Here is a 271,847-nt window from a genome sequence, read left to right on the forward strand (position 1 = left end):
ATGGGATCAGGAGGTTTTGCTGAGCCTCGCTGCCAACTGCATGGCCAGGGGGCTGAGGGAAACAGGCTCTGTGCCTGTTTCTGGCCCTAGCAAAGGAATGTGGTGTTCGAGATAAAAAGGCGAGCCACAGAGTCTGCCTGTTAACAGTGACAGTCATAACAACAGCAACAGCAGCTAGTGTTTTAATGTTTCAGGCACCCAGCTAAGGGTTTAACTTACAGCAAGGCCATGAGGCTGTTATGATTGCCCTGCAGTGGACACCTGTTATTTCTGCCTGCCCAGCATCTGTTCCCCCTTCCTCTGGTATCAGTGCTGCAATGCTATTTGAGGGAACAACCCTGCCTCCCTCACCTCATCCAAGCTGTTTTTGGAAGCTAACTCCAAAACTCCCCGTCCCCGCAGTGGTGGAGCCCTCTGACCCAGCCAGCCAGTCAGGCCCCCTACTCAGTTCAGAGAGGAGCATGGGACTGGGGCTTGTGTTGAAACCATTGGGAAAGACTTTTCCCTCTGGGGCTGCAAAGCTCCGAGCTGCTGAGACTAGAGCCAGGTTGCGGAGGGCCTGCCTGAGAACCTCCCTGGACTTCTCCTTTAGGGGAAAACATCAAGCTCCTTCCTGTCATTTGCAATCAATAATCCTGAGTAATACACATCTTTAGTATTCAAGTGCAGTTACAAGCCCAAGGTTACCATGTCCTCTTAGAGTCTGCAATAGCCAAAATGAGAAAGGCCGTATCTTGAGCCTTAGGAAGAGAGACTTCCAAAAGTGTAGATAAAAGAATTAATCTAGGCCGGGAGCGGTGGCTCACGCCTGTAATCCCAGCACTTTGGGAGGCCAAGACGGGTGGATCATGAGGTCAGGAGATCAAGACCATCCTGGCTAACACAGTGAAACCCCGTCTCTACTAAAAATACAAAAAATTAGCCGGGCGTGGTGGCGGGCGCCTGTAGTCCCCGCTACTCAGGAGGCTGAGGCAGGAGAATGGTGTGAACCCAGGAGGCGGAGCTTGCAGTGAGCCGAGATCATGCCACTGCACTCCAGCCTGGGTGACAGAGCAAGACTCCATCTCAAAAAAAAAAAAAAAGGAATTAATCTGAACCAAAGCTTTAAATAGAAGAAGGTGGAACTACTTCAATTAAAAATGGTCAATGGCCAGGTACGGTGGCTCACGCCTGTAATCCCAGCACTTTGGAAGGCCAGGAGAGGCGGATCACTTGAGGCCAGGAGTTTGAGACCAGTCTGGCCAACATGGCAAAACCCTGTCTCTACTAATAATACACAAATTAGCCGGACATGGTGGCATTCACCTGTAATCCCAGCTACTCGGGAGGCTGAGGCAGGAGAATCACTTGAACCCAGGAGGTGAGGCTGCAGTAAGTCAAGATCACGCCTCTACACTCCAGCCTGGTGACAGAGTAAAACTGTGTCTCAAAAAAAAAAAAAAAAAAAAAAAAAAAAAAAAAAAAAAGATGGCCAGTTGACCATACAGGTTAATCTCACTCCTCCGACACCAAAACTCCATTAAAATGACAGTAGAGGGTTACAAAAACAGGCAAGGCACATAACCCACAGACACAAAAAGTAAGGAAGAGTAGACATCGGCAAACCAACAAAGCACAACAACAAAGAGATTCTTGTTGTTTGAGCCGAGGAGTTCCAGGTCACCGTGAGCTATGATTGCGCCACTGCACTCCAGCCCAGCGGACAGTGAGACCTTGTCTCTAAAACAAACAAACAAATTGAAAACTGGAAAACAGGTGTACTTGTAGTAACTAACTTAATAGATTAAAAGCAAAACACTGCAAACCCCCACCCCAAAGATGAGTGGTTCCAGGTTCCTCTGATCAGTGAGGGGTAAATGAAGGACTGTGACAGGTTAGGTTGAAAGCTTAAGACAGCGTGTGCGGTGGTTCATGACTGTCATCGTAGTACTTTAGGAGGCTGAGGTGGGCAGATCACTTGAGGCTAGGAATTGGAGACCAGCCTGGGCAACATGGTGAAACCCCGTCTCTACAAAAAAATTAGCCAGGTGTGGTGGCATAAGGCCTGTAGTCGCAGCTCCTTGGGAGCCTGAGTTAGGAGAATCACCTGAGCCCGGGGAGGTCGAGGCTGCAGTGAGCTGTGATGATGCTACTGCATACCAGCCTGGGTGACAGAGTGAGACCCAGCCTCAAAAAAAGAAAGCTTAAGACATTTTGGGTATCTAGAGCTCCTCCCCACCTCTGTGTACCCAGGCTACTGACCCGTTCCCAGCTGAGCAGAAGACTAGAGGATTCTGCTAGGAGGGGATATGGATACAACTGAGAGGAAATTACCATACCAAAAATCTAGGTTTAAAATGAAAGTTAACGTGAGGAATGGTATCATAGTCTCCCTCCCCGACTCAGCTCCCACAAGCCTGGCAGCCAGGCTTATTCCATTCAGGCAGGAAATGGAAGGGCTCCTCTATAAGTGCTCAGACCAACTCAAGAGGAAGGACCCAAAGGTACTAACATTAGGAGTTTCCCAATGAAACAGCCCAATCAGATTACAATTGGTGAAGGTCACTGGTTGACAAGCTCACCCGTGCATGCAGCTTCTAATCAGCTTTATTTTCATTTTACTGATTGATTGATTTTATTTATTATTATTATATTTTGAGACAGAGTCTCGCTCTGTCGCCCAGGCTGGAGTGCAGTGGTACAACCTCCGCTCACTGCAAGCTCCACCTCCCAGGTTCACGCCACTCTCCTGCCTCAGCCTCCCAAGTAGCTGAGACTACAGGCACCCGCTACCACGCCCGGCTAATTTTTTGTATTTTTAGTAGAGACGGGGTTTCACCGTGTTAGCCAGGGTGGTTTCAATCTCCTGACCTTGTGATCCACCCGCCTGGGCCTCCTAAAGTGCTGGGATTACAGGTGTGAGCCACCATGCCTGGCCTTTTTAAAAAATTAATTAATTAATTAATTAATTTTTTTTGAGACAGAGTTTTGATCTTGTTGCCCAGGCTGGAGTGCAGTGGCATGATCTCAGCTCACTGCAACCTCTATCTCCCAGGTTCAAGAGATTCTTCTGCCTCAGCCACCCGAGTAGCTGAGATTACAGACTGCACACCACCACGCCCGGCTAACTTATGTATTTTTAGTAGAGACGGGGTTTTACCTTGTTGGCCAGACTGGTCTCGAATTCCTCAGGTGATCCACCTGCCTTGGCCTCCCAAAGTGCTGGGATTACAGGTGTAAGCCACCACGCCCAGCCTTAATCAGCTTTAAAAAAAATATGAATAAAGCAAGATTCAATTATATGCTATTTGTGGGAGACATATTTTAGATTTAAGCATACAAATAGGTTGAAAAATTTTTAATGGAAAATGATACACACAGTAACCATAAGAAAGCTGCAGTGACTATACTAATATCAGACAAAATAGACTTTAAAACAAAATATGGCTGGGCGCAGTGGCTCATGCCTGTAATCTCAACACTTTGGGAGACCAAGGCTGGCAGATCACTTGAGGCCAGGAGTTTGAGACCAGCCTGGCCAACATGATGAAACCCCGTCTCTACTAAAAATATAAAAATTAGCCAGGCATGGTGGCAGGCGCCTGTAATCCCAGCTACTCAGGAAACTGAGGAAGGAGAATCACTTGAACCTGGGAGGCAGAGGTTTCAGTGAGCCGAGATTGCGCTATTGCACTCCAGCCTGAGTGACAAGCAAGATTCCGTCTCAAAACAAAGAAAATATGTCACTAGAAAATAATCAGGGACGTTGTATAATGACAAAAAGGTCAATCCATCAGAAAAATATAACAATTATAAACATGTACCTAAAAACAGAGCCACAGAATATATAAAGCAGAAAACAGACGGAATTCAAGGGAAAAATAGACAATTCACAATATAGTTGCAGACTTTAATATCCCACTTTTAATAATAGATAGAGCTAAACAGGTAGATAGGCAGAAGATCCATATGGAAGCAGAAGACTTGAACAACACTATAAACCAACCAGAGCTAACTGACATCTGTAGAATACTCCACCCAACAACAAGAGAATAGACATTCTTCTCAAATGCACATGGAACATTCTCTAGGATAGATTATACGCTAGGCCACAAAACAAGCATCAATATGTTTACAGGGAATGAAGTTGGACCAAGGATGTTTTCTGTTCATAATGGAGTGAAGTTTGAAATTAATAACACAAAGAAATTAGGAAAATTCAAAAATATGTGGAAATTAAACATATACTCATAAGTAATCAATGGGTAAAAAAATAGACCACAAGAGAAATTAGGAAATACTTTGAGATGGATGAACATAAAAACTCAACATGCCAAAATGAATGGGATGCAACTAAAACAGTATTTGTAGGGAAAATTATAGTTGTACCTGTCTATATTTAAAAGGAAGAACAACCACAAATCAATACTCTTAAGTTTCTGCCTTAAGACACTGGAAAAAGAAGAAGAAACTAAGCCCCCAGCAAACAAAAGAAAGGAAATAATAAGGATTAGAGCATAAATTAACGAAATAGAGAATTTAAAAAAAATAGAGGAAATTAATCACACCAAAAGCTGATTATTTGAAAAGATCAACAAACTTGACAAACCTTTAGCTAGACTGACCAAGCAAAATACAAACTAACTAACTAACTAAAGGGGGGAAAAAAGAGAAAAGAAAAAAAATTATGAAAATCAGGAATGAGAGGGGGGACATTACAACCTCACAGAAATAAAAAGGATGACCTATAAAGAACTCAATCAAATTTACAAGAAAAAAACAACCCATCAAAAAGTGGGCAAAGAATATGAACAGACACTTCTCAAAAGAAGACATTCATACAGCCAACAGACACATGAAAAAATGCTCATCATCACTTTCCATCAGAGAAATGCAAATCAAAACCACAATGAGATACCATCTCACACCAGTTAGAATGGCAATCATTAAAAAATCAGGAAACAACAGGTGCTGGAGAGGATGTGGAGAAATAGAACGCTTACACTGTTGGTGGGACTGTAAACTAGTTCAACCATTGTGGAAAACAGTGTGGCGATTCCTCAAGGATCTAGAACTAGAAATACCATTTGACCCAGCCATCCCATTACTGGGGATGTACCCAAAGGATTATAAGTCATGCTGCTATAAAGACACATGCACACATATGTTTATTGCGGCACTATTCACAATAGCAAAGACTTGGAATCAACCCAAATGTCCATCAGTGACAGACTGGATTAAGAAAATGTGGCACATATACACCATAAAATACTGTGCAGCCATAAAAAAGGATGAGTTCGTGTCCTTTGTAGGGACATGGATGCAGCTGGAAACCATCATTCTCAGCAAACTATTGCAAGAACAGGAAACCAAATACCACATGTTCTCACTCATAGGTGGGAATTGAACAATGAGATCACTTGGACACAGGAAGGGGAGCATCACACACCAGGTCCTATTGTGGAGAGGGGGGAGGGGGGAGGGGTAGCATTAGGAGATATACCTAATGTAAAAGACGAGTTAATGGGTGCAGCACACCAACATGGCACATGTATACATATGTAACAAACCTGCACGTTGTGCACATGTACCCTAGAACTTAAAGTATAATTTAAAAAAAAAAAAAAAAAGGATGGAGCTCAGTACAGTGGCACATGCCTGTAATCCCAGCTACTCGGGAGGCTGAGGCAGGAGGATAGCTTGAGGCCAGGAGTCTGAGACTAGCCTGGGCAACACAGTGACACGCTGTCTCTAAAATAAAAAGAAAAAATGAAAAGCGAATACTATGAACAACCATTTGACAACAAATTAGACAACTTAGATGAACTTGAGAATTTACTGGAAAGGCATAAACTAACAACTCAAGAAGAAATAAAATATCTGGATAGACCTATAAAAAAAGCTTGACTTAGTAGTTTGAAAACTGTCCACGAAGAAAAGCTTAGGCCAAACCAGTTTCACTGGTGAACTCTACCCAAAATTTAAAAAGGAAATAATACCAAATTTTGACACTCTTACCAAAAAATAGAAGAGAAAGAAGCACTTTTCAATTCATTTTATGAGGCTAATAGTATTGTAATACCAAAATCAGACAAAGATATCATAGGAAAAGAGAACCACAGACCAGTATCTCCTATGAATACAGATGGAAGAATCCTCAGTGAGATACTGGCAAACCAAAACCACTAGCATGTGAAATGTATTATACACCATGACCAAGCAGGATTTATCCCACGTATGCAAGGTCGGCCTAACATGGGAAAATCAATTAATGTAATACATGTATTACTAGAATAAAGGACAAAACCCACATAATCATCTCAATAGATGCAGCAAAAGCATTTGACAAAATTCAACACCCTTTAATGATAAAAACACCTGACAAACTAGGAATAGAAGGGAAATGTCTCAACCTGTAAAGAGCATCTACAAAGACCATCTTTTGTAGATGTAGATTTTTTTTTATAGCAGAAAAAAACAGAAAAAAAAAATTCTGTTAGAATGAATGAAGAAGTTTAGCAAAGTTGCAGGATACAACTAGCATCATGCTTACTGGTGAAAGACTGAAATATCTCCCCTACATCAGGAACAAGACAAGGATGTCTGCTCTTACCGCTTCCTTTTTTATTTTATTTTATTTTCATTTTTTGAGATGGAGTTTTGCTCTTATTGCCCAGGATGGTATACAATGGTTTGATCTCGGCTCACTGCAACCTCTGCCTCCCCAGTTCAAGTGATTCTTCTGCCTCAGCCTCCCTAGTAGCTGGGATCACAGGTGCCCACCACCACACCTGGCTAATTTTTTGTATTTTTAGCAGAGATGGGGTTTCACCATGGTGGCCAGGCTGGTCTCGAACTCCTGACCTCAGGTGATCCACCCGCCTCGGCCTCCCAAATGAGCCACCACGCCTAGCTGCTCTTATCACTTCTATCTAACATTGTGCTAGAGGTTCTAGCCAGGGACATTAAGCAAGATAATTAAATAAAAAGCATTCAAATTGGAAAGGAATAAATAAAATTGTCTGTATTTGCAGATCACAGTCTTGTATATAAAAAGTCCTAAGGAATAGATTGATTAAATATCTATTAGAATGGGCTGGCGGAGTGGTTCACACCTGTAATCCCAGCACTTTGGGAGGCCAAGGCAGGTGAATCATCTGAGGTCAGGAGTTCAAGACCAGTCTGGCCAGCATGGTGAAACCCTGCCTCTACTAAAAATACAAAAAATTAGCCAGGCGTGGTGGCAGATGCCTGTAATCCTGGTTACTTGGGAGGCTGAAACAGGAGATTTGCTTGAATCCCGGAGGCCGAGGTTGCAGTGAGCCAAGATCTTGCCATTGCACTCCAGCCTGGGCAACAAGAGTGAAACTCCGTCTAAAAAAAAAAAAAAAAGATTCACTAGAATGGCTATAATAAAAAAGATGGACAATAACAAGTGTTGATAGAGATGTGAAGAAATTGGAATCCTCATACATTGCTGGTGGGAATGTATAATGTTGCAGTCACCTTGGCAAACAGTCTGGCAATTTCTCAAAAGGTTAAACAGAGTTACCATGAGACCCAGAAACTTCATTCCTGTGTATATGCCCAGGTGAACTGAAAACATGAGTCCACACAAAAGCTTGTATATGAGTGTTCATAGCAATAGTACTCATAATAGCTCATTAAAAAACCCAAATGTCAACTGATGAATGGATAAATAAGGTAAAATTTGTCCATATGATGAAGTATTATTCAGCCATTAAAGGGAATAAGAAATAGTGCTACATGCTACAACATGTGTGGACCTTGAAAACATTATGCTAAGTGAAAGATTCAGACACAGAAGCCCACATATTTGTATGATTTCATTTATATGAAGTTCAGAACAGGCAGATCCATAGAGACAGAAAGTAGATAAGTGGTTGTCAGGAACTGAGCTGAGGGGAGAATGAGAAATGATGGCCAATGGGTAACAGGTTTCTTTTTGAGGTGATGAAAATATTCTAATATTAGATAGTGGTCACAGTTGTATGACTTTGTGAGTACAGTATACGAAAATCACTAAATTGTTTGCTTCAAAAGAGTGGATGTTGTGGAATGTGAATTATATCTCAATAAATCTGTTATAAAATGTTATTAGAAGTGTTTCTGTGCCAGGCATGGTGGCTGACACCTGTAATCCCAGCACTTTGGGAGGCCGAGGTGTGCGGATCATTTGAGGTTAGGAGTTTGAGACCCACGTGGCCAACATGGAGAAACCCCATCTCTACTAAAATACAAAAAATTAGCCAGGTGTAGTGGCACGTGCCTGTAGTCCCAGCTACTTAGGAGGCTGAGGTGGCAGGATTGCTTGAGCCAGGAGGCAGAGGTTGTAGCAAGCCGAGATCACGCCACTGCACTCCAGCCTGGGAGAGAGAGTGAGACCCTGTCTCAAAAAAACAAAAACAAAAACAGAAACGTCTCTCTTAATGAAAGGATTGGGGTGTTTTGTTTTGTTTGTTTGCTTGTTTGTTTTATTATTAGTTTTTATATCCATGGTTTAATAGGACAAAATTCAGGAATAATTTTAATCTTATTTATTATTTATTTATTGTTTGTTTGTTTGTTTTTTTGAGAAGGAGTCTTGCTCAGTCACCCAGGCTGGAGTGCAGTGGCGTGATCTCGGCTCATTGCAATCTCTGCCTCCCGGGTTCCAGCGATTCTCCTGCCTCAGCCTCCCAAGAAGCTGGGACTACAGGCACCTGCCACCACGCCCGGCTAATTTTTTGTATTTTTGTAGAGACAGGGTTTCACCGTGTTAGCCAGGATAGTCTCAATCTCCTGACCTCGTCATCTGCCTCCCTCAGCCTCCCAAAGGGCTGGGATTACAGGCGTGAGCTACCGCGCCCGGCCTATTTTTTTATTTTTAAAGATGTGTGCATTGAGAAACTTTGTTCACATAAATAAGGAGATGGGAATAGAAAGCACTTGAATACAGCAATTTCAATCAATTCCCGGAATTTTTTTCTGAATTATAGCCAAAATCATAACATAATCTATCAGCACAAACTATTTTTAATGATCTACCTGCTGACAAATGTATTCAGTTCTCTTCTAATTTGCTGAAAGCTAAGAAGTAGAACTCACCTGACTTGCAAAACCTTTTTTTTATTTTTTACTCAATCACTAAAGTGAATTCCCTTCATCAATTTCTGGCAAGTATACCAAGAAAGCTTAACTAAGACTTATCAAGTAGCTGTAATTTATACATGTTATTTTTTCACTTACAGGAATCTTGCTTAACCTAGCATATTTCGAAGGGTTAGGAAACTAAGGTATGCGAGGTGACTCACACCTGTAATCCCAGCACTTTGGAAGGCTGAGGCAGGTGGATCACTTGAAGTCAGGAGTTTGAGACCAGCCTGGCCAACATGGTGAAACCTCGTCTCTACTAAAAATACAAAAATTAGCCAGGTGTGGTGGTGCACACCTGCAGTATCAGCTACTCGGGAGCCTGAGACAGGAGAATTGCTTGAGCCTGGGAGGCGGAGGTTGCAGTGAGTCGAGATCATGCCACTGCACTCCAGCCTGAGTGCAGTGAGACTCCATCTCAAACACACACACATGCACACACACACACACACAACTGTAATCTTTGAGGTTACCTTCTCTACACAACAGAAGTAATTTGCATCTGTCCTGAGCAAACATACACAAGTTCACAAGTACCTTCACAGAGTGTGGTCCCTAAGCAACAGTCAAGCAGTCAAACACAGATACCTTCTCCTAGAGAACTGAGTAATCCCATGGCGGACGCGGTGGCTCACACCTGCAATCCCAGCACTTTGGGAGGCTGAGGTGGGAGAATTGCTTGAGCCCAGGAGTTTCAGACCAGTCTGGACAATAAAGTGGGATCCCATTTCTATCTAAAATTTTGTTTCAAGGTGGCAGGGGTGAAAAGACACATAGCCATGCTGTTGCCTTATTTCCACGTTTTGGATAATTTGTCCTTACACTCATTATTTATTGTGTATCTATGTAATTCAATGTGTTACTAAGATGGTAAATAATTTATGACTTGAAGGTTATGGGAAGAAGGTATAAAATTCCTTCAATAAATGTGTGCTCCGGTGTTTCATACTCCAGCGTTTCCCTTTGGGGAATAATTAACAAGAATCTTGTATTAGAAAATCAGGGGGCCAGGCTGGTGGCTCACGCCTGTAATCCCAACACTTTGGGAGGCTGAGGCAGGAGGATCACTTCAGCCCAGGAGTTTGAGACTAGTGTGGGCAACCTAGTAAGACTCCCAACTCTACAAAAAATTAAAAATTAGCTAGGTGTGGTGCACCTGTGGTCAAGATAGCTTGAGCCAGGGAGGTCAAGGCTGCAGTGAGCCGTGATTGTGCCACTGCACTCCAGCCTGGGAGCATGATCCTATCTCAAAAAACAAGACCAGGTGTGGTGGCTCATGCCTGTAATCCCAGAACTTTGGGAGGCCGAGATGGGAGGATCACTAGATTCCAGGAGTTTGAGACAGGCCAGCCTGGGCAATGTAGTGAAACTCCATCTCTACTAAAAATACAAAAAAAATTAGACGGGCATGGCGGTGCACTTCTGTAGTCCCAGCGACTTGGGAGGCTGAGGTGGGAGAATTGCTTGAACCCAGGAGGCAGAGGTTGCAGTAAGCTGAGATCGCGCCACTGCACTCCAGCCTGGGCAACAGAGCAAGACCCTGTCTCAAAAAAAAAAAAAGAAAGTCAGAAATAATGCCGTTAATTTTGTTAGACATCATGATCTAACTTTTACAATAACTTTAATAAAAAAGAAAAGCATAAGAACTAATTAGATAATTTTATTTTTCCTGATGGGAGAAAATATTAAACACTTTATTAGACAAAATAAAATGAAGGTTAGTTATAATTGGAACAGTATTTTCAAGTCATATTTTATGACATGAGAAGATAGGTTTTAAAATATGTCACTTATCAAAGCACATGTTCATTTAAAAAACAAAACCCAGCTGGACACGGTGGCTCATGCCTGTAATCCCAGCATTTCGGGAGGCCCAGGTAGGCAGATTATGAGGTCAGGAGTTTGAGACCAGCCTGACCGACATGGTGAAACCCCGTCTCTACTAAAAATACAAAAATTAGCTGAGCATAGTGGTGGGCACCTGTAATCCCAGCTACTCAGGAGGCTGAGGTAGGAGAATTGTTTGAACCCAGAAGGCGGAGGTTGCAGTGAGCCGAGATTATGCCACTGCACTCCAGCCTGGGCAACAGAGTGAGATTCCATTTCAAAAAAGAAAAAAAAAAAAAAAGAAGGAAAGAAAACCCAATCACATAGAATTTACAAAACTGAGTTTTGGCCAATCTATCTTGAAAAAATGTGCTAGTCTCCCAAAACATTGCAATTACTTTAGAAAAATAAGTGTCTCTAACGTATATTGTTCCAATTATTTTAGGAAAATTTTCTTCTCAGACAATGGTCTATGTTAAGAATGGATACTGAGACGAGCCTAAAAATAATTTCTTACATTTAAACATGGCTGGGCAGTGGGGTGGGGTGGTGTGGAGGTGAAGCTATTTTTAATATTCAGTCTTTGTTACTGATGCCAGCTTTGCCCTGGCCTCACAGAACTTTTGCTTTTCTTTTTTTTTGAGATGGAATTTTACTCTTGTCGCCCAGGGTGGAGTGCAGTGGTGCAATCTCAGCTCACTGTAACCTCTACCTCCTGGGTTCAAGCAATTCTCCTGCCTCAACCTCCTGAGTAGCTGGAACTACAGGCGCATGCCACCATGCCCAGGTAATTTTTGTATTTTTAGTAGAGACGGGGTTTCACATATTTTGGCCAGGACCTCGTAATCTGCCTGCCTCAGCCTCCCAAAGTGTTGGGATTACAGGCATGAGCCACTGTGCCCAGCCAGACTTTTTCTCAAAAGCAGTAACACTAGAGTATGAAAGAGGCGAAATGTCATCATCCCCACACCTCCCACCCCCATTCTACAACGTACCTGAATTCTGAAACCCCAACAAGGACCAAAGAGTAGGTTCTTTTTTAGAGACGGGGTCTTGCTATGTTGCTCAGCCTGGTCTCAAACTCCTGGGCTCAAGCCATCCTTCCCTCTCAGCCTCTCAAAGTGTTGGGATTATAGGCGTGAGCCACAAACTACAGGTTTTTGATGTTGTTGTTTTTTGTTTTTGAGACAGAGTCTCACTCTGTTGCTCAGGCTGGAGTACAGTAGCATTATCTTGGCTCACTGCAGCCCCCGCCTCCTGGGTTCAAGCGATTCTTGTGCCTCAGCCCCCCAGGTAGCTGGGATTACAGGCACCGCCACCATGCCTGGCTGATTTTTGTATTTTTAGTTGAGACGGGGTTTCATCATGTTGGCCAGGCTGGTCTTGAAGTCCTGACCTCAAGTGAGCCTCCTGCCTTGGCCTCCCAAAGTGCTGGGATTACAGGCGTGAGCCACTGCGCCCTGCCAAAAGTATAGTTTTGAACCCCTGCTTCATCCTTAACAGATACACAGAAATGACAAGGAAAGGCCCAGAAGCCAGAGACTTATTTGGCCTGATTAAGCTTTTGGGAGGCATCCCCAAAGCAGATTTTCAAATTATGCGTTCGTATGCATCTCTGAAGGTTTTTGTACCCAGAGGCAGTGAACCTTCAGAATGCCATAGATGGGAGCGGGCTTCAGCGGGGAGGCAGGCCAGGTGAAAGTGGATGTGAAAAATATTTTATTTTATTTTTAAAATTTATTTTGAGACAGTGTCTCGCTCTGTCATCCAGGCTGGAGTGCAGTGGTGTGATCATGGCTCACTGCAGCCTCAACCTCCTGGGCCCAAGCAATCCTCCTACCTCAGCCTCCCTGGTAGCTGGAACTACAGGCACGCACCACCGCAGCTGGCTAGTCTGTTTGTTTTAATAGAGACAGGATCTCTCTATGTTGTCCAGGCTGCTCTTGAATGTCTGGGCTCAAGGGATCCCCCCGCCTTGGCTTCCCAAAGTGCTGGGATTACAGGCATGAGATACCTTGCCTGACTGAAAATATTTTAATGTTATCTCCAGCTGCCATATGGAATATGTATTGGCTGGGTGCGGTGGCTCACGCTTGTAATCTCAGCACTTTGGGAGGCCGAGACAGGTGAATCACCTGAGGTCAGGAGTTTGAGATCAGCCTGGCCAACATGGCAAAACCCCATCTCTACTAAAAATACAAAAATTAGCCAGGTGTGGTGTCATGGGCCTGTAATCCCAGCTACTTGGGAGGCTGAGGCAGGAGAATCGCTTGAAAATGGGAAGTGGAGACTGCAGTGACCCTATAAGGGTAGGGGAGGGGAAGGAAGGGGAAGGGAGGGGAGGGGAGGGGAAGGGAAGGGAGGGGAGGGGAGAGGAGGGGAGGGGAGAGGAGAGGAGGGGAGGGGAGAGGAGAGGAGGGGAGGGAAGAGGAGAGGAGGGGAGGGGAGAGGAGAGGAGAGGAGGGGAGGGGAGAGGAGAGGAGGGGAGGGGAGGGGAGAGGAGAGGAGAGGAGAGGATGGAGGGCATGCATGGAAGCCAGAGGGCGGTGTCCCAATCCAGGCTGGAGAGGTGGTGGCCTGGGCAAGGGTGGGCCAATGGAGGGGGCTGGCTTGCTTTGGAGTGGATGCGCTGGGGAGAGAAAGAAGAATTGATGATGAAGCCTGGACTTCTATTTGAGTAACCAGGTAGTGAGAATTCCACCAACTGAGATGAGAAAGGAGGCAGAGGAGGAATTTGGAGAGGGAAGGATATGGAGAGTTTCAGAGGATCACTCAGCAGGTGAAAATGTCAGGCAGGAAATTAGAGAAATGAGTCCTGTGTTCAGTGCAAGGCCTTGTGGATATATCCAATTTGGGAGTCATTTGCACCCAGATAATGCTGAAAGCCTATGGAATTGAATGAGGTTACCGAGGGACCTCGGGAGAGAGATGGATAGAGATCCACTTTTCCTACCTCCCTGCTTTCAAACGTGCTTTCTCTCACATCAATTATTTATGTTCATTAGCTCTACTTCCAAACTCTTCATTTTGTTTCAATTATTGAAGCTTTTATTTTGCTGGGCACCATATTGTTTAAAATACTGCTATGGTTTGAATGTGTCCCTCAATGATCATGTGTCAGAAACTTAATCCCCAGTGCAGCAATGTTGAGAGTGGGACCTTTTGCGAGGGCTCTGACTTTGTGTGTGGATTAATGTCCTTATCAGCGGAGTGGGTTTATTTTTTTTTATTTTATTTTATTTATTTTTTTTTGAGACGGAGTCTAGCTCTGTTGCCCAGGCTGGAGTGCAGTGGCCAGATCTCAGCTCACTGCAAGCCCCGCCTCCCGGGTTCACGCCATTCTCCTGCCTCAGCCTCCCGAGTAGCTGGGAGTACAGGCGCCCGCCACCTCGCCCGGCTAATTTTTTTTGTATTTTAGTAGAGACGGGGTTTCACCGTGTTAGCCAGGATGGTCTCGATCTCCTGAACTCGTGATCCGCCCGTCTCGGCCTCCCAAAGTGCTGGGATTACAGGCTTGAGCCACCGCGCCCAGCCAGCGGAGTGGGTTTATTATGAAAGCAAGTACTCTCTTGCATTTTCTCTCTCTCTCTCTCTCTCTCTCTCTCTCTCTCTCTCTCTCTCTCTCATATGCTTTTTTGCCCTTCCACCTCTTGTTATGGGATGACAGACACAGCAAGAAGCCCAGATGCAGGCCTCTCAGCCTTGGATTTTCCAGCCTCCAGAAAGGTAAGAAATGAATCTCTGTTCCTAGCTGGGCGTTGTGGCTCACGCCTGTAATCCTAGCACTTTGGGAGGCCAAGGCGGGTGGGAGGGGAGGGGAGGGGACGGGAGGAGAGGGGAGGAGAGGATCGAGGGCATGCATGGAAGCCAGAGGGCAGTGTCACAATCCAGGCTGGAGAAGTGGTGGCCTGGGAAAGGGTGGGCCAATGGAGGGGGCTGGTCCACCTGAGGTTAGGCGTTCGATACTAGCCTGGCCATCATGGTGAAACCCCATCTCTGCTAAAAATACAAAACATTAGCCGGGTGTGGTGGCGGGCACCTGTGATCCCAGCTACTTGGGAGGCTGAGGCAGGAGAATCGCTTGAACCTGGGAAGCAGAGGTTGCAAATGAGCTGAGATTGTGCCACTGCACTCCAGCCTGGGCAACAGAGTGAGACTCTGTCTCAAAAAGAAAAAAAAGGAAAGAAAGAAAGAAATGATTCTCTGTTCTTTATAAATTACGTGGTCTCAGGTATTCTCTTACAAAATAGACTAAGACGAATACTGTTGCTTTCTCATACATCCTGATGGTACATCCTGATGGTGTGTGCCTAGACACCATTTTGTCATGATATCTGAAATGATTGCCTGGTTAGATTTCTTTTGTTGTTGTTGTTGTTGCTGTTGTTGAGACAGGGTCTCACTCTGTCGCCCAGGCTGGAGTACAGTGGCAGGATATCAGCTCACTGCAGCCTCGACCTCCTGGGCTCAAGCAATCCTCCTGCCTCAGCCTCCTGAGTAGCTGGGACCTCAAGCACGTGCCACCATGCCCTGCTAGTTTTTACATTTTTTGAAGAGATTAGTCTAGCTTTGTTACCCAGGCTGTTCTTGAACTCCTGGGCTCAAGTGAATCTTCCACCTTGGCATCCCAAAGCACTTGGATTACAGGCATGAGCCACCCCGCCCAGCCATTATTTTTAAATACTATTTTTAAACAGGTAATACATAAACACAGTACAAAATTTCACAACGAGGTCAGGCTCAGTGGCTTGTGCCTATAATCTCAGCACTTTGGGAGGCTGAGTTGAGTGGATTGCTTAGCCCAGGAGTTCAAGACCAGCATGGGCAACATAGGGAGATCCCAACTCTAGAAAACAAATACAACAACAACAACAACAAAAATCAGCTGGCCAGGTTCGGTGGCTCACACCTGTAATCTCAGCACTTTGGGAGGCCAAGGTGGGGAGAATCACTTGAGGCCAGGAGTTCAAGACCAGCCTGGCTAATATGACGAAACCCCGTTTCTACTAAAAATACAAAAATTAGCTGGGTGTGGTGGCACGCACCTGTAATCCCAGCTACTCAGGAGGCTGAGGCAGGTGAATCACTTGAGCCTGGGAGCGGGAGGTTGCAGTGAGCTGAGATGGTGCCACTGCACTCCAGCCTGGGTGACAGAGCAAGACTCTGTCTCAAAAAAAAAAAAAAAAAAAAAAATCTGGGCGTGATGGTGCATGCCTGCTATCCCAGCTACTTGGAAAGCTAAGGCAGGAGAATCACTTGAATCCGGGAGGTGGAGGTTGCCGTGAAATGAGATCATGACACTGCACCCCAGCCTGGGCAACAGAGCAAGACCCTCAAAAAAAATGTACTTTTTTCAAAAAGTTGTAAAAAATTCTACAGTGAAAAGCAAATCTCCCTGTCGCCACTACTCCTTCATGCTCAAATTCCTTTCCTAGAGACAGCCAGTATTTACGGCTTCATAGATACCCTCCTACAGATGAGCCTTGTGTATACAAGCATATAGTAACAGAATTTTTTTTTTTTTTTTTTTGAGACAGAATCTCACTCTGTCACCCAGGCTGGAGTGCAATGGCGCAATCTTGGCTCACTGCAACCTCCGCCTCCCAGGTTCAAGCGATTCTCCTGCCTCAACTTCCCAAGTAGCTAGGATCACAGGTGCCCGTCACCACACCCGGCTAATGTTTTGTATTTTTAGTAGAGATGGTATTTCACGATGCTGGCCAGGCTGGTCTTGAATTCCTGACTTCAGGCGATCCGCCCCCCTCAGCCTCCCAAAGTGCTGGGATTACAGGTGTGAACCACTGCACCCAGCCAGTAACAGATTCCTTATGTGCAAATGAAAACAAATCACACATACTGCGTTGCATCTTGCTTTGTTTTACATAGTAATACTTTTATATCAGCACATATAGAGCTGCCTTGTTCTTTTTAACAGCTGTATAATATTCCGTTGTGTTAGCTATATTTAACTAACTCTTTACTGTCTTGATGCACCATATTAAGACTAACCAATCTTTTGTGGACTCAAATATTGTACACCAATTTACATAGCAGCCTTATTCACAAGAGCCAAAAGGTAGAAACAACCGAAGTGTCCATCAACAAATGAATGGATAAACAGAATATATATATACATGCAATGTGATAAATATATATACACAGTTATTATTTAACCTTAAAAAGGGATGAGTCTGGGCACAGTGGCTTACACCTATAATCCCAGTACTTTGGGAGGCTGAGGCAGGCGGATCACCTGAGGTCAGGAGTTTGAGACCAGCCTGGCCAGCATGGTGAAACCCCATCTCTACCAAAAATTTAATAATTAGCTGGGTGTGGTGGCACATGCTTGTAATCCCAGCTACTGGGGAGGCTGAGGCAAGAAAATCGCTTGAACCTGGGAGGTGGAGGTTGCAGTGAGCCGAGATCGCCCCACTGCACTCCAGCCAAAAAAAAAAAAAAAAAAGGAATGGGGCCCGGCACAGTGGCTCACACCTGTAATCCCATCTCTTTGGGAGGCCAAGGTGGGTGGATCACCTGAGATCAGGAGTTCGAGACAAGCCTGGACAACATGGTGAAACCCTGTATCTACTAAAAAAATACAAAAATTAGCTGGGCCTGGTGGCAGGCACTTGTAATCCCAGCTACTCAGGAGACTGAGGCAGGAGAATCGCTTGACCCCGGAGGTGGAGGTTGCAGTAGCCGAGATGGTGCCACTGCACTCCAGCTTGGCGACAGAGAGAGACTCTGTCTCAAAAAAAAAAAAGAAAAGAAAAGGAATAAAATTCTGATACCTACTACAACATGGATGAGCCTTGAAATCATTATGCAAAGTGAAACAGCCGTATACAAAAAGACGGATATTGCCTGATTCCGCTTATATGAGGTACTTAGATAGGCAAATTCATAGAGACAGAAAGTAGAATAGTGGTTACCAGGGGCTGGGGGAGGGAGGAATGGGGAGTTACTGCCTAATGGGTAAAGCATTTCTGTGTGGGATGATAAACTCTGGAAATGGATGTGGTGATGGTTGCAAATAGAGCAAATGTACTTTATATCAATGAATTGTACACTTAAAAATCATGAAAATGGTTTATTTTTGGTTATGTGTATTTTACCAAAAAAATTATAAATGTAAAAAAAAGGTAGAACATCTGATAAACTCATAATATAAGTTTGAAAAGTTAAAAAATAAAATAAAATAAAAAGCACATACCCTGGTGGGCAAGACAGACCCCGGACATTTATAAACACCAGTGGGATAGGGAAGGGCTGGAATAGAGTTGTGAGTAGGGCAGGGGGAGCGCTAGCGCCCCGGAAGGGCTCCTTGAGGGAGGGAGGCCTTAACTGAGAAGCAGCAGTTGGGCAGGCAGAGGGCAGGGGTTGGGGGAGTGGCAGGCGAATATCCCAGGAGATCCAGGGAACAGGGAGTTGTTCCCAGCTCCTGCAGTGGGAGGCAGTAAAAGGAGGTGGAGGGGCCAGGTATGGTGGCTCACACTTGTAATCCCAGCACTTTGGGAGGCCAAGATGAGTGGATTACCTGAGGTTAGGAGTTTGTTTGGGACCAGCCTGGTCAACGTGGCAAAACCTCATCTCTACTAAAAATACAAAAATTAGCCAGGCCTGGTGTTGCACACCTGCAGTCCCAGCTACTCAGGAGGCTGAGGCATGACAATTGCTTGAACCCAGGAGGCAGAGGTTGCAGTAAACCAAGATCGCACCACTGCATTCCAGCCTGGGAAACAGAGCAAGACTCCACCTCAAAAAATAATAATAAATTAATTAATTACATTTAAAAAAAAAAAAAAGGTGGTGAAGGACAGGCAGGGCCAGGTGCCAGGTAGGGGCTGCAGAGCCAGGGTGGGAAGTGGGGAATGAATCCTGAGGCCTGGGAGCCAGGAATGGGCCTGCGGCAGGAAGGAGATGGCCAGACCAGGTCCTAAGCCATCATGTGCAGAGCAGATGGTGGGCGACTCTGCAGGCAGGGAGTCCAGCTGGGGCTGTCTCACGGTCCAGGAGAGGAGATTTTAGGCTTGGACCAAGGTAGAGGCCAGGATGGAGAGATGCAGAGGATCAAAGGGCTTATTGGTGGAACTAGAAAGGCCTGGTGGTCAGGAAGTGGGAGAGGCAGACGACAACGGTGGCAGCGTCTTAACTATAGGGAATGCAGAGGTGGGGGGAGCAGATTTGGACACGGTCCAGGGTGGAGCCTGTGGGGTGTGACAGCTTGGGGGAGGCTGGAGATCTACCTCACCACCCAGGTGGAGGCTACAGGCTGCCAGTGGGCCTCCCACGAGAAGTGAAGCGACTCAGCCCTTCTGAATTATCCAGCCGCTGCCTCTCAGCTGTGACTGCCATTGGGCAGGTGCTGGGGAGGTGAGCTGCTCTTGCTGGCTGCCAGGGATGCAGAAGACAGGGGGCCCCGAGCCTCCATGGAGAGTCACCCGTGGCCTGCCTCAGGGCCTCTGAGCTGGGCTGAGATGCACCATGCCCTCCTCAACACCCTCCCCTCATGCCCACTTCCAAAGCTCTGAGGGCAGCTTGTGCCCTCACTCTGGTCCAGGGCTCAGCTCCCTCCCTCCGTCTGCCCATCTGAGTCCCAGTCCTGCCACCACTGTCCCAAGGGTCAGATGTGATGCTGGGCAACTCCAGGGACTTGACAGGGTGGGGCACTGGGGGCAAGGTGGCCAGGTGCAGCAGGTCACACCTGGGGACCTGGCATCAGACAGTCCATCAAAACTCAAGGCCCTTGTGAAAACTTCAGCTGGAGAAGACCGTTCCAGTCCCCCTGCCCCTCAGACACTGGCCCTGCCTCCTGGCCGCCACCCATCACTGTCCTCGTAGCAACCCCACGCCCACAGAGAGCGGCAGCCCTGTTCAGAGTCATCTTGGGCCACACTCAGGTCACAGGTAGGTGAGCAGGAAGTGGCTTGTGCTGTCCCCCTTCCTGGAGATCGTGGCCTCTCTGAGGTCACACAGCAGGCCACCCCCACAGCCTGGGCTGGTCCCACCCTCCCATGAAGACTTGGTCTTCCCCACTGTCTCAGTGCCCTCAGCTGCCCCACACCCCCACTTCCTCCAACTGAGAGGCTGCCCTTCCTACACAGGCCTGCCCATCCCGTGGCTGGTGGCCTAATTCCTGGAGGCGCTTTCTCTGCAAGTGTGATATGAGTTCATGTAACCATGCCTTATCTCTCCGGGGAGAATTACAGGCTCTTAGGAAAAACATCTGGGGCCAGCCAGGACCTTCCCACCCAAGGGCAGCTGCTGGAGACAGGATACAGGCCCAGGACAGAGCCTGGGTCCCTCGGGGGACACCCCAGAGCTGCTGGGAGTGAAAGGCCTGTCAGGTGGGTGCAGCGGGAGAAGCAGGGCTGAAGGCCCTTCCCAGGAAGGGAAGAATAACTGCCTCCAGGCCCAGGCCAGACAACTGTCCCAGGGCTCCCCGCATCCCGCAGGCCTGCCGCCTGAGCTGAGGCCCCCGCAACTTGCCAGTTCTCTCTACATCCAGCCATCCTCCATGCCTGCTTCATCCTGAATGCCCCCACCCCCAGGAGCCTCTGCCACTGGGCCGTGTTGCTGTCACCACACACGGTCTAGCCTGCTATGGTCTGACCGGGTCCCCTCCAACAGGATGACCCCCTGCATTAGGGCAAGAACATCAGAGCCCCAGAACATCAGTGCCAGTGATGGCGTCAGAACAGACCTGACCACCCCCAGTGAGGAAACTGAGGCCTAGCCAAGGATGGCCTCACATCTGCGCAAGGTGTCCTCAGAGGCCTGCCTGGGTCTTTCCTAATGCTTCCCATCCAGAAACGTCTCTATGAAGTGACGGTGGGAACAACTAATGCCCAGGACATTGAGGAGACATCACTGGTTTGTGTTTCTCTTCATTTTGATGCAGAGCTGAGAACAAGGAAAAGTAGAGGTGTTCAATGGCCCCAGCAACATAGGGTGGAGCCTGGGGGGCAGTGGGCACCCAGGCTCAGATTACTGCCCCACTCTGGAAACAGGGCACGGGGCCAGCAGGATCGGTGGCCATTACTAATGCATATGCTGGCTGGGGCCGAGCGGCCATCTCAGCCTCCCCAGCTGGGCCGCTGGGAGGGGCCTGGAGGCCTTAGGGCCTGGGGTCAGCCCAGGACCCCCTTTATGCCAGCCCTGGCCCTGGGGCAATGCCCTGGGGGGGAGGACAGTCAGTCCTTGAAGCCTGAGGGCTCAGAGTCACAGGAGGGAGGGGTCAGGCCAAATCCTGGTCTGGTGCTCTCGTGTGACGTGATCCGCTGCCCCCAGATCCTCCCAAGACACATCTGTGCCCAGCTGCCTCCCCTGGCACTGATGCCACCTCAGATTTGAATTTCATCTTTGCAAGGGAAATGGCCTGTGTTCCTGGCAGGGCCTCCACCTGGGATGTCTCCTTGCTCTTCCCAGGCTGCTCTATGCAGACCCTAGATGAGTAGCTTGCTTTTCCCTAGAGGCAGGATGGAGACAATCCCCAGATCCTTGGGCACAGGGCTTTCCCAGGCTGGGCCTCAGTTCCCCACCAGGATTTCTGATGCCTTCAGTTTTATTGATAGGTCTGTCTATGCCCTGCCTTGCTGTGGAAAGGACTTCAGGCATTTTGTACCTTGCAACCCACTCAGTCTGGTGAGGTACAGAGGCCGATATCTGGCCTGTTTTCCATGTGAGGTCACATGCTTCGGCACAGAGAGCTTAAGCGACTTGCTCGAAGCCAAACAGAACTCACCCAAGGTCACAGGCTGATCTCCTTATCGTCAGCCCAGGGTTCTTTCCACCAGACTTGTATACCTTCCCATGAATTATTTGCACCTGGCTGGCAGGGCAATCATCGACCACATCCCTCTTCTCACTTTCCTGGAACATCGACACCAGCCTCTCTGCACTCCTTCTAGCTGCTGTCTAACCTCTCCCGTGAGCTGGAGGACCTGAGTGTTTAAAATTCTTAGCCAAATCCTCACCCTCCGGAAAGAAGACAGCCAAATAATGTCTCTGTCCTTCTCCGGGGAGGTCTCATCCCTTGAAAGCTGCCTGTGTCATCGTCATTAGAGTCTCATTCTAAAGTCATTCATTCAGGTCCGGCCTAAATGCAAATATGAGACATTCACACACCCACACACACACACACACACACATTCACATTGCAAGAGCAGCTACAATAAAACATCTTTAATTCATAATTTGACATTTGTGATAACGAAAGCGGGAGAAAATGTACCTTTGCACCCACTATGCAAAAAAAAAAAAAAAAAAAAGGCTGGGTGCAGTGGCTCACACCTGTAATCCGAGCACTTTGCAAGCCCGAGGCAGGCAGATCCTCACCTGAAGTCAGGAGTTCAAGACCAGCCTGGCCAAGTTGGTGAAACCCCGTCTCTACTAAAAATACAAAAAATTATGTGGGCAAGGTGGCAGAGGCCTGTAATCCCAGCTACTCGGGAGGCTGAGGCATGATAACTGCTTGAAACGGGAGGCGGAGGTTGCAGTAAGCCAAGATTGCACCACTGCCCTTCAGCCTGGGCCACAGAACGATACACCGTCTAAAAAAAAAAAAAAAAAAAAAAGTGTTGAGTAAATAAATAGCATGACTGAGAAGAGACGTATTTAATATCCTACAAGAATCATTTCCACTGGGTTCAAGGTTGCATTCCAGAGTTATGGCATGGAGACCCAAGGACAGGAATCTGTCTCCTCAGCTGAATCCTGGCCTCTGAGACTCTTTGTATGAAACAGACCTGAGCACCATTTGGGCTCCTGCAGAGCGCTTATGAGCTTCCTCTGTGTGTGCTAACAGAGTCACACTTCCGAAATCCCAGGCTCAGACTGCCTCATGTGTCACCTTCCAAGATCAAGAGCCCTAATTAGGTGGCAGGACTCCAAACCTCCTCAAAGGCTGTGGGCCCCCCTGAAGTGCAGTTTGTGGTTGAATGTCTGGCTCAAGCATCAGTTCTTGGTGCCCTCGATCATGGACAGGATGGTGGGGGAATTTCACTGCAATCGGGGCATGTTCTGAAAGAGACACCCAGGAGGCTTGCACAGAACAAGCCTGCGGGTACCGAACCTCTCTAAAACGCCAGAATTCACTGTTTCCAGGTGCTTCAAATAGACCTGACAGCCTAAATGTCCACCAAAAGGGAGTAGTCACAGGAATACTCCTTGAGAAGTGCATGCTTAGGTGATTTTGTCATTGTGTGAACATCATAGGGTATCCTTACACAAACCTAGATGGTGGAGCCCACTACACACCTAGGCTGCTACAAGCCTGCACAGCACTGCACCGAATACCGTAGACAAGTATAACATCATGGTTAAGTATTTGTGTATCTAAACGTAGAAAAAGTACAATAAAACATGGTGTTATTAATACAATCTTATGGGACCACCATCTTATACGCAGTCCATCATTGACTAAAACATTATTTTGCAGTACATGAATGTATTTACATAATGCAATACTATGCCAGCTGGTTTTAGAAAATGGAATGAGGAGGCCAGGCACGGGGGCTCACGCCTGTAATCCCAGCACTTTGGGAGGCCGAGGTGGGCGGATCATGAGGTCAGGAGATCAAGACCATCCTGGCTAACATGGTGAAACCCCATCTGGACTAAAAATATAAACAATTAGCCGGGCGTGGTGGTGGCCTGTAGTCCCAGCTATTTGGGAGGCTGAGGCAGGAGAATGGCGTGAATCCGGGAGGCGGAGCTTGCAGTGAAACAAGATCACACCACTGCACTCCAGCCTGGGCGACAGAGAGAGACTCTGTCTCAAAAAAAAAAAAAAAAAAAAAAGAAAAAGAAAAAGAAAATGGAAAGAGGAATCAGGCTATTTACTTATAAGGAGTGACTTCCCAGATATACTAAATAAAGCTAATCAATAGGTAGAGCACTTTATTTTCCTCTTCTTTCTCATCCCTTCCCTTTCTGAACAGTTCATTCCATAAGCCATGAAGTAGGCTGAACAAGGCAGCTATCCATGCTGTGGCAAAGGTGGGGGCCTGAGCCAGGTAAGGAGGCAATGGTGAAGGAGGGTTGACCTGGGGTTCAGAGTTGGAGCAGGTAAGGAAGGCATCACTAGCCAGTCCTGCCATCCACTACAGGTGCCAGAGTCCAAACAGGATGAGAAGGGCATCCCTGAGGGAGGCCCACCCAGCATGCAGTGTCAGAGGACAGAGTGAGGAAGGTGCCCACATGGGAGGGAAGAATCAAATGGATTCTGAAACCCAGTGGAAGTGAAGAGGCAAGGTGGCTCATGCCTGTAATCCCAGCACTTTGGGAGGCTGAGGTGGGAGGATCACTTGAGGTCAGGAATTCGAGACCAGCCTGGCCGACATGGTGAAACCCCATTGGTACTAAAAATACAAAAATTAGCTGGGCGCGGTGGCACACGCCTGTAGTCCCAGTTACTCGGGAGGTGAAGGCAGGAGAATCGCTTGAACCCAGGAGGTGGAGGTTGCAGAGAGCCTAGATCACACCACTGTACTCCAGCCTGGGCAACAGAGTGAGACTCTCTCTCTTTCTCAAAAAAAAAAAAAAAAAAAGGTAAAATATTTATAATAGTAAACTATATGAAACAACCAAAATGACTGTCAGCAATGAATTGGTTAAATAACTTACACGTTTGTAGAATGATTACTATGGGGCTGGGCTCAGTGTCTCACACTTGTAATCTCAGCACTTTGGGATGCCAAGGCAGGTGGATCACTTGAATCCAGGAGTTTGAGACCAACCTGGGCAACATGGCAAAACCCCATTTCTGCAAAAAATACATATATTAATTAGCCTGAGAGGTGAAGGTTGCAGTGAGGCAAGATCATGCCACTGCACTCCGGCCTGGACAGAACAAGATACCATCTCAGAAAAAAAAAAAAAAAAAAAAAAAAATATTATGAAGCTATAAGAAAGAATGAATACTTTTTTTAGAAATGACAAAGAAAAAGAAAACACTGACAACATCAATTGCTGGTGAGGATGTGGAGCAACAAGAACTCTCTCATTCATTGCTGGTGGGAATGCCAAACGGCACAGCTGCTTTGGAAGACAGTTTGGAAGTTTCTCACATGACTGAACTTACTCCTACCGTATGATCCAGCAATCATGCTCCTTGGTGTCTATCCAAAGAAACTGAAATGTTACGTCCGCACAAAAAACTGGCACATGGGTGTTTATAGCAGCTTTATTCGTAATTGCCAAAACTTGAAAGCACGCAAGATGTCCTTCAGTAGGTGAGTGGATAAATGACCTTTGGTAATCCAGACAATGCAATATTATTCAGTGCTAAAAAGAAATGAGCTATCAAGCATGAAAAGGCATGGAAGAACTTTAAATGAATAGTACTAAGTGAAAGAAGCTAATTTGAAGAGGCTACATACTGGATGATTCCAATATATGGCATTCTGGAAAAGGTGGGCCAGGCGCGGTGGCTCATGCCTGTGATCCTAGCACTTTGGGAGGCCAAGGCGGGCAGATCACCTGAGGTCAGCAGTTCGAGACCAGCCTGGCCAACATGGCGAAATCCCGTTTTTACTAAAAATACAAAAAAATGGGCCGGGCGCGGTGGCTCAAGCCTGTAATCCCAGCACTTTGGGAGGCCGAGACGGGCGGATCACGAGGTCAGGAGATCAAGACCATCCTGGCTAACACGGTGAAACCCCATCTCTACTAAAAAATACAAAAAACTAGCCGGGCGAGGTGGCGGTGCCTGTAGTCCCAGCTACTCGGGAGGCTGAGGCAGGAGAATGGCGTAAACCCGGGAGGCGGAGCTTGCAGTGAGCTGAGATCCAGCCACTGCACTCCAGCCTGGGTGACAGAGCAAGACTCCGTCTCAAAAAAAAAACAAAAAAAAAACAAAAAAAAAAAAAACAAAAAAATTAGCTGGCGGTGGTGGCATGTGCCTGTAATCCCAGCTACTCAGGAGGCTGAGGTAGGAGAATCAATTGAACTGGGGAGGCAGAGGTTGCAGTGAGCCGATACCATGCCACTGCACTCCAGGCTGGGTAACAGAGCAAGACTTTGTCTCAAAAAAAAAAAAAGAATCCAGACATTACATTAATGGCTCACTCCTGTAATCCCAGCACTTTGGGAAGCTGAGGCAGGCAGATCACCTGAGGTCAGGAGTTCAAGACCAACCTGGTCAACATGGTGAAACCCCATCTCTACTAAAAATACAAAAATTAGCTGGGCACGGTGGAGCGCAACTGTAATTCCAGCTTCTCAGGAGGCTGAAGCAGGAGAATCGTTTGAGTTTGGGAGGTGGAGGTTGCAGTGAGCCAAGATCGTGCCACTGCACTCCAGCCTGTGTGACAGAGCAAAACTTCATCTCAAAAACAAAAAAAAAAAGAATCCAGACATTAAAGAGACCTGTGAAAGTATAAGACAATGTCGCTCTTCTTGTTAAATAAAAATCTTTGTTTTTTAAAATAGTTATTTTCTTTTTTTTTTTTCTTTTTTTTTTTTTTGAGACGGAGTCTCGCTCTGTCGCCCAGGCTGGAGTGCAGTGGCACGATCTCGGCTCACTGCAAGCTCCACCTCCCAGGTTTACGTCATTCTCCTGCCTCAGCCTCCCGGGTAGCTGGGACTACAGGCGCCCACCACCGTGCCCGGCTAGTTTTTTGTATTTTTTAGTAGAGACGGGGTTTCAGCATGTTAGCCAGGATGGTCTTGGTCTCCTGACCTTGTGATCCGCTCGTCTCGGCCTCCTAAAGTGCTGGGATTACAGGCTTGAGCCACCGCGCCCAGCCAAAATAGTTATTTTCATAAAGTGTTATTTTTGTTAGCATTTAATGGTTTTACTATTGTTATTTTTCTTTTCTTTTTTTTTTTTAAAGACACACAGTCTCTCTCTGTCACGCGTGCTAGAGTACAGTGGTGCAACCTTGGCGCACTGCAACCTTGAAGCCCTGGATTCAGGCCATCCTCCTAAGTCAGCCTCCCATGTAGCTGGGACTAGAGGCACACACCACCACACTCCGCTATTTTTTTAAACTTTTTTTTTGCTGTTTTTGAGAAAGGATCTCACTCGTCACCCAGGCTGTAGTGAAGTGTGATCTTGGCTCACTGCAACCTTCGCCTCCCAGATTCAAGTGATCCTCCCACCTCAGCCTCCCAAGTAGCTGGGACCACAGGCATGTACCACCATGCCCAAGTAATTTTTGTATTTGTTCAGTAAGGACAGGGTTTCACCACATTAGCCAGGCTGGTCTCAAACTCCTGACCTCAAGTGACCCACCTGCCTCAGTCTCCCAAAGTGCTGGGATTACAGACGTGAGCCGCTGTGCCTGGCCAATAGGGGCACGTTCTGAAACCAGGGCATCTTCTGAAAGAGACACCCAGTAGGCTTGCACAGAACAAGCTACAGATACAGAACCTCTCTAAAATGCCAGAATTGACTGTTTCCAGGTGCTTCAGAAATAGACCTGACAACCCAAATGTCATTAACGTGATGTTCATGTAATGACGAGAAATGCGTCGTTAGGTGATTTCATCGTTATGTGAACATCACAGGGTGTCCTTACGCAAACCTAGATGGTGGAGCCTACTCTAATTCATAATGAGGTCTGGCTGTTTCGTCCAGGCTGGTCTCGAACACCTGGGTTCAATCCTCCTGAGGTAGGAGGCAGGACTCCACTCAGGAGGCGAAACTTGATTCCAGAGGCCAGGCTGGGACACCACACCGAATTGACTTGATGACTCTAGCTACAATAGAAATGGGGCGAAAGCACCTCCCCCTATGACACACCCACAGATGCCATGGCAGTTTACTGTTGCCATGGTAACAGCCGGAAGTTACCACCCCTTTCATGGCAAGATCCCCAAGTTACCACCCCTTCCCATGGCAATGACCTGATGACCTGGAAGTTACCACCCCTTTTCTGGAAATGTCTGCATAATCTGCCCCTTAATTTGCATATACTTAAAGGGAGCATCCATAGGAGTGCAGAACTGCCTCTGACCATAAGTCACCTCATTAGCATAAACTCAAGTGGTATGGAAAGGGCTTTTTATCAATAACAAAAGAGGCTTCCATCACTCAGAAAATTCCAAGGGTTTGGGAACTCTGTGCCAGGACCCAGGGACAAAGACCAGATCTTTTTCATATTATACCACACTGCCCACGGGGTCACTGGGAATAGAGAACTGAAATGTGGATGGACACCATCCTGGAGCGACAGACTTGCCATCAACAGTTTATGGCGGTCGTGGATGTTGGGGGTGTGGGTGACATCCCAGAACGCCAGCTACATTCGTTTCCCGAGGCTACTATGACATGTGACCACACTGAGGGGCTTCAAACAACAGAAATTGGTTCTCACAGTTCTGGAGGCCAGAAGTTCAAAATCGAGGCATGGGCAGGGCCTCCCCCACCCACTGAGAACATCTGTTCCAGGGTCTCTCCTGGCTGGTGGGAGCTGTGGCACTCCCTGGCGCTCCTGGCAGACGCGTCACTCCAGGCTCTACCTGCACCGTCACTTGCCTCCTGCTCTACTGTGTCCACCTCCCCATGTGTCTCTTCTAAGGACACTTGTCATTGCACTTAGGGGCCACCTGATAATCCAGGGTGACCTTCTCATCTCAAAATCCTTAATTTAATTACATCTGCAAAAGGCCCTTTTTCCAAATAAGGTCCCATTCACAGATTCTGGGGATCCAGATGTGGATGTGTCTTTTGGGGGACACCATTCACTCCACTACACCAACGTTGAAGAAGAAGAACCCAGGCAAAGACCCTGGCTTCCCAGTAGGGAAAGACTCTGCAGGGACAGGGACCCTGTGGCCTGGTGTGATGAAGGCAAGGGTGTGGGAGACGGAGCTGGGAGGCATTGGGGTAATGATCTGCCTCTCTGAGGTCCCTCGACCTGGGGAAATGGGAGTCTGGGCGCTGAAAGCAGAGAAGCCCCTTGATGGAGGAACATCTTAGTGGGTTCCCCTACTCAGGTCATTGGAGGGTGTACAGATGAGCACATGCCTGGGGCAGGAAGGCCCCCTTGTCCAGTTCTGATTCCCCAGGCCTGACACTGCTTTCCCAGCGAACTGTCGGGAAGAGAGTGCACACCCCGCCTCATGCTGCAGATGCCAGTCATCAGGAAGTCCTGCTTAGCATCCCTCCTCATGCCCGCATGCTGCAGCCCTGGCAGATGGCCCTGTGTTGGGCTGGGAGACATGGGCAGAAGGTCTTTTGTTTTATTTTTATTTTGGGGACAGGGTCTTGCTCTGTCACCCAGGCTGTAGTGCAGTGGTGCAATCTCAGCTCACTGCAGCCTCGACCTGGGCTCAAGCGATCCTCCCACCTCAGTCTCCCGAGTAGCTGGGACCACAGATGCGTGTCACCATGCCTGGCTAATTTTTTATTTTTTGTAGAGATGGGGGCCTCCCTGTGTAGCCCAGGCTGGCCTTGAATTCCTGGGCTCGAATGATCCTCCTGCCTCGACCTCCCAAAGTGCTGGGATTATAGGTGTGAGCCACTACACCTGGGCAGCAGAGGGCCTTTCGGAAAAAAACGCACGTCAGGATTGGAGGCTGCTGCCCAGCTCCCTGATGACAACTACATGTCTTTGGCTTTGGGGACAGGTGGGTGGGGAGGGACCCAGCTGCCGCCTGGAAGAGACGGGCCAGTCAGTCTTGGAGCTTCATTCCCAGCCTCTGTGAACTTCAAAAGCAATTTCCTTTATTGCTGGCGCCATGGGCTGCAACTCTGGATAAGCGAATCAATGGCAGGAGCAGGTGGGCACAGTTAATACCTGTGTTCAGCTTTATGTTTTCTCAGCGGTAAACAAAGATAACCTGAACTCTAAACAGTCAGTTCCAGGCAGCCCACAGAGCTCGCCACCCACACTCCCTTCTCCCTCATTAGATGATGGGCTCATTTGAGCAAAAGGCCTCAGAGCCTTTCCTGGACGCCAGGACTAGGTCTGGGTGGGAGTGCAGGGTTTCAGGATGAGGATCCTGCCACCCCAGCTGGTGGGACAAGCAGCTCTGCCTGTGGAAGCTTCCTGCTACCTTCCCAGCCCCCTGCCTGCTCCAGCATCTCAGTGTCCCACAAGCAGGGAGTCCTGTGCCACTGCAATTGTTGCAACTGTCTTGTAACTCCTGGGGCCTCCAGGCCTGGCTGACAGAAGGGCACAGGGACACCTGGGCACCCCTACCACTTGCCCCCCATCCACTGGGCAGGGGCTGCTTCTGCATCCTGCAGAACCGAGGGCTGGAAGCTGGGGGCAGCTGTCGGCTGGGTGGGCACCTGGGCCTGTGTTCAGTGTCCTGAGGCTGCTAGAGGCGGGGTCCCTCCCCTCCCAGCCTCCTCCCCACCCATGTCTCTGAGGGCAGGACATCATCATAACTCGGCAGGCCCTCCCTGGCTGACAGTGCATAGCCCCTCAGAAGGCGCCCCTGTAACATCCCAGATGTGAACCCCAGGCTGACCACGGGGGCCCCGCAGCAGTTCCCATGGGTGTAAAGAGTAAGCCCCCTAATTACCAGGCTTTTGAACTCTTAACCCAAATGTGCTGAATGCTTTCCATACCTGGGCCTGCAAGGCAGGCATGTTAGCCTCATCTGCTCCAGGTAAGGAAATAGACTCAGAGACTGGTGGGGCGAGCCCAGGGCACTGAGGGGTTCCCTGAATTTTCCACCCATTGCTTTGACCCCATGCAGCCCCTTGAGGTGGGTACGCTTGTTATGCCCTGTGCATAGGTCAGGAAATGCGGTGCCTTGCACAAGGTCAGCCAGCCAGGGCATGGCCGCCACCACGGTGCCACGCTGCATGGACCCGAAGGAGGTTGATTTGAATCCCATGTCTCCAGTAAGGACACCCGGACATTGGGCTTTTGACACTTCTCTCAGCCCTGACCGCACAGTCAGCAAAACAGTCCATTCCGGAAGCCGCCTCTATGAAGCCCCACACACTCTCTCTCCCGTGCTCACACCCAGCATCCTCTCTGGGATTTCCAGCTCTCTCCTCCCCTCCTGCCCTCAGCTCCTGTCCATCCTCACTGCCTGTCACTGCCGTCCCCCACCGCCTATGGGATCACATGGAAAGTTCTTACCCTCCAAGACCCACCTTAATGTGACTTCCTGGGCCTCCTGCCCAGAGAAGGAAGGGTCTCACCAACCCAGGCCGCTCCTCTCCCACTTCAAGCCCCCGGCCCATCCCGCAGGAGGGAGGGGTCTCCCCCATCCTCAGTGGGGGATCTGTCCCAGGTACTGCAGGAGGGAAGAAGCACTTCTGGCTGAGGGTCAGAGAAGCTTTCAGTAAGAAGCAGCTTTTCAGATGGGCCTGAAGTTGGGCTGGGGATGGGTCGGGTGGGTCAGGGCAAAGCTGAGGTAGGAAGGCCGGCTCTCTTCTGCCACCCAGCCCAGCTGGCCCCAGGTCCCTAGATATCAATATTGAATCGTCCATGTTTCGGTGGGTGTGGGACCCCTGCAGCCTGAGGTGGGGGGATGGCCAACCTTGAACCTGAGGACAGACAAGCAGGGCAGATCCCACCTCTCCTCCCCATGAAGAATCTTCTAGGCTCCCTAGGCAGCAGGCCCAGACCAGCCTAGCCCGTCAGCCCTCCTCGAGTCTCCGCTTGCAGCCATGGCCCAGCGCCTGCTGGAATTATGACACAGTGTGTTGTGTGTGTGTGTGCACGCGCACACGCGGCTTCTGTAATATGAACCGATAAATGTTTTCGATTGGCACACCTTTGACCCGAAGACACCACTCATCAGAATGCATCCTAAAAAAATTCTCTCTTTTGCAACAGCCAGAAATTGGAAACTACTCAGCTGTCCTTAGGATGGGCTTTGAATCAATCAGCCAAAGCCAGAAGATGAAACACTGTGCAGCTGGTCATTGTCATAGAATAGAATTTTCCCAAATGGGAAAAGGTTACGCAGTGAGAAAAGGAAGACACAAAAACAGTGTATACAAAATGGTCTCATTTTTATTCAAATGAAGTGCACACTGGAAAAAAGATGCAGGAACCTGCAGCCAACGGCAGCCAGTGCTTTTCTGGGGCTTGTGTTGTCTGCCGTGGGCTTCTCTGCGATAGGCAGGACTTCTGTGATGGAGGCCAAACATACGTTTCCAAAGGAAATTAGAGAAAAAAGAAAAATAAAGTCCCAAAGCATCCAACAAATTCTGCTGGGCCACACACCCAAGGCACACAGGCATGCATGGCCTGGCACCACCCCCAACACCCTCCCACCCCCGCCCCCAGCTTCCCCCCCACCCCCCACCAGCTTCTCTCACTCAGGTAATGTGATCCCCCCGGGGAGGGTCTCCTTCCCCAGACTCCTCTCTGCAAGGCCAGCCTGTTTCCTGGGCTCAGGCCCAGAAAGGGAAAGGCCTCCTCAGGCCTCGTCTGAGAGCAAAATTGTCTCTGCTTCCCACACATGGTACTTCCAGGAGTTGCAGTGGGTCTGCAGGACACTCTGAGATTGGGTGGGGGGCGCTCCCTGCCTCCCCATTGGTTAATTATTGTGTAATAAGATACGGAGTTGGCTCCTGGCCAGCAGAGACAAAGAGAAGAAATATGCCTCAAGGGTGTCTCATTTCTGTGCACTGTGCTAAGAGCTTGACCTAGGTGATTGAATTGAAGCCCAACATTCTCATGAGGTAGGTATGTTTCTAGCCCCATCTTGCAGGTGAGGAAACCAAGGCTCACAGAGCTTAGGTAACTTTTTAAAGTCACAGGAGGCCAGGCATGGTGGCTCATGCCTGTAATCCCAGCACTTTGGGAGGCTGAGGCGGGCAAATTGCCTGAAGTCAGGAGTTCAAGACCAGCCTGGCCAACATGGTGAAACCCCGTGTCTACTAAAAATACAAAAATTAGCCGGGCATGGTGGTGCGCGCCTGTAATCCCAGATACTCAGGAGGCTGAGGCAGGAGAATCGTTTGAACCTGGAGGTTGCAGTGAGCCGAGATCACACCACTGCACTCTAGCCTGGGTCACAGAGCAAGACTCCATCTCAAAAAAATAATAATAAAATAAAATAAAAATAAAGTCACACAAGCCAGGAAGCCAGCACAGTGCTGGTCTCCCAGGTTTGTTCCAAGCGGTGCCAGGTCCTAGCCCCTTTCCTGGGTCATCAGGGAAGAGGGACGTCACTTCTGTTGCTTAGCTGAGGGCCATGGGTGGGACAGGTCTGGTGAAGCCCTCTGTTCCCAGCCCTCGTCAGCCCTGCCACAGGCAGGTAGGACCTGGGAGCCCAGCCATGGACGGGCTGTTCCTGCTGCCTGCCCTTCTGCCAGGACAGAGAGACGGGGCTTACCCCTTTAGGGTACGTGCCTGATTGCCCTCTGGATGAAAGAACCTGTTCCCAGGTGAAGCGGGCTCTCCCAAGAGGCTGGAGTAGGAGGGGCTGGAGCTTGGAGTCCTGGGTTTTCCCCATATCCAGGGGAGCAGGGACCAATCCCCCACGCTCCTCTCACCCCCAGGGGACCCTCTTTGGCTGTGCAGGCTGGCCCTTTCGGGGGGTCTGAGTCCTCAGGACCAGGTGTGCTAGTCATGCTGCTCAGCGTCACCTCGCAAGACAGCAGGAAACACGGCGGGAGGCTGAGGAGGGACTGTCTGAGGTAGACAGTAGGGGACAGGAGGGCGAGACTCAGGCAGACAGAAGTGAGAGAGACAGAGCCCGCACAGAGATTCACAGAGACACTCAAAGCTTGGGAGGGCGCCCACTGGGCACCAGCAGCCTCTGTGGGACATTTTAGCAGCAGGGACTGAGGGGTGAGCCAGGGGATAGGACCAAGGTAGAGTCACCAGACTTGGAAATAAAAATACAAGGCCAGATGCCATGGCTCATGCCTGTAATCCCAGCACTCTGGGAGGTTGAGGTGGGCAGATCTCTTGAGGTCAGGAGTTCAAGGCCGACCTGGCCATCATGGTGAAACCCCATCTCTACTAAAAATACAAAAATTAGCCGGGCATGGTGGTGCGTGCCTGTAATCCCGGACACTTGAGAGGCTGAGGCAGGAGAATCGCTTGAACCCGGGAGGTGGAGGTTACAGTGAGCCGAGATCGCACCACTGTACTCCCAGTGTGGGCAACAGAGAGAGACTCCGTCTCAAAAACAAACCAAGAAAAAGAAATAAAAGTACAAGATTCCCAGTCAAATCTGAACTTCAGACAAGCAACCAATACTTCCAGTATAAGTATATTCTGTGCAGCATTTGGGACATACTTACACTAAAAAGTTATTCATTGTTTTTCTGAAGTGCCAATCTGAATGGTGTCCTGTGTTGAACTCGACACCCAAGACCCAGGGCCTTTTTTGTAAGCTGCAGAGGGCACTTGGAGGGTGTCTTATTGCTCCTTTGGGCCAGGGACATCCATCTCCATGTGGCTGGGAAGGGGCCTCCAGTCCTGTGCATGCACAGTGGAGGCCAGGCCTTGCCCCAGTGTGGGGAAATGCTGAGCCCCATTTCCCCCATCAGGACTCCGCCCTCGAGTGCCAGCTCAGACCTAGAAGCCACTCTACACGACCTGTGCCGCACTGTCCTACGGTCCTGGAAATGTGTCAAGGAGTTTGGGTGTGCTGAGGGACTAAGCCTGTGGGTTCCTCAAGGGGTGGGACAAGTGCTCAGAGGAGACGCAGCCTCTGCTAAGGGTGTCCAGGGGCCCAGGCCCGTGGGGGAGTGACCAGGGAAATATCACCACCCCACCACCCATAGGCGGCTTGGAACAGCACAGAGTGCCTGGCTGGAAGGGAACTCCGGCCCTGCGTTTTCATAGATGAGCATCCGAAGGCTTCCAGAGGCCACTGAGGGTCTAGAGTCCAGGCCCTGGGGCCCTCGGGGCAGTGCTGTCTGCTTGTGGCGTGGTGGGCTCCCTTACCTCGGTGGCCTCTGGCCATGACATGTGACTGCCCCTCATGGGGGTCTAGCATTTTCTTTCTTTTTTTGAGACGGAGTCTTGCTCTGTCGCCCGGGCTGGAGTGCAGTGGCACGATCTCGGCTCACTGCAATCTCTGCCTCCAGGGTTCGAGCAGTTCTCTGCCTCAGCCTCCCGAGTAGCTGGGATTACAGGCACCCACCACCACGCCTGGCTAATTTTTGTGTTTTTAGTACAGACGGGGTATCACCATCTTGGCCAGGTTGGTGTTGAACTCCTGACCTCATGATCCACCCGCCTCGGCTTCCCAAAGTGCTGGGATTACAGGGTGTGAGCCACCGCACCTGGCCAGATCTAGCATTTTCTACTTAGCAAAGTTCTCTCCCCTCCTGTCCCATTTGAGGTGCATAGCCACTCCAGACAACAGATGAAGCAGCCAGCACTGCCGTGATGTACAGCTGGAAACCGAGGCACACACGTCTAGCCCAAAGTTGTACAGAGAGCTGGTGGAAGAGCTCCAACCAGAAGCAGAACCCATCTCGGCTGGGGGCAGAAGGAGGAACCCAGGGCGACGTGTTGCTCATTCTTCAGCCAGTCGGGGGTGGCCTGGGAGCCCAGAGCTCAGAATTTCCCAGTGCCTGCTGAGCTGAAATGGATTCATTCTCAACCTCTCCCTCACCTCAGTTTCCCCACCTGTGAAGTGGGTGGAACTACGCTGTCATCTCAGGCTTGTAGGGGCCCAGAGAGATGCCCTGTTTGATTACAAAATGGATTAAAAGTATTGGTGTACTTGATACAAGTAATTCTATCCTGCACACAGATAGTTTTGTTGAAAAGCAGGCTCAGGTGGCCTTTCACCGGCTTCCCTGCCCCCTGCTCAAGCCCCTACAGAATGGGCTGTGAGGGAGAGAGGCAGAAAGGCGATAGGCTCCTCCTGGAGCCCCGGAAGTATCGCTGCGGCTATGCGTTCCTACTGAGGGTTTCCAGCTGGGCAAGGGCTTCCAGGCTGGGCCCTGATCATGCCCTGCTCCTGCCCACTCTGGGAGCTGGTCTCTGTGGGAAGGGCCATGGTGGCCCTGGCAAAGGGCTGCAGGTCAGAGGATAGGGTGCCTGCAGGACACAGGGAAACACTTGGGTACCAACCACCTGGCCAGTGTTCCCAAATTCCACTTACACTGGGCACCGTTGCCAGAGCCTGTGTCTCTCCATGCGAGAGAATCCTGAGTGAAACGTGCTCAGATCCGGCATCTGGCCAAGACCTGGTCCCCTCATGTCCCCTGGACTAACAGGTGGAGGAAAAGTGTGAGTCACCCCAGGGGAAGCAGCCACGCTGCTACAAAGGCCACCTGAAGACTATTCCTTGCCACGTGTATTGCAGGGGGCTGCTGGGTCAGCACATACGTAGGTGAGCATTTAATCACCACCATTTGCTTGAGGTTCCGTGTAACTCTGTCCCTTCCTTCAAGAGGGTTTTGCTATTCTTTTTCCATGAACAGTTTTTTTTTTCTTTTTTTTGAGACCCAGTTTCTTTATCATTTTTTTTTTTGAGATGGAATCTTGCTCTGTCACGCAGGCTGGAGTGTGCAACGGCACGATCTTGGCCCACTGCAACCTCTGCCTCCTAGGTTCAAGCAATTCTCCTGCCTCAGCTTCCCAAGTAGCTGGGATTACAGGTGCCTGCCACCATGCCTGGCTAACTTTTTTTGTATTTGTTTTTCGTTTGTTTGTTTTTGAGACGGAGTCTCGCTCTGTTGCCCAGGCTGGAATACAGTGGTGTGATGTCTGCTTACTGCAAGCTCCATCTCCTGGGTTCAAGTGATTCGTATTTTTTTTGTGTTTTTAGTAGAGGCTGGGTTTCACCATGTTGGCCAGGCTGGTCTCAAACTCCTGACCACAGGTGATCTACCCGCCTGGCCTCCCAAAGTGCTGGGATTACAGGCATGAGCTGCTGCGCCTGGCCCGTGAACAGCAATTCTGTCGGTGGTCTTTCATTGTCTGCTCCTCAGAGCCCCTCTGGAAGCAGGCCTGAGATAAACAAGCACATAAACGAAATGTGTCCTGGTGGTTTTCAGGAAGTTGGACATTCATGGAGCAGCATTATCATCTCCACAATGACCCCCTCTCCTCCTCCCTGGGGGTGGCTGGGAACCATCGTGCTGGTATCTGGGCCTCTGGTGACCTTGGCCAGTAGCAACCACAGGCTGCAAATGGCTGCTGAGTGTGGCCTGAGACAGGCACAGGCTGGGATGGCAGGGGCTGGACTGTTGATATCAAAATGGTTGGAAAGTCCCCTGGACTAGAGACTGCTACTTTGGAGCAGAGCGGCTTTCTCTGTTGTTCGACTGATGCTGGATTGGAACATAGCTCTAGAGTGAAGTTTGAAATTCATAGTTTGTGACCAGAATCTGTGACTGACATAGTCACCCCAACAAGGCCAAGGTGTCTCTAGATCCCAGGATCTCAGGCTGGTTCCCTGTCCACTGGAAGCCACTGGGCTTATCCAGGGACACCCAGACTTTCTCTCCTCACATACAATGTACAGAGGGTCAGTGTGGCATTCAAATCCTGGCTCCACCCCATCCTAGCTGAGTAACCAAATTATTGAACCGCCTCAAGCTTCCATTTTCTTTCTTTGTTTTCTTTTTTTTTTCTTGAGATGGAGTCTTGCTTTCTCACCCAGGCTGGAGTGCAGTGATATGATCTCAGCTCACTGCAACCTCCGCCTCCTGGGTTCAAGCGATTCTCCTGCCTCAGCCCCCCAAGTAGCTGGGATTACAGGTGTGCGCCTCCACATCTGGCTAATTTTTTTGTATTTTAGTAGAGACAGGGTTTTGCCATGTTGGTCAGGCTGGTCTTGAACTCCTGAGCTCAGGTAATTTGCCTGCCTCAGCTTCCCAAAGTGCTGGGATTACAGGCGTGAGCCACCACACCCAGCCTTAGCTTCCATTTTCTCATGCATAAAATGGCATAATAATGCTAACCTCATACGGCAGAGGTGAGGAGTGGAAAGACCTACCCAATAAGACCACTTACATCCTCTTGGGTTTTAAAATTAATCACAGTTCAGGATAAGGAAGCTGTGTTCATTGACAAATCCCATCATTCATTCATTCAACAAACATTTAATGAACGCCTACTATGTGTCAGACAGGTACTGTCAACTCATGGGCTTTGTAAACAGCAAAGTGGCACCGTGGAGGCCGGGAGCGAGAACGCTTGGGTCTGAGCCTTCATCTGCCAAGTGCCCTCTGAGTGAACTTGGAAAATGCATACTCCCAGGAAGCCTTAGATCTTCCCGCCCTTCAGAGATCGAGGGGAAAAATGAAAAAGTGTTTGGGGCTGGGCACAGTGGCTCATGCCTGTAATCCTAGCACTTTAGGAGGCTGAGGTGGGCAGAGCACTTGAGCTCAGGAGTTCAAGACCAGCCTGGCCAACATGGTGAAACTCTGTCTCTACCAAAATTCAAAAATTAGCCCAGGCAGTGGCAGGTGCCTGTAATCCCAGCTACTCAGGAGGCTGAGGTAGGAGAATCGCTTGAACTCAGGAGGCGGAGGTTGCGATGAGCTGAGATCACCCCCCTGCACTCCAGCCTGGGCAACAAACATCTCAAAAAAAAAAAAAAAAAAAAAGTGTTCAGGGAAGAATTTTGTGAACTGTGACCCATCTGGCCTCAGTCGAGGTTGCTTGCTTCCTTGGCCCTCTCTTGGTCCACCTCTGCCCAGTTTCCATAGTGGCTCCAACATGCCTGGAGCCCTTCATTGTGGCACCTCACTCTGCAACATTCCCCTAACACTCCAGAGCCAGGCCTTTCTTGTCTCCCTCACACTCAGTCACACAGGCACGTAAGCCCATGGAAAGATGCTCACATCACTTGTCATCAAGAACATACAAATTAAAACCATGATGAGATTACTACACACGCACGGGAATGCCCAAACTAAGACATGCTCTCATGTATGTGATACCAGTGAATTCACATGGTGCACACCCCAGTACCAATCCAGGATGTACACCATAGCAGTGAATTTGCATGGTGCATACCCCAGTTCCAATCTTAGAGAAAAATCAACCCAACGGTTGTCTCTATAGGATAGGCAATGGGGGGAAGCTATTTTGAAGCAGGAAGTTACACTTACTCCAAGATAGGCCAGGGCCAGCTGGTGTCAGGGATGGCAAGAGTGGGCAGAGGCTACTGCCCACCTCAGAGACCACCCTTTCCACTTCCAACCCTCCCTTGAAGAAGTTGGCACCCTATCGATGCTGACTGACTAAAGCCTTGTCATTTCCCCGAAAGGCTGGTGGAACAGAGATAACTAGGGTCATTGACGCTTAGAGGAAAGATGATGGGCGAGGGGGCTCTGAGTGCAGGAGGGACCAAGAGCACGCTGCCATTCACCATGTGTGCTTGGAGCGGGAGCATATGGCTAACAATGACCAGCTGTTCCCTGTCAATTCCAGATGGAATCAGAGAAAAACGGGCTTCCCCAGTAGCAAGAAACATTTAGGTGGGCCATAATGATGAACTTCCTGAGACGGTGTTTGAGAACAGTGGATGTGTGTGTGCATGTCCATGCAGGTGCATGTGTGTGTTGGGGGGGTGGTGTGTGCTGTCACTGGAGCAAGGGAAGATGGCACTCAGTGTAATTCTCCAGAGCACTTTAGGAATTGGAAAGACAAACCTCGAAGTGACATGAGCCTGGGTCCCTCTGGGCTGGGGACAGAGAGATGGACTGGGGCCCTTTCTTTAGGTACCTCCGAGGGCAATTAGCTAGCTGGTCCATCAGTAAGACCCCCAAACCAGAAATCTGTGGAGCCAGATGGGTACTTACTTTCGTGGCCTGACCCCTCCCAGACGGCCTGTTCATTCTCCTCCCCATTAGGGCAGAAGAGTCCATCCATCACCATTGCAGCTGTGATGTCACCACTGCAGGCCTCCACTGCACAGGAAGACGGTTCCAACTCCTCTGAGGCGCTAAATCATTCATGGGCCAGAGAGCCTGGGTGGCAGGAGATTTACTGCCGAAGAAACACTTTAGGGACTTGTGGAAATCAATTCCTTAAAGAGACCCCATCAACTGGCAAGTGGCCTAGGGCTGAGGCTTGGGTTTGTGTTGGGGACCCAATGAAGTAGGGTTGGAGGGGGGCAACTCCCTAACTCCAAAACCAAGGATGGAAGGGAGCCCAAGGCTAGGCCCAAGGTTAGGATAGATTCCTGACACCCTAGCTTGGGGAGGTGGGAGGGAGAGGAAGAGCAGGGTTCCCAGAATCCAGCCCTGGCCCAGCTGCTCCTCTCATCACCTGATGGCTGCACTTATAACTATGGGGGCTCTGCTGGTGAATAAGACCGAATGAGGAGGATTGTCAGCATGTGTTTGCTGAGTCTGTAGGCTCCTCAATCTCGGACCACCCCACTCAGTCTCTGCTGGCAGGGGAGCAGGCCAGCTTTGGTTTCTCTGCAGCGGAGGCTGGGAGCATTATCCAGAATGCTTCCTTTTCATCTCAAGGAGAATGTGAGCTCCTCAAAGGCCCACATGGTGTCTGCTTTAAGATCCAGACCAGCTGGGTGCAGTGACTCAGGCCTGTAATCCCAGCACTTTGGGAGGCTGAGGCGGGCAGCTCACTTGAGGCCAGGAGCTCAAGACTAGCCTGGCCAACGTGGCAAAACCCTGTCTCTACTAAAAATATAAAAACTAGCTGGGGTGTGATGGCATGTGCCTGTAATCCCAGCTACTTTGGAGGCTGAGGCACGAGAATCACTTGAACGGAGGTTGCGGTGAGCCAAGATCATGCCATTGTACTCCAGCTTGGGTGACACAGAGAAGACTGTCTAAAAAAAAAAAAAAAAAAAAAAAAGGCTGGATGTGGTGGCTCACGCCTGTAATTCCAGCACTTTGGGAGGCCAAGGTGGGCGGATCATGAGGTCAGGAGATCGAGACCATCCTGGCTAACACGGTGAAACCCTGTCTCTACTAAAAATACAAAAAAATTAGCCGGGCGTTGTAGCAGGCACCTGTAGTCCCAGCTAGTCAGTAGGCTGAGGCAGGAGAATGGCGTGAACCCAGGAGGCGGAGTTTGCAGTGAGCTGAGATCCGGCCACTGCACTCCAGCCTGGGCGACAGAGCGAGACTCCGTCTCAAAAAAAAAAAAATCCAGACCAGTGGGACTTGATGATTCAGTTCTTGGCGTAGCATATGCTAGTTTAACCAGTTAGAAGAGCATGTGACATCCAGAAGCAGCCTGGGACGTTTGTTGTCCAGTGCATATCTAGCAGTGGGCTCCGTTGTTCCAAGAGCTTGTCTGCCTCTGTTTCTGCCTCAACGTGTCTTAGAAAAGAAAAATAAAGGGATGAAGGAAGGCAGGAAAGGCTTTTCCTTCCAGCCGTCACTTTACAAATGAGGAAACTGAAGCCTAGAGGTTGAATTGGCTTACCCAAAGACCAATATCCGTGAGACAGGAAAAAGGGAAGAGGAGAATACCCCTGAAATCATACTGAGGAGTTTCTGCCTCCCTTGAAATGACCTCCCAAGAGGAAGCTCAGGCATGGCCATTGCTAACTAAAAGGAGTAGCACAGAGCAGGTGGCTGTGATGGACAGAAAGAGCTCCAGGCCAGCATGTGCTGCCTGGCCTGCCTGAGCCTTAGTTTCTCCTCTCACTGTCCTGCAGGGAGAATCCCGCTGGCCCCTGGTTGTGACTGCACGCTGTACAGCCCTTGCTCATTAACTCAAACACATATTCATGGAGTACCTTCCGAGAAAGTCAGGCAGGGGATACCGCAGTGTACAAGGCATATGTGGCCCTTGCCCTAGTGGGGCTTGCATTTTCCATTAAGAGGGACTCATGCTAAAGGCTAGGCAGGAATTCCCCCAAGCTAGCCCATCTGGAGGCTGAGGCCCAGCATCTGCAGGGAGCTCACAGCAGCTCCAAGTCCTTGACGCAGGCCACAGGCTGCTTCCCTTAGGGCAGGGCCTGCTATTGCTGTGGGAGCTCCATCCCCGCTGCCTTGGCCAGACTCTCCCCTCCACTGGGGGCCCAGCATGTTCCCACAGCAGGTACTGCGGAGAGACTGCTGGATTTTTGTTATTGGGGGAGGTTCCTAAAGAGCAGATCAAAGGTCTGGGCACGGTGGCTCACGCCTATAATCCCAGCACTTTGAGAGGCCGAGGCGGGTGGACCACTTGAGGTCAGAAGTTCAATACCAGCCTAACCAACATGGAGAAACCCAGTTTCTACTAAAAATACAAAATTAACTGGGCATGGTGACTCATGCCTGTAATCCCAGCTACTCAGGAGGCTGAGGCAGGAGAATCTCTTGAACCCAGGAGGCGGAGGTTGTGATGAGCTGAGATTGTGCCACTGCATTCCAGCTTGAGCAACAAGAGCAAAAACTCTGTCTCAAAAAACAAACAAATAAACAGCAAAGGAAAAAAAAAAAAAAAAAGAGCAGATCAAAGAAAGACCAAAGCGCTTCTGGGATTCTTGATTCTTGATCATTCTTGATCAGCCCCCCCAACCCACACACCCCCTCCCCTCCCAACAACCCAAACCACCTGTGGTCTTTCTCCTCCTTCCCCTTTTCCCACACCCGTGCATTCCCTACCCTCTGCCCTGCCTTTTCTCCAAGCAGGGGTGCTGTCAGCCTGCAGCCAGGGACCCCATGATAACCCTCTTTCGAGATATCCCACCAGGAGCTTCGTACCTACCCCTCAGGAGTGTCCCCAGGAAATCTCTGCAGCTTCCGAGGCCTCTGCTGCCCCACTGGTCCAGAGACTGGAGCCTGCCCAGGGGACCAGGGTGGCCCCACTCCCCAGGGCTTCTCTCTGTATTTCTTTATCTTCCGGCTGCGGGAGTTCTCTCCAGACCCACCCAACCTGGCCCAGTGAAAAAAGCCCCAGGAAAGCATCCAGAGAACTGGGCTCCGTGGGGGCTCTGTCTGGAATTAGGAGCCTAGCTGGGCTTCAGATCCCTCCTCTGAAAAACGAGGGTTGGACCACGCGACTCCCGACCAGGGCCCAGACACGAACGCGGATGCCCTGCCCCTCCTCCCGCGCGGAGCCCTAGGAGGGTCGGAGGCGGTGCGGGGTAACCCGGAGGGACGCCAAGGCAGACAGCAAGAGCGGATATTCGCGAAGACGCCGCGGCAGAAAGCAACCCCAGGAGGGCCGGCGGCGTGCAGAGAACAGAGGAGGCGTCCTGGGGAAGAGCGCACTGCAGGCTGGGGGCAAAGAGGCGGTGCGCGTCGGGGGAGCTGCCAGCTGAGAGCCGAGGGTGGAGGGAGAAAGGGACTCTCCTAGGCTCTGGACAGAGCGCATCGCCCCCTCCACAGCGGACTCCCAGCAAGGAAAAGACTGTCCTATCCCCGCGCTGGAGCCGGGCATCCTCATCCAAGAAAGGATGAGGATCCAACTATCTCCCGAATTTGGGTGGTGACTGCAGGGCTAAAAAAAAATTGACCCCTGAAGTAGCGCTTTGCTGCTTACAAAGCGCTTACAAAAACATTTCCTTATTTGAATATTTCCAATTCCAACAGTCCTCCGACCTTGGCAAGCTACCAATTTACAGACGAAGAAACTGAGGCTCAGAAAGGTCAGGCAGCCAATCAATAAATAAATGTTAAGTGGTTAATAATGCAGAATATTCTAACTTGCGACAGAAAAATCCCAACTCTCCGAAGAATCCCCAAACGGAAATAAGAACGTTTTGCTTGGTTTGGGGTCTGAATTATTCAGCTGAATTCTGCTTGGGGCACAGGAAGTGAAACATGGCCCGTGGCCAAAACCATATCTGGGTCACTGACCTTTGGATAATCTGCTGAAGGCTGCGGGGCCCCTCCCCCAACGACCGCAGACACAATCTGCGAGCGAACCTCGCTGGAGTCTTCTGAGCCCTGAAACCTGGTCCTTAGGGCTGGGACCCGGGGCTCCACGCATGTGGTGCGTCGAAGGCCGGCTCTTGGGTCTGGGTGCAGAGGGTTGGGGGAGCGTTAAGGGGGTGCAGCGCGGCTCCCTGCTGGGTGGTGGTGGGGAAGCTGGGTTTGTAACCCTGGAGGGACCCAGCCGGTGCAGAGTTCCGCAGGGACTGGAGGGGCTCCTCGCCAGGGCCCGCGCACAGTTCCTCTCTGGTATCCTCCCAGCCTTCTCCAGAAAGAGGCGCGGATGTTCTCAGTTTGTTTTACAGATGAGGAAACCGAGGCTGAACTCTGTCCTCCAACCTGGCAGGCCACCTTCTCCGCTGACTTGGGTAGGTGACACCTCTGGAGTGGAGGCTCATGTTTCACCTGCGCGGGGTTCAAACTCGACCTGGGTGTAAAAAGCAAGGGCCGCGCCCACGCGCTTCCCTCTCCCCTCTTCTTCGCTCTGAGCGAGGATTCTGGACTCATCGAGGATTCATGGGCACCAAGAGCCCTGGCAAGTCCCGCTGCCCCAATGCCTCCATTCTGCAGCTCGCCCTCTGATTCAACTCCGCCAGGCGTCGAATGCTTTTTATTTTATTTTATTATTTTATTTATTGAGACGGAGTTTCGTTCTTGTTGCCCAGGCTGGAGTGCAACGGCGTGATCTCGGCTCACCGCAACCTCCACCTTCCGGGTTCAAGCGATTCTCCTGCCTCAGCCTTCCGAGTAGCTGGAATTACAGGCGAGTGCCACCACACCCGGCTAATTTTGTATTTTTAGTAGAGATGGGCTTTCTCCATGTTGGTCAGGATGGTTGGTCTTGAACTCCCGACCTCAGGTGATCCACCCACCTCGGCCTCCCAAAGTGCTGGGATTACAGGCGTGAGCCACTGCGCCCGGCCCAGGTTGCTTTTTAAAAAATCAATTCCTTGGCCGGGCGCGGTGGCTCACGCCTGTAATCCCAACACTTTGGGAGGCCGAGGCGGGAGGATCACGAGGTCAGGAGATGGAGACCATCCTGACTAACACGATGAAACCCCGTCTCTACTAAAAAAAAAAAAAAAAAAAAGGAAAAAAATTAGCCGGGCGTGGTGGCACGCGCCTGTAGTCCAGCTACTCGGGAGATGAGGTGAGGCAGGAGAATCGCTTGAGCCCGGGAGGCGGAGGTTGCAGTGAGCCTAAATCGCGCCACTGCATTCCAGTCTGGGCGACAGAGCGAGACTCCGTCTCGAAACAAAGAAACAAACAAATAAACAACAACAAAAAAATTCCTGCAGTTTCTTTTTTTTCTATTGAAAATTCAATGCAAGAACATAGTAAGCAACACATATCGGCTTCGAACAGTCCCGAAAGACATACAATGAAAAGAAAAATCTCCAACCCTCTTCGCGGAGACCTTTCGTGCAGAAAAAAAAAACTGATGTTTAAACCCCTGCTCCATTTATATTTTTTACACAAACAGGAATCCTCGTGCCCTTTACGTTTTTCACTGGACGCCTAGGCGACTTTCCAAGATATATAACGACCCCATGTTTTCCTCATTCTTTTAAAGAGCTGGATCGATTCCTAAGACAGGATCTCCTTTCATTTGACAGTCCGTGTTTCTCCTTCTTTCGAATCTCCCACTGCATCCTCCGCCCCTGCAGCCGGGGCGGAACCACTCCAGCCTCCCGTCCAAAAGGAACCCTACAGGGCCCTGCCTCGATCGGAGGAAAAACGCACAGAAGCACACGCATACTGTTGTTCGAAAAATGTCGGGAAGTTCGTTGGTTTTCCAGTGACTTTGCTGACCCACGAGAATCTAGATGCTAGAGCAAAGGAGCGAGGGCTAAGGGCTGGGCCAAGATCGAAAGACTCCCGCTTTGGCTTCCCCGGCACGTGGCCCTGGCAGAGGAAGCACCAGGAACACAGTGGCTGGGGCGGGCAGCCAGTGGCAGTCGCGCGGGCAAGGGTGCAGGTCGTGCTGGGGCCATCTCGCTGGGCCTGCAGTTTGCAGAGATCCCCGGGTCGCCAATTACCCGCATGCTCACACGTGCATTTTCTTGATCCCCAGAGTTGAGAGTCATTCTGTCCATTTTGCAAATGGGAAACTGAGGCTTAGCGAGGTGAAGTGAATCCCTCGAGATCGAGATCACACATAGAGGAACTGGAGCAGGGGAAGACTGGAACTCTGGGTTCCTCTCACTGGGGTTATACTAGTTACGCCATGGGGCCAGGGTTAGTAGGAGAACCTCACCATTCCGACAGGGGCCAATGGCAGAACTACCGCCGCATCAGTGGGCCTGCGTGAGGGGCTTGTATCCCGGGCACCCTTCCCCCAAGCCCTGTCGCCGGACGAACGGAAAGGGAGGGGAAGACCGATGGTTACTTCTTCGCCCAAGGTCTTCAGCACGAGTGGGATTGTCATGGAGCTGGTGAAGGGAGTCGTGTGGGGTAGGGACTAGGAGGGAGCAAGCCAGAGGGACAAGCCGCGACACCAGAAAAAACGACGGAGCGCAAGGCTCCGAGTCTCCTAGGTGGGGGTAGCAAGGAAGACGGTGGGTCTTTCCTAAACCGGGCCAAGCGTCGAGGAACCCAAAACCCCTCGTCCCAGGGCGCACGACTCCGGGCAGCACGGGACGCCGGCGGCGAGAGGGGAAGGGATCTATCCAACGGGAGGGAATGCGGCAGCTGCCAGAAGGGCGTCGGATCTGCAGAAGAAGGGTAGGATACACGCGGGCTTAGGGTGCGCCGGACAGGCCAGCAAAGTGAGGACCCGAGGTCGGCCCGAGCCACCTCGTCCCCCGCCTGAGCCCTGAGCCGTAAGGGATCCAGGGTATCAGGTCCCCGGGGGCCGCCCCCTCACCGTCAGAGTCCAGCTTCAGTTACCTGCCGGGCCTGCTCCTTAAAATATGTATGAGGCCCTTACGGGTGAAGTTTCGCGGCCCCTCCCGGAGTGGGGCTGGGGGACTCGGGGTGCGAGCGGAGCTGCGGGGGGAGGAAGCGACGCTAGCTCCCCGGCCGGGGCCTTCTCGACTTTCAGCAGCGCATTTAAGAAAAGGTGGAAATCGGATCTGTCTCGGCTGCGCCCCAGCCCCGCCCGCTCCGACGGCCGGACCGCGCGGCCCAGCGGCTAGCTTTCTGCTGCGCGGTGTCTGGTTCTCGACAGCAGGTGAATGGGCCGGGCCGGGGCGCGCGGAGCGCGGGGGGCGGGGCGCGCGCTATAAAGGGGAGTAGCAGGCCGCGGGGGCCACTCGCAGTCCGCAAGGCCTGCGCTTCCTGCTTTGCGGCCCTGGGCACACCCAGCCCAGGCTGCCCAGCATCCCATGGGTCTGAGGACCAGGTAGGGCGCGGGTGCAGAGAAGGCCAGGGAGGCTCAGGGCGACCTAGATGGGCAGGGGAATGCTAGTAGGACGGGGAGGGGTTAATGTGGAGCTATCACACCCTTTTGGCCCGTTGGGCGCTGTGACATGCTCATTATCTCCGCTGTCCGGGTTCTCGCTCACCGTGCCCATCCCTGGCTGCATGGGGGAGAGGGGCCCCGAGGCCCTGAGACTCGTTCAATTATCCACCTGGGGTGGGAATCTTGCTTCCGGATCCATCTGGCTGCGACATCTACGGCTTCAGCAGGCCCTGCCCGGGGAGTCGGGCATATTGAAGGGTTCGTATCCTTGCCGTCGCCCCTCCCGACTCTGCAGGAGCGGGGGGTGGGGGAACTATAGATTCCCCGGGCCCCGCTTCCACTGCCTCACCCCCTTCTTTTGCTCGAGCCCAAGACAAGGTGTTAACGGTCTTCGAGTGCAAGGGTTAGATTTGGTGGGAGCATCGGCTAAGCACCACCCCCATTTTATAGGGGCTTCCAGGGTGTCAGATCTGCGGGGGTCGATTGGGAAGAACTAGGAGCTAAAAAGGAGAAGGGCGGATTAACGTTTTATTTTAATCTGGTTTTGAGCTGCCGTTGCCGTCTGGGGCGGCCGGGCGGGGCGGAGCTGGGACTGGCAAGGGCAGCCAAAGCAGCAGGGAGGGAGGGGGCGCTCCGGTGCTCAGGATGCTGGGGAAGAAGGAAGAGGCCACCCGAACGCTGACAGCTTGGAGGACCCTAGCCCCTGCCCCCCGGCCCCCTCTGAATGCTCCGGGTGGTGTCCGATCAAAGGACGGTTGAGAAGGATCTAACCCGCGTCCGCGCCACAGCCCCAGCCGGTCCCGCCCCCTCCCTAGGGAGCCACTGTCGCAGTGGGGGGAGGGGGAGATGAGAACGGGTCTGGGGGCGGCTCCCCTGCCCCCCTCTCGGGACAGACAGCCTTTGTTCCCAGCGGCAGCGGCCCCGGTGGCCAGACACCTGTGAGGCCGCAGAACTGGCCGAGGGTGGGCGTGTGAGGACTTGGAGGCCCCTTGTCCCCATTCCAGCCCTGCGCCCCTGGGTCTGGGTGCGCTCCCTGAGACAGGTCAGCCTTGAGCACCTTTCTGCGGGGAGACTGCGGAGATCCGTCCAGTGGCCCCACGGTGCGTCCCAGCTCCCAACGCACCTCCCCTCCCCCCTCCCAGGGTCGGATTTCCAAGCACGCCACGCCACACACACCTCGGCTAGCTCCGGGCTCAGAGGGCGCTGGGGTGGCAGAGCGTCCGGGCGCCCCTCGGCTAGCGGCACCCTAGCCCGAGGGCAGGAGGTGGGTATAGAAGGCGGGTGGCGGGACCCCTTGGGGCCAGACCGGGCCGGGTTGGGCAAGCAGGCGGGGCTCCAGGCCTCTCCGCAGTCCCGGACGGGCGTGCCCTGCGCCGCGCACCAACCGGAGCCACATTCAAGGTGAATCATCCCTGGCCCGCCCCTTTCCCCTCCCCGCCTCGCGGCACCTGAGCCAATGGCGCGGCGCGAGGGGCGGGCGGGGCCCGGTGGGGGCGGTAAAACCCTCCTGGAGTCATTCTCTCCGCACTCCGTCGAGCCCCCGCGCCGCTGTGCTGGAGCCGCAGGGCCTCCCTCCAGCCGGGCGGTCCCAGGCGGCCCGCGCCCCCTGTTCTTCCGGCCCTGGGGCCCCGGTACCCCTCTGGCCCTCCCCCTCCTGCCGCGCGGAGTCGGATCCTCTTCAGGTGGACCGGCCGGGGCCTTCCCCTGCAGACCTGTCACCCGACACCCAGGAAGCGCGCGGCCGGGTCCCGGCTCCCCTTTGTTCCCCCGCTGGGCTCCGCGCTCGGGCGCCGCCCCCTCTTGCGGGGCAGCGGAGGTTTTGGCCCGGGCCGGGCGCGCTTCAGGTTCTGTCCATGCGGCCCTTTCCGAACCTGGGCCCTTTTTGCCTGACTTCTCCGGTGTGGACTCCCCGCGGAGCTGGGAGGCGGCAGTGCGCCCAGCCTGGAGCCGGCGCAGGTGAGTGTCTGGGGCAGTGGGGGGGGGGGGGGGGGCCGGGCGGAGCCAGAGCGGGGCTCAGGAGAGGAGGCGGAGGCGGGCGCCCGGGGCCGGCCGCACTAGAACCCGGGTGCTGGGCGAGCGTCCCGGGGCGGCTGGCCTTCGGGGATGACGCGGCAGTGCCGACTGGCTCTTCCGCGCCTTCAGGTGGAGGCGCCCACGGGGCGTCTGGGTCCTGGGTCCCTCAGTGGCGTCTGCCCAGCGCCCAGCGCTGTTCCCGGGCGGGGGCGGGGGCGGCCACCATCCGAGTGCGGCCGGTGTTTGCGAGGTTCCTACCCGAGCGGACCCGAGCGCCTCCCCGAGAGGAGTTTGGCCGGGGTCGGGCCGGCGTTTCGCCTCCCTGGTGGACCCAGGCGGAAGCGCCAGGCTGGGAAGGGGCTGCGGGGAGCGTCGGGGCCCAGGAACTGGCTCCTCCAGCGCCGTGTCAGGGCTGCGCGGCAGGTTCGAGGCTGCTTCCGTGGCCCAGAGCCGCCCCGCCCAGTCTCTGGGGGAAAGCTGCTTTCAGACCTCCCGCGCGCCTCCACTTCACGGCCACTCATCCCGGGAACCCGGGCGCACGCGAATGAGACACCGTCCCCGCCCGTGCCTGCCCCATTCCCGTTAATAGCGCTAGCGGCACCTGGGCTCCCAGCCCTTCCCCAAGATAGGCGGCTGGACGGCGTGCCTCAGGCGCCTCACCGGTCAGCGCATCCTAGGACTGTGGGCAGTGAGGGTGTCACCCGGGGTCAGGGGTCGCCCGATTCCGCGGAGCCCTGCAGGCTGAGCCTTTCTTTTGCTCTTCCAGCCCCGGCTCCCCGACACCGTGTATACCCGCCGGGGGCAGGGGCACTGAGGCCGGCTCAGAGCGATTAGGGCCGAGGGCGGGCGGTGCCCTAATCGACCTCCCCACCCCCACAGGCGAGGTGCGGCGGCACCTCCCAGGTTTGCACCCGTCTTCGCAAAGCTTCTGAGGGCGAAAATCCTGCGAGCCAGGTGGCGGATTCTCGGGCCGGGTCACTCAGCTCTACCGGTGCGCATCACCCTCCGCCTGTCACCCAGTGAGCCCGACCGATGGGCACCGAGTCGGCGGATCTCTGATCCGAGGCCGAGCCTTCGGAGAAATCTGTCCTGGTGGCCTCGTAGTGGCCTGAGCCAACGCAAAGGAACCTGCCCCAAGCCCAGCTCTCAGCCTCGACCCCCACATTCCCTGCGCTGCTCTCGGTTCGGACCTGGGCTGGGACCGGCGCGGCAACCTCCACCGCTGCTCGTTTCTTTACCGCTCACGGTCGCCCCTTCATGCTCCTGCGGGGAGTTAGCGGGACCTCTGGAGTTGGCCTTACGCAAAGAAGAGAAAATTCCAGGATGACGGCCTCACTTGTGAGGATTTCGTTTATTCGTTTTCTCCTACCGAGGCCCAGTGGCTCTTGGAGTGAGCTCCGCACCCCAGACACCTGAGTGTTTAATGGGTCTGTAGAGGCCTGGGCTTCGGGGAAAGCAGCTCTGGGCCCCTCTCCCGGCACCCATGGGGACACAGGGCGACAGGGGCAGCGTCCAGGTCATGCCCGTTCAAGGGCCCCAGCAGCCCCTAGCCCCTGTGACCTCAGGGGCATTTGATAGAGACTGGAGGGATCAGGACCAGGCCGGTTGTGGGTGGCGCGGCTGGGACTCTGGACTCCAGATTCGTTGTGTAGAGGTCGAGAGGAGAGCCGGGGGTCGAGGGGTGGGCTATGAGATGTCGAAGGACCCCGGAGTACCCACAGCCCAGAGTCCTGCAACACTCACCTCTAAAAATGGAAGGGATTGGGGGCCTGCCCTTTGCATTGGGCACCAGTGCCCAGGGAGGGACACCCCTAGGGGAAAGAGTTTTAAGAAGGCCCAGGTAGAGTTCAGGAGAGTGAGGCTGAGAGCAACCGATGGTGGGAGGGGGAGCTTAGCAGAGACCTTCTAGGATTTGTAGGACCCCCACACCCTGTGAGTCCCTGGCTGCCCAGCCTGGCTTGCAGGTTGCCTCTCTTTTGGTCCTCTTCCATTGCCAGGCACTGACGCCCAGCAGGTGTGGGAGACCCTGTCTTCATCTTCCCACTCCAGAAGCGGATTTCTGTGCCTTTGATCTCAAGGTCAGGGCTGTGTCCTGCAGGGAGGGCAGAAGAGGCAGCTATCCCGACTTGCCCCAATCCATAGGCCTGTTTTCCCTTTTGAGATTCCGAGTGGGGATTCTGCTACTGATGTGGGAGAGCTCCTTTCACCCCCTTTTCACGAGATCTGGGAGACCTTGCTTCCCTAGGGCCCAAGCCCCAGCCTGCCTCCACCGGGATAGAGAGGCCCCAGCAGGCCTGGCATCCCCCAGGCACTGCGGCACTTGGGCTTCCTGTCGCATTTGGGTTAGGAGGGGCGAGGCAGGCGCAGGGGAGGAGCCTGACCCAGCAGACTAGAACTGGAAGCTGGAAGGGGATTTGGCTTTGTGAGCTGCTCCCTGTATTCCATCGCATGTCAGTTACAACGAGGAGGAAAACGGACCAAAGAGTTCCACAGAGATGCCACAATTAGAAGGAGCGTAGTGTTTTGCTGCTTCCCTTACAGGGCTCTCTCCTCTACCTAGGGTTCCTTTTATTCCTTTCTGGGCTGGGGAGAGCAGAATCCCTGGCTCCATCCTCTCCAGCTCTGAGGCCTCTGTGGCTCCTTGGTTGCAAGGTGCTGCGTGTTCCCCTTCCCTAACACCTGCCTCTCTCCATCCCTGGCTGCCCCCAAAAGAAGAATGAAGAATTCTTTTTTTTTTTTTTTTGAGACAGAATCTCGCTCTGTTGTTGCCCAGGCTGGATTGCAATGGCGCAACCTGGGCTCACTGCAACCTCCGCCTCCGGGTTCAAGCGATTCTCCTGCCTCAGCTTCCGGCACTTGCCACCACACCTGGCTAATTTTTGTATTTTTAGTAGAGATGGGGTTTCATCATGCTAGCCAGGCTGGTCTCAAACTTCCAACCTCAGGCGATCAACCCATCTCCCAAAGTGCCCTGGGATTACAGGTGTGAGCCAGAAGAAAGAAGAATTCTGCATTCTGTTTAATTATCCTGGGGTGAGACTTCTTGGGAAAGATTTCTCAAAGTAGACCCTTCCTACCCCCACCCCATGCTGAGCTGTGAGGATGCTATTAAAATGCAGATTTCCAGGTAGGCTCAAGAATCTACATTTCAACAGGCTTCCTTGGGTGATGCTTATGGCTACACCCTAAGCAATGTTGATAACTACCCACCCCATACCCTTTGGTAACCCCCTGCCATCACCCCTTCCCCTCCCCACCCCAAGGCTGGGAAGTCTGGTCTGTCTTCCTTATAGAGTTCAGAAAACTGTAGTAGGGGAGACTGAGGCAGAAGGCTGAGGAGTGACTTCCTGAGATCACCACCTCATCAAGCTGTATTGTCCTCTGGGGAGATGGACCGGCTAGAAGAGCAGAGCCCTGTAGTGGGGGTGTGTGGAAACAGGACAAAGAGTCCTTGGGAACAGGAAGGGTGGGGCATTAAGCAGTGTCTAGAGGAGAGCGGATGGCTTTGGCCAAGGTACCCAGATAGAGCTCTGAGTTCTGCAGGAGGTGGTTCCTGAGGGTAGCAACGCCAAGAGGGCTGCATAGTTTCTGAGCCAGGGCACTTGCTCTGACCCTTCCAGGATGTTTTCTAGCCACCCTGCCTTCTGGGCAACAGCTGACCTGGAGTAGGCTGAGATTCTAGTGACCACTCTGCGGAGGCCCTAGCCTGCCTCCCCTGGGTACTAGCTCCCGAGAGACCCTCCCTCCCACCCTCTCCCTTCTTCTCGTCCTTCCCCAGGGCCTGTGGCACCAGAGGCAGGGCCTCCACAGCGACTTCTCTCTAGGCAGCTGCTCTGGCAACCACTGATGCAACCTTCCCAGCCCCTCCCTTGCTCCTGAGCCTCCACTTTCCTCCGCAGTCACTCCAGAGCCAGCCAGGAGCCACTCCCTTGCTAGAGTGCATCCGTGCCTCCGGCTCCCTCTGAGCCACCTCTGTGGCTGCAGAACTTCCCTTCTGCTCTCCTTTCCTGGCCTTTTCCTACCTTAATCCTAGGCCAGCAGCAGAGATGCGCAGCCTGGGCGGTTCACGGTCTGGCCCAGTCTGGTCTGGTTTGGGACGGGAGTTGGGGTGAGAAGCAGATTTGGTTTGTTCCCCAGGGCTCTGTTTCTGCCACAGGGCAGGCTGGGGGGTGGGGGATAATGGAGACCAAAGCTCCTAGGAGCCTGGGCTGCTGGTGTCTGGGCTCAGAGGCTACCAGAGGCATCTTGGATGTCCTGCTGGTCACTGCCCCCGGGCAGGTTGGGTAGAGAGGAGGCTCTGGCCAGCCGCCTGCCTCTCGGAGCCAGAGTTACTCTGGCAAGGAGATGGATGGTCCTGACCCACTCCCTCCCAGCCTGGAGGGGTAGGCTGGATGATGTGGAGGGATGTGGGCCTTCAGATGGAGACAGGAGACACCTTGGTGTGGTCTTCTCCCTCTACCCTCTGCAAGGCCAGAAGGTCAGTCCCTCTCCCCTACTGTCCCTGTGTCCTTGAAGGTCATCTTGGGCTGATGGGGCATGTGGAGCTTGTGAAGAGGTGGGTGGGGTGGGGGGTGGAGACCGTAGCAGCTGCTGCTGAGGGCCTGCTGGGGAGCCCCCAAGGGGGTGGGCAGGCTGGGAGCAGGGAACGGGCATCGTGGGCCACTGGTCTCTCCACAGGGTCAGCAGGCCGCAGAACGTGACTCCTGTTCTGTGTATGGCACTGGTAGAATTCACTGTGAACAGTCTCGGTCAGTGAATTACCGAAGGGCCATAAACAGAGCAGAGACAGATCCACGAGGGCCTCTGGAGCACCTTACCTACTTCTGCCTTGAGTGCTCCTGGATGTCAGAAACAGGCTGCTTCCAAGGGTGCAGGCCCCTCGTCCAGTGTCTCCCCAGAGAGCCCACACCAGTGCCATCTGCTTGGCCGATTTTGGCACTAGCACATTTTTGCTTGTGTCTCTCCGCTCTGAGCAATCATGTGCAGTGCCAATATGGGAAAAGCAGGACCTGCAGCTGCGTCCGCCTCCCCTGCATCCTTGTGTCGGGGCCCCAGCCTGCTCCTCCTCAAGGCCTCCTCACCGCCTCCCCAGCCCATCTGGCTCAGCTGCTGTGTGAGGGCCCAGCGCTGGTGGGCAGCCAGATCACCTTACACTGCCTGGGGCCACAGTGGAGCTGGGAGCCCAGCAACCTGAGCTGGACCAGCAGATGGGGCCGCCCAGGGCAGAGGTGGGGGAGTCTGAAACCATCTGTAGGGCCATCCTGAATGGTGCTGTGGGTTGGAAAGGCCCAGCCAGGCTCACAGCGCACACTTCGGGTGAGACCTGGGCTGGCAGCACAGGGCCTGGCCTTCTGCTACAGGTTCTGAAGGGGGGCAGCTCCAGGCAGGTGGGGTGCCCTTGAGGTCAGCCTGGGTGTTTCCGAGGGGGCTACCATCCCTGGAGCTGGAGCCTGCTGTGGAGTGGGTCATCTCTGAACAGCTCCAAGAGGAGGAGGACACTTAGTGGGGCTGGGAGTCGGAGGGCATGTTTCAGATCTGCCCCTGGAAGGTTCTGAAGCAGAGGCCAATGTTCCCTTTCACACACCACACCCTGGTAATGTAGTTTCCTGGGTCCCTGGATCTGGGCTATGACTAACTGGCCTATGCTGTCCATCTGGGTGTCAGGTGACATTACATATGTAATCCCAACAGTTCCCACCTCAGCCCTGTGGGGCTTGTAATTTTTAAAATAGTTATCTCATATATGGGGAACCTGAGGCTCTGAGAGGAGAGGCTGAAGAGGTTGGTGAGTGGTAGAGCTGGGTCCCTGTGGCTCTTCTGCCACCAGCCACACCTTCCATGGAGGCCCCCAGGGCCTGGAATTGTCTCAGCTCTGAATCTACAGGCCTGGGCTCCCAAGAATGCCCCAGATGGCAGAGACTGAGGCTGGGAGGCCTGGACCTAGTCTGTCAAAGCTGGGGAGAGCCTGGCCAGCCAGGCTCGCCCCATGTAAAACCTGGTGGTCAGCTATCAAGCAGGACGCCAGTGGCCGACTTGGGATACTGACCAGCTGGGAGCTGTCCTTCCCTAGGTCACTGGGCCAGCCCCTGATGGGGCTGCTTCTCCCCAGGGAACCTCAGGCAAGGGCTGGCGGACTTAGCCCAGATCAGTGAGAGTCATTTTAGGTGTCTGAGCCGGGAGTGCCAGGGTGGGGGATGTGTGCGGTTGAAGCTGGCAGCTGGAGGATGACGGGTCCAACTGACTGAGCAGCAGGAACATGGCGACCAATGCTGCCTGCCTGGGTGCCCTGGGGACTGCCTTGGGTGGGTTGGGCCATTTTTTTTTCTTGCCAGTTTGCTATCACCAAACAGGGAGGAGCCCCCAATAAATTCCCTCTGGGGTGTGGTCCCTGTGTTTCTCTGTAGAAGCTCTCCAAGCCCCTGCAGAAAAAAGGAGGTGCTTGTTTATTTCAGGATAGAAGGGGACTTCTGCCCTGGTGAGGTGTCCCTCTAGCTGGGTCTCCCTTCTGATGGTCCTAGCTCTCCCTCTGCCCCTCAGAACCTGGCTGACCCGTGCCCCACCCTGTCTCTGCTCCAGCTCTCCACCCCGGGTCCTTCCTTAGGGCGCCCCGCTACAGGTCCCATGGGATAGGAAAGAAGGGAGTTCCTGGCCTGAGTGAGAATGAGCCCTGGAGGTGGGGTGGGCACAGAGACCCAGCAAGTGGGGTTGGAAGGCCCCTGGCAGTGACCGGTGCTAGAGCTTGTCCCTGGAGCCTCTGAAGTGTCTGGCCAGGGTTCTGCTCCTTCCTGCCTAGCAGGGAAGGCCGGATGACAGAAGCTGCCCTCAGCCCCTGGGTGGTCTGCAGTTGGGCTCTACCCCCTCACACCTGCCCAGGTGGGCGCCTTTGCTGAGCCCGGAGTGCAGGCACTGGTGTGGGGGCGTGCCTCCGCCAGGCGTCAGGCCCGGCTGCTCTGGGGCCCTGCTCCAGGAGGATCTCAGCCAAAACTAATTTCTAGTTCTCCTAATTTACCTAGATCCGGGCCAGGCCTGGGTGGTGAGTTCCCCCACAACAGTGACTATCCCAGAGAGTGGGGGACACTGCAGCTGGCCCTCCTCCCCAAAGATGCAATTTCCCACCACCGATGCTGGGGGCACTTAGGATAGGAGAGGGCCCCTCTTCACCTCCCCACCCTGCAGAACAGGTCCTGGAGCCTCCCTTGTGTGGTTTCCAGAAGGTCTGTGAGATTGGCAAAAGGTTCTGTCCATGATCTGTCCAATGGTGTCCAGTGTCAGTCAGGAACGCTGTCCTGCTGCAGCGAAAGCCTTTCTTCTGGAGTGAGAGGGTCCCTGAGAAGCACTTTTTGCTTTGTTTTTCTGTTTGTCAAAAGCATCGGCTCCCAGGTGCCCGGGTTTAGGGCGTCCCCCATGTCGGGCATCTTGCTTGGTCTGAGTGTGTGGAGCCACAGGAGGGGCGGCTCCCTGGAAGGCTATGTGAGTGGGTTTTCCAGACTCCCAGTCCTCCCCCACCACTCCATTTGCTTATTCAATCCAGGCCATTATCCCAGTCTCTGCCTGGCCTCAGGCGGGTCGAAATGTGATCCGACCCCATTGATCGCCCGCAGCCCCAGGCTGCCGATGGAGCCCGACTGGTGCGGCCACAGCTGGGTGGGGAGGAGGACAGGACCCCCCACACACAACACTGGAGGAGGGTGGGAGTGGCCTCCTCACCAAGTCCCAGGCTTGGGGCTCCATGAGATCAAGAGAGTCCAGTGTTGCTGATGTCCCAAAGCAGGCCTGCCCACCCTCAGAGGCTTCCAGGGTTGTGCCTCTGCTCAGAGGCCAAACCTTCCCCACCAGGCCTCTCCTTTTGGGGCAGAGGTGTCTTCCCCAACACCCAAGTCTAGGCTGCCGGTCGGTTGGGTGCCACTGAGGTCCTGGACTTGGCCCTGGGGATGACCTGAATCTGTTTGCATCTTTTTTTTTTTTTGAGACAGAGTCTTGCTCTGTTGCCCGGGCTGGAGTGCAGTGGCACAATCTCGGCTCACTGCAAGCTCCGCCTCCTGGGTTCACGCCATTCTCCTGCCTCAGCCTCTGAAGCAGCTGGGATTACAGGCGCCCACCACACGCCCGGCTAATTTTTTGTATTTTTAGTAGAGACGGGGTTTCACCGTGTTAACCAGGATGGTCTCGATCTCCTGACCTCGTGATCCACCCGCCCCGGCCTCCCAAAGTGCTGGGATTACAGGCGTGAGCCACCGCGCCCAGCCATCTGTTTGCATCTTAAGCCATCATCCCATCTCACTCCACCCTAAAGGGCAGGGAGGATGCAAGGGGCGGTGGCGGCATCTCAGTGGTACTGCCAAGTCAGCTGCTCCCCGAGCTGGGGCTTGTTTGGGAATGAGCCTGCTTATGGTGGGCTCATACTGCCCAGGAGGCTTGAGGGCAAAGAGTTCCTTCCAGGTTGCAGGGGAGGCATGGGGGTGCAGGGTGGGGGCAGGCAGCCTGCACCCTTACTAAAGACTTGAGATGCCTTCAGGGGGCTTCAACACCCATTGGGAAAGGACCTGGCCTCATCAGGGGAAGTGGGAACACAGAAGTGTGCTGTCCTTGGGTAAGCGACTGGTGGTCTGGGGAAATGCCACTCCGAGAATCAGATCGCAGCCAGCCCTCAAAGGGTCTGGGTGTGCATGGGCAGCTGGCTGTGTGCAGTGGGTTCTGTGGTCAGGAGAATGCCCTCTGGATGGGGAGGTATTTGGTTGGTTTTAGCTTGGCCCATTCCTGGGTAGAAGGTCCCAGCCCCACTGTTTGTCCACTGCTTTTAGAGAAGAGGCCTTGGCAATGGAATGCTCTTCCTCCCTTGGACTTGATAGGGAGGAGGAATGTTTTGTGCAGCACCTCCCCTCTCTCCCTTTGGGGTGGGCAGCCTGTAAGCTTTAGGCTCTGGGGAATGGCTTGGGAGCATCTCCCGGGATTAAATGGGGCAGTCACATGGGCTTAGTAAATAGCAAAACCCAGCCCACATTAGCCGTCTCTTCCCCAGTGCCCGGGGGCAGGGCTCTCTGGCCTGGCTTGTGCTGGTTCCCAGAGTCCCTGCAGTCAGGTGCTGGGAGTGGAGGTGCCCTCGGGTTTCCCTGGGAGTGGTGACCACAGCTGGGGCCTGGGTTGGATCCTGGTTGTTGCCCTAGGGATGGTGTCTGGCCATGCCTGCTCACAGGGACTGCAGGTTACAAACATGAGGGGAAGGGAGAAGAGGGGGCTGAGGAGGGACCGGGACCAGCAGGCAGGGGGACTGTGGGGTTTAGCCTCCATACCAAGGCGACCCTGCAGGAAGGACCTTGTCACAGCTGTGGGGATGGGTGCGTCTGCCCTGGCCCTGCCTGGGCCATCCTAACTGTCTGTCTCTTCCTCAGCACAGACCGAGGCCTCCTCAGCTCCCTGGTCCCACAGCTGCTTGCCTCCCCCTGTTTTTGGCAATGGTAGAACTCACACTGGTGAGGTAATGGGATCCGGTGGTTCTAGACTTGCCAACTACGGGGCGAGGGCTCAGCCGGCACCCTGTGAACAGCTGCCTAGGGAAAGGCTGGCCGTGCTGGACCTGCTGCTCCACGAGGAAGGAGGGGACTCGGGTCCCAGGACTGCTGGGTAGTGGCAGAGGGCAGGTGCAGCTGGAAGTGGCACTCGGTGTTTCCCTGCATCCCCCTGAGGTCACAGGTCCTCAAGTCAGCTGGGAAGCTGTTCTCTGGCCCTCAGGTGGTGCTGCCAAGAGGAGCTGGGGTCCAGCTCTGCTCCAGGCTATGGCCCTTGAGTCTGAATTGGGGAGTGAGGGAGCTGGGGGATGTTTGGTTTCAGGGCTCTGACCTGGCTCCTCTGGGTGGTAAACCTTCTCACCTCCTCCCCTGGAAGGCCTTGTTCAGGGTGGGCTCTGGGGCCCTGAGGGAGGGTCTCCTAACCTTCCACAGGTCACCAAGAGTGGTTCCTTCCTGGGCTGTTGACTGGAAGGATGAGGGCAGGGAGGGCACGCCGTGCATCACGGACATCCGGCCATCCTTCTGAGGCCATGGAGGGCCAGATGGGATGAGCCTCCAGAGATGTGCGGGAGGAGACTGTACAAGTCACTTGTGTAAATGCAGGACTGGCCCCCTGGGGTGCAGGTGGCCCATGGGCTGGACCTCTGTGCCTCCAGCTCTCCGCTTCATGGATGGGCTCCTGATGCCTCAGAGCCTGTGACAAAGCCTCCACTCACCTTCCCAGAGTCTGTGTTTGCAGTGGGAGCTCCCCTGAGCCCAGCCACAAGGTGATGGGACCCAGCTCTGGGGTTGGAATGAGTGGCAGTTCCCAGAGAGTTGGGCTTGGTGGGCAGAACTGCTGGGGAAGCCCGGCCCTGGAGCCTTTCTTGTGCCTGCAGGTGGCTCAGGAGCCAGTATGGGAGCTGCACATGTGGTTGAGAGGGTGTGGGTGCAGGTGGAAGTGTGTGTGTGAGTGTGACCTGACCTGCGGTGCATGGTGCAAACGCAAATGTGAAGGCCTGCCCCCTGCTCCCCAGCCCTCGGCCTGCCAGCCTTCCTTCTCTGGTGCTCCCCATCCCCCAAACCCCTCCTATCAGCCCCCATCAGCCCTCCTTTCCCCTCACCTGCCCTCAGAGGGTCATGTGTGGTTCCATAACCCACCAGACCCTGTGACGGGGCAGGGCGGGCAGACGTCCGTCTGGTGGCTCCAGGCTTGACCAGCTCAATGCAGCTCACTGCGCTCTTTTGGGAAGACACAGGCTGAGTAGGGAAGGTCTGAGCCCGCAGCTGTTGAGACAGAAAGAGAAGGGAACTGTCCTCCCGCAGGATGCACCATGCATGTTATATGCTGTGGGCACACATGGACGCCGTGTAAATAGGCTGGCTCTGCAGGGCATGAAGAAGGCTGCCCTGAGCCAGGGCCACACGGCACCTGCTGGGACATGGGGAGGGGTGGGGAGTCCTGGAAGATGAGTGACCCTCAGGGAGAGGAGGAGACTCCTGTTGGAGAGCACACAGATTTCCTGGGGTCCATGCCGGGCTGGAAGACTGGCCATCTTAAGGCTGCATTTGTTCCCGAACCTACGGACCATAGGAGCCACACAGGCAGAGGGGGTGTGATCAGATGTGTGTTGTGGCAGGGTGGCTCTTGCGGCTGTGTGCAGCATGAAAGGAGGGGTTGGACTCTGCCATCAGGTCCACGATGGCAGAGGCAGCAGGCGCCATGGGAGAAGGACCTTGGATACATGGCCAGGAAGGTGAGTGGGGGTCTGCTGGAGTCCAGGGCCTGAAATGGCTCTGCTCTCTGTTCTTAAGCTTGTAAATAACAAAACCAGGAGACGCGGGCTGAACGGTTTAGCCTAGTGATCAACAGCAGTGTAATCGCGGTGCCCAAGTGCTACTGATAAGTGCTAAGCATGGAGGAAAGGTCAGTGATTAGAATGCGTTTTACAGTCCAAGCCGGCGTGGAGGAGCCCTGCGTCATCATCGTCCCCCCACCCACATAGCCTCATTCGGCTGGTGCGGCTGCTGGTGTTCCATGCTGGCAGGAATAGAATTATTATGTGGTCTCAGCAGGGTGGGCGCTGAAGAAGAAATCGGGGGCTTTGGCAGATTGAGTCATAGTAAAGCTACTGATCTTTGAGCATGGACTGTGCTACATTTTCTTGATTTCAGTGAATCCTCACAACCACGGGCAGAGCACAGATGAGCAAACAGGATCAGGACGATGAAGTCTTCAGCCAAAGTGACTGGTGGAGCAGGGAACTCGGGCCCTGGCAGCTGCTCCCAGAGGCTGCAGGCCCCGTGCCACACAGCCAGGGGAGGGGCTGCACTGTGGCCAGTGGACCCTGACCTCCCTGGTGTGCCTTTAGCCCCTGCAGAGACTTCTGCCTTTCCCTAGGAGACATGGTTGCTGGGGGTGGCAGAGCTGGAAGCAGGGTGGTGGGAAGGCAGGACTGACCAGTGGGATGGCCCCCACGGAATGGAATGTCCCAGCTGCCATCACCACTGCCTCCTCCCCGTCTCTGTCCTGCCCTGCTCCACTGACCGTCCTCTGAGCTAATCTGACCACAGTATCCCCACCCTCTTGGGATAAGCCCAAGCGCCTTACCTGGTTTATGGGGCCTGGTATGACCCAGCCTTGCCATGCAAACTACCCTCCCACTCCCCCCCACACCTGTCTTCCTGCTCGCCAGGAAGAAATTATTTCATCTTCCTCATGCAGCCTGCCCTCCCTGCCAGCTCCTCCTCCCTTTGAAGCTGGTCAGGCAGCATCTCTCAAATGCCCTGTGCACACCTTCCCAGGCTGCCGGTGCCGAAACTACAGGGCTAGGGGTGAGGGTTGATGTTAGTGGGCCAGCTTCACCCATCAACTGGAGGCTCTTTGAGGCCAGGCTGCATCTCACTCACACTTTCATGCCCAGGGCTGGCCTCGGCCTGGTATGCTGCCTGGCATGTGGCAGAGAGGCAGTGGAATTCCACAGACCTGGGTGATGCATTCTGACTTCCATACTCTGCCTAACCTCTGACCTCAAGCACCTCCGAAAGTCTGGTCGCTCCCCAGAGTCTCAGTTCCCGCAGTGGAAGGGACGCTCGTGCATGGGTAGCCCATGGGCCCCCTGAAGTCATAGGAAGGGCTGCCTGGCTCTGACCAGGGTGCACAGATGGCTCCACAAGGCAGCTCTTCCAGGTCAGGCAACTGGAGCCTGGGCACCTTTTGGAGCACAGAGTAAGTGTGTGCAAAGTACCATCAAAACCACATGTGAGAATCTCCCACAAAGACCATCTTTCCAGCAGAAAGAAAATGGCTGCATTAAGATCCATATATATATATATATATATATTTTTTTTTTAGTGGCGTCCAACATTCCTGCAGGGGAAGAGGCAGGCTGTTAGGGCTGAACTTATCTGATCTTTTTTTCTTTTTCGTTTTCTTTTTGAGACAGAGTGTTGCTCTGTTGCCCAGGCTGGAGTGTGGTGGCATGATCTTGACTCACTGCAAACTCTACCTCCTGGGTTCAAGCCTCCTATTCTCTTGCCTTAGCCTCCCAAGTAGCTGGGATTATAGGTGCCTGCCACCAGGCCTGGCTAAGTTTTGTATTTTTAGTAGAAATGGGGTTTTGCCATGTTGGCCAGGCTGGTCTCGAATTCATGGCCTCAAATGATCCTCCCGCCTTGACCTCCCAAAGTGCTGGCGTTACAGGCGTGAGCCACTGTGCCTGGCCCCCATCAATATTCTTGTTAAACACTAACAGCAAAGGGCCGGGCTTCCTGCAGGAGGCATGGCACGAGTGTTGATGGGCCTGTCCTCCTGGTACACACAGCTCAACGAGGGTGCTGGGCCGGGCACGGTTACAAGCCCCACTGGGCAGTGTGGATGCGGCAGGTGTGTGTGGTACAGACAGGAAGAGGTGCTGGGGCTGGGGAAAGGCGTGGCCTCCAGGGCTGGGGTGGTGCATGGGCTCTGAGTGGAGGGAGCACCTACATTGAGCCTGAGTGGAGAGAGAGGGGGGAAGCATCAGGCCGCAGGGGGAGGAATACGGGGCAAAACGTGGTGCCTGGAAGGACAGGCTGCAGCCAAGTTAGGGCAGCAGATTCCCAGAGGAGAATCATGAGAGATGAAGGTTGTGAAGGCCTTGACGTTGCCCCTCAGTCTGGGCTCAGTTTGGAGGGCACCGGTGCTGTGGTGTGGGCTGGACCAGACCGGGGCGGTCTGGCTACCCAGGGCCTTTCTGCAGCTTACTCGCTGTATTGCTGTGCACTGGAAGACATTTCAAAACACGTAAGACCCAGGATTTTTGGTTTTCATTGGGGGCCACTCAGGAAATCCAGTTCACTCCATTTCTGGAAACAACTCACCCATCTCCAGCAAAATGGAAACTGGAGATTTTAGCTATGAAAGATTTGGGTGGGAATGTGAGGCTATTTTCAAGTAGTTGAAGGAATTCTAGTTCTCGGTGACTTAAGAGAGCAGAAGCAGGGGCAGACAGGCACGTTCTGTACATCACACACAGCTTCCTGCCTGTGCCACTGAGGGCCTCGGGTCTGAATCCTCCATCTCTGGAGATGGCCAAGCAAAGGTGCTGGGGTAGGATGCCAGCCTCAGGTGGGGACCAGATCAGATGCCCTGTCAGCATGACAATCCTGTTTATGTCGAGGCTGGTTCCTCACCCAAGTTGGGGCCTCTCACAACTCCCTAAATTTCCCAGCCATAATCTAGGCATTTAAAAATGTATATAATTGGGAGGCTGAGGCAGGCGGATCACAAAGTCAGGAGTTCGAGACCAGCCTAGCCAATATGGTGAAACCCCATCTCTAGTAAAAATACAAAAATTCCATCCTGGCTAACACGGTGAAACCCCGTCTCTATTAAAAAATACAAAAAAAAAAAACCAAAAACAAAAACAAAAAACTAGCCAGGCGAGGTGGCAGGCGCCTGTAGTCCCAGCTACTGGGGAGGCTGAGGCAGGAGAATGGCGTAAACCCGGGAGGCGGAGCTTGCGGTGAGCCGAGATCCGGCCACTGCACTCCAGCCTGGGCGACAGAGCGAGACTCCGTCTCAAAAAAAAAAAAAAAAAAATTAGCTGGCCATGGTGGCGGGTCCCCGCACTCCCAGCTACTCAGGAGGCTGAGGCAGAAGAATCGCTGGAACCCGCGAGGTGGAGCTTGGAGTGAGCCGAGATCGCATGCTGCACTCCAGCCTGGGAGATAAAGCGAGACTTCATCTTAAAAAAAAAAAAAAGTATAAATGCTGTGATGAGAAAACTGAACACGAAGAGTTTTGCATTCACAGTGGATGTGTCTTTTCTCAAAGAGCAGAAGCTGAAGTCAGTCCCTGTAGTGGGAGGTGGGCAAGTCCTGCAGAGAGGGTTCTCCAAGCTCTGCTACACGTGTTGGCCCAGGCATGACCCCAACCTTCTAGGGATTGAGGCCTCTCATTGCACTGGCTTCACTGGGGTTTCCTGGGGTGAGAAGCCTGCTGGAAAAGGAGGCAGCAGACCTTGCAGTGGCAGAGAAGGCTCCATCATCAGATGCTAAAACCGCCAGTTTCAACTTTTCCTGGAGATGGACGAGTTGTTTCCAGTAATGGAGTGAACTGGATTTCCTGAACAAGCCTCCCAATGAAGAGGAAGCACAGCGCCCACTGGAGCTTGTCAGGGGAGGTGAGCCTCAGGCAGAGGTGCCCATCCCCCATATCCTTGGTGCAGGGTGGGGCTCATACTTTTATGAAAACGGATTTGTGTCTCTTAGGGTTGGGTGGAAATGGAACCTTTCATTGTCACCGACTAACTGAGGTGTCTTCTGTTCATGGAACCAAAGGCATCAGGTATCTTGATTTGGTGGATCTGGACACAACATGGTTTTATTTTCTGTGGTCACTGCCTTGACCTTGTTTGACCTTGTTCTGTTGACTTTCCCTTCTAGCTCCTTTTTTTTTTTTGTTTTTTGAGATGGAGTCTCGCTCTGTCGCCCAGGCTGGAGTGCAGTGGCATGATATCAGCTCACTACAACCTCTGCCTCCCAGGTTCAAATGATTCTCCTGCCTCAGCTTCCTGAGTAGTGATCCGCCTGCCTTGGCCTCCCAAAGTGCTAGGCGCCAGCCACTGTGCCCAGCCCCTTCTAGCTCCTTAATGACATTTTGGGTGAATTCTGTATCTCTGTAAGCATGTACCATCATTCAGCCCATCGCTTTCAAGCTTCAGTCTCAAACTTGAGTTCAAGTACATTTGCTGCCCTTTTCCTGAGGGGAGGCAGGAGCTGGGTGTTGGGAATGTGGTGTGCCTGGTAGACACTTCCCTTCTCTGCTCATGGTCCAGATCCTCCAGAAGCAGGGCGTGGGGGTGTGTGTGTGGGGTAGAGGGGTTGGCAAGAAGGGAGGATGGGAAAGGGAAGGCAGAAATCCTTAAGCACTTTCCCCAGACCGGTGACCTTAATAGCTCCACCCATCTCTGCAGATCTCAGACCGCCCAACGTGGGGACCATTGGGGTGGTGGCCAGGGGTAGCTGGGCCCGTTGTATCCTTGTGCTCCCTTGGTTGGCGGTTCTCTTGAGAATGTGGGGTTCCAATATGGGGGATAACTCTGTCTGCAGTTGTGGCTCTGATCACCCATCCCAGGAAATGGAAAAAGTTGCACACCATTCCTTGCTCAAGCAGCCATTTCAGATGGCCAGTTCACCATACCCGTCTCCCCTCCATCCTTTCCTTAACGCTCTGTAAATAAACACTGAAATGCCACATGAGTTTGGCCCCTCTCAGAAAACTTTCAAAATTGAAATTGAGGTGTTAAGGTCTAAGAAAATAAAGCTATTTCTTTGGCTATAAAAATGTTGTGAAAGATGCGGAATATAAAATAACTTAGCGTTCTCTTAAAAACTTAAAAAAAGAGTACTTAGTGCTTTGTTTCTTCGAGTAATTGTGTCTTGTTCTCTTTCCAGTAATTCGAACCTCTTAGCCAAGACCAGAGCTAAATGGGCACCTTCATCACACCACCGACGTTGACCCCAGGCTGACAGATGTGACCTGTTTCCGGTGCTCTTTGAATCCTCATTTCCATTTGCTTTCAACTTTATTGTATATATCTTTTTTTTTTTTTTTTTTTTTTTTTTTTTGAGACAGAGTCTGGCTGTCACCCAGGCTGGAGTGCAGTGGCGTGATCTCGGCTCACTGCAAGCTCCGCCTCCCGGGTTCGCGCCATTCTCCTGCCTCAGCCTCCCGAATAGCTGGGAATACAGGCACCCGCCACCACGCCCGGCTAATTTTTTTTGTATTTTTAGTAGAGACGGGGTTTCACCGTGTTAGCCAGGATGGTCTCGATCTCCTGACCTCGTGATCTGCCCGCCTCGGCCTCCCAAAGTGCTGGGATTACAGGCGTGAGCCACCGCGCCCGGCCTTATTGAATATATCTTTTATGTAACTTACTTAAAGTTATTTTTAGGGAAATGTATTAAAAAACCCTGCTTTTTGGAATTATGAAAATATTTCAAGTTAGATTATGGTGATGGTTGTCCAACTTTGTAAATATACTAAAATCGTTCAATGGTACACTTTAAACGGATGGACTTAATGGTATGTAAATTATCTCAATAAAACGATTTAAAAACATTCTTGAGGCTACTGGGGATGGTGGGAGGCGGGGACGGCACACAGCTACCCAAATGACTCCTGATTTACTAAGGCAGGCCTCCACAGACCTAGACAGGCAGTGCGGCCCGTGGGAAGCCGAGGATGCCCGCGCCGTCATTACCCGGCTGCAGCACCCTGGGCCATAAAGGCGGCCACTGGCACTCGGAGGTCGCACTTCCCAGCCCGCTTCCCCGACAGCGGCCCCCGCCTGCTGTCTGGACCAGGCAGTCCGGATGTCCTGCCATCGCTGATTGGGCTGCAGGGGGACACGTGGTCTCAGCCGGCCAATCGGGTGCGTTCCCCGACGGCGGCTCTGAGTTCCGGATGCGCGCTGGCTCTGAGAGACCTCGCGCTGCGCTCGCGTGCACCAGGGCCCGTCTTCGCCCCGGCCAACTGCGGGCTTCCGAGCTCACGTCGGGCAGGTGTTGAGCCCCGGCAGGCCCCAGGCGCTTCCCTGCATGGAGGCCTTCAGGCTGGGCTGGAGGACAGGGCAGAGTCCCAGTGGCCCGCATTGGCTGACTCCTGCGGGAGGAGCGGGCGTCGGCATGGACGGGAAGACCACGGGCCAGGGACTCTCAGCTCGGCCGTGCCCCGCAGCCCCGCGCGAACGCCCTGCACCCAAGGACCTCAGCCGGGCCCGCGAAGTGTTCATCGTCCTTGTCGTTTGACCGCTGTTTTGGACAGATGAGTACCCAGAGGCCCAGGGTAGAGAGTCCTATTATGCGATGAGTTACCCCGATCTTTGGCTAACTTAAAAAACACTAGTTTCTTTAAAAGAAAAAAAAAAAAAAAAGAAAAGAAAAAAAAAAAAAAGGGTCTATTTTCATGGTTGTTTTCTGCAACTATTTTGGTAAATACCAGAATTATACATTAATTTATTTGGTGTAAACGTTGCTCTTGCTCTGTATAAAAATAGCCCTGGTAAAGAAAATACCTAAATTCTAAATTTAAAATTTCAGGTTTTGCGAATCCGGATGGTATACCCGGGCAGGAGTTGCTGAGTAGGAAAGGGAGCAGAGTGCATTTGGGGGATGAGCCAGCCATGTGGCCCGGGGTTTCAACTTTCATAGCCCAAATGTTGAGTGACTAACTTCCTTGCAGATTGAAGTCCATTATGGGAGGGCCAAGCTTTGGCTTGGTTTCCTGATCACCCAGGGGTTTTTGAGTTCTCCCACTTTCATTGGGCCCTGGGGTCTTTAAAGAAGACAACGCGATGCAACTGTTAGTGACCAAGAATATGTTCAGCATCAACATTTCACTATCCTTCACCCCTGGCAGGGTATCACATAACCAGATTTTTCTTAAGAATAGAATCAATGTTATTTTTACATAAAATTATTTAACATTGGATTTTTGCAGAAATATATATATATATAAATAATATATATATATATATATATTTTTTTTTTTTTTTGTAGAGACTAGTGTCACTGTGTCACCCAGGCTGGTCTTGAACTCCTGGCCCTAAAGCTATCCTCCTGCCCTGGTCTCCCAAAGTCCTGGGATTACAGGTGTGAGCCACTGTGCTGGCCAGACTTTTTTGAGCAATGAAAATGTGTAGGAATAGATGTTTTGGGTTCTCTGAATTTTCTGATTAAACAACCACTGGAAAACTAGGTTCACTCATCCTATGAGATGTGTTGAGGCCCTGCTGCATGTAAGCGCGCGTTGTGTGTGTGTGGTAAAAAGGCCCAGCCATGGGAGGCTGTTCCAGGTCTAGCAAGCTCAGGACACACGTGGAGTTACTTTATAATCCTGATGTGTAGTTTTGTCGTCTGAGTGATTGGCACAGAGAGCAGAGCTGGAACAGACACACACATCAGGACTTGATTCCAGCCCTCCAGTTTTAGTTCTTGGGGATGATGCCGAGTCTCAGTTTCCACCCCCATAAAATGGAGTCTCTCCTTATCGGCTTGTGAAGAGGATTAGAAATAAGGGTGTAAGGTGTTGTGCACAGTAAAATGCTAGTAGCCATTTAGTAATTGATAGCGGTAACTTACTATTTTTTGGAGACAGAGTCTTGCCCTGTAACCCAGGCTGGAGTGCAGTGGCATGATCATGGCAGTCTCAACCTCTTAGGGGCCAGTGAACCTCCCACCTCAGCCTCCTGAGTAGCTGGGACCACCAAATCAGGCTGATTTTTATATTTTTTGTAGAGATGGGGTTTCACCATGTTGCCCAGGCTGGTCTCAAACTTCTGGATTCAAGCGATCCACCTGCCTTGGCCTCCTAAAGTGTATTAAGTTTCTTAAAGGGTAGATAAATTCAGAAGTTTCAGTTGAGACCCAGTAAACTTAAATTTCACTAACAATTTTATTTGCCAAGTGCATTAAATTTTGGGGGAACTTCCCAAATATTAATTAAGCTACTTAAAAAATAACTGAATGCTCTTATACCCTCCACTTTCATCCATTCCAGGTCACAAGAAAAGTGTTTCATCGGGGACGGGTGCAGTGGCTCACGCCTGTAATCCCAGCACTTTGGGAGGCCGAGGCGGGTGGATCACTTGAGATCAGGAGTTCAAGACCAGCCTGGCCAACAGGGTGAAACCCCATCTCTATTATAAATACAAAAAAATTAGCTGGGTGTGGTGGGCGCCTGTAATCCTAGCTACTAAGGAGGCTGAAGCAGGAGAATTGCTTGAACTCGGGAGGCAGAGGTTGCAGTGAGCTGAGATCATGCCACTGCACTCCAGCCTGGGTGACAGAGTAATGAGGCTCCATCTCAAAAAAAAAAAAAAAAGCATATCATCAAGTCATGTTTTTCTAGGCAGATTCTGGCACCAGCCAGCCTGCCCGCCCAAGTTTGTATCTTTGTCTGCCTCTTACCAGCAGTGTGAACTGGGCTCAGTTGTTTAACTTAACCTCTCTGAATTTCAGTTTGCTCATCTATAAAACGGGGATAATAGTATTTTGTGAAGGTTAAATAAGTTAATATATAGGTAAATCTTTTAATACAGTACAAGGCATATTGTAAGGGCTAAGTGTTCACTGTTATCACTGCTACCATGCACTGTGTAGACAGACCATAGTTCTCAGAAGCAAGCTCGCAAAGCTTGAGCCCTGGACAGGGCTCAGGGCCCAGGCCTATTCCTGCCTCCCAAGGAGGCTCTAGGTTCTCAGGGGACCTTGGCTCCCCTCTGCAGATGACTGTTATCCCTTCTTCCTCCTTTCCCCGCTATACACTCCAGGCCACCAATACTCAACAAATGTTTGGTAGCAGCCCCGTGGTTTTCAGGAGGGAGAAATTCAAATTCAGAGGGGCTTGGGGACTAAGAGGAAACCCACGCTGAAAGCGATTTCAGTCGGAGCCCAGTCCCGGAGCCCCGCCTCTCCTCTCTATTGTACCTCTTCCTCCATGCTGCCGCCAGCATCCGTAGTGATCTCCAAGAGCTGCCTCCGGGAGTAAACAGCAGAGACCGGGTGGGAGTGCAGGGATGGGGCATCTGAAGCCCCAGTTGTGATGACCTAGGTGCTGCCAGCCCACTGAGGTGGAGAGAGAGGGAAAACACGGGCTCTACTCCCTCACCCCACGTTGCTTCTGCTCCAAATAATTAAGCTTCAGTTTCCTCCCTGATGAGTTTTGGTGCTGACACCAAAAGGAAATACCATGAACCTGGTACGACTCTGCCATGCCCAGAGCTCAAGCTTCGGAGGCATTACTGAGAGTGGGAGAGAGCCTTGCTTGGGCCTGAGTGAGGCCCAGGGCAAGGAACCCCTCCTCTGCTCTGCCCTACCGATTCTCCTCAGCTAATTTGTTCAAGTTCGCATAATGCCAGTAGTCACCTGTGTCACCAGTGGGCCTTCTCAGATGCAAGACTTAAAGCCAGTAATCTTAGACCAGTCTCCTGGTTTCTGTGAGCACCAGATCCTTGTGTGGAGCCTAGATGATAAACTGCTTAACAGAGGACCTTTGAGGGGCTCAAACGTGGTAACAGAGCTCATTCTGCACTAGTGCTGTGTCCAGATGGTGCCTCATCACCTTGGACTGCAGTGCTTGGTTTATGTAGAGGTCTCCTCCTCTCTCCTTGTGTCTCACAGGCCACTACCACGCTTCATTCACCTGGCACATGACAGGCATTCACGGAGTTAAATGCAGCTGACCCTCAGGTCAGGTCTGGTCTACAGATGTGTTTTATTTTGCCTGCAGAGTATGTAAATTATTTGTTGCAATCACATTTCATACAAAAATCTGGATTCCCCAGATTCTCTGGACAATTTTGAAGATGGGGCATTAGGGTCCATCTTCAGCACCTAGGACAGGCTGCCCCATTTAGATAGATGCTGTCCACTCTGCCTGTCCCCATCACTCCCTCCTCTCACACGGGAATTGCCTCGGCTTCCCTTATTGATTTGACCTCCCTGGTCCCTGCAGACAGTGGAGTTAGCAGCTCCTGTTGGGTGACTTAGGCAGGAATGGAAGGGAAGGTCTCCATCGGCCCCACCAAAACCAGTTGTCAATACGTGCCTGTGGCAAAGGCAGCATCTGAGGCTTGCCAGGCAAACAGCAGCTAGAAGGCGCCTCTGGAGAGGCCCTTGGTCAGCAGGTATTCTAGACAACCCAGCTAGTTCATGGTAGTCAATAGCATGGATGTGTGGTTGATGAGGCTGCATTCAATCCTTTTTCTAGTCCATTCTCTCTGGTGAAAAATAGGCGAGGGTATGCCATGTGTGCAAGAAGAAGGGGGAAAGGTAGGCAGTTGGCTTCACCGAACCATTATCAGACATCAAGGAAAAGGCTTCTTGGCCTTCCCATCCAAGCATTCTAATCATGATCACCAAGAAAGCGGCCAAGACACCCAACAATATAAAGGAAGGGGTGGTGGGGGTGGCAGCAGGTCATTCCAGGCTGAGGCTAGGGTATGCACAAGGGTAGAGGTGCAGGCCACTGGGGTCTAGGAAGGTCCTAAGGATGGGGCAGGAGGAACAGCTGGAGAGATGACAGATGCCACATTAAGAGAGTAAGCCGTGTGAGAAACCAGGGAGTGAGGATGCAGGGGGACAACTCATGGCTTGAGGCTTCTGCTTGGAGAAAGACAATTCACTTTAATAGTAATTCCCAAGATGGAGAGGCACCATCACTTACCCTCATTTTTTTTTTTTTTTTGAGATGGAATCTTGCTCTGTTGCCCAGGCTGGAGTGCAGTGGTGCAATCTCGGCTCACTGCAACCTCTGCCTCCTGGATTCAAGCGATTCTCCTGCCTCAGCCTCCTGAGTAGCCGGGATTACAGGCGCCCGCCACCATGCCCAGCTAATTTTTGTATTTTTAGTAGAGACAAGGTTTCACTATGTTGGCCAGGCTGGTCTGGAACTCCTGACCTTAAGTGATCCACTCACCTTGGCCTCATGAAGTGCTGGGATTACAGGTGTGAGCCACCACGCCTGGCCTAGGATTTTTTAAATTAGATTTTTCTCCCAGAACATCAGTGTAAGAAAACAAGTTATATATGAAATGTATGAAACACAGCTGGTCTGGTGATGAGGCTCGCAGGGGGCTCTGGGCAATCTTCAGTGTCTTCTTTACGGAGGTCCCCAGCGTCAGAGTGGCACAGGTCGGAGACCACTGATCTCAAGGAGGACTACGTTTTAGAAAGTAGAACAAGCTGCCCCAAGATGGAGTTCCTTTTGCCTAAGAAGCCAGGTGCTCCTATAGAGACGAACAATTCCACTTCCCGTTGCCACATTTTGAACTATTTATTGAATGAGGCAGTCAAAGACAGAATGGGAAACAACACAGAATCCATGCTCGGCTACTGGGGTTTTGCTTTTTTCTTCGTCTTGGCAACTTCTCAAACTATTTGGAGGTTACTTCACCACAAAGGAACATGGACTTTAAAGTCCCTGGACAACTTCACAATGACGATAAAAAATAATAATTAAAAAAATAACACATTGTAGAACTAGGACTATTTATATGTAAATTTCCCTCCCCTCCCCCCATTACGTACAGAAAAGAACATATAAAGAACATTAGATAGTTTTATATAAAACAAGCAAATACAAGAATCTGAAACTTCTCTCAAAGGTTGAGCAAGACGTGGAGAATCTTTTAATGTCGCATTAAAAAAACACATTAAATACACTATCACACACGTGGGGAGAGCTGGGAGGAGGGAGGAGGAGCTGTTCCTGTACTCAAGGAGCAGAGATTTGACCTGTCGAAAAGTCAGGTGAATTCAGCCACGGGAGACTCAGGGCTTGCAGCTGCGAAAGACAGAGTTAACGGTTATCAAGAACACCCAGTCAGTCAACACCCCCGAAGAGGCAAGCTGCTCCCAGCCTGGGCCTCCAGCTGCATCCAGGAATATGGGCCTCCAGGAGTCCCTTCTGAAGCAGGGCCTGATCCAGGAACACAGCAAACACCCTCAGCCGTTTTCTATGGCCAGGTGTCCCTTCTTCCCTTCCGTGTACTGACCAGGCCCAACCAAGCTTAGCTTCCAAGATCACACAAGATCGTGGACGTTCGGGGTGCTGTGGCCACAGACCAGGTGTCCCTTCCTGTTCGTTCCAGCGCCTCCTCTGTGAAGCTACAGACAGCTAGAGAAAATTGCTCCCACAGGTGTATCCTGGTCTAGGAAGATTTTCCTTTCCTTCCTTTCCCTTCCAACCCCTCCAACCCCCTTCCCATCCCCTCCCCTACCATGCACGCACACATACAAGCACACTTACACGCACGCACTCCTCAAACCCCTAATACTTCTGTTACCTTCAGTTCATATATACGAGCAATTCAGGACTGACCTTAAAACCAGAGCAACATTTTAATAGTCATGAGATCAAGAAGGATTCCTGGGAAGGAGAGGAGATGGGAGGCTGAGGCCCGGGAGCTTTCGAGACATTCATCTGCCTGTGGCAAGGTCAGCACCTGGGCCAGCCCGAGGAGCGTCTCAGCTGGCAGACCACGCAGCCCCTGGACCTTGCAAACACATCTCTGACCCACCCCATGCTGGAGCCTCTTTCCTCAGGCGAGTCCAGCACGGAGAGTTCTGTGTGGCCACTGGGAGGCAGCTTTGGTGAAGGGCATGGTCACCTCCGCCTGAGTTTGTCAGTAGCTCAACGCATGACCCTGGTATGAACAAAAACTGGGTGACTGTGTCTGGCCACGTACCCTACCACCCACTAAACTGGGTGAATTATTGTTTCCACAGCTCACCTTGATTTCATACAGATAATTCCATGCGAGTTTCATACATATATATATATGTATATATATACTTTATATATATGTAAATGTGTATGTCCATATGTACACATATACATATATTCACACTCACACATACACACACATAAGTATACACACACATTTCCGCAGAAAGAAGTCCTGCCACAATTTGGCTTTTTTGGGACAGTGAAATTGACAACGCAGTTTCTTACTCCACCAATCCCAGAAAATCAAGAGTGGTGCTTTAAAAAATGCAATTCCAAAATCCGCTGCCTTTCTTCCTTTTAAAAAAAAAAAGGTTAACAAAACTTTTCTTCCAAAGTCGAGAGACTTAATTCCATTTGATTGCACCTCTGCAAACGTGTAAAAAATTTTGAAGTAGACTAGAAAACGATGCCATAATATGGCTGTATGTCACTGTTCCAATGTCACCACCTCCACAGCTTGGCCGTCCATGGTGACTGCGCTGTCTGATATCCTGGTGGTCACAGGGGCCATGGCCACCTGCACTGGTCCGTTGCCCTGGGCGAGGCTGGTCACCACAGTCTGGTACATGCTCACAGGGATCTGGACCAGGCCTGGAGAGACAAAGAGAAGACCGTTAGTGGGGCTCAGGCTCAAGTTCCCGGATGCTGGCTCAACGGGGGCATCCAGCTCTTGCCTTTGAGGTATTGTGGTCACCAACCCCAGGTGATCACATACCCATGGCCCAGGCACAAAGACATCCCTTTCCCACCCATTAAAATTTTTTTCATTAATTTTAAGATTTATAATTGATATATAATAACTGTTCATGTTTATGGGGTACAATGTGATGTTTCAATACATGTATACATTGTAGAATAATCAAATCGAGATAATTACCATATTAATCTCTTTAAAGATTTATCTTTCATTGTGGTGACAACATTCAAAATCTAGCTGTCTTGAAATATAGACCTCATTGTTACTCACTACAGTCACCCTACTGTGTAACTGAACACCAGAAGTTTTATTCTTCCTTTGCACCTGCTGGCCAACCTCTCCTGCCCCCGTCCCCAACCATTCCCGACTCTGGTAACTATTATTCTACTCTCTACTTCTATGAAATCAACTTTTTTCCATTTTAACTTTTATTTTTTATTTTTATTTTTTAAAGAGACAGGGTCTGGCTCTGTAGCCTAGGCTGGAGGACAGTGGCGTGACCACAGGTCACTGCAGCCTCGAACTCCTGGATTCAAGTGATCCTCTCACCTCGGTCTCCTGAGTAGCTGGAACCACAGGCATGTGCCACCATGCCTGGCTAATATAATTTTTTTTTTTGAGATGGAGTCTTGCTATGTTGCCCAGGCTGGTCTTGAACTCGTGGCCTCAAGCGATCCTCCCATCTTGGCCTCCTGAATAGCTGGGATTATAGGCGCAAACCACCAAGCCTGGCCATTTTAATTTTTTAAAAACAGACTATCAGGAAAGAAAAGTTTGGAGGAATTGTGGAAACATGCCTTAGGGTAGGGCCTCCCCAGCTTGCCGTGAGAGGGCCCTGCCTGCCTCTGCATCTAGGAAGCACAGGCCTGTCAGGTGTGAAATGTCCCCGGCCTGTCTTCTCCCTCTCAGAACAGGCCACCATTACTTTTCTTTGATATTTGGCTACACTGCCTTTTTCAACCCTCTTTCTGCCTATGCTCAAGTCTCTCTCAGCCTGAAAAGAAAAAACTTGTCCCTCTCCTATCCTGTCTTCTGGCCACTGCTCCATCTATGTGCCTTCCTTCATAGTCAAGCTTATTTTATTTATTTATTTTTAAAGCCTAGGTCACTTGTTTCCTGAGTTTTAGATTTCACACACCAGTAAAATGCAAAAACACATTTTGGTGTCAACTTAAAAAAAAAAAAAAGACCCCATCTACTCCCTAATATCACTATTATTTCAGAGTAGAAAGGATGGCTTAAAGGAAGAAGCACATAACCTCCATAAAGGTAGTCCAGCCTAAAAAGGGAAAGCTGATAACTTAATATATTAAAAAAAAGGATTCCCAGTAAGGCAGTAACTAATCTATACATCAATCTCTCTTCCTTCTGAAACTACAATTACAGTGAACGAGGAAAAAAGGATATAAATGAGGGATGTCAACATTTTTTTGGAAGATGCAAAGCAAATGTGAAATGGTTCTGATTTATCAGAGAAGTGGAAGGGGCAACTCCTATGCTCACACAGGGCTCAGGACGTAGAGGCCTAGCTACTGCAGAAAGGGATGAGGCCAAAAATGAGAATGAGTGGGAAGTTTGAATTTAATTGATTAGACCAACCCCAACATCTAGACCTAAAGACCTTCGCTGACTGGGCCTCTGAGGTTCACCCACTCTATTGAAAAACTGACCCAGAGAGACCCCTTTTAGTTCTTTTTGACATTTAAATCATAGGGTACTTTGATGAAGATAAAAATTAATTTAAAAAAGGGTTGTCAAAATATTTTCTAATGCAAAAAATCAAATATAAGATTTTATTTTCCAATGTTAAATTGTAATGTAACTGTTTTCTAGGAGCAAGTTCTGCCAGTTTAGGGAAAAGGGATAAGCATTCGACGATGCAATGAGACTTCATGACGTGAGACTTGCTGTTCGGGTGACAGATCACTAGAAACCCTGGCTCCTCTGGTGTGCCCTCACACAAATGGAAGACGTGGCCAGTCGCCCCCACACTTGCAATGCAGACCTGAAAGGAGGAGGAGAGAGGCCAGCCTCTATGTACACATGGGCATGGGGGAAAGCAGGCTGAAGGGCCAGACCTTGGCCTACAAAACTGTGGGCTTCAATTTCTTTCAACTAAACCTTTGCAAATGGCTCTTAACTGTCTTTAATCAGTCCCTCTTTCAGTTCACCCCTTCCCAGTCACTCAAATTATCTTTATTATTATTTTTTTATTTTTTAAATAGTGATGAGGTCTCACTATGTTGCCCAAGTTGGTCTCGAACTCCTGAGCTCAAGTGATCCTCCTGCCTCAGCTTTCCAAAGTGCTAGGATTGCAGGCATGAGCCGCCACACCCAGCCAAATTATCTTTCCATAATATGTTACTCTCCTCATCTCAAACATTTAAATTCCATGGTTTTAAAAAGGTTTCCAAAGCTTATAATAAAGCTCAAATGATTTAGCATGGTCTTCAAGGCCTCTCATGATTTGCCCTGGTCCATCTTTCCAGTCTCATCTCCCTCACTCTGTCACAGGTGCCCTGTGCTCTAGGTGCCCCCCACCCCCAGACTACTCTCAGTTCCCCCAATCTATCAGCCACACTCTTTTGGGCCTGTGCTCAGGTTATTCATGAGATAGACTTATCCCACACTCCTTCCCTTTACACTGGGGTCAGCTTTCCCTTCTTGTGGAACCTGCCCCATCCCAGCCTCATCAATGCTGGAGCAGCCTCCTCTGGATTCTCAGGAGGCCCAGGGACAGCCATGGATAAGCCGGCTGGGCCAGTTGATGCATGTCTGCAACAGGCCTTCCCACTTGACAGAGGATTCTTTCAAGATCAGGCCTGGCTCTGTCTTATTTCATGTTCCTCATAGTATGAAGTACAAAGTGTGCCACAAGTTGCTATCAGCATAGCCTCAAGGGCCATGTACTGCAGGCCTCAACCAGTGTGCAGCTGGGCCCTCTCCCCAGCGTCTAGATTCAAGGCATGGGCCTGAGTATATATATGTGAAGACCGTACAACCCCGTCAGTCCCCTGCCTCCTCCCAGTGTATCATGATCATGCTCTCCTCTGGTCAAACAGGCAAAGTTAATGAAATCACCCAAAATGCCCAGTGGCAAAGCCAAGACACCTGTGTACTCCTCCAGGGAACCCACGTGCTGGCAAGTAGCAAGCAAAACCAGAAGCAAAGGTCAGCTTCATTTCACTGCTCTTGCCTCTGGGCTCCATTCAGTTCCAAAAGCTCCAGGCTTGGGGAACAAGTCTGCTGTGCAAACACAGTGACTACAGTGTGCAGGGAGATCTTTTCTAACAGCAACCATCTGGGTTAGGGCTGGTGTGAACACAAACTAAAAGAATTGCCAAAGTTGAATTTCTTTCACCCTGGCTGTGATGTGTTTGGGTTTCCTGTGATGTGGGCCCATGCCCAGTTGGTAAAATAGTTTTTATAGTATCACGGAAGATTTTCCCCAGAATAAAATGAAGCAAGGTTCTAATGCAAAAATCTTATCTATTGGGTGATACTGCCATCATCAGAATGATCTTCTGAATATCTGACCTGATCTTGCTGTTCTTCACAATTCTTCAGTGGTTTCTAGTGGCTCACGGGATATCAAGTCCAAACCCCTTTGCAGGTATTTAAACTCTTCACGTCGGCCACTGTTGTTCGGTTAAGCCTGGTGATCCACTAATCCCCACTCACTTCACACGCCAGCCAGATGAACTACTTGACTGAGGTTCTCCAAGCACACACCTCCATGGCTTGTGCCTGGAGGGGGCTCCTCCCCTTCCTCCGAGAGCTAGCCCCAGCCTCTCTCCTCCCCATCTTGGGTCCTCTTCTCCCATGCTCCTCCTCGGCATTCTGTACAGGCTCCTTGGAGGCAGTGGCCTCATTCATCCTCACTGCTTGCATGTCTCGTCCCCAAGGAGATTGTAGATTCCTTAAGGGAGGGATTAAGTCTCCATCTTTGAGTGGCCAGCAGTCAGCAGGTGCTGGAATGTTTTCTACTACCATGAATGAAACCTGCCTTCTAAGATTTAACATGTGTCCCTTTTAGGGACTGCGTGATTAAGGTGGGTGAGCCTTAGGGTGATGAGGCTGTTTTGGAACAAGAGCTTCCAGCCAAGAAAAAAAGCAACTTAAAAAATACTACATTCAAGACTCATCCAAATAAAGCTGGTTTTGAAAGATTCCATCTTCTGTACTCCACCCCAGACAGGGAAGAAGCACATTTGGCCATACCTGGGTGAGGACATGGTCCCCACCCAGAGCTCCCAGGGATGAGTAACTGGTGAGGACAGCCACACACCTTAGAAGCCCAGGAGAGGGAGGCCATAATGGGAGTCATTTCATAAACTTGCATGCCTTGGAACCCCAATTCCGCTATTTTCTACACAGTTTCTGTCTACTGCCACCTTAAATAAATGCATGACCATCCCACTGTAGGGATTTTAAGACCTCTCTCTCTCTCACACAGCCATTTTGACATGGGATTAGATTAAATCGCCTCAGTGTCTCTGACCTAGCAGCCTTCATGTCCCTGGCAAGGGAAAGGGGGAGGGGCTGGAGGCCTGGAAGCCCAGCGTGCACTAAGTCGGGCAGCTGCCCTTGGAAGAGAGATGATTAAATGCTGAGGTACAGTAATCAGGCTGGGACTGTCCCCGCATCTGCTCAGCCTGCCCCTGATTAGCCCTAATCTAGAGGCGCATGTTAATCCAAGCTTGTATTCTGGGTCATTTCAATTGATTAAGCAACAGGAAGCCCTTCGTGTTCTACTTTAAGGGGTGGAAGCACTCCTTTTTCTTTCTCACAGGGCCCCTGTAGAGTCCTGGTAATGAGACCCTTGGCCTCAGTACAGCCCCTTTCCGAGCCCTCTCGCCCCTGCTGCATGTCACTTGACTTCTGCTGAGACCCTAGAGAAGTCACAGGGCAGGGCTCCTTCCCTTTCACGAGTCAGAGCCAGAACCAGGGGCTCATCATAAAGGCACATACTTCTAACGTCCTGAAGATTTTAGTATTTCAGAGCTACACACAACCCTAGAGTTCACTCAGTTTAGTAAATACAACCCGTCTTTTTTTTTTTTTTTTAACTCAAAAGTAAACATAAAAATTTTATTTAAAAAAAAAAAACCCTCAACACAGATCAAAGGAGGGCTGATTTTGTTCCCCAAATGACTGAGTTTATGGTAAAGTCAGGGGCCCAGGCCTTTGATTTGGGAGTTTTCCCATATATTAGAATGTCCTTAACACTTAACACTAGGGCCAGGAAGGACCTAGAAGGGAGAGAGAGGACTGTCCTCTTTGGGCCCCCTGCTGCTTTTCTTCTCAAGCTTCATGGTAAAGTTTATAGAATTGGTCAAAATGGAAAAAAGGTCAAAGGTGACTCAGAAAGTTCAGGTGCCAACACAAAGATTTCCTCATCAAGCAGCAGTCGAACCCAAATCTCTGGAAGAACTGGCTGCAGGACCACGTTTCCCTGTCAAGGACAATGAGGCCTGACATGGCTCTATTTTTTTTTTTTTTTTTTTAATGAATATCATTCTTGAGCCAAAATGGGGGAAACATGCTTTTCCCAAGTCTCCACTCTTCCCAAATAAATGGCAATAACATTCTTCTAGTTGCTCAGGCCAAAAGCTCTGAAGTCATCCTTGACTTCACATTCAACGCACCAGCTGATTCTCTCCCTTCAAATACAGACCCCAAATTCAACACTTTTCCTCCTGCCTCCCTGGATAAACGCTACCATCTCTTGCCTTCCTTTGTAATCACGCTACTTTAGCACTTGCCAGATGGATCTTTTAAAACTTCCATACAAAGTGATGCCTCTCAAATCACATTACATGGGTGGCAGATTATGACGTCTACTCATAAGCCTGGCCTTGCACGCAGCAAAACAAGGGGCCATGGTGGTCTGTCTCTGATGGTGGCACCAGGGGAGCACTGTGGTAGACCATGGGCGCCAATGAGAGTTGCTTTAAAGGTTAGGGTCACAGCCTTGCACACTCTGGATTTATCATTCATGAGCCAATCTACTCTCTTCCAGATCTCTCCTGGGGCAATGAGTTTCATCACTTGCCTATTGTGTAATGGAATTTACACACATACACATATGTGCATGTATATGTGGAATTGGAATTTATTTATTTTATTTGAGGGAATTTATTTTTCCCAAGGCTAACTTCTTTCAGTATTCAGTATTATTGGATGAATAAGTATATATATCATGGTTAACATCTTAAAATATTGTTTGGCAAAAGCAATCCCATAAAAAAATTACTTTGCTTTCTCCGATCAGGAAAATAAAGTCCAAATAGCTAATAGTTGAAGGAGTTTATGTAGCCTTTCCCGCAAGCACCGTACTCTATCCCCTCATTACAATCACATGTGTCCCCTGGATGCCATGTGAACTTCCTCAGGCAGGTCCTTCTGTCTGGAATTAGGCCCTGCCAGTCTCAGGCCAGTTTTTCTGGCGGTTTCCACATGGTTCATGGGGTTGCCTCTGAGGGGACAGCCCACCTGGTTTCTCCCTCCTGTGACTTTATTGCCGCCACTATTCATTTGGCTCAGGTATGTGCTGACCTGTTCCCAAGGAGTTGCTGCTGTTCTTTTTATAAATCTGCACGCTTGCATTGTTGGCAGGACTTTTTTTTTTTTTTTTTTTTGAGACGGAGTCTTGCTCTGTTGCCCAGGCTGGAGTGCAGTGGCATGATCTCAGCTCACTGCAACCTCTGCCTCCCAGGTTCAAGAGATTCTCCTGCCTCAGCCTCCCGAGTAGCTGGGATTACAGGTGCGCACCACTATGCCTGGCTAATTCTTGTATTTTTAGTAGAGATGGGGTTTCACCATGTTGGTCAGGCTGGTCTTGAACTCCTGACCTGGTGATTCACCTGCCTCGGCCTCCCAAAGTGCTGGGATTATAGGCGTGAGCCACTATGCCCGGCCGAGGACTGTCTTTTAATGCTGAGCAACTTGAACACAGGAGGTGCTCAATAATTGGATACGATATGAAAATGAATCATTGATCATACTCTTCATGATTTTCAGAACCCTTTAGTCTTGCCCTCCACAGACTGAACAGCCTTAACGCCTTTTACTGTGATCCAGAATGAAGTCGAATTTTCTCCACAACCACATTCTCATGGTGCTGTAGGATCAGGTGCATTTTATGTGAGAAAAAGTAGGCTGTTTGTTTCCATTAAAGGCTTCGCAGTCAGAAAGACCTACATCTGAATCTTGGTTCTGCTGTTCAATGGCTTATGAGCCTGTTTCCTCATATGTAAAATGGTGATCACTCATCTTACAGGGCTGCTGAACTAGATGGGATGACACATTAAAATCTATTACAGTGCTTGGCACATAGTAGGTATATAATAAACGCCACTGCTTTTGAAAGATGACTCTGAGTACGAAGTTTGATGAAGTCTGGCTGGGGTCACAGATGTTAGACTAAAGCTCTCGGGAAACAGAAAGAAAAGCAGAGACAACACAGGTCTCCTTTCAGCAGTGATTTTCTCCTGCTAGGAAGCACATCATTCGCCAAAGGCCTTCAAAGATGTAAAGATTAAAGATAAAAGCCATGAAATCAGGGCAGATGGACTGGCAGGCGGCTTCCCTTCTGAAACACAGCGATGGTCAGAACTGGCACTGCACATGACGTAGATGAAGCAGTTGCTAATCGAGTGCATTTGTCAATAAGCAACCAGGCGAAACCACTCCTCCTAACCAATATTAAGAATGTGAAAAATACGATCAGAGCAGTATGATGTGATGTCATCACCCTGATACGTTTCTGAAGTCCTCCAGAAACTAACAGGCTTTAGCCTAGCAGAGCACAGGACTGCAGGGCTGTCGAAGTTATCCAGCACCATGGCAGGCCCTCCTCCCCTCACCCCACGACAAGATAGAGCAGGACAGACAGCCTGAGGAAGAATGGGCCTTTCATTTGCCCTCACAGTCTGGGAAACCTTTGGGAATTGTTGTTTGCTGTAACTGAATCTTTCAGCCCGAAGGCCTTCCAAGTTGGTCATGGAAATATCTTTAGTTGGGAGAAAAATATTGATGGCTGTTGAGAGAAAAAGAGAGAGCTAAACAAATAATAAACATGACAGTTGGTGGAAGAGAAATAATTCTTAAAACCCAAAGGAAAATTTACATTATGAAATGCCTTCTTTAGTTTATGAACATGAACGCTAACTATGTACATCAAGGAAATACTGGCCCAAATGGGAACCGGGACCATGATTAGAAAGGAGGGAATACATGAGTAAGAAATGAAATTATGGATTATATTGCTTGAGTTTTTAAGGAGCCAGCAAGGGTATCTATAGGTGTTTCTAGGGGTGACAGGCAGGAAGGAAGTCCTTTAAAAATCTTCCATTTACAGGCCTGGAAAAATATTTACATCAGTGGCTGACGTCTAAGGAAAGCCACTATATGAAGAAAAACAGGCATGGTATGTGCCAGTATAGAAGTGGAAGAAGATAACAGGAAATCAGTAAAGAAGCTAGTCTAGCAGGCAGACATCAGTTAGGCTGACGATACCAAGGACTAGAAGGAAAGAGGACATATGTAGGGCAAGAAGAGGAAGGTCATGAAGAGAATGTCAATATCAAACAAAAAGGAGGTCCAAGTAACCTCATGATAGTAGGGCAAGTGGGGAAGAGAAAAAGCATTTCTTTCCCAGTGGTTCTGTTTCTGTTCTATTAGCTCCTTCTGGGACATTTAATCTCCCTTTTCCGCGTTTCCTAAGTCCAAGGCTTTTGGGTACATTTGGAGGATTTATGGATTAAAATATGTCTTACATCTGGCAAATACGGAATATTCTCATGAAGCCAAGAGCAGCCTCACAGGTGTCTTGGTGCACAGGGTGATTTTCAGCACCCAGTGTTTTCTTCTCTCTTGTTGGACCATCTCAAGACTAAGAAAAACTGCTTTCTGGAATAACATTCAAAGGAGTGACTCTGGTTGAGACCGGGTCACTCTATCTTTTGCCTGATTTTGCAGACCACCAGGAAGCTTTTCATGCCCCGCATCCCACAGGCCAAATATTAAAACTGAATTCATTTTTACTTTATAAGTAAAGATATCTCAAAACCTATTTTGGAGATATAATATCATGATTTCCTCTTGAAATTACTAGAGATGCCCAGGAGCATTATGAAATCAGGGTTCTGTGTTTCAGTATTCAGAACCACCATGGTTTATTATTTTGAAAATTGAGCTCCCAATGTGGGGATGAACAAGCTAACTGCAAGGCCTGTTGACCCTGCCAATAAGGCTTTAAACTGAAGACGGCAGGAGAGAAAGCATTCTGCTAAAGCTTGTGGAATATGCCTGTGCTCTGGAGCAGCGGTCCCGAGCATTTTTGGCACCAGGGACTAGTTTCGTGGAAGACAATATTTCCATGGATGGGGGGTTTGAAGGAGATGGTTTGGGGATGAAACTGTTTCACCTCAGATCATCAGTTCACAATAGGGTTCGTGCTCCTATGAGGATCTGATGCCGCTGCCGATCTGACAGGTGGAGCTCAGGTGGTGATGCTCGCTCACCTGCCACCCACCTCCTGTGGTGCCAGGGGTTGAGGACCCCTGCTCTGGAGGACATGTGATCTGGCTACAGAGAAGGGCAAGGGGTACCCAGTAAATTCCCAGAAGAAATCACTAGGAAGAAGGGTGGGAACAACACTCAGGTTGAGGTGTGTGTGCCAGAGGATGGAGATGCAGAGTGCACCAATACTTTAAAATGGAAAGTGGAACCCAGATGACAAACAGAAGAAGAAGAAGGTCACCAGGAGCCTGCAACAGTCAGGTGCAGAAATGAACAGCAGGTACAATCAGGAGTTACTCAGAGTTAGGAAGGGAGATTTGTTTATTTTTCTGTTATTATTATTTTCAAACTTTTTCTTTTTTTTTTTTCAAACTTTTTATGATGGAAAATGTCAAATAGGTACCAGGAGAGGGAGGAATACAGCGAACTCCCGTGTGCCTGTCATCCAGCCCCTGCCTCTTCTATCTGAGCAGGGATACGCTGAGGCAAGGAAGCTTCCAAAGATGTGACTTTTCATCCCCTCACTCAGCATAATCTGTAGAGCACCATTTAGGAAAAAGCCACAGAAAAACTAAAACTTTTTAAGAGCACATAAAGGGCAGAATTAAATTTGTTCTGGGCAGTGAGACACCTGAAAAAAGCAGATCCGTAAGTGTAAATAGACAGTAATGGGGCTTTAGAATCAGATGGAGAGAAATCTATCCCAATAAACTTCATCAAATTTCTCTCCTGCTTTTCCTGTCTGAACTGTACTTAGCATAGCCAAATTGTTAATGGGGACAAGTTCTTTATAAATAAAGAATCCCAACTAGAGGTGGGAGGATCACTTGAGGCCAGGAGTTCGAAGCTGTAGTGCGCCATCATCGTGTCTGGGAACAGCCACTGCACTCCAGCCTGGGCAATGTAGTAAGACCCTGTCTCTTAAAAAAAAAAGAATTCCAGCTAATCAATGCAAAGGAAACATTTAACACTAGAAAAATCCGATAATCAATGGTTACTAAAACGATCAGGTGACCGAGTGAGGGGGACTGCACAGAAGAGGAATCCCACCAACCATGCAGGAAGCAGCGCCTGGAATGACAGCCTCACAGTGACTCTATCCTCCAGCTGCTTCCTTCTTTCCCCAAAGATGAACCCACCTGTGGCTTTGTCAGTCAGGATCCACTTGCGACCTGCACGATCTGCCATAAAGAGGCCTGACAATAACACAGAACTGTTAAAAAAAAAAAAAAAAAAAAAAAGCACCGGGCAAGATGGGCCACCAGCCCCGCTGCGGCGCTGCAGCTTCCCATGCACATCCGGTGCAGGGTGCACAGCCTCGCTCCTTCCACCCCTGAGGAAAGCCTTCGGCAAGCATGCCAGCACCAAGTGCTAATGTGCACTTAGACCACCAGATTTTAGTTCAGTTGAAGGGAGAGGAGGTCATTTCCCTCATATTTCCCCCTTGCCATTGGAATTTGTGATGTGATTTTCTTGTAGCACTTACCTTCCTAATTATGTCTTCTTTAAGCTAATGTGAAAACTAATTTGTATTCCCTAAGTACCCAGCAGCTGGGTCGGGGCGGAGGAGATGGTCCAGGCTTATACTGGCTCGCTCAGAGAAATTGCCCAAGGATTTAAAATGTGTCATGAGTAATCTGCATGACAGATAATCTGTAGGTAACAAGTAAGAGTTGACTATATTCACATTTGCAAAACCAACAGGCCACTTCTGTATCTTAGGACCACTGTGAGGATAAATAACATCATGCTTACATGACTTAAGTTCTTGAGAAAAAAGACACGGTCTAAATTTGAAGTAGTGTTGTTATTTTACGTGGGCTTTCTCCAGGAGTCAAAGCAACTGTGCAGTAGCTACTAGACACAGACAAATGGAAGAAGCAAGATTAAAGGCCCTGTCCTTGGTCCCAGGAGTTGCTGGAAATGGAAAGTGTTGGCAGCCCAGTGTTCCACTCCCAGCAGCATTGTCCACACAATGCACAATCCGTTTGCACACTCTTGGCTCAAGTGTTCACATGCCCTCTTGTTTTAATAAGATGCTCCGTTTAATGAGAAAAGGACTGTCTGGTCCAACAGCAGGGCTGTGAAAGCTTAATTAGGAGAAGGCCAAGGAGAAGGTCAGCTGAAAGTGGACATTTCTAAAATTAAATTCCCTTCTCATTCATTTTTATAATTCAGGTTGTTTTAAAAAAAAAAAAAAAAAGGGGGTAGGAGTGGGAAAAGGACATGAAATCCTTGGAGGAAAAAAATACAAAAAGCTGAACAAGAACACAGTCTAGGTAACATGGCTGGAAGGAGTTGTTCCAGAAACATTCAGGCATATTTCATTTTTTCCTTCCAACAAGGCTGCACTAGAAACTCCCAGGCTTCCTTAAGCAGTCGAGGCATTTCAAGAGGTTCAGACCAACCCCAAACAGTGCAGTCCACCAGAGCTTCCTGTGATGATGGGCACGTTCTGTTTGAGTGCTGTCCAACACGGTGGCTACAGAGCGCTTGAAATGTGGCCAGCATGACTGAGGAACTTCTTTTGAAATTTTATTCTGTTTTAAACAGTTTAAATAGCCACAGCACAGCTCTAAAACCTTTCCAGAGCTTCCAGTGTGCCAACTCCATATCATAAATGTGCCTCCGACAGACACATACACTCACACTGTGTAACACTCTAAGGGTTGCCTTTGTTGAAATGGAAACTCAATCTAAATTGGATGCTTTGTATTTACCTAAAATATAGTTTTCTGGCATTTCCCTTATTTAAATCACAGGTTCTTTCCTTTACTGCCATACCTCATCAACTTATTTTAATACCCTCCAACCCCCTAGGACTCTGCATGAGAAACTATCAGCATGTGAAAGCAATGCAGTGTAGATGCACGTTACAGTGCTGCAGGAATACGGGGAGGCTGGGCTGGGCGGAGTCAGAAGACTGCTGGACGCCTCTCTAGTGAGCCAATCTGATAGCATGGTCTTTGTAGTCTCCCTCACAGCAATGTCTCAGTTTCCATATTTAGACTCCTTCAATGATTCTCAGATCCAATTGCTAGGCTTTATGATGGCAAAGTTTTTTCTTTTTTTTTTTTTAAATCAATTTCACTTCGAAAATCCCATTTAGGCTCTGAAAATCTCTAAATTGGGGCCTTTCTAATAATGAAGATTTGGTGTAATTATAATGTCACAGGCAATTGTGCTGACAAAGCAAAACCAGTATGTCTCCTTGCCAGGCCTTTGCTCTCAGTCTAACCAACAGGAGGAGAAAAGAGGCTTTGTCAGGAGCAGATGTGTACTGGGAGGCCCCAGGAAAGCAGATCTGTTGAATGAAGCAGGTGCCACTTAGACATTCACTTCACTGACTCCAACCACAACCTCCCCTTCATTTGATATCCTGCTCTTGGCAGGAGGATGGAGAAAGAGCATCGCACAAAGAGGAAGCATGTTTGTCCTGTTCAGATTACCGCTTCTGCCAGGCTGCTGCCGCTGCTGGGTTCTGCACATTTGCTCTTTATTAAGCAAATGTTAGAGCTGGGTGCTGGCAAGTGAATCCCTGTATTTACACAGGTAACCTGAGAGCCAGAGGGCCCCAAACCATCCTGGCTGTGAGGGACAAGCTATTAGAGTTAATAACAGGACACTGACATTCCTTCAAAATCCTAATGGAAGCATAAATAAAAAGAGGAAAGTCCCCTTTACCCAATGACCTGAAAAACTTTATTCTATAAGAATTTTTCCTGTTCTAATATTCTGATTCCTGTGTGAACGGTGATTAATGCCCTTTTTACATGCTCAATTGAAATGACTCCAATTAAACTTGTCCAATTATGGCTCTGGATTTGGTATGCCAGAAAAAAAAAAATTCCTTTACAGAATAGCGCTCACAATGACAGGCACAAGATTCAGTCTTGGTTTATAAGGAGCTGGAATAATCTAAGACCAAAATCTGCCTTTGCATACAAAGACTTGGAAAGATCTGTGGACCTAAAGGGAAGGAGAACGAGACAAAGAAGCATGTAACTTGGCCTTGAGGACACCGCGGATGGAGAGGAGACCACAGTCAGTGGCGTCCATCTGCCAGATGGCAGGGACCTTCTTGGGAATCTCTCCGGAAGCCCTGACCTGAGTTGTCTGCTCGGAATGTCCCTGGCTGTGACTGGTGTTCTGTTCATAGGATGGTGTGCTGGCTCATCGAGTTTCCCCAAGCTGAGAATACCCAAGACAGGCAGACCAAAGAGTACATGAATTACAGAACTGAAGTACAGAAAAGCAGAGTACATGAAGGTATGCCAACGGGGCTTGACAACATGTGCTAATTCCCTGTGGGGCCCTGACACGTTGACTGGAGGCACCCAGTCTTTCACATGAAAAGTATCTGAAAGCTGTATCTGAAGGACATGGTCATGGCTTAGATGAACACTAAGAATAGAGACTGCCAGCTAGTGGCCTATCATCTCATTGTAAAGGCCCTCTGTGTCCACTTTTGATCTGCAGTCTTTAAGCCTTCAAATAGCAGAGCCTAGGTTAGCAATTCCTGGCATACAAATGATGAATGCCCGAGGCCACGCCAGTTTATAATGGTAGAGAGAGAATGACACATCCCCTCTGGATGTGCAGACTACACAAGGAACCTAAACCTGCAAAGAGGAACAGGAGATACTCTCATGAGGCAGTGCTGGTCTTTCTGGAGGTGTCCACAGCTCAGCATCTCTGCAGGAGGCAAAGAAAAGCACCAAAGAACCCTGGCAACTGGAAATCCCTCCAGCTATGGGGGGTATGCCTGAGGAGTGACAGGAAAGCCCTGGTAATTCTAGAAAACAGAATCTCAGTATGCCTGAGGGATACGATGGATTTCCACCAGGAACACAGGATTCCTGAAGTAGGGATCCTTGTGGGAGATTCACTACCACCTCTCTGCAAATGAAGACTCACTGGCCCCGGCCCTAAGCCTGTGTGTCAGAAGTACTAAGAGTGAACCTCTGAAGGTTACTTCCCTTCCCATTCAGTGTGAGTGATTAATCATTATACTGGTAATAATCCTAACAGCAGTTGCAGCAGTGGTAGTCAACAGTTACTGCATGACTCAGATGCCCCAGCCGGTAAAGAGAGTAGGATTATAGTTTCTGCTACCCCTCAAATTAGTGCCATCAATACATCTCCCAGGATGGGGGAGACTGGGGAGTCAGGAAAACTGCCACCTCTTCCCGAGAGCTATTTTGGAAGGCACACTGGACTTCAGGAGGTCATTATGAAGACAGGGAAGGAGGACACATTTTAGAAGTGAAGAATCACCACTGAGCTGTCCCTTCCCCTCCTCAACACCATGAAAAGGTTGGGTGAGAAACACACATGGGGCAGAGAACTGTACCCCTCTTTGAGTGTCTAGAATCAAGAGCCCCAGTGAACATCTCTGTGCTCCCATTTCTCAGCAGCAGCTCTGTTTCACTGTGAAATCTGGAATTCATCCAATAGTCATGGCTCCTGTCAGCCTTGTGACCATCAGGCTTTGGATATTTAATCTTTTGGCGGGCTACTGTAAATCCATTAGAGCACCTGGCTGCAGATACCTGTAGCCTAGAAGAAAAACTTGCACTTGTGAGGAATCCAAGTGGAAATATGCACATGGCCTGAGTCATGAATAAACTCACTAGGAAGTGAGTCTTGGTGTCGCCACTGTCTCCGGTCTCAGGTTTTCCTGCTTGGACTCTGCAGTGCTTAAAAATAGATCAGTTCTCCTTGCAACCCTCCCACCCTGCTGTTTACTGGCTGTGGATTACTGCAGTCACATGGGTAGATTTTTTTTTTTTTTTAAAGCAAGCCATGCTGTTTATGAGCTGAGGAGGTCACTGGAAGACAAGGCTCATCAAGTATTCGTGTTGTCCTCCCCGTGCAGAGGGGGCACAACTTGCCAGAAGAGCGCAGTGTTACTGATAGAGCCCTTAGGTCAGCACTACCCCATAGAACTGTCTTCAGTGATGGACCTGTTCTGTATCTGCACAGTCCATTACCGTGGCTACGAGGTACATGTGCCTGTTTACATCTAAATGTGAATAAATTATAATTAAATTAAAAATTCAGTATCTCAGGGCTATTCAGCACTTGAAATATGATTGTGACTAATAACTACCTTTAACATTTTATTTTAATTAACTTGCATTGAAATTCAAATAGCAGCCGGGCGCGGTGGCTCAAGCCTGTAATCCCAGCACTTTAGGAGGCCAAGACGGGCGGATCACGAGGTCAGGAGATCGAGACCATCCTGGCTAATACAGTGAAACCCCGTCTCTACTAAAAAATACAAAAAAAAAAAAACTAGCTGGGCGAGGTGGCGGGCGCCTGTAGTCCCAGCTACTTGGGAGGCTGAGGCAGGAGAATGGCGTAAACCCGGGAGGCGGAGCTTGCAGTGAGCTGAGATCCGGCCACTGCACTCCAGCCTGGGTGACAGAGCAAGACTCCGTCTCAAAAAAAAAAAAAAAACCAAAAAGAAATTCAAATAGCCACATGTAGCTAATAGCTATCCTACTGGACAGTACAGATTTAGATGTTAGGTTTTGGTATCATGTTTTTATTTGCCTCTGCTAAGATTTACCATGACTCTTTGACTTCTGAAGTCAGTAAAACATACCTGCCACCATTGCTTAAAACAATCCTGCAAAGGAGTCACCACACCAAGTACTAGCATAACCAGATGAATAATGAAGACCATGATTTTCATTTGTATTATGCCTTCTTTACTTTCTAGGTTGGATAAGCTGGCAAGAGGGAGTAAAAGGGAAGAAGGGAGTTTCGTTGGGCAGTAGAAAGAGTACTGGAGATCTGGTATGATTTCCAGTCTTACTATTTAATAGCTGACAGATCCTGGGCAAGTCCCAGCTTTAGCTGCCTCTGAACAGGGCTTAGAAGATCTGTTCTACTCAGTTTACTGGGCGAAGGTAGAATAATGCAGACATTGCTTAGCCATTTGCAAGGAGATGATGGTGGCAGTGGTGGTGGTTGTAGCAGCAGTAAAACAACAAAATGAAAGAATGGACAACGAAAGGAAAAAGATGAAGACCCTAAATAATTACGCTCAATGCATATAGCCAAAAGGCAAAATTAGAGCCAACTGAAATGGTTATTTTCCTGGTATGACATCTACCAACATGTTTCCCAGAATGAAAACGATTCATCTTAGAGAAAAGTTAGCTGAGTTAAATGGGAAAAGTCCCCGTCTGCAAAGAAAGCCTATTTCCCAGGGGGGCGTGTGGAAGACACTAAGAGACACTGCTGTCCCAAGGTGCTGCACCACACACACTGTTCAGTTCCCAGGCACAGCGGCCAGCTCCCAGCTCAGCTGGAGCCGCAGGCCGTGCTCGTATACTGCCCTCACTCCTCTTCATTTTGATCCACAGCTCACAGCTCTCCTTATAAGAAGGAATCTTTTCAGGTCTAGGACTATCCCCTCCGTCCCCATCTATTTAAAAAAGACCTATGATTCCAAAGGAGAAACAGTTGTAATACACAGGAATCTTCATTTGCTTTTTCTTTTCTTCTTTTTTTTTTTTTTTGAGACGGAGTCTTGCTCTGTCGCCCAGGCTGGAGCGCAGTGACCAGATCTCGGCTCACTGCAAACTCCGCCTCCCGGGTTCCCGCCATTCTCCTGCCTCAGCCTCCCAAGTAGCTGGGACTACAGGCGCCCGCCACCTCGCCCGGCTAGTTTTTTGTATTTTTTAGTAGAGACGGGGTTTCACCGTGTTAGCCAGGATGGTCTCGATCTCCTGACCTCGTGATCCACCCGTCTCGGCCTCCCAAAGTGCTGGGATTACAGGCTTGAGCCACCGCGCCCGGCCCTTCATTTGCTTTTTCTTACAGAACAGACGATGCCTCAGCGCGGTCTGAGACCAGCACCCTAGTGTCTTCATTTTCTCTCAAGTCACTCTATCAACAAGGGGGTGGGTGGAAAGGGCCGTTTACGTTACAGGAGGGCAGCCTAAAAATCCATAGCTACCAGCTGTGCTGCTCTTTGCGGACCTTGAAGATGAGAGGCTTGTATCCTGGGGACTCACAGCTCACACAAAAAACAGTTGCTTAGGGGTTGCCTGCTACAATTCCTAAGGCACTGAGCTTACCATCTTTGGATGAAAGCTATAAATGGTATCACAGTGTCATAGAACACAACAGTACTTTTAAGGCTATTATGCTATGGTGACTGAAAATGCACTCTTACACTACGACTATTTAACACATTTATTTAAACTTTAATTAAAATAATGAGGCAAAAGGTGATTTAGTACACACTGGAATGGCACATCAGCAACCTTTTTGGGGAGAAACAATAATACAGTTCCTAAATTAATTTAACATTTACATCTCAATGGACTCTTGCAAGAACAAACACGTATGCTTATGTGTCCAGGGAACGAGGAGCACAGAAAAAGGTGGAAGGAGAGACGTGATTTACAGCCCAACATGTGGAGGATTGGCACCGTCCCTCTCACTTGTAAAGAGCTGGAACAGAGGGACATGCAGTAAGTAAAAATGGATGATGGTGGTGACAAAAAGGAAAAAATGGCAAAAGCTACCTTTTGTGATGGAGGTGAAATATAATGCAGCTGTTGAGATTTGAAGACAGATTGTGCCATTTTAGGAGTAAAAAGGCCACACTCATGACTGCAAACTATGTACAGAAGAGAACAGCAGCCCCAGACGAAGGCACACGATAGGGCCTTTAAACAATGTCACCGTGTATTTTCTTCAGTCAAGGTTATAGAAAGGGCTTCTGCTCTATTCCCACTTTACAAGATCCACCTCTGCAACGTACATCTTCAACTGCGTAAGGCAAGCATTCAGGTCTGTCTTAAAGACAGGAAAGCAGCGTCTACACAGTACTGTGCACTCTAACATACGTGAGGAATGATGGAGAAGAAATTGATGCCGACAGCTAAAGAATTTTATATTTATGATGCATCCCTGTGCCAGGCACTATGCTAAGAACAGGAATCATCTTGTTTAATGCTCACAACTTCCTTCTGAGTACAGAACTATCATTATCCTAATTTTTATAGCTAAGGCTTGGAGAGGTTAATTTGCTTGCCTAAGATTATAGAGCTTGTTACAGGTTCAGCTTTTAGGGTATCCAGCTCTGCGGGACCTCCCCTCTCCCTTGCTCCTCCTTTTATTCTCAGTGCTATACCAGGTGTCTTCAAAGTTAAATGATCCTCACCACCACCTTCTATAGTAGAGGTTCTTAACCTTTTTTTGTGGGCTGGAGATGAACAGGGGTGGGGGCGGGAGTGGGAATGCCTCTGGTCTAGTTACACGTTCAATCAAAGCTATAGATACCCTCCCCGCTGCTAGCAGAGGCAAAGAAAAAAAAAAAAGGCAATACCAAAAAAAAAAAAAAACCTTTGTATAGAATTTCTCAGGGTCCATAGACCCCAGGTTAAGAATATCTTATTGGGCTGGGTGTGGTGGCTCATGCCTGAAATCCCAGCACTTTGGGAGCCCAGATCATTTGAGGTCAGGAGTTCAAGACCAGCCTGGCCAACATGGTGAAACCCTGTCTTTACCAAAAATACAAAAAATTAGCTGGGTGTGGTGGTGCATGCCTCTCAGGAGGCTGAGGCAGGAGAATCGCTTGTGCAGTGAGCTGAGATTGCACCACTGCACTCCAGCCTGGGCGAGACAGTGGAAAAAAAAAATCCTATTGTTCTTATAATACACATAAAGTTGGTTTTCATGGGAAATTAAAACATGTGTTGCCTCCTTTGGCTCTAGCTGGGTTTACCACTTTTATAATCAGTACAGAACAGGCTTTACAGCCATCCTGTCTCACTTGGGAGGCCTTGAAGAATAGAAATGTGCGTTCTAATCTCTCATGCAAGGACCTCACCCAAGAATCCTGCTTTCTTGTCTGGACTTCTTGTTGGTCCTCACCCATCTTCTCTCTTACCCCTCTTGCTAAAAAGATTTAATTTTTAAGGAAGTATTCTAATGAGCATAGTTGAGATTAAATTCTGCTGGGAAAACATACGTTATTTTCAGAAGTTTTTAATAAGGTCAAAGAAAACAGGGATGTGAAAAGGTGAAGAATGTTTAGTGTAAAGAGAAGACAGAATGTTTTTCCCTAAAGAAACTTCTACACGGACTTAACTTGGTAGTTAGAATGCATAATAAAATGTACGTTTGTTTTACAGTAGCACAGTAAGGCAGGGTGGGGTCTTACAGTTTTATTATTTATTTACTTATTTTATTATTATTATTATTGTTATTTTTTGAGATGGATTCTCACTCTGTCACCCAGGCTGGAGTGTAGTGGCGCAATCTCGGCTCCCTGCAAGCTCCGCCTCCCGGGTTCACGCCATTCTCCTGCCTCAGCCTCCCGAGTAGCTGGACTATAGGTGCCCGCCACCGCGCCCGGCTAATTTTTTGTATTTGTTAGTAGAGACGGGGTTTCGCTGTGTTAGCCAGCCTAACACGGATCATGAGCCTGACCTCATGATCCGCCCGCCTCCGCCTCCGCCTCCCAAAGTGCTGGGATTACAGGCGTGAGCCACCGTGCCCGGCAGTCTTATAGTTTCAGAAAATGTTATGTTGAAGTCTTAAGGTGGAACTTCAGCAGCAAGACTGTTGCCAGGACCAGCGCAGAACGTGGGACACGCCACCCTGAAGATACATGCGAAGGGCTGCTGCTTCTCTAAGTGTAATGACAATGCCTTGTCATTAGCTTATTTTAATTTTAATTTAATTTTTTATTATTTATTTATTTATTTTATTATTTACTAGGGAGTCTCACCCTGTCAGCCTGGCTGGAGTGCAGTGGCGCAATCTTGGCTCACTGCAACCTCTGCCTCCCAGGTTCAAGCGATTCTCCTGCCTCAACCTCCCAAGTAGCCGGGACTACAGGTGCATGCCACCACGCCTAGCTAAATTTTATATTTTTAGTAGAGATGGGGTTTCACCATATCGGCCAGGCTGGTCTCGAACTCTGGACCTTGTGATCCGCCTGCCTCTGCATCCCAAAGTGCTGGGATTACAGGCGTGAGCCACCGCGCCCGGCAGCTTTAATTTTTAAACAGCCCTCCAGGCCATTTCTCTTCATTCAGAACGTGAGGAGGGAAGGTTGAGACCCCTAGTCTTAACTAGGGCAGCATAGGTAGTGGGCGGTTTCTGAGTCTTCAGTGCTGACCGGCGGAGAGAGATGTGCTCTTCAAAATCTCTGGGGGACCCCAAGCAAGGGCTGTAGGCAGAGCCAAGTGGAAGACCTGGTGATGAACTGGGGAAACAAATAAGCCAGTAAACTTGCTCCAGGCAAAAACGAACACGCCCCTGACCCTTTCCCCCAGGCTCCACAGTCCTACCACCTTCGTCTCAACTTTGCTAGAGACAGGTGGGAAGGTTGAGAGAGTCCTGGCCTCAACTGAAGGGCAGCAGGAAGGCTCGAGCAGAGGCTTCTAGGAGCTGAGGAAACAACTCGTCTGCTGGGGTTCCTTCCTTCTGAACATCATCTACTTCCCCTTAGTTTCCCTGGCTCTAAATAGCACCCATAGCCCACCACCCAACTCCAATCAAGATGACACATTCACTAATTGCAAAGTACTCTGCTCACTGAAAATGTTTGAGGCTGACAGCCAGCCAATGACGAGTTCTGCAACCGGAGAAGCATACAGACCTGTCAGCTCCTCTGGCCAGCAAAGGCAGGCCTGTGTGTGTGCAGAGGGAGGGCTGCTGAGCCAGGGGCACTGGGCAGCATGAACCTCCAGAACACCCCTAGAGCCCTCACAACAGCTGGGCAGATGGGCGCTGTGGCTAAACTAGACTAAGGCAAGCAGCCTCTGGCAGGGGTGGGGAAAGGTTTGACATTTCCGAATTTATTTGTTCAACAATGGTTATCACCTTGTATTTATGGGGTCTAGGCAGGAACCTAGAGCTCACATCAAAGGGAGACAGTGTAGTACACTGGTTTGGAAACAAATTGCCTGAATTCAAATTCGATGTCTGCCACTCTCTATGTGAACTTGGTTAAGTTACTGAAACTTTTTGTGTCTCAGCTTCCGTATGTGTTACATCAGTTTAACAGTGTTTACCTCATAAAGTTATTATGCGTTTTAAATACAATGCATGTAAAACACTTACAATGCTTGTACATAATAAGCATTATATAAATTGTGTTAAATGAATAAAATTAATGAAACAACAAGATTGAGAGACAGAATGCAAGGTCAACAGGTAAGAAGTATGCTGATGTCCCAGGTCAGAGAACTCCATAAATGGGGTATGCCCTCCTAACATCTTTTTTTTTTTTTCTTTTTTGAAATGGGGTCTCACTCTGTCATCCTGTCTGGAGTGCAGTGGCGTGATCTTGGCTCACTGCAGCCTCGACCTCCTGGGGTCAAGGAATCCTCTCGCCTTAGCCTCCCAACTAGCTGTGACTATAGGCATGAGCCACCGTGCTGGGCTAATTTTTGTATTTTTTGTAGAAACAGGGTTTCACCATGTTGCCCAGGCTGGTCTTGAACTCCTGAGCTCAAGCAATCCACCTACCTCAACCTTTCAAAGTGTTAGGATTATAGGTGTGAACTGCTATGTCTGGTCTCCACTAACATCTTTATTACAAAAAATGAAACTGAAAAAAATCAAAAGAAAATAAAGGAGAAAGTGAAATTTCAAAGTGCAAGAACACTTGCTTCCTTCACCCGGTCCATCCCTGTGATGAAAACTCCCTATAAACCTGAACCTGGGGAAAGCTCGGGTAGAAGCAGAGGAGGACTTGAGTCAATTTTACAGTTTGTTAGTGGTTCTATAGAAAGGCTTGGTAGGATAAAAAATGGCTAAGATAAGGTTTTACTCTTTCAAATGAACTTTAAAATCAGCATAAAGTTCATACTCCCAAAACACTCTTTGGAATTTTGAATGAAAGTTTTTTCAAATTTAAAAGATGAACCTTTTGTTCATTTGAGAGAGTCTCACTGTGTCACCCAGGCTGGAGTGCAGTGGCGCGATCTCAGCTCACTGCAACTTCTGCCTCCTGGGTTCAAGCAATTCTCCTGCCTCCGCCTCCTGAGTAGCTGGGATTACAGGTGCCCACCACCATGCCCAGCTAATTTTTGTATTTTTAATAGAGATGGGGTTTCACCATGTTGCCCAGGCTGCTCTGGAACTTTGGGAGGTTGAGACGAGCAGATCACCTGAGGTCAGGTGTTCGAGACCAGCCTGACCAACATGGAGAAACCCTGTCTCTACTGAAAATACAAAATTAGTTGGGTGTGGTGGCGCATGCCTATAATCCCAGCTACTCAGGAGGCTGAGGCAGGAGGATCACTTGAACTTGGGAGGCAGAGGTTGCAGTGAGCTGAGACTGAGCCACTGCACTACAGCCTGGAAAACAAGAGCGAAACTCCATCTCAAAAACAAACAAAAAAACCCCAAAGGACAAAACCCCAAAAAACCCCACCCAAAACCAGCAAATGCTACATCCTCTCTTTTTTCTTGTGGCATCATTAGGAAAAGTGTTAGCTATATTAAAAAATGTTGATGCTTTCTTAGCAGCTCTGGTAAGAGGCTTATTAGGTTGGTGTGAAAGTAACTGCACCAACTTCAAATTTGCCATTACTTCTAATAGCAAAAAACCCCACAGTTACTTTTGTACCAACCTATAGTTACGAACTTGTTCATCTATTTTGTTTTCCCCCATCTACTTTTCAGGAATGAAAGATAGCTGTCTGAATCTGCGATACGATCTCAGACAGAAGAGTGTTTCTGAGGTGGCCAAGTGCCAATATAATCCTTCTCTTTCATTATGTTTGCTGCAATAGGAAGGAAGAGAAAGGTCTGTAGGCCTGGTTTTCTGAGGCTTGCCAACAATGGGTGTTAAGGTCTGGGTGAGAGGTGAGAGGCACTCAGCAAAGAGCTCCTCAAGCCTGAGTGAATGTCTGTATCTGTTGGTCTTGGAGGTCAGGAGTCCTGGAACACGGGGGTTCTGGGGACCAGCAGAGAGGAAGGGAGAGTGAAGAAAAACAAACAGGCTGAACTGTATGACTTCTGACATTAAGGTGTGTAAGATGAAAAGAGTACTGAGATAACTGTGTTCAAAAAAAGAAGTAAAGGGCTGGGTGTAGTGGCTCATGCCTATAATCCTAACACTTTGGGAGACTAAGGCGGGAGGATCCTTTTGAGCCCAGGAGTTTGAGATCAGCCTGAGTAACAAAGGGAGATCCCATCTCTACAAAAAATATAATTAAAAAAATTAAGGCCGGGCGCGGTGGCTCAAGCCTGTAATCCCAGCACTTTGGGAGGCCGAGATGGGCGGATCACGAGGTCAGGAGATCGAGACCATCCTGGCTAATATGGTGAAACCCCGTCTCTACTAAAAATACAAAAAACTAGCCGGGCGAGGTGGTGGGCGCCTGTAGTCCCAGCTACTCGGGAGGCTGAGGCAGGAGAATGGCGTAAACCCGGGAGGCGGAGCTTGCAGTGAGCTGAGATCCGGCCACTGCACTCCAGCCTGGGCGACAAAGCGAGACTCCGTCTCAAAAAAAAAAAAAAAAAAAAAAAAAATTAGCCCGGTGTGGCAGTGCACACCTGTGGTACCAGCATCTTAGCAGGCTGAGGTGGGAGGATAGCTTTAGCCCAAGGTCAAGGCTGCAGTGAACCAGCCTAGGCACAGAGCGAGACTCTGTCTCAAAAAGCAAAAAAACAAAACAAAACAAAACAAAAAAAGAAGTAAAGGAAGGAATTCATCTGGTAGCCTTCACCAGCCTTAGACAATTCTACCTACATCTAAATGAAAAGGCACCTGTGAAAATCTTTATATTGAACCAAATCATGAAACTCCATCCTGAGAGACCAAAGACTCTATTGAAAAAGACAGAGAACATAGAAATAACGTGAGTGCTTGGGTAGTTCCTTTAGTGTTGGGGTAGTGTGGAGTAGATGTTCAGAAAAAAGAAGTCTTTGGGGTCCTGGGTGCAATGTCTTCGTCAGGTCTGCTTTGGTGATCCAGAATTTAAACTTCTGGCATGCATGGGTCATTATCCTTTTTTTTTTTTAGATGGAGTCTTGCTCTGTTGCCCAGGCTGGAGTGCAATGGCATGATCTTGGCTCATTGCAACCTCTACCTCCTGGGTTCAAGCGATTCACGTGCCTCGGCCTCCCAAGTAACTGGGATTACAGGTGTTGCCACCATGCCTGTCTAATTTTTTGTATTTTAGTAGAAACGGGGTTTCACCATGTTGGTCAGGCTGGTCTCGAACTCCTGACCTCAGGTCATCCACCCACTTTGGCCTCCCAAAGTAGTGGGATTACAGGTGTAAGCCACTGAGCCTGGCTCTTTCTTTTTTCGTTTTTTTTTTTTTTTGAGACAGGGTCTCGATCTCTCACCCAGACTGGAGTGCAGTGGTATGATCATGGCTCACTGGAGCTTTGACTTCCTGGGCTCTAGCAATCCTCCCACCTCAGGCCCCCAAGTAGCTGGGACTACAGGTGTGCACCACCACTCCTGGCTAATTTAAAAAATTTTTTTGTAGAGATGGGGTCTTACTATGTTGTTCAGGCTGGTCTTGGACTCCTGGACTCAAGCAATCCTCCCACCTTGGCCTTCCAAAGCGCCAGGATTACCAGGCGTGAGCTACTGTGCCTGGCCTATGGGTCATTATCTCTAACTTGAAAAACACCATCCCCTAGGATATTGCTTCATAACCTCACCCGCCCCCGCCACTTCTCATTCGCTGTGGACTTCATCAGACTCCACATGCAGTGGTCCTCTATCCCTGCTAGTTCCACCCCACAAACTCTTTCTACTTCAGGACTGAACAATATCCAAATTGCTCTCAGAAGAGTCATCTGCTATTCCAATTTTGATTTAAACCATACTCTGAAATATGGGATACATGTTTTCCCCTAAGTAGTATCTGTTTCCAAGTTAGTTCTATGTCAACAAACAGTACCTTGTTCTGCTATCATCTGGTTCTTCCTGATAATAAACTCTTTCTGATTAAAAAAACTTGGCTTGGCCGGGGTGTGGTGGCTCATGCCTGTAATCCCAGCACTTTGGGAGGCTGAAGTGGGAGGACTGCTCGAGCTCAAGAGTTCGAGACCAGCCAGAGCAATATGGAGAGGCCTCATTTACATTAAAAAAAGAAAAAAGATTAAAAAAAAAAAAAGTGACCTACTGGCAGATACTATAAGCTTGTCTGCCCAGAAGTGACAAACATAGGCTGGGCACAGTGGCTCACGCCTGTATTCCCAGTACTTAGGGAGGCTGAGGTGGGTGGATCACCTGAGGCCAGAGTTCAAGACCAGTCATGGCCCATCTCTATTAAAAACACAAAAATTATCTGGGCATGGTGTGGCACGTCTGTAATCACAGCTACTCGGGAGGCTGAGGCACGAGAATCGTTGGAACTTCCGGGAAGCAGAAGTTGCAATGAGCTGAGATTGTGCCACTACACTCCAGCCCGGGTAACAGAGCAAGACTCTGTCTCAAAAAAAAAAGCGACAAACTCTGGCAACAGGACATAATCCAAAAGAATGATGAAAAAGAGAACCTCTGAAAGTCTAGCCAGGTATCTAAATTGCTGATTAAGAGGGAAAAATCTGGTTCCAATCCCAAAGTAAATACTATAGCACTGTGGGCAAAAACACTAGAAGACAGGAGGATTATCAAAGTTACTTGGATTGTATCCAATGTGAGATTCATTCTTTGGGTTCTCAAGGGCAGATGAAATGATTGGCCTTTGCCTAACACTGCTGGGATACAGCACAACTCAAGGGTCTGATTTGATACAGAAATGCTGCATTGAGAAAGAGGTAACTTCCAACTCTCAAGGCCTGAGTTCAGCAAGTACTGGCAGTCACAGAGTGAGGATGGCCTGCTTTGGGGGAACTAGTGGCTTTTAGGACGTGAACCAGAATTTTCCCAGATCACAAATGTAGCCAACAACATGAAATCACACCAAATGATTCACACAACCCAATGCTACTGAAAAGAGGCAGCTTCCAGTAATCAATAGTAGCAGGTGCGGTTCAACTTTATTGTATGGCTGAACGGTTCTACTTGGCCGAGAGCCAGAGGGTCCTTGGACTTACCTATAAATTCATCCATCTGAAAAGGTGATGCTAGGGAGGAGCCAGAACTATAAAGCAGTCTGTTCTCTCCCAGACAGGTCAAGTCGATTAGAATGGATAATAAAGTTTCCTACTGAACCCACATGGGAAGTTATTTTTAGCAGTTCCATAGTGAATAAGAGCAATCACACTTCACATGAATACCACATAGCCAGATATCCTGCCCTTTGCTCAGGGTGGCTTAGGACTCTGATGAGGAATAGAAAAAGGTAAAAAAAATAGAAGTAGGGTTCTAGCTAGAAACAGAAGTTTTCCTTAATTCCAACCATGGTCCATTTCATCCTGAACATGTGTGGCTATAAGATGTCCTTTGTCCTACAGCATTCTGGCTGAGATCAACTCTGTCTAGATTTAGATAAGTTCACCAAAGCCTCTTGCCCTACAGAAAAAGTAGGCTATATTAGAATTGAATTTGTTTGGTACCTTTGGAAAATGATTCTCAGAAGCCACGATGGCTCTTTGCATTTCCTATGTTATTCTTCTCTGGGGGGACAAAGGTACTTTGTTTCTTCCTATTCCAAAGGAGGACACAGCACTATGTCTTTCTTCAGAGACTTTTCCAACTAACAGATAATTCAGTTCTTCAGGACCTACCATAAACAAAGTGCCAGGAACTTTTCTTTCTGCCACTAATGCCATTCAGGAACCTTTTGCCTAAATGATGAAAGTATGTTATTTATCTATCCTCATTCCAGGATTTGTTGTTTCTTTTTATCTGAGACAGAGTCTCATTCTGTCACCCAGACTGGAGTGCAGTGGTGCAATCTCAGGTCACTGCAAGCTCTGCCTCTAGGGTTCAAGCAATTTTCTTGCCTCAGCCTCGCACACCACCACGGACAGGGTTTTGCCATGTTGGCCAGGCTGGTCTTGAACTCCTGACCTCAGGTGATCCACCCACTTTGGCTTCCCAAAGTGCTGGGGATTAGTAGGCATGAGCCACCGTGCCCAGCCCCATTCCAGGATTTTAAAGCAGGAATTTCCCCAAAGCCATGGGGTATTTAATTTGTCCTGCTTAATTATATATTATTTAAAAATGTAACAATCACATAGGGTCTCACAGAACAGATCTGGCCCTCCTCTTTGACCCAGACTTCTGAGGCACTTCCTTGGGCAGCTTAAGTCTTGCCAACTGACTCCTTACCAATGTGGACCCAAAGAGCTGGCCTGAAGTTGTGTATTTTTGCCACCATATTTCTACGAATTTTATCCCTTTTGTTTATTCAAGATATTCACCAATGTCCAAGAAGTCAAAGAGCTGGGGAAGAAGCGCAGGGTAGGGGCATATACTTGGCTAAATCCAGAGGTCCTTGGTGAGGCTACATATAACAGGAAGCAGAACCACAGTACCAAGCAGAGAGGCACCGGCATCACAGCCTGCTGCCTGACTCTGAGCACAGGTGAGACGATGGCGCCTTTCTTGATGTAGTCAGAACTTTCCACGATGGTCCTGCCCATGAGAGTCTCTGCTACAGTAAAGGACACTGATCTACCCTATCCGATGAGAGAGTAAAAGACAAAATGGGGCTCACAGCAAATTTTAAGATGCCTCTCAGCAAGTCTTGTCACAACAAGATAATTACTTTTTAAGTAACAATTCAATTAGGTAGCCATTATCATGGCATTTTCCTTCAGGAACCCCCCTGTCTGCTACTAGTGAAAGGAATCACAGGCTCCTAGAATATTCCTAGGCAAGAAATGCCTACCAATGAAGAAAAAAAATCGAAGTTCAAACTCTTTCTGAAGGGTTTGCTGCCAGTCATGTCAGGAAGGTTTAAGTGGAAACAGGGAAGAAATTTAATAAAATATTTATGCTCTCTTACCATTAGCATCTTGGACTCCAGTAAGTGCTCCGACGGCTGCTGCGGTTTCCCCAGACAAGACGATCTGTCCCCCACCTTGTAAGGTGGCCTCAGCCAGGGTGGCGACAGCATGGGCGGCAGCTTCGCTGCGGGCACAGGAACAGGAGAGAGGGGGATGTGTAAGATGAATAGAGGAACAGCACTGCAGCCAAGACAAACCATCCTTTCAACGCTTTCCTTGGGTCTCTCTACTGACTCCATGGTTGTGATCCTAACAGCAAATACGTGTTAACAGTGCTAACAGATAAAGCCAGGAGTAATTCTGAAATAATATTAATGGCTAGAGAAATCTGAAGTCTTACATAGCTATAAAGCTAATGGTGAGAGTTTCTTTGAACCTCGGTGTTTGAGGACAGAAGGCACTCATTATCAGTTTCTTCCTTATCAATATCAGTTGAGTGCTTGCAAGCCATAGTGGAAGCTCTGATCCATATTCACAATGCAAAAGCCATTTTGGTTGTCAATCACAAGGTTTTCCTTTTCTCTTTTCTCCTTACAGTAACACAAGGCAGACCATCTGAGACTGTCCTTTTATAGCCAAGGATGAATGATAATATGAGGAGTCAGCAGCAACCTGGACTCACTCTTCAATTAATATTAAATAATAATTTGATTTATAGTCATGCTTTTCAAATATAAAGTAATGGCTGATTAATATCCTGAAAAGTCCAACTCTACCCTTTGACTCACTGTATATGCAGGCAGGGCTAAAACAAAGACTTAAAATTTAAAATTATCACTACAAGTCCAAACTGTATACATAGTTTGCCTCTATAAATACAACAAAATAATAAACCTCCCTATATTGCACAAATGCTCTGTAGAATAGGAAGACATTAATCATTTGTATATACAAGTACTATTTTAGCAGTGTGTCTCATTTTTCTTTCTTTTCCTTGCTATATGCTTTTACTAGGTGCATAAATACCCATTTTTCTTGATTCTATGATGCTACAAACTGTAAGACATACTATTATTTTATGGGCCAGTAAGGAAGAAAAATTCCTGACAATTGTAAGATTATAATTTGCCATCCAAATTTCAGAGAGGTAAAAATGTGAAAAAACAGGCAAATTCATTATCCCTTCTGGTAAAGTATCAGGTGTCAATGTGCAGTTACTGAGGGACTATCGAATTCCAGTGGGCATAGAATAGAGATGATGGTGCCATTTAGTTTAGCAGAAGTGGACAAATAAGCCAGTTGAGTCAGCTTTGCTCTGAAACTGCAGGCTTTGCTGTAACATGGCAGTGGTCTTGCAACCAAAAGCCGTAAGTGGAGGTGGGTGAGGGGACAGGGACTAATTGGGGTAAATATGTTAGGATCGTGGGCAAAGCAACATGTACCAAACTCAATACTGTCTCCTTTACCTAAGACAGTCAGCACACAAGTAAGACAACAGATATAGTAATTCCCCTGCAGAAGACTTCTTGGTCACTGTAAGGATTTTAGGAAGCAGGAAAAGAAACCGAATGGCCAGAAAAGTCTCATTAAATAGAAAAATTTCCTCTTCTTACTAATTTGTCTTGCTTTTTAATTTTTATGACTGTTTTAAACAGTTATCTTTTTCTTTTTAATTTTTATGACTGTTTTAAACAGTTATCTTTTTCTGACAATAAAAGCAATATACTTGCTTTTATAGAAAGTTTGAGCAAACTTTATTAAGTATAAAAGAAAATTTAAAATATCATAATTATTTCCTACTAATCTTAAATACAACTTTAAAAAGATAAGATAAGGCCAGGCACAGTGGCTCGCGCCTGTAATCCCAGCTGTTTGGGAGGCCGAGGCAGGCAGATCACCTGAGGTCAGGAGTTCGAGACCAGCCTGGCCGACATGGAGAAACCCCGTCCCTACTAAAAATACAAAATTAGCCAGGCGTGGTGGCGCATGCCTATAATCCCAGCTACTCGGGAGGCTGAGGCAGGAGAATCACTTGAACCTAGGAGGCGGAGACTGCAGTGAGCCGATATCGTGCCACTGCACTCCAGCCTGGTCAACAAGAGGGAAACTCTGTCTCAAAAAAAAAAAAAAGGTAAGATAATAATTAGGATTGTACTGTACAGTTTTAAAAACTATTTTGTTGTGATAAAATGCACATAACATAAAATTTACATTCTTAACACTAAAGTGTGCAGTTCAGGGAGTTAAATACACTCAGAATGCTGTGCAGCCATCACCATCATTCATCTCCACAACTCTCTTCATGTTGTAAAACTGGAACTCCGGACCATTAAACTTCCTATTCTACCATCTCCCTAGCCCCTGGCAACCACCATTCTACTTTCTGCCTCAATTATTTTTTCATTTTCGTTTTTATTTTTTAGAGACAGGGTCTCGCTATGCTGCCCAGGCTGGTCTCGAATTCCTGGGCTCAAGAAATCCTGCTTTAGCCTCCTGACGTAAACAGCTGGAACTATAGGTGTGTGTGCCTTTGTTGTCATATCTAAGAAATCATTGGCAAATCCAATGTCATTACGTTTTGCCCCATGTTTTCTTCTAAGAGTTTGATAGTTTTAGGTCTTAGATCCACTTTGAGTTATTCTTTGTCTCTATGATTTTTACTACTCTGTCTCACATAAATACAACCACACAGTATTTGTCCTTTTGTGTCTAGCTTATTTCACTCGGCAGAATGTTCTCAAGGTTCATCCATGTCGTAGCATTTGTCAGAATTTCCTTCCTTTTAAAGGCCGAATAATATTCCATTGTGTGTATATACCACATTTTATGTATCCATTCATCTGTCGATGATCACCTGGGTTGCTTCCATGTTTCAGCTATTGTGAATAATGCTGCTGTGAACATGGGCATACAAATATTTCTCTGAGATCCTGCTTTCAATTCTTTGGGATATATACCCAGAAGTGGATTTGCTGCAACATATGGTAGTCCCATTTTTAATTTTTTGAGGAATTATCATACTGCTTTCCACAGTGGCTATATCATTTTACATTCCCACCAATAGTGCACAAGGGTTCCAATTTCTCCACATCCTCACCAACACTTGTTATTTTCTGTTTTTTGGATCGCGACCATCTTAATGGGTATGAGGTGGTATCTCATTGTAGTTTTGATTAGTGATGTTGCATATCTTTTCCTGTGCTTATTGGCCATCTGCTTATCTTCTTAGGAGAAATGTCTATTCGAGACCTTTGCCCATTTTTGAATAGAGTTTTTGTTGTTGTTGAGTTTTAGATATTCCCTATATATTCTGGATATCAATCCCTTATCAGATATGATTTGCAAATATTTTCTTCCATTCTGTGGCTTGCCTTTTTGCTCTATTGATAGTCTTTTGATGCACAAATTTAAAACATTTTTGTAAAGTCCAATTTGTCTATTTTTCCTTTGTGATATCCAAGAAATTACTGGCAAATCCAATGTCATGAAGTTTTGCCCCATGTTTTCTTCAAAGAGTTTTACAGTTGTAGGTCATGGAACCACTTTGAGTTAATTTTTATACACGGGGTTAGGTAAAGGTCCAACTTCATTCTTTTGTATGCAGATATCCAGTTTTCCCAGTACCACCACTCACACTTCTGATTTCAAAACTTAACACAAAGCTGTAGTAATCAAAACAGTATGGTACTGGCATAAAGACAAACATATAGACCAGTGGAATAGAACTGAGAGCTTAGAAATAAACCTTCACCTATATGGTCACATGGTTTCTGACAAGGGTGCCAACACCATTCAATAGGGAAGGGACTGTCTTTTCAGCAGGGGACCCTTGATCTGGAATTACTACTAAGGCTGTTCTTTACATTTTTCATGGTAGAATTTAATTTTAAAGTGCTTTTAAGTATTTATTAGAGAGACTGTAATGAATAAATTTTAGTACCTAGGCCCTTAATTTTTAATATTTTGTTAAGAAATTTATGTTAATAAACACTATCACCAACCACTGGGAATTTTTTTTTTTTGAGATGGAGTTTCGCTCTTGTTGCCCAGGCCGGAGTGCAATGGCGCAATCTTGGCTCACCACAACCTCTGCCTCCCAGGTTCAAGCGATTCTCCTGTCTCAGCCTCCCAAGTAGCTGGGATTACAGGCACCCGCCACCATGCCCAGCTAATTTTGTATTTTTAGTAGAGACGGGGTTTCTCCATGTTGGCCGGGCTGGTCTTGAACTCCCGACCTCAGGTGATCTGCCCGCCTCGGCCTCCCAAAGTGCTGGGATTACAGGCATGAGCCACCGTACCCAGCCGGGAAATTTTATTAATTACCTACATTGGAGAAAAAAAATAAAAAGAATAAATAAATATATGATCAGCCAATTTTACAGCATCCACCTGTCAATGATTAATGATACAAATATTTACACTGTGACCTGAGACTTTATGGAAAGTAGGAAAGTATATTCTTTGGAAAAAGCTGTGTGAGAGTCTGAAGAAGAAAACTGTAAATAAGAATTGTTTATATGGAATTAGGATCTTTGTTTATAGGCCACCTCAGTGACTGCTTATTTCCTATAATTCTTCCTACAGTTTACAATGATCTCATCTTTATGACCATCAAAGATGACATCCTGCCACTCCTGTATATCCTGAACACATTCTGGCAGAATGAGTTTCATGGACAGCAAAAGGAGAGGGCAGCTCTCCAAGCCTTGACATGGAAGTGTACCTGCAACTGATCACACTCATTTCATTCGACTTGAAGCCCTAAAAACTTGAAGTTTTTTTTTTTTTTTTTTGAGACGGAGTCTTGCTCTGTAGCCCAGGCTGGAGTGCAGTGGCCACATCTCAGCTCACTGCAAGCTCCGCCTCCCGGGTTTACACCATTCTCCTGCCTCAGCCTCCCGAGTAGCTGGGACTATAGGCGCTGGCCACCTCGCCCGGCTAGTTTTTTGTATTTTTAGTAGAGACGGGGTTACACCGTGTTAGCCAGGATGGTCTCGATCTCCTGACCTCGTGATCCGCCCGTCTTGGCCTCCTAAAGTGCTGGGATTACAGGCTTGAGCCACCGCGCCCGGCTGAAGTTTTTTTCTTTAACTTCTTTCTAAAATATGGTATGGTAGAAGAAAAGCTGAAAACCAGCAACAACCTAAAATGATCTGGAATGCCAGGGATGAGGAGTCCAATACAATGGGGGTGACAGGTTGACAGGTCAGTACGATTAATTATTCAACCCCCAGGTAGGGTCTTTACATGGGGCATGAAGACAACAATGATGCCTATGGTAAGCAGGGTTATCATTTCCAGAGCGACTCTACCCTTTTATACTCAACTTTATGGGAAACGACTCAACTAAACTGCTAGAAAGATTTTTTTTTTTTTTTGAGATGGAGTTTCGTTCTTGCCCAGGCTGGAGTGCAATGGCATGATCTCGGCTCACTGCAACCTCCGCTTCCCGGGTTCAAGCAATTCTCCTGACTCAGCCTCCTGAGTAGCTGGGATTACAGGCGCGCACCACCACGCCCGCCTAATTTTGTACTTTTAGTAGAGACGCGGTTTCTCCATGTTGAGGCTGGTCTCGAACTCCTGACCTCAGGTGATTCACCTGCCTTGGCCTCCCAAGGTGCCGGGATTACAGGCGTGAGCCACCACGCCCAGCCTAGAAAAAGATTATGTTCACCTAAAAAGGTGAATAGGGATTAAAAAGATCCTTTACAAATTTTTAGACAAAAATTTTGTAATTTTACAAAAATTTGTAAAAAAATTTATAAAAAGACCACTTTACAATTTTTAGACAAGTCATTTCAAAACCAAAGCTACAAATAAGAGGTTTCCATCAACCTTTTATCTGTAAGTGTCTAATCTTTACCTATAGGAAAGAAAAGCAGTTGTACCATTGCTGACCTCTATTCCAGAGAAGATTTCTGATCTAAGTTTTCCATCCCGTTTTATTGGACAAATATCACTCCATATGTTAAAGCTCCATTTTATTTTAATAATATGTCTAATTTTAAGTCAATAATATTTTCATCTTAAAGACTAAGATCAAATTTTTCTTTCAAAATATGACTTTTAAAAAGCAAAATCTTCTCAACAAAAGAAGGACAAATTCTAAAATTCCTTGAGAAGAGGAATTAATCTAAGTATTTCCCCATAGCACTGAGTCACAGCCCTGCACACAGTAGACACACAATAAATACTGTCTCAGGGTTGACAATATACTATCAAGTAAGTTTCCACTACTTTAGAAACATACAGTAAGTCTACAAAGCCAAATCGTCCTCTCTACATGCAAGGACTATACTGGCCATATTCAGGAAATGGGTTTGTAGAAGGACATGTTTAAGAGGAACTACAAGTCTAGGACAGCTTAACCAAAGAACTGAAAATTCAAATTAATGACTGCATCACAAGTAAATGGTGATATCACTGCCTTTCCTCTCTGGTTGTTCAGGCTAAATAGCTTATATATATAAGCTATCATATATATATATGCTATTATATATATGTATGCATGTATATATATACACACACATACACACATATTGTTTTAAAGCTGTGATGTTCTGCTTATTTGTTCACTTCGATTCCCTTCCCACCTCCTTTCCAAAAGTGCTGATTTATTCTTTATTTTGAAAATGAAAATTAACATAGTTTTTAAAGGACAACTTCTCCATACCCACTTTGGGTTGTTAGAAAGCCAGGGTGGGCTAAAGGCTGTGGAGCCCTGGGCCCTTGTGACTTGCAGTATGAAATTCTCTTAAGAGCATGGTTGAGAAACAAGTCCGTCCTGCAACTGTCCTGATTCCGTTGTACCCTGTAAAAGATGGAGGAGCCCCTCTGCCTCCTTATTCCCCAACCTGCCATTGCATGTAGCTTCCTCTCCCTTCTCACCCTGCGCCCACATCTGCTGTTTACATTGCAGCAGAGGTGCAGCTGGTTATAAGAGAACCATGCTTGTTTTATCTGCACCCAAAACACAGACGAGCTGCAAGAGGGCAGATTATGAAACTGCTTTGTCATCATAGGAACAAAGACCAGATTTCTCTGTGTATGTCTCACTGAGATGACTTCCAACAGCAAATTACGTGGAGAGGCTCAGAGTGCAGGGACTAAATGATTCTACTGCATCTCGTCCACAAGGAAGTGAATGTTAAGGGCTTGTGACTTATATCCAACCCTCCTGACTAAGACATTAGACCATGGGTTACCTCTCTTGGGTTCAGAAAGCCCTGATGTTCCCCTAATAGTCTGCTACAGTCTAGTCTCTGCTGCCGGGCTTGGTTTCTTCAACCCCAGCAGAAGCTGTAATACACCAACCCCTAACACTCACTGGGGCAGCGAACTACCTGATTGCAAAGATATTTCAACATCTCTTTATTCCTCCTCTATGCCACAGTGAACACATTCTCCTTCCTTTGGAGTAAACACTGTAGCCACCTCAGCTGCATCTGAGTTTGTTAACAAGCCCTCAGGGGATGCCATTACCCTCTTGCCTTTAGAAATAAGCCCTGGTCCTTACAACAAAGGGAGCCCAAATGTGCCTCATATTTTCCACTATGTACAGAGTTCCCAGGACACACAACACTTCACTGGAATATCCAAGGTGTTGGCTGCAAGTCTCAATGAAATCAAGTTTTGCTGGTCTTTAATGAGGGCCTGTTAGGCCCCAAGCTACAGTTGGGCGGGGAATGGGGACTGTTACTGGACTAAAGGGAGGGAGAGTCACTTGGCCATGCCTTTCAGGAAGTTTATCTGGGTGTTTCTCTCAAAGACAGGGGTAGAATTGAGCCAAGTGTAAGGAACCAAATAAGACTTTCATGTTACTGAAAAGCAACATGGTGGGTATACACGTGAGTGGGGGAAAAAAAAGAAATGAAGAGCAACACATGCAACATGGCTCAATATGCTGAAAAAAATGTTCTGATCACTAGGGACTAACTGGGTAACTCTGAGAAGACGTGTTGTGTGTGTGTGTGTGTGTGTGTGTGTGTGTGTGTGTGTCTGTGTGTTTCAGTTTCCTATTCCTAATCAACCACCAATCTCTGGCCATACTTCTTTAAAATGAATCACTTAGGCTGGGCGTGGTGGCTCATGCCTGTAATCCCGGCACTTTGGGAGGCTGAGGTGGGTGGATCACCTGAAGTCAGGAGTTCGAGACCAGCCTGACCAACATGGAGAAACCCTGTCTGTACTAAAAGTACAAAATTAGCTGGGCATGGTGGCAGACGCCTGTAATCCTGGCTACTTGGGAAGCTGAGGCAGGAGAATCGCTTGAACCTGGGAGGCAGAGGTTGCGGTGAGCCGAGATCATGCCATTGCACTTCAGCCTGGGCAACAAGAGCAAAACTCTGTTTCAAAAAAAAAAAAAAAAAAAAAAGAATCACTTTACCTCCATTCTTACGACTTTACTTTCCAAGACCTTAACAAGGTGTGCTGGAGTGCCTCTTCCTAACTGATCTTCTAATCTCCTCTCACTATAATTAAATCAGAATAGATAGTTCTTAAAATATAACTTAAATGATAATAATTCTTGAAGTGCTAACTCTGGGTTGGACACTGCGATGAGAATTTTATCTATATTATCTCATATACATGATTCTGTAGGATGAGTATTATCCTCATTATAACAATGGGGAAAACAAGGCTCAGAGGTTATGTTTCTCAGGATCAAATGGCTAGTGTGTGGTGGAGCCAGGATTCAAACCCGAATATGTGACGTTGGAACCCTGCTCTCAGCCACCATACCAAACAACCTCATACAGTGAACCATGCACAAATCCATCTTAGCTCTCTAGTATCTATCATAATCAATCTAAACTTTCACTGATTTTATATTTAGGGGAGGTGATCCCCCTCCTCTGAATTTCTACAATGTTCATAGTCTTTACCATACAATTCAATAGTGAGTTACACTCTAAGTAATACTGTTTGCTAAGTGTTACTTAAATCAGTCTCCCCAATAAGAGTATGATTTCTTTGAGGGCAGAGTATATGCTAGAGCACTCTATTCTCTATTTAGAGCCTTACCCAGTAGAGCTGGCATGCCGCAAGAGTTCAGTGACTATCAAGGACTAAGAGCTGCTATGGATGAGAATAGCAGCCCTTACTGCATACAAGACACTGACCTAAGGATTTCACATGGAGTAACTCAGTTCTCATAACACCCCTAGAAGAATGTACTGTTATCACTCCCATTTTACAGAATAGGAGAGCCTGGCTACTGAGATTTCAAATGAACTGCTTGATGCCAAACAGCTCGTAAGTGACAGAGCTGGGCTTCAAACCGAAGTAGTCTGGCATCAAGGCTCACACTCTTGACCATTAATTTAAATGCCTGAGTCCATTAAAAATAAAATTGCATGAGGAATGAAGAAGAGGGAGAATGATATGAAGCTGATCTTTCCTGTCAACAACCAGTAGAAGGAACCAGGCAGAGAACAATACAATCGAGTTTCAGAAGCCACCTCTTGGAGCATCCCATTTGGCAGCACCCTTCCTAACATACCTGAAGAAAAAAGTTCATTATTTCCCCCAATAATCCAAAACTTACTTATCTTGAGCTCACTGATAAGCAAAGGCAACACATTTTTCTCAAAAGCAAGTAAAATCAGCCACTTGCTGCTTAAACATGGATTAATACCCCCAACAAAATGCACTTTCTTTTGTAGGGCAAAAGGACAATTACTCTGAAGCCTCTTAATTTGTTCTGTATCCCTTGAAAACATGAAGCACTCAAGCCTTGCTGCTTCTGCTTAATGGACACAGAATAGGATAAATGGGAAGGCTTGACCAGCAGTCTTGGGCTGGAAGTCAGAAAGGCTGCACTGATTGTTGGGGCTGGGTGGCGGCAGGAGTGAAGAATGATGCGGAGATGATCTTTCCATCAATAGCCAGTAGAAGGAACTAAGCAGGAAACAATACATTGAGTTTTGGAAACTACCTTTTACTAGAGGATTCCATTTCACATCACCTTTCCTAAGCACACCTGAAGGAAAGAAGTTTAATTTTTCTTGGTAAGGGCTGACCTATTATAGGCCAAACTACAATATCATATGGGCCAAAAGTGTTAAGTTCCTACTGCCAATTGTGGCAAACAGAGATACATTTCTCTTTAAGAGGCCTCCACCCATATCTGCAGGGACAGATCTGTGATCCTCATTTATTCCCGGACTCTTGCCACCACCTGTTAAGCGCCATGGTGACTGTAGCTCCCTGCTGCATCTCCTGAGAAGCTGCCACTGCGGCCTCTGCCAATGATGCCACCGCCTGGGTGGCCTCTGATGCTTGCGTCGTCTGGATGGTCATCTCACCTCCCTGTAACGTGGCCCAATTTTGTTCCACCTGAGGCAGAAAGGACAAGATAGTAAAAAAACAAAGCCACGAAAGTATAATTTTAAAAGTAATTTTTCCAATAATTGTTACTTTTTAGCTAAATACACATACTCTTTAAAATTAACATGACCTGCAATGTACAGAACAGAGTTTTAAGCATGCTACCTTTTGTGTAAAAAAGGGGGTATTAGAATATATACCTGAATTTTCTTGCATTTGCCATAAAGAAATTCTGGAAGGACACACAAAAGCCACTGAATATATTCTCTGGATTATATGTGTGGGGTTCAGAGGAGCTGGAAACAAGTTGGATGGGAGATAGAAAGCAAGACCTTCCACTGTACTTTTTTTTTTTTTTGAGAGGGAGTCTCCCTCTGTTGCCCAAGCTGGAGTGCAATGGCACAATCTTGGCTTACTGCAACCTCTATCTCCCAGGTTGAGCGATTCTCCTGCCTCAGGCTCCCAAGTAGCTGGGATTATAGGTGTGTGCCACCACCTCTGGCTAATTTTTGTATTTTTAGTAGAGACGGGGTTTCACCATGTTGGCCAGGCTGGTCTCAAACTCCTGATCTTAGGTGATCCACCTGCCTGTCTCCCAAAGTGCTAGGATTACAGGCATGAGTCACCACGCCTGGCCCACTCTACACTTTTAAATACGTTTCTCGATTTACCTCCCGATGTATACATACTTCAAAACAACACATTGTGCAAGATAAATATATACAATTTTTTGTCAATTTAAATAAATACATAATAAAGTTTAAAAATATATAGGCTGGGTTGTTAGAAATAGCCCATGAGAAGAAAAAAAATTCAAACTATACCAAAATTTCAAACTGTATCAAAGGGAATATGATACCAGTACTCCAGACCCTTTATCCAAAGGGTATACTACAGTGCCTATTTTCTTTCTCTCTTATTATTTTTTTATCATTATACAATATTTCCATGTAATATACCTATTTTCTTGTGTACCTTTGTAGAGCTATTCCCACCATATGGAAGTATATTTACATAGACACACACACACACACACATTCACCCTATTTCCCCTTTCTACTACCTCCTCTTTAAAATAAAAATGGCAGCATATTCTACATATCTTTTGTATCTTGCTTTTTTCACAAACAGTACATCTCCGAAATGATTCCATTTTGGAACATATAAAACTACTTTACTGATTCACGATTCTTAAGAATGGCTGCATGGTGGCTGGGCGCGGTGGCTCACGCCTATAATCCCAGCACTTTGGGAGGCCGAGGCGGGCGGATCACAAGGTCAGGAGATCGAGACCAGGGTGAAACCCCGTCTCTAAAAATACAAAAAATTAGCCGGGCGCAGTGGCGGGCGCCTATAGTCCCAGCTACTCGGGAGTCTGAGGCAGGAGAATGGCGTGAATCCGGGAGGCGGAGCTTGCAGTGAGCCGAGATCGTGCCACTGCACTCCAGCCTGGGCGACAGAGCGAGACTCCGTCTCAAAAAAAAAAAAAAAAAGAATGGTTGCATGGGATTGCTTTTTTTTTTTTTTTTCTTTTTTTGAGACGGAGTTTCGCTTTTGTTGCCCAGATTGGAGTGCAGTGGCATGATCTCAGCTCACCGCAACCTCTGCCTTCCAGGTTCAAGTGATTCTCCTGCCTCAGCCTCCCGAGTAGCTGGGATTACAGGCATGCACCACCACACCCAGTTAATTCTGTATTTTTAGTAGAGACAGGGTTTCTCCATGTTGGTCAGGCTGGTCTTGAACTCCCAACCTCAGGTGATCCACCTGCCTCCACCTCCCAAAGTGTTGGGAAGCATTGAATTATATAGAAAACATCATCATTTATTTAACAAGTCATCTTTCAATGCACATTTAGGTGGTTTACAGTCTTTTGCTATTAACAAACAGTGCTGTGATGAATATCCTTATATACTATTATACTTTGTATATCACATGTGAGTCTATTTACAGGGTAAATGCCTAGAGGTAGAATTATGGATCAAACTTACTTTGCATTTTTATTTTGATGGAAACTGCTAAACTCAGAAACTAATTTTTTAAAGTGTAGCAAAAACTGCTTTCTTTTCAGTAGGGGAGAAGTTATGAAGACTCTCCCACTGCCCACAGCAAAAAACCCAAAAACAAAAATCATACTCTCTGGTGATAGGGTACACGAGAATCCAGGTTTGCCAGGCCTACACAGAGTCTCTCAGTCTCGGCATGCTAACATTTTGGCCCAGGGATCCTTGGTTGTAGGGCTGTCCTGTGCATTGCAGTATGGTTAGCAGCATCCTGGCTTCTACCCACTAGTTGCCAATAGCACCCTCCCCAGTCAGGAAAGTAAAAAATGTCTCCAGATATTGCCAAATGTCCCCTCTGGTCTGGGGTACAGAACCACTGATTTTAGTACAATTCTTTGTGTTTAGAGACTTGGTTCTGAATACCTGTATCTAGTTACTTCAGTCTGTTTTGCTCAATAAAAACTCGTTGATTAATTATCCACCCTCAAAACTGAAAAGTAGCAAGGGCAGTAAAAGCAGTTTCTATTCTGAAGTACGGCGGGTGATCCATCAGCTCAGGTGTATATGTCTTTGGACTCCTGGACTCAAGACCTTAGCAGTGCTTACTGCAGCTCTTTCTATTCCTGCTTCACATTGCTGGGGCCTGGTGAGTAGTTATCTTGTGCCTGCTTGTTACCGTGTTCCAAAGGAAGTGCTCCAAGCTTTAGGAGGTAGATATTTTAAATGCTTCCTGCTTTAGTTCTATCACCATACTTAGATTATGATAATGCTTTTCAGAATGTTTGCCAAAAGCCTCCCAGAGAAAGAGACATTCCTTTGAGCTACCTTCGTGTTTGCCCTGAGTTCTCATGGGCAGTGGATTGTGCCAACAAGCCTTCAGGGCCCATCACTCCTGAGGCAGAGATATCCTAGAGCTGCAAAGTTGCCCCTCAGGAACTCCAAAGCTCTTGTTTTCCAAGGTTGCTTGCTTTCATCTCATTGCTCCAATGAACATTACTGCCAACACTGCCAGTGTAAGAGGCAAGCTGTACTATCAATTCTTAGGTGGCTGATGATTCCACTCAAAACATCCACTGAAGCTGGGCAGTGCTGTTGCCTACTGCGAGGGAATGGTCTTCCTGTTTCCTGATCTGCCCCTCTATTTTAGTCCGGCACATGCTGCTGTTCTCACCTGAGCTTGGTCCAGTGTGGCTCTCTCGAGTCCTCAAACTCCAAAAGCAGCAAGTCACTACAGACACATTTAGTTACAACTATACTTGTAGTGAAAATAGCATTAGAATGCTGCCATATACAGTATAATTTAAGAAAGTTAAATTACATGTCATGGAATGACAGTAAATAGTGAAGAGAAAAGAGGAGGAGAAACAGAGAAGAGATTTCTAATCAGAAATACAGCAGGTGATCAAGAAATCAGTTCAAGTGCCAGCATCTCTTCGGAATTTCCTATTCCTGAGTCTCGGCGCTTTCTTAAACTGTGTTTACTTAAGCTCTTGTTGCATTCCCTTCCCCAAAGAAAGGGCCACAAGCCCTGGGAGGGGAAGATATTCAGAAGATATCTCATTGGTTACTATGCATTTCTGAGAGAGCCCCTCTACCATAAGGCCCTTCAAACTGTGGCTGTTCCACGCTTTCACAAGTTAATGCACTGAACGTGTTGCTCCCTTTGACAGGGTAGAACTCCTATCCCTCTCCTTTGTTTGGCTAGTTACCCCTCTAGTCTAAGCTCAGGGGCTTCCTCTGGGAAGTGTTTCCTGAGACAATTCCATTCCCCTGAAGTCCAGATGAGGGCCTCTCCTCTGCTGTTCCACAGCACCCTGGGGTTGCTGCTACTAGACGCTTATCTCACTGCAATTGTTCTTTGCCTTTCTTTACCACCTACCTATGTGCACCTTAAGGGAAAGGGGAGTCTTTATTATCTTTTATCTACAGTCTCTACAGTGCCTGGCACAGGGCTCAAAAACTGTTTACTGAAGGGATGGATGGAAAAATACTACTGGTATTTTCCTACTTGTTATTCAGCCTGCCCATATTTAAGGTAAATCGACATCCATAAAAATATACCTAAAATGAGTTACGCAATTCAAAACTGTTACATATATTAATGGCTCAGTTTAAAATTCACATCTCTAATGTTTTTGTACTTTGGCTTTCTCTTCTTCTAACAGAATTATATATACTATTATCAACAGATACCATTCTATTTCAAATTTAGACTTTTCTGACACCTAATGCAATTGATATCACCAATACCTGGTCTTATCACGCAGCAGAATGGATTCTCAAACCCATCTGCGTCTTTCAATATGCCATCAAAATAAAAACTGTATATTTTAAAATCAACATAGTTTATTTCATATTATTTTGAAATTCTTTCCTTGTTCAATTATAAACATCTATGTAGGCCGGGCGCGGTGGCTCATGCCTGTAATCCCAGCACTTTGGGAAGCCAAGACGGGTGGATCACGAGGTCAGGAGATCAAGACCATCCTGGCTAACACGGTGAAACCCCGTCTCTACTAAAAATACAAAAAAATTAGCCAGCCTGGTGGCAGGCGCCTGTAGTCCCAGCTACTCGGGAGGCTGAGGCAGGAGAATGGCGGAAACCCACGAGGCGGAGCTTGCAGTGAGCCGAGATCGCGCCACTGCACTCCAGCCTGGGCGACAGCAAGACTCTGTCAAAAAACAAACAAACAAAAAAGTCTATGTAACTTGTTCTGTGTCACTAATTACTTTTCAGCTGCTTAAGGCTATAGAGTTTGTTGCTCTGTAATTACTCAGATTACTGAGTATTCTCAGCTCAGCAGGCCCCCAAATGACCCTTTCCATAAATAACCGGACGCTGAAGACAGTGTGGTAATGGTGAGAGCTCTCACTGGGAAGGCTGGGATAACAAAATGACCACACAACTTCTAAAAGTATAGGCACTGTTTGTTGTTATACTTTCTGCCCCATGGGAGAAAAGACCAAGCAAAAAGGCTGTTTCTACTGAGTCACCTGATACAGTGTCTACACTGGCATCGATGTGGCCTTATATAGCCCACTTCAGAGAAATATTAGAGTCATTACAGTTCTTATGGTTCAAAGCTAAGACACTAACAACTATGTCAACATCTAAGAGAAATCAGACGGCAAACGGAAACACAATATAATCTAAACATGTCACTTTCTGACATAACCTATGCTTCCTCTCTTTATGTCATTTTCATTTCACTGGAAGTGTAGGAAGAGTTAAGAGTATTTTTTTTCATCTGACTGAATCCAGGTATTTACCAAAAGGCTATAAAAACTTTATATATGTCATTCAGCAACCTCCACAATAGCTGGCTTAACAATGATGTTAGTGTGCCAGAAAAGCCAGACATATGCAACTGAGATTTAAAAAATATTTTCTATGAATATTTGAATATGTTGATTACTTTTGTATGTTATTTAGCAAAGTATATTTCTTAGACTTAGTCCCAGAGAAGTATTTAAGAGACACAACTCTGGCCGGGTGCAGTGGCTCACGCCTGTAATCCTAGCGCTTTGGGAGGCTGAGGCAGGCAGATCACGAGGTCAAGAGATCGAGACCATCCTGGCCAACATGGTGAAACCCCATCTCTACTAAAAATACAAAAATTAGCTGGGCATGGTGGTGCATGCCTGTAGCCCCAGCTACTCAGGCGGCTGAGGCAGAAGAATCGCTTGAACTCGGCAGGTAGAGGTTGCAGTGAGGTGAGATCATGCCACTACACTCCAGCCTGGGCCACAGAGTGAGATTCCGTCTCAAAAAAACAAAAAAACAAAAAAAAAAACAAAAAAAAAAAGGAAAGAAAGAAACACTACTCCATAAATATGTTATAAATATTATGTGTCAAAAACAAAATTTTTATAGAGAAGGAAACAAAGTTACTTTCTTTAAATAGTACCAAGAAACATTCAGTAGAGAGATACGGTTGATAACACTTTGTCTAAGCCAAAAACTAACACATCTTCTAACTCCACCCCTTGTTGTCTTTTCTACTTCTTTCAGACTTTAAGGAGTGTCATCTCGTTCTAGTGTTCTGGACCTGACAAATTCTTTGCTTTGCTAATCCATATCCTTTAATGATGTTTATGTACTTAGAAAGTAAGTGTTCTGTCAACCTTCACCTTTCCTCACCCAATAACCAAGTTTTTCAGTGTCCCAAACTTTCCCAGGCTCCTTAGGTGGAAAGGAGGTACACATGCTTTGCAGCATCCCTTACAGCAAGGCTAGAGGTCATTCACGTAGACCTCTCTCTCTTCCTCACTAGACTGGAGTCCCATGAGGGCAAGGATCCTGTGCAAATCAACGCCACACAGCTGTAGCTATACAGGGTTTCGGCACATGCAGGCTGGCCAAGGAGCCTGTGGTGCACTCTCCCTCCATCTCCCAGCCATGCAGCCTTTGCCAGTTCCCCCCGTCTCCTGAGGGGCACATATGAAAGTGACTTTGTGGTGTTCTAAGGGGAAATGCGCCATGGCTCTCAACAAGGGTGAGATAACACTTTTAGCTTTATTTCTGATACTGCTCTTCGATTATCTGTTGGCTATTTTTCAAACTTCAGGACACCACATCAGTATCTTCAAGGGAAACACTCATGGTGACGTAACAAACTCCCTCCTTCACTTGTTGAATCTTCACCAATGTCTCAGAGCCTAGGTAATGTTTTTCTCAGTTCATTATCCAGCTTCAACACTGCTCTGGGACTTTGGGCAAATCATGTAAGCTCTAAAGCGAATCATCATCTCTAAAGTGAAGATGATAATGGAACTTACACTTCATAGGGTCGAGTGTTTAGCCCACCAAGTGATCAATAAAGGTTGGCTGTCTTTAGGTTAACGTCCCATAATTATCCCAATTTTGCTAAGGAAGAATTCTCCTAAGAAATCTTCAAAGGCATATTTAAAATGTAATAAATCATGTTACTGACTTGCAAACATATTTATCCCTTCAAAGTAGGCTTCCCTTAATTCCAGTTTTAATGCATCATTCTTTTTTTCATAAAGACCAAAGATGAAATTCTTTGGGATTCACAGCATAAAAATGCTAAAGGGATAATCCCTTCATATTGTGTATAATACCAAATGCTATACATTCAAACGTAAAATTCTAAGTTCCTGACAGTTGGGTTTGAGTCATACTAATCCATGAATCTTAATTGTTACAATTAATACACATAGCATGACACTTTCCAAAACTTTCATGGTTTCATGTTCAAAAGGTTTAAATGAACGAGTGCTGCAGACATGCAGGCTACTCCATCCTCTGGACCTTTGCTTCTCCCTCATTATACATTCAAGTATTTAAGAAGATGCAGACAGAATCTCTTTCTTACCTCTCCATCAGCCACGGCAGAATAATTCACTTGGGCAACGGTGACTGTGGTTGGCAATTCTGAAGCATCAGCCAATGTGGCTACTGTTGCCCCCGTACCAACCTAAAAAAAAATATGGAAAGTGATAAGTGTCGCTGGATGGATCCTTCCACTTCTTTACTCAGAAGCTAAGACTCCTTTAATCCCAAATTTAGCGCAGATAACAATGAATATGTCTTATGATGTGAAATCTAAAATCATATTCACTAAAATTATAGTTCAGAGACTATCATGAGTTTCAGAATTTTATTTCAACCAAATAAATCGATATGAGAAGAGCTATCCCACTGCCACATCCATGCCCAGTGTCGGTCAACCAACTTTCTGTTCTCACCCCAATTGGAACTTCAGAGGTTCCCAATCAACAAATTGTGTTTTACCTCAGAAGAGGTCATTCAGAAGGAATATTCCCTGATCACTGACAGTGAAACTGTAAAACAGAAGTCATTTTAAGGCCAGGCATGGTGGCTCACATCTGTAATCCCAGCATTTTAGGAGGCCGAGGCAGGAGGATTGCTTGAGTTCAGGAGTTTGAGACCAGCCTAGGCAACATGGAAAGGCCTTGTCTCTACCAAAAAAAAAAAAGTCAGCCAGGCCTGGTGGCATACACCTGTAGTCCCAGCTACTTGGGAGGCTGAGGTGGGAGAATCACTTGAGCCCGGGGGGTTGAGCCTGCAGTGAGCTGTGATGACAGAGAGAGATCCTGTCTCAAAAAAAAAAAGAGCCCTTTAAAAGTGCTTTGTTTTGGAAATGTCCAGGAAGCTACTCATAGCTCTGTATTTAGCAAATGCAAAGAATTTAAACTATTCTTCAGGAATCAATTTCAGGTAGGAAGATGGTGGGGAGCTATATACAGTTCATACAAGAGTTCGCACAAAGGAAACTCTCCCCAGTCTGAGGTGAGGTGCCCACTGATCCATCTCAGAAGCCACAGTCTGGTAGCCCTCAGGTTTACTCACCTGGATAAGTGAGACAGTGCCATCAGGGTTACTAAAGGTCTGGACGACAGTCTGTGACGGTACGAGATGAGCTATACTGTGCGTGGCTGTGGCCTGCGTTTGCGTTTGCTGATCCTCAAAGGCATACAAAAGGTCTTCCCGCCCATGCTGTTTATAACAGTTTTTAACTATGGTCCGTAGTGCCTGGGTCCATGAAACCTGTCACCAAATGACGGGAAAAGCACAGTGAGCCACAAAGAACTTTGGTTATTTAGTCCCAATATGCAATAAGCAGCTACTTCTTTATCAAATCAAACCAAACCAAACCTCTTATAAACTCTCCTAGGATTATTTCCCACAGACTGGTTCTGGTAGAAAGAAGCTGAGTACGAAGTATCAAAGAGGCCTTCTCATTGGTTTCTTCTTGATCAAAGTCTAGTTTACACCCTATTCCAACCTGAGGCCGAACTCTTAAACTTCTTGCAAAGAAAGATTATTCTGATCTAGAATGGCATATTAAGATTCTCAGTAAACTTCCAAGCTAAATGAAAAATAAATACACGGCCGGGTATGGTGGCTCACGCCTGTAATCCCAGCTCTTTGGGGAGGCCGATGAGGGAGGATGACCTGAGGTCGGGAGTTCGAGACCAGCCTGACCAACATGGAGAAACCCCGTCTCTACTAAAAATACAAAATTAGCCAGGCGTGGTGGCGTACGCCTGTAATCCCAACTACTCGGGAGGCTGAGACAAGAGAATCGCTTGAACCTGGGAGGCAGAGGTTGCAGTGAGCCAAGATCGCGCCATTGCACTCCAGCCTGGGCAACAAAAGTGAGATTCTGTCTCACAAAAAAAAAAAAAAGAAAGAAAAGAAAAATACGCAAAAAAAGAGTAAGGAATGATATGTAGTTTAGTCTTCTAAAAGTTTTGTTATTAGCAGGCTCAGCTGGCAGACTTCATATCCTTCTAATTCCATATTTACATTGTTCAACAATGATTTTTAGTAACCAGAAATAACAGCATTTCTAAGTGTTCAAGTGATTAATACTTTTACTTCGAGTTTCTTTGACGTTCCCAAGCACTTCATAAAATTAAAACTGCTCCAAAAGGCAACCCCAAAGACACAGTTTAAATTCATGAATCCACCCTAGTCTTCTCTTTACAGTATAGTGATGGAGCGACAAATGGAAAAAGCTATAAATCAAAGAACATTAGTCTTCGGAGGGACAGGCTTAACATTACACAAAGACTTTTTAGCACAAGATGTAGAAATGACAAAAATTGAAGTGGTTGATTTAGGATGGAAAAGCAATCAGGTAACTCAGTCAGAGGAATTCTCACCCTCTGCTTTTGCTCTTCTGTGCGGACATCACTCCGGACATTTGCCCAGGGGATATCTTCAGGCCACCAGATGGGCTTGCAGCTTTCTTTCCCCCAGCCTGGTTTTCCCCGACCTGTGGAGTACTTGAGCATCTCTGGGATAAATGCCCGAAGCTGGGCCTGGAAGAGAACAGTATGGTCATCAATATTCATGAAAGACATCTGGGGTGTGTTTATGACCCCTTAAATTCTAACCTTATAAAACAGAGAGGTTTCTGGGAAGGTCCCAGAGAATTGTAAGATGTGACTGATGAAAACCCGCTGTTTTCCATAGGTTTCTATATCTCCATGGGTGGTTGAGAATTATAAATATATTGGTAAAGTGCACCTTAGGCTGCATTTTGTAGACTTCTTCCTATAAGAGTAAGAATATCTGCCCCTAAATTTAATTTCTGCTTCCCAAGATAGTACTGGTACTATGGCTTATTTCCCTTCTGTAGTTTTCATGCATGTAAGGTGCCAAACTCACGGTGTTTTCAACACTGTTCTGGAAGTAGGAATCAATGCAATTAGATAAGAGAGAAATAACAGGTGAACTGATAAAATCAATATTATTTATAGATGAAGTAACTTTATATCTAGAGAATTCCGAAGAGATCAAATGAAAAACTCCTATAAACAATACGAGAATTCAATAAGGTGGCTGATTATAAAATATATGAAAATAAACAGCCTTTAACTTAGTAAAAAGGGAAAATAACCCTAAAACTCTTCTAGAAATTTTCCAGTAAGCTAGGCCACTGTCCATGAGTCTGACATATAGACATAGTAAAACATGTGCGAATTTAAATGCATTATGGACTTCATTCAGATTTATTTTACAAATCAAATCCAGACCAAACAGGTTTTAAACCACAAAGACAACTGCCATTCTTATTTCCTGGCATAGTAACCACACTCTGTGTGTGCTCGGGGAGGGTCTACTTTGTGAATATTCTTAATCGCTGATAATGACTTTTGGCAAGAAAAGCAGTTTATCAAGTTATGGTCTATGCCTCCTTCCCAGACCTACTGTTTCCCTTTCACCTGGAGGTCTACAGCACTCCAGAGATAAGTAGCATCCTGCAACTAAGGATGCATCCATATTGCCCCTGCAGTTGAAAACCAAAAAGAGGCCACTTTTAGCAATCAATCAGACTCAGGGGCGTGGATTTATAGTTACAAAGTAAAATAAGAAAAAAACTGAAATGGGAATACTTAAGTATTAATGAGAGAATGAGTATAGCAACACTTTATTATTAAAGATTTCTATAAATATCAGGTGTTCTCATCATTCTTATAATACATATTAGATATTATTTTATGAAAAGATGATACAGATTGTTACATAACAGGGAACCAGGAACCCAATCAGTAATGTTTACCTAATAAAGTTCTGGCTGACTGTAGTCATGCTGTTAAGTCCTGTGCCAAGCCTGCCACTTCACCTCTAAGTCCCCCAATGCCCCCGACAGTCTCCTGCCTACAGGATATGATATAATATACTCCATATATATTTGGCTCTGGCATCAAGCAGCAGGCTGATAGAAACGTATCCATTTAAAAACCCATCAGCTGGCTCATGCGGTCATTACTTCAGTTATTTTAAGAAAGTACATTTCAAAGTCATTTTTCCCTTTATTCTAATTTCTTGGGAGTGTGTCTTTTTCTAGGCTCAAATACACAGAGCAGGAAAGGGCTTAATCTTCACACACAATATTTTATACTTCTTCATGTCAAAAAAAAAAAAAGGCTTTCTCAGAGGTGTAGATTAAATAAACTGATACAGACTTTCATAAACTCCCTTTTCTTTGAACATCATTAACAGTTTCCAAAGAGGAGAATTATTTCTATTCATACCTAGGACAGTCTGGAGAAAATGAAATGAGAAGGCTAAATAATTCTAAATTAACAAAATCCTAAAGTGGGTTGGGTACAGTGGCTCACGCCTGTAATCCCTGCACCTTGGGAGGCTCAGGGAGGCAGACTGCTTGAGACCAAGAGTTCGAGCCCAGCTTGGGCAACACAGTGGGACTCTGTCTCTACCAAAAATACAAAACTCAGTCAGCTACAGTGGCACGTGCCTATAGTCCCAGCTACTGGAGAGGCTGAGGCAGGGGGATCGCCTGAGCCCAGGAGGTCAAGGATGCAGCGAGCCATGATGGTGCCACTTCACTCCAGCCTGGGTGACACAGTGAGACCTTGTCTCGAAACAAAACAAAACAAAAACCCTAAAGCAGGTGACAGAGCAAGACCCTGTCTTTTTTTTTTTTTTTTTTTTTTTTTGAGACGGAGTCTGGCTCTGTCCCCCAGGCTGGAGTGCAGTGGCCGGATCTCAGCTCACTGCAAGCCCCGCCTCCCGGGTTCACGCCATTCTCCTGCCTCAGCCTCCCGAGTAGCTGGGACTACAGGCGCCCGCCACCTCGCCCGGCTAATTTTTTTTGTATTTTAGTAGAGACAGGGTTTCACTGTGTTAGCCAGGATGGTCTCGATCTCCTGAACTCGTGATCCGCCATTCTCGGCCTCCCAAAGTGCTGGGATTACAGGCTTGAGCCACCGCGCCCGGCCAAGACCCTGTCTTAAACCAAACAAACAAAACAAAAATCCTAAAGTGGCCAGAAAGCATTCACTGTGGAAAATACTAGACTGATAGAGTCTGCTCAGATCTACCTGGAACCCTATATATTCCCTAATTCTGGTGATCACTTCACTTCTGACGCCTCACCCTATTTGCACCAATAGTTCTTTATGCTCCTCAGTTCTGGGTCACGTGGACACCTTTCATCCTCAAGTCTTGCTTTGGCTCTCCCACCAGGCCTTCCAGCTGAGTTCCAATAACTCAATGTTACTTGAAAGCTGGCCTCAGCATCAGCCTCTTCACTTAAACCCCATCCTACCCTCTCTCCAGTCTACTTGTCTTCTCAACTTTTTTATCTTAGCAAGTATAAAACCACCCTTTCCCCAGATACTCAAACTAAAAATGTCAAAGTTATCTTTACTTTTCTCCTTCAACACTTATCTAGTCACGCATTGCAAGTCCGATTCTTTTGTTTTCTTTGAAATGTCTCTGGTGTCTATCCCTTCTTCTCCAGCCCCACCTTTTTCTAACTTTCTGGCCCAAGGCTAGTGCATCCTTCTAGTTGGCTTTCTTGGGGAACTCCAAGTTCTCCCTTCATTCCTTCTTCCCACATATCCTTGCTGGAGAGATTTTCCTAAATGTTACCTACATAGCTCCAATGCTCAAAACACCTTCAAATGTCTTTTAACGACGGCAACTAAACTAGATCCTTCTGCCCAGCTTTTCAGACCCACTACAATCTGGCTTCCCACTACAATCAGTTTCCATTAATTCCTACCACTCAGCCTTGGTCCTCCATCAGACAAGTCTCTGCACTGTCTTATGAACTACTAAGCCCATTCCTGCTTCTCTGCCTTTGTTCTGTCCCCTTGCTGGACTACTTTCCATGCTACTATACCACTCATTCTTTAGTGCCCAGAAAGTCCTACATTCTTTGTGGAACATATACTAACTATTCATTCATTCATTCATTCATTCATTATCTCTCTCTCTCATATACTAACTATTCATCCATTTTCATTCTCTCTCTCTCTCTCTCTCTCTCTCAGATCTTGCTCTGTGGTCCAGGCTGGAGTGCAGTGGCATGAACACAACTCAATGCAGCCTCAACCTCCAGGGCTTAAGGGATCCTCCTGCTTCAGCCTTCAGTAGTTGGGACTAAAGGTGCATGCCACTATGCCCAGCTATTTCTTTTTCTTTCTTTCTTTTTTTTTTTTTTTTTTTCTGTAGAGAAGGGGTCTCCCAATGTTGCCCAGGCTGATCTCAAACTCCTGGCCTGAAGCAATCCTTCTGCCTCGACCTCCCAAAGTGTTGGGATTTCACGTGTGAGTCATTGCACTCAGCTTCACTTCTCTTAAGTTACCTCTTTCTACCAAAAAGAACACAAGGGCTGGGTGCCGTGGCTCACGCCTGTAATCCCAGCACTTTGGGAGGTCAAGGCGAGCGGATTCCCTGGGGTCAGGAATTTAAGACCCACTTGGCCAACATGGTGAAACACCATCTTTACTAAAAATACAAAAATTAGCCAGGCATGGTGGCACATACCTGTATTGCCAGCTACTCGGGAGGCTGAGGCAGGAGAATCGCTTGAACCCAGGAGGCTGAGGTTGCAGTGAGCTATGATCGCTCAACTACACTCTAGCCTGGGTGACAGAGCAAGACTCCATCTCAAAAATACAAAACAAAACAAAACAAAAGGCTCAGAGTTGGCTCTGAATCTTAATTTTCTCATCTGTAAAATAGTAATAATAGCAAATATACAGTGTCAATTAAGAGGCTGAGATAGCAGGCATATTAATTAATAGCAGTTTTAGTATTATTACCTTAGTCATCAAGCCATCCTTTTTTCAGCAACTTCTACAGTATTCATAACTTTTGTTCTAAAATTTAGAGTTTAATTTGTTATAAAATTTAGGTGCATCATAGCTCTTTGGCAACTGATTGATAATTCTGATTTTATAATAAGAAAAAATTGTTCTTTTTTTTAAAAAAGTAGATGCTTTAAGCATCCACTCTTCAAATCTATTAAATAAAACTACTCTAAATGTAAAACAAATAAGGACTCAGAAACATCATGGCTTTAATCCAGCACAGTTTTAATCCTTAATCTGCTACAGGTTGAGCATCCCTAATCTGAAGATCTGAAATCTGGAATGTTTCAAGAGTCACATGTGGAAAATTCCACCCATGACCTCAAGTGACAGGTCACAGTCAAAATTCTATTTCATGCATAAGGTGTATATAAAACACAAATAAATTTTGTGTTTAGATCGTGGTCCCATCTCCAAGATATCTCACTAGGTATATGCAAATGTTAAAAAAATCAAAAAATATATGAAATCCGACGTACCCAAACATTTCGGGCAGGCAGTACTCAATCTATATTAAGTTTCTATCAAGTCTAAATGTGACCATTTGCCAAAAAGAAATATTTAAAAGATAAATAAGATTTTACTTTTAAATCAGGGAAAATAGGGAATTTATTCCCCCAATGCAAACAAATAGCTAGCTTTCTGAAACAGTTTACTAATACTGAACACACTGTAATGTACATAAAGACATTCATCGTTAGTTTTTCAACGATGGGTAAAGTGGAAAAAAGCAGAGGTGGCAGAAGAATGAGTTTATATGTATCTGCAACAAGGTTGAGGATGAGAAATAAAGGGTGCTAGAACTAAGAAGGAACAAATTGACCATTTGGACCAATTATTTGCTTTGAAGCAAGCAAGCTATTACTAACACACCCACAATGTACAGGAAGTTTAGGTGCATTGTTCTGCTGGGTCCCTGAGCATTAAAAATTTGTATTAATAAATCTCTGGATGAGAAATGTTTCAAATTCCTAGGAAGATGATCCCAGAGGCTAATATGAGAAGCAGGAGACACAGAAACAGTACAAAAAGAAGGTTACTTCCACAGGCTGAAACCCCATCAAGTCAAAAAATGGAACCAGAGTGAAATCAGCTGCTGGCATACAAGTTCTAATTCAGGAGCAGATCATAGCTCTTAAAAGTGCTAATTATCAAGCATATAAAATTTGCCCCTATACCAAAAGAAGTAAAAGGTATTTTCTACTATAAGAGTTTGTTTTTCAGGTGTGTACATTTTGGGAATGAAGGGTATTTTTTACTTTTAAATGCTTAAGAGATGATTTGACTTCATTGAAAAAGGCAATCTTCCTACAGGTTATTTTTACACTGTCCCAAATAAACAGTGCTAAGGCTAAAGAGACTATTAATAAAGGGAAACTAGCAGTCCAGTACAGGAAGAGTTAAATGATTCCTTTCCAGAATTCGGAACTGTGCTCTCATTACCCGTTGAATTAATTACTGGTCCTGGAGAGTTTTGGAAACCAAAGCTTTTTGATGTGCTTGTTAAGGAAGGTTTGTCTTTAATCCACAGGGAGACAATCAACAGGATCAGCAAAGCTAAAGCCTAACCTCTCAGACTGTCCTTTAATTGGGCTGGAACAAGCTTTCCTGGACTCTCATTCTGATTTAGGGCTTTAGGTGGGCCTAAGGTACCCTAGCTTGGTCAGTAAAGCCACACCAAACCAGCAAAGAATAGAAAATACTACCACTTCCCGGGACAATCAGCAAAGATAAGGATATCAAATTCATGCCCGTGTCAGTGAAAAGTAAAGATTATGTGGAAACCACAGATAGGTTTAAAATAAAAGGTTCTCTAAAACTCTAAAACGTCTAATCCAATCAAAATTAAAAAAAATTCTTGCTATGCTAGAAATTTCCTTTGTAAATTCAGTTAATTCTTTGCTATCCAACAATGCATTATCCTTACACATCCCCCAAATACCCTCTCCTCTCGTTCGCTCTATCTTTGCTCTGCATTTACCTGAGTCTAGGGATTTTGAGGCTCCTGATGTCCATTTAGGCTCAATTACCAAGAACAGGTCTTTCAAACCAACATATGTGCTACCTCCACCTCTACTGAAGAGGTCAGAGAATGCATAATAAATTTTAAGAGAAGGCAGGTGAAAGCAAATCATGCTGAAAGGTTATGTTTTGCGTAGCCTACAGAAAATAGGAATGTAGCAGGGAAGGAAAAATGGAGATTTTTCAGACTGTGGCAACACTATTTTAACTTAAAATTATTACCGTCCAGGCTGACAGACCCAATTATATTTGAATGGATAGGCCAGGCGCGGTGGTTCACGCTTGTAATCCCAGCACTTTGAGAGGCCGAGGCAGGTGGATCACGAGGTCAGGAGATAGAGACCATGGTGAAACCCCGTCTCTACTGAAAATGCAAAAAAAAAAAAAAAAAAAAAAAAAATTAGCCGGGCGTGGTGGCAGGCGCCTGTAGTCCCAGCTACTCGGAGAGGCTGAGGCAGGAGAATGGCGTGAACCTGGGAGGCAGAGTTTGCAGTGAGCCGAGATCACGCCACTGTACTCCAGCCTGGGCAACAGTGAGACTCCGTCTCAAAAAACAAACAAAACAAAACAAATAAAAAATTGAATGGATCTCTAAAGGGCATTAAAGAGCTAAAGCAAAGTGATTCATTTGCCCAATGTTTGGAATTATTTGTACTACTGATCTCTGTTCAGAGAGATGACTATGGTGGTTATTATCAGAAACACCATTCCAAGCAGAAACACTGGCTTCTCTTAATCTCATTTCCCCTAAAAACACATTCCCATAGAAAACACAAGAAGAGCAAGTTTGGAGAAAAGATGAACATAACTTCAGAATTAGTGAATTTGAAGGCCAGCCAATGAAGGCACTCATTTAGACTCCTCTCTCAAGTCAAGACTTCTGCTTCTGTATCTCGGCACTCCCAACCTATCAAACTTTCTCCCTCTCATTAATCAAAATGCTCTTAAAGTCCTACTTTCTCTTTGAAGAACACAGGTTGGTTAGTTTCTGTTACCTTATGCTTGTTGTACTCTTCTGTACAAAAATGTAAATAATATAGGTAAAGTCAAAGTCCTCTTTGCCATCTATTCTCCCTCAATCCAGTCTCCTGTCCAGAGGCATGAGTCTGATGAACAGCCTTCCTTCTAGGCCAGATTCTATACATCTACATAAATACATGCTAGAAAGGCAGTTTTATGCGATTAAAGAAAAACACAAATGTATTTTTGTGTTTGTACACTATTTTATAACTTGTTTTTTCCACTCAACATTTTGTCATAGAGATCTTCTCATGGTAGTGCAACTACAATAATTTTTAAAAACAGTTGCCTAGTATCCATGGTATAGAATTTCCATTTTATGGCCGGGCGCGGTGGCTCAAGCCTGTAATCCCAGCACTTTGGGAGGCCGAGGCGGGCGGATCACAAGGTCAGGAGATCGAGACCACAGTGAAACCCCGTCTCTACTAAAAATACAAAAAATTAGCCGGGCGCGTTGGCGGGCGCCTGTAGTCCCAGCTACTCAGGAGGCTGAGGCAGGAGAATGGCGGGAACCCGGGAGGCGGAGCTTGCAGTGAGCCGAGATCGCGCCACTGCACTCCAGCCTGGGCAACAGCGTGAGACTCCGTCTCAAAAAAAAAAAAAAAAAAAAAAAAAAAAAAAGAATTTCCATTTTATTTAGCTATTCCCCTACTGATAAACATTTAGATTGCTTACAGTTTCTCTTGCTGTACAAACAGTGCTTGTACATGCTTCTTTGTGCACAGAAAACTCAGCAGAAAATGTTAAATCCATATACCCTTTAACCAGTTAAAGAAATTCAGAAAAGTGGAATTGCTGGTTAAAGGGTATATGGATTTAACATTTTAATACACTGCCAAATTGTCCTCCAGAAAGACTTTGCCAATTCCACTGTCACTAAGAGTACTAGACAATACCCATTCATCCTCTTCCACATTTTATTACCTCTTCCACATTTTATTACCAAGTTTTCTCTCTCTTTTTAAATTTTTCTTGAGACAGTCTCACTCTATCACCCAGGCTGGAATGCAATGGTGCAATCTTGGCTCACTGCAACCTCCGCCTCCCGGGTTCAAGTGAACCTCCTGCCTCAACCTGTAGCTGGGACTACAGGCGTGCGCTACCATGGCTGGCTAATTGTTTTGTATTTTTAGTAGAGATGGGGTTTCACCATGTTGGCCAGGCTGGTCTTGAACTCCTGACCTCAAGTGATCCACCCTCCTCAGCCTCCCAAAGTGCTGGGATACAGGCATGAGCCACTGCACCCAGCCTTACTATCAAGTTTTCTTATTTTGGCTCATCTGACATGGGGGAAATGGTTTCTTATTTTAATTTCCATTACCAGTGAGTTGACAATCTTTTTATATGTTTACTGGTTATTTTTCCTTTCTGTGAACTGCTTATAACATTTGCTTATTTTTCTAATTATCTTTATCTTATGAATATGAAGAAAATATTAATCTGCTCTGGATATTAATTCTGTCATATAAATTGCAAATATTTCCTTAGTCCAGTTGTATCCTATGTAAGTAATTTATATGGCTAGTTTCTTCTCTTTAGTATTTCTGAATATACCCTTATTCTTTACTTGAAATATGCTATGTTCTATTTAAGAACACAACCAGTGTTTTTATTTGTTACGTATATATTCTCTCTTTCTTTTCCTTTCTTTTTTGAGACAAGGTCTCGCTCTTTTGCTCAGGCTGAAGTGCAGTGGCGTGATCATGACTCATCACTGCAGCCCTGAACTCCTGGGCTCAAATGATCCTCCCACCTCAGCCTCCTGAGTAGGTGGGACTATGGATGCACCATCATGCCTAGCTAATTTTTAAATTTTTAGTAGAGATGAGGTCTTGCTGTGTTGCCCAGGTTGGTCTCAAAACTCCTGGCCTCAAACCATCCTCCTGCCTCGACCTCCCAAAGTGCTGGGATTACAAGCAAGAGCCACCACATCTGGCCCATATATATTCTCTTAATCTCATCATGCCTACTAAACATGACAAGACATCATATACGTAAACATTTTATGATAATTTCAGACAGTAAGAAGAACCTGCTTTGCCAGTAAATTCTGGAGAAGCAGTTTGGAATTGTGATCCACCATAGTGGTTTTCAAAGTTGCCTGCACACTGGAATCACTTGGAGAGTTTAAACACTGCAGATGCCTAGATCCCATCCCTGAAGGCTGTGACTTCATTGGTCTGGAGTGTGGCCTGGGCACTAGGATTTTAAGTTCCCTAGGTGATTCTATTATGCAGCCAATTTTGAGAACCACCAAACTAAAATACTTTTTATCCAGTCCTTCTTTTCAAAAAAAATTTTTTTAAACAATGGCAAAATACACATAACATTTATTATTTTAACATGTACCATTTAGTGACACTAAATATGTTCACAATGTTGTATAACCATCATCATTATTTCTAGAACTTTTTGTTTTTTTTTGAGATGGAGTCTCGCACTGTCTCCCAGGCTGGAGGGCAATGGTGCAATCTTAGCTTACTACAACCTCTGCCTCCTGGGTTCAAGCAATTCTCCTGCCTCAGCCTCCCAAGTAGCTGGGATTACAGACACCTGCCACCATGCCCAGCTAATTTTTTGTATTTTTAGTGGAGACGGGGTTTCACTATGTTGGCCAGGCTGGTCTCAAACTCCGGATCTCGTGATCTGCCTGCCTCGGCCTCCCAAAGTGCTGGGATTACAGGTGTAAGCCGCCATGCCTGGCCTATTTCTAGAACTTTTAAAGCATCATCTCAAACAAATTCTGTGCCCACTAAAACAATAACTCCTGACTTCTACCTCCGCATAGTCCCTGGTAACTTATATTTTCTTTCTCCTTCCTTCCTTCCTTCCTTCCTTCCTTCCTTCCTTCCTTCCTTCCTTCCTTCCTTCCTTCCTTCCTTCCTTCCTTCCTTCCTTCCTTCCTTCCTTCCTTCCTTCCTTCCTTCCTTCCTTCCTTCCTTCCTTCCTTCCTTCCTTCCTTCCTTCCTTCCTTCCTTCCTTCCTTCCTTCCTTCCTTCCTTCCTTCCTTCCTTCCTTCCTTCCTTCCTTCCTTCCTTCCTTCCTTCCTTCCTTCCTTCCTTCCTTCCTTCCTTCCTTCCTTCCTTTCTTTCTTTTTTTGAGACGGAGTCTTGCTCTGTCAACCAGGCTGGAGTGCAGTGGCGCAATCTCGGCTCACTATAACCTCCACCTCCCGGGTTCAAGCGATTCTCTTGCCTCAGCGTTCCCAGTAGCTAGGATTGCAGGCACCTGCCACCATACCCAGCTATTTTTTTGTAAATAATACAAAAAAATTTTTAGTAGAGACAGGGTTTCACCATGTTGGCCAAGCTGGTCTCGAACTCCAGACCTCAAGTGATCCACTTGCCTTGGCCTTCTAAAATGTTGGTATTAGGCGTGAGCCATCGTGCCCGGCCACTTCTATTTTCTATCTTTATCATTTTGCCCACTCTAGATACCTCATATAAGTAGAATCACCCAATGTTTTCCTTCTGTGTCCCGCTTATTTCAATCAGCATAATGTTTTCTACTTTTTGAGTAGAAGAGGTGAGACCTATGTTTTTTTCAAAACAGAACAAAACTCTCAAAAAACTTAAGCAGATAACTGACTGGCTGTTTTCTAAGTAAAACATCTCTAAAGCCTTGTGAATAACTCCTTCCTAATGAAGCAAGCACTATGCTGAACATTTCAGAAGGTTTACCTGAAACTGCTATAAATTACTATCCTGTTGCATCATCAAGCCATGGGAATATTAAAGCAACAAAGATTGCCCCAGTGACAGTAAGAGGAGGGCAGTAAGTTCAAGGAAGGTGAGGGAAAGGAGAAGGGAAAGAAGAGTGGATTTTAATCAATAATACTGCCCAGGTCTTTCCAGTGATGCTTCTTCTAGAATTATAATATATGCCTGGATGTCTTCCAATACAGATTCCAAAGAGATTTACCACCTCCCAAGAACAAGAGAAGCCTATAGGACCCACGTCTGGTAAAGAGCAGAATTGATTTTCCACTAGCAAAATCATAATTATTGCTTAAAGACTCTGCAAGAAGCTACGCAATTCCTTGAACTCAAAGCATAGTCTGAGAAACAGCAGCATTGACATCACCTGGGGGCTCACCAGCAAGGCAGAACCTCAGGCCCATTCCAGACCTACTGATTCCTAATCTGCATTTGAACACGACTTCTCAGGTGACTGCTGCACACTCTGAAGTTTGAGAGGCACTGACTTAGCCCATCCACTAGGCCCTGGTCTGTAGTATCCTAAAACAAATTTGCTAACCTGACTTTCAAAATCTGAAAAAGGAGACTTTACTGTAAATGAATTCTGGGGTTGCAGAACCTACCCCAAACTAAGGATCCCTTTTGCTAAGCTTTATCTCAACCTCCTCCAATTCCAAACAGATATGGAATAAGTATAGAGTAAGTTCCAGCCACTATTCTTAAAGGTGATTCGAAATCCAAATTTTCATTTTAATTACTAAAAACACCACAGACATATGTAGTTTTCTAACACGCACACCCACCTCCCACCCCGCCCCCGCCAAAATAAGGACTATTCCAACTCATGGCACCAAAACAAGAGACTTAAAATCTTACTATAGTTATAATAGTAAAAACAGAAACTTTTCAGGTAAAACGTCCTATTTACTAATAAAGAATCATACTTTCAACGAAACAAAAAAGACAAAAGCCAAAACCCAAGAGAGCTGCTTCCTAAAAAAACAGAGCATTTAGTTCTCACAGAACTTCAGACATCATTATGTGCAATTTTTATCTGTGTAGGAGACAATTTTGAGAGTTTTGGGGCAAGTAAAAAATTCTCTTAAAAAGCAAATGTTGGCTGGGTGCGGTGGCTCACACCTGTGAGCCACACCTAAAACTTTGGAAGGCCAAGGCGGGCAGATTGCCCAAGCTCAGGAATTCGAGATGAGCCTGACATGGTGAAATCCCGTCTTTACTAAAAATACAAAAAAATTAACCTAGCGTGGTGGCCTGCGCCTGTAATCCAAGCTACTGGGGAGGCTGAGGCAGGAGAATCACTTGAACCCAGTAGGTGGAGGTTGCAGTGAGCCGAGATTGCACCATTTCACTCCAGCCTGGGCAACACAGTGAGACTGTCTCAAAAAAAAAAAAAGAAAAGAAAAAAGAAAAGTAAATGTTTAGTGCAGACTGGCTGAAAGAGTCAACCTGAATAATGAATACAATACAGTTTTATACAAAAAAGATTTTTTAAAAAGCACTGGCAATATGAATGCAGCCCTAAGTTCTATTTGTCATTAGCTTCCTTCATACATTTCATTTTCTATTTATGCCTCAATTTTCTTCTTTTTTTTTTTTTTTTGAGAAGGAGTCTCGCTCTGTAGCCCAGGCTGGAGTGCAGTGGCCGGATCTCAGCTCACTGCAAGCTCCGCCTCCCGGGTTCACGCCATTCTCCGGCCTCAGCCTCCCGAGTAGCTGGGACTACAGGCGCCTGCCACCTCGCCCGGCTAGTTTTTTGTATTTCTTAGTAGAGACGGGGTTTCACTGTGTTAGCTAGGATGGTCTCGATCTCCTGACCTCGTGATCCGCCCGTCTCGGCCTCCCAAAGTGCTGGGATTACAGGCTTGAGCCACCGCGCCCGGCCTATTCCTCAATTTTCAATCTGAAAAATATTTTGTTTTCGTAGACACCAGGGAAAAGAAAAAAAAAAAGTCAGCTGTATTGTTCCACTTAACTGTTGAGAAAAATTAAAATTCTTGGTTCATGAACTTTCTCTAATAAAGCATGGCTGAGAGATGGTATGTTCAGGTTATTAAAAAATGAATATAGGCAATACATATAATTACCATTAATAATTAGTAATAATACCTTGGTGTGATGCTTTAGTTTTCAAAACATTTTCCTACACCAAATTTTATTTTTCTTCCTCTGACTCCTTAAGGTAGGAGGGCATGTATTTCATCAGAAGATGAAAGTGAGAACCATGGTTATACATAGTAGAATTGAGACTAGAAAATAGATCTTCTGACTCTGAGTTAGTATTCTTTCCAATAAATCATGCTAACTTTCTCATTTGTAAAGATACAAAATAATGCAACGCATAATATTAGAACAATATTGAATATAATTTACTCTCTTTAGACGATTCAGAATGTATCTTAGGATCCTATATAGATTTGTAAGTTAGGGTCATCAATATCAAGTCATCTCTATACCATCAAGTGCAGATAAGATGATAATAGAGCTGTCTGGTTAACCCAAGTCTATCTCTATTACAGTCCAGTTTGATAATTCTAGAATTTTATCACTTCAAGGAAGTCATAAATTACCAGTATGTTCTGAAATCTAGAATTAATGTCCAGTAAAATGTACTTGTTCTTAATGGCTATAAACCATATCTGAGCTCTGCTTCCTTGACTATAAAATAAGAATTTTTGCCGGGCGCGGTGGCTCAAGCCTGTAATCCCAGCACTTTGGGAGGCCGAGACGGGCGGATCACGAGGTCAGAAGATCGAGACCATCCTGGTTAACACGGTGAAACCTCGTCTCTACTAAAAAAAATACAAAAAAAAACTAGCCGGGCGAGGTGGCGGGCGCCTGTAGTCCCAGCTACTCGGGAGGCTGAGGCAGGAGAATGGCGTAAAACCCGGGAGGCGGAGCTTGCAGTGAGCTGAGATCCGGCCACTGCACTCCAGCCTGGGCGACAGAGCGAGACTCCGTCTCAAAAAAAAAAAAATAAATAAATAAAATAAAATAAAATAAGAATTTTTAAGACACACATACACACACACACAAAGGTGGATTAAATGAGATGCCCCTGTAAAGAACTTAGCAGTGTGCCTTCCAACACAAAGTATCTATTTAAGAGGAAAATAAGGGGGGGAAAAGAGAGATGTTGACATCTTCATGCTAACATAAATAAAAATAATCTTTGGGCAAAACAAAGCAGAAACATTATCAAACTTTGCACTTTATTTGTTTATTTATTTATTTATTTATATTTTTTTTGAGACGGAGTTTCGCTCTTGTTGCCCCAGGCTGGAGTGCAATGGTGCGATCTCAGCTCACCGCAACCTCCGCCTTCCGGGTTCAAGTGATTCTCCTGCCTCAGCCTCCCGAGTAGCTGTGATTACAGGCATGCACCACTAAGCCTGGCTAATTTTGTATTTATTAATTTTTTTAGTAGAGACGGGGTTTCTCCATGTTGGTCAGGTTGGTCTCGAACTCCTGACCTCAGGTGATCTACCCACCTCAGCCTCCCAAAGTGCTGGGATTACAGGTGTGAGCCACTGCGCTTGGCCTAACTTTGCACTTTAAAAAATTCAAGTTTAATATAAAATAGGAAAATAGTTTTTTGTATTTCTATTATAAAAGCAATTCATGCTTATTTAGATAAAATGAAAATCACCTATAATGCCACCATGCATAGATAATTAGTGTTAATATTTTAATGTACATCCCTCCAAGTTCTATACACACAGATGTGGGCACATTTTATGTTATTGTTTTAGAAAATGAGATAAATCAGCTCAATTCTGTGTTCCCGGAATTAAAAAAAAAAAAAAATCTCCCAAAAGAAACAGAAAAATAAAGCCCTAAACCCCTCAAATTACGGTATATAAGAAATGCTACTTTACAATCAGTTTTTTTTTTTTGAGACGGAGTCTTGCTCTGTCAACCAGGCTGGAGTGCAGTGGCATGATCTGGGCTCACTGTAACCTCCACCTCCCAGGTTCAAGCGATTCTCCTGCCTCAGCCTCCCGAGTAGCTGGATTACAGGGGCGTGCCAACACACCCGGCTGATTTTTGTATTTTTAGTAGAGACAGGGTTTCACCATGTTGGCCAGGCTGCTCTCCTGACCTCAGGTGATCCACCCGCCTCAGCCTCCCAAAGTGCTGCGATTACAGATGTGAGCCACTGTGCCCAGTGTTAATATGTGCACTCCTCCAAAGTTCTATACACACAGAGGGGGGCATACTTTATGTTAATGTTACAGAAAATGAAATAAATCAGCTCAATTCTGTGTTCCCAGAATTTTTTAAAAAATCTCCCAAAAGAAACTGAAAAGTAAAGCCCTAAACTCCTCAAATTACAGTATATAAAAAATGCTACTTTACAGTTTTTTTTAATTTAACATACCACAAATATTATTCTACTGCAATAAAGAGCAAATCATCATTTTTAGTGTCTAACAGTTCACCGTATCATCTCTTTTGGGCTATGCTGCTCGTCTTCCTATATAAATTCTAAACACTATCGTAATTTAACCAATCACATTGTTCCCAATTTTCCTACTGTAGACATGCTGTAATAAACAATGTACATCTGTGTTTAATTGGAGGGCATGATATACACCTTTTAGACTTTGATATGCATTGCCAACACCAACCTGCCCTCTAGAGAAAGTGTACCAATCTGCATTCCCACTAACAGTGCATTAGACTGCTTGTAGTCCCATACCCTTGCCTATCTAGGTTTGGGTGGAAATAAAACCCTCCTTTTACTCCCATTAATAGTGAAAGTCTTTAGGATCAATTATAAAAGAGAGCTATTGGCCAGGCACAGTGGCTTATGCCTGTAATCCCAGCACTTTGGGAGGCCAAGATGGGCAGATCACTTGAGGTCAGCAGTTGGCGAGCAGTCTGGCCAACGTGGTGAAACCCCAACTCTACTAAAAATACAAAAAAATTAGGCAGGCATGGTGGTGCATGCCTGTAGTCCCAGCTACTCAGGAGGCTGAGGTGGGATAATTGCTTCAACCCGGGAGGCAGAGGTTGCAGTGAGCTGAGATCACGCCATTGCACTTCAGCCTGGGCAATAGAGCGAGACTCCGTCTCAGAAAAAAAAAAAAAAAAAAAAAAAGAGACAGAGAGAGAGCGAGCGAACTAGCTATTTAGCTCAGATTAAGAAAAAAGTATTTGAGCTGGGCGCGGTGGCTCAAGCCTGTAATCCCAGCACTTTGGGAGGCCGAGACGGGCGGATCACAAGGTCAGGAGATCGAGACCATCCTGGCTAACACGGTGAAACCCCGTCTCTACTAAAAAATAACAAAAAACTAGCCGGGCGAGGTGGCGGGCGCCTGTAGTCCCAGCTACTCGGGAGGCTGAGGCAGGAGAATGGTCTAAACCCGGGAGGCGGAGCTTGCAGTGAGCTGAGATCCGGCCACTGCACCCCAGCCTGGGCGACAGAGCAAGACTCTGTCTCAAAAAAAAAAAAAAAAAAAAAAAAAGAAAAAAGTATTTGAGGAAAACAAACAACAATAAAACGTTGAGGGGAGAAAATGCCAGGATCCAAATACTTGGAAATTCCCATTCAGTTGGGAGCTGGGTTTTTCATCATCCTGCTCCCTCTTCCTCCTCATTTGTTTGTTTTATTTTATTTGTTATGTTTGACTTTTTAGTCATCATCTTTGGTAAGAAGGGGAAGGAGGGAGCATATGATAGAGAAAATGTGCACCTCCAGCAACGCATCTATGCGTTTGACAACTGAGATCCAGCTCCTCATTCACCAGCACACCAAGCTCTACCGAGTGTGGTTTTGATAAAAATGGAAAACAACACTTTCAAATGTCTTACCTCCAAAATGATAATAACTAAACTGTTTGCTGACTTCTGCGGCCACTAGCCAATTTCATGAAAACCAGTATCCACAATGATTTAATATAATCAAAACCTCAGACTGTTTTACCCTAGCACACCAAATGTGACAAAGAATAACAAATACCCATCACAGGAGAGGAGTTAACCGAACACAGCATTCGAAACCAAAGGCTTAGGCAGTTTTAGATATACTTTACATCTGAGACAGAGTCGATTCTTTACATCAACCAGATAAAAATAATTCACTTTATGTTTTCTTTACTTGAACCAGTCAGAATGCCTCTAGAAACAGAATAACAGAAACTGTTAAAAGACAGTAAAGAAAAGTTTAGATCGGGGTGCCAAATCTTTCGGCTTCCCTTGGCCACATTAGAGGAAGAATTATCTGGGGCCACACATAAAATATACTAACATTAATAATAGCTGATGAGCTAAAGAAAAAAAAATTGCCTAAAAATCTCATAATGTTTTAAGAAAGTTTACGAATTTGTGTTGGGCCACATTCAAAGCCATCCTGGGTCGCATGCGTCTTGCGGGATGTGGATTGGGCAAGCTTGGTTTAGATAATGCTTTCCTTTCTGAACCATTATTTAGAGATCTTTCCAGTGTCCACAGAAAGGGCTATGAATCCAACAATCAAAAGATCACTATTTACGTTTATATTTATAAAATGTAGTATTACTTCAGACCAAGTTGCTGGTTCAGATGGAATAAAAAATAAAAGTGCCACCCCGAGCAGCAGCATCAGCATCTGCACTGGGTCAACACCTGCCCAGGGGACTTGCGATCCTGTTCCCCACCATTACACTTAACTCATTTTTGCTCTAACCCTGAAGTCATTTACTGAACAGATACTATTATTTAGATGACATGTTATTTCAGAGGCTGAGCAGCTATACTGAACAGAAGTAAACGACAGAAACTAAATTCCTCAAATTCTAGCTGGGGAGACCACAAATAAGTATACAAGTTAACAAATGGGATTATTTCAGGTAGTAACAAGTGTTACACAGACAAGAACACAGAGGATGTATTAGTGGCTTGGTGGGGAAGAAGAAAGCTTCATTTAGGTGGGATAATCAAGAAAGGCTTGTCTCAGGAGGTGATATTTGAGCTAGACTTTGAATAAGATAAAGTCCATCATGCAATCATCTGGCAGAACAATATTCAGGCAAAGGGAATAGCGAAAGCAAAAGAATGGATGCAGGGTGTTTGAGGAAAAGAGGGTTAGAGTGGCTGGAGCCCAGTGACTGAGGGGAAGAAGATGAGGCAGGAAAAGGCCAGATTACATAGGGCCTTCAAGGCCACAGCACAGTCTGAATTCGATTCTAGGAATAGTGGAAAACCATTAAAGGGCTTAAACAAGGAAGTGATACGGCCTGAATTAAATAAATAAATAAATTTATTCATTCATTCACTCATTTATTTGAGGCAGGATCTCACTCTGTCACCCAGGCTAGAGTGCAGTGGCACAATCTTGGGTCACTGTAGCCTCAACCTCCCGGGCCCAAACGGTCCTCCCACCTCAGCCTTCCAAGTATTTGAGACTACAGGCACACACCACCATGCCCTGGCTAATTTTTGTATTTTTTGTAGAGACAAAAAAAAAAAAAAAAAAAAAAAAAAATTCCAGCCTGCTGCCCAGGCTGATCTCAAACTCCTGGACTCAAGGGATCCTCCTCTTGATTACAGGCGTGAGCTACAACACCCTGCATGATGTAAGTTTTTTAAAAAACTACTAGGATGGCTACGTGGAGAATGGACTGCAGCAGACCACAGTGGATAGGCTATACAAGAGATGCTAAAGGCTTGGACTTGGGTGCTGATGGGAAGTGAGAAGAATGGCCAGTGTCAGAGTATATTTCAGAGGTGAACTGACATGACCTGATGCTGAATTAGATGTGGAGGATGGCAGGGGACTGTGGAGGGAGAGGGCAAAACAGGGAAATCAGGATTACTTCCATGCTGGGACTTGAGCAACCAGATGGACAGCAGTTCCATTAACTGATATGGGGAACACTTGGAGAGGAACAGATGTGGCGTGCAGAGTAGGAACCACCAAAGGTTCTGTTTGGGGCATGTGAGGACCAGACATCTAACAGTGAACGTAAGCTGGGTGAAAACAGCATATCGATGATCAGGTGAGAAGAGGAAGAGGGGCCCCAGAAGGGATGAGGGGAGCACCTAGTGAGGGATGAGGATCTTCAGAAGAGGGTGCGGTCAACAGACAGAGAGAAGATGCTTTAAGGAGTAATCAACTGTGTCAAAAGGTGCTGAAGACTGAATAAGATAAGGAAAAAAACCTGACAAGTGGATTTAGCAAGAGAGAAGTAAATTAATAAAGAAACAGGGTAGGCTGGGCGTGGTGGCTCACACCTGTAATCCCAGCACTTTGGGAGGCCAGGAGGGGGATCACATGAGGTCAGGAGTTTGTGACCATCCTGGCCAACATGGCAAAATCCCATCTCTACTAAAAAAACAAAAATTAGCCAGGTGTGGTAGCGCACACCTGTAATCACAGCTACTCGGAGGCATGAGAACCTCTTGAACCCGGGAGGCGGAGGTTGCAGTGAGCCAAGTGCAGTGTAAGCCAAGATCGCATCACTGCACTCCAGCCTGGGCTACGGATCGAGACTCCGGCTCAAAAAAAAGAAATAGGATGGGAAAATATGTTAAAAAGGTGTTTGATTTTGATCAGGCTAAACTAAAAATATATAAAAGGGATAATCTCATAAAAATTACTGAGGTATGCTGATTTATCAGGCTAAGTACATTTTGACTTCCCTTCTTAAAGGAAGAGGAAATCAGGCTGGCACAGCAGCGTACGCCTATAATCCCAGTACTTTGGGAGGCTAAGGCAGGAGGATCGCTTGAGCCTAGGAGATTGAGATCAGCCTGGGCAACACAGTGAGACCCCCATCTTTAGAAATCACAAAATTAAAAAAAATTAAACAAAAATTTTAAAAAGGAATATCAAATCAATGACTCAGAAGACTGTCATTCTGAGTTTTACATTCTTATTCCCTGTGGAAGGGAGCTGTACTTCGTAATAATTATGGAGGTATTCAGGATTTACATTGAAAGAGGAGCAGAGCAGCCCGAGGGCTAAAAGTTTACTTGGCCACCTTGATTGTGATTCATCAAACTCCTAATGTTCTTTTGTTCAGACCAACCCCAAGCTAAAAGTTTTTTTTTTTTTTTTGTTAATCCAACCCAAAGGACCAAGTGAAAGGGAAAAAAAAAACGCCAGAAGAAAGAGGACACCACAGCCATGCCCTTGGTTGGGAGCACTCTTCTGGCACTACAATGTCTTTTCCAAGGCTGCTACTGTTTCACTACCAGACTCCAGTCTGCATCTCACTCCCTGGTCAGATCACTGAGGACAAAATGCAGAAAAGTGATCAGAGGCCCGCCCACACCTGTGCCACTTGCCTCTGAGTCTCTTCCTCACCTCCCACCCCTTACCTGGGTCATTTTGTCCACAGAGACTGGAATTCCGTCGATGGTGAGAGGCGGCAGTTCTGAATTAACCTCCTGTGGCGCAGGGGCGTGTTCTGCCAGAGCAGACTCCAGGTCTTCCAGGATCATGCTCTTGTACTTACGCACCTGCAGGGAATTAAGGGCAGAAGTAAACAAGATGCCCAACAACCAGGGAGGATTGGTGCCAAGCAACAAGAGAGTGGGTGGGGCTGGCCTTCCTGAGTCATAGCATAGCCCTAAGAACAAACACTTCTACAAGCAAATAAAAATACCCACTGGTCCCAAAGACATCATACTGAACAGAATTAAATGAAAAGATGATGAAATTACAGGTAACAACAATAAAAGAAAGCCAGTGGAAAAATTTTCCAGAAATACTGCTTCTCAGTTAAAATCACATTTTCTCAAGGAGGGTGCCATCGCCTGTTCCAGGTCTAACAGGCATGGTATTCATGGTTCTGCATTTCCCAGGCCATTGGATGAACAACTAGCTGTGGCAGCTCATCACCAAAATCATTTTCAAGATCTTTAAGGACTTACATTTCTAAAACTCAAAGTAACCAATTCGTTCAAAATTGCTGCTACATTCCTGCAAAGTCAGACTACCAAACAGACAGGAGATTCAAGCATACAAGAGACTGGACTGAAAAGAATTAGAGAAAAAAAACCCAAAACCGATAGGTGTATGTTGTAGCTGAGTGCCACTATTGGTAAGGCCCGGGCCAGAGGGAGCCCCCTAGGTCAAATCTCCCGTGCTTCTGGTAGGGCTTGGTGATAGAAGTGAACCTCCAACCCAGGATGCATTTAGCTCTAGCCCAGGTCGGAACCAGATATTGTTGTTTGTTGTCTGCATTCCCACCACTGCCAGTGAAATGTCTCAACCTAACAGTAATACACTGGACATGCACACATTTTTCTATCATGCACAGAAAGGGTGGACAGACGCTGGGTCCTCCAACCACCAATATAATGGGCTCTATCAATATAATGGCACTATTTTAGGGAAAAAAATGGAAGAGAAAATGAGGTTTGTCTAGAAGTTCCAACAATGTTTGAATCCTGGGTTGTCTGCTGAGTGGGCTGGACTCTACACACTTCCTTATAAATGTCTCGTTATGTGGATTAAAAAAGAAAAATTCCCATACTCTACCCCAAGCACCTGGAAAAATAAATATTATTACTGGCTACATAATGCAACTTCTGCAGCTGAAGAATCCTCCAAATAGGTCAATAACTAAGGGGATGAGAGAAAAATAGCACAAACTGGTAGACTCATTATCTTTCCAGAGATGCAGTTGTATCCTGGTCTCTAATAAAAAAGTTTCAAAAAGTATTGCCATTATATTTATTGCAACATAAGCAGCTGATGTTGCCACAGCAACTTTACAGGATTATATTTTCTGCTATGTTTATGTATTCTAGACAGTATTTATGCTGCCTACTTACACACACACAAAAATGAATCTTACAAGCCTAGTGATATGGTTTGGCTCTGTGTCCCCACCCAAATTTCATCTTGATTGTTATCCCTACATGTTGAGGGAGGGACCTGGTGGGAGGTGACTGGATCATGGGGGCAGTTTCTCCCATGTTGTTCTCGTGATAGTGAGTTCTCACAAGAGCTGATGGTTTAAAAGTGTTTGGCAGTTCCCCTGGCATTCCCTCCCTGCACCTGTCTCTCTGTCTCTCTCTCTCCTGCCACCATGTAAGACGTGCCTTGCTTCCCCTTCTGCCATGATTAAGTTTCCTGAAGCCTCCCTAGCCATGTGGAACTATAAGTCAATTAAACCTCTTTTATTTATAAATTACCCAGTCACAGTTAGTTCTTTATAGCAGTGTGAAAACGGACTAATACACCTACCTTCTTAGGTAGATGTATTAGTAAAGGACTAATACACCTACCTTTGAAGGTCTTAGAACTTCAAAGTTTATAAGGTTAAATCCTTATATTAGGTATAAGCCAATAGGAAGAATGATCATTTTAGAAAAACAGGCTGTGTGCAGTGGCTCACACCTGTAATCCCAGCACACTGGGAGGTTGAGGCAGGCAGATTCCTTGAGCCCAGGAATCTGAGACCAGCCTAGGCAACATGGCGAGACCCCGTCTCCACTAAAAATACAAAAATTAGCCGGGCATGGTAGTGCATGTCTGTGGTCCCAGCTACTCAGGAGGCTGAGGTAGGAGGATGGCTTGAGCCCAGGAGGTGGAGGTTGCAGTGAGCCAAGATCGTGCCACTCCAGCCTGGGTGACAGAGCCAGACCTTGTCTCAAAAATAAATAACTAATAATTTTAAAATAAAAACAAACTTCATCTGGCTTTTAGAAACACCTGGCATTCAAAAATGGAAAATCATTAGGTTATTACTTCATTAGCCAGTTTCAAACAATTTCAGCCATTTTTATGAGTCAGTTTATCAGTGCTATATAATTCTTTTAAAATATCTTGTTTTTGTTTGTTTGTTTGTTTGTTTTTTAGTGCTGGTAGAGCATCCCTAAGTAATTTGCAACAAAACAACTTCAGGTATAACCAAAGCACTTCTATCTAAGCTTGCTTACTAAAGTTAAGTAACTTTCTTAGAATTACTGACCTCGTGTTTTAATTCTATCTGATCTATCAATTCTGAGTTGCATTTTTCTTTCATATTTATCAGTCTTCTGAAATGGGGATACATCTTAAAATTGCTATGGACAAGGCAACAACAGGGCATAGCTGTCACTGCCTGCAGCCATGTGAACATGTTTGCTATCCCTGGCCTTTTTACTCAACAAATCATTTAGCACCATTTGAGAAGAGAATGTAAGTCTTGACCGTTGTCTATAACCTTCCCAATGACAATTTCTGGTAAGATCAAGAAGCACCGCCAGGCGCAGTGGCTCATGCCTGTAATCCCAACACTTTGGGAGGCTGAGGCGGGCAGATCACCTGAGGTCAGGAGTTCGAGACCAGCCTGACCAACATGGCGAAACCCTGTCTATACTAAAAATACAAAAATTAGCTGGGTGTGGTGGTGGTTGCCTGTAATCCCAGCTACTTGGGAGGCTGAGGTAGGAGAATCGCTTGAACCCAGGAGGGAGAGGCTGCAGTGAGCTGAGACTGTACCACTGCACTCCAGTCTGGGTGACAGGGCAAGACTCTGTCTCATTAAAAAAAAAAAAAAAAAAAAAAAAAGCACTTGCATCAAACCTGTTGCTGCTTGCGGGGAAAAATCAGAGACAATGAAAGAGCACTTTTAAAAGAAATACAGCATTGCCCGTTTTCACGATGCCACAGAAGACAATATTACATGAAAAAACACAGATAATAATGACTGAAACAAGAAGTAATTCAATATTTTCCTTTTTATATATACACAAAAATGATATATGATTAAAAGCTATGTCTAAGAAAGAGCTCTTTCAATGAGTAGAAAATAAAAATTCTAAGTGATAGCATTGTGTCAACATGCATCATTGTTTCTTCTTTCTTCATAGTACACAAATAACAGCATATCTTATAATCAATGGTGTCACAGATGAGATAAAATACAGGTTTGTGTTCCAACTTATGCCTTCTATTCCAAAAACCACAGCTTATGCCTTTGTCACTCCATACCAATATGTCAATTGGTTTCACAACTAAGGTAAACATCCACTTAAAATCAAAATCAGTTACCACTCTCTTCCCCCAATCTTGTATATCACTGCCGTTTGAAATTTTGGAAACACTTATTATCATCAAACACCGTTTACTGAGCACTTACTTTGTGCCAAGCACTACATGCGTTGTCTCAAATAATCCTTACCATAATTCTACAAGGAAAATATTATTATACTCATCTTGCAAATAAGAAAACTGAGCCTTAATAAACTTAAGTAACTTTCCCCAAATCATATTAACTAGTAAGAAGTATAGCCAAAAATCAAACAAATTTTTATCTAGCTCCAAAGCTGGTATTTTTAGCCACATCACTATCATTTATCTTTTTTTTTCTCAAGAAACTGCTATAGTTCCCCACTTCTTATAAACAAAGTCCAAGTTTCTCTGGCCAGCATTTCAATCTTTCCAATTATTTGTTTTTTCAATACTCTTCTGCCAGAGCCACCAGATACAGTTGTGCCTGCCTAACCCTGGAGACTATGTGAATGACACCTCTTGAGCTCCCAGCATACAACCTCCATGGAGTCCTATACTGAGCAACTTTGTTCACTTTCTTCCTTCTTTAGCTGCCCAACCTCGTCACTCACCTTGGCATCTAGCAAGTTCTTTTCTTTGAAACTTCTAGAGACCATTTTTTTTTTTTTTTTTAAAGATGGAGTTCCTCTCTGTTACCCAGGCTGGAGTGCAGTGGCGTGATCTCGGCTCACTGCCACCTCCATCTCCTGGGTTCAAGCAATTCTCCTGCCTCAGCCTCCTGAGTAGCTGGGATTACAGGTGCCCGCCACCATGCCCAGCTATTTTTTTATATTTTTAGTAGAGACGGGGTTTCAATGTGTTGGCCAGGCTGGTCTCAAACTCCTGACCTCAAGTGATCCGCCCACCTAGGCCTCCCAAAGTGCTGGGATTACAGACATGAGCCACCACATAAATCTGCTTCTTACTCAAATATTTTCCATTTTTCTAGGATCAGTTCAATTCCCACTTGCTCTGAAAAAACTTCCCAATTATTCTTGCCATAATTCTCTTCCTCCTTTAAATTCCTACTGACACAAATAAATACATGTCATTTGTACTGTTATTTCTGGAATACACTATACACAACCAGTGCATGACATTGCTGAGCACAGGGGCCAGGTCTTTTGCTTATTTTACACACACACACACACACACACACACACACACACACACACACACACACGAATGAGACAGGCTCTTACATGTTGTCCAGGCTGAAATATTATAAAATATTTTAAATATACAAATACAGGTAATACATTAACAAACATTTTATGATTGCCAGAGATGGAGGGTGTTTACGGTATTTGCAGGAGCCATTAGAGTTTTATTTTGTTTTGTTTTTTGAAACAGGGTCTTGATCTGTCACACAGGTTTGTTCACTGCAGCCTCAAATTCCTGAGCTCCAGTGATCCTCCCACCTCAGCCTCCCAAGTAGCTGGGATCACAGGTGTGCATCACCATACTTGGCTAATTTTCAAAATGTTTGCTGTAAGGTCACTGGGTTGGGTTGCAAAAATAGTCCCAGACAAGATACCGTAATTTTTTTGTATTCCTGCAGCTTGACTGGATAAAGGAAGAGTCTTTGGGAAGGTCTCATAAATTTTTTTTTTTTTTTTTTAATTTTCTACAAGCTCCTATGAGACTAAAAACATATTGTCATCTGAGGTATGTAACAAAGAGCTGGCCTCAGACCTGTGACTGTGAAGCACATCTGCCTTCCAGCCAGGCCGCAGGCTGTGGCCCCTGAAGTTATGCTGATTTCATCCTATTTTCTCTTCAGCCCCAGTGTCTGCCTCCTTTCTTCTCCTGCCTCCGTTCAGGGCTCTCATGTCCCCTTAGTCCTTTGGGATTCCCAGTTTTGAACCCTGAAACCCCAATAGACTCAGATGGAATCTTTATCTCATACCTTGTATCCAATAGCGTTAAATCGTTATATGTTGACTAAGTAAATACATGAGCAACGTGGCTTTCACTATACTACTTTCCATATATCTTCCACATTGCATGCAACTCCCATGGTTGTTCATCACCCTAAAGACTATGATTATATATCATTAATCATTAGGGAAATGAAAATCAAAATTTGATTAATGATAAATGACTATAATAAGACTAGGGTATAAGATTAGGGAATTATTTGTACCTTAAATGTTTAACAGAAGTCAACCAAAATAATTGGGGCCTAGGGTCTCTTGAAGGGATGTAGTTCTTTAACACTTTTCCAATTTTGTATATGTTTATTACTCTATTGAGGTTTTCAGTTAATGCTTATTCTACTGAGGTCTGGATGTGTTTTGGTTATTTTATTTTCTTACTAAGTTAATCCACTTGGCTGAGTTTTTAACTTGCAAGAACAGAATTAATAGCCTTTTCTTACAATTTTCGATCTCTTCTTGTCTGCAACTATAGATATCTTGTTTCTAAAGGTACATATTTTTCTTCTCCCTTTTCCTCATTAGCATGTAGCAGTTTTTCTGTTTTATTAGACTTTTTATAGAACCAATTCTTGAATTTAACAAGTCTACTTTTCTTGTTCCCTCATTCATTTCTTTCACATGTTTATTTGTTCTATTTTTTCTTAGACTTATTTTATTATTCTCTTTCTACCTTCTTTAGCTAGATGAAGTTTCTTTCTTTTCCAACTTTCTCGTATACATTTTTCTTTTTAAATAAGATCATGAATATTCCTTTGAGTACCAGTTTAGATAATAACTTCTAAGTTTTTATTTTTGGTTATCATTTTTGTTTCTAAATAACCTGTAAATTAAGATTTTCTTTTAAAAATTTCCGGCCAGGCGTGGTGGCTCACGCCTGTAATCCCAGCACTTTGGGAGGCTGAGGCAGGAGGATCACCTGAGGTTAGGAGTTCGAGACCAGCCTGGCCAACATGGTGAAGCCCCCTCTCTAGTAAAAACACAAAAATTAGCCAGGCATCGTGGCAGGAGCCTGTAATACCAACTACTCGAGAGGCTGAGGCAGAGAATTGCTTGAACCTGGGAGGCAAAGGTTGCAGTGAGCCAAGATCGCACCACTGCACTCTAGCCCAGGCGACAGAGCGAGACTCTGTCTTAAATAAAAAAAATAAAAAATTCCGGCCAGTTGTGGTGGCTCATGCCTGTAATCCCAGCACTTTGGGAGGCCGAGGCAGGTGGATAATCTGAAGTCAGGAGTTTGAGACCAGCCTGGCCAACATGGTGAAACCTCGCCTCTACTAAAAATATAAAAATTAGCCAGGCGTGGTGGCACGCACCTGTAATCCCAGTTACTTGGAAGGCTGAAGCAGGGAGAATTACTTGAATCCGGGAGGCAGAGCTTGCAGTAAGCTGAGACTGCACCATTGCACTCTAGCCTGGGCAATAGAGCAAGACACACACACACACACACACACACACACACACACACACACACCCCCACACACACATTCCAGGTGATTGAAATTTTTTCTTGTCTTTTGAAATTCTAAAATTCTGAATTTTCTGTAGTATGATCAGAAAATATTCTTTGGGGCCGGGCCTGGTGACTCACACCTGTAATCCCAACACTTTGGGAGGCCAAGGTGGGCGAATTACTTGAGGTCAGGAGTTCAAGACCAGCCCGGCCAACATGGCAAAACTCTGTCTCTACTAAAAACATAAAAATTAGCCAGCTACTCAGGAGGCTGAGGCAGAAGAACTGTTTGAACTAGTGAGGTGGAGGTTGCAGTGAGCTGAGACTGCACCACTGTACTCCAGCCTGGGCAACAGAGCAAGATCTTGTTTCAAAAAAAAAAATTGGGGGCCTGGTAATAATAAACGGTCAATTCTTATAATTCATTTACGTAATTTTTCAAATATGGTATATTAGCCCCTTGTAAGGTGTCAACGCTTCTGTATCTATTGTATCACTTTTATTCTTTTGTTTTTTGAGCCATTGTCTCACTCTGTCACCCAGGCTGGAGCACAGTGGAATAATCATAGTTCACTGCATCCTTGAACTCCTAGGCTCAAGTAATCCTCCTGCCTCAGCATCCCAAATAGCTGGGACTAAAAGTGCACACCACCACACCTGGATCAATTTTTTTTTTTAATTTTTTTGTAGGGACAGGGTCTCGCTATGTTGCCTAGACTGTCAACCTTATTAAATCTGTTATTCAGATCTCTATATTCTTGTTTATATTTTGCTTTGTTGATCTGACAAGGATAGTAAATTCTTTTACTACCATTGTGTGTGTGTGTGTGTGTGTGTGTTTTTCTTTTGGACAGGGTCTTGCTCTGTCATCCAGGCTAGAGTGCAGTGGTGCAATCAGAGCTCACTGCAGACTTGACCTCTGGGCTCAAGCAATCTTCCCATCTCAGCCTCCCAAGAAGCTGAGATTATAAGCATGTGGTACCACATCTGGCTAATTTTTAAATTTTTTGTAGAGATGAGGTCTCACTATGTTACCTGGGCTGGTCTCAAACTCCTGGCCTCAACCAATCCTCCCACCTCAGCTCCCAAAGTGCTGGGATTATACATATGTGCCACCATGCCCAGCCCCACTGTGGGTTTTAACTACCTTTTTTCCTTACATTTCTAACTTTTTGATCTACATGCTGTGGTATGTGTATGTCTGGTGGACTGACTGACTAACTGATTGATAGACAGGGTCTCACTCTGTCACCCAGGCTGGAGTGCAGTAGCATCATGGCTCACTGCAGCCTTGATCTCCTGGGCTCAAGCAATCCTTCTGCCTCAGCCTCCCAAGTAGCTGAGTGTGGGCCAGTATGCCCGGCTTTTTTTTTTTTTTTTTTTTTTTTGTGTAGACGAGGTCCCACTATGTTGCCCAGGCTTGTCTTGAACTCCTGGCCTCAAGAAATCCTCCCACCTCAGCCTTCCAAGTGCTGGGATTACAGGCATAAGCCACTGCACCTGACCCCATGTTTTGCTTTAAAGTTACTTGAAGAATATAAAGGTTCATGATAAATATGTACTTCTTATTTTAGCTGGGTGTGGTGGCACCTGCCTGTAGTCCCAGCTACTCAGGAGGCTGAGGCGGGAGGATCAATTGAGCCCAAGAGGTGGAGATTGCAGTGAGCCGAGATTGCACCACTACACTCTAACTTGGGCAACAGAGCAAGACCCTGTCTCTAAATAAATAAATTAATAAATAAATACTTCTTATCAATACTAAATGACCCCTGGTTGTCGTTAATACTTTTTTGCCTTGACAATTAGGCTTTGTCTGATATTAATGCTGTGATCCATGATTTATTTTTGTAGGCATTTTTCTGACAAACTTTTGCCTGTTATTTTACGTTTAACATTTGTAACAGCTTTACTAATACACAGTTCACACACCATATGTATTTGTTTCCTATGGCTCCCACAAATCACCACAAACTAGATGGCTTAAACCCACACAAATTTATTTTCTTGGTTTCACTTGGCAAAAGTCAAGGTGTTGGCAGGGCCGGGTCCTTCTGCAGGCTCTAAGGGTGCATCTCTAAGAGAGAATTGTTTCTTTGTCTTGTCTAGCTTCTGTCTAGCCTGTATCACTGGCTCTGGACCCCCTCCTTGCATCCAACCTCTTGCTTCCACCAACACATCTACTTCTATGCCAATCTCCCTTCGTTTCCCTCTTATAAAGATACTTGTGATTACATTTAGGGCCTACCTGGATAATCGAGAATAATCTCCCCATCTCAAGACCCTTAACTTAATTACAACTGCACTTTTGCTGTATAAGGTAACAGTCACAGGTTCCAGGGATGGGGACCTGTACATCTCTGGGGGGGTCATTATTCAGTTTGCCATACCATACAATTCACCCATTTAAAGGGTAAGACTTCATACTTGTAGGGTCCTAAAATTATCACCAAAATCTAATTTTGGAGCATTTCATTCCTCCTAAAAGAAACTCCATGCCCACTGGCTGTCACTCCCCATTCCTCCCTTCCCCTTCCCCAGTCTCTGGCAACCATTAATCCACTCTCTCTCTATAAATAAGATTTATCTATCCTGGACATTGCATATAAATGGAATCCTACAATATGTGATCTTTTGTGACTGAGTTCTTTTGGTTACAACAATGTTTTAAAGGTTCATCCATGCTGTAGTATAATATCAGTACTTCTTCCCTTTTTCTTGCTGAATAATATTCCATTCTATGGATATACCACATTTTATTTATCCATTCATCAGCCGATGAACATTTGAGTTGTTTCCACTTTTTGGCAATTATAAATAATGCTGCTATAAACACTGTATACAAGTTTGTGTGTGAACATACGCTTTCAGTTCTCTTGGGTATAACTCAGGAATAGAACTGCTAGGTCACATGGCAACACTACTTTTAACATTTTGAGAGACTGACAAACTGTTTTCCAAAGCAGCCGTATCATTTTGCCTTTTCTTTCTCCAAATCTTCACCAACACTTATTGTTGTCTTTTTGATTATAGTCATCCCTGTGGTTATGAAGTGGTATCTCACTGTGGTTTTTATTTTCTAATGATTAATAATCATAGTCATGAGGGAAATGAAAAATCAAAATGTGATTATTAATGATAAATGACTATAATGATTAATGATATTTATCATTAGTTCTCATGTGCTTTTTGACCATTTCTATATCTTCTTTGAAGAAGTATCTATTCAGATCTTTTGCCTATTTTTATTTTTATTATTTTTTGAGACAGAGTCTCACTCAGTTACCCATGCTGGAGTGCAGCGGCACGTGATCTCGGCTCACTGCAACCTCTGGCTCCGGGGTTCAAGAAATTTTCCTGCCTCAGCCTCCTGAGTAGATGGCATTACAGGTGCCCACCACCACATCTGGCTAATTTTTGTATTTTTAGTAGACATGGGGTTTCACCATATTGGCCGGGCTGGTCTTGAATTCCTGACTTCAAGTGATCTACCTGCCTTGGCCTCCCAAAGTGCTAGGATTACAGGCGTGAGCCACTGTGCGTGGCCCTTTTGCCTATTTTTAAATTAGGTTGTCTTTTTGTTTTTTTTTTGAGATGGAGTCTCGCTCTGTTGCCCAGGCTGGAATGCAGTGGCACAATCTTGGCTCTCTGCAACCTCCACCTCCCGGGTTCAAGAGATTCTTCTGCCTCAGCCTCCCGAGTGGCTGGGACTACAGGCAGGTGCCACCACGCCCGGCTTTTTTTGTATTTTTAGTAGAGATGGGGTTTCACCATATTGGCCAGGCTGATCTTAAACTTCTGACCTCATGATCCGCCCGCTTTTTATTGTTGAGTTGTAAGAATTCCTTGTATATTCTCAACACAAGTTTTTTTATGAGACATATGACTTGCAAATATTTCTCCCATTCTGCGTGTTGTCTTTTCACTTTCTTGATTCTATTACTTGCAGCTGCTTTTAACATTTGTTAAGTGGCTATGAGTATGACATATACACTGAATAGAGACAGGTTTGATTTGGATTGTTGTTTCAACCTGAAAGAACATCTATGCCCTTAACAAAGCAGTTTAACCCATTTATATGTATGTTTTATAACAGAATTAACTGGCCTCACTTGTATTATTGTGTTCTAGACTATGTGTTTTATTTAGTTTTTAAAAATTCCTTCCTTGTTTCTATCTTTTATACAGAGACTTGGTTTTTTTTTTTCTTCAGTGCTCTGGAAGATACATTCTGCTTCTAATTTTACTGGTACTTGTAGTCCCTAACCTGTATTTATCAATGTCAGTCAAAGGTAAAATGCTTTTTATCTCAGTCTATTGTATCCTGTTTAACAGAGTCTATATCTTCTTGTATTCTATGGAGGACTCCAACAGTTTTGCAAAACTTTAAAAAATGTTTTTGCAGTGAGTAATTTTCTGAAGTATTTTTCTGAGTCTTCTAGATGAATCTTTTTCATAGACTGCATCATCTTTACTACTATCAGTAGTATTGTTTTAGATTTTTGGTACTAAAGAAGAGAAGACATGCCCAGATTTCGTGTTTGTCAACAGTGTGACAGTAAAGGCTATTTCTCAGATAACATTTTGAAGTAGGAGCCTTCTACTATATTCTTCTAAGGAAAAGTCCTAACACATCCTAACTGTAAGGCTTCAGGAATTTTTGGAAAAACTCAAAATAAAACTCAAAAATGTTAAGAAATACCCACAACATTTCAGGGATGGGAAGATGGTGTGAAAAAAAATACAACAAACAGAATTTCTATCAATTGATTACTAATTCTGAACTCAAAAAATGCCTTTATTCAATATGAGAGACATCTAATAAATGTCATTTTAAGCTAATGAATTTTATCCTAATAAAAACAAAATGCAATTTAAATCTTGACAGATCATTACTCCACTGATTCAAAGTTAATTTGGCCCAAGAAGGAATAGTTCCTATTGTATAAGTATGCAGGGGCAAAAGACTATTTTTATAAAATTAGCTCTGGATAGTTATACAATCAAAATGTTCAAATATAGTTCTATATTTGCAGCAGAGTATTAAATCAATTATTTGATAAATGTAAGAGATTTCAAATATGTAACTCAAATAACTGATCAATAAAATGCCCCCCAGGTTTCCCTTAGGAAACTGACACCTTGGAATTATCTACTATTTTGTTTCTGATATAAATCAGTAATTTTCTTACAAAATCCTGCATTGTTTCCTAACAAACAAAACCCCTTGTTTCCCCCTCCCGTCCCCACTTCCCCCGGCCACCCATTGCATCTGGGCAGGTAAAATACCTGACACAGGTAAAATACCCTGACACAGGAAGTAAAAACAGTAATGATCATTTTATTTTGATATGCATAAAGCAATCTGAAAACTAGTCCCCTCTCCCATGCCTGGATTAGGGGGTAACAGAAATGCCAACTGTTATTCTTGACAGAGGATCAGAACAATGGAAGCAGCTGACAGAAAGCAAAGGGCAAGCGAGAACAGCTTGGTTGTGACTTACCACATTCTCCAAAGGTGCTGCACCAAACACTTTAAAGACAGGGTTAGGTTTGGAGGGTGAGATACAGAGGACAATAGCTTGCTGTCCCACGCGAGTAGTATATTCATCTAATGTGGCTCGAAGTTTCCTGAATCAGAAAAGGAAACAAGAATAAAAACAGTTTTAAAAAGGTGGAAATTATAGTGACATAGACACAAATGACTTAAGACAGTTTACTCTGATCAGATATGCTTTCTTTTACGTAAAATGTGAAAAGGGGATCAGCAGAAACATGTACATACCTTTTTCTTAAAGACTACTGATAGAAGGCTCAATTGAAGGTTTTGCCTTGGGACATAACCATGACACAATTTTGAACATGGTATCATTCTTCTTGATCTGAGTAACACCACTTACTGCTACTTAAAATTATAAAGATTACAACTGTCCAGGCACGGTGGCTCATTTCTGTTGTAATCCCAGCACTCTGGGAGGCCGAGGCGGGCGGATCACTTGAGGCCAGGAGTTCGAGACCTGCCTGGCCAACATGGTGTAAAGCCCGTCCCTACTAAAAATACAAAAACATTAGCCAGGCTTGGTGGCACATGCCTGTAATCCTAGATTCTTGGGAGTCTGAGGCATGAGAATTGCTTGAATCCAAGAGGTGGAGGTTGCAGTGAACCAAGATGGTGCCACTGCACTCCAGCCTGGGCAACAGAGTGAGACTTTGCCTCAAAAAAAAAAATTACAACCAAGATGTGCTCTTACAAAATTTATTATATCATCTCCACGCTTAATAAAAGGGGCTCAAATGATTTGCTTTTACTACCTTTTATTGATATTGTTTATATCTCATTGAGATAATTTTATCTAAAAGTACTACAAGCATACCTAGTTTTATTGTGCTTTGTTACTTTGTGTTTCACAGACACTGTGGGATCTTTCTTTAAAACAAAGGTTTGTGGCAACCCTATGTCAAGCAAGTTCATCAGCGCCATTTTCCTAACAGCATGTGCTCACTGCATGTCTCTGTGTCACATTTTGGTAACCCTAGTAACATTTCAAACTCTTCCATTATGATTATAATCTGTTATAGTGATCTGTGATCAGTGATCTTTGATGTTACTATTTTAATTGTTTTGGGACACCACAAACAGTGCCCAACAAAAGACAGCAAACTTTACCGATAAATGTGTGTGTTCTGAATGCCCCACTGATCAACTGTTTCCTGCCTCTCTCCCTCTCCTCAGGCCTTCCTGTTCCCTGAGACACAGTATTGAAATTACGCCAACTGATAACCCTATAATGGCCTCTAAGTGTTCAAGTTTCAGGAAGAGTCGCACATCTCTCACTTTTAATCAAAAGCTAGACAAGACTAAGCTTAGTGAGGAAGGCATGTCGAAAGCCAAGACAGGCTGACAGCAACACCGCTTATGCCAAACAGTTGGCCGTGTTGTTAATGCAAAGGAAAGTCCTTGAGAGAAATTACAAGTGCTACTCCAATGAACACACAAATGATAAGAAAGCAAAACAGTTTTATTGCTGATATGGAGAAAGTTTTAGTGGTCTGGATAAAAGATCATACCAGCCACAACAATCCCATAGGCCAAAGTCTAACGCAGAGCAAAGCCCTGACTGTTTCAGAGGTTGGTTCATGAGGTTCAAGGAAAGAAGCCATCTCCAATACATAAAAGTACAAAGTGAAGCTGCAAGTGCTGATGTAGAAGCTGGAGCAAGTTATCCAGATGATTTAGCTAAGTGGTTACACTAAACAACAGATTTTCAATGTAGACAAAACAGCCTTCTATTGGAAGAAGATACCATCTAGGACTTTCCTAGCTAGAGAGAAGTCGATGCCAGGTTTCAAAGCTTCAAAGGACAGGCTGACTCTCTTGTTAGGGCCTAATGCAGCTAGTGACTTTAGGGTCCTTTAAAAATCATGCTAAATCTATTCTGCCTGTCCTCTGTAAACAGAATAATAAACCCTGGATGGCAGTACATCTGTTTACAGCATGGTTTATGGACTATTTTAAGCCCACTGTTGAGACCCACTGCTCAGAAAAAAAAAGATTCCTTTCAAACTATTGTTGCACATTGACAATGCACCTAGTCACCCAAGAGCTCTAACGGAGATGTACAAAGAGATTAATGCTGTTTTCATGCCTGCTAAGACAACATCCATTCTGCAGCCCATGGATCAAGGAGTCATTTCAACATTCAGGTCTTATTAAGTAAGAAATACATTTTGAAAGGATACAGCTGCTATAATGATTCCTCTGATGGATCTGGGTAAAATAAATTGAAAACTTTCTAGAATGGATTCACCATTCAAGATGCCATTAAGAGTACTTGTAATTCATCTACAAGTACATGGGAGGAGGTCAAATTATCAACATTAATGGAAGTTTGGAAGAACTTGATTCCAAGCCTCATGCATGACTTTAAGGAGTTCAACACTTCAGTGGAGGAAGTAACTGCAGATGTAGTAGAAACAGGAAAAGAACCAGAATTAAAAGTGGACCCTGAAAATGGGACTGAATTGCTACAATATCATGATAAAATTTGAAGGGATGAGAGGTGCTTCTTATTGATGAGCAAAGAAAGCAGTTTCCTGAGATGAAATCTACTCCTGATGAAGATGCTATGAATACTGTTGAAATGACAATAAAAGATTTAGAATATGACACAAACTGAATTGATGAAGCAGCAGCAGAGTTTGAGGGGATTAATTTTCCAATTTTGAAAGTTTTACTGTGGGTAAAATGCTATCAAACAGCATCACATGTTACAGAGAAATCATTCATGAAAGAAAGAGTCAATCCATACAGCAAAATTTGTTGTCTTATTTTTAAGAAATTGCCACAGCCACCCCAACCGTCAGCAACAATTACCCTGATCAGTCAGCAGTCATCAACTCCGAGGTAAGACCCTCAGCCAGCAATGCGACGATGACTCACTCACTGAAGGCTCAGATGAGCATTAGCATCTTTTAGCGATTAAGTGTTTTAGTGGTCAGGCCCAGTGGCTCACGCCTGTAATTCCAGCACTTTGGGAGGTTGAGGCGGGAGGATTGCTTGAGCCCAGAGGTTTAAGCCCAGTCTGGGTAACATAGTGAGACCCTGTCTTCACAAAAAGAAGAAAAAATTTGCCAGGTATGGTGACATGCACCTATTGTCCCAGCTACTTGGGAGGCTAAGTGAGAGGATCACTTGAGCCCAGGAGATGGAGGCTGCAGTGAGCCATGATCGCACCACTGCACTCTAGCCTGGACAAGAGAGCTAGAATTTGTTCTCCAAAAAAAAAAAAAAAAAGCATTTTAAAATTATGGTATGTACATTGCTTTTTTTAGACATAATACCACTGCAACACTTAACAGAGTATAGTGTTAACATAACTTTTTTATGCATTGAGAAACCAAAAAATTTCTGTGACTTATTGTGCTACTTGCTTTATTGTAGTGGTCTGGAACCAAACCTGCAATATCTCCAAGGTATACCTATGCTTTTAAAACGTTGTAGCTTCAGATTTTCATTGTGATATAAACAATTATTCTCAGTCCTACAGTATTTCACAAGTGAGGATGAAATGAAAACAGTTTTTTTTTAAGATGGAGTCTCACTCTGTCACCTAGGCTAGAGTGCAGTGGTGCAATCTTGGCTCACTGCAGCCTCCGCCTCCTGGGTTAAAGCTATTCTCCTGCCTCAGCCTCCCGACTAGCTGGGATTGTAGGCGCCTGTCACCATGCCTGGCTAATATTTTGTATTTTTAGTAGAGATGGGGTTTCACCATGTTGGCCGAGCTGGTCTTGAACTCCCGACCTCAGGTGATCTGCCCACCTTGGCCTCCCAAAGTGCTGGGATTATAGGCGTGAGCCACCGTGCCCAGCCGAAAACGGCTTAAAAAAATTATTTTACTTTAAGTTCCGGGATACATGTAGAGAATGTGCAGGTTTGTTACAAAGGTATACATATGCCATGGTGGTCTGCTGTACCCATCAACCCAAAAACAGCTTTTTAAAACATAGTAACAATGGATGAAACAGAAACACAGCCTCTTCCCTCTGAAATCATGGGAGATGATTTCAAAGTTCTACATTTCAGAATTCTGAAATGTGTGAGCAAAGGACCACTTATCAAACAAGAAATCTGATGGAATGCCTTGAAACAATGGTTTATATTCACTGTCTCTAATTCCCCTCTCTCTATTCTCCCTTAAAGCTATTCCAATCTTTTCACCCTTACCGCTCCTTTGAATACTCTTGTCAAGTTCAATCGTGAACTCCATGTTACTAAATCTAATGGTCAGTTGGCATCTTTTTCAGCCTGTCAGAAGCATTTGATAGCTGATCACATGCTCTCCTTCCTGACATACTTTTTGTACCTGGTTTCCAGGATACCACTCTCTTGGTTTGTTTCCTGACTCACTGGTTGCTTCTTAGACTCTTTTGCTGGCTCCTTTCATCTCTCTAACCTCCAAAAGGTGGAGCGCTTCAGGCCTCAGTCCGTACTCCCTCCCTAAGTGACCTCATCCAGTCTCCTAGTTCTAAATACTACTTATATGCTTATATCATCTTCAACTAAGGCCTCTCATTTGAATTCCAGACTCATATATCCAACTGCTTATTTTGTATCTCCACTTAATGGTTAGAGGCATCACAAACTTACCAGGTCCAAAACCAAATTCCTGATTCTGTCTCACCCTCACTGTCATGCTTGCTCCCTCTCCAGTAAATGCCATCGCAATCCTTCTAGTAATCGGACCAAAAATCACCCTGCACTCCTTTTTCTCTCGCACACTCCACGTCAATGAATCATGATGAGTTGACTTTTGAAATACATCTAGAACCTGATCACTTCTTACTACCCATGCTGCTGCCATGTTGATTTTAAGACACTATCATTTCTGGCCTAGATTACTATAATCACCACCTAATTGGTCTCCCTGATTCCATTCTTGTATCCTCAGATTCTATTCTCAACACCGTAGCCTGAGTGATTCTTTAAAAATGTAAGTAAGATGATACCATTGCTCTGGTCAAAAACCTACACTGACATCTCATCTCACTCAGAGTAAGAGTCAAGCCCCTGATATTGGACTATAAGATCTCCTAGGCCAGGTGCAGTGACCCACACCTGTAATCCCAGCATTTTGGGGATGAGGCACAAGGACTGCTTGAGGCCAGGAGTCCCAGACCAGCCTAGACAACATAGCAGGACCGCATCTATCAAAAAAAAAAAAAAAAAAAAAGATCTCCTGGAGTGGCTCTTCTCTACTACTCCGAACATCTTCTCATATCTCCCTGGCTGTTCCTCAAAAACAACTACCACGTTCACACTTTGGGGTCTTTGTTCTTGATACTCCCCCTGCCTGAGATGTTCTTCCCCTCAGTATCAACGTGTGTGCTCTTTCAGCGTCTTCAAGTCTCTGTTCAAAGGCTGCCTTATCAAAAAGCATTTCCCAGACCATCCTCATAAAAGAGAAAAATGACTATATCCCCCACCTCCTGACTTTTCTATTTTCCTTACTCCACTGTATTTTTTTTCCCATTGCACTTATCATCACCTGACATATTGCATATCGTTTTTTTTCTTTCCCCCTTCTAGCAGGATACAAGCTCTTTAAAGCAACTTGTTTTGTTCACTCTTCTATGCCCAATGTCTACAACAATGGCTTGCACATAGCAGGCATACAACTTTTCTGAATGGATTAATGTGATATTACATATCTGTTAAATCATATTTCTTTGTTTTCATGTATTTAATTTTGTAAGAATACTTTTAAGTCTACATCTGTCATCAAGGAATCAAATCAAGCATCCTTGACAAACCTAACCATATATGTTCTAAGTCTGTCATTCACAGGAAGTATTTGAGGAATAGTAATAATATGGATAAGGGAGCCCTCACCGAAGCAAACGTGTTTGTTGCCTCTTCCGGATAGATGGATTAGACTCAAATACATGAGGCCGTTTCCGTTTCTTTCCTGTTGCCACAGCAGCAGCAGCGGCCATTCCCACAGGACCTGAAATAATAACGTATGTGCTGAGATTAGGCAGCTGCCTGTAAACTGTTCAAGACAGAAACAATTAAAGGTACAAAAAAGGTAGCACTGCGTTCCCAATATGTTGTCAGTAAATATAGAATGGTCCTGATATTATCAATATACTTCACTATTGTTTAACATGATTCATATTGTGATTTACCAATAAAACATATAATGAATCTTGTAAAAAAGCAAATGATTTACACCTCCCCACCACACACCAGTTTGAATTTTGTATAATGTTGTTTTTGTTTGGCTTTGTTTTGCCAGCATGCCCATACTGTTAAGGCAATATTCTTAGAGGTGCTAGGAAAAATTGCAGCACTAAGAGGAAAAGCTTGCCAAAATTGAAAAAATTTACAGATTTTACTTCTATCCCTGTGTCCCTGTTTCCATTACTCCAAGACACTGCCAAGTTAAGGAAGTTGGAGATAATCACTCACATTTGGAACTCCAACAACACCTAAAGGAGTATCTGAATGAATACCATCGTAATTGAAAAAATTTTCTTGTATATCTGGGAATTGTGCCAAAAATGGAGATGTTCAACACAAGGTCAATTTGATGAAGGCATTCTGGCAGAAAAGAGATAACTTTCCCACTCTGAGAAAATGTTAATAAAAGTTAGTCTGGCTTGCCCTGAAACTAATGTATAATGTCTTGTTTTGTCTTTTCAAGGGTAGATGGCGGGTAGACTCTAAGGAACTGTTGAAGTCTCTGATTCCTGGGACCTCAACATATCAAAGACAATCTTTTTTAAAAGGCATGTTACCTTTATCTTTATTTGTGAATCTTGTAAAAGGCTTAAATAAAAATTAAATTTAATTGCTCATCTGTATATTGGCATATATATTCTAAGTGGCTCAAATAAAATAAGCCTCCCTTTCTACATGTTGTTAGTAATATAATCAGCCTGACTTAAATAAACCCCTCTAAAGAACCTCAAAGCAAATAAAAAATAAACGACTGCTTTTTACCTTTCTTTCCATCATAAATAGCTGTTATGGAAAAAATTTTATTGCTGCGTTTCCCAACATTTTATTTATTTTTCAAAATTGTGGTAAGAACACTCAACATATTATCTACTCTCTTAAAATGTAAAGTGTACAATACATCATTGCTAACTATAAGCCCAATGTTATACGGCTATCTAGAACTTATTCCCCTTGCATCACTGAAGAGCAACTCCCCATCTGTCCCTCACCCCAGATCCTGGCAACCACCATTCTCCTCTGTTTCTACGACTATTTTAGATACCTTCTATAAGTACAATCATGCAGTGTGTGTCTTTCTATGACTGGTTTGTTTCACTTATCATAATGTCCCCAAGGTTGAACCACGTTGTCACATATGACAGCATTCTCTTGTGTTTTTAAGGGTGAATAATGTTCCATTGTACATGCAGATCACAATTGCTTTAGCCATTCATCCACCAATGGGCATTTAGGCTATTTTCACATCTTGCTATTGTAAATAACACAACAATGAACAAGGAAGTGCAGATATCTCTTTGGGGTCCTGATTTTAATTCCCTTGGATAAATACCCAGAAGTGAGACGCTAGGATCATATATGGCAATTCTAGTTTTAATTTTTTGGAGGAATCTCCATGCTGTTTTCCATAGTGGCTGGACCACTGTACATTCCCAACAGTATATAAGGGTTCCAGTTGCTCTATGACCTCACTGCCACCAGTTATCTTTTATATTTTTGATGACAGTTGAGCATCTAACCTGTTGGTGATTTTATGTCTTCTTTACAGAGATGTCTATTCGAGTCCCTTGCCCATTTTTTATATTGAGTTATTTGGTTTCTTGCAGCTGAGTTGTAGGAGTCCAATATTTTATTATAAAAACTTCCAAACATATGTGCAAAGTTGAATTTTAACATCTTATTATACATATCTATCCATCTTTCTATCCATTCATCAACTCACATTGAGGTTTTTTTAATGTGTTTCAAAGCAAACTGCGAATATCAGTATGATCCCCCTAAATACTTCAGCAGGTACAGCATCAGCTAGAGTTCGATATTTTACAATTTTTTTCTTTTGAGGTAAAATTTGCATATAATGAAGTGTACAAATCCAAGTATACATTCAATAAATTTTAAAAATGTATATACTCATGAAACTCAAGATCTAGCCAGGTGCAGTGGCTCATGCCTGTAATCCCAGCACTTTGGGAGGCTGAGGCGGGAGGATCACCTGAGGTCAGGAGTTTGAGACCAGCTTGACCAAGATGGTGAAACTCCATCTCCACTAAAAATACAAAATTAGCTGGGCATGGTGGCGCATGCCTGTAGTCCCAGCTACTTGGGAGGCTGGGGCAGGAAAATCGCTTGAATCTGGGAGGCGGAGGTTGCAGTGAGCCAAGATCACACCACTGCACTCCAGCCTGGGTGAAAGAGCAAGACTCCGTATCAAAAAAAGAAAGAGGAGTAGGGGAGGGCAAGAGAGGGGCAGAGTGAGACCCTATCTCTAATATATAAATAAATACCTTTAAAAATGAAAATTTGAAAAAATTATAATTTCTACAATAAACTAGTATATTTTATAAAGTCAGAGTTAAGAAGAATTCCTTAAACAAAATCCCAAAAGGATAAACCATAAGATAAAAGATTAATAAATTTCACAATAATATAAATAAGAACCTTCATGAACAAAAAAATAAAATAAATGGGGTGGGCAACAAACTGGGAGAAAATAATTACATATTATTTTTATGTATGCATAAAAATGCATACTGCAACCTCCGCCTCCCAGATTACATAATATGTAATATTAAATGTAATATTAAAATAATTACATATTACATATTATTGGGAAAGGAATGCAAAATATATATCAGTAATTTTTACAAATTGATATGAAAAAAGACCAAAAAAATGAGTTGGAAAATGGGCAAAGGTATAAACAGGAAATAGGCAAATAAAGAAAACTGAGAAGTCAATGAAGATCTAAAATGGTGCTCTACTTTGTCTTACTGCACTGGCTGGAACCTCTAGCTCAAAAATGCAAATTAAACCAACACTGAGACGCCATTTCATACCTACCAGATTGGCAAAAATGAAAAAGACTGGTAACGCCAATGGTGAGAATGAGAAGCAACAGGCACTACAGCACACTGCTTGTGGGGATGTAAATGAACACGATTTGGAAAGACATTTAGCAATATCTAGTAAAGTTGAAAATGGACATCTTTGGCCCTCCAATTCCCCTCCTGGGTATATCCTCCAGTAGTACTTTTCAAGCTACAGCTAGTGTGACCTTTCAGTGGCTCATGAGTGTTGTTTTTTTTTTTTTTTTTTTGAGACTGAGTTTCACTCTTGTTGCTCAGGCTGGGGTGCAATGGCACGATCTCGGCTCACCGCTACCTCCGCCTCCCAGGTTCAAGCAATTCTCCTGCCTCAGCCTCCCTGGTAGCTGGGATTATAGGCATGTGCCACCACGCCCAGCTAATTTTGTATTTTTAGTAGAGGCGAGGTTTCTCCATGTTGGTCAGGCTGCTCTCGAACTCCCAATCTGAGGTGATCCACCCGCCTCGGCCTCCCAAAGTGCTGGGATTACAGGCGTGAGCCACCGTGCCCGGTCGAGTGCATTTTTTTCTAATAAAATAGAACAGAGCAGAACACATCACAGAGTATATAATTTGCAGTAGGGGTATTACCTCATTAAAAATTGTAGTTTTGGCTATATGTGTATTCATTTATTTTGGGTCACAATGTAAAATGCATTACTGTGGTACATTGTCAAAATAGAAAAAATTACAAACAACCTGAGTATCTACCAATATATGAAATATTCAGGCTGGATGCCGTGGCTCACGCCTGTAATTCCAACACTTTGGGAGGCTGGGGTGGGCGGATCACTTGAGGTTCAAGACTAGCATGGCCAACATGGTAAAACCCCATCTCTACTAAAAATACAAAAATTAACCAGGCATGGTGGTGTGTGCTTGCAGTTCCAGCTACTCAGGAGGTTGAGGCAGGATAATTGCTTGAACCCAGGAGGCAGAGGTTGCAGTGAGCTGAGACCACGCCACTGCACTCCAGCCAGGGCAGCAGAGTGAAACTCCATCTCAAAAAAACAACAACAACGGAGAAAGAAATATTCAGATAATGAATGGAACACCAAATAACAGTTAAAATAAAAACAGCCACATTATTAACATGGATGAATCTCAAAAAAATGTTGAATGAGATAAACATATTACAGAAACATAGTATCACAGTGATACCATTAATATAAAATTTAACACATGCAAAACAATGCTAAGTATTGTTTAATCATACAGACACATAATAGCAAATATAGACAAATGCAAGAGAATGACAAAGACCAAACCTAGAATACTGGTTACCCCAGTGGAGGGAGGGAGGGAAGGGAGCAGGATTAGAAAGAGTTCCACTGAAAATTTCAACCACATCTGTACTTTTTATTTCTTTTCTTTTTTTTTTTGAGACGGAATCTCACTCTGTCGCCCAGGCTGGAGTGCAGTGGCGCAATCTCAGCTCACTGCAAACTCTGCCTCCCGGGTTCACATCATTCTCCTGCCTCAGCCTCCCGAATAGCTGGGACTACAGGCGCCCGCCACCACGCCTCGCTAATTTTTTTGTATTTTTAGTAGACGGGGTTTCATCGTGTTTGCCAGGATGGTCTTGATCTCCTGACCTGGTGATCCGCCTGCCTCGGCCTCCCAAAGTGCTGGGATTACAGGCATGAGCCATCGCACCCAGCCTGTACTTTTTATTTCTTAAAAAACAATTTGATGCAAACATGTGAAAGCAGTAATAACTGAAAAGCTGGGCAGTGGGTGCACATGCATTCGTTACGTCAACCTTGATACCTCTCTGTATGATTCAAATATTCAAGTATTTTCTACTTGCTGGACAATTTACCAAAACTATCACTCTCAAGATACTAATGTCTATAGACCATGTGAATCTTTCTCCACTTCTTTATTACCCTATCTCTTATCATTTCAAAGAAAATGAAATAATAAATCCAATTTTGTTTAAAAAGAAGTCCTCTAGGGCTAGGCCCAGTGGCTCACGTCTGTAATCCCAACACTTTGGGAGGCCAAGGCAGGAGGATCGCTTGAGCCCTGGAGTTCAAGACCAGCACTGGACAACATGGCAAAACGGCATGTCTGCAAAAAATTTAAAAATTAGCTGGGCATGGTGGCATGCACCTGTCCAGGAGGCTGAGGTGGGAGGATCACCTGAGTCCAAGGAGGTTGAGGCTGCAGTAAGTCATGATTGTACCACTGCACTCCAGTCTGGGCAACAGAGTGAAACCCTGTCCCAAAAAACAACAACAAAAACCAACATACTGGTGATTGATACTAAAAGAGGTCAACCAACTTGAGATATTGTTGTTTTATTACTTGAAGATTTCATTTAGTTGCACTACTTATAAACTTTTTTTTTCTTGAAAATCAACAATAATCAGAGGCTGTCTGCTGCAGAGAATTAGAAGTGTTTCTGAGGGGCAACACAATATAGTAAATGGTCATTTACCTTTTCTGGGTCACCTTTCAGATATGATGAATGCTACAGACCAGCTCCTCAGAAAAATTCCCAAGCTGGTTAAGTAGAGTTGGGATTCCAACCCAGGAAGCCTGATTCCAGAGCCTGGGCAGGTAAGCACTGTGCTCTGCTGCCTCTCAAAATTCCTTACCACACACAGCCCCTAGGCCCTGGGTGGTCTGACTAATGCCTGCCTCACAAGGCTCCAACCACACTGGCTTCCTTCCCATTTCCCATCTGCAAGTCCTTGCTTTCAATGTTTCTCAGTCTGAAATGCAATCCCCTTTGCTGACACCTAACTGCCTGTCAGTCACAACCTGCCTCCTCAGAGAAGCCTTCCCAGACCACCCAAACTAGCAGCAATCTGCTGTCCTTCTCTCTCCATTACCTTCTCTCATTATTTTACTCAGAAGATCCAATGCTTTCTCAAATTATTTTACTTTATTATTGGTAGCCCTCCCCCACCACTGGATGAAAGCTCCTTCAGAAACAAACTCTTTTTCTCCCCCCAATAAGCCTTTTGCACTCCTTAGAAGCAAACTCTTGCCCGCCTTGTTCATAGTATCTACATAGGTTACATATATGCACTATACATTATAATTCCTCAATAATTGAATATTAAATGATCAAATGGTAAGTCATTCCTACCAGCTGTATCTCACTTTCCGCATGTGCCACACAAAAAGTCAAATTAAAGTCTTTTTCCTGGTCTTAACACTATGACAAAGCGGTACAGTAATACAGCAAAGCCATGTCTCAAAAGCATCTTCCTTCATAGAAAAGCAGTGGACCTGGATTCATGATGTTAAGATGCCCTCTGCTGGAACACATGAGCATTTCACAAAATATATTTTACAAACATTTCATGTGTTTTGCCACTAAGACTTATTTTTAAATTCACCACTCCAGAAACACACAGTGGACAGTAACTGACAGTAGTAAGGGTGTTCGTCATTGCATCTGTCTTCCTCTTCTTAAATACAGCATATATTCAAAACATGTAGTATTTTGGCCATTCTTCATCATTAATTTCTTGTCCAGCTTTTCTAAATACCTTCTAAGATCAATATCTAATATCATACCCATTCAGGCATGGTTTATATGAAGTCTTTTCACCATGGTGCTAAAAGTTCAATGTAAATAGGAGAGTGAATGATATAAAATGTAGCCCAGCTTTAAGTAATTTAGTAGCCCAGAAAATCTCAAAACCTTAAATTGGATTAAGATGATCCAGGATTGCTAGTGCCCTCAGGCATCTGGCAGAAGCAAACAAAAATCCTCTCTAGAGGAAGATAACATTATACTAGACCCCAAATTATTTCTAGAAATAATTTTCCAAACACAGCATCCAGCATTCATTGAACTATAACAGTACACCAAGAAAACAGCCAATGTGAACAAGAAATGACATTAACAACATGTAACAGAAACAGACTCATTGGGACTTGAGAGAATTACCAGGTAAATTATAAAATTATTTGCTTAAAAGAAATGTTTTTCCACTATTGGAAACTGTTCAGTGAAAATCTGGGAGGAAACACACACACACACACACACACACACACACACACACACACACAAGAAATTCTAAAACTGGAGGGAAAAAAATGGTTAGTTTTGGTTAAACTACTAACAATTACCAAAATTAATAAGGCAATGAACAGATTTAAAAGCACCTTAATAAATAAAGAAAAAACAAAGAAAAGAGAACATAAAAAAGGCACGTTAAACACTGCTGATATGGTTTGGCTGTGTCCCCACCCAAATCTCATCTTGAATTGTACTCTCATCATTCCCGCATGTTGTGGGAGGAAGCTGGTGGGAGGTAACTGAATCAGGAGGGCAGGTCTTTCCAGTGCTGTTCTTGTGATAGTGAGTAAGTCTCATGAGATCTGGGGGTTTAAAAAAGAGGAATTCCCCTGCACAAGCTCTCTCACTCTTTGCCTGCTGTTATCCGTGTAAGACATGACTTGCTCCTCCTTGCCTTCTGCCATGATTGTGAGGCCTCCCCAGCCACATAGATCTGTGAGTCCACTGAAACCTCTTTTTCGTCCCAGTCTTGAGTATGTCTTTATCAGCAGTGTGAAAATGGACTAATACAGTAAATTGGTGCTAGGAATGGGGTGCTGCTGAAAAGATACCTAAAAATGTGGAAGCGACTTTGGGACAGGCAGGGGTTCAAACAGTTTGGAGGGCTCAGTATAAGACAGGAAAATGTGGGAAAGTTTGGAACTTCCTAGAGACTTGCTGAATGGCTTTGCCCAAAATGCTGATAGTGATATGGACAATAAAGTCCAGGTTGATGTGGTCTCAGGTGGAAATGAGAAATTTGTTGGGAACTGGAACAAAGGTGACTCTTGTTATTTTCAGCAAAGAGACTGGTGGCATTTTGCCCCTGCCCTAGAGATCTGTGGAACTTTGAACTTGAGAAAGACGATTTAGGCCGGGCGCGGTGGCTCAAGCCTGTAATCTCAGCACTTTGGGAGGCCGAGACTGGTGGATCACGAGGTCAGGAGATCGAGACCATCCTGGCTAACACGGTGAAACCCCGTCTCTACTAAAAAATACAAAAAACTAGCCGGGCGAGGCGGCGGGTGCCTGTAGTCCCAGCTACTCAGGAGACTGAGGCAGGAGAATGGCGTGAACCCGGGAGGCGGAGCTTGCAGTGAGCTGAGATCCAGCCACTGCACTCCAGCCTGGGCGACAGAGCAAGACTCCGTCTCAAAAAAAAAAAAAAAAAAAGACGATTTAGGGTATCTGGCAGAAGAAATTTCTAAGCAGCAAAGCATTCAAGAGGTGACTTGGGTGCTGTTAAAGGCATTCAGTTTTATAAGGGAAGGAAAACATGAAAGCTCAGAAAATTTGCAGCCTGACAATGCCATAGAAAAGAAAATCCCATTTTCTGAGGCGAAATTCAAGCTGGATGCAGAAATTTGCATAAGTAACAAGGAGATGAATGTTAATCCCCAAGACAATGGAAAAAATGTTTCCAGAGCATGTCAGAGGTCTTCATGGCAGCCCCTCCCATCACAGGCCTGGATACCTAGGAGGTTTCAAGGGCTGGGCCCAGGGTCCCTGTGCTGTGTGCAGCCTAGGGGCTTGGTGCTTTGCATCCTAGCTGCTCAGCTGTGGCTGAAAGGGGCTGACACAGAGCTCGGGCCATGGCTTCAGGGGCTGCAAGCCCCAAGTCTTGGCAGCTTCCACAAAGGTGTTGAGCCTGCAAGTGTACAGAAGTCAAGGACTGGAGTTTAGGAACCTATGCCTGGATTTCAGAGATGTATGAAAATGCCTGGATATGCAGGGCAGAAGTTTGCTGCAGGGGTGGGGCCCTCATGGAGAACCTCTGCTTGGGCAGTGTGAAAGGGAAATGTGGGGTTGGGTTGGAGACCCCACACAGAGTCCCTTCTGGAGCGCTGCCTAGTGGAGCTGTGAGAAGAGGGCCACTGTCCTCCAGCCCCCAGAACAGTAGATCCACCGACAGCTTGCATTGTTTGCCTGGAAAAGCCACACACACTCAACACTAGCCCATTAAAGTAGTTAAGAGGGAGGCTGTATCCTGCAAAGCTACAGGGGTCAGAGCTGTCCAAGACCATGGGACCCCACCTCTTGCATCAGCATGACCTGGATGTGAGACATGGAATCAAAGGAGATCATTTTGGAGCTTTAAGATTTGACTGCCCTGCTGGATTCTGGACTTGCATGGGTCCTGTAGCCCTTTTGTTTGGCCAATTTCTCCCATTTGAAATGGCTGTATTTGTCTAATCCCTGTACCCCCACTGCCATCTAGGAAGTAACTAACTTGCTTTTGATTTTACAGGCTCATAGGCAGAAGGGACTTGCCTTGTCTCAGATGAGACTTCAGACTGTGGACTTTTAAGTTAATGCTGAAATGAGTTAAGACTCTGGGGGACTGTTGGGAAGGCATGATTGGTTTTGAAATGTGAGGACATGAAATTTAGGAGGGGCCGGGGCGGAATGATATGGTTTGGCTCTATGTCCCCACTCAAATCTCATCTTGAATTATACTCCCATAATTCCCACATGTTGTGGGAAGGACCCGGTGGGAGGTAATTGAATCATGGGGGCAGATCTTTCTCATGCTGTTCTTGTGATAGTGAATAAGTCTCACAAGATCTGATGGTTTTAAAAGGAGGAGTTCCCCTGCACAAGCTCTCTCTCTTTTTGCCTGCTGCCATTCATGCAAGACGTGACTTGCTCTTCCTTGCCTTCCACCATGATTGTGAGGCCTCCCCAGCCAGGTGGAACTGTAAGTCCATTAAAACCTCTTTCTTCCCAGTCATGGGTATCTCTTATCAGCAGCGTGAAAACGGACTAATACAATAGCTAAAGAAGAAAATCACAAGTTGAAAGACAGAAGAAACTACACAGAAAGATGATACATACAGAACAGATAGTAACAGACATACAAGTGAGGAAGACTAACATAAGTAACTGGAGCCATGGAATGAAAAGAGATGGAATGCAGCAGAAGCAAAATCTAGTGGCTAAAATGTCCCAGAATTGATGACATTGGTCCACATAGTCAAGATGTACAAAAAAATCCTAAACAGAATAAATAAATAGAAATCAGAGCCAAATACATCACAAAAACTAAAGAGAAAAATCAGTTGGGTGGGGAGAGGGGGCAGGCTATGTGGGAGATAATCTTTGAAAGACTAGCAGTTAGAATGAAATAGCTGAATTCTCAATAGCAACAATGGAATCCAGAAGACAGCAGAACAGTACCTTTCAACATGAGGAAAGAATAACCACCAAGCTAGAATTCCATACTCAGTGAAAACATCCTTCAAGGTTGAAGTTTAAGTAAAAACATTCATAGACAAGCAAAAATAGAACTTGCTACTAGCAGATCCATGCTAATGCAAATACTAAATGGTGTTTTTAGGCGGAAGAAAAACCATCTCAGGAGACCAGTTGGAGATGCAGGAAAAAAAATGAATATTATTTATTAAATAAAAATATTGTTGGCTAGATGCGGTGGCTCACGCCTATAATCCCAGCACTCTGGGAGGCCAAGGTGGGTGGATCACCTGAGGTCAGGAGTTCAAGACCCGCCTGGCCAACAGGGTGAAACCCCATCTCTACTAAAAACACAAAAATTAGCTGGGCATGGTGGCACACACCTGTAATCCCAGCTACTCGGGAGGCTGAGACAGGAGAGTTGCTCCAACCCAGGAGGCAGAGGTTGCAGTGAGCCAAGACTGTGCCATTGCCCTCCAGCCTGGGTGACAGAGTGAGACTCCATCTCAAAAAAAAAAAAAAAAATTGTCTTGTGGTGTTTAAAATACAGTTGCCCCTTCAAACTCTCGTGAAATTGGTTCCAGCACCTTGATGTGCAGATGCTCAAGTCCCTGAAATAAAATGATGTAGCATTTGCACATAACCTATGCACGTCCTTCTGTATCATCTCTAGGTTACTAATGCTAATATTATAATACCTAATACAATGTAAATACTATATAAATAGTTGTTATATTATATTGGCCTTTTATTTGTATTATTTTTAATTGTTATATTGTTACTTTTAATTTTTTTTCCTAATACTTTTGATTCAAAATTGGTTGAATATACAGATGTGGAATCCACAGTAAAGAGAGCCAACTGTACACCAAACGACAATAATAGCATATAGGATGGGCGCATGAAGTGCAAGTGTTCTAAGAAATTTGTATTATCCCTGTAGAGAGGTTAAAAGTTTCAAGTACATACAACTTTTTGCTTTTCCTTTTTTTTCAACTGGACACAAGGCTCTCACTCTGTTACTCAGGCTGTAGTGCAGTGGTGTAATCATAGCTCACTGCACCCTCTAACACCTGGGCTCAAGCGATCAGTCATCCCACCACAGCCTCCTAAGTAGTTGGGACTAGGGAGCACATCACCACACCCAGCTAATTTTTTTTTTTGGTAGAGATGGGATCGCACTACATTGCCCAGGCTGGTCTCAAACTCCTGGGCTAAAGTGATCCTCCCACCTTGGCCTCCCAAAGTGCTGGGATTACAGGTGTGAGCCACTGAGCCTAGTCAACATAAGACATTGATAAATAAAGGATGTATGCTATAATTTCTACAGGTATTGATAATAGTAAAAGCTTATAACTTTCAAACTAACAAGAAAAGAAATGAAAAAATAGAAAATTTTCAATCACTACAAAAGAAAACGCCAAGAGAAAAGTAAACAGAACAGGTAGGGCAAAGAGAAAGCATATAGAAAAGAAGGTAAATTTAAATCTAAATATGTGTCAGTGATTCTGTTTAATGTAATTGGAATCAATGCTTCAGTTTAAAGCCAAAACACAGGCAGAATAGATGAAAAAATAAAACCAAAGTCATAACACTGATAGTAAGTGATTCTGGACCTCAAGCCTCAGTACAACACAGGCTCAAGTTATAACTGCAAGGCTTAAAAAAGTTGTGATAAAGGCCAGGCATGGTAACTCACACCTGTAATCCGAGTAATTTAGGAGGCCGAGGCAGAAGGATCGCTTGAGCCCAGGAGTTTGAGGCCAGTCTGCATAACACAGTGAGATTTCTGTGTCTACAAAATATACAAAAATGAGCCAGATGTGGTGGTACGCATCAGCAGTCCCAGCGACTCTGGAGGCTGACTGCGATGGGAGGGTCACTTGAACCCGGAAGATCAAGGCTGCAGTGAATTGTGATTGTGCCGCTGCACTCCAGCCTGGGCAACAGAGCAAGACACTGTCTCCAAAATAAATAAATAAATAAATTAATTAATTAATAAAAATTAAAGAAGAGCTTCTAATCCAAACAACATTACCTGCAGCAGCCAGATGAGCTGTCACCTCATCAGCTGCTGTGGAGTTGAGTATATCTGAGTCATCGTAAGAGGTGTCCTCAGGAGAAGAAGGCGAGTCTTCATCAGCACTTAGCATACTGTGCTCAGTGTAAGTAGCCACATGGACCTGCTGCACTTGCTGGGCCACTGCATGTGCTTCTATGGTAGCCATATGTTCAGTTTGGGTCACTCCGTGCTCCTCCATGAAGTTCTACTGTCAAACAAAAAAGAAAAAGAACAGGATTCAGTGTGTAATATAACACAATGCTTAAACTAAGAGATATTTTCTTCAAGATCAGAGGAACCTTGACAAACTTCCAATTTCGCTACTTACCATGCCATACCAAGTCATAGGAAATGGGAAGCACCACTCAAATGTGACATAAAAATGACAGAGTGGTGTTCCTTATGTGAAACCATTTTGATGGAAATTCGCTGTACTAATTTTATACCTCAGATCACAAAACAACAGATACCCTTAATAATAAAAAGACATTCAAATATAACAATAAAAAGATACTCAAGATACCTCAGTGACTAGCATTTGACCTTGTGGACATAAAAACACTTAGTAAATAAGTGAAATACTTAACATTTTCTCTGTATGTCAAAGACAAATGAGAGTCAACTTTTTTCCCAAAAATTCAAATTGGTCTTTCTGCTTATAAAACTGCTTCTTGAGGGCATGGCAGCACGTGCCTGTAGTCCCAGCACTTTGAGAGGCCCAGGCAGGTGGATCACCTGAGGTCAGGAGTTCGAGACCAGCCTGGCCAACATGGCAAAACCCTGTCTCTATTAAAAATACAAAAAAATTAGCCGGACGTGGTGGCGGGCGCCTGTAATCCCAGCTACTTGGGAGGCTGAGGCAGGAGAAGTACTTGAACCTGGGAAGTAGAGGTTGCAGTGAGCCAAGGTTGTGCCACTGTACTCCAGACTGGGTGACAGAGCAAGACTCGGTCTCAAAAACAAACAAACAAACAAACCCCCTCCCCCTCAAAAACACAAAAAACTGTGCTTCCTTTAAACCCCAAAATGATACAGTAATTAATAAAGCAGTAAAGTTAAAAGTTGGCTCTTCTATCACATTTATAATCTCTACTTCTCCCCACCCCAGAAGTTCATTATTTTTGAAAAATAAATTCGGAGCATACATACATAGATTTAAAATAAAAACAGGTTCATATTATACATATTGTCTTTTTCATATTACAATATATCTGGACATTGTTGCATGTCAAAACATACAGATCTACCATATCTTTTTCAAAGCGCTGCATAATACTTTATTATATCCATGTGTCATAATTTATATAACCAGTCACCTGCTGATCAAATATGCTTCCAAGTTTTTGCTGTTATAAAATAAACATCAATGCAGTATAAAATTTGTCCTTGTATATAAAATTTTACATATTAGTTCCTCAAAAAAAATCAAAAATAGAACTACCACATGATCCAGCTATTCCACTTCTGGATATATATACCCAGAAGAAACTGAAAGTAGGATCTTGAATAGACATCTGTACACCCATGTTCATAGCAGCTTTATTCACAACAGCCAAAACATGGAAGCAACCCAAGTGACCATTGATGAATGCATGGGTAAAAAAAAAAGTGGTATACATGTACCACCTATTACTCAGTCTTAAAAAGGAAGAAAATGCTAATTAGAAAGAGGGGAGTTTCCTCAACCTGATAAAGAACAGCTACAAAAAACCTACTATTAACATCATACTTAATTGTGAAAAACTAGAAGCTTTCCCATTAAGATTATGAAGAAGGCTGGGTGAGGTGGCTCACACCTGTAATCCCAGCACTTTGGGAGGCCAAGGGAGGTGGGTCACCTGAAGTAAGGAGTTCAGGACCAGCCTGGCCAACATGGAAAAACCCTGTCTGTACTAAAAATATAAAAATTAGCCAGGCGTGGTGGTACACATCTGTAATCCAAGCTACTTAGGAGGCTGAGGCAGGAGAATTGCTTGAACCTAGGAGGTAGAGGTTGCAGTGAGCTGAGATTATGCCACTACACTCCAGCCTGGGTGACACAGCAACGGCGGGACTCTGTCTCAAAAAAAAACGTCAGGAAGAAGACAAGGAAATCGCCTCTCACCACTTCTTTTTAACATTGTACTGGAAGTCCTAACCAATGCAATAAGATTTTTTTTTTTTTTTTTTTTTTTGAGACGGAGTCTCGCGCTGTCACCCAGGCTGGGGTGCAGTGGCCGGATCTCAGCTCACTGCAAGCTCCGCCTCCCGGGTTCACGCCATTCTCCTGCCTCCACCTCCCGAGTAGCTGGGACTACAGGCGTCCGCCACCTCGGCCGGCTAGTTTTTTGTATTTTTTAGTAGAGACGGGGTTTCACCGTGTTAACCAGGATGGTCTCGATCTCCTGACCTCGTGATCCGCCCGTCTCGGCCTCCCAAAGTGCTGGGATTACAGGCTTGAGCCACCGCGCCCGGCCTGCAATAAGATTTTTAAAAAAGAAATAAAGGGTACCCTGATTGGGAAGGAAGAAATAGAACTGTCTTTCTTCATAGATGACATGATTGTTGATGTAGAAAATCCAAAATAATCAATAAAAAAAACTCCTGGAACTAGTAAGCGATTACAGCAAGGTTGCAGGGACAAGGTTAATTGTTTTCCTATATACTAGAAATGAATAAGTAGAATCTGAAATTAAATTAAAAACACAATACCATTTACATTTGTACCACCAAAAAGTGAAATACTGAGTAAGGTATAAATCTAACAAAATAGGTACAAGATGTATATGAAAACAAATACAAAACTCTGATGAAAGTAATCAAATAAAAACTAAATAGAGATATTCCATGTTCATGGATAGAAAGACACAATACTGTCAAGATGTCGGTTCTTCCAACCTGATCTCTAGATTCAACATTGTCCCAATCAAAATCCCAGCAAGTTATTTTGTGGATATCAACAAACTGACACTAAAGTTTACATGGAGAGGCAAGAGACCCAGAACAGCCAAAAAAAATATTGAAAGAACAAAATCAGAAGACTGATACCACACAACTTTAAGACTTACCATAAACCTACAGTAATCAAGACAGTCTGGTATTGGTGAAACAACAGAGAAATAGACCAATGTAACAGAAGGGAGAGTCCAGAAATAGACCCACATAAATACAGCCAGTTGATCTCTGAGAAAGGAGCAAAGGCAATACATTAGTTTGGCAAAATTAGTCTTTTCAATGAATGGTACTGGAACAAGTGAACAATCACACACCAAAAAAAAAAAAAAAAAAAAAAAAAAGAAATCTAGACACAGACCTTACACCCTTCACAAGAACTAACACAAAATGGATCATAAACCTAAATGTAAAATGCAAAACCATAAAAGTCCTATAAGATAACATAGGAGAAAATCTAGTTGACCTTGGGTATGGCAATGACTTTTAAGATACAATGCCAAAGGCACAATCCATAAAAGCAAAAAATCGATAAGCTGGACTCCATTAAAACAAGAAACTTCTGCCCTGTGAAAGACACTGCCAAAAGAATCAGAAGACAGGACATAGACAGCGAGGAAATGTTTGTAAAAGATGAATCAGAAGGATTGTTATCCAAAATAAGGAATTCTTAAAACTCAACAATAAGAAAATGAACCCGATTTTAAAAAGGGCAAAACACCTGAAGAGATCTCACCAAAGAAGAAATATAAATGGTAAATAAGCATATGAAAAGATGCTCAACATCATATGTCATGGGAGAATTACAAATTAAAACAATAAGATATCACTACGCATCTATTTAAATATCGAAAACTCGAAAGATTGACAATACCAAACGCTATTGAGGATGTGGAGCAACAGGAACTCTCATTCATTGCTGGTGGGAATGCAACATAGTACAGCCACTTTGGAAGACAGTGTGGTAGTCTGTTATAAAAGTAAACATACTCTTACCATACAATCCAGCAATTATACTCCTTTGTATTTACCCAAAGGAGTTGAAAACTTACATCCACATAAAAACCTGCACATGGATGTTTATAATTTTATTCATAATTGCCCAACCTTGGAAACACCAAAATGTCCTCCTGTAGGTGAATGGATAAACTGTGGTACATCCAGACAACAGAATATCATTCAGCACTAAAAAGAAATGAGCTTTCAAGCTATGAGAAAATGTAGAAGAAGCTTAAATGCATATTGCTAAGTGAAAAAAGCCAATATGAAAAGGCTACACACTTATGATTCCAATCACATAGCCTTCTGGAAAAGCAAAACTATGGGGATGGTAAAAAGATTAGAGGTTACCAAGGATTAGGGGGAAGGGAGGGATGAACAGGCAGAGCACAGAGGATTTTCAGGGCAGTGAAACTACTCTATATGATACAATAATGGTGGATATGAGTTATATATTTGTTCAAATACATAGAACGTAAAATACCATGAAGGAACCCTAATGTAAACTATGGACTTTGGGTAACAACAATGTGTCAATGTGGGCTCAACAATTGGAACCAAATGTACCACTCTGGTGCAGGATGTTGATAGTGGGGGAGCTGTACAAGTGTAAGGGAGAGAAGTATAGTGGAATTATCTGTATCTTCCACTCAATTTTGCTGTAAACTTAAAACTGCTCCAAAAAATAGTCTTATTTAAAACCAGTTTTTTAAAAAAGGAAATTCTGACTCATGCTACAACATGGATCAACCTTGAGGATATTCTGCTCAGTGAAATGAGCCAGCCACAAAAAAGAACAAATACTGTATGATTCTACTTATATGAGGCACCTAGAGTAGTCAAATTCATAGAGACAGAAAGTAGACTAGTAGTTGTCAGGGGCTGGGAGAACAGAGTTTCAGTTTTGCAAGATAAAGACTTCCGGAGATTGGCTGCACAACAGTGTGAATGTACTTAACACTACTGAACCTTATGCCTAAAAATGATTATGATGGTAAATTTATTGTTATGTATATTTTACAACTAACTTTTAAAAATCACCCTATATACCAGTGTAATTTCTGTGCAAAGAAGTGACTAATCTAGCCAGGTGCAGTGGCTCACGCCTGTAATCCCAGCACTTTGGGAGGCCAAGGCAGGCAGATCACGAGGTCAGGAGATCAAGACCATCCTGGCTAACACGGTGAAACCCCGTCTCTACTAAAAAAAAAAAATACAAAAAACTAGCCGGGCGAGGTGGCGGGCGCCTGTAGTCCCAGCTACTTGGGAAGCTGAGGCAGGAGAATGGCGTGAACCCGGGAGGCGGAGCTTGCAGTGAGCTGAGATCCGGCCACTGTACTCCAGCCTGGGCGACAGAGTGAGACTCTGTCTCAAAAAAAAATAATAATAAAAATAAAAAATAAAAAAATAAAAAAATAAAAAAAATTAGCTGGGCATGGTGGCGGGCGCCTGTAGTCCCAGCTACTCAGGAGGCTGAGGCAGGAGATTGGTGTGAACCCGGGAGGTGGAGCTTACAGTGAGCTGAGATGCACCACTGCATTCTAGCCTGGGTGACAGAGCAAAAAATAAACAAACAAATAAAAATAAATTAAAAAAAAAGAAGTGACTAATCTTACAGTAGAATAATATAACCAGCCTTTATTATCTTTATTAAAAATTTTGTATACTATTTGATGATTATTTTTAAAAATAAATTATTTTAAGAATAATAAACTCTTGAAAGTAAATTGCTGGGCCAAAAGGCATACATATTTCAAATTTTGATGTATATTAAAAAGCTGAGTGCTTTAGTTGTACAGTAACACTAATACAAATGTACTCTACTTGTATTAATACAAACCCACACAAACATATACACACATTAAAAATTTGACTATCATGTAACAGTATATAGCACTACACATCTGGAGTTTACCAAAAAATGTCAACCATATAGATATAGAAATATGACCTCTATGGCTACATGTAAAAAGAACATAATTATTTCTTTTCTTATTTTGTCCTACTCTATTATAGAAGCCTTTTTCCATCTTGAGATCTTTTGATTCTAAAATCCTTTGTTCATCTGAGTAACTGCTCTCTTAAACTAATCCTGCTATGTCTTTATTCTTTAGGTGATTTGTTTCTATGTAAATAACCAAATTTTCAGTTTTCTGAGGTCTTTGAAAACATGGTAAAATATGAACATTTGGAAAATCTGGGTAAAGGGTACATAAGAATTCTTTGTACTATTCTTGCAACTTTTTCCAAAGTCTGATATTATGGCAAAATTAGAAAAGAATGTTTAAGCTACCTAATAAGCTACCCTTCCATATCCTGTTTTATGTGAGTTTCAGAATATCCAAGGGAATATATCCTAGCCCCCGGATTTGTACTAATCTAAAACAATTTCACACACTAAGTCACACAATTAAATATATATGAGAGAAAGATACCATTAAAAATGCTATTTTTCCATCCATTTCACTGTTCTTCGAGACAAACTGCTTAGGGCATTTTAGAATTCTGGGTAGTTCAAAATTATTTTTAAATGATTTGGGATTAGATGGCACCTAACTGCTTTTCAAAGGGATTTGCAGGCTATGCACTTGGCATAATGGATTTCAATTCTTTGCTCCAGAATGCAGTTCACAGCATGAATCAATAGGGCTGTCTGCTTCGCAGGCTTGCCATTTCTGCCTAGAGCCTCATCTCTTTCCACCTCTCTCCCTATCCCATTCTTTGGCCTCTCTAACCAATTTTTTTTTTTTTTTTTTGAGACAGAGTCTCACTCTGTTGCCCAGGCTGGAGGGCAGTGGTGTGATCTTGGCTCACTGCAACCTCATTCTCATGCCTCAGCCTCCCAAGTAACTAAGATTACAGGTGCACCACCAAGCCCAGCTGATTTTTGTATTTTTAGCAGAGACAGGGTTTTACCATATTGGCCAGGCTGGTCTCGAACTCCTGACCTCAGGTGATCCACCTACCTCAGTCTCCCAAAGTGCTAGGATTACAGGCATGAGCCACCACGCCCAGCCTCTCTAACCATTTTTATTCAGTACACTCTGTGAAAAGCAAAGGCAAAGGTATTTCTGACTTCTTCGAACTAGAATGGGATACTTATGAATGATACAATGTTTCCATAAAATCAGAAAGGAAGCAGGCTGGTTAATGCCAGATATGACTGATATGTCATATGACATATTGCTGGACATCATCAGACCCCACTCTCCCAAATCAATTTAGTGAAGCATTTTAGCATTCCTCCATGAGGAGTTAGATTCCCTGGATAGCTAAAGTGATGCGAACTGTCAATAGGTAAAAACATATTAAATATTCTCCATTTTATAAAACAGCACAGTCTATCACCAAGACATCCAGAACCCCTGGACAAGTTACTTAACCTCTAAGCTACAATTCTTTTTTTTTTTTTTTTTAATGAAAAAAAAATGACTACCTATTCTCAAAAGGATGATATGAGGATTAAATGAGATAATCCAGATAAAGTCAGGAACACAGTGCCCAGCAATAAGTGCCTGACATTAATTATGATGATGGTGCCAGAATCTCTGTGTCTTCCTGATCCTATCCTTCTTGACTCATTCCCTGACTAGTCTCACAAACACTGGGCCTCAATTTCTTCATTTCTAAATTAGACAGTCATCTTTGAGGAAAGTTTTCTTAACTGTGTGTAAGAGACTGAATCAGGCATCTAAAAAAGCCCTATGTTAATTCCAGCAACTGAAATACTGTTCTCCTAGACATAAAATAAGGAAACTATAGGAAACCAAGGCCCCTAGCATAATTTCACAACAGTGCACAAAATGAAGAGGCAGCAGATGGACCTGAGAGTGATTCCTCTGAACTGATATAAAAAGTAAGATGAAAGCGCTGGCAACACATAATGACCTGTGACTCAACACCACATTCAAATAAAACAGCATATATATCACCCAGAGCCAGTGGTGTTCAGCAGATTAGTTTAATACTTCATTAAAAAAAAAAAAAAGAAAAAAGAAAAAAAATTCCCCCAAACAATAACTTAACATGGTAACAATTTTACTAAAACCTTTCTTACCCTGCATCATTACCTGGGGTGCAATATATCCTTCATCTAAAGATCCTTCTTGGCCAGACACAGTGGCTCACACTCGTAATCCCAGCACTTTGGGAGGCCGAGGTGGGAGGATCACTTACATCCAGGAGTTTGAGACAAGCCTGAGCAACGTAGGGAGACCCCGTCTCTACAAAAAATGAAAAATTAGCTGGGCATGATGGCACGTGCCTATAGCCCAGCTACTCAGGAGGCTAAGGCAAGAAGATTGCTTGAGCCTGGAAGGACAAGGCTTCAGTGAGCCAAGATCGCACCACTGCACTCCTGTGTGAGTGACAGAGTGAGACTCTCTCTCTTAAAAAAAAATTAAATTAAGAAGTCCTTCTTTATTATATAAACTACAAGAGGTTGGGGTAGCGGTAATCTGGTACAGAAGAGTTCCTACTTTTGTCCCTCTAGGCCAGTATGGGTGGGTTAGTGGAAGAAAACAGAAAAAGATTGTCTTGGTCCAGAGCACCCTGGTACTTGTAGTCAATAATACCTAAGGAGCTACTGGAATTGAAGGAAATGTCCAAGGGAGTTAAATTTAGTCTAATCCACACATAATAGATGAGATTAAGTGTAGAGTATTTTAAAAATCAAAGCAGAAAGAGCAGGCCAGGAAATCTAATCAAAGTGTAACTAAATGTAAAAGAAAGCATTAGTCTAATCAATAGCATTATCATATCAAAAGAAAAACCACAAGAACTGCCTAAGTGAAAATCTGATACCTAGCCTCCATCTACAGTCCAAATGCAGGGGAAAAAAAAAACCTAGGCAGGCTCAACTTACATTCTTGGACATATCCAGAATATAAACTGCATAACTAGGATAGAAATTTTACCCTTTTTCAAGAAGCCTAAAGAAGCCTAAAGTCAACTATAGGGTTTGCTTCTCCAGTGGACACTAAGGTAATGGATGGAAATCTCACCACAGCAGTAAAAATTAAAGACAACCACAGCTCAAGTCAGAGTGAAAATAGAAGCAAAGTAAAATGTGCCTTAATTCTGAGTAAAAATTGAACATAAGAAAAGAAGAATCCATTTGACCCAGGATAATTCTCTTTCAAAGAGTGTATGAGTGATGATATCAGACATGGAGAGAAAAAAAATATCCTCCCACATCACTGGGCTGGCTCCACAGTTGAAAAAAAAAAAAAAAATGAAGCTATAGTTGTATATGTAGTCCCATCTCCAGACTCCAACTACAGACCAAAATACAGAAAATGAAATACAATACAAAACAGAAGGTAAAAGTTATGAATCATGACAATGAAAAAGCAAAGATAAGGCTGACAGAAATTTGGAGGCAGGAGAGGGGCAGAGAGGTCAAAGAATGACTAGAATATTAATATCCTATTCCTTACATGGTGATGAAGTCAGGAGACACTCTCAGGAGGAGATGGAAATGGTATTACAATGTAACTATCAACAGCAGAAGCGAAAGAAAAAGTACCAAAAAAATAAGTACCTTATATTCCATAAAAGAAAGTCAAGGCGGCGCGGTGGCTCACGCCTGTTATCCTAGCACTTTGGGAGGCCGAGGCAGGCAGAGCGGATCACAAGGTCAGGAGGTAGAGACCATCCTGGCTAACACCGTGAAACCCCGTCTCTACTAAAAATACAAAAAAATTAGCCGGGCGTGGTGGTGGGCGCCTGTAGTCCCAGCTACTCGGGTGGCTGAGGCAGGGGAAAGGCGTGAACCCGGGAGGCGGAGCTTGCAGTGAGTCGAGATTAAGTCACTGCACTCCAGCCTGGACTACAGAGCGAGACTCCCTCTCAAAAAAAAAAAAAAAAAGAAAGAAAGTCAATAATGCCCATTTGATAAATCAAGAAATAGTGGTATAGACATATTATTTAGAGTTATGGAGGCATTACTATTTGATGATACCATAAACAAAACAAACTATAAACAAAAAACAGTTAATTGTCTCTGAAAAGTGGGACTCGGGATAGGGAAAGAATGGCAAGACTATTGATTTTTATTGTAAGTCCTTCTATTTGATCTTTTATTATATGAATGTATTACTTCAACTTTTAACAAAATGAGCTTTAAAAACAAATAGCTATGATATAGTAGTCTTCCAAATTCATCCTTTTGAAAATTAAAATTATGGCCGGGCGGGGTGGCTCAAGCCTGTAATCCCAGCACTTTGGGAGGCCGAGACGGGCGGATCACGGGGTCAGGAGATCAAGACCATCCTGGCTAACATGGTGAAACCCCGTCTCTGCTAAAAAATACAAAAAACTAGCCGGCCGCGGTGGCGGGCGCCTGTAGTCCCAGCTACTCGGGAGGCTGAGGCAGGAGAATGGCGTGAACCAGGGAGGCGGAGCTTGCAGTGAGCTGAGATCCGGCCACTGCACTCCAGCCTGGGCAACACAGCCAGACTCCGTCTCAAAAAAAAAGAAAAAAAAAAAAAGAAAATTAAAATTAAATGACATGCTAGAGCAAACTGTCACTAGATAAAGCTCCTTTCTTACGTTAAGAACTGAGAACAGCACAGTTCAAGTTTAGAAGTAGCCTTGCCTTGGGTAAGACTAACTTCTAATTTGGGGCATCTAAAACTAACAAAATTGTATGACTAATCAAATATTTTTCATACCAATAGGTTAACTTTGTAAATATTCCTTAATATTAACACAATAATCCAGTTAACTTTAATAATCCAGTTAACTTAATAACACAATAATCCAGTTAATGCTTTTATATAACGTTTAAGAAAAACAAGCTTTAGGGCGGGCGTGGTGGCTCATGTCTGTAATCCCAGCACTTTGGGAGGCCAAGGCTGGGGGATCACGAGGTCTGAAGTTCGAGACCAGCCTGGTTAAGCCTATCTCTACTAAAAATACAATTAGCCAGGCGTGGTGCCGCTTGCCTTTAATTCCAGCTACTCGGGAGGCTGAGGCAGGAGAATTGCTTGAACCTGGGAGGTGGAGGTTGCAGTGAGCCACTCCAGCCTAGGCAACACAGCAAGACTCCATCTCAAAAAAAAAAAAAAAAGGAAAAAAAAGAAAAAAAAGCTTTACCACACAACTTCATAATGACTTAGGGATGAGTAGATGATTTTATGAAAATACTGTAAGCGCCGGGCATGGTGGCTCGCGCCTGTAATCCCGAGAGGCCGAGGTGGGCAGATCATGAGGTCTGGAGTCAGCTGGGCCAACATGGTGAAACCCCATCTCTACTAAAGATACAAAAAATTAGCTGGGCATGGTGGCACATGACTGTAATCCCAGCTACTTGGGAGGCTGAGGCAGAAGAATCGCTTTAACCTGGGAGGTGGAGGTTGCAGTGAGCCGAGATCGCGCCACTGTACTCCAGCCTGGGCGACAGGGCGAGACTCCGTCTCAAAAGAAAAAAACAAAATACTGTAAGCTCACTGAAGTCAGGGCTTGGGTCCATAAAGTCTCTATGAATAGATCTATCATAATGTGCTCTTTAATAAATGATTGTGGGTAATCAGCTGCACATTTTAATTACTAAAGCTACACCCAGGCAGTTACAGTTTCTGTAATTCTCCTATAAGGCTGTGCTGGCTGTTTCTCTCTCTCTCTCTCTCTCTCTCTCTCTCTCACTTCCAAGCCCTGTCTTCTATTCTTGTCCAAGTTGTACTATTCCTCTGGGGCTGAGCTTGCCAACCCTGTTTTCCAGACTTTCCTGCCAGTATCCTGTTAGGTTTTGCCTAGGGAGACTGGAAGGGAAGAGAAGAAGGGATTTCTTTGCTGTTTTCATTGCTATAATATCAGCATTGATCAAGCAAGAGGAGCGTTGCACCTCCCAACTCCAGCTGTGCCCCTTCTCTCCTGGTGGTTGAGTACCAGCAGAATGGCATTCCACTCGGAGATCAGATTACCAGCTGCAGGAGGACCTCTCTGAGCTTCCAGGTTCTTCTCTTCTGTTCCCCCAAACCCAGGGGTGGTAGTGCTTCCTATCTGGATTACCTCAGTGTCTTTTGTGCTCTTTCATCTTGTAACACCTGTGTACCCAATTCCCAGAATTAAATTCTCTGAAATGCTACACATGGTTTTCTAGGCCCCGATTAATACAAAAAGAAGAAAACACATACCTGCATCAAAAATTACTCATACAGTGCTGGTAAGCAGCAATCTGGGCTTTTCATACCCTCAATAAAGAAGTGATGTAAAAAATGGAGCCCATTTTTACAAGATTACAATTAGAGTTTCTGCTTTCAGACACTGATGAATCTCAAATTTAACAAATCATTAAAAAGATGCTAAGTTATAGAGTGTAAAATGTCTCAGAGGCCTGGCACAGTGGCTCACGCCTGTAATCCTAGCACCTTGGGAGGCAGGTGGATCACGTGAGGTCAGAAGTTCAAGACCAACCTGGCCAACATGGTGAAACCCTGTCTCTACCAAAAATACAAAAATTAACTGGGCGTGGTGGCGCACGCCTATAGTCCCAGCTACTCCGGAGGCTGAGGCAGGAGAATCGTTTGAACCCGGGAGGCAGAGGCTGCAGTGAGCCGAGAGGATGCCACTGCACTCCAGCCTAGGTGACAAAGTGAAACTGTATCTCAGAATAAATAAATACATAAAAATAAAATGCTTCATACAGACAGAAATGGGACACTTAGAAGTGAGAAGGGAGCATAGACAGGAAAGTAGGCGACATCAACACAAACTTATGTCTGTGAGTCTATCTCACCTACTCTTTAAGTCTAACATTCCTGCAAACCTCAAAATCAACATCATAGTACTATATTGTCTCTTTATAGAAATAACATTGACAAACAGAAAATGATTCGTCATATTACTCGATGACTAGATCAGGTTTTTGGAAACCAAAGAAAATGTGGTAGCAATGGTACCTTTGACCTTTATCTACCATTCGAACTCCCTAGCGGACTGCACAGACCTACTGAAAATCAATGGTGGGTAATGGATATCATTTCCAGCATGGGAAAGAGCGATTTAGAGTTACCACTCTTTTTTCTTATTATACAACTGGACTCAGCATGTACAAGTGTCTAGAGAGTCTCCTCTCCATTCTACCTCATGCCTCCTTAAACACATCCTCACTTCTCCAGCAGGGTGGTACAGACTATGGAACCAGAATACTGCATTCCATTTCCTGCTCTGCCCCTTACTAGCAACCTGGAGAAGTTTCATTTGACTTTTTCTATGTCTTAGTTGTATCATCTGTCAAATGAAGGAAAACAACAGAATCTACTTCATAGAATTACTGGGGACAAAATGAGTTACTATTTGAAAAAGGGCTTAAGGGGACATGGTATATAGTGAGTGCTATATAAGGGTAACTTATTATTCCACGTACAAAGACAACGGGGACAGCAAGAGATGTTGAAGGGACAGTTACATTATTATTAATATTTTTTTACACTGGGTGAAATAATGTTTACAGATCACATTAGGAATTTTGACCATACAAATACCTCTATCAGAGTTCTTAATCGTTTTTGAATCATAAACTCTCCTGGGGATGGGTGAAAGCTACAGAGCTCCTCCCTAGAAAAATGCATATACATACAGAATTTTCCAAAATATTACAATCTTCTTCAATTCAAATCACTAGACTATGTATTGCTAGAACACTAGAGGGTGCCACAACCCAAGGAAAAAATGTAAAGAAAGTACAGGGAATTTTGGCTTGCTGGAACATCTTTCCATAGAGAAGAGTTAAATGAATGTACTTCAAATGCTTTAAAATATGTCAACTCTTTTATAGGTGCTGGATTAGCACTGCCCAGTAGAACTTTCTGCAATGATGGAAATATTCTTAATGTGTGCTGTCCAAAACTGTAGCTGCTCATGTAGACTACTGACCACATGAGATCATAAGGAATTAAGTGTTTAATTTTAATTAATATTAAATGGCCATATGTGGCTTGTGGCTACTATACTGAACAGTGCAGTTCTACATTCTAAAAAGTTTTGACTTGCTTCTTACCACAGGCCATTATCTAACAGTGTGAAGGTAATTTCTAATAGAGTGGGTTCATATAATTATTTAGGCCAATTTGTCCCTTGTGATAATCCAGCACTACAGAGATAGAAATAAAGATTGTCAGCGTTTTGCCCTTGCCCTACAGACATTCACAGTCAAAAGTAAGCTGTTTTTTTTACTCATTATAGACGACCCTACCTACCTAATTTCCTGTTTCTTTACTGAAAGATCTCTCTAAGCCCCTGGGATATAAGAGCTTAAAAAAATATATAAGTGTATACTGAAAGACTGAACTAATACAGTTAAGTAAGTAGGCTTTTGCCATTTAAAAAACAAATCCTATTCTAGTGATATTTGCTAACGGTTAAGGGAGCACAGAGAAGACAAAACTGCAAGGACATGGGGCAGGCATCCTGATGGAAAAGACAGAGTCTACAGTCAGAAGCTTGTCAGTCTCCATAATGAAAAAAAGGGTACCGCAGGCAGCAGCAGCAGCTTGTGAAAGCACATGGCATAGCAAGGGGACATCAATGAACACCCAGACAGCAGATTCAGGGGGAGTCTGGGGACCAAAGGAACACAGCTCTCAACTGCCTCCACACCAGATTCTTTCTTTCCACTGCAATTTAGTCTACTAAAAATAAATCTAATGCTGACCCACCTGTCAAAATGAAAGCAGTCTATCCACACTGTGTAACACCTTACAGCTTACAACCCCGTGTCTGGCACAGTGCCTGAATGAAGTAGGTGCCTAGTGAAGGTTGGTGACAACAATAAAAAAGCATTAGAGAGTGCATTCTCAAATATGTAGACGCTTACCAGCAGCTACAAATATCAATAAAAAGCAGGTGAGTTGTTGAAGCTATCCCTGGTTTAGAAAGATAGTGAATAGGAAGTTTGGTCTACCCAAGCATTTGCAACTGGGTCAGAATGCAGCTGGCATGGCTCTTTTTGCAGAATAATTGTTTGTCCACAGCTGCTACCAAATTGCCAAAAATTAAATAAGTAGTTGCCATGTGTGATAGCAGGATTACAGGCTGCCTCAATTTCCATTATGGAAAAATAACGTAAATTGCCACAAGTCCCGCCCCCCAGTCTCAAATAAGCACAAAGGACACTTTTATTCAGATCCTGCATACTGTGAAACAGCATTGTTGCCTGGCTGCTTCAGTGGTGGGCTCAATTCTGCTGGATCTGTCACTGCACAACCAACATCCAGTTAAAGCTATTTCCTAGCTTCTGCAGGACAGCTCAATTCATAATTTTTCTTCTGAAATAACTGAACTAAGGATTTGTTTCTGGATTAAATTATGAAAGTATTTAAGTGCCAATACCACAGACCTAGGAATCTCTGCTATTCAATCATTCTCTCCTTCATTCAACAAATATTTACTGAATTCTTATCGGGTACTCCCACATTATTGTAGCATGTGTATTCCAAGAAAACATGTGACTGGCAATTCTAATTTTGTATCTCTAAGTTTAAAAAGTGTATTCTCAGCCTGGATGAAATGGTGAAACTCCACCTCTACTAAAAATACAAAAACCAGCTGCGTGTGGTAGTACATGCCTGTAGCCCAGCTACATGGGAGGCTGAGGTGGGAGGATGGATTGAGCCTAGGAGGCAGAAGTTGCAGTGACTTGAGATTGCATCACTGTACTCCAGCCTGGAAAACACTGAGACCTTATCTCATTAAAAAAAAAAAAAAAAAAGTTTTAAAACAATGTATTCTTTTAGACGTGACTTGTGTTCTTTGGGGGTAATGGAGAAAATATAGGGGCATTAAAAATAAACATAAATCACTGTAACCTGAGATAGCCACATTACCAAGTTAACAATTTTATGTATATGCTTCCAGCATTTTCCCTGCTAGCTTCTTATATGGTTGGTTTTGTTTCATTGTTTTTAAACAAAAATGAGCCTATATTGTATATACTGTATTACAAATATTTTTTCACTTAATATAAATTAAAATATTCCATGTTATTAACATTTTTGTATCATTTTTTTAAACATCTACAGAGCATTCCCTATAAGAACATAAAGTAGTTTAGTTTACTAATCCTCTGAAGTCATTTAGGTTATTTCCAATTTTTCACTATTATAAATAGCACTGTTATGATAACTGTAGTATTCAATAAATATATCTTGAATAAATGAGTAAATAAATGGCTTAATAAGCTGAGTCTTGGCCGGGCGCGGTAGCTCACATCTGTAATCACAGCACTTTCAGAGGCTGAGGCGGGCGGATCACTTGAGGTCAGGAGTTCGAGACCAGCCTAGCCATCTGGGTGAAACCCCGTCTCTACTAAAAAAAAAAAAACAAAAAATTAGCTGGCATGGTGGCGAGTGCCTGTAATCCCAGCTACTAGGGAGGCTGAGGCAAGAGAATTGCTTGAACCTGGGAGGCGGAGGTTGCAGTGAGCCGAGGTTGTGCCACTGCACTCCAGCCTAGGCGACAGAATGAGGCTCTGTCTCAAAAAATAAAATAAGCTAGGCGGGGCGCAGTGGCTCACGCCTGTAATCCCAGCACTTCGGGAGGCCGAGGCGGGTGGATCACGAGGTCAGGAGATTGAGACCAGCCTGGCTAACATGGTGAAACCCTATCTCTACTAAAAATACAAAAAATGAGCTGGGCGCAGGGCATACGCCTGTAGTCCCAGCTACTCTGGAGGCTGAGGCAGGAGAATTGCTTGAACCTGGGAGGTGGAAGTTGCAGTGAGCCGAGATCACGCCACTGCACTCCAGCCTGGGCAACAAAGCGAGACTCCATTTCAAAAAAATAAATAAAATAAGCTGAGTCTTTAAGCACATACCAAATTACTTCCTTAGCTTTTAAAAGACAAACATTTTGAGTAATGATACACTTATGATTCTGCATATGTTCATAGCAGGCAGAGAAAGCGAATGCAGTAAAAACAGCAATCTAAATGTAAAGGAAAGCACACAATACTTGGTGGTGAATGGAAGACAGAATAAAAATATTAACCTTTTATAACCTAGACAATATGTAAGTTGAGTACTGGTGTCAGAAGGTAGAATATAAAAAGAGGAACGTGAAGGGGGTACTTATAATCCCATTTTCCAAAATGGCAAGTTAAGAGGCCCTACAGGAAGTTGATGGATCAAAAAATTAAAGTTTATCATTTAAAATTATAAAGATGATTAATAAATGACTTTCAAAGTAATATAAATACAAAATAATGACAGGGTAAAAAAGTGAGTTAAATTCTCATTTTTCACATCAAAAAATTCACAGATAACGTCTAAAGTTGATAAATCAAGGAACAAAAGTCTAAACGTATTATTTAGCCTTATGGAAGTAACCACAAGGGAAGCAAAAAACAGAAATAGTGAAATAGTTTTTAAAGGCTGTCTCTGCATAGTAGGACTGGATGGTCAAGAAAAAGGAAGAGGCAGGAGGCTTATGGTTTATTCATCCTAAGGTCTCCATGGCTCTGTGATTTGTTAGGATGTACAAATAACACCCTGATAAAGATTGGCTGAAAAGTCTGGAACTGTTTACTTTGGTTTCCCAAATGATATAATCTTACCTTGATAACTGGTCAAATCCAGCTGTCCACAGAGCATTCCTTTAACCGGAGGCAAACCTAAAATGCTTAAGACTTTGGAGACTATCTAGTTTGATGTTCTCATTTTCCAAATTGTGACCAAGAAAGACCCAGTGAGTTACCCAAAGTCACATCTCTAATTGGTGGCAAATCCAAAACTTGAACCCCTATCTCCTGCTTCTCAATCAAGTGTTCCAGCTGCTCCATCAGAGACCCACCCTTTGTACCCGAGCACAGTCTCCCGTCATTACTTGCTTGGGCTCCTTAACTGCTAATGTAAGCTATTATGTATTAATAGCTTAATAATTAAGCTATTAATTATTAATCTTCAAGCCAAAATTTGGGTTTTACTGGGGGTACAGCGAATTAGGGTTTTGTCTTTTATTTTATTTCATTCTATTTTTTTTGAGACACAGTCTCACTCTATTGCCCAGGCTGGAGTGCAGTGGCGCGACCTTGGCTCACTGCAACCTTCGCCTCTAGGGTTCGAGTGGTTCTCCTGCCTCAGCTTCCCAAGTAACTGGGATTACAGGGATGCATCACCACACCCAGCTGATTCTGCATTTTTAGTAGAGACAGGGTTTCACCATGTTGGCCAGGGTGGTCTCGAACTCCCAACCTCAGGTGATCCACCCACCTCGGCCTCCCAAAGTGCTAGGATTACAGGCATGAGCCACCGCGCCTGGCCAGGGTTTTAAGAGGCAGGGTCTCACTCAGTCACCCAGGCTGGAGTGCAGTGGTGCAATCATGGCTCACTGCAGCCTTGACCTCCTGGGACCCTCCTGCCTCAGCCTCCCGAGTAGCTGGGACTACAGACGTGAGCCACCATGCCCAGCTAATTAAAAAAAATTTTTTGCAGGGACCAGGTCTCACTATGTTGCCAGGCTGATCTTAAACTCCTGGGCTCATGCGATCCTCCTACCTTGGCCTCCTAAAGTACTTGGATTACAGGCATGAACCAGAGCATCCAGCCTTGAATTTGTATTATAAAATGATATGTATGTTAAATTGATTTTTCAAACTATACCTGTGGCCACCCATCCTGGTCCCTCTAATACATCTGTTCCCTCCACCCTCAACCCCACCATCACTACCTTAGATAACACACAATAGCTACTTTGAGAGCTGGTTCCCGCAAACTGAGAGGCCTGACAGCATGATTCTCAGCCACAGGAAAAAATGCAGTTCATAAAGTTGCCAAAGTAGTCTTGTGAAGCTACAGTCTTCTGTGAGCACCAGAGTGTCCAACTGACTTTATGTTCTTCCTCACCTATATTAACCTGTTTAGCTAACTATCCATTCCCATTTTCAGTAGATGGAAAGAGAAAAAAATTACTTTTTTTAAAAAAGGGGGGTGGGAGGGCACAGTGGCTCACGCCTGTAACTCCAGCACTTTGGGAGGCTGAGGCAAGCGGATCACCTAGGCCAGGAGTTCGAGACCAGCATGGCCAGGAGGGTGAAACCCCGTCTCTACTAAAAATACAAAAATTAGCCGGGTGTGGTGGCACACACCTGTAATCCCAGCTACTCGGGAGGCTGAGGCAGGAGAATGGCTTGAACCCAGGAGGTGGAGGTTGCAGTGAGCTCCAAGATCATGCCACTGCACTGCAGCCTGGGCAACCCAGCAAGACTCCATCTCAAAAAAAAAAAAAAAAAAAAGGGTTGGGGGGACAAGGGGCTGACTTTTTAAGGAAAATGGAGAATTGGGCATACCATTTTTATGTTTGCATTAAATCAATTTATACAAATTATTTTAAATTGAATTTTAAAAGGTATGAAAATCTGTACAGATAATTATTTATATAAATTTAGGAAGAAGGAAACAACAAACTGTAAAACTGGAACCACACCAATTACTGGAAATCAAGTGTATACAGAGGAGTCAAGATCAGGTCGGGTGTGGTGGCTCACGCATGTAAGTAATCCCAGCACTTTGGGAGGCCGAGGTGGGCGGATCACGAGGTCAGGAGTTCGAGAAGAGTCAAGATCAAATAACCAAAATCCCCATAAATTGTCAGGAGTTTGAGAGCAGCCTGGCCAAAATGGTGAAACCCCATCTCTACTAAAAACACAATAATTAGCCAGGTGTGGTGGTGCCCGCCTATAATCCCAGCTACTTGGGAGGCTGAGGAGGGAGGATCACTGAAGCCCTGGAGGTCGAGGTTGCAGTGAGCAGAGGCTGTGTCACTGCACTGCAGCCTGGGGGACAGAGTGAGACCCTGTCTCAAAAAAAATTCCCATATTTACTTTGTGAGTTAATTCATTGAGATTAACTGTATCTTGAATTACTTACAAAATTAAATTTAGGATGCCATATAATCAAAATTACAGGCACAGTAGTAAGAAGGAAAAAAAAATCACATTAGAATCCTACAGAAGGATGTTAAAGTAAAAAAGCATATTATATTTCAAGACTAAAACAAACAAAATGTATAAAGTAATTGAACATAAAACTAAAATGCCTTTACCTAAAACTAGGCATAACATCTCCATTTTAGAATTTAAGTCTATAAAAGATATCACTAAACTCATAGAAGGAGGGGAGAAATGCTACCTAAGTTCCTAAAGAAATCAAAACTACCTAAATAACATTTACACTATATTTCCTGTTTAAAAAAACCCATCACCAAAATTTTTCCATGACTACTACCAATGTTGCCATTTAGAACAAGTATAAGCTAGAGAAGAATTATCCTATAAGAATAAAAAATATTTTTCTCAAAAGCACTTTCTCAATGTAATGTTTGATAAAATTCTCAAAAACAGAAGGGGAAAAGAGGCCATCAAATGTAATTTACCATACCCACATTTATCAGCAGCTACTCGGTCCTGGGCACAATGGATGTCCTGCAGCTGGCTGTCAAACCATCAAAAGCTGCTCATCATCCACCTTCCTAGTCTCTTAGAACTAAGCTCACTTGGGTCAAAACAAGTCAACCGCCTTTCTCACCAGCAGTAATATGCTGGAATAAAGTGTCAAGTATAATTCTGGCTGCCAAGATTTTGTTCTGAAGAACAGACTTGTAACTATGAAAGGGGACATTAAATTAGAGCTATTGTCTGAAAGAAAAGGGCAATCTGTATCTGTAGCTTGACTGGGATAACACAGGTCTTGATCTGTAGTCAAACCAGAGGAAAAGGAAGCAACCAGAAAAAAATAACACATATCACAATCCCCAAAAAGTGAACTATTGGAAAAAAAAAAAAAAAAAAGTGTGCCAGTAGCAATGTACAAATAAAACTAGGGTCATACTTTGGAATAGATTCCATGTGCTGTGCAACAAGGAATATTAACCCCTGGTACAGAGAAATATCACAGAAGCCTTAAAGCAGAGGTGTACAATCTTTTGGCTCCCCTGAGCCACATTGGAAGAATTGTCTTGGGCCACACATAAAATGCACTAACACTAATGATAGCTGATAAGCTTAAAAAAAAAAAAAAAAGAAAATCACAAAAAAATCTCATAATGTTTTAAGAAAGTTTATGAATTTGTGTTGGGCCACATTCAAAGTCATCCTGGGCCGCATGCAGCTTGTAGGCTGCGGGTTGGACAAGCTTGTCTTAAAGGATGAAATAGATTTATGTGTACTGACACACAAAAAAATCCATAAAACGATGGAAATTGAAAACAACAGGTTATAAAATCTGCTAGAATGAGTGTGGTCTCATTTTTTTAAGTGTAAATAAATATGGTTGTGGCCAAACAAAATAATCTCGAAAGATATACTAAAACTATTAAGGATACTTTTTATCTATGCAAAATAGAATTACGGATTATAAAAACTTTATTTCTGCTTTATAGATTTATTTCTCCCTTCAAAATAATAAGAATGTGATTACTTTTATAACCATTGTTACGCCCAGGTTTGAGAAAGAAAAGACAAACCGCATAAGCTCTTCCTCCTTTTACCAAATGAAATACCAGAGGCCTCCAAACTCATGAAATCAAGGACACATACGGACTTTCCAAGTTGCCCAACATCCTCTGGGAGCCATTTTCTTCCTTGCTTGCTTTTTTGCAGGGGTTTTCAATGAATCTTTTTTTTTTTTTTTTTTAAAGCAGAGCTTTTTCTTTAAGCAGAATCCTGTACAGAACCTCAAAATGTAAGATAACCGTAGAATTTCTTCTATTGAAGGGGATGGGAATGCAGACAGCTAACGCCATTGATTCTCCTCACCACTCAGAACTCTAGAGCACAAGTGGAAACACTGTGATTAATCCAAGTATTTCATTGTACAGTTGGGAAACTGAGGCCCAAGGATTACTCTCCTGGTTAAGCCCTGTCTTATTGACTGGTCTGTGAGTCATTTTACTTACTAGGCATTATAGACACGTAACTGGGGCCTGCAAGGTTTTCAAATACATACTAAAAATTTAAGAGAAACTGAAAACACACAAATTGGCTCCAATAACTGTCAAAAAGAAAAAGAAACATAATGGTTCTTGAAGTTCAATATGATTCAAGCACTCCACACACCCTGGTAGCTTTGCAATGAATACGTTTTTCTATTGTCTGAGGTTTGTGTTTAGCCATACGCATCCATCGAAATAACACACACTAGAATCAGTTATTGAGAAAAGACAAGTAGAAGAAAAACAGCAGCAGAGGGATAGCTTTCGAAACTGAAAAGAGACAGGAAAGATACATTGATCAAATTCCCCAAAGACCCCAATGGCTTAATGAGCATAATCTAATAAGATAAATGTTCACAGGCATAAGCATATCATTCTAAACTTTGTTCTAAAAAAACCCATTGAAAGGCCAGGTGCAGTGGCTCATGCCTGTCATCCCAGCACTTTGGGAGGCCAAGGCAGGCAAATCACCTGAGGTCAGGAGTTTGAGATTAGCCTGGCCAACATGGTGAGACCGCCATCTCTACCAAAAATACAAAAATTAGTCGGGTGTGGTGGCACACACCTGTAATCCCAGCTATTTGAAAGGCTGAAACACAAGAATCACTTGAACCCGGGAGATGGAGGGTGCAGTGAGCCGAGATTACACCACTGTACCCCAGCCTGGGCAACAGAGTGAAACTCTGTTTCAAAAAAAAAAAAAGGAAAAAAAAAACCCACTGAAGAAAAACAGGATGATGCAGACTTGTGTCATCATCACAGAGAAAGTATAAGGATTCAGAAACACTGGCTCACAATAGTCTGGAAAAAAAGTATCACATGACAAGCAACATATGCACAATGTGAACAATGACCACTCCTGTACTTAGCCCTGGGCACTCCACTTTTAAAGGTATGAGAAAAACCCCGTTGTATTTCACTGGAACTATGAAAATGCTTAATTAATGGTTAGAAAAATAAGAAGTGTTTAAATGCAAAGAAGGACTTCAGGAATCTCTCTCATAAAATATTAAAAGACCATTATGAGGAAGAGCAATTAGACTTAGTCTGTGACCCTAATTAAAAAAAAAAAAAAAAGAGGTAAGAAATTATGGTAAAATTCTGGTCAACAGATCATTTTTCTAACAGGGGTGTATAGACAAGAGTGTCTAGAAGCAGTGAGTTCTCCCATCACTAGATGTCCTCTTGCAAAACCTAGACAACCACTTGGGGGCACTGGAGACGTGGGCCTTGTATGCATCCTGACTCAAACTAGCAGGCAGAAAGAAAGGTAACAAAAAAATATTCCACCCCAGGAGAGTCTGAACCCTGGGGTCCAAAAGTGTTTGTTAGGAAGACTGTCTCAGGTCATTTGGATACAGACCCCAGATAAGACTGGATACAGTCCTTGCCCTTCTCCTGGAAGAACAGAATCTATTGATATTCTACTGCAGTTGGGGGTATGTACAAATGTACATACAAACAGAAATACACAAATAGTATGAAGCTAGCCTTAAGCAAAGGCTCGGTCCTCTTTAAAGAACTGTTAACACTCCCAAAGGTGGTGTGCTTAAAAAACAAATAAACAAGCAAACAAAAACTGTAACAGTAGAAGCTGAAGAGCTCTCCCAGAGAAAGGTAGGGAAAAAACCAAAACTGTTCTGCTATCATAGTCTTAAAACATTTTATACAGCTGCCCTATAATTAACAAATTACAAAGGAAAGCAGGTTTTATTAACGTATTGTTTCCCTTTTCCCATCTCTGAAGATTATATTCTATACAGTCAAATTAATGCTCCAACAATACCTTACTTAATGCTACAATCTCAACCATCCCCAAGAGCCCTAGAGACCCTGAGAAAGGACTTGGACTTGTTTTACTTTGCCTTTTAAATTTGTACACTATTCCAACAAATGTAGTCCTCTGATTTCTGAGGACAAAGCAGAAGTGGTAAAGCAAGATGAAGAGAGTAAAAACGTAAGCAAAAAGAAAGATAGATAAAGAAAAGAGAAAGCAAACAAGAACAAGCAAAGTACAACCAGCAGGTATTATTTATGTAGGGACAATCAGCGCCACAGACCTCAATTGCTTGTAATCCTATCACAGGGCAAGCATTCCATTAATATATCTGAGTAAGGTGTTTTTGAAAAACACATTAGCAACCTAAAAATATATACATCAGCCACTTTGGAAACCTGCTTGGCAATTTCTTATAAAACTAAACATACTCTTACCATAGGATCCAACAATTGCACTCCTTGATATTTACTCAAATATGCTGAAACTTAGGTCCACACAAAAACCAGCACACAAATAAATATTCACAGCAGCTTTATTCACAATCGCTAAAACTTGAACACAACCAAGATGTCACTCAGTATGTGAATGATAAGCTTGTGGTACATTCATACAGTGAAATATTATTCAGCATTAAAAAGAAATGGGTTATCAAGCCATGAAAAGTTATCAAGCCATTAAATACATATTGCTTAGTGACAGAAGCCAATCTGAAAAGGCTACATTTGTATGACTCCAACCATAAGACATTTTTGGAAAAGGCAAAACTATGGAGACAGTTAAAAAAAAGTTGTCAGAGGTTAGAGAAAGGAGGGAAGACGGGAGCACCAAGAGACTTTTGGAGCAGTGAAACCATTCTGTATGATTATATATTAGTCAAACTGCACAGACTGCACAAACACACAGAATGAGTTTGAATGTAAACTATGGACTTCTGTTAATATTGGTTCATCAACTATAACAGATCTACCACACAACAGCAAGATGTTAATAAAGGAAATGGGCAGGAGAGGATATGGTAACTCTGCATACTCTCCACTCCATTTTTCTATAAAGCTAAAAGTGCTCTTAAAAAAAAAAAAAGTATATATATTTTTAAATACACAAGTAAAAAAAAAAATTCCCTTAAAAAAATCACAGTCAAAGTGGGGTACAGGGATTCCAGGCATGGTCAGGAGCTCCTCCAATCTAAATCACCACAGCCTGCTGTTATATAATTCTGAATACTTTCACAGATTTATAGTTTATATATTATAAATTTGTTACATATAGTTTATATATATTTATTCTTAAAGTACAGTTGTAAGTATATACACACACACATCACTTATAGTTAATAAATATGGTTATCTAGTGCTGAATACATCTGAACGTAAAGCGTGAGCAGTGGTGGAAAAAGACTGAGAAGTCAGGAGAGTGGGTCAGCTGCATCCAATGAAGATTCCATGTTGCTGGCGGAGGTCTCCCCCTACTGCCACTGGTTGAGAGAAATGCCTCAGACTGCTGCTTCTTCACTTTAAACAATAGTTTGGTGGAGCTCTTGTTTGCCAACAGTAGCCTATGGTGGCACTTGTCTTAAATTGTGTATCATGCTTTTCCTGCTCCCTCCCTGCAGTGGCATAGCATATTAATAAAGATCTAACTAAAAAGTGCACAAGAATTCAAAGGCACCTAGAACAAAAGGAGTCACAAAACAGTTCAGTAATCAGTGCTTTCCACAGTGACATTGAGTTGCCAAGAAAAGATAAAATTACAAGCACACCACAGTATTCTGGCTTAATGAGCACAGAAATACTTGTAGGCTTCTTTTTATTTTTCTTTTTTCCCATAAAAAATGGTTAAAACCAAAACAGTACTTAACATTTAAAGAGATAAGCATCACCTATCTGGAAAAGCTGTTTACTAGAAAAATCTCATATAAATTTAAAAGCATGTTCAGTAACACAGCCTCTTTCCAGATGCCACTTCTACAGTGTCTGCATACTAAGAAACAGACTATCAATATCTGGTATAGGTAGTAAATTTACCAAGTATGTCTGATATATAATGCTCATTCATTTTCTTTCCCCGTTTTCAACTAAGAATCAATTAAAATGGGATTACAGGCTTTATGTAGCTTTTTTGCAATCTTATGTAATCCTTAAAACTGGGTTCCTTTTATATTAAAGGGTACCAAAAAATACATACATAAGTGGGAAGAGAAGAAGCAAAGGAAAAAAACAAAATATTGACTGTAGTATCTCTGGATAGGTGGGCTACAAATGTTTTATCATCTTCATACTTCCTTTTATTACTAAAATTCCCTATAAAAAACATTTATTACTTTCACACTCCATTATATCAAATATCTACAGCATCTAAAATAAGTAAACTATAACTACATGTACCAATAAAGTTTAACCTCTTATACAAAGCTTAAAAACATATAAAACAATATTATACTTTTTAGTTTTCCCTGCAACCCAAACATTGTTATTTTTTTTCCAGTGGATACATATACATACAGAAAACGTTTATAAAAATGCAGGGAGAGAATAAATATCAAATTGAGAATAATGGTCACAGCTGGGAAGGGAGGGGACTAGGATGGGGAAGGGGTGCCCAATTAGCTTCAACAGTAACTTTTTATTACTTTAGGTAGTAGGTATACAGAATTTATTATATTGTCCTATGTCTTTTATGCCTATAGTATTTCAAAAATTGTTTAAAGTGGCAACTACTGGAGTCATACCAAAAATAGTAGGACTTAACCCTAATCTCTTCAAACTACTTAAATGGTTTTACAGTACTGAGTAAATCAGAGATAAACATATCTATTATAATAAGAAAATTATTTTAAGAGACAGGGTCTTGCTCTGTCACCCAGGCTGGAGTGCAGTGGCATGATCACACCTCACTGTAGCCTCAAACTCCTGGGCTCAAGCAATTCTTCAGCCTCAACCTCACAAGTAGCTGGGACTGTGTGCACATCACCCATGCTCAGCTAGTTTTTAAAATTTTTTTAGCAATGCAGTCTTGCTATGTTATAGCCCAGGCTAGTCTCGAACTACTGGCCTCAAGCAGTCCTCTTGCCTTAGCCTCCAAGTAGCTGGGATTGCAGACGCAAGCCACTGAGGCTGGCATATAATGAGAAAAGTTTTTGAGAAATTTAAAGCAGTTCTGAAGGTCAGCAGTCATGTATATTTATAAGCAAACAGCAATCTGAAATCTGTATTCCAAAAAATATGTGTAGCAAACATTCCAATCTATGCCTTACACACAGAACTGAAATTTAAATCTGTCCAGTAAACTTAAATACACACATTATTTTGGATATGCCTTTTTTTTTTTTTTTTTTAACACACTTATAACCCTGAAAGAAGATTTTTTACTTTGGTCAGTTTTAAACAGTCTTTTAAGAATATTATAAAAATAGGGTTAATTTCTGACTGGTATTTCCCAGGTTGGTGATTTAATATGATTTCTAACCATTCCTGGTTATCAGATGGCTTCAGTTTATCATCTTAAGATATGCTATGGTAAAACCAGGCTGAGGAAGTCCAAGGAAACACTGAATAGGCTTCTCCCTGAAAAACAAGTTCCCGGTCAGCCTCCATGGCTCACACCTATAATCCTAACACTTTAGGAGGCCAAGGTGGGAGAATTGCTTGAGCTAGGAGTTTAAGACCAGCCTGGGCAACATAGTGAGACCTTCTCTCTAGAAAAAATTTAAAAAATTAGTCGGGCATGGTGGCGCATGCCAGTAGTCTCAGCTACTTGGGAGGCTGAGGCGAGAGGATGGGTTGAGCCCAGGCATTCAAGACCAGCCCGGGCAGCACAGGGAGACCCCATCTCTACAAAAAAATTTAAAAGACAGGCATGGGTGGTGCACGCTTGTGATCTCAGCTATTCGGGAGGCTCAGGTGGAAGGACTACTTGAACCAGGGAGGTCAAGGCTACCGTGAGCAGTGATCACATCAGGGCAACAAAACGAGACCCTGTCTCAAAAAAAAAAAAAAAAAAAAATTTAAATCAAGTTCCTTAGGAAGATTCAGAAATGTTCAAGGATGTTAAGATGTCCCTGGGTCTCTTGCTATAGTCTCACTCAACTTTATGAAAAGCAAGTAAGCAAACTGATACAAAAACCCTCATGAAAATGTCCCACATAAAGGCAGAAACTTTGGCTCAAGTATTTTAAGTATCAACTTCAAAGTTATAATATTTTCATAATATAAAAAATTTTGCTCAAAACACCACATGAGTGTTTCATTTATTGGTCCTCAGCATTCGATATTGATTTAAAATCAATTTAGGACAAAAAGGAGGTCAAAGCTCAAAATGTCTACAAAATAATTTTTTTAGGTTAACATAAAACTGGTTTAAATATTCCAAGTATTTGAACTGATCAATCTTTTTATTAATCTACTTTCTTTAAATGAATAAATAAAAATACTCTGTTTTAAAGCAATGCCCTCACCCAATTTTACATTTTAACTTCTGTGAGGACAAAATAATCTGACAATTTACCCAGTGTAGTCAGACTCTTTCTTATTCAGGAAACCGCCTCTTCAAATCCAAAGAATATCAGGATTTATAGAAAACAAAGGTTTCCTCGGACTACGTCTTACAACAACAAAACAAGAAAGAAGCCCAACATATTACTTAGAAAGCAGAAGAGGAACAACAAAATGTATTTCTTAACTCACTATGGAAAATCAAAATGATTTGTTTTAACATTCACCTTCTATAATCCCTTTTGAAAAGACATTACTAGATCAAGCACAAGCAGAGACCTATTGAAATTTAAATTGGATGTTTGCTTTTCAGATCAGATCCATCCTAGTTGAGGATTCTCTGAGAGACCATTACAAATTTAAAGACACAAAAAGTAGAGGACTCATTAATAGGAGCCAGGCAAGGCTCAGACTGTTAGCTCTTTCTGTAAGTACTATCACCTTATATTTTGTTCTTTTATTTCATCATTTGCATTTACCAAGTGTGTATCATCCACATTCCATTTGTTCACTCTATTCTCACAAACGTCTACGGAAAAGCTGCCTGGATGGACGGGAGACTGCCTACATTAATTTTACTCACCAAGTTTTGTCCTGTTTAAATGTCAGCATACCACATTCATTAAACAAATATCCTTTGAGCACCTTTTCTGTGTAAAGTTCTGGACCAGGAACTGAAAGGGGATATTAGGATGATTAGTTCGACCCTCAAATAGCTTAACAGCAGTTCTCAAAGTAAACCACGGGACCCTAGGGGTCCTTGAGACTCTTAAGTGATCAATGAGGTCAAAATTATTTTCATAATAACTAAGATGCTATTTGCCCTTTTTCAATGCCTTTATATTTACACTTACAATGTAAAAGCAATGGTGGGGTCAAACTACTGACACTTAGCACAATTTAAGGTAACAGCACAAAACTATTAGTACTAGTAACCATTATATCTTTCACCTTCATATGCTCACAGTAAAAAGGAGAAAACAGTCCATTTTATTTAAGAATGTGCTTGATGAGAGTAAATATTATTAATTTTATTAACTCTTCTCCCCAGAGTTACGTCTTTTTACCATTTTGCGCTAACAAATGGAAAGTATGCATAAAGCACTTCTGTCGCATTCAGAAGTGTAATGGCTGTCCCAAAAAGCATGTGTGCGGGCCGGGTGCAGTGGCTCACACCTGTTATCCCTGCACTTTGGGAGACCAAGGCGGGCGGATCACCTGAGGTCAGGAGTTTGAGACCAGCCTGGCCAACATGGCGAAACTCCGTCTCACTAAAAGTACAAAATTCAGGTAGGCATGGTGGTGGCGGGCACCTGTAATCCCAGCTACTCAGGAGGCTGAGGCTGAGAATCGCTTGAACCCGGGAGGCAGAGATTGCAGTGAGCTGAGATGGCGCCACTGTACTCCGGTCTGGGTGACAAGAGCAAGATTCCATCTCAGGAAAAAAAAAAAAAAAAAAAGCATGTGTGCCATGTTTTATGTTGCAAGCTGAATTAGCTGCTTTTTTTTTTCACAAGGAATACCATTTTTACTTTAAAGAGTGGCTGACAAACTATATTATTCTTCAGACCTCGGTATTTGACAGACATTTTCTCAAAAATTAAAAGTGGGTCTGTCACTTCAAGGGAAACAACTGACAATATTTATTGCCAATGATGAAATTTGATATTTGAAGTGATAATTAGAATTTTGGAAAACTTGTATCTGCTACAGTGAGCCTGATAGTTTTCCATTACTTAAAAGCCTTTTCTAATGAGATTGATGGTGGTGTTAAAGAATGTGATTTTTGTATCAATATTTGAAAGATCTCCATAAACTTGATGAATTAATATTTTCCAAATTACCAATAGATATTATGAAATCACGCATCAGTTAAAAGATCCATTCACAGTCCGGGTGCGGTGGCTCACGCCTGTAATTCCAGCACTTTGGGAGGCCGAGATGGGCGGATCACTGGGTCAGGAGATCGAGACCATCCCGGCTAACACGGTGAAACCCTGTCTCTACTAAAAAATACAAAAAAAAACTAGCCGGGCGTGGTGGCGGGCACCTGTAGTCCCAGCTACTGGGGAGGCTGAGGCAGGAGAATGGCGTGAACCCGGGAGGCGGAGCTTGCAGTGAGCCAAGATCGCGCCACTGCACTCCAGCCTGGGCGACAGAGCGAGACTCCGTCTCAAAAAAAAAAAAGATCCATTCATAGAGCATGATAAACAAATAGGTTTTAATATAAGAGTACAGTTATTTCAGATTTCATATTGCAACTCATCTTTAAGAAACTACCACTGCTGAGTTTTAATACATCAAAGAATATCCACAATTATCTGAAAAGGCTCTTAAAATACTCTTCCAACCACATATTTGGTATGAGACCAGATCTTTTTATACTTTAACCAAAGGAACATACTACAGCAGACTGAGTGCAAAAGCAGATGAGACTTCAGCTGTCTTCTCTTAAGCCAGACATTAAAGAGATTTGCAAAAACTGTAAAATATCATGTTTCTCACTAAACTGTTCTTTGTTTTGAAAGTTATTTTTCATAAAATAGTAACATAATTAAAATATTAACTTTTTAACATGTACAGGGTTATTTTTAAATTAAGAAACATTTTAAAATTTTCTCAGTTTTAATTTCTAATACAGTATCAAAAGTTGTAACACACATAAATAAAAGCTATTGTATTTGGAGTCCTCAACAATTTTTATGAGAATAAAAGGGTCATGAGAGCAAAGATTAAGAACCACTGAGACGGGCGGATCACGAGGTCAGGAGATTAAGACCATCCTGGCTAACAAGGTGAAACCCTGTCTCTACTAAAAACTAAAAAAACAAAAAAATTAGCCGGGTGTGGTGGCAAGCACTTGTAGTCCCAGCTACTTGGGAGGCTGAGGTAGGAGACTGGCATGAACCCGGGAGGCAGAGCTTGCAGTAAGCCAAGATCGCACCACTGCACTCCTGCCTGGGTAACAGAGCAAGACTCTGTCTCAAAAAAAAAAAAAAGAACCACTGGCTTAGAGTATAGTAAGAGAGAAAAAAACACAAATAATAATCCAAGGCAGAATGCGATGATTGCCAGAGTCCTTCCATTCTAGCTCTTCCTAAACTAGACCTATGCTACTTACCAGGCTCTTGAAATAATTTATTTAGCTCTGCTGTCAATATAATCAAAATGAGTCATTCAACAACCATGAGAAGGGTACAAGCAATACCAAGATAATGTGTTAAACTAATTTCAACTGATGGGTTTTTCTTTACTTGCTTTCTCAATAAGTGACCTGAATTAAAATTAGTGTTATTTCCCTGGTAGAAACTGAGTCAGCCTATAAGGACAATTCTTTCACAAAAGACTATGACAAGCACCTGTAGTCCCAGCTACTGGGGAAAACTAAGGTGGGAGGACTGCTTGAGCAGAGGAGGCTGAGGCTGCAGTGAGCTGAGACTGTGCTACTGCACTCCAGCCTGGGCAACAGATCCTGTCTCAAAAAAATTAATTAATTAATTAATTAATTAAAGCACTTTCTGGAGAACCATATGCATATATGCTATCACTTGTGTTTTAAAAAGGGAAGGACACAAACACACAATTTCTGCTTAGCCCACCTGGAAGAATACGCAAGAAACTGGTAGTAGAGATGGTTTCCAGAAAGGGAAACTGGGAAACCCATTTTTCACTGTATTCCTTTTAACTATGTGCATGTAATTACTTATTAGAAACCACACTAACCTAGTCAGTTTTGAATATTTTTAAAATACCATTTCACCTACTTCTCTAGTCTTTTATATCAACTGCAAATTCCAAAAATACTAGTAGATATGAAAATCATTAGATGTACATTGGTCACTTTAGCAATGGATACACATGTCACACTTGACAGAAGCATCAAAAGCAAGCTGTCCATCAACCTGAAGGTGATTAGCCATTGATTACCTGAAGGAGTACCTGATTTCCTGATTACAGGAGATTCAAGATGCATCCATCTGCCCAACATAATTGGTGTAGTTGCTACTTCTTTCCCTTTTTGTATTCATCACAGCATTTAAAAAATCTGATAGCACCATGGCCGGGCGCGGTGGTTCAAGCCTGTAATCCCAGCACTTTGGGAGGCCGAGACGGGCGGATCACGAGGTCAGGAGATCGAGACCATCCTGGCTCACGTGGTGAAACCCCGTCTCTACTAAAAAATACAAAAAACTAGCCGGGCGGGGTGGCGGGCGCCTGTAATCCCAGCTACTCGGGAGGCTGAGGCAGGAGAATGGCGTAAACCCGGGAGGCGGAGCTTGCAGTGAGCTGAGATCTGGCCACTGCACTCCAGCCTGGGTGACAGAGGGAGACTCCGTCTCAAAAAAAAAAAAAAAAAAAAGAAATCTGATAGCACCAAAGTAGGTAAGTTTAACTGCTCCTTTAAGTTACCCAGCGACATTAAATTCAGCATTCATTCAGCTCCTACTACTATACACTAGGCAGTATGACTTAATCTAATACTTGTAACACACAATGTAATATGTTAGAGGATGCCCTTGCATCTAAACACTTTAACTATCCAACATAAGTTCAATCACCAATGACAAAGATTTGGAGGTTTTAACCAACTCTAAGTCGTATGATGGGGCTACAGATAAGCCTAATTCAAACTCAGACTACCTCACAGTTGGCTAAATGGTGTCCAGAACGCAAAAAAATCGGAGCCACTGTAGTCTGTATTTATCAGACCAGCCCTACAACTCGTGCTGGTTCTAGGCCACACGGGATACTCACGGACTCTGACAGTAGTGCAACAGGGTCACAGTAGTTTGGTATGTCGAAGGCAACATTGAATGAGTTAGCTACCATGTGCCAAGTATTTACTATGAATTTTCCTTATATCTTCACAAATCAGTAATAAAGGCATTATTGTCCCTGTCTTAAAATTAAGGCAATTCAGCCAGGGATGGTGGCTCATGCTTGTAATCCCAGCACTGTGGGAGGCCAAGGTGGGAGGATCACTTGAGGCCAGGTGTCTGAGACCAGCCTGGCCAACACAGGAAAACCCTAAAACAAAAGAAAATTAAAATTTTGTCTCTAAAACAAAAAATTAAAACATGGGGCCAGGCGCAGTGGCTCATGCCTGTAATCCCAGCACTTTGGGAGGCCGAGGCAGGCAGATCACGAGCTCAGGAGATCAAGACCATCCTGGCTAACATGGTGAAACCCCGTCTCTACTAAAAATACGAAAAAATTAGCTGGGCATGGTGGCAGGCGCCTGTAGTCCCAGCTACTCGGGAGGCTGAGGCAGGAGAATGGCATGAACCCAGGAGGTGGAGGTTGCAGTGAGCCGAGATTGCACCGCCTGGACAATAGAGCGAGACTCCATCTCAAAAAAAAAAAAAAAAAAAAATTAAAACATTAGCTGGCCATAGTGGCGCATGCCTGTAGTCCCAGCTACTCAGAAGGCTAAGACAGAAAGATTGCCCGAGTCTAGGAGTTTAAGGCAACAGTAAGCCATGACTGAGCCACTGCACTCCAGTTGGGGAAAGAGAGCAAGGCTCTGTTTCTAAATAACTAATAAATTTGAAAATAAATAAAATTAAGAAGATACAGACTCAGAAAGGTTAAGTAACATGCTCAAGGTAGCAAACTTAGTAAGTGGCATTAACAGAATTTAAGACCAGAGCTCCTATAGCGGGTTGAATGGTGGCTCCCAAAAAGATATGTTCGCATGCTTACCACTGGCACCTGTGAATACTCATTTGAAGAAAGGTCCTCAGAGATGTAATTAAGGATCTTGAGATCATCCTGAATTATCTAGGTGGGTCCTAAATCCAGTGACAAGTGTCCTTTTAAGAGTGAAGCAGACAGAGATTACACGGAGAGGAGACAATGAGACCACGGAGGCAGAAACTAGAGTGACGTAGCCACAAGTCAAAGAATGCCACCAAAGGCTGGAAGAGACAAAGAACAGATTCTCCCCCAGAGCCTCCTGAGGGAGCACTACCCTGTGAACACTTTGATTCCAGACTCCTGGCCTCCAGAACTGTGAGAGAATACATTTCTGTTTCTTGAAACCACTAAATTTGTGGTTTTATGGCAGCCCCAGGAAACGAATGCAGTCCACAAACTCACTCTCTCCAGCATTCCCTACTACCTTCCCAAGGTTGAAGGATCTAGGGATATGTAAACTAAAATAGGGATGACTTGGACAATAAGGAAAATGAAAACTAGACTTGCTTTTGCAAGCCCTAGAGAACAGAGTAAAATCAGTAGGTAAAAATTTTAGGGATACCACTCAGGAGGCTGAGGCAGGAGGATCCCTTCAGCACAGGAGTCTGAGAGCAGCCTGGGCAACTCAGAGACCCTGTCTCCAAAGAAAAAAAAAAAGGTTCAGGGAGAAATTTCAGTTGGAAAAACTTTCCAACCATCCAAATATCTTAAAGACTAACCAGACTTTTGGTAGGTGGTTACGTTTCCTATCACTTGGATGTGTTCAAGGAGATACTGAAGACTTTTAACTTTGGAGAGCAGAGCTGTCTTAGATGATTTAGAATCTCTTCCCACCCTGAGTTCCTAAAATTATAAAATGTTAGATAGTACCACAAAAGCCTAAGTAAAATATCACAAATGAGTTTTGCAGGTTTCTACAATCATTCAAATAAATACTGCTTATTATGTATCAGGCACTGTGCTTGGTAATGAACACAAATACAGTATCTACTCTCATGAAGCTTACAATCTGGTGGGACAGACACATATCAAGCAATATGCAAACAAATGTAAAATTATATATATGACCACCTATAATGAAGGAAAAATGCAAAAAAGAGGGAGACCAGGTAAAACTTCCCTAAGGAAATGATGTTTGAGCAGAGACCTGATGGATTTAGTCATCCTTTGGTACCTGGGGGTGAATCAAAATCCATAGATGCTCATGTTCCCCTCAGTTGGGCCTCCACATCCACAGGTTCTGTATTCTCGGATAGAAAATACCATACCATGTGGCTACAAGATGGATTTCTTCAGAATGAAAGCAATCACTGTGGTGGATTCTCAAGTGAGAATTAGCTCTTGCTTTCATACCTTTCAGATATAGAAGTTTAAGAGACAAAAAGTTTGTACTTTTTATTCTCAGATTCTCTACCTCCCGCTATGTCTGGAAGATAGTGATTTAAGACTCTTGTCAAGCATACATTCTAAAAGCCCTTCTTTTGGAAAAGATCCTAATCTTTCAAAGTAGAAAGAAAGAGAACAAACAAGTTGGACTTTGTCATCGTCACCTCTACAGGCTTTACTATTCTTAGAAAATGCAGTCACTAAGAAACTATTTACCCTAGATTTGCTTTCCATTTTGTATAAAAAATAAAAACAAAAACAAATCAGCTACCAGAGGGATTAAAAACAGAATTAAATGAATAGGCAGGAAAATTGGGGTATACTACCAGCTCTAAATAGGATTTCACCGTATAAAATCTTTAAGAAAGATACCTTTGAGAAAGTTCCAGTTATTCTTTACACAGAATTAGAATCATATATATCACGTATTTCACTGAGTATGAGAGTTGGATTACACAGCATTTTGAATATTTATATTTTATGTACACAAAATCTTTGAATTCCCTAGAGATAATGCAAAAAAAAAAACCCAAAAAAAAACCAGGTATTTTTACCACTACTGTATTATAGTATTGTTGCTACTAATACTTCATGTGCTGACAACTGGAGTAACTCAGAAGGTCCCAGGGTGAAATAAAAGACCAATGCTATCCTGAGACCAGGTTCTTCACTTCAGAAACTATCCTGCAAATAGAAATCTTCGCTCAGGAAGTATCATGGCAGAGTGGAGAAAAAGCAAGTTAATATGTGAACGAAATCGAGGTTAACCCAGGATTTAGCTTTCATTCTGCACTAAGTAAGCTTTCATGGGCAAGCCCTTTACACCCTTACTCCAAGTTACCCTTACCTCAGCAAAACCATAAAGAGTATGAAAGTAAGCATTTCCTCAACAAATATGTATTAGGAGAGAAAATTTAAAAGTATCTTTTACGTTTCATTAAAAGAAATGGATCTGTAACTGTCCCATTAAGAATGTTTCAAGGTAAAAGTAAATTGATAGTGTGAATATGTATTGTGCATATCCATGTGTGCTTAGAAAAATATCTAAACCAGCTGGTCGCAGTGGCTCAAGCTGGTAATCCCAGCACTTTGGGAGGCCAATGTGGCGGATGACCTGAGGTCAGGAGTTCAAAACTAGCCTGGCTAACATGGTGAAACCCTGCCTCAACTAAAAATGCAAAAATCAGCTGGGCATGGTGGCAGGCACCTGTAATCCCAGCTACTCAGGAGGCTGAGGTGGGAGAATCACTTGAACCTGAGAGCTGGAGGTTGCAGTGACCCAAGATTGTGCCAGTGCACTCCAGCTTGGGCAACAAAGTGAGACGCTGTCTCAAAAAAAAAAAAAAAGAAAAACATCTAAACCATGCATATTAAAATATCTTTGTATTATAGAATTATTTTTAATTTTCTTCCATTTTTCCACAATGAACACATGACATACCTTTTTCCATTAAGAGAAAAATAGATTTATTGTTCAGCATGTAACACAGACTTAGAATCAATTTTGGAAGAAATTTTAATTTAGAAGAAAATTTAAATATTATTTCTGTCCTCCTTTTTCAAATGGGGAAAAAGGCCCAGTAAAGATAAGTAACTTGGCCGGGCGCGGTGGCTCAAGCCTGTAATCCCAGCACTTTGGGAGGCCGAGACGGGCGGATCACGAGGTCAGGAGATCGAGACCATCCTGGCTAACACGGTGAAACCCCGTCTCTACTAAAAAATACAAAAAAAAAAACTAGCCGGGCGAGGTGGCGGGCGCCTGTAGTCCCGGTTACTCGGGAGGCTGAGGCAGGAGAATGGCGGGAACCCGGGAGGCGGAGCTTGCAGTGAGCTGAGATCCGGCCACAGCACTCCAGCCTGGGTGACAGAGCGAGACTCCGTCTCAAAAAAAAAAAAAAAAGATAAGTAACTTGCCTATCCAAAATCTGACAGTGAAGTCATTAGGGCCGTAATTGTACTATCTGTATTTATGTTTATTTTTTTCTGCTCATAAAAGCTAACGCATGTTCATTAAGGATAACTTGAAAAACAATGGAAGGTACAAGAAAGAAAATGAAAATCACCTATAAGCTTATAGACCAAAGATAACCACTAATGGGGGGTGCTTTTCTTCTAAATTTTTCACTGCAATATGTTTTGGCCAGGCGTGGTGGCTCATGCCTATAATCCCAGCACTTTGGGAGGCCAACGTGGGCAGATCATGAGGTCATGAGTTCAAGACCGGCCTGACCAACATGGTGAAACCCCGTCTCTACTAAAAATACAAACACTAGCCCAGCGTGGCGGCGGGTGCCTGTAATCTCAGCTACTCAGGAGGCTGAGGCAGGAGAATCGCTTGAACCCAAGAGGCGGAGGTTACAGTGACCCAAGATCGTGCCAGTGCATTCCAACCTGGGTGACAGGGCAAGACACCATCTCAAAAAACAAAACAAAACAAAACAAAAAAATATATATATATACAGAGAGAGAGAGAGAGAGAGAGAGACAGAGAGAGAGAAACTTAAAATAATAGAGCCGAAAATTAAAGAAGACAACAATTTTAACACTCACATTACCACATAATTCTGGTAACAGATCAGAATTAGTGCTTCTTTAGACTTAGCACCTACAGCTAGTTCTGGGGTAAGAGACTACTAGTTCTATGATGGTGTTCCATGATGTGTTCTTACTTAGCAAATCTTGGCTAGTTCTTTGATTTGTGAGCTATTTTTACAGGGAAGATCTGTTACCAAAAATTTTATTTCATAATTGTTTAATGAAAGAACGAACCAAAAAAAGTTCCCAAAGGAAAAGACAAAATACTCCATTCTATCTGGGCCCTCTTTGGAGATTTACTGAACGTAAAGATCATCCACAAACACAAGCTAATTACAAATCGCGTAACACAAGTTTAAGATTACCCAACATATTTATTCATATCATTCTTGTATTTACCAAGACTACTGGTAAAATAAATAAAAGTTGTAGACCCTCTCCCCAGAAAAACCACAAATTAATCCCAAGTGGTAGTAAGTTACTTTGAGGGTGGCAAGCAAAAGTTTAGATATCACTGCCCCAGAAACTAGGGCCTAGCTGACAAAACTGCCTCCTAATCTAATTTCAAAGACCCAAAGATTAGCAGCAGGAAGCAAAAATTACCAATTATCTAAAAATTCAGAAAGAAATATTTTGGAAATCAAGATCTAGTGAACACACAATGTGCTTAAATTTCTTAATTTTATTCACGACTTTAGAAATGTGAATGCCAGCAATTTCTTAGCATTAAATCATCTTGGATCTCAAAGTATTCCATAATCGCCCTATTTCAGAAAGACGCTACGAAAACCATCAACAGTATTTTCATTTCATGGTCAGAAAAAGTAAGGAGAAAATAAATGCCTTGCCCCATATCACTAGATTGAAATATTTGTGCATTTAAAATTTTTTCCAAAGCATAAGCAACACCTAACTTAAAAATGAATTTTTTCTGACAGATGAGCCAGCTTGGTAAAAAATTTTTTTCCAACAAGCACAATCTATCAATCTGTTTTCTTTCAAAACACTTTCCCTTTAAAACAATAGTAATTTGGGCCTGGCGTGGTGGCTCACACCTGTAATACCAGCACTTTGGGAGGCCGAGGCGGGCGGATCACAACATCAGGAGTTCAAGACCAGCCTGTCCAATATGGTGAAAACCCATCTCTACTAAAAATAAAAAACTAGCTGGGCATGGTGGCAGGCACCTGTAATCCCAGCTACTTGGGAGGCTGAGGCACAAGAATCGCTTGAACCTGGGATACGGAGGTTGCAGTGAGCCAAGATCATGCCACTACACTCCAGTCTGGGCGACAGAGCAAGACTCTATCTCAGAAAAATAAATAAATAAATAAATAATTTGATTCCCCTACCCCACAAAGCCTACTGTATCTACAGTGCATGAATAAACATAAACTAAGTGTGAGTCCTAGAGTATAAAAAAAACAAGGAATCCAGAGACTTGACAAAATGCTGAAATTGGTTAAGCTTTGCTTTGGCACTCCTCCTACCTTCCTTCTGGTGCTCCTACTCCCATTTCTAAGAAGTTCCTCATGTCTTTCCAAAGTTCTTCACCTGAGACACCTACTCAAGAGTTCTTTCCCTTGATCGATCTCACTTGTTGAGATAACTGATTTCAGCCAGCTAACACCCAACACTTGATTTAATCATTTAGTAAAGGTCCTTGACTTTGCTGTGTGTCAAGAGCCCCCTTGAAAATCTCATAAATGTTGTGGACCCTCTCCCCAGAAAAATTACACATGCACTCACACATAACTTTTCATACAATTTTAAGGGATTCAGGGTTACACAGCCAAAATATATGAACCCCAGAACCATAAAACACCAGGTTAAAAACCCCCTTATTTAATATATTAATATCATAAAACCTCAAAACTCTGCAAGAGTTATTTGTATTTTAAGACACTGTCAACTCAAATGAAATTTCCTATTCTCAGAATCTAAGACAATGTAAAAAAGACAAAAAACCCCCAAACAATATGGAGATTTTTAGCCAGCCTTGTCATTGGGGGTCATCTCCCAAAGCATTTAAGCTGCAACTCCCATGAGAGACGTGGAGGAGCAGGACCTACTTCTAAGCATGGGTCTTCTACTAAGTTAGGTTCTGTAGGCCCTACCTCTGAATTTAGTAATGCTCTAGAAATCCATTCTGTCTAAACTATCATGGTTCCTAGCAAAACAATACATACATATGTATGCCAAGTCCAGTTTTTATCCCAATGAACTTTTTTTTTTTTTTTTTAATAGATATGAGGTCTTGCTATGTTGCTCAGGCTGGTCTTGAAGTGCTGGGTTCAAGAGATCCTCTGGCATTGCCCTCCAAACCAATGAACTCCATGGTATTTCACGTGGCTAACTTCCCTGTCAGGATTCACTTAATCCCCCTCTTTAGCTTCTTCAACCCTATAATATTACCAGTTTAGCCATTCTTTCTCAACTTACTTCATAGGTTTCTATTCTTCTACTTGACCCTCAGATGGAGATGCTCTCCAAGGTTACCCTTAGTTTTTTTTCTTCACTCCTGATATGGTTAAGCATTCCTAATCCAAAAATTTGAAATCTGAAACGCTCCAAAATCTGAAACTTTCTGAGTGCTGACATGATGTCACAAGTGTAAAATTCTACACCTGATCTCAGGTGACATGCTGCAGTCAGAATGGAATCAAAACTTTGCTTCCTGAACAAAATTATTTAAAATATTGTATAGAACTGCATTCAGGTTGTAAAATGTATATGAAACACAAATGAATTTCAAGTTTAGATCTGGGCCCTATCTCCAGGGTATGTCACTATGTGTATATCAACATTACAAAGTCAAAAAAAACTCCAAAACATTTCTGGTCCTAAGCATTTTGGATAAAAGATACTCAATCTGTACTACTTTCTCTTTCTTTTTTATAGACAGGGCCTTACTCTGACAACCAGGATGGAGTGCAGTGGCCCTATCATAGCTTGCTACAGCCTCAAACTCCTGGGCTCAAGTCATCCTCCAGCCTCAGCCTCCTGAGTAGCTGGGACCACAGGTGGCTACCACTATACCGGACAAATTTTTTAATTTTTGTAGAGACAGGGTCTCGCTATGTTGCCCAGTCTGGTTTTGAACTCCTGGCATCAAGTGATCCTCTGCATTGGCCTCCTAAAGTGTTAGGATTAGAGGTGTGAGGCACTATGCCTGGCTTTCTGCAGTTTCTATATGGCATTATACTGATGAATGCAAATCCCCTTATTGATCCCAATGCCCCCTTGAGCTCCAGTCCAAAATCCATGTACTTACTTGACATTTCTTGATTCCCAGATATCTAAATACATCTGGAATCATACTCTATTACCTTCCTCCTCAAATTCTGTTCTTCCTATACATTCCCTATCTTAAAGGCATCATCATCACCCACTAACCAAACTATAATCTTTAACTCCCCTTAAGTCAATTGTCACCCAAATCTGACAACTGTGAAGTAAAAATTATCCCCAGAATCTATGTCCTTTTACACTACAATTTAATACTCTCACAAGTCTCTAATCCAATCTTCACATGTCATCTTTTTAAAAACCAGAGTGGATGTCCTACTCAAACCTCTTATGGTCCCTAAATGCCTATAGAATAAAGTTTACACTCATGAGCATGGAATTACAAACTCTTCCCAATACGGCCACAACCTTATCAGTCTCACTTTCCACTATTCTCCAAGTAAAGCAAAATCCACTTGCTAGTTCTCAAATCAGACTACTGATGCCCTTCCTCTCAGCCTCTCTTCTCCATCAGTAATGCAGCTACTCGCCCTACCAAGTCCTACTCAAACTTCCCCTACATGAAAAGTCTTCCCTAACCTCACTTTTCTCTGTGTATCATTCTCCTCTTCCTAGAAGGAATTTCTCCCTCCTCCTATAATCCCACACCACTCTTTGTTTACTCTATTTTGGTTCTCTAGAAGTTATAACATAGCTGGTTGAGCCCATACCTTTCTGCCCTACACGACAAGGCCCAAGATTTGTTACTCTAGCACCTAGCACATGCCCAGCATGTGGTGTGTCTTTAATCATTGTCAGGTGAATGAGTGGCAAAACTCCAAAGTGAGAATACACTTAAGGAGGTTATTTCTCAATGGGGAGAATGCTTCACTCACCTTTGAACATAAAGCAAGAATCAGGTCCCCTAGTCCCCAACTCCCAATTTCTAGTCCACTGCTCAAATAGATTTAAGCAATGTTTCATGGGGACATTTCCTCATTTCCCCTTGTTCTTTGTAGGTTTAGCTGCCAGCCTAACCACATTAGCATTCAGTAGCAGCAACAAAACAGACTCTTAAAGTTCTAAGACTTTACAATTACCAACGGTAAAATACATGCTCTTTTTTAAAAAACTGTCTTAATATATATACATACAAAGCTCGTTCTTCATGAAGATTCAGAAAATGGCTTGGCATAGTTTATCCCAACAGGCACCACTTAAAAGAGTTCTTAAGAAAATGTCCACTTAAGATATCAGCCAAAGTTTTCACATTTGTAACCACAGAAATCAGCATGCATGAATTAATCGAAATACTATGCTTACAAACAATGCAATTACTATAGGCTAAATCACCAAACTGATAATCCATTACAAAAGCAGCTCTTACAACTGTTTTTGAGAATATTTCCCCTAAAAAATTCCAGTGATCATCCCAACCTATAAAACTAGATTCTTTTACTAGTATCATCTTCTCTTTCCCCCTCTTCTCCCCACCAACACTCCCTCCAACACACATACACCCCTCCTTACGAGAAACGGCTTCCTCAAGAAATTATCTGATGGTTCAGTAGCAGTTGGAGCTTTACACAAACTATGTTGTGATTGGGCAAGGCAGACTACCAGATCTGGGATTCAGTAGACCATTCCTTACGGTCAGAATATCTTCTAAGTGACTGCTCTTAGAGACACAACACCGATTTGCCTCAAGAGATTACAAATGTGGTAGGCCTACCTTAACAGCAACTCGTTTTGCTTGTTAAGAAACAGGGTCTCACTGTCGCCCAGGCAGGAACACAATGCCATGATTATGCTCACTGCAACCTCAAACTCCTAAGTTCAAGTGATCCTCCTGCCTCAGCCTCCTCAGTAGCTCAAACTACAGGCATACACCACCATACCCAGCTAGTTTTTCAGTTTTTAAAAAAATATTCTGTAAAGACAGGATCTCGCTACATTGCCCAGGCTAGTCTAGAATTCCTAGCCTCAAGCAATCCTCCTGCCTTGGCCTCCCAAAGTGCTGGGATTATAGGCATGAACCACCATGCCCAGCCATTGTTTTCTAATATACTAGAACATCTCTGTAAAGTTGTATTTCTGGCCCTTCTTCAGGTCATAGAAAGTTTACTTGGTATCATATAAATGTTCACATTTTAAAACATTTTAGGCCTAAAGACCACAACATGATGAAGCCTTTTTGATGTTTTGCTAACTATACTGCATGAAGTCAGGCTGAAAATACATTAGCCTAATTCTGAAGTGCACTTTTGAAAAAAAATTAAAGAGATATATATATATATATACATATATATATATATTCTAAGGTATAAGCAATCCACTTATTTTTCTTGAGCAGTCAAAAATTCATTTCCCAAGTTTTGTCCATATTACATTAAAATAACTTCAAACAAAGCATTCTTGTTGCTCGAGGATTAAAAGTTTCTAATAGCTCAATATGGTTTTAATCTTCTGGAAACACCTGAAATCGATTTGTGTCACCTTTTACTATTTATCTTCCAGTCTATTTACCTTAGTAGAATACTGATGGATAAAAGTACTAACTGAAAACCCAAGAAAGTGGATAATCCACCCTCTAGTTAATAAGGAAATATAAGATACATAAGGCACAAAAATTAACATGTATCTTGAGACTCAAAAAACATTGGCCTTGGTCTAAATAAAATGTTTCTAAAATAACAAGTGGGTTCCTTTTTCATTGCTGTTTTACTAAGCATTCATGGAAAATTATATTTGGGTAAGCTCAGACTGAAAACACTGGCTTTAGCTATCAAGGAAAACATGAAAGAACATAAAGAAAATGTCTTTTAGTATAGAACATTATCTGAAATGTTTTTTACAAAATCAAAGATTGGTATTTTAAGATTGATTTTCCAAATACTCTATATATACATATTAATAAACATCACACATAGTCACAAACATCTAAATTCAGATATCCCACTTCCTGGATGATTACGGGCCCAAAAAGGGCGCATCTAAACTCTCGAGGTTAAAGTAGACATTTGTGAAATTCAACAGCCCACGGAGTTTCCCCTAACCCTCCAATTTTTCACAGTGGCACTGTGTGGATGAATAAGCCTGCTTCAGCATGAAGCAATGGGTTTGTCTAAAGACATCTGACAGAAGCTGAATGTATACATTAACTTCCTGTTGAGGTAGGACTGCAGACTGTTTCTAAAGACTGACAGTTAATAGTCCCTCCAGAAACCAAAAAATCAGCATGCTTTTTCAAATACTTGTGGAAAAATTTTAATTTTAGTAATTACTGTTCTTCGTTATTATTCCTCAACTTTACTGAATGCCTTACTCCATACAAGAAAAGGCATAAAAATTTAATCCCAGACCACAGGAGCTTAAATTTCCCTTAAAACAAGTCACTCATTTGTGGTTATTTCACATAAAATACTTCTAAAGACAACCCAGAGTTTTGGTTGAACCTACAGCGTGGAGGCAATGCAAATTCAGGTATTTAAATCATGGGAAGTTGGCCTTCAGTTCCCTAACAAAATTAGACAAATGACTAATTATGGTTTAATAAAACAAAAAACCTACAATTTGGGGTTCTAATGACATACACAGGAATTCAGAAGGAAACCTGAAATCCCTTCTCCTTTAAACCCTTCTATATCTGGACAAGGGCCCTCATTATCTCCTACTTCTATAGTTCCTTCTCTTAACACAGGAGCTAAATTTCCTTGAAACAGGTTATGAAGCCACTGCCAGCATGGTGGTGCTTGCCATAGTCTCAGCTACTGTGGAGGCTGAGGTGGGTGCATTCCTTGAGCCCAGGAGTTTAAGGCCAGCTTAGGCAACATAGCAAGATCCCAATCTCTAACTTTAAAAAAAAAAAAAAAAAAATTATATATATGTACACACACACACACCCACATATTTTTTTTTATAAGAAAATTATTGGGCCAGGCGCAGTGGCTCACACCTGTAATCCCAGCACTTTGGGAGGCCGAGGCCAGCAGATCACCTTAGGTCAGAAGTTCCAGATCAGCCTGGCCAACATGGCGAAACCCCGTCTCTACCAAAAATTAGCCGGGCATGGTGGTGGGCACCTGTAATCCCAGCTACTTGGGAGGCTGAGGCAGGAGAATCGCTTGAACCCAGGAGGCAGAAGTTGCAGTAAGCCAAGATCGTGCCATTGCACTCCAGCCTGGGCGACAGAGTGAGACTCCGTCTAAGAAAAGAAAAAGAAAAAGAAAAGAGAACTATTTCCACAAAAAATCCCGACTTGGGGATAAGAAATTTTCCTTGCTACATGAGACTATGACCACTGACTACTAAGCAAGTAATTTTCCCTCCTATATATGACCACTGACTACTAAGCAAAAAGTCATTTCCCTTCTATATGTTGAGTTTGAGACTGTGAGGAAATTGAAGGACTTCAAATAAGGATGGGCCAAAAGTAAAGAGTTTTCTCTGGTTTTTTTTTTTTTTTTTTTTTGGTGAAGTCTCACTCTTGTCCCCCAGGCTGGAGTGCAATGGCACGATCTTGGCTCACTATAACTTCTGCCTCCTGGGTTCAAGCGCTTCTCCTGCCTCGGCAGCCCCCGTCCCCAACCCTCCCAGTAGCTGGGATTATAGGCGCCTGCCACCACACCCGGCTAATTTTTGTATTTTTAATGGAGACGGGGTTTCACCATGTTGGCCAGGCTGGTCTCGAACCTCTGACCTCAGGTGATCCACCGGCCTCAGCCTCCCAAAGTGCTGGGATTACAGGCGTGAGCTACCGCACCGGGCCGTAGAGTTTTCTTAATCTAATTGTTTTTTTGCTCATGGGCCCTGCTGAAAGCCACTAAGTCCTATAAAAAGACAAAAAAAGCCCCTTGACACAAAAAAATTCTGCACACAATTTAGGATCTGAGCTAAGAGTAAATATTCTACATTGCATGTGATAATTATGTCTGCTTTCGGACTCATAAGGAAATTACACTCGGATGCACGGAAAGAACTAGTCATATTTTCACTGTCTTACGGGGTAAACTGTCAAGAACTGTCAAACACAATTTTAGGGAGTCGGGATACTCATGAATCACACACACACACACACAAACAGCATCTCCAAGACTCTAACACCCCCCTTTCCCAATTACTTACTGGTCAAGCCCAAAGGAAAAAGAATTTTTTAAAAGGCTGGGCTGAGATGGCATGGGAAAAAGGATCATACTGTGAGCACAGATGATGTCCCGGGACAAAAGCTCTGCCCAACGACTGCCTAAGCTGACAGGCTCACTCACACTACCTTTCTCCTTATGCGTCTCTCAATACACGGTCTCTGAACACTTAAGAAAATGTGAATTTTGCTTTGACCACAGAAAGAATTCAGCACGATTGACACCAGCTCTAAAATAAGCAATTAATATATTCTAATCTAATGCTTGAAAAGAATGGAGAGCAGGCAACAGCTCCTCCAACTGGTTGGAGCACATATCACTGGAAGCCCCCCAAATATTAAGATTTTTAAACAACTTAAAGTTCTGGTGGGCACAACCAAATACACTGCAGAAACTTTGGGATCAGCAGCCACGACACAACAGGTGAGAGAGGCAGCAGACATCATTGCACGGTGGAGTGCACAACATGCAATGGCAAAGCCGAAAAGGTCTGGGGATATGGGAAAATACCATGCAGACGGCCATCTCAGAGACCCTGTCTTTCCAGTGGCAAAAGGTTCAGTTCCTTCGGAGGGGCGTGCCACTCCCCCTCTCCCTCACCCAGGGGACCACCACCCCAGGAACAGGAAGAACCGTGGCCCCTCCGCGGGCACATCTCAACTGGGGAAGAAAACACAATGTCGCTCCTTATTTCTGCGTACAAAAGGACTCTGCGCCCTCCTCCTCGAACTGCCGCCCCGGCCACCTCCTAACTTGCAAGAAGGTGGGCAACGCGCCATATTCCAGCGTCCCCCAGTCTACCTGGGTAACAAGCCCACACCACCCGGCAGGAGGGAAGCTTCGGAGGTCGCCCAAACAGCCAGCCTCCTCTCCCGCAGGAGACAGCGGCTCCCGCGCCCCAGCCCGGCCCCGCCGCGCCGCCCGCCCGCGGACGAGAGCCGGGAAGGGCCGAGGGGGCGAGCAGAGAGCCGCGGCTCCGGTCCCGCGCAGCCCGCCCACCTCCCGCTCCCGGGCCCGGCGCACTCTCCCGCGCCTCCCGCTCCCGAGCCGCGGGAAGGCCGGGCCCCGGGTTCCACGGCGGGGAGGAGGCCGCGGCCCCGAGAGCCCCAGGCGGCGAGGGAGGCCGGAACCCTGGGGCTCTCGGGAGGGCAGCGCCTCCCTCCCGAGCCCGCCAGGACGCCTGGGGCCTAGTGCGGCCTGCGCATCCTCGGGGTGGCGGTTTGGCTGGGCCGGGCCGGGGCCCCCCGCCCGAGGCGGGCCGAATCCGGCGGGGGCCCAGGCCCGGAGCCGGGGGCGGCAGGGTGCCGGCTGCGGGGCGGGCCGGCCGGCCGGCGGGCGGGCGGCGTGTTGCGGCTGCGCCGGGGCTGAAATAGCTGGAGATTGCGCGGTAGGGCACTCACCTCAGAGCGGCTGCGCTACCGTGGGCCTGCGCCGTGGAGACTGCGACCGCGCCGGCTCCTCGCAGCCTCCTGCCACCAGCGGCAATGGCGAGCGCTGCCGCTTCTGCCGCCGCCGCCGCCGCCGAGGAGGGGGAGGGGAGGGAGAGGGCACGCACGCGACGCACGGCCCGGCTTCCCCGCCCGGCCGCCGCCATGATGAGGAGGTCGGCGCTGCTGCTCCGCAGGCAGGCCGCGGAGAGGGCTCGCGACTAGGGCTCCGGCCTCCCCCGCCGGCGCGTTGCGTGCACGGAGCGCTTCAGAGGTTTGGTGGAGGCCAGAACCTCAAAAGCAACTGGATTAGCACAACGCGGACACCCAGGAGAAGCGGTGCAAGCGGGCCCAAAATGGTTGCTGATTAGACGAGTGGCATCTCTCGCCCCCCTGCCGTGGGAATTGGGACCTCCAGACTGTGCCTGGGGGATCGGCAAGTGGTTCCCCTCGGGTTTTTCCGGCGCTGCCTTCCCCGTGGCAACCTCACTCTCTTTGGAATGACCTCTGCTTTCCTATCTCTAACTCTTCCCAGTTATTTGAAAGGAAAAGTTTTTGTACAAAGCAACATATGAATGTATTCAGCCATTCGATCGTTCGGCCAACATTTCTAGGGGGCCCGTGCTGTACCAGATACTGTTCTGTGTGCGCTGAAGATGCACCTGTATGAAGACAAAGTCCTGGGTCCCACGGAGCTTATTCGAAGCAGTAGGGACCCCCATGCAGGTGCCTGAGAAGTCGGGGAAAACAGCCTAACGGTGGAGACACACATGAGGGGTCTTTTTTTTTTAATTTTTAGAAATGGAGGTGGGTGATCTCCCTATGTTGCCCAGACTGGTCTCGAACTCCTGGGCTCAAGCGGTCCTCCCGCCTCAGCCTCCCAAAGTGCTGGTATTACAGGCCACCATGCCCGGCAGAGGGGTGGTTTTGTTGGTTTTTTTACTGTCGTCAGGAGACTCCCTACATCAGAATTACTCAGGCTAATTGTTTTGAGTCCTGGACCCGTTGGTATCCAGAATCTTGGCTTGTTAACCTAGGAACCTGCATTTTCACATCCCCACCTCAACACTCCTGGTGATTCTTCTGCACATAATCACGTGAAAAGCATTGCATTAGAGAATTGCTAAAGGGTGTCGGAAAACAGATAAAATCAGGAAGCTTTAATTTTCAAGATTCTATTAACCTCAAAATTCGACATATCCAAAAATTGAATGTCTTTTTCTCCAGTGTTTTCTAGGAGAGTGCCACCACCAGCCACCCAGGTGCTCAAGCCAGAAACCTGGAAATGATCCATTGCTCCTTCCTCTCTCTCTGGAGTCCCCACATTAAGTTAGATGTGTGTGTTTGTGAGACAGATTCTCACTCTGTCACAAAGGCTGGAGGGCAGTGGTGCAATCATTGTTCACTGCAGCCTCGACCTCTCTGGGCTGAAGGATCTTCCCACCTCAGCCTCCCCAGTAACTGGGACTACAGGTGCCCACCACCATGCCCGGTTAAGTTTTGTATTTTTAGTAGAGATGAGGTTTCGTCTTGTTGGCCGGCCTAGTCTTGAACTCCTAGGCTTAAGTGATCTGCCTGCCTCAGCCTCCCAAAGTGCTGGGATTACAGCTGTGAGCCACTGCACCAGCCCCAATTAGATCTTTAAAACTGTTGTTCCCTGTCAATTCTTACTCTGGTTCAGGCTACTGTCATCTCTCCTAGAGACACTGCAGTAGACTCCTCCTGGTCTCCCTGCCACCGAAATTGCCCTCTCCAAATCCACGACAGCTTGAATGGTCTTTCAAGAAAGAAAATCATGTCGTTTCCCTGTTTAAGACTCTTAAAAAGATCCCATTAACACATAGGTTAAAGTCTAAAATTTTTTGAGGTGGCTACAGGGCCATTGGTGATCTCATCCTTGTTGCCATCTCTGACCTCATCTGCCACAGATATTTCTCAGGCTACACTCAAAACTGGGAAGCTCTCAGGTCACTTAAGCCTGGAAGTTGTGCCTCCTTACAACTGTTCCAAGGGCTGTTCCCTTTACCCATAACTTTCTTCATTTCTCTCTACTCCATCTATGCACTTACTTGAATCCTCACCTGAATAATTCCTACTATTCTTTCAGATCCCAACATTATTACCATCACCTGCAGGCAGCATTTTTTCATCTCCCAAAATTGGGTACATTAGGCCCTTTGTCATCACACCCAGTACTTACTCCTGACGTTTATTGAGCGCTCACGATGTATCAGGCCCTAATGTAAGCCTTTATGCACATTATCTTCTTTCTCATTTAATTATCAAGTAGAGCCCACAAGGTAGGTACTATCTTTTTTTTTAACTTTTGAGATAGGGTCTCACTGTGTCTCCCAGACTGGAGTATAGTGGCACAAACAGCTCACTGCAGTCTCAACCTCCTGGGCTCAAGCGATCCTCCCATCTCAGCCTCCTGAGTAGCTAGGACCACAGGCAGATGCTACCATACCCAGCTAATTTTTTTTTTTTTTAATTTACTTTTGAGATGGAGTTTCACTATTTTTGCCCAGGCTGGAGTGCAATGGCACAATCTCGGCTCACTGCGACCTCCGCCTCCTGGGTTCAAGCGATTCTCCTGCCTCAGCGTCCTAAGTAGCTGAGGTCACAGGTACACACTACCACACCCAGCTAATTTTGTATTTTTAGTAGATACAGGGTTTCACCATGTTGGCTGGGCTGGTCTCAAACTCCTGACCTCAGGTGATCTGCGCACCTCAGCCTCCCAAATGCTGGGACTACAGGTGTGAGTCACCATGCCTAGCCCTAATTTGTTAAATTTTTTATAGAGACAGGGTCTCGCCTTATTGCCCAGGCTGGTCTCGAACTCCTGGGCTCAAGCCGTTCTCCTGCCTCAGCCTCCTAAAGTGCAGGGATTACAAGTGTGCAACTGTGCCCCGGTCTGGGTAGGTACTCATCTCCCATTTTACAGATGAAGAAACAAGGACATGTAGAGATTACTTGCCCAAACCCAGACAATAAGCCAGATCTGAAAGTCATCAGCCTGACCTCAGAGTTGTACTTTTAATGATTACGAGGGTCTCAGGCCAGTACCCACTGATGAAACACATAAATAACTTAGTGGGTCATGACCAACGTTTCATTAAAGAAATAGAAAATGTCAAAGAACATCAAACTTAGTAAGGCTCTTGTTTTGTGAAACTTGTCAGATTCTCTAATATGATAAATACTAAATCTTACAAACATTGAAAATACAAAATTAAAATATTACCAAGGTTAACACAAAAGTATGAATACTGCAGATCTGATTTATTTTACCATCCTCATCTTTAATGCTGTACCTTCTTAGGATTAAATGACATTTACCATCCCAAGCAAATTGAGATTACTGCCCCAAATGGACTGGGCTTACCTTTGCAGGAGAACAGGGGAGGCTGTGTTTTGGCCAGAGATTTTTGGCTAAGAGTCAAGACACAGAGATTCCTCTGCTACCACTGTGAACACGTCAAGTCCTTTTCACATACATGCTATTTCCACAGAGGTCTCCCCACACCCTACCCTACAGATTAGATTCCCATAATGCCTTATTTAATTCTTGTTGGATCTATTGATTTGGTTATGAAGTAGGTGAAATTCTGGTAATCTCACCCAGGTTCCTTCCCCTCTTGATTAGATCCAGCCAATCTATTCACTGGATAATTAAATTTGGTGTTCATTTTCTGTGCTTGCCCTATCTGCTACTATCCTAAAGTCATTCTAATGACCAAAAAGGTACCTTGAGCCAAACTGCAGAGGGTTCTAATGACCTCCTTAGAATTTTTTTTTTTTTTTTTTTGAGACGATGTTTCACTTTTGTTGCCCAGGCTGGAGTGCAATGGTGCGATCTTGGCTGACTGCAACCTCTGCCTCCCAGGTTCAAGCGATTCTCCTGCCTCAGCCTCCCAAATAACTGGGACTACAGGCATGCATCACCATGCCCGGCTAATTTTGTATTTTTAGTAGAGATGGGGTTTCACCATGTTGCCCAGGCTGGTCTCGAACCCCTGACCTCAGGTGATCCAGCCGCCTCGGCCTCCCAAAGTGTGGGATTACAGCCACCACACCGGCCAAGGAATTGGCTCTTAGTAGGCAATAGACAATTGACAATTTTAGAGCAAAGCACTAAGGTCATGGCAGTGTAGATTCCCCAGGGAGTGAGTTGAGCTTCTGGTCTCTAGAGGGCGCTCAAGGCTCCTCCCTGCCCACCCTCTTCTTTCTCCCAAGGTGAGGTAGGATGGTGAGGAAGAAATTTCACCTCCCCACCACCAAACACACACAAAGAAAGAAAATTTTACTAAAACTGGAGAATGTGGAATAACATTTTCTTGGGATGGAGCCCTTAAAAGATAACACGTTCAACAAAAACGGGTGCCGCATCTTTCCCGTTCTTCAACATACTCTGAGTGGTAACAAGGGCTGCCCTTGCCCTTCTCAGAGGCAGCCCAGCCAGCTTGCTGTCTTTCCCTCTCCCACAAGGTATCCAGGCCCTAAGGCTATGGCCCACAGATAAAGTCTTAGCAAGGCCCTGGGCTTGGGGCAAAGAGGCTGCGGATTTGTCTTTCTCTCTAGTTCTTCTGGTTAGTGTGCCTCTATCCCACTCAGAAGAAAAGCTCCAAGACTCATATTTGGGCATTGATGTGGGGAGGATAGACAGAGATGACCAGAGCCCAGCCTATCTTTCCTGACTTCTGCATTGTGGTTCATACCCAGCTAATAATAAAGTGCTTCTTTCCCTGGTGTGTCATTGCACATGTACTCCCCACATTCCTCATGAGGAGTAGAGATGGCTGGCCAAGACAGGATTCAGACATTCCCACACCCCCAACCAAATATCCTCTCCATACCATCTTATTAATCAGTTCTTGAATGATTTCCTAAACTCCCTAACAGTCAGGTTGGAGATGACTGAAAGAAATGAAAAGAAGAAGACCAACAAAGGCGATAAAGAAAAAGTCAACACTGCTTGATAACTGATGAGATAGTGAAGGACTAGGAGGGCAAAGGTGAGAAGTAATTTCAGGTGTTCAAGAACTAAATGCTGGAGAGATGGTAGTGTCATTGACAGTCCTCTAATGGGAAGTGAATTTCAATAGAAAGGATGTGTTTGGTTTCAGACAGATCGAGTGCCTGGTGAGAACAGGAAGGCCATGTGTTTGGAGCAGATTATTCTGGGTACAGTCAGCTGCTGGAATGGAAGTGAAGAAGGCCCAGCAGAGCATTAGACCTGAGTGCAAACCTTGGTGGTGGTGGTGAAATAGAGGGAAGGGAGGGATTTGAGAGACATTGGGAAGAAAGGTTTTGGTTTTTGAGACAGTCTTGCCCTGTCATCCAGGCTGGAGTGCAGTGGCATAATCTTGGCTCACAGCAACTTCCACCTCCCGAGTTCAAGCAATTCTCATGCCTCAACCTGTAGCTGGAATTACAGGCGAGTGCCACCACATTCAGCTAATTTTTGTGTTTTTAGTAGAGATGGGGTTTCACCATCTTGGCCAGGCTGGTCTCGGTCCACCTGCCTCGGCCTCCCAAAATGCTGGGATTACAGGTGTGAGCCATCATGCCCAGCCACCAAAAGTTTCATCAAGGCTCAGAGACTGATTACGTTTTGAGTGTTTGAGTGAGTTTTAACTGTCTACTACTTAGCTAATAGCTTTGGACAGTTGCTCTTTTTAAAATGAGATCATTCAGTCATTGCATTTATTTATTCAACAAATACCTCGTAACAGTCATCTTTGGGTATGACTCACTAGTTCAACAGAGTCCCCCTTCTGTAGAAACCCCCATTCACAGAGATGACCTCCACCAGTCATGCCTGTATTTGAGACCCTCTCTCTCTCTGCCCCCCATTGCTGAGTGATTCAGGGGTGGTCACCCGACCCAAGCAATGCAAAGTTTATTCTCTGTCTTGGGAATTTAGAATGTTTGTTTGGCTAAAAGATACAGAAACTGGAAGCTGGAGCTGATGATGGAGCTGATCACACTAATGATGGAGCTATGGAGATAAGATGCATGAACACCACTGAGGTCCCCAAGGTTGCCATATTCCTGCAGTGCCTTCTGGCCGCAGATGGTTGGTCCAGAAGCAGGTTCCTAACTCAACCTGGGCCAATTAGAGCCTTTCATGGAGATTTTGAAATTGAAGTTTAGATCTCTGTCTGTCTCTCTATGCCCTTCTGTGTGTGTGTACTTGAGCTGCAACTTACCCAACTTTGGAAGCTGTAGGCAGAGGCAATTTTCCGCTAAATGAGGTGAGAAACAAAGTCTGTCGTTAGGGAGAGAGGAGCAAGGCAGAGGCACACAGAGAAGCAGATAGAGAGGAAGCGGGCGGGAGTGGGGCAGGAGTTCCTGGAGTCCCCACAGTGCTCTAGTTTCTGATTCTCTTCCTGAGACCCACAGGATTCCTGCCTTTGGGTTTCTTAAGTTCCTGAATAGCTCCTGATTGCCTTTGCCTTTTTTACTGAAAGTGCTTTGAGCATGGTTTCAGGTGAGTTGACACTCCTAACCTAAAGAGCTGTAACAAATACGCATGGGCTTGTGTGAGGTTCTGTGAGAGGCACCCGGGATCCAGTATGGGTCAGGAGTGGTGCCGCCCTCAAGGAGCTTAGTGGGGAGAAAATGAAGTCTGTACTTTAATAACTACAGTGCAGGCTAGGAAGAGAACACCCTTAGAGATGTGCAAATCAAGCTCTTTGGGGGTTTAGAGGAGGCCTAGGACTGCTAAGGTAAGGCTGGGACTAGGGAGAGGTCAGCGAGTCACTGAGGAGGCAAAATTTAAGAAGCCACCCACTCTAAGGGTGTGTGAATGCAGAGTTGGCACTTGCATGACCCTGAGAATGAGCAACCCCTTAAATGTTGTATCTTAGGCAGCTTGCCAGGCTCACTTTTAGCTTGCTGGACTAATTGTCGGGATCAGGAGGCCTTCAGAAGAAAGTTAGTGTCTGAGCAGAACTGAAGGACAGGGTGGTTTTGGACTTCGTGGCATATACCTCACGGTAAAGTAACAATATGGAAAACACTCCCGTGAGAATTCACAGGGTCTGCTCTAGGATCATCAGGCTCTTTGGTGTGACTTAAGAGTTCAGGGCATGAAGGAGGAGGGGGCAGTAAGAAAAATGGAGAGAACGTAGCATCAGATTCTGCAGCAGAGGAGAAAATTACTAAGCTGGGAAATAACATAATCAGAGCAGTACTTAAGATGAATCTAACAGAATAGCATGAAATACAGGAAAGGCTAAGGAGAGGACAAACAGGAGGCTGTTGTGGCAATCCAGGCATTAAAGTCTAAACTAATCGGCACTGGGAATGTAAATGCCATAAGAAAAATAATACATCATTAATATAACTTGGCCATTGAGTAGATGTTGGAGACAAAAGAGTAGAGAAATCAGAAACACTGCTAAACACTATGCAGCTATAACAAAGAATGAGAGAGCATTCAGTAAGATCACATCCAAGATATGTACATGAAAAACGCAAGGGATAGAACTGTGTATGTAGTAAGCTATCATTTGCATTTTTATTTTTTAAATTGTATTTATTTATTGCTTGTTTTCTCTTCTTTTTTTGACTAATTAAAAAAATTAATCAATTATAAAATGTTCAGCCACTTGTTTTTTTTTTTTTTAAGTTCCGGGGTATATGTGCAGGATGTACAGGTCTGTTACGTAGGTAAACGTGTGCCATGGTGGTTTGCTGCACAGATCAATCCATCACCTAGGTATTAAACCCCGCATGCATTAGCTCTTTTCCCTAGTACTCTTCCCCCACCATCCTCCCCTGACAGGCCCCAGTAAGTGTTGTTCCCCTCCCTGTGTCCACGTGTTCTCACTGTTCAGCTCCCACTTATAAGTGAGAACATGTGGTGTTTGGTTTTCTGTTCCTGCATTAGTTTGCTAAGGATAATGGCTTCCAGCTCCATCCATGTACCTGTAAAGGACATGATCTTGTTTTTTTATGGCTGCATAGTATTCCATGGTGTATATGTACCATATTTTCTTTATTCAGTCTATCATTGATGGGCATTTGGGTTGATTCTATGTCTTTGCTATTGTGAATAGTGCTGCAGTGAACATACATGTGCATGTATCTTTATAACAGAATGATTTATATTCCTTTGGGTATATATCCAGTAATGGGATTGCTGGGTCAAATGGTATCTCCGGTTCTAAATCTTTGAGGAATCGCCATACTGTCTTCCACAGTGGTTGAACTCATTTACATTCCCACCAACAGTATAAAAGCATTCCTATTTCTCTGCAATCTCACCAGCATCTGTCATTTCTTGACTTTTTAATAATCGCCATTCTGACTGGTGTGAGATGGTATCTCATTGTGGTTTTGATTTGCATTTCTCTTTTTTTTTTTTTGAGGCAGAGTTTCAAAAACTTGTTGCCAAGGCTGGAGTGCAATGATGCGATCTCGGCTCACTACAACCTCCGCCTCCTGGGTTCAAGTGATTCTCCTGCCTCAGCCTCCAGAGTAGCTAGGATTACAGGTGTATGCCACCATGCCCAGCTAATTTTAGTATTTTTAGTAGAGACGGGGTTTCACTATGTTGGCCAGGTTGATCTTGAACTCCTGACCTCAAGAGATCCGCCTGCCTCCGAAAGTTCAGGGATTACAGGCATGAGCCGCCATGTCCAGCTGATGATAATTTCTTTTGCTGTGCATAAGCTCTTTAGTTTAATTAGATCTCATTTGTAGAATTTTGCTTTTGTTGTGATTATTTTTGGCAATTTTAATCATAAAATCTTTGCCCATCCCTATGTCCTAAATGGTATTGCCTAGATTTTCTTCTAGGGTTTTTTGTAGTTTGGGGTTTCACATTTAAGTCTTTAATCCATCTTGAGTTAATTTTTGTATAAAGGTGTAAGGAAAGGATCGAGTTTCAATTTTCTGCATATGGCTAGCCAGTTCTCCCAGCACCATTTATTAAACAGGGAATCCTTTCCCCATTGCTTGTTTTGGTCAGGTTTGTCAAAGGTCAGATGGTTGTAGATGTGCGGTTTTATATGTGCTGCCAAAGTGAGCACTATTTATTTATTTTTTTTAAACAGAGTCTCACTGTGTTGCCCAGGCTAGAGTGCAGTGGCACGAACATAGCTCACATGGCCTCATTTGCATTTTTAAAAGGGAAATACGTTTTGTTTTTTGAGCCAGGGTCTCACTCAGTTGCCTAGGCTGGAGCGCAGTGGCACAATCATGGCTCACCACAGCCTCGACCTCCCTAGGCTCAGGTGATTCTTCCACAAGCCACCGTGCCTGGCCCTTTTTTTTTTTTTTTTTTTGTATTTTTTTAGTAGAGATGGAGTTTCACTTGTTGTCCAGGCTGGTCTTAAACTCTTGGGCTCAAGAGATCTGCCCAAGGTGGCCTCCCAAAGTGCCATAAAGGCGGGAGCCACTGCACCTGGCCATAAAAAGGAAATATGTAAACAAACAAACATCTTTGCTTACATATGTTTATATATCCCTAGAGAAATACATACAGAATTGATGACATTAAGTGGCTTGTTTAAGAGAAGTGGGGTGGCTGGGGGTCAGTAGTGAAAGAGAGTCTTTTTAGTGTTTATAATTTGAATATTTTAAATCTTGAACCTTTTGGATGAATTACCTAATGAAGAAAACTAGTTTAAATTGCTTTAAAAAATAAATAAATATGAGCTGGGCATGGTGGCTCAAGCCTGTAATCCCAACACTTTGGGAGGCCAGGTGGGTGGATCACCTGAGGTCAGGAGTTCGAGACCAGCATGGCCAACATGGTGAAACCCCGTCTCCACTAAAAATACAAAAATCAACTGGGCGTGGCGGCAGGCGTATGTAATCCCAGCTACTGAGGAGGTTGAGGCAGGAGAATCACTTGAACCTGGGGGCGGAGGTTGCGGTGAGCTGAGATCGCACCATTGCCTGGGTGACAAAAGCGAGACTTCATCTCAAAAATAAATAAATAGGCCGGGCGTGGTGGCTCACGCCTGTAATCCCAGCACTTTGGGAGGCTGAGGCAGGTGGTTCTCAAGGTCAAGAGCTCGAGACCATCCTGGCTAACATGGTGCAACCCCATCTCTACGAAAAATAGAAAAAAATTAGCCGGGCATGGTGGCAGGCACCTGTAGTCCCAGCTACTCAGGAGGCTGAGGCAGGAGAATGGCGTGAACCCAGGAGGCGGAGCTTGCAGTGAGCCAAGATCATGCCACTGCACTCCAGCCTGGGCGACAGAGCGAGACTCCGTCTCAAAAAAAAAAAATAAAAATAAATAAAATAAATACATAAAATAAAACAAAATAAAAATAAATATGTAATCCCAGCACATTGGGAGTTCGAGGAGGGTGGATCACCTGAGGTCACGAGTTCAAGACCAGCCTGGCCCACATAGTGAAACCCCATCTCTACTAAAAACACAAAATTAGCTGGCTGTGGTGCTGCATGCCTGTAATCCCAGCTACCAGGAGGCTGAGGCAGGAGAATCGCTTGAACCCGGGAGGTGGAGGTTGCAGTGAGCTGAGATCATGCCATTGCACTCCAGTCTGGGCGACAGAGCCAGACTCCATCTTGAAAAAAAAAAATAATAAGACATAAATAAATAAATAACCCCAAAGCCCAAATATGATACTGAAGTATGGAGCTGGGTGACAGTAGCTTCATTAACAAAAATAAAGAACTCAGGAAGGGAAGTGCACTTGAGAAAAATACTGATGTGTTGGCTTGGGATATACAGAGTCTGAGATGCCAGTTGTACACGCATAAAAGAGAAGAAGCCCACAAGTAACGGAGGAAGGCAAGCAATCCAATAGGAAGTTTGAAAGAGCTTTGTCAGAATAGTTATTGTTGAGTGGTGTGAGCAAAAGCCAGAATTCAAGAGGCAGCAGGATGAAGGGAGAGTGGGAATATAGCGGTAACTGGGGTAGAATCCTTTAAGAATGGTGGATGGAAAGGGAGTGATGGAGAGGTTGTGATAGCTAGAGAAAGCTTGGGATCAAGGCAGCATGTATGTATTGGGCAGGAGGGAGATTTGAACCTAGTTAGAGGCTTCTGGAAAGGAACCCGTAGAAAAAGAGGTTGAAGTGATGGTTTAAAAAAAAAAAAAAAGGGAGGAGCATTATGAATACAGGGGTTAGAAAACAGAAAAAACAAGAGGAAGAAATTGATGGAGAAAGTGTTCTAAGAAGGTGAGAAAGCACAAAAATGGCGGGGGACTGAAAGGATGTGGGACACCTCCACGTTTGAGAGACTGGAGGGGAAGAAGGAAGGACAGGAGATGGTGTAGACTTGAGTGTTTGCAGGGGCCCTGGGAGGGAGAGAGATGTCAGGCTGGTTGGTCCCTGCTTTTCTATGAGGCAAGAAACAAAGTCATCTGCTGGAAGGGCCCCCCACTGCCAGTCAACAGGGAGCAGGGAGCAATGGCGAAGGTGTGGAACAGGCCTTGTGGAGGGAGAAGACGCCAAACAAGGGCAGGCAAGAGAGCTGACCGCCAGCATTGAGGACCCAGATGAAACTAGGACCCACTCAGATATGTTGACACCAGTTGACATGGCTCATTCTTTCTGGAACCTTCAAGAGCAGACCACAGACATTCAGGTGGCTAATGCATACTTTTGTTTGCTTGTTTTGAGCTTTCTGTTCTGTTAAGTGTCAACTTAGGGTTTTCTTGTTGGTTGGTTGGTTGTTTGGTTGGTTGGTTGGTGGTTGGTTTTTCTAATTGTGGTAAAATATATTGTATTAGTTTTCTAGGGCTGCCTTAAAATCCCACAAACTGGGTGGCTTACACAACAGAAATGTATTCTCTCACAGTTCAGGAGGCCGGAAGTTTGACATCAAGGTGTCAGCAGGGTTGGTTTCTCCTAAGGCCCCTCTCCTTGGCTTGCAGACACAGTCTTCTAACTGTGCACATGCGTGTCTGGTATCTCCCTCCCTCTCTCCCTCTCTCTCTTCGTGTCCCAATTTCTTCTTTTTTTTTTTTTTTTTTTTTGAGACCGAGTCTTGCTCTGTCGCCCAGGCTGAAGTGCGGTGGCATGATCTCAGCTCACTGCAACCTCCACCTCCTGGGTTCAACAAGCGATTCGCCTGCCTCAGTCTCCCAAGTAGCTGGGATTACAGGCATGCGCTACCAGACCCGGCTAATTTTTGTATTTTTAGATGAGACGGGGTTTCACTAAGTTGGTCAGGCTGGTCTCAAACTCCTGACCTTGTGATCTGCCCACCTTGGCCCCCCAAAGTGCAGGGATAACAGGCGTGAGCCACTGCGCTTGGCCCAATTTCCTCTTCTTATGAGGATGCCAGTCATACTGAGTTAGGGCCCTCACTCCATTTTTACTTAATTACCTCTTTAAAGGCCCTATCTCCAAACAGTCACATTCCGAGGTACTCAGGGTTAGGGTGTCAGGATTCAAATTGGCAGGAAGTGGGACGCAATTCAGCTCATAACATACGCGTGACATAAATGTACCATGTTAACCATTTCAAAGTGTACAGGTCAGCGGTTTTTTGGGGTTTTGTCTTTGCTTTTGTTTTTGTATGTATTCATGATGGTTCGTGTGTCTTACTGCTTACTTGGTTTCTGTAGCATGACGATATCCTGGGCAAAAATAAGATGTCTCAGGCTCATTCTGGCCACATACTAACAATCAGCATTCCTATAAAAAGCCCAGGTTCCAGTTAGTAAGGAATATTTATAGACTGCAATTTAGACACTGCAAGAGATCATGACTACTGGGTTGTCATTTCAATGGACAGTGCTATGAAATAAATGTTTCTGAAAACAACGAAAATAGTTTATATCGATATATCTGATTCAAATTTAACCATACAATTGTTTAATTAACCTTACTGATTTTATACCTATATCACTTTTCTCTTGCACTGAAAATATTAGTCCTATTAACATTAAGACAATTAGCTATTTGCTTTATAATGTATATAAAATAGCTTCAAAGTAATAATATCAATATTACTATTTACAGCAAGACTATTGAGGAAAGTGTGAGATTTCTTTGCAGCTTTGTGTGCTTTAAAAAAATATTCCACTAAGGATGCATAGTCAAAATACTATGGTCTAGGCAGGGCACGGTGGCTCATGCCTGTAATCCCAGTGCTTTGGGAGGCTGAGGCAAGAGCTTGAGCCTAGGAGTTTGAGACCAGCCTGGGCAACATAGGGAGACTGTCTCTACTAAAAACAAAAAAAATGTTTTTTGTTTTGTTTCTTTGAGACAGAGTCTTGCTCTGTCGCCCAGGCTAGAGTGTAGTGGTGTAATCTTGGCTCACTGCAACCTCCACCTCCTGGGCTCAAGTGATTCTCATGCCTTAACCTCCTGAGTAGCTGAGACTACATGCTTGGCTAGTTTTTGTTCTTTTAATAGAGACAGGGTTTCAGCATGTTGGCCAGGCTGGTCTCGAACACCTGACCTCAAGTGATCCACCCATCTCAGCCTCCCAAAGTGCTGGGATTACAGGTATGAGCTACGGCGCCTAGCCAACAAAAAAAATTTTTTTTTTTTTTGAGATGGAGTCTCTCTCTGTCGCCCAGGCTGGAGTGCAGTGACGCGATCTCGGCTCACTGGTAGCTCCACCTCCCGGGTTCACTCCATTCTCCTGCCTCAGCCTCCCCAGCAGCTGGGACTACAGGCACACGCCGCGACACCCGGCTAATTTTTGTATTTTTAGTAGAGATGGGGTTTCAATTTTTGTATTTTTAGTAGAGATGGGGTTTCACCGTGTTAGCCAGGATGGTCTCGATCTCCTGACCTTGTGATCCACTCACCTCAGCCTCCCAAAGTGCTGGGATTACAGGTGTGAGCCACCACGTGCAGCCAAAATAAATTTCTTTTAAGTATCCAGGCATGGCGGGATACACCTGTAGTCCCAGCTACTCAGGAGGCTGAGTCAGGAGGATTGCTTGAGCTCAGGAGTTTGGGGCTACAGTGAGCCATAATCGTACCACTCCACTCCAGCCTGGGTAACAGAGCAAGACCCTGTCTCAAGAAAAAAACAAAACAGAAAAGACTATGGCCTAAAGACACTTGAAATAATCTTTTTCTCTTTGTTATAATACTAACTTGAGATACACTTAAGCTCATTATTCCTGTTGTGTTAAAAAATGTGTATTGCTCACCTAAATGTCTGCATATTAGTATGGAAAGTCATGCAACGTTTTTAGTGTAATTTTTGAACTATTTTGGAATTTTTTCTTCTTCTTTTTTTTTTCTTTTTACTTTCCTGTGTTATTTTAGGAGGGATAATTACTTTATTGGTTGGTATTTTTTGAGAGACAAGGTCTCACTCTACCCAGGCTGGAGTGCCATGGTGCAATCATACTTCACTGCAGCCTTGGCCTCAAGCAATCCTCCTCCCACCTCAGACTCCTGAGTAACTGGGACTACAAGCACATGTCAGCTAATTTTCCCCTCCCTCCCTCCCTCCCTACCTCCCTCCCTCCCTTCCTTCCTTCCTTCCTCCCTCCCCTCCTTCCTTTCTTCCTCCTCCCCTCCCCTCCTTCCTTTCTTTCTTTCCTCTTTTTTTTTTTTTGTTTTGAGATACCGAGTCTTCTTATGTTGCCCAGGCTGATCTCAAACAATCTCCTGACTCAGCCTCCTAAAGTACTGGGATTACAGGTTTCAGCCACCATGTCCATTCCATCTCTACCTTTTCATTGGGCTATGTACACTGTTTCTATTTGATTGATGATTGATATGGTTGGCTTTAAATTTATCATCTTTTCTTTTTTTGAGACAGAGTTTTGCTCTTGTTGCCCAGGCTGGCGCGCAATCTCGACTCACTGCAACCTCCAACTCCTGGATTCAAGCAATTCTCCTACCTCAGCCTCCCGATTAGTTGGGATTACAGGCACGCACTACCATGCCCAGCTAATTTTTGTATTTTTAGTAGAGGCAGTGTTTCACCATGTTGGTCAGTTGGTCTCAAACTCCTGACCTCAGGTGATCCACCCGCCTTAGCCTCCCAAAGTGCTGGGATTACAGGCGTGAGCCACCACGCCAAGTCTAATTTTTTTTATTTTTAGTAGAGACAGGGTTTCGCCATGTTGGCCAGGCTGGTCTTGAACTCCTGACCTCAGGTGATCCACCTGCCTCAGCCTCCCAAAGTGCTGAGCTTACAAGCGTGAACCACCGCGCCTGGCCTAAATTCATCATCTTTTTTTTTTTTTTGAGACGGGAGTCTCGCTCTGACCCCCAGGCTGGAGTGCAGTGGCCCGATCTCGGCTCACTGCAAGCTCCGCCTCCCGGGTTCACGCCATTCTCCCGCCTCAGCCTCCAGAGTAGCTGGGACTACAGGTGCCCGCCACCATGCCCGGCTAATTTTTTTTGTATTTTTAGTAGAGACGGGGTTTCACCGTGTTAGCCAGGATGGTCTCGATCTCCTGACCTCGTGATCTGCCCGCCTCGGCCTCCCAAAGTGCTGGGATTACAGGCGTGAGCCACCGCGCCCGGCAAATTCATCATCTTACAAGTTCTTTTCTTTTTGTTCCATGTGTTTCTTGTTCCTTTTCCCCATTTGCTTGTTTTCTTTGGGACTGAGGGTTTATTTTTCTTTTACAATTCCTCGTTTCTCTACTATTGGCTTATTAGCTAAACCTCCTTGTTTATTTATTTATTTAGTTAGTTAGTTAGTTATTTTTAGTGATTGCTCTAGATTTTACAAATGTACACTTTTATCACAATCTCCTTTCATTTGATATCACTTCACATTTAATATAAGAACTTAACTGTAGCCGGGCGCGGTGGCTCAAGCCTGTAATCCCAGCACTTTGGGAGGCCGAGACGGGCGGATCACGAGGTCAGGAGATCGAGACCATCCTGGCTAACACGGTGAAACCCCGTCTCTACTAAAAAATACAAAAAATAGCAGGGCAAGGTGGCGGGCGCCTGTAGTCCCAGCTACTCGGGAGGCTGAGGCAGGAGAATGGCGTGAACCCGGGAGGCGGAGCTTGCAGTGAGCTGAGATCCGGCCACTGCACTCCAGCCTGGGCAACAGAGCGAGACTCCGTCTCAAAAAAAAAAAAGCGTGACTAAAATCCAAACAACTAACAATACTAATTGCTGGTAAGGACAACAAGCACAAGGAACTCTTATTCATTACTGATGCGAATGTAAAATGGTACAGCCACTTTAGAAAACTGGCAGTCTCTTACAAATCTAAACATAGTGTTAACATATGATCCAGCAAACGCACTGCTAGGTATTTACCAAACTAATTTTAACATTTAAGTCCTCTCAGAAACCTGCATGCGATTGTTTATAGCACTTTATTTTTATTTTTTTGAGACAGAGTCTCACTCTATCACCCAGGCTGGAGTGCAGTGGTGCGATCTCAGCTCACTGCAACCTCCACCTCCCAGGCTCAAGTGATTCTCCTGCCTCAGTCTCCCGAGTAGCTAGGACTACAGGTATGTGCCACGATGCCTGGCTAATTTTTGTATTTTTAGTAGGGATGGGGTTTCTCCATGTTGGCCAGGCTGGTCTCGAACTCTTGACCTCAAGTGATCTGCCTGCCTCGGCCTCCCAAAGTGCTGGGATTACAGGCATGAGCCACTACGCCTGCCCTGGATGTGCCTTTTTAAATTGTAGTTTTTAGTTTACATAATAATTGTACATATTTTATGGGGTACACGATGATGTTTCAACGTATAATGTATAATGAGATCTGAGTAATTAACATATCCATCATCTCAAACATTTATCATTTCTTTGTGTTAGGAACCTTCAATATTCTCCTTCTAGCTATTTGAAACTATATATTATTGTTATCTATATTATTGTTAACTGTATTGTATTCAATATGTGTATTGAAACTGTATATTATTGTTACCTGTAGTCATCCTACAGTGTTAACTGTAGGGCATTCTAAGTGCACTAGAACTTAGTTCTCTTATCTAGCTGCAGTTTTGTATCCTGAGCCTGCAATATCTTACAGTGCCAGAAAGAAGGAAGTACTCAAGAAACACACATCCATACACACACACACACACACACACACACACACACACACCACACACTCGATGTGGTTATTACAAAGGGACATGGGAACCAACTCAAAGACCTCCCAGTGGCCAAAGCTTGAACAATGTGGGGCAATAAAAATAGATGACGTGGCCAGGCATGGTGGCTCACACCTATAATCCTAGCACTTTGGGAGGCTAAGGAGGGAGAATCTCTTTAGCCCAGGAGTTCAAGACCGGCCTGGGCAACATAGAGAGAACCCATCTCTAAAAAAAATTAAAAATTATCTCATCTGAAGGCTCTAGGAGATAAGAAAAATAATAATAGCCGGGCGCGGTGGCTCACGCCTGTAATCCCAGCACTTTGGGAGGCCGAGGCGGGCGGATCACAAGGTCAGGAGATCGAGACCACGGTGAAACCCCGTCTCTACTAAAAATACAAAAAATTAGCCGGGCGCGGTTGTGGGCGCCTGTAGTCCCAGCTACTCGGGAGGCTGAGGCAGGAGAATGGCGTGAACCCGGGAGGCGGAGCTTGCAGTGAGCCGAGATCGCGCCACTGCACTCCAGCCTGGGCGACAGAGCGAGACGCCGTCTCAAAAAAAAAAAAAAAAAAAAAAAGAAAAATAATAATAAATTAAAATTAATTAAGAAATTGGCCAGGCATGGTGGCCCATGTCTGTGATCCCAGCTACTTGGGAGGCTGAGGCAGGAGGATCACTTGAGCCTGGGAGGTTGAGGCTATAGTGAGCTAGGATTCCACCACTGCACCCCAGCCTGGGTGACAGAGAGTGAAACTCTGTCTCAAAAAAGAAAAAAATAGATGAAGTGGTATTGGATTGTAATTCAAAGTATAAAATAGATACCCATGAGTTCATAGTGATATAAACAAGTGAATGAATGAGGAAAGACAAAGTTTCTATGCAGAATTCTAAATAATATATGTAGATACTCTGCCCTCAAGGAGATGGAGTATAACTCCCCCGTCCTTAAGTGTGGGCTGAGCATAGTGACTTCCTTCCAAAAAATGCAGTTTGGAAAGGGACTGGGGAAAGAGTGATTTTACAGACTGAGCCAGGCAATTGAGGTCAACATCAGCAGTGATAATTCACATTGAAAGTATGTACCCTTGATATGATGTTATGTGAATGGTACTTGACTTCTATGGTTTTCCTCTAAAAAACGCATCACCCAGTCTAATCATAATTTTCTCATGAGACAAATTCCAATTGGGGAACATTCCACAGAATACCTTATTGGTACCCCTCAAAACTGTCAAGGTCATCCAAAATAAGGAAAGTCCAAGGAACTGTTGCAACCAAGAGGAACCTAAGGAGACGTGATGGATAAATGTCATATGGCGTCCTGGATGGGATCTTGAGACAAAAGAAGGACATTAGGTAAAAACTAAGGACTTTTGAATAAGGTGTGGGCTTTATTTATGTATTTATCTATCTCTCTATTTATTTATTTATTGAAACAGGGTCTCACTCTGTTGCCCAGGCTGGAGTGCAGTGGCACGATCACAACTCACTATAGCTTGACCTCCTTGGGCTCAGGTGATCCTTCTACCTCAGCCTCCTAAGTGGCTGAGACTACAGACATGTGCCACCATGCCTGATAAATTTCTGTATTTTTTGTAGATATGGGGTTTTGCTATGTTGCCCAGGCTGGTCTTGAACTTCTGAGCTCAAGCAATCCACCCACCTTGGTCTCCCAAAGTGCTGGGATTACAGGCATGTAATCCATGTAAACCACTGGACCCGGCCCTGAAATGTGGACTATAGTTAATAATAATGTATCAAGGCTTTTGTTTTTCAGTCCGGCATGTATCTTAGAAGTCATCTCTCCCATTCATACAAGAAAAAAGCTGAACGAACTGGAAATTAGTAACTCTTCTTAGACCCATCAGAGAACTGAGGTCACAGGGCAAACCACTGCCCCCAACACTGGAGGGGCAGACTGGAAAATACAGAGAAACAGAGGCGTGGATGTGTGTGTCTGTGTGTGTGTGCATGTGTGCATGTGTATGTGATGGAGTCTCACTCTGCCACCCAGGCTGGAGTGCAGTGGCTCAATGTCAGCTCATGCAGCCTCCGCCTCCCAGGTTCAAGCGATTCTCCTGCCTCAACCTCCCAAGTAGCTGGGATTACAGGTGCACTGCCACCACACCTGGCTAATTTTTGTATTTTTAGTAGAGATGAGGTTTCACCATATTGGCCAGGCTGGGTCTCAAACTCCTGACCTCAGTTGATCCGCCTGCCTCAGCCTCCCAAAGTGCTAGTATTACAGGCATGAGCCATTATGCCCAGCCAGATAATCCGGATTTTTTTTTTTTTTTTTTTTTTTTTTTTTGAGACGGAGTTTCGCTCTTGTTGCCCAGGCTGGAGTGCAATGGTGCGATCTCGGCTCACTACAACCTCCACCTACTGGGTTCAAGTGATTTTCTTGCCTCAGCCTCCCAAGTAGCTGGGATTACAGACATGTGCCACCACGCCTGGCTAATTTTTGTATTTTCAGTAGAGACAGGGTTTCACCATGTTGGTCAGGCTGGTTTAGCCCTTCCAACCTCAGGTGATCCACCTGCCTAGGACTCTCAAAGTGCTGGGATTACAGGCCTGAGCCACCACGCCCAGCCCAGAATCAGAATTTATTGGAGCAGAAAGCTCTGCAGCCTGGGATAGGAGAACCTCAACTGTAATTGTAGGATTGCTAGAGGCTCAGCATGGACAAGTTTGTGAGTTTAAAACTCCAAAGGAGCCCAGTTTCAGTGGGGCACCCACACTTTTGTGAGTTTTACCTCTACCCTGTTCTCACAGTGAAAATACGACAAAAATCCTCTCATGCTTCTGTCAGGGGAAAGGGGAAAAGTCGCCATTTAGAAATACACCTAGAGCATTCTGTTCTTCCTAACAAGACCAGCCCTCAAGGGAAACTATTTCATTGTAGCCTGACTGGGGTTTTACCACAGCCTGACTGCGCTGGGGAAAGGAAAATACCCAACTCTGGCCCCTTCTAGCCTTCTTGTCTCGTCTAAAGGGGATAGTGGAGACTGACAGGCACTTATGAAGATCACAGCTCAAGGGTACAGGCTCACTAAAAGACTGAGACCTACTCGTAGGACTTGAGAATGCTTCCCCTATCCCACAACTCAGGCATCCCAACCAGACTCAGATATGTCAGGGATGCTGGAATGATCAGACCAAGAGTTTAACGTAACTATGACTAACACACTAAGGGTGCTAACGGAAAAGGTAGGCAACATGCAAAAACAGATGGGTAATGTAAGCAGAAAGATGGACATTCCAAGAATGAATAAAAAAAGAAATGCTAGAAATAAAAAACATTGTAACAAAGATGAACAATGTCTTTGACGGGCTTATTAATACAGTGGACACAGCTGAGGGAAAAATCAGTGAACTTGAAGATATGTCAATAGAAACCTCCAAAACTGAAATGTGGTGAAAAAAACTGGGCCGGGCAGTGGCTCATGCCTCTGATCCCAGAACAGTAGGAGGTCAAGACCAGCCTGGGCAATACGGCAAAACCCCGTCTTTACAAAAACAAACAAACACAAATTAGCCAGGCATGGTGGTGCACGCCTATGGTCACAGCTACTTGGGAGGGTGAGATGGAAGAATGACTTGAGCTTGGGAGGCAGAGGTTGCAGTGAGCTGAGATCGCACCATTGCACTCCACTGCACTCCAGCCTGGGTAATAGAGCTGGACCTTGTCTCAAAAAAGAAAGGAAAGGGGGGGGAAAGGGAGGGGAGGGGAGGGGAGAGGAAGGAGAAGAAAAAACAAAAGAAAAGAGAAAAGAGAAGAAAAGAAAAGGAAAAAGAAAAAGAGACTGAAAAGAATAACAGAATATCCAAGAACTTAGGGACAATTAACCAAGGTGTAAGTACACATGATGGGAATACCAGAAAAAGAAGAAAGGGAGAAAAGAACAAAAGAAATATTTGAAGCAATAAAGACTGATAATTTCCCAATATAAATGTATGAATAGTGCCTTTCTTTTGGCTCTTCTCCAGCTAAAGATAGGCCAGAAGTGCTGGGGAGTTACACCTCCAGAAATAGCCCTCAGTCAACTATCAGATGGGCATTGAAGGATAATGACCCCAGCTTCTTTCCTCCTTGGTTGGGACCATGTGAAGTGAGTTCTCCACTGTCTCTCTGAGTTCTTCAGCAGGATCCAGCCTCGATGCCCACAAGAACCTTGCCCTATCGAACACCCTCGGTTGGCTTAACTTCCCTTCCCTGTCTCACTTTCCTATTCCCAACAGAGCTTACCAAGATCACTTCCAAAATAAAATATTGCATGAAAATTATTGCCCACAGGATTGCTTCTGGGGGAATCCAACTCAGTCTAACAAGATATATTCATTAAGATTTATTACCTTTATAATAGAGGATGATAGGGAAAAAAATCATCACATGTATAAGGTGTTTTCAAGCATAAAACTAAAGAAGATTTTAGCCAGACTCTAGTGTATTCATATTATCTGAGTAACCAGGCATTGATGAATTTGGACAGCAGGGAATGGAAAGGATTTCTTAGCTAAATGAGTTAGAGTACTCTAAGTTGCATATTTGATATTTTGGTACCAGGCCTGCTGTAATGCAAAAGCTGGATAGGAAAACTTGCATTCTGGGTGTAGTCTCATTACCAACCATGTGCCGTATTTTTCTTACCTAAAGGGTAGAGAAAATGAAAGTATCCCCTTTATGTAAATAAGACTATCAAGAGTGTAAACTCTTCAAGGTACTTGGAATTTAAGCTATATTATTATGCTATTTTTTGAACAGCTAAGTGAAGTTTACTTTGTATTTTTATCCGACATACATTCACAGTGCTAAGTATTTTAGAGATGACCATAAATGCTGGGTAAATAAACATATTTTCAAATTATAGAGAAAGTGACTAAAACTCTGAATGAGAAAAATAATATATTTTACTTTAAAATACATTAATGTGGAGGAAGAAAGATTAGAAGAAAATGTATCAAAATTATAAAGCAATTTATGTTTAAATGGATGGAAGAGGTTAGGGGTTTTGTTTGTTTCTAGTTTCCAAAATTTTGTTTGTATGATTATATTATTTTCATAAGGAATATAGTATTTTAGAAGAATGATTTGTAGAAACAAATGATAGCAGATTTAATCAAAGGAAAGCTATTCTAGGCCAGGCATGGTGACTCGCACCTGTAATCCTAGCACTTTGGGAGGCCAAAGCGGGCGGATCACTTGAGCCCAGGAGTTCAAGACTAGCCTGGCCAACATAGCCAAACTCTGTCTCTACTAAAACATACAAACATTTAGTTGGACATGGTGGTGCATGCCCATAATCCCAGCTACTTAGGAGGCTGAAGCATGAGAATCTCTTGAACCCAGGAGGCGAAGTTTGCAGTGAGCTGAGATGGTACCACTGCACTCCAGCCTGGATGACAGAGCAAGACCTTCTCTCAAAAAAAAAAAAAAAAGAAAAGAAAAAAAAGAAAAGGAAAACTACTCTAATATTCTGCTGTCCTCTTGTTTACATTTGATATTTTCACAATAAGGAAAGAAGGCTGGCTGGGCGCGGTGACTCATGCCTGTAATCCCAGCACTTTGGGAGGCCGAGGTGGGTGGATCAGGAGTTCAAGAGCAGCCTGGCCAAAATGGTGAAACCCTGTCTCTACTAAAAATACAAAGATTAGCCGGGCGTGGCGGCGGGTGCCTGTAATCCCAGCTACTCAGGAGCCTGAGGCAGAGAATTGCTTGAACCTGGGAGGCGGAGCTTGCAGTGAGCCGAGGTGGTGCCACTGTACTCCAGCCTGGGCGACAGAGCAAGACTCCATCTCAAAATATATATATATAAATAAATAGAGGCCGGGCGCGGTGACTCAAGCCTGTAATCCCAGCACTTTGGGAGGCCGAGACGGGCGGATCACGAGGTCAGGAGATGGAGACCATCCTGGCTAACACGGTGAAACCCCGTCTCTACTAAAAAAATACAAAAAATTAGGCAGGCGCCTGTAGTCCCAGCTACTCCGGAGGCTGAGGCAGCGTAAACCCGGGAGGCGGAGCTTGCAGTGAGCCGAGATGGTGCCACTGTACTCCAGCCTGGGCGACAAAGCGAGTCTCCATCTCAAAAAATAAATAAATAAATAAATAGAAAAGAAGACTCAGGAAACCACTGTGCATAATTTTGTCAGCCACTGGATTATTAAATAGGGTCTCATCATTGATTTTTAAGTATGTATTTCTAAAAAATTTCTTTTTTTTTTTTTTTTTTTTTTGAGACAGAGTCTCTCAATGTTGCCCAGGCTGGAGTGCCGTGGTGCTATCTCTGCTCACTGCAAGCTCAGCCTCCCAGGTTCCCGCCATTCTCCTGCCTCAGCTTCCCAAGTAGCTGGGCCTACAGGCGCCTGCCACCATGCCTGGCTAATTTTTTGTATTTTTAGTAGAGATGGGGTTTCACCATGTTAGCCAGGATGGTCTCCATCTCCTGACCTAGTGATCCGCCCGCCTTGGCTGCTTACTGGCCTAAGCCACCACACCCCGCCTATAATAAATTTTTTTTTTTTTAATTTTTTTTTTTTTTTTTTTTGAGACGGAGTCTCGCTCTGTTGCCCAGGCTGGAGTGCAGTGGCCGGATCTCAGCTCACTGCAAGCTCCGCCTCCCGGGTTTACGCCATTCTCCTGCCTCAGCCTCTGGAGTAGCTGGGACTACAGGCGCCCACCACCCCGCCTGGCTAGTTTTTTGTATTTTTTAGTAGAGACGGGGTTTCACCGGGTTAGCCAGGATGGTCTCGATCTCCTGACCTTGTGATCCGCCCGTCTCGGCCTCCCAAAGTGCTGGGATTACAGGCTTGAGCCACCGCACCGGCCTCTAATAAATTTCTTAAATGACATTTAACACGTAAAGAGAAGTACACAAATCAGAAGAGTAGATGTCAATGAAGTTTCAGTTAACTCACCTGTGTAAACCTCCACCCAGAAGAACTATTAGTAGAACCTCACCAGCACCCCAGATTCCCCCTTCAACACCTGACTTCTAACACCATATATTAGTTTTGCTTGTTTTTGAAGCTTATATAAACAGAAATTAACCATATGAATTATTTTGCACCCTGCTCCTTTTGTTTAACATAGTTTGTGAGAGTAACCATATCCTATGTAGCTGTTAGTCATTTGTACCATAATTTATCTAGTCTATGATTCTGGACATTGAAGGTGTTTCTGGTTTGGTATTATTCATGAAGAATGCCTGTATATTCTTGTGTGTGTCTCTGGATGCACATAAACATGCAGTTCTGTTGGGTGAATACCCAGCAGTGGAAGTGCTTGATCATCAGCTATGTGTATATTCAGTTTAGTAAATATTTCCAGTTTTCTAAGGAGGCTGCACCAGTTTCCACTCCCATGAGCAGTGTGTGAAAGTTGTCATTGGTCCACATTTTTTTTTGCCAACACTTGACATTGTCAGTCTTTCTAAATATAGCCATGCTGGTAGGTGGGTGTGGTATCTCATGGTAGTTTCAATGTGCATTTCCTTGTTAACTAAAGAGGTTAAACAGCTTTCACATCCTTACTCTTTTTATAATTTCTCTCTCTTTTTTTTTTTTTTTTTTTTTTTGAGATAGAGCCTTGCTCTGTCCTCTTGGCTGAAGTGCAGTGGTGTGATCTCAGCCCACTGCAACCTCTGCCTCCAGGGTTCAAGGATTCTCCTACCTCAGCCCCTCCAAGTAGCTGAGTCTACAGGCACCCTTCACCACACCTGACTAATTTTTGTATTTTTGGTAGAGATGGGGCTTCACCATGTTGGTTGTCCAGGCTGCTCTTGAACTCCTGACCTCAGGTGATCTGCCCATCCAGGCCTCCCAAAGTGCTGGGATTACAGGCGAGAGCCACCATGCCCGGCCTCGTTTAAGGGACTTCTAGCCTGGAAAGGGAGCCAGACATTTACACAGGGAAAGGTGATCAGCAGCACTGACTGGCAGGGCAGTGAACACGAGGCCAGAGGCTTCATTCTTCCCTGTAGTAGTCAGAAGGATTCACAGAGAAAAGGAGACTGTTTTGTGTGCATGTGTGTGTGTGTTTTTTTGTTTTTTTGTTTTTTTTTTTTTGAGACTGAGTCTTACTCTGTCACCAGGCTGGAGTGCAGTGGCGCTATCTCGGCTCACTGCAACCTCCACCTCCCAGGTTCCAGCAATTCTCTGCCTCAGCCTCCTAAGTAGCTGGGATTACAGGCTCCTGCCACCACACCTGGCTAATTTTTGTATTTTTAGTAGATATGGGAATTCACTATCTTGGCCAGGCTGGTCTTGAACTCCTGACCTCATGATCCACCCACCTCAGCCTCCCTAAGTGCTGGGATTACAGGCGTGAGCCACCGTGCCCGGCTCTGTTTTGTTTTATGTCTTATTTTAGTAGATAGTATATTGACACACTGACGTGGTCCAACATTCAAAAGGTACAAAAGGGCATACCATGAAAAGCCTTCCTTCCAACCTATTCCCCTGAGCCTCTCAGTTCAAGACTGAAGTTTGATGGATCTATAGGATTGGCACCATAAACTGGGCTCAGTGGCCTGTTCCTATAATTCTAGCTACTCAGGAGGCTGAGGTGGCAGAATCACTTGAGCCCAGGAGTGAGAATCTAGCCTGGGCATCACAGCAAGACCCTGTCTCTAAAGACAAAAACAAACAAACAAACAAACAAATGACACCTGAGGCTAGAGTCTTGGGGTAGGGAGTAAGGCACTGGTGGTGAATGTCATTTAAGCCAACGTTATGAGTGAGGATTTGGAGGGCTAGGCTCAGGTCCTGCTGCCAATGGCCCAAGCCATGGAGGATTTCTGGTGAAACTGAGGGAACTGTCAGTTTCAAATACCCCCAGTCTGGGTGAGCACAGGGTCAGTGAACACACAGAGGGGCCATCCTGTACTATGCCACAGACTCCAGGGAAACAGCACTCTCTGGTCCAGTAAGAGTAGTATCATTTTACTGAGAGCTTTGTTTTTAAAATTTACTTATTTATGTATTTATTTACTTTTTAAAATACATATTTTATTTTACTTTATTTCTAAAAATAAGTATCCTTAAATTTGGTTTGTAAATTTTAGAATTACAGAAAAATTATAAAGATAGTACAGAGTTCCCAGATCCACAGCCAGCTTCCCCTGTTATTAGTGCATTTTACATAAATCTTAACCAGTACACATTAACATCATATGGTAGCCGTACGAGCTGCGGACAAAACCCCTCAGACACGGGGTTAAAGAAGGAAGTGGCTTGGCCGGGCGTGGTGGCTCATGCCTGTAATCCCAGCACTTTGGGAGGCCGAGGCGGGTGGATCACGAGGTCAGCAGATCGAGGCCATCCTGGCTAACACGGTGAAACCCCATCTCTACTAAAAATACAAAAAATTAGCCGGGCGTGGTGGTGGGCGCCTGTAGTCCCAGCTACTCGGGAGACTGAGGCAGAAGAATGGCGTGAACCCCGGAGGCGGAGCTTGCAGTGAGCCGAGATCGCGCCACTGCACTACAGCCTAGGCGACAAAGCAAGACTCCGCCTCAAAAAAAAAAAAAAAAAAAAAAAAAAAAAGAAGAAAGTGGCTTTATTTGGCTGGGAGTGCCAGCAGACTTGTGTCTCAAGAGCTGAGCTCCCCAAAGAAAGAGTTCCTGGCCCTTTTAAGAGCTTATAATTCTAAGGCGTCCACATGACAGGGTCATGATAGATTAAGCAAGCATGGGGTATGTGACTAGATGGGGGTAAGCGAGGCAAGTATTTCTCTATACCATTGTCTGTGATCTATAGATAGCACAAGCGATTAGGATGGGGGTTAATCTTTAACCTACAGGTTTGGCCAGTGGCACCGATCAGTCTATTATTTTTCAGTTGTTACTTCCCCCTTTTCTTTGGAGACAGGAGACAGTAAGAGAAACGTCCTCTCTCCTCATTCCCCTCTTTGAGAACCTCACTCACTAGTGGGAGTTCTCACTCTCATCCTCACTATCCAGGTCTTCCTGTGAGACAGATCGATAGTGATTCATGTAATACACTTGTGCTGAAGTTTTCTGATGAACCAAGGTAGCAACAAAACTTCTTAGTAGTTGGGGAACTATGGGTAACAAATAAGGGAGCAATAGGCAGGTTCCTAACACTACCACTATACCTATTATAAGAGTTTTAAATCCTCCAAGAGCTGGAAACCACTTTCCAAATGGGGATCCAGGATCAAACCCATGTCAAACCTGCACGGGCACATGTGCCAGCTTTGTTATGTCTCTATTTTTGACTACTTGTCCTTGATCGTCTATTTGCAGACAGCAATTGGTCAAGTTGAATTTTCCACAGACTCCTCCCTCAGCTGCCAGCAAATAGTCTAAGGCTAATCTATTCTGATAGATGGCATTTCTCATTTGGGTTTCTTGCCGGACTAAAACAGTCCAAGCTCTGCCAGTTTCATTAGTGATTATTTCTAAAACAACCTGTAACTGTATGATCTGGTTGAACATGTAGATGGAGGTTCAGTATCCCCACAAGCCATCTTGTGCCCATGTGGCAGGCCCATAGTACTGTATGATTCTTTCAGGGGGCCACTCATCATCTTTCCAATTACCTATGGCTATGCTTCTTTTTTCTTGGGAGGTATAGACAGGCAAACCTAGAAGCTCACCTGTCTTTATGGGTAACAGGGAAAAGGATGGCTTAATGGTACCAATGACACAACTCCCTGTCCATTGGTCAGGTAGTTTGGTGTAGGCTCTATGCCCACATATCCAATACAGTCCAGTGGGAGCCGTCCACTCCCGATGAAATTCTGGATGAGCCTCAAAAGTTTGCAACTTAGGAAACTTACTGAATGGGTTCTTTTCAGTATGGGTTTAAGCCCCAACAAGTGATTGTCTTTGCTGTTCTGTTATACAGCTTTTGTCCTAGGCAACTGAGCTTTCCTACAGGGACAGTGAAGTTTTTTCCTTCTAGCTATGCAATATTGTCCAATAATGGAAGTTGTTTTTTTTTTGTTTTTTTTTTTTTAGATGGAGTCTCACTCTGTTACCCAGGCTGGAGTGCAGTGGTGCAATCTCAGCTCACTGCAAGCTCCACTTCCCGGGTTCACGCCATTCTCCTGCCTCAGCCTCCTGAGGAGCTGGGACTACAGGCACCCGCCACCATGCCTGGCTAATTTTTTGTATTTTTAGTAGAGACGGGGTTTCACTGTGTTAGCCAGGATGGTCTTGATCTCCTGACCTTGTGATCTGCTCGCCTCAGCCTCTCAAAGTGCTGGGATTACAGGTGTGAGCCACCGCACCTGGCCAATAATGGAAGTTTTTAAGACCCAGAAGTTGCTAGTTTGGGCCTTCTGGACTGAAATTATGTCAGGAACTGGATCAGTAGGCACTAACACTCGGGCTTCCTGAGGCCATCGGTCTCCCACAGTGGTCCCCCCATGTACCTGTCAGGAAGTAACATTGAGGAAATGAGCTACATTTTCTGCCAACTAGAGAAACAAGTTCTTTGTCTTTTTCGGAAGCTTGGGTGCTGGCAGATTCAGCTCATCATAAAAGGTCTGAAACACTGGTTCAGGAGAGCACCTGTGGACCTCCCCTTGGACTGAAATATTTATTCAGGGATCCAGTTTAGTTCCATCAATTCCTAGAGTTACGCACTCTCCTGTTTTCCAACAGGGACCAAGGGGATTGGTAATTAGCAATTCTAATGGGTTACAGTGACCACTAGTGCAGGAAGAGTTACTCCTTCCTTTTTAAAGTCAGACAGGGTCCTTCTCATCTTTTTTTCCAGGTGGCCTAAATGACACAGGATCAGTAACTACATTCATCACTACACAGTCCCAATTCATGTCAAACATACTTATTTTCTACTATATAGCCCCTTTCCCAATCTAGAGAGCCACATCTTATTCTATTTCCATACGGGTCACTGTTGATTGCTGCACAGGTGTCAAATTTTAAGATAATTTGCTTGGGGACTCCTTTCTCTTCTGTTCTAGTTATTACTTTACTCATAGCAGCTTTTCCCCAGCTGCCAGTCCTCAATCCTATTTCAAAAACAGTAGTCATAGGGGGCTCAGATGTGTTATAGCACACATCAGGCTGGTTACTTCCTGGGCTACATACCTTGTATAGAGTAGCATTATGCAAACAAGTTCCTTTTAGAGTCCCAGTACACTCATAATAACTATAAAATAATAGGACTGCAGCAACCTTTTGTCCTACCTAGGTGACTTGATGTATACACTGGGAACAGTCCTCAGTCTGAGGAAGGTCAGTTGAAGTCCTTACTGTACAAGTCCAAAATTTAAGGAAAATGAGTCCTGCGATGAGTTTCCTCATGCTTTGGCCGTGAGTGAACCAGTCAGCTTCCGGGTGTGACTGGAGCAGGGCTTATCGTCTTCTTCAGAGTCACTTTGCAAGGGTTGTCCGGGCTTGGTCTCACCTACCAGGTCTCAGGTGCTGCAGGTTTTATGCAGCTGTGGTGGACCCAGGCTGGGATTCCCTCTACCTTCACAGCTGTGGGAGTGGTCAAGACGACGGTCTGGGGTCCTTTCCACCGTGGCCGCAAGGGAGCTACGTTCCAGTCTTTGATCCACACTCATTACCTTTGCTGTCTTCTGTACCAAATCAGCCACAAACACCGGCCCGTTTTCTGAGCTGATCCGTAAGGGCAGTCCAAACCTAAGGATGAGATCTCGGAGAAGCACACGGGTTACTTCACAAGCTTTCTCGGTTCGTGTTGGATAGGCCTCCACCAACCCTGCGTATGTACACACTAGAACTAGCAAATACTTGTTACCTCCACATTTGGGTATCTCGGTGAAGTCTACTTGGAGATCTTCAAATGGGGCTTCTCCATAAACTTGTATGCTGGACAGGACAGTTGGACCTTGCCTAGCATTGTGCTGACGGCAGGTGACACACTTCTGTGCCACCATTTTGGCAAGGGCTGACAGATGTGAGATACACAAGTACCGGTCTAACAACTTTTCAAGTGACTCTTGGCCTAGGTGGGTGGTCTCAAGCACAGCCAGTACAACTGCGGCTCCTAGCAGCTGTGGCACGGCTATTCTTCCGTCCAATAACCGGATCCATCCCTCTTCTATCACCTGCCCTCCTTCTGCCTGGAGAAAGTCTTTCTCTTCTTTAGAATAAGTAAGTACGGCCAGGCGTGGTGGCTCACGCCTGTAATCCCAGCACTTTGGGAGGCCAAGGCAGGCAGATTGCAAGGTCAAGAGATCGAGACCATCCTGGCTAATACGGTGACACCCCATCTCTACTAAAAATACAAAAAATTAGCCGGGTGTGGTGGCAGTCACCTGTAGTCCCAGCTACTCGGGAGGCTGAGGCAGGAGAATGGTGTGAACCTGGGAGGTGGAACTTGCAGTGAGCCGAGATTGTGCCACTGTACTCCAGCCTGGGCGACAGAGTGAGACTCCGTCTCAAAAAAAGAAAAGAAAAGAAAAGAAAAAAGAAAGAATAAGTAGGTACAAGGTCAGGTGCCTGAGGGAGCAGGGGGACTGTGACTGATGCCTGGTAGGGGGTGGATACTGCTTTTTGAGCTTCTAAGTCCCCCCGGGAGTTCCCTAAGGCAATCGAGGTGGAAGCTCGCTGGTGTCCTCTGCAGTGTATGACTGCCACCTTTTGGGGCTTCCACACTGCCTCTAATAATTGCAGGATCCCTTGCTGATAGTTTATGTCTTTGCCCCCAGAGTTCAACAGACCTTTCCCCTTGTATAACGTCCCATGTACTTGGAGGGTTAAGAAGGCATACTGAGAGTCAGTGTAAATGTTTACAATCTTACTTTCACTCAGCTCTAAGGCCCAAATTAAAGTTTGGGCTTCTGGGCTGAATTGCTCTGGGGCAACGACTTGGCTTCAATAACAGCGTCCAGGATTACCACTGCATATCCCGCACACCTCTCCTTGTGGGTTGATGAAGCTGCTCCCGTCCATGTACAGCTCCTAGTCTACTGATGTCCAAGGATGGTCTCGGAGGTCGGGCCTGCTAGAATAAACTGAGTCCAACACCTCTATACAGTTATGTTTAACTGGGCTCTCTGATACAAGGAGCAAGGTGGCAGGGTTTGGGGTGTTGCAAACTTCAATAGTTATGTGGGGATTTTCACAGAGCAAGCTTTGGTACCTAGTTAGTCTAGCATTTGTTAACCAATGATGTCCTTAGATGTTCATTAGTGTTACCATCATGGGCCTTTATGTTTAGGTTTTGCCCAAGAGTTAGCTTATCTGCTTCTTGTGCTAGCAGGGCTGTTGCTGCCAAGGCCCTCAAACATGGGGGCCAGCCCTTAGAAACCTCGTCTAGTTGTTTAGAGAGGTAGGCCACTGGCCACAGCCAGGGCCCCACAGTCTGGGTCAAAACACCAACCACTATTTTTTCTCTTTCTGACACATACAGCGTAAAAGGTTTTGTCAGGTCAGGTAGCCCCATGGCTGGAGCCGATATGAGTTTTTTTTTTTTTAACTCATGAAAAGTTCATTGCTGTTGGTTGTAATAGATGTAGTTTATCCAATCTACATTTTTATTAACTGTCACCCACCAAAATATTGACTCAAATCCTGCAACTATTTGATTTCAGGTTTTAAATTGATCTGGTATTCCCTGTGGGACTCCAATTGCATCTAAATAGACGTGAGAGTTGAAAGACATATAAGGGGCTTCTCTCACTTTACAATGTCTTATTTTCCTCCCTCTGGTTGATGAAATGCCAGGGTGAAAGGGAGAGCCAATTGGACTAAAGCACAACTGCCGCTCCAGTTATTTGGCAGAGTGTCCAGTAAAGGTCCACCACGATACCACCACACATCCGCTCGGGGACGAACAAGGGCTGACTGATTGATAAGCTTTTGAAAATTCTTAAGCTCACTGCATCCCTTCAGGTCTCCAAGGAATGCTAAGTTTCCTCCCTGTCACAAGAGAGACGAAGTGAACTTAGTGTTGGGAGATGGAAGCTGGATGGTCCTTGGGGGCTGACCCACAAGATGCCAAATTTCAAGATATAGCAGAGAGAGAGAGCTTCGCACGACTTATTACTCCAGGCTGTAGAATCCTGGAAAAGAGCTGCCATGCAGTCCACGCCTGGCCAACTGCAACTTTCCACCTTAGTGGAAAGGGGACAATCTGGGCCTCTGGTCTACCGTGTACACAAGCATAACAAGTGCTTTTGTTTAACGTGCAGATGGAATATTTGATCTATTCCAACTAGGCATTTGCGTCTTGTTATCCTGTCTTAATCGCCAAAGTTTGTTTTAAGTCTGTATCTTCTATGATCCTCTAGTAAAATGAATGTATGCTTTTAGGAAATTACAAAAACTGGTTGGGGCAGTCCATCCTTGCTCTTTAGTGGTCCACAGAATGTTGGACAAACTACGGCATAAAAGCTCTACATCAGGGGACAAGACTCCTGATTGACACTGGGGTCTTTATTGAAATCTCCCCAGATTAAATGGTCCCAATTTACTAATGCCCAGTCTGAGGAAAGTCAGGAGGAACAGAGGTACTTTTCTGAAGTAGAGAGCTGTCTTTGACTTGGCAAGTCCCCACAGAGTATAACAAGGCAAGCATTAAATGCAATAGTTTGAGGCGAAATTGACTTGGTTATATTAATAACTAGATGGTCAGCAATAGAGCAAGGAAAGAAGTAATAGAGTAGATGAAAGAGTTCAATTTCTCTTAGCTTTAGTTTGGTAGGGTTTTCCCCTGGGACTATGGCCCACACTCTGGAGGGGGTGGTGCTTTCTCGACTCGGGTGTGATGAGTCCATCCCTTTTTCACTATATAAACAGCAATCTCAGTGGTTAGCAGCACAAGGTAGTGTCCTTCCCAGGCTGACTTGAGTTTTCCTTCTTTCCACCCTTGGATGAGAACTTGATCTTCAGGCTGGTGCTGGTTTACCGGAAATTCTAGGGGTGGTACATGTGCTGAAAGACTTTTAGTTTTGAAGGAAAGTAAAGTGGAAGATAAACCAAGTATAGAATTTCTAAGAAATTGACCTTTTGTTTTATTTTTATTTTTTGAGACGGAGTCTTGCTCTGTCGCCCAGGCTGGAGTGCAGTGGTGCCATCTCGGCTCACTGCAAGCTCCGCTTCCTGGGTTCACACCATTCTCCTGCCTCAGCCTCCTGAGTAGCTGGGACTACAGGCGCCCGCCACCTCGCCCAGCTAGTTTTTTGTATTTTTAGTAGAGACGGGGTTTCACTGTGTTAGCCAGGATGGTCTCAATCTCCTGACCTCGTGATCTGCCCACCTCAGCCTCCCAAAGTGCTGGGATTACAGCATGAGCCACCATGCCCAGCCAACCTTTTGTTTTAAATGTGGAGACATCAGCAGTGGACTTTGCAGTCCTTGGTGCCTTCTTACTGAGAAATTTCCTTTAGCATCATTTTTATTAGTTTTTAGACCAAAGAAAGCCAAACACCATTTTTCATTTGACAGTGCTTCCTGTATGATTTTTATACCAGATAAGCTGAATTTCACCTTTATATTAGTGTGTTATTAATGTTAAACTTAGTTTTAATAAAACTTTGTAGATATATTTATTCAATTTTTAATGTGTGATCATAAGGTAAGATTTTTATAGACTCTTTTTAATATTTTATACTTGTTGTTAAAGAGCAGGTTAGTGCTTTAAGAAAAACCCATTGTGTTTTTATTTTAATGTCCAGTTCACAGAAAAACTGGATGATACCCCTTTAACTTTAGCCAATATGTTTACACACAGAATTTCCTTTACAATTAATGTTTCAAAACTTGCTTAAACCTTCAAAACAAAAATGTTTTTAACCTTTTAATGTAGGTAAAAATCTACATTCTTATGCCTCCTTATAATCCTTTTATTAAAAGTATATTTTACTTTCCTTATATACCTTGTACATAAAATGTTTCTTCAATAGTTTTACATTCAGGAGGCCTAATTATTTTAAATTATACAATGTTTCTTGCATAAATTCCTTTTTATGACACACATTCTTTTTTTCTTTCATGACTTTCACAAACAATTCTTCGACATGCCTCAACTTTCTCACTTATGGCAAACATCCCTTTCTTTAAACAACAAGTTAATTTATTTCAGGACAAGAATTTACCATATAACATTCTTTTTACATAAATTCTCCCCACCTTTGCCACTAGTACAACTGCTGCCTGTCCTCTTAACCACTGTAGGGATTTAAAACCAGCTATAACCAAGTGTCTATGTACAGAAACTGGTTTGGGTATCCTGGCTTACCAACTACCTTGTGCCATACCTTTGAAACAGGGGACCTGTTGGCCGGGCGCGGTGGCTCAAGCCTGTAATCCCAGCACTTTGGGAGGCCGAGACGGGCGGATCACGAGGTCAGGAGATCGAGACCATCCTGGCTAACACGGTGAAACCCCGTCTCTACTTAAAAAAAATACAAAAAACTAGCCGGGCGAGGTGGCGGACGCCTGTAGTCCCAAGCTACTCGGGAGGCTGAGGCAGGAGAATGGCATGAACCTGGGGGGCGGAGCTTGCAGTGAGCTGAGATCAGGCCACTGCACTCCAGCCTGGGTGACAGAGCGAGACTCCATCTCAAAAAAAAAAAAAAAAAAAAGAAAAAAAAGAAACAGGGGACCTGTCTAGGCTTCCTTCTGATGGCCAATCCACTTCTAATGCTGGCCAATCTATCTCATGCAAGGTCCTAAGTTTTCCTGGGGTATAGTAGCCCCATAATCTCCATTAAAACCTTTTTTGAAAATTTTTTTTAACATAATCCCTAACGGGGTGGGCTTACTCTGTGTTTTACCCATTTTCCTCCCCGAGACAAAGCAACACTCTTGCCACAAGAAGGGAAAGAAAAAGGGCAAAGAGTAAAAGGTCACTCACTCGTCAAGCAATTCACACCAAATCAGAATCAAAACCAAAACCAAAGTGCCCATAAAGACATGCTTGTTCATCAAGCAATTCAAACCAAGTCAAAATCAAAATCAAAACCAAAGTGCCAATAAAGGCATGCCGTGGGTGATCAGGCCACGCTTCCACTTAAATGGAGTGGGCAAGTTCCCAAGACTGGTCCTACTGTATTCCAGATGTCCAGACTCCAAGCGCCAATTTCTTCCTGGTGTTCAGCCACTGAATTGATCTTCTGTGGGGGCCTGCCATGCACTGCTCTGACGAGGTGTTCCACCCGGGCAAATGCCTACCCGGGAGAGCTCTCAGGATCTGCTTTGCTCAAGCTGGCTGGAGTCCCCCTGCAGGGATGCTCCGCAGGGCAGGCCTAAGCCGCCTAAGGGACTGCCTCGGCTGTCTGTCAACCACCTCACTTCAACCAAGATATGTAGCAGGTCGAGCTGCAGACAAAACCCCTCAGACACTGGGTTTAAGAAGGAAGTGGCTTTATTCGGCTGGGAGCATCGGCAGACTTACATCTCAAGAACCGAGCTCCCCAAAGAAAGAGTTCCTGGCCCTTTTAAGGGCTTGTAACTCTAAGGGGTCCATGTGACAGGGTCGTGACAGATTGAGCAAGTGTGGGATATGTGACTAGGTGGGTGTAAGCAGGCAAATATTTCTCTATCCCATTGTCTGTGATCTATAGATAACACAAGCAATTAGGATGGGGATTAATCTTTAACCTACAGGCCTGGTCAGTGGTGCCCGATCAGTCTGTTATTTTTCAGTTTTTACTTCTTCCTTTTCTTTGGAGACAGGAGACCGTAAGAGAAATGGCCTCTCTCCTCAATATCATCTTTTGTGGTTGAAAAACACCCCTCTGTGTTACATGTACTGATCTGTGGTTATACGTACTGATCCCTAGATTTTTACCTTTTTAGCTTACATTTTCTCCACCTGGCAAACACCTATGGTTGGTTTGTTACCAGTTCAAATGTCACCTCTGCAATAAAAAGATTTTCCTGTCTTCTTTGGAAGTTACTTTTACTGCCGCTGTGTTGCCATCTTCACAGCCCCCTCTCTGTGACTGTGTTCTTGGAGGCCCTGGCAAACACCACGTTCTCTGTTCTCCCAGCATTCTCCCAGGGTTCTAGGTCCAATTCCCATCAGGATTCAGCTGCAAGCCACAGAAGAACCCCAGCTTCAGTTTCCTTACTTGAGAGATGAAGGGGTTGAGTCAGGACTGGGGGATCCCCATTTCTGATATCTTCTGCTTTTTAAAAACAGAATTATAGGCCAGGTGTGGTGGCTCATGCCTGTAATCCCAGCACTTTGGGGGGGCTGAGGTGGGTGGATCACCTGAGGTCAGGAGTTCAAGACCAGCCTGGGCAACATGGTGAAAACCCATCTCTACTAAAAATACAAAAATTAGCCAGGCATGGTGGAGGGCGCCTGTAGTCCCAGCTACTCAAGAGGGGCTGAGGCAAGAGAATCGCTTGAACCTGGGAGGCAGACTTTGCAGTGAGCTAAGATCGTGCCACTGCACTCCAGCCTGGGCAACAGAGCGAGACTCCATCTCAAAAAAAAAAAAAAATAGAATTATAGAATTTTAGTATTGATAAGTGATCTCTAAAAAAAATCCTTTTATTATTATTATTATTATTTTTTTTTTTGAGACGGAGTCTGTCTCTGTCACCCAGGCTGGAGTGCAGTGGCACAATCTCAGATCACTGTGACCTCCACCTCCCAGGTTCAAGGTATTCTCTTGCCTCAGCCTCCTGAGTAGCTGGGATTACAGGCGTGTGCTACCATGTCTGGCTAACTTTTTATATTTTTAGTAAAGACGGGGTTTCACCATGTTAGCCAGGATGGTCTCAATCTCCTGACCTCGTGATCTGCCCACCTCGGCCTCCCAAAGTGCTGGGATTATAGGCACAAGCCAAAATTTACCATCTTAACCATCTTTAAGTGTACAATTCAGTGGCATCAAGTACATTCACACTGTTGTGCAAGCATCACCATCATCCCTCACCAGAACTCTTTTTGTCTTGCAAAACTGAAACTCTGTACCCATTCAACACTAACTCTGCATTCTCTCCTTCCTCAAGCCCCTGGCCATCACCATTCTACTTTCTGTTTCCATGAATTTGACTGTTCTAGGTACCTCATATAAGTGGTATCATACTGTATTTTCTCCTTTTGTATTGGGCTTATTTCACTTAGCATCATGTCATCCAGATTCATCCACGTTGTAGCATGCATCAGAATTTCCTTTCTTGTAAATTTTCCTTCCTTTTAGTGAATAATATTCAGTAGTGTGTATATACCACATTTTGTTTATCCATTCCGTGTTTTGAGAGTTCTTGCAGATCCTGCTATTTCACTCCCTCATAATGTGCACCATCAAGTACTTTCCTAGGAGGCCAAAGGCCTTACATGCTTCTTATTTATTGGGCAGAAGGACCAACTGGTGTGACTCTCTTTTCCTAGGGACCACAAGCTGACCTCCGACACCTCCAAGGCCAGAGGCCATGTCTTTGGTTGACTTGGTTTCTGGAAAGAAACACTTTCTTTCTAAGCCCTTTGGGATCTCACCCCTGTTAGCTGGAAACGTCCTTCTAGAGCTGGACTGGTCCATGGAGATCAGGAGTCTGCCGACATCCTGCCGGGAAGCTCCTGCCAAGGTGCTCGGGATGGTGTTTTTTCACATTCCCCACAAGGAGCTTCAGGTGTGCTGCCTTTTTTCACCTTGCCCTTCTTTTTGGGGTCCTGAGGCACAACCTTCTCTGCACCCACCCTCGGCTCCATCTTTTCAGATATTGTGTACCCCACGCGCCTGGGGCCTTTGCTGAAGCTTTCACAGGAAAATCTGGGACCCTCAGCCTCAATTCTTCTACCTTCTTAAAAAAAACAAACAGCCGGGTGTGGTGGCTCACGCCTATAATCTCAGCACTTTGGGAGGCTGAGGCCGGTGGATCATCTGAAGTCAGGAGTTGGAGGCCAGCCTGGCCAACATGGTGAAACCCCGTCTCTACCAAAAATACAAAAATTAGCTGGGTGTGCTGGTGAGCACCTGTAATCTCAGCTACTCGGAGGCTGAGGTGGGAGAATTGCTGGAACCTGGAAGGCAGAGGTTGGAGTGAGCTGAGGTCACACCATTACACTCTAGCTCAGGCGACAACAGTAAGACTCCATCTCAAAAAAAAAAAAAAAAAGGAAGAGAGCACCATTATCAGGAAATACATACTGAATATTTAGGGGTAAAGGAGCACCATGTCTCCCAGTTACAAACAGTTCAGAAAAACATGCATCTGTATAAACATATTCAGAGAGAGGATGACAAAGTGAATGGGGTAAAGTGCGGACAACTGGTGAATCTTGGTAAAAGGCTTACTTACAGGAACTCTTTGTAACTGTAACTTTTCTGTGTTTGAAGTGACATCAAAATTTAAAAATTACAAAAACAACAAAATTTCTCTTTTAGAAACAGTACTACTCCCCAAAAATTAAAAAGACGTTTTTTAAACCTTTTTTTAAATATAATATTCCAAATTACAAATAAGATATTTTCACATCTGTGCTCACCTTTGATGTTCCAGATGTTTGTTGAGCAATTAAAAGATGGCATCCTGGCCTTCAAGGCCTTCACGGTTTAGCAGGGAACACAGGAAGTGTTGAGTGCCATCCACATCCATGCCAGGGCAGGGGATGATATTCCAGTGGGAAGTGGTGGAGGGGGCCTGGAAAGTTCTTAAACTTCAGCTAGGTCTTGAAGAGTGAAAACATGGTCGAGGGGACCTGGAAAGTTCTTCAACTTCAGCTAGGTCAGCTAGGTCTTAAAGGGTGAAAACATTAGGGAGGCAGATGCAAGGAGAGAGGACAGAAAGCAGGGCAATTCACTGGGGAGAGGAACAGTGTCTGTTGAGGTGCCTATTATACACCAAACGCTGTGCCAGCAGCTGTCCTCTGTGGGGCTAGCAGCTGTCCTCTGACTGAGACCCTGGAAGTCAAATACGATGATCTCACTTTACCAGGAAGTCTTGGGTGTGGAGAGAAGCCAGTAACTTTCCCATTCGGGATGTGACTCTCTGAGTTCCAAGAAGATACGCTTAATTCCAAGCCATGCTGCTCTGCTTCTATGCAGAGGAAACAGCCATTATTCTTGCCTTTTTTTTTTTTTTTGAGACGGAGTCTCGCTCTGTCGCCCATGCTGCAGTGCAGTGGCCGGATCTCAGCTCACTGCAAGCTCCGCCTCCCGGGTTCACGCCATTCTCCTGCCTCAGCCTCCTGAGTAGCTCGGACTACAGGCGCCCGCCACCTCGCCCGGCTACTTTTTTGTATTTTTCAGTAGAGACGGGGTTTCACGGATGGTCTCTATCTCCTGACCTCGTGATCCTCCCGTCTCGGCCTCCCAAAGTGCTGGGATTACAGGCTTGCGCTACCGCGCCCGGCCTATTCTTGCCTCTATTTTACAAATTGTTGTTGAGTTTCCTCATTTTCCTCAAGGATCACTGTGTTGGAGACCATGAACAAGAATGGATATGAGAAAATGCAGTGAGCCCGGCCGTGCGCGGTGGCTCAAGCCTGTAATCCCAGCACTTTGGGAGGCCGAGACGGGTGGATCACGAGGTCAGGAGATAGAGACCATCCTGGCGAACACGGTGAAACCCTGTCTCTACTAAAAAAAAAAAAGAAAATACAAAAAACTAGCCAGGCGAGGTGGCGGGCGCCTGTAGTCCCAGCTACTCGGGAGGCTGAGGCAGGAGAATGGTGTGAACCCAGGAGACGGAGCTTGCAGTGAGCCGAGATCAGGCCACTGCACTCCAGCCTGGGCGACAGAGCGAGACTCTGTCTCAAATTAAAAAAAAAAGAAAGAAAATGCAGTGAGCCCAAGGTGGACTGGCCCTCTCTAGGGACTCACCACTCCCTGCCAGGGTGGTTGGTAGGGCAGTCTACCAGAAGCCCGCTTCTCTAGAACAAAATATACACGAGGTGCTTAGAACAATACCTGGCACATAAGAAGTGCTATATTCATAGTTGCCAGTGTTATTATTTTATATATATATATATATTTTTTTTTTTTTTTTCTTTTTCTTTTTCTTTGAGATGGAGTCTTGCTCTGTGGCCCAGGCTGGAGTGCAGTGGCCCATCTCAGCTCACTGCAAGCTCCGCCTCCTGGGTTGACACCATTCTCCTGCCTCAGCCTCCTGAGTAGCTGGGACTACAGGCACCCGCCACCTCGCCCAGCTAATTTTTTGTATTTTTAGTAGAGAAGGGGTTTCACTGTGGTCTCGATCTCCTGACCTCGTGATCTGCCCGCTTCCGCCTCCCAAAGTGCTGGGATTACAGGCGTAAGCCACCGTTCCCGGCTATTATTATTATTTTTTTTTTAGATGAAGTCTTGCTCTTGCTGCCCAGGCTGGAGTGCAATGGCGCGATCTTGGCTCACCACAAACTCTGCCTCCCAGGTTGAAGCAATTCTTCTGCCTCAGCCTCCCGAGTAGCTGGGATTACAGGCTTGCCCCACCTCGCCCAGCTAATTTTGTATTTTTAGTAGAGATGGAGTTTCTCTATGTTGGTCAGGATAGTCTCGAACTCCCAACCTCAGGTTATCCATCCACCTCAGCCTCCCAGAATGCCGGGATTACAGGCGTGAGCCACCATGCCCAGCTAGTTGCCTGTGTTATTATCTGGGAAACAATAGCAACTGCCCCATGGACCTAGCCACAGTGAAACATTTCCTAGATCAGAAACTGGCTCTCTGGTGAGGTCGAGGAGGGCAGATCACTTGAGGTCAGGAGTTTGAGACCAGCTTGGACAACATGGTGAAACCCTGTCTCTACTAAAAATACAAAAATTAGGTGGGCTTGGTGGCGCGTGCCTGTAGTCCCAGCTACTTGGGTGGCTGAAGCAGGAGAATTGTTTGAACTTGGGAGGCAGGGTTTGCAGTGAGCCGAGATTGTGCCACTGCACTCCAGCCTGGGCAACAAAGTGAGACTCGAAAGAGAGAAAGAGAGAAAGAGAGAAAGAGAGAAAGAGAAAGAAAGAGAAAGAAAGAGAAAGAAAAGGAAAGAAAAGGAAAGAAAAGGAAAGAAAAGGAAAGAAAAGGAAAGAAAAGGAAAGAAAGAAAAGAGGAACTGGCTCTCACCCACAGCTGGCCTTTTAAGTGCTCTGTGTTCAGGAGTGGGTCCTTTCGGCTGAACCCTACTTGAAGAATTAATGGCTCCACAAGAAGGGCACTAAATCTTCTCAAGCTACACTGAAGATAAATGTATAGCTGACCTTGCAAATGTCGACTGCTGGAGAAAGGACCCGATGCATGCCTGAGGTCCATAATAAATGTAGGAAGTCTTACCTGGGTACAAGGTAGGGATCATTGTCTCTGCAGAATAGATTAGACTGAAAAAGCCTAAATAACCTATTCAATTTCAGAGTAAGTGGTTGATCTGGGTCCTGAAACCAGTTATCCCTGACTGACATTCATTCCACTAGACTGAACTGATCCATGTCTTAATCCACTGCAAAAGCTTCACTCACAATAATGACAGGGACCCACGAAACCCAGCTAGGTCTCTGCTGGCAGATTCTCAGGCAAAAGATAAGATTCCTTAGAATTACTTTAGAATATTTTTTATGCTAATTTACAGCTATTCACACTAATCAAGTGGATTTTCTCACTCTCTGAGAAAAATGGAGGATGATTAAATGCAATTTTCATTGCAGGACCAAGCAAGAGGGCCAAGAGAATAGCAGACCCGCATCTCTCCTGGAAGTTTCTCTCTAAGTACAGCACCACAGCCACCCGGGTTTTCCCAGGACAATCTCATTTTCAAATTCTGTCTAGTTACATTATCTTGCATTTTAATTTTTAAAATGCAGTCATTCTGAAGAAATGGAATTCAGGAAATATTTGTCAAGCACCCCGTAGGTACCAGGCATTTTTCTAATTGCTGTGGCTGCTAAGGTGAATAAGACTGACTTGTAGGGGAGACAAAAATGAAAGGCCCCTAAGTATCAGCCTCAAACTCTGCCTGTCTTCTAATATCCAACAACTATATCTTCCCCAACATCTCTCCACCCCCACTAGTCACCATTATCTCTTACTTGGGTAACTGTAACCTCTTCTATCTGTTTCCCTTCCAATCCATTTTCCAGACTATTGCCACAGTAGTCCCCTTTTAATGCCTCCAAAGGCTCCCTTTGCTCTGCAAGATCAAAGGAGTTGGGACTTGATCAGGGCTCCTGTCAACCTCTCTGGTTTTGTATCTCACAGCCTACCACTACCCCCTTCTAAATTCCACAGGAATTTATTTGTTTGTTTATTTATTTATTTATTTATCGAGATAAGGTCTCGCTCTGTCAACCAGGCTGGAGTGCAGTAGCGCATTCAGACTTACACTACTCTAGGCTCAGGAGATTCTCTCGCCTCAGCTTCCTCAGTAGCTGGGATTACAGGCATGAGCTATTGCACCTGGCCCAGAGAAATCTTGAGGTCCTCGAAAACATCCTTCTTTCTCCAGTCTCCAGGTGTGCATAGATTGCTGCCTGAAATACCATTTCCTATACTTCTTTCTATTCCCAGTCTTCCTTGACTTGTAATGCAGCATATTGGAATTGACAAATTAGTTGTTTCCTTCTCTAAACTCCAGTGTAAAGGTAGAGACCAAGTCCTGTTCACCTTTGTATCTTAGAGCCTCGGGCAGTGCCTAGAGGATCTGACATGCTCAGTCAATACTTGCTGGATGAACACATTAATGGGTGACTGTCGATGCTATGGGGCTATTAAAGGCAAACAGAAGAGGGATGCAGGTTGAAATCCAAGGAAGAGAGAAAGTTTAACAAATTAGTCATTTCTTTATTTTATGTTTATTTATTGTTTTTTCTTTTTTTTTTTTTTTTTTTGAGACGGAGTCTCGCTCTGTAGCCCAGGCTGGAGTGCAGTGGCCAGATCTCAGCTCACTGCAAGCTCTGCCTTCCGGGTTCACGCCATTCTCCGGCCTCAGCCTCCCGAGTAGCTGGGACTACAGGCGCCCGCCACCTCGCCCGGCTAGTTTTTTATATTTCTTAGTAGAGACGGGGTTTCACCATGTTAGCCAGGATGGTCTCGATCGCCTGACCTCGTGATCCACCCGTCTCGGCCTCCCAAAGTGCTGGGATTACAGGCTTGAGCCACCGCGCCCGGCCTGTTTTTTCTTTCTTTATTTGGATCTCTGTTCCTGTGTTAAGTAGTTGTTTTCTTTTTTTGTTGTTGTTGTTTTTTGTTTGTTTGTTTGTTTTTGTTTTAAGATGGAGTCTTGCTCCATCGCCCAGGCTGGAGTGCAGTGGTGCAATCTTGCCTCACTGCAACCTCTGCCTCCTGGGTTCAAGTGATAGGCAGCCTCCCGAGTAGCTGGGATTACAGGCACATACCACCATGCCCAACTAAATTTTGCATTTTAGTAGAAATGGGGTTTTGCCATGTTGGCCAGGCTGGTCTTGAACTCCTGACTTCAGGTGATCCACCTGCCTCGGCCTCCCAAAGTGCTGTGATTACAGGCATGAGCCACCGTGCCTGGTCCCATTTCTTGAAATAAGTCTTGAAAGACATCTTTTAGCCAGGAGGAAGAATGGAGAGAAGAGCATTCCATCCAAACAGAGTCACAGCTGCAAGGGAATGTGCGCTTTGCTCAGCAAAGAACTGTGAATGGCTGGTACACTGGAAGCACGCAAGGTGAACAATGAAAGGATGAGATTGCAGTGTCTGCTAGAACAGTCACACGGAGACGTGCTGGAAGCAGATGATTACCTGTGTCCAGGACTCAGGAAAGAGGGCTGGACTGGAGATACAGATTTGGATATAGGTAGAGGTGGAATTCTAGGGAATGGGTTGGACTATGCAAAAAGAGTGTGCTCATGGAGAAGAGAATGGTCTACGACAGAATTCTGAACAGTGCAGACATCTAAGAGATAGGTAGAGGAAGGAGTCAGCATAAAGACTGAGAATTCTCTGGCCAGGCATGGTGGCTCACACCTGTAATCCCAGTACTTTGAGAGGCCTGGATGGGAGGATCACTTGAGGCCAGAAGTTCACGACCAGCCTGGTCAAAATAGCAAGACCCCATCTCTATTATTTAAAAATGTTTAAAAAAAAAAAAAGACTGAGAAGTCTCAAGAGAAGCAAGGAAAACAGAAATATATTGGGGCAAGAAAGCCAACATATGGAATGAGATATTGTAGGTTGAAAAGTATCTATTGATATCCATTGGTCCATGTGTGAAATTCCTATTTTTGATATAACAAATTGCCACAAACTTAGTTTGCCCTCTGGTTCCCAAAGATTCACATCTGTCCTAAGTGCAAAAATATATTCACCCATAAAGTCTCAACCCATTGCAGCAACAGCTCAAATCCAAAATGTCATTGAGGTCTCATCAGCTCAAAAGTCCCAAATCTCATCATCTATATCATTTAAATCAAATACAGGTGATGCTGTTGGTACAGTCCCTCATGGGGCAAAACTTCTCTCCATCCGTGGATGTTTGAAAATAGAAAATAAGTTATCTGTTCCCAAGATACAATGGTGAGACAGGCATAAAATAGCAATTGTAGACATTCCCATTCAAAAAAGGGAGAAAACAGAAGTAAAAAAGGAAGCACCAGTCCCACACAATTTCAAAATCTATCCAGGCAGGCCAGGAGTGGTGGTGTTCACACCTGTAATCCCAGCACTTTGGGAGGCCAAGGTGGGCGGATCAGGAGTTCAAGACCAGTCCAGGCAACATGGTGAAATCCCGTCTCTACCAAAAAAAAAAAAAAAAGTAGCTAGGCATGGTGGCACATGTCTGTAGTCCCAGCTATTCAGGAGGCTGAGGTGGGAGGATCACTTGAGCCTGGGAAGTGGAGGTTGCAGTGAGCTGAGATCACGCCATTGCATTCCAGCCTGGGTGACAGAGCAAGACTCTGTCTCAAAAAAAAAAAAAAAAAGAAAAAAACATATAGATAGATAGATAGATAGATAGATAGATAGATAGATAGATAGATAGATAGATAGATATCTGGGCAAACAACATTAGTTTTCAAGACCTGGCAATGTGGTTCAAGGCTCCACCTGACCCTCTGGGCTCAAACCTTGGCCCTCTGAGTCATCATTCCTTTTTCACAAAACGTAGCTGGTATTTGCAGCCGAATAGTTTTACCAGCCTGTTTCTTGCCAGTAGAATTTTGGGGATCCACAGCCTTCTTACATTTCATCTTCTCTCTCTCCCTTTCAGTCCAAGCTGGCAGTATTTCTACTGGAATAAAATTCTCAAGAGCCTAGTGGGTTTCCTGTAAATATCATGGGGATTCATTCCATTAGATAAGAGACTCGTGCACAAATCCTTTCAAGATTACCTTTTTCTCTATGTTTGGTTTTTGCCGAGATGGCTGGGATTCTTGTGAATCCCACACTCTTTAAACAACCTTCTTTTTTGTTTGTTTGTTTTTCTTTTTTTGATCCAGGATCTCACTCTGTCGCCCAGGCTGGAGAGCAGTGGTGCTATGAGGGCTTATTGTAGCTTCAACTTCCTGGGCTCATGCGATCCTTCCACCTCAGCCTCCTGAGTAGCTAGGACTACAGACACGTGCCACTGTTAGGCATGTCACTGTTTTTTGTTGTTGTTGTTAGAGACAGGACCTCACTCTGTTGCCCAGGCTGGTCTTAAACACTTGGGTTCAATTGATCCTCCTACCTCGGCTTCCCAAAGTGTTGAGATAACAGATTTGAGCCACTGTGCCTGGTCTAAAGAGCCTTTCATGTGACTTTTTTTTTTTTTTTTTTTTTTTTTTAATCTTTCTAAGGTATTCCCAAAATGTTGTCTAGATACTTTTGGGTCTTCCTATACAGCATGCTTTCCTGATAGTGAATATCTTAATTTTAACATCTTTTGCAATCTAGCCTGATAAATTCCCAAATAATCCAAGTCCTCAGTCCTCTTTAACAATTTTCCCCTCATTCGATTTATTTCCTCTTGCATTTTGCCATAAACAGCAAGAAGAAACAAGGCTGCATCTTCAATGCATTGATTGGAAATGTCCTCAGCTAAATGTCCAATCACATCATTTATAAATTCTGCTCTCCATATGACTGTAGTACACAATTCTGCTCAGCTTTCTGCTACTACATAACAAGGATTCCCTTACTTCTATTCCAATAATTGACCCCTGCTGTCATTTAAATGTTCCTCCAAAACTCATGTTAAAATTTATTTGCCATTGTGACTGTATTAAGAGGTGGGACCTCTAAGAGCTGATTAGGTCATCAGAGCTCTGCCCTCATGAATAGATTAATGCTGTTATGAGAGTGGGTTAGTTCCAGTACTTAGTTATATTCATAGTAGGAGTGGGCTCTTGGTAAAAGGATAAAACTCTCTCTCTTACATGCTCATTTGCCATGTGATGCCTCCTACCACAGGATAACCCTCAACAGATGCCAGTGCCATGTCTTGGACTTCCCAGCCTCCAGAACCATGAGCCAAGTAGACTTCTATTATTATTATTATTATTACTACTACTATTATTGAGACAGAGTTTTGCTCTTGTCACCCAGGCTAGAGTGCAATAGAGATGGATATCAGCTCACTGTAACCTCCACCTCCTGAGTTCATGTGATTCTCCTGCCTTGGCCTCCTGAGAGGCTGAGATTACAGGCACCCACCACCATGGCCAGCTAATTTTATATATATATATATAGTTGTTTTTTTTTTTTTTTTTTTTTAGTAGAGAGGGGTTTCACCATGTTGGCCAGGCTAGGCTTGAACTCCTAACCTCAAGTGATCCACCCACCTCAGCCTCCCAAAGTGCTGGGATTACAGGCATGAGCCACCATGCCTGGCCGACTTCTATTCTTTATACACTACTCAGTCTGTGGTATTCTGTTATAGCAGTAGAAAATGGACTAAAACAAGCCCTCATCAGCAATGTCTTTAATATCCATATTTCTACCAACAGTTTGTTTGTGATGATTTTGGTATTCTCTGGGGCGATATATGTTTTCTCTCCCATGCCCCTCACTTCTTTCTGGGGCTTGACTGGCAGAATTATTAACATCCATATTTCTACTAACAGCCCATTCAAGGCAATTCAGGTTTTTTCTATCAAGCTCCTCAAAACTCTTCCAGCCTCTTCTCACTGCTCAATTCCACATTTTTAGGCATTTGTTACAGCAGCACCCCACGTCTAGGTATCAAAATCTGTTATTAGTTCACCTTTGCTGCTATAACAAATTATCCCAAACATAATGGCTTAAATCAACACAAATTTATTATCTTGTATTTCCATGAGTCAGATGCCTGAAATGAGTCTCACTGGGCTAAAATCAAGGCGTCGAAGGACCATGTTCCTGCTTAAAGCTCTACAAGAGAAATCATTTCCTTTGCCTTTTCTTCCAGAGCCCTCCCACAGTTCTTGGCTCATTGCCCCATTCCTCCATCTTCAAAGCCAGCAATTTCAGGCTGAGTCCTCAAGCTGCTGCCATCTCTCTAGTTCTGTCTCTTCTGCTTCCCTCTTCCATATGTAAGGACTTTTGTGATTGTATTGGGCCTGCTAGGATAATCTGGATTAATCTGCCCATACCAGCAACTAGCAACCTTAATTCCAGCTTGTACCTTAATTCCCTCCGTAACCTTAATTCCCCCTTGCCATATAACCTGACATATATTTTTTGAGTATCGCTCTATTGCCCAGGCTGGAGTGCTATGGAGTGATCTTGGCTCACTGCAACCTCTGCTCTCAGGTTAGGTTGTCATCCCTCTGTCTTGGACAATTACAAGAATCTCTTCTATGGTTTCCCTGCCCAGGCTGGAGTGCTGTGGAGTGATCTCAGCTTACTGCAACCTCTGCCTCCTGGGTTCAAGTGATTCTCCTGCCTCAGCCTCCTGAGTAGCTGGGATTACAGGCGCATGCCACCACACCCAGATAATTTTTGTATTTTTAGTAGAGATGGGGTTTCACCATGCTGGCCAGGCTGGTCTTGAACTCCTGACCTCAGGTGATCCACCTGCCTCAGCCTCCCAAAGTGCTGGGATTACAGGCATGAGCCACTGTGCTCAGCTGACTACAAGTTTTCTGAGACCTCCCCAGCCATGCTGAACTGTGAATCAATGAAACCTCTTTCCTTTATAAAGCAGCCAGTCAGGGGTATGTCTTTATCAGCAGCATGAGAATGGACTAATACACAATCTAACACAATGTGTGATCCTGGATTGGATTCTGTCCCATTAGCAGAACAACTGACAAAAATTTTTTTTTTTTTTTTTTTTTTTTTTTTGAGACGGAGTCTCGGTCTGTCGCCCAGGCTGGAGTGCAGTGGCCGGATCTCAGCTCACTGCAAGCTCCGCCTCCCGGGTTCACGCCATTCTCCTGCCTCAGCCTCCTGAGTAGCTGGAACTACAGGCGCCCGCCGCCTCGCCCGGCTAGTTTTTTGTATTTTTTAGTAGAGACGGGGTTTCACTGGGTTAGCCAGGATGGTCTCGATCTCCTGACCTCGTGATCCGCCGGTCTCGGCCTCCCAAAGTGCTGGGATTACAAGCTTGAGCCACAGCGCCCGGCCACAACTGACAAAATTTAAATTAAGGTGTATAGATTAGTTAATGCTATCAGTGTTAATTTTCTGGTTTTGTTAATTGTATTGAGGTTATGTACGATGCACGTTAGGGGAGCTGGGTAAAGTATATGTGGGTTTTAGGTTTTGTTTTTTACTATATTTGCAACTTTTTGTAAATCTGAAATTATTTCTAAATTAAACATTTTAAAATGCAAAGAAAAGTATCCATCTGGGCATGGTGGCTCACGCCTGTAATCCCAGCACTTTGGCAGGCCAAGGCAGGCGGATCACGAGGTCAGGAGATCGAGAACATCCTGGTTAACACGGTGAAACCCCATCTCTACTAAAAACATAAAAAATTAGCCAGGCGTGGTGGTGCGCACCTGTAGTCCCAGCTACTCGGGAGGCTGAGGCAGGAGAATTGCTTGAACGCAGGAGGCACAGGTTGCAGTGAGCCGAGATTGCACCACTGCACTCCAGCCTGGGCGACAGAGCAAGACTGTGTCTCAAAAAAAAAAAAAAAAAGAAAGAAAAAAAGAAAATTATCCAATGGTGATGTTAGAAGAGTGGTTTCTCTGGTGTTTTGGGGACAGAAGCCAAATTATCCAAGAAACAAACAAGAACTGAAATGATGCAGAGGCACCTTTCTTAAGAAGCGTGACTATGAAATGGAGCAATGCAAAGACATCAGTGGGTGGCTGAAGGAAGCCTCGTTGGGTGCTGTTTTCTTAAGATGTAACTGGATATTGTCTCCTGGACATCATCCACGTTCTAAAACCTCCAAATTCAACTCTTCTCTCCTCCATCCTGACATGCTAAAGGCCTTTTGGAAATTAATCTGAAAGCAGCAGAGGAGCTCTTGATGGATTTAAAGAGGAGACAAAATAATCAGGTTTTTGCAACTTAATACCAGTTCTGTTGCCAGCATAGATATTGGAGGGTAATGATATCGGAGTCAGGGAAATCATTTAGGAGATTCTTGTAATCGTCCAAGATAGAGGGATGACAACCTAACCTAAGGCAGTAACAGTAAAAATAGAAAGGAGGGGATGAAGGGTAGGTGTGATGGCTCTTGCCTGTCATCCCAGCACTTTGGAAGTCCGAGGTGGGAGGATTGCTCGAAGTCAGGAGTTGGAGACCAGTCTAGGCAAAAGAGTGAAACCTTGTCTTTAATAAAAATATATATATATATTTTTTGAGATGGAGTTTTGCTCTTGTCACCCAGGGTGGAGTGCAGTGGTGCAATCTCAGCTCACTGCAACCTCCGCTTCCTGGGTTCAAGCAGTTCTCCCGCCTCAGCCTCCTGAGTAGCTGGGATTACAGGCGCCCACTCCCACGCCTAGATAATTTTTGTATTTTTAGTAGAGACGGGGTTTTACCATGTTGGCCAGGCTGGTCTTGAACTCCTGACCTCAGGTGATCCGCCCACTTTGGCCTCCCAAAGTGCTGGGATTATAGGTGTGAGACACTGTGCCTGGCCTATTGATTTATTTATTTTAGAGACAGGAGTCTTACTGTGTTGCCCAGGCTGGACTCGAACTCCTGGGCTTAAGGGATCTTCCTGCTTCAGCTTCCCAAGTAGCTAGGACTACAGGCCTGCATCCCTGTGCCCAGCTTACTTATTTTAGAGAGCTTTTGGAAATAAAATTTTCATAGCAAAAGTTTTAAATTCAATAGAATATAAAATTGTGGAACTCTTCTATTAAAGGTAGAATAAAAAATAAAGAAATAGGTGGTATAGGCTGGGTGCAGTGGCTCATGCCTGTAATCTCAGCACTTTGGGAGGCTGAGGCGGGCAGATCACGAGGTCAGGAGATTGAGACCATCCTGGCTAACATGGTGAAACCCTGTCTCTACTAAAAATACAAAAAGTTAGCCATGCGTGGTGGTGGGCACCTGTAGTCCCAGCTACTCAGGAGGCTGAGGCAGGAGAATGGCATGAACCTGGGAGGTGGAGCTTGCAGTGAGCCGAGATGGCGCCACAGCACTCCAGCCTGGGTGAGAGTGTGAGACTCCATCTCAAAAAAAGAAAGAAAGAAAGAAAGAAAGAAATAGTGGTATGGAATCAAATAACAAAACGA

The 271,847-nt window shown here is 45.0% G+C and overlaps 1 protein-coding gene across 10 annotated transcripts; it reads right to left on the reverse strand.

Moving 5' to 3' along the window:
* Nucleotides 1-71,859: 71,859 nt before the first annotated feature.
* Nucleotides 71,860-221,502, reverse strand: LOC105471403 (nuclear respiratory factor 1). Of its 10 annotated transcripts, none has more exons than XM_024789576.2 (12): nt 188,434-191,865; nt 173,819-174,050; nt 161,356-161,470; nt 155,471-155,597; nt 142,913-143,053; nt 122,382-122,540; nt 121,063-121,260; nt 120,065-120,166; nt 112,577-112,734; nt 102,456-102,580; nt 84,687-84,743; nt 71,860-73,916 (listed from the first exon to the last, which is right to left on the reverse strand). In XM_024789576.2, exons 2-12 carry the CDS (start codon nt 174,039-174,041, stop codon nt 73,753-73,755), a joined length of 1,569 nt encoding a protein of 522 aa, XP_024645344.1. In that variant the 5' UTR covers nt 174,042-174,050; nt 188,434-191,865; the 3' UTR covers nt 71,860-73,752. The 10 variants fall into 10 exon arrangements, with proteins under 10 accessions (XP_024645344.1, XP_070950612.1, XP_070950611.1 ...); XM_071094511.1 differs by lacking the exon at nt 84,687-84,743 and having other exon boundaries at nt 188,434-188,523; nt 191,328-191,849; XM_071094510.1 differs by lacking the exon at nt 84,687-84,743 and adding an exon at nt 176,890-177,004 and having other exon boundaries at nt 188,434-191,849.
* Nucleotides 221,503-271,847: the final 50,345 nt, after the last annotated feature.

The sequence above is a fragment of the Macaca nemestrina genome, chromosome 4, assembly GCF_043159975.1.
Source record: "Macaca nemestrina isolate mMacNem1 chromosome 4, mMacNem.hap1, whole genome shotgun sequence".
Lineage (NCBI taxonomy): Eukaryota > Metazoa > Chordata > Mammalia > Primates > Cercopithecidae > Macaca > Macaca nemestrina.

Excerpts from the sequence above, each read along its gene's own strand:
- LOC105471403 (XM_024789576.2), bottom strand. The coding sequence starts at position 174,041 with ATGGAGGAGCACGGAGTGACCCAAACTGAACATATGGCTACCATAGAA. Across the intron at positions 143,054-155,470 it reads CAGCACCTTTGGAGAATGTG|GTGCGTAAGTACAAGAGCAT; the intron begins GTAAGTCACAAC and ends AATTCCCTGCAG. Across the intron at positions 102,581-112,576 it reads GTCACCATGGCGCTTAACAG|CGAAGCTGCCGCCCATGCTG; the intron begins GTGGTGGCAAGA and ends CTGTGCCCGCAG.